Raw genomic sequence first — 288,358 nt, forward strand, 5'->3', positions numbered from 1 at the left:
CAGGTACAGACAAACCTGGATGCCAGTTTCTATGCCACCTCTTTACCAAATGCCTTTCTCCAGGGTGTGTAACCCAGGAGAAGCTCAGGAACTGATCCACTGGCACCACTGAGTTTCCCTATAAGCCCACATTGGTTTTGCACCCAAGAGATACATTTGATCCACTTTTTAAAATGCCATCTGGCTGCTGTCAGATGTAGCTTTGTGGCCACCAGAACCTCATCCAAGGTGTCTTGGTCTCCTTAGAATGCACTCAGCCTGTCTCCATCAGGCAAGATATGGACCCAGCTTCTCAACATATTTGTTTTCAGTGCATCAGTGGCAGTTCTTTCTCAGCAGTTTGCTATGACACACTGTGATAAGGAATGCTGCAGGTAACATACAGTGTAGCATTTTTCACAAGACACCACGTTTCACTAAATCTGACTACACAATGGCTCTCAGGGAAGTGGCTTAGTATGCTTGAAGCATGTCCACTCAGGTCATGAGCTCCTCTTGCCCTAGCCAATCTCTAACTTCACAGAGCAGTGCAATTCTCCCATTTAAGAATTCCAGTCCAATCTGAAAACATCAGCAAAGAAAAAAATAACACAGAATGGAGCTTTCAAGCTTTATGAAGGTTTAAAGTAATGTTTTCTTCATTGCATGGTTTTTCCTCACTTTTCTTGTCTAACACAGTCAGCACATGAGAATCCAGGCTCTCAAAAGTTTTGCCTGATGCACAGCTGCGAGGACAAAGGATGAGTGTGGTAAAAAACACAGGGACAAAAGATCTTTGCAACAAGTCTTCCCAAATGGGGAAAGAGGACTCCAAGATTTGGAACCCTAGAGATAGGAATTAATTTTGAGATAGCAAAGAGAGTTCTCACATTTCTCTGACAGGAGTTTGTCAAAATGACCTGGAGTAAATACACTAGGAGATGAAAACAGGTACACTTAAACTTTTGTCAACTTAACAAAATAAGCTGAAATGGAATAAACAGAAAAGAGGTTTGCAAGTGCTTATTATTCATGGCCTTGGGGTAAGTAAGAGACCTGCTTTGTTTGTTTATTTTAGTTACTACAGCATTATCTGTTTTCTCTAGGTAATCAATGATAATTTTCCATTTTATAAAATTCATGATCCACAAAACATGTTTAGCAAAGCTGTATTCCATTTTTCTGGTTGCAAAGTTATGCTGGGTGGGGTCCCAAGAATTACACATTCCAAATTCACATTCCAAGGGATGATCAGCTGGGCTTCTGCAGATACATCCTACATGATTTTGGTATTTATAGTGAAACTGGAGTTCCAGTGAATTCCCTGGCTGTAGCCATTTCTTCCTGCAACTAAAGCTTTTATATGCCTTATTTTATCTACATATAAAAATGGCTATCAGTGAAAACTTCGGAAGGTGTTCCCCTCCTTAGCCTTCTTCCATCCAGACCAACTGCAAACCCTACTCTTTAAACCAGACCTTCTAGACATTTTTGTTGCTTTCATCTGGATTCTCTGTGATTAATCCATGTCTTTCCTGAAGGACAGAACTGCATGCAGGGTTCCAGTGGAGGCTTCTAATAGCTGTGAGAATGGAAAGTAATGCCACTACCTGCCCGAGACATGGGCCGTAGACTCAGCCCTAGTGAAGCACCACGTATTCATGAAAACAGGAAAACTATTCACACCTGCAAACCATTCACAGCCACCTTGCAACACGACTGCTGGAAAACCAAAAACCGTGCAGCATTCTATGTGCATTAGCAACTTCCAAAGAGCAGATGTGTCTAGTACCTCCTAGGATCAGCGGGCTAACTAATAATTACACTATTTCATGGCTTGGAAAGTTCAGCAGTCTCAAAGTGTTCAATGCTGTATATGGCCAACAGGCTCTGCAGTTTTCCAAAAGTGCAGCATGAAATATGTCAAAGAGCACTAGGAGGTCAATTAGCAAGTGTCTGATAGGATCTTATGTGCGGTAAGAAAGCAACACTACAGGCAGGTGTAAAATCATAGCTCTGCACAAGGAGACAGCAGTACCTATATTGTAATGGACTGGTAGTGGAGCTGCTGAAGGCGGCTGGGAATGTATCCTGGGAATGGAGCCCCTATGGATACAGTGTATGAACATAACCCAGTGTGTCAGTAACTTTGGGTTGGGTGTATGCTCCATGCCTGGACAAAACAACTCAAAACAACCATGTGAACAGTAGTGCCCATGGGTTTGCTGATCAGTTAGGCTGCAGTGTGTTTTACCAACATACAAAGCAGCCTCTCTAAACTACAGCACTGAGCTGCGCAAATGTGTGGGACTGTAGGAATGTGTCCTTGCTTCTGACCTGGGCTTTTTAGCCACCAACAACCAAGGAGAGGGTGAGGCATATTTCAGAAGGGGTAGAAAAGCTTGGAAACCATCTTGAGTCTCTTGAACATCAGCCAGGGTCTTTCCTCTAATACTACCAGTGAAGAGTCACAAACTCTGCCCCATCAGTACAGAGGTACAAATAAACTTCTGGTAAAGAGCAGATCCTCAAGCCTTAAAGGATGCAAACACAGCCCAGGTATATCTCATGAAACTTTAAAATAGTTCAAGCAAAATGCTCTATTGCCATGAAAATGGCTTGTAGCCATCAGCCTGCGCAATTTGGAAGGTGAGATATGGTTTTAAACACATAGGAAATCTCTCTTCAGCAGCTCAGGGGAGTGCTTGTCATTCTACTGTTTTACATCATTCAAATTTTAAGACTCAGAACCAATCCTACACAGAGGGAAACTTTGCATTGAAGTTTATCTTACAGTAGTTCATCACCACATGGCTTCCTTCACTTGCATTATTCACCTTCTCTGCCACAGCAACTGAAGAAGTTGAAAAATATGGAAAACTATCTTCATTGTTAATACTACCTCTCTCTCAAGTACACTTAAGAATCTCAGCCTCGCACACTTAAATATGGAGAGGATCATGTTAAATAGCAATTTGCATCAGAGGAGCAGTTTTTGCCCACTCTAATCATAATGGCCCTGCTATACCCAGTGGACACCCAGGCTGAGAGACACACATCGGACTTCCAAGAGGACTCCTTGCTGCTTAGTCGAGACCTTCTCCAGACCACTACCAGAATTAGACTGAGAGTGCAAATATAAGTCCTACATGCTGAAACAGCTTGTTTGCTCGGAGTATTTGTATGCATTGTCTCTCCCCCATGCTACTGTTACATGTGCATGCGACCTTTCAGTCTTGTTTCCCTTTCTGTCCAGTCTCCTGTACTCCTGCAAACAGCATAATAGCAGAATTTCTTAGCTTGGCTTGTGTACTACCAGAAATACTACAGAGCCGTGCACAGCAGAAAAAAAATCCCGTTGCTGGCATTCGTGTAAAGCTTTAATAGTATTTAACAACCTAGAGGGACTGCGACAAGCAAATTTAAATTGAGACAGCAGACTATGAAATATAATCATGTCTACACCTCCTACAAATATTTCTAAGAACAAAAATAAAATGGGTTCTAAAGTAGGCTGAAAATACTGTGTTCAGAGGACTTTAAGCACCCATCTGCATTGCATGCTTATAGGACACTGCTTTCTCCTGTCTCCAGGGAGCAGAAGTCCTTTGAAGTTTCTCAGAAGCATACACAAAAATAAGCTATCAAAAAAGAGAGAAAGGAATGCTTTGAATTTAGCAGCTGGTCAGGGGGTGGGGTGAAGAGGGGAGCAGAGAATTCAGAAAAGTGGTATCACTGCTACAGAACACAAACAGAGCAGTACACAAAGTGCATACCTTTCTGTGAACACTCCACCCCACAAATGCAGTATTCCAAATGAGGCACCATTCAGAGCTTATCAAGTTAAGGAAAGGGGAAAAATCAACAATAATGCACATCTCTGACAACAAATTCAGAAATAAAAACCACTTGTTAAAGAAGCACTACCTTGTAATGGCTCTGAGTAACAGCTATGAGATAAAAAGCTCTCCAAAATTAGGGAATGATCATAAGAACAAAACTGAACATTGTTTTATTGATAAATAACTTTTAAAATAATTTAACTCAAATATTCTAGCATTACAATGGTAAAGAACGTGAAATTTTTCAGAAAGTCAACTGTAGTCAACAGAATCCAAACTTGTTAAACAAACACAGATTTTTCAATTTTATCCCCATTATGTCTTCAAGGCCATGTAGTAGTAATATTTCTCTTTAAAGCCTGTTACTTATTTTATTGCTAAGCTGCTACCTTACGGAAGTGGTGATTAATCACCCTTTGAAAATTCCACAAGACTCTGAGACACAAAATCATGAATCCATCTATCAATATGTGGAAGAGATGTGTCCACAAGAAAAGTCACTATTTTTCGATCCCAAGAGTTAGTGCTGTCATTAACTGCCTGTATCTGTGCCACAAAAGGTTTCTTCTCTACAAGATTCCGAAACACTATTGATGCCTCTTCGGACCACGGCTGGTTTTTCACTCCTAGGACAAATGTAAAGTAAAACAGAAGGTCATTTACAGTCTAGAACAATCTAAGTTTATAAAGAAGTGGTGTGAGTTTGAATACCTGAGAAAACAGATTTTAAAGTGCTAATGAACACAACTTAAATCTAGATAAGAAACACAAGCTCACTCATCTCCCACACAAACAAGCTTAATTATTACACAGACTATGACATTTATTTTTTCTTGAAGTCTAAAGATAACAGTATGTTTGCAGAAGTGAAAGGCAAATGCACTGACTCACTCAGCAATTCAAACAATATTGGCTTCTTGCATGACCAGGGCTTATCAGGAACCATGACAAGAAGGAAACTAAAGATCCTTTCAAAAGAAACTTTCTTTATATTCAGCCTGAGGGTGCTGACATTACTTGTCCCGTTGGCCTTGCTTTAGATTTTCTTCATCTCAAAGCAGCATCAGTTACTAAAACACCTGCAAAACCTTCAAGTCCCAAATCAGACATACCAGAGGGCAGAAGCAAAGAGAAATTATGCCTAAATGCCTCATACCTGCTCTTACTTTTTGCAAAGCAGCATCCCATAAAGTCAAGTCTGCTGGAACCTAAATGACTTTTTGAATATGGCTACAATCCACCTAGAAATAAATGGCTCCTGCAGCCTTGGGATTTAATTCCCCAGACTACTGCTGATGTACAGTATCTAAACACAGGAGTTCGAATATCAAGCAGGAATACCCAAAAGCCACTTTACAGATAACAGAAGCAGAACAGCAAAATGACAATACTTTGCTTTTACTATTAGCAGCAGCTTGTCACTGATAGGACAACACAGGAACACAGCTGCCTGCAGATTACAAAAGGAATTAAAAGCCAATAGTTAATCAACACTTAAGAAAGGGTAATTAATGCTAGGAAAGACTATTGTGGAAGCAAATGGGATTTTACAAGGAAACAGATCAGAGACTAAGAGGCATGAGACATAAACACAGAGAAAAAGAAGTGGAAGAATAGCAGGACAATAATTACTGATCTTCCAGGCTCAGCTGGTCTGCTTTGACAGTATGAAGCATCTCAGAGAAAATTTAACTAGCTACTTGGGGGACTCAGTGAAGCAGGAAAAGTGGGTGACTTACAGGCTTGCTGAACTGGATCCTCCAGAAGACATACACAGCTAGAAATCAGCCCCATTTACAGCACTGCACCCCGAGGATCCCAGCCTGTCGGCAGCACATCCATCACCTATTACTAGTTTAAGGCAACCCCCAAGGTCACACTGAGGTTATTCAGGAAAGCAAATCCACAGAAGGCACAGAGCACTAACTCCGTCACCTGTCACTACCAACAAGCATATTCTGACTGAAATCTAGAGCAGTGCTGACTAAACAGCATCAGAAGGCAGCAGCTGACTAAGACGAGATACATACATCTGAACACAACACACAGAAATGAAGGAAAATTTTGAAAGGAGAGAAAAGACAGCAAGGAGAGATCAAATTTTATTTCTAAAATTCTCTCAGATGTATGCACACACTTGATGCACCATATTCTCAAGGAAATTATCTTATGCAAGCTTATTGAAAGCCATCCCCTTGTGGAGATTTTTGTTTGTTTGAGAAAACCAATATATTTCAGGCAGCTCTGGATTCCAAATATGTACTGAAGAATTGTAAATTATAATAGGGACAAGATATACATATATATATATATAAATTATCTAGATATTCAGCATCTAGATTCCTAACTTTATGTAAACTATGATAATCATAACATTAGGTTCTTATCAACAGATACATCATATTTTTCACACTTGGTAATTGGTTATGTTAAAGGATCAAAAAAAGTTCAGCTTTTATTTTCCTGTGTCTTTTGCATAATAGATATCACACCCGTTAAATAATACATTTTATGACAATGAAAAGCAGCTGTTGGGAAAATGTAAGCAGTCTTCATTCTCAAAGAATGGTAACTTAAAGTGCTGCATTTAATTAAATAAACAAAAAGAATTAAACAGAATCATCACTGCCTATGCCAAGACTAAAAGCAGGACATAAACAGATAAAAAAACCCCAATTATATAACTTCTGACTTCGTCCAGTCCATTTCTGTTAATCTCATATGCCACTGATGTATGACTTTACCTAAAACAACTTCAAATGCTTGATACCTACCTGCAAGCTGAGCTGTGATAGCTTGGAAAGGTAGTTTTCTGAATGTATCAAGGAGTGGCTGTACTTTCTGTATGCTGACAAACTCATGTTTGCCATAGTCCAGCTCATACACTGACAAAAATCCATTTCTAAGAATTCCTTTTATTATGACTCTGTACCACCTAAAAAGGGGGTGAACAAGAATAGACCATTTGAATTCATATTCACACATGCCAAAGCACCAGAAAAATAATGCACAACCAAAAGGTCTTAATCAACATGTCTCAGGCTTCCCAAACCTGGATTTAGCTGACTAAAAGTCAACTATCCCAGCTACAATCTGAAAGCATGAAGAGACTGCAACCTCATTTACTCCCTTAATCTCTCAGATATCATTGGACATCTGCTACATTGTTAACAATGCGGACTAAGCAAAGCCAGGTTTGCCTAGCTTAGCAGAGTTAAGCTTGCTTTCAGATTTTAAGTAATTTAAGCATCTACTTACTCATCTCCAATTTTAGCTGCATACAGCTTGTTTTTTTCAATGTTCACAGGTTTCTCTTCTGCGCTGCTGTAGTACAAGATCATTTCTTCCATTAGGGCGTACAGATTGTTTAGCTCATTCCAAGGCTGGACGATGAAATGGCCGGGATGGCAGGCCACCGAGACGTAGATATCCATGAGGTCACCAGGCTTTGGCAAGGGTAGAGGAGGAGGCATATCAATCGTGGACACTGCACTGCCAGTTTCTCTGCCTGAATCAGGGAAACTCTTCTCCAGCTTCCCACTGGATAACTGCAGATCTGAAACAGCATCACCTATAGCTTTTGTGCAGCTAGTCCCACTGGGTGCCACACTCAAGAAAACATCTTTCTGATGCTTCCACAAGTCTGCATTTTTAATCTGTGTATTGATGCTACGATCCATGTCTGGGAAATTCTCTGGAGCAAATAAGTAAATGTGTGCAATTCCTTTTGAAGCATCCTGTTTAATCACCTTAGAATGCAAAACAACCAGTTAGTAACTATTAAAGGCACATCTGATTTTGTACAGAAGACTAAAGCAGCAACAGTTCATTGCATTTATGCACAGAAACATTTTCAGTGTTCTCCCAAAGATATTAAGTAAGTTGTGGATAATAAGCTGTTCACAGCAGATAAAAAACACCTGCAGCTATTCCACTAATTTAAAGCAAACAAAAAACTTGAATTGAGTTTTGTTCCATCTAACAGGTTCGATCTCAAGACTGTGTGCCCAATTCTAGTTTTCAGTAGCCAGTGCCCACATAGATCTAAATAAATTATTAAATAACACCCAAACCTTTAAACTATCTTCCTGTCATTAAGGGAAATGAGGCCTGCTAAATTAGATGAAAAAAAAAGATGAAAAAAGGTTCCAGGTTTCTCTCATGCATAATATTGAAGCACTGACATAAAAACATTTCCTATTTATCATCAGATATGCTAACATTATTAATAGTAAAACACTTAAATTTTAATTTGACAAACATTCCTTTAGTGATTCTCCTGTTGATGTTCCTAGCCAGGAATAAAAACTTTCTGCAATTAAAGTATGCATCCGCTATCTATTATTTAATGCAGCAAAAATTAGCACCAAACTCAAATTCTCTTGGAAGAGAATGTCTAGAAAAGCCAGGTGCAACAGGTGTAAGTCTCAGAGTAGAGGTTTAGACTAAAGCAAGAAAAAAGGTTACGGAAATCTACAAAGCACTTTTTCAAAGTGTCTGACAGTAGATGAAATCAAAAGGTTAAGAGGAAATTATGGTTGTATAATCTGTAGTTAGTAATATATTTCCTTTAGGAGGATATTTGCAGTTAGTTAAACTGGCTAGGATACATTTCAAATGGAAATAATTTTATCTCAAAGATAAGAGAAATGCAAAGTATATAATCCATATCCTAAAACAAAGTCAATTAGGAAAAGCGAACAAAAATAAAACTGCTTTCAAAGACTAGAAGGAGAAAAAGCTTTGCTCTCAAGAGGCATAAAAGTAATTCAAGATTAACTCAGAAGATGCATATTTTTATATGCTGAAACATGACAACTGTGTTTCTTATCAGTGGCAAAAGAACTAGCTGCATATTTGGACTTGGACAGCAAAATGTGAAAAACTGCTGTGAAAGTTGCTAAATTCACAGCAGAGGGGAAAAGAGAAGATTCTAATAGGCTTAAGCAAGTAAGTTTTATGACAAATTTCCTAAGAAAAGAACTTTGTATAGAATTTATTTCCTTTAGATGGTTACAAGCTTCTGCACTTCTGTAACAAAAAGCAATTTGCTGAGTTTTTAAGCTTTTAAGGTTATTCTTCCAGTGCTCTTTTCACATGCCTATATGATTTCAGGTCTAATTGGCATTTTGACTACTTACCTTCATGCTAAATTCAAGACAATTCATTACAGCATCTCTCAGCCACAGTACAGCATCTGGAGTCCACATGCCAGTGTTAGGAGGCAGATCTGCCAGACAGCATTTTAGAGCCTAAGAACATAATTAAGTACACAAGGTATAATTTAGTAATACGAAAGCTGGTCCTTAAATTCCAATACAGAAAATAATGCTGACAGAGTCAATCATGAATGACAAACAGAAAGAGACAGAGCAAAATGCAAATCCAGTACCATGATGCATACACAACATCCACCAACTCACAGGACTATATTGTGATTTATTTCAGGCAATGATGCACAATAAAATACACTGCAATGTTGAATGCTGTGCAACAAAACAGAATTTCAGTATATAAACCTTGAAGTAGCAGCACTACAAACACTGCCAAGAGACTGAATACAGGTTAACTTTAACATGTCTTTATACCTGAGGAGGTATTGCAAGTACTTCTCTCAGGAACTGTGGTGGGATTTCTTTGAGTTCTGATACTTTTACAGTTGCAACTGTTCCGCTATCCATAAACTGCACATCAAGTGCCCGTCTAGTGTGAATTATTTTTATCTGAAAGAAGAAAGCAAGGGTAAATTTTGAGGTTAAAAACCCAACAGTGACACACGCATTACGAAATATTTCATGGAAACTAAAAATTCAGATTGAGTTGAACAAAAAGAAGAGACATTTCTATGTGGGCAAACTCTAGCTACTTTTTGAATACTTCTTACCTCTACGCGTGCCCATTTTCCCTTGGAAGGACACAAGCAGATTTTACCACAAAAAGGTAGCAATACATTGAACTCAGATGTCTGCTGCAAATACAAAAACAGAAGTCAGAAAGCACGGAGCTATTACTATCTGGCACTGAACCAATCATTTCAAAAGCAACACATAGCATAAACGTTACTGAGAAGCAAAAGCACTTTTTCAAGTAAAAAGTATCTTTCCAGCTTCAGAAGCACTTCTTATCATGTTGCTTTAAGCTTCCCAATTGGTAAATCTTTTAATCCCAAACTCAGTATTTTACAGGGAAATTGAGAGAACACAAAGTGCCAGGGGTAAAAAGCCACATTTGGAAACAGACTAGGAAGTCACCAACAGTTACTTGACTTAAAAATCAGGGGCAATTAAGAGCTATGACCGACAAGTGAAAAACCTCCTAGCTTATATTCTGTAACATCCAATTTCTGAGATATATAACAAACCAAATTTACTGCTGACTCAAATGAAAGGCTCCTAAGGGTGACAGTCACTATGATAATTCTAAATAACATAACAAGACAATGGTTATACTATAAAAAGTATGGGGAAAATCCATTTGAAGAACAATCAACATCTTACTAGGTTTAAATTCTTGGGCAAAATGAGTTAAAACCCTCCAGATAAGCCGCAAAGCCTGATATTAAAAGTATCTGGAGAACAATCGCTTTCTTTGATAGCAGCAAGAAAATAACAAGTACTCTCTCCAAAGAATACCAACTCTTGAAACACCTATATGGCTGCCTTCCTTAGTGTCTTCGTGTTGCTAAGTATTTTAGGGTTTATACATTTTATTTCAGTGTTTAACTTGCTGGAAACGGAATCCTGATAAATGAAAGGTATTCAGTATAATGCGTCCAGATGGTGGTACAACAGGTCTAAAGCTCAACTTCTACACCTATAACACTTTGACAGAGTAGTTTCACAAGCAGCAGTTCTAACAGGACCTCCAAGGATCAGCATTGCATGATTTGATTTTATCAGGTTCAGCTGAATTACAAAATTGATTCTCTTAATTCTTACAAATCAGATTCTCTTTAGATTTCTTCTCTTTGGCCTAAATTCTCTTGGGTCTAACAATGATTGTTGCATGGCTGGTGGAATGTCAGACCTCTCTGCCACATGCGTATATTAAAGAAACTTAAGACTTTTCGAAATGTCTCCTACACATCTCTTTGATGTCGGTACTAGCCATTACATTCAAAAGCTAAGGATGCAAGGATAAGATATGCAGAATCAGATAGATCTGAATCTCCAAAGAAGCCATGTTACGAAGAACAGATCTTGATTATGCTGCTTTTACTGCCACCTTGTACAGACCTAGCTGTTGATGCACCTCAACTTCATAATGTAAAATTTCCAGGAAAAAAAAATGGCAGTATCTCCACAGGCTTTATACCAATATCATGCAGTTTCCATGGAAGCTTCCCATTAAGAGCCATACTGTTACTATTCTAACTATTCAAGGAAAGTTGCAAGTAGTTACTGAAGCCTTAGAGAGTGCCAGTGAAAAAGAAGGCATCAAAAGAAAAACTCCCAAACTAGAAAGAGAATTTTTAGCTTTTTTGAATAGTCTATAGCTACCACAGAAACTTGAACTTATGTGCAAGGAAAATTATTGGTACTCTCTGGAGAAATGCTGCATGACTTCACCACTTCTCTCACCATGGTACTTACCTTGTAAAGAAAGTAGTCTTCTAGTTTCTGCAATATTTCAGAAAGTCTAGACAAGCCTTTGGATGGCACTTGACAATACAGGCTCCCATCAGAGTAAACACTGGTTACTCTGACATTAGTATATAGTGCATCTACCTGCAACAGTAAGAGTTTGACAAGAAAGGGAAAAATAAAGAATGCACAAAATTTAGCAAATTTCCGACTACTGTTTTTTGTCCAGCAACAGTCAATGATTTTTAATGATTAAGGAGGAAACAGGACAATGGTACCTGTAGGCGCAGCTCAAGGGACTTGTCATACAATGCCTTCAGACAAGTAGCATTGATATTGATATCATCTTCTCCAGAAGTGTCATAGAGAACAAGAAGAGGAGTGTCACTCTTTTCCAGTATTTCCACAGCAAATATCTTGAAGCATGTCTGTGATTCCACAGCCTTTACTAGGACAGGATCGTCACAGAAGGCTTCCAGTCCTGTAAGACAATCCGTACTTTTTTGTGTTGTACAGAAGTTGTACTGCACCCCTGCTACTTGCAATCTACTTAATTTCTACCTTTTTATCAAAGAAAGCCATGTTTGGCGGCAGGACAGAATAGGAAAGAAAAATACCCTCTTCAGAAAAAGTTGAAAGAAATGTGTAGAAAAAAATGGAATGCATCCAAGTATTAAAAAACCAACCAACCAACCAAAAGCCAAGTTCATTCATAGCAATTTCACATACTTAAAATGTACTACTTTTTAAAAGTTAAAAAGGTCTATAAGTTTTAGAAAGGTAAATAAATTCCAGCAGAGTCCAGGAAGTCTGCAAGTGTGCAAGTACTGAAAGGGGAAGGATCACTTCAAAATAATTAAATTTTGAATTAAATAGGCTCACATTTAGAAATATTGCCTAATCTGGCCACAACAGATGTACCTCATTTATGGAAAAAGACGTTGTGCTAATGTACATTACTTCATACAACATGTTTCCTGTACTTTGAATGTTTCCTTTTATTTCTTTAGGCTCACGTACATTAAAGGGACAAAGACATCTATGTTAAGTGCAGAAGCAATTAAGCTCCATTACAGAGGCACAGGATAAAACCATCTTCTAAGAGCAAGGATTCTCTGTAAAAATTTTCTTCATATCCTTTCTTCCTTCCTTTTCCTTCTTTCCATGCATACCCATGTCTGCTTAGACTAGCTGAGCTGAACAAAATCTTCAAACACATACAGAACTATTACAAACAAGGATCAGAACTCCCAGACTCACAGGCTTCAATCCATAAGCTGTGCCAACAGTAAGCACAGCTGCAAGCATGCGTGCAGTCAGCACTGGCTCTCTCTTACCTGCCAGTTTACATTTTGCAGTTTGAAAAGGAAGTGATCTGAACTGTTTCTCTAGTCTGCATACACTGCTGCTTTCAACAAACTCAGTGAAGCCATGATCAACATAGTATACCTGACAATGAAAAAGGGAATTAAAAGCACAAGATCATAAATATAATTGGAAGTTTGTTTTCTTGAGTCTAGGGAGAATGTATTCAGTTACCATATTCTCTGTACAGCCACAGACAAATTACTTTTTGCCAGTTTAGTACCATTAATTTAATGTTTTCAGGGAAAGCCTTCTTCTCAAGATCTCTATGAAACTATTTTCTTGAACTGTTCTACAGAATCTCAATTTTAAACAGGAACAGTGCTGGAAGAATTCAGCATATATCTCAAACTACATGAAGAAAGGTAATAAAGTCGCAATGTTTATTTACAAAGTTTTGAATGTATTGAAAAGTCAAATACCACTTATGTGCCATTTTGAATTTTGCCTATTGTTTTTACAACCTTAAGAGAATAATCTTGATTTAAGGTTGTCTTTACTTTGATATAAATACCACAGTCAATGCAGAAAACTGCTAATTTAATTGCAGAAGGCACAAAGATTCTATTTGGCACAGGAAAAGTTTAAGAGGAGTTAAATAATGTCAATGGGGTTTAACGAAAATGCACACAGCATAACTCCCAAAACATCAGATCTGCCTGAAAGGGGAAAGTATACTCTTACTCTATTTTTTTGCTATTTAGTGCATGTTAGAGATACTTGAGTACAAGACTTCAGACAAGATCTGAATGTTGTTCTTCCTTTTCTCTTCCTGTGTCCCCCTCATACCATTCCTCCTATCAAAGGTACATTTTCAGTACCAAAATGCTATAGGGCCCAGCCCCTTCTAAAACCAAAACCAAAACTCCAAAACTCAAAATATTCATGAGAAAAAGTGAAAGACCATTTAATTTTGTCAATCATATAACTTCTACAAGGTCTTAATTTCTCTAAGGAAAGAAAGAATACTAGTGCAGTATATTTAAGAATTGGCAGTGTATCTAAAAAACAAGCTTGTCTCAATTCTTTCTCCAAGTGCCAGAAGAGGTAGTTGCTTGCCTTTACTCTGTTGTCTTCTAGAGAAATTATCCGTGCGCGCAACCAGGCTTCTTCTTCAGCACGGACTGCAACAAGTTGTCCAACACTCAGAGACTGAGCTGGTGACACCGTACTGTTCTGACTGTAGTATGCTTTCATTTCATCTTCCATTTGTTCCTGGGCAGAAGAATAATCTTTGCCCACATACCTACAATATTTTACAAAAAAACCACAAGAGTTGGATGCAACTTCAAAAAAGTTGAATAGAAACATAAGAACATTTACATACATATATGAATACATGATATACATGATATATATTTTCTAAGATATTCATGTCCAAACTCTTCTCTTTTTTTAAAAAAAGTTACTCTGTCACTAACAAACGCCATCTTAATCTGGTTCTCACTCAGGTTGATCCAAACCAAGGCATCTAAAATGTCTTTAAAAATTAGCTGTTAAACCAAGTACTGTTTATTCTCATACTCCAGATTTATTCTGATATTTGGCTGCTGACCTAATGGTTCATATTAGTGCTGTTTGTGTTACACAGGTCTTCTTAAATCAAGTATATAAACTTTTTGGAAAATCCAAATGAGAAGTTCTAAATGCTTCAGAAACAAATCAGGTTAGAGCGGACAAAAGGAAAATTTACCCACAAATTTTATTAGTAGCTACTGTTTCAACTACAGTTCATAGAGAACGTGATAATTCTACCACATAGTTTAGATCATATGCCCAGAGATAGTGCAGATATGTGTAATATAACATGATATCATAACTCTGTTATAAAGATTATGTTAAATCTGACCACATTCTAGGGAACTGTGATTTTCCTAGAAATAGCATTTTTTATTTGTTTCTGTGCAAGCATTCATCTACTCTGTAATTGAGATAAAGTGGTGTGAGAGTCACATATGTGTTACTTAAAAGTTTCTTGAACATTTGTTTCATATTATAGACATAATATGATAGATATTAGACAGTTGGAGTAACTCAACTGCAGAAGGAAAGCAGAAGAATCTTTAGGAATTTCCTGTCTCACTCACTATTTTATTCATTATTTCTTGTGAGAATTCAACTGCAGTACCTAGTGTATCATCTCTGCCTTCAAACACTCTGTTGTGAGCGTCTAGCAAATATCTAGGAGTGTTTCTATCACCTCACTTTTATTCTGACTACATTAGAATTCTTTAAGAACTGATCCATGTCTCAAAACAGAAACAGCACCAAAACCAACACCTTTCAGCTTTGCCTTTATCTGTATTGCAGGTGAAAGGTTTCAGACAAAAGCCTTAGCCAAAGAGATATTACTCCATCCCAAAGAGATATTACTTCCATGAAATAGGAATCTTGATGTTATTGGTCCTGCAAAAATCAACATCAACCAACAGCTGCTACACAGTTCTTGTGTGGGTCAGCAGAAACAGACTGGTAAGACATGCAAGAAAAGAAGAGCCCATGCACTGTTTCCTCCCTATACATCTACATTAACATTTTCTTGTCATGGTAAAAAACCCTAATCCCTTCAGGATCAGGATCCATATCAGGATAAACGACCTTGCCCATGAAGCACATGGATAATCCTGAGCAGTAATTGTTGTAACTGGGACCAAGAAACCACTAATTCTCATCATGTACCTACAGAGAGCTGACAAACTGAGATATTTCAGTATTGTCCAAGAAACATGGCTCAAAATCTGGGAACTGCTGCTTTATAGAGAAATTTTTACATAACCACCCTCAGCTTAACAGTGTCATATCATGTTTTAATCCATGGTACTCAAAGCATTCATCCCAATACTTACTGGAAACATCCTTAAAATAACAGACTAGAAAGCTAAGAACCATTACTCCACACATACAGTAAGTTTTAAATTATGCCAGAACCAGAAGGTGTAGAGCAAAGCTTAGTAGAATTAAGTCACATAAGCATAGCAGGCTAGAAGTAACAGACGTAATGTAACAATCCACTTCTTATACTGTCCCCTTAGACTAGGCTGATAAGGAACTACATCAAGAAACACTAGTAGTTTTTTGCTGGATGAAAGCTCCTCTTTCCATAAGTGGAATCTGAGTGCACTCAAGTCATGCCTAGTTAGTGTAAGTTATAGAAGCAAAAAGTATTTTAATAAGCACAATACTAGTATCTGAATACTACTATTTGTGTTGTAGAGGGATTATTTTATGAAGTCTTCCAATGGCAAGTTAAATCTGCCTTGATTCTCAGACAAGCTAAAGTTAATGATAAAAGTGATTGGTTCAGGACAGAAAAAGTTTCAGAAAATTTCCATTTAAACACACAAACAAAAGATTCTTAATTTTCATTAGCAAAATAAGTATATAATAAAGTCCTGATACCTCCTGTTCATCTATTCTTTTCTGGCAGACCTACACAACATGAACATGTGAATTTATAAATAAAACAAAAAAGGTAGATTCCAAAATATAAACTTGCCTAATTAGGACCTCATTAGTGTTTTTCAATTCTAACACCATGATGGACACAGATCCTTCCGATGGAATGACTAGAGCAGGAACAGTTATGTTTTCTAGATACTGGTCCTTGGATTCTTCATACTGCTGTTCAGCTGTGGCCTTCATACCATCATGCCTCTTGACTTTCTCAGTGACATTCAGATTTTCATCAATGCAGCTTTGGGGTTTAGCATAGAGGATCGCCCTTCTGGGGACTTCAGATACGTAGTCCACAACACATACATCTGACAGCAGCTCAAGGTTATTTAGAATGTCTTCCGGAAATTTTACTTGGTAAGTGTCTTGGTACATTTTGGGAAGTGCATGAGCCCAAAGACCACTGGAATACTTCAGCAAGATGCCAACAACTTTTGCCTTGAAGTCGCTACTGAGTGATGTAGTCTCCATATTTGGCTTTAACAAAGGGTCTGCTTTTGACGAAGTAACATTCTGAGATGCCTTTTCTTGCTCAGTATCAATTTTTGGTACTGGTAGTATTTTCTTAGCAGGATAAAGAAATCCATCCATCAGATCACCTCTGTGTATTTTCTCCACCTTGGAAAGCAAAAAACAGAGTTAATAATCAGTTGCATCTCTAATACGAGGTAATTTTGCCAATTTCACTTTTATAACATGCATTTTATACAGACTTTGAAGAGAACATCCAGAGGGAGCTAAACAGTTACTACAGGTTAGCATTTCCAGTAATACCTCTTCCTGTGTTTTGAAGGGCTCTAAACACATATGAGTACATCAGTAACAGGCAAATATCTAATCTATGCATTACAACTGGGACTTGCTTCCAAGGAAGTACAGTCTCTCCTCCTAGGAGGACCAGAAGATGGTGACACCACGCACAAATTTACATCTTTTGCACATTAACCTCCTCAGTCTTCCCCACAGGCAAGCAGATAATAAACAAAAGTTTCAGTTTACTGAGGGAAAGGAGATTTGATTCTATACGTCAGAAACCAGAGGACACTTGCCAGGCAGTGCTGTCAGGCAGGCTATCTGCTGTCATGCTCAGGAAATTATTTTTCTTTACAAAAGTTCTGAAATCAAGGAATAAATTTCTATTTTGTAATAAGTTTCACAATAGAACTGATTAGACCGTTTTAAATCATGCCCCTAGTCTCCCTCAATACCAGATATTTTGCCAGTCCCTACATATCCACCCTTTGCTAAGTTCAGGAATAAGTATATCACATGGTCTGAAGTTACAACATTGAAAGCACCGTTTGAGAACAGTAACCACAAACTCACAATAAAATTCTGCTTCCTAAAGCTCTGCAGTTTCAACCTGAATTGATCTAACCATAGCTTAGTAGGAATCTATGTAAAATTGAGAAAACAAAAGGTCTTAGTATTTTCACATTGTTCCCAAAACAAGAAAAACAAAGAAAGTTACAAAGGTTTATGTACGTCCACTTTGAAGTTCTTTCGTCAGAGAAAGCAATTCTGATCAAAGTCATTTTCAAAAGCAGACCAATGAAAAAACATGAAGCAGCTGAATTACTTGCTACTACTCAGGGATAGCATTCACCTCCACCCTACTAATGCCCATACCCATCAGAACTTTATAAACCTTGCCCAAGTAATTCTTTGCAGTTCTGCCCTAGCAACATACAATCAAAACAAAATGAACATGACTTCAGGTATTGTCTTAAAGAAAAAGAATAACACGTATCACTCATTGTCAAGATAATATTAGCAAGAAACAAATACTGAGTTACAATACATTGAAAAAAAAATCAAATGGCTTTTTCTGTGTCTAGAACCATATATTTTGTCCTAAGTATACCTCATCACACTTAGCCCAAATTGCCACATGATAATCTGAGTTAAGAGTCAGGAAATTAACTATGTAAGTGCATTTCCATACACTTGCTCTGCATTAAATTGTCTAGGCTGGTGCCAAGACAATCTGTGAAAAGTTTCTTGGGAATAGAACCTTGGTCAACTTCCATGAACACTAGCATGACACAAAGGAAAGAGTTTTCATAGATATAAAAAAATACTAGCCATGTTAGAGAACCCTCACACAATAATTTAGGCATTCCTGGTAGCATGCCTAAATTATTCTCTATCACTGAAAAATCAAAATAGAAATGCTTTCTGCAAGAATAAGATATAAGAAAGCAAAGTTCTTGGGCATCTCTGCTAGTCTGCTTTATATAAGAGACAATAAACATGTCTGACAGTGAAATCTAGATGAACCAAATATGCCTTCAATGATTCCTGACAGAGAACACTTATACTTGTACCATCTGATATGAAGAATCTTACTGTGCCCTTTGTACCACAGAAGAAGAGAGACATTTCATTAAAAATAGAACCAAACAAAAAACTTGCCAAAGCCTTGCAGAAGCTTACATACATGGTCAGGATACAGGAAAAAAGTGTATCAAGTCATAGAGACAAAAAAATTAGAGCATGCCATCTTGGCAGATAATGACATCCATGGAAACTTTTAGCTCCAGAAAATATTTAACATTATCAAGACAACAATTTGTTTGAGAAGGCTGTGTTGGAATGTATGGTAACTCACCCTGGAAGAAGCTGGATGCAGAGGTCTATCTTTATGTACCTCTTCTCTTGGCTAGTGCTCTTTAAATAGATCTGCAACAGAGCTGAATAAATTTTTGCTGATAGGACTATAAACCCTTATACATTAAAGACCAGCAAAAGACTGAGGAGAGAAGATCGTTAGAGATCTTTAAGCCTCTTAACTCCAGTAATAGCTCTGGGGTTTTCTAGGCACTGAAGTAGTTTTGAAGAGGCTGTATATGCTGACTCTGCAAAGCATCTAGAAACATCAAAATGCTATTTCAGTAAATTGTTTCAGATTACTTCAGTGTAAATAAGCACAGGTTGGCATCACCAGAATCACAGAATTATAGAATATCCGGAGTCAGAAAGAATCCACAAGAATCACTGAGTCCAAATCCTGGCCCTGCACAGGACATCTCCAGGAACCACATCACCTTCAAGGTCACAGAAACTTTTAATAACAAGGGAACAGCTTCACTTGTGAGCAGCACTTCAAAACAGCCACCCTTTCTTAAGCACAAATGTCTCAAACAGGTTTCCTGTTGAGCTCTTAGACTTGCCTTCAAGGTACTTCCCATTAGTATGGCTGACAGCTCAGCTCTGCAAGCACATTATTATTCTGGGAGGTACTGAAAAAGACAACACAGCCACTCATCACAGCCAGCACAGGTTCATGAGGGTAAAGTCCTGCTTGTCAAACTTAATTTCATTTTATGACAAGATAACCCACCTAGCTAATCCAGTGCGTATAATCTTTTTGGGTTTCAGTAAAGCTTTCCATACTGGCTCTCACAGTGTCCTTCTGGACAAAACATCCAGCACACACCTGGATAAACACATCATGAGATGGGTGAGCAACCGGCTCACAGATCAGGCACAAGGGGTTACTGTGATTGGGTGACATCAGACTGGTGACCTGTCACTGGTGAGGTTCCACAAGGCTCCAGCCTCAACCCTGTGCTCTTCTACATCTTCATAAATGACCTGGATGCTTCGTAACCCTTGGAAGGAGCACTAAGCAAGATCACAGAAGATACAAAACTGGGAGGAGCTGTTGACTCCACACAGGCAGGGAGGCCTTGCAGACTGACCTTGATCAGTTAGAGGGCTGGGCAACCACCAAGTATGAGGTTTAACAAGGGGAAGTGCTGGATTCTGCACCTGGGATGGGGCAACCCTGGATGTGTGTATAGACTGGGGAACAAGAGACTGGAGAGAAGCTCCATGGAATGGGATCTGGGGGTCCTGGTGAATGGCAAGTTGAACATGAGCCAGCAGTGCCTGGCAGCCAGAGGGGTCACCTGTGTCCTGGGCTGCTGCCAGGCAGGAGAGGGGATTGTCCTGCTCTGCACTGGGGCCATCTCACCTCAAATGCTGGGGGCAGTTTTGGGTGATACAATGGAAAAAAGACATTGAGCTGTTAGAGAGCATCCATAGGAGGACAATGAAGGTAGAAAAGGGCCTTAGGTGAAGGCTGTGTGAGGCGTGGCTGAGGTCTTTGGTCTGTTCAGCCTGGAGGAGAATGAGTTGCACCTTGTGAGGTGAAGAGAAGTGGCAGGCACTGATCTGTTCTCTCTGGTGACTGTGACAGGACCCAAGGGAATGGCCTGAAGTTGTATCAGGGGAGGTTTAGGTTGAGCATCCGGAAAATTCTTCTTCACCCAGAGGGTGGTTTGAGCACTGGAACAGGCTCCCCAGGAAAGTGCTCACAGCACCAACCCTGACAAAGCTCAAAAAGCACTTGGATAACACTTTCAGGCACATGGTGTGATTCTTGGGGATGTCCTGCACAGGACATTGAATACATTGACTTGTATTCAATGATCCTTGTGGGTCCCTTATAACTGAGAATATTCTGTGATTCTGTGACCTTGCCTCTTGTCACCTCTCCATTACAGAGCACAAAGCAGAGGCAACTGCTGGCAGAATGAATTATCAGGGCAACAGAATGAAGCCGTTCTACACAGGAGAATAATATTTTTGTCCTGGGCTTGAATAACTGAGGCAGCTCTGAAAAACTGAAATCTGGAGACTCAAATAATAAAACTTCAAATAAAAAAATACTCCTAAGATAAATACTGACACTGTAACTGAGTGGAATGCAAAAGAGCAAGTCTCCTTGTTTTGACATACACAGATAGTGAGGAAAAAGGCAGACATGCTCCTGGATGTGTTGGTAGGACAAAAATTTTGCACATATATGTTTGACAACATTCAAAGAAACAACTGCACTAACATATATAAACTAAACAAAGTATCCACTTTCCAATGCCAGCCTTGCTTAATTGTGTGTACAGTGATAATCATATACTGGTAACCTCCTGGAGCATCAACAACTTCCAAGAAGGAACTAGAAAAAACACATTCTTGAAATGAGAGTTTCTATTGACAGTAAATGTACTTCAGTTTCAAGGTCACATTCAAACTAGCATATGCAGTTCCCTTCTGCCATTCTTCTAGAAGGTAGGAAAAGAAAACCTGTAAAGGAAGTTAGCATTTAATGTCAACGACAGAGTCTCATCTTATGTGGCAAGACGTCTGGCTCTTGGTTCTTGGTATCCAACAGGTTCTCTCTCAAATCAGAACTATCACTCCGATTCATTCAGAATTTGTCAGAAGTGTGGTGCAGGAATTTCTTCAGATCTGATTAAAATATGCTACATGGAAGCCAACTACCACAGCATACATACCACAGATGGTACACAGAAACATTTTAGCGACAGGCACCTTAGACACATGCTTCAGTGTGAAGGCAGCTCTCATCTGACCTTCCTCAAGAGTACATGAAGTTCAACTTATAGCAAGCTGGAGCTCAAAGCAGTGAGGAAGGTATTTCTGGCCTTGATCCACACCTTTCATCCACACTCTGGCTGACAGCACCTCTTCTCTGTCACTGGTAGCCACCAAAACTTCAAGTCCCACTGGTTTTGCCCATCCCTCTACAGTACAGGTCTGCCCAGGCAATGGTGAGATGCTGCTTCAACATTAACATTCAACTCCTCCTTGTACTTCCAAGTAGCTACTTCTGAAAGCAACTGAGCTTAAGCTACCAAACTGCTGAGTATGTGTCCAGAGCAACCAAATCTTGGGAAAAATCCAGACTTGGCCAGTGCTCTTGAAAGACTGAAGATCCCCACTGCACTCGGAGGTATCACACAGTAAGGAGCTTTTTCCTTACAAGGATGTGGAAGCTTCTTAAATCATTCAGTTACAGCTAATCTTTGGAATCCAATCCAGCTTTTACAGCTTCTAGTCTGATATGCAATTATTTATTTTGCATGGGAAGTTATGATAACTATCTTCTTACCCTAAACAACAAAAGAACACATCAAAACACTTGTTTTTAGCCAAGCCTCATGTCAACTGGGAAGCTGAAACAGGACTGGAATATGTTGGCCAGAAAAGCTGTAGCATGTCCATTGTTAAAAACATGACTGGATACAGACCTGGACAGATTGCAGGTGACCCTGCATGAGCATGAGGGTTGCATTAGGTAATCAAAAGAGGTCCCTTCCAACCTCTGTGATTCTGTCTCTGGCAGTCATTTCTTCTGCACCTAAATAAAACGTCAGAATACAAGTAATACTGTGTATATTTTTGTATTTTCTTTTGTTGTTAAACTAAAGTATCCGTATTGTCAAGGTATCCTCTGTTCAGGTTCAGCTTGTGCTCAAGGCTGGGATGCTCTACAAAGTTCAAGAGTGCTTTAAATTGCCCCATTCCACCCATCCTGTTTTCCCTCCCTTTCATTACCCTGCACATCACAGTGAAGATACTTGTTCTCTATGTTCTTGTGCTTACAAAACTCTGGCTTCTGAAAATACACAATTACAAAGGAAACTGTGATGCAGTAAGACAACTGAGTCAATCTAACAACCCTATACTGTTGAGGTTGCCCTTATTCCTCACATCTTTATGCCAGCACTGAGGATTAGCAGACAACTTCGCCAGCGGTCCTTTTTGGCTGTAATAGCCTGTACCTCATAATGCATTGAAGTTCTACAAGGTCAGAAAAGTACAAGACTTAACACACAGGAGATGCACAGGTTGCAGGAATAAGGAAAGATGCTGTCAAATGGAGTCTGACTTCATCTGGTGGCTCATCACGCTGTCTAACCACTCACCACCAGGAGTGAGTTTCAGGTATATCAATTTACAGCCTGCTCTAGCACTGTGTTTGGACAGCAAGGTTATTCTGGACCTTCTGTCATCAACTGGCTCATTGCCACATGTGCTACGACACCATCTTCTCAGTGAGGCTGACACCAACTGTAATCAGCTCTGTGCTGAAGTACGTACAGCACATCTAATTACATTTTAAGTAGAACATGTCTTGTGTTCTCTGAACTCTGTTCTAAATGGCTAGTGGCTCTTTGTCTAAACACCGATTTTTTCAATGAGCATGGCAAAAGAAAGTTAACATAATCCAAGAGCTCATCTACTGGAAAGAGTTTTTAGGGTTTGTGTAAAACTGTGAACTTTCATTCATACATAGTACCAGATGTGATAGCCTGCTCCACTGCCTCCTTTGTGTGCAAAGTACATTAGAGTTGGATTTTTTATTCTTTCAAGTCTGTTTCTCTGATCAGAAGGATGACTTGTTTCACACAGCTTAACTGTGGTATAGAAATTCCTTCTCTGACAGTAAAGACCAGACAAAAACAAAATTTCTCAAGGAATACAACTCTCTACTGTGGCAATCCTTCTCTTTTCTGAGCATACCTATTTAATTCACTCTGAATGTTACAGTAAAAATTCAGCTGCCCGATGCATTAGTATGTAGTACCTATTTTGTTAAGACATGGTGTACTGCCCAGGACCAGATTCAGAAAACAACAGTCTCAGTCCTATTTCTGTCAACTTGTTTACCAGATAATCCTGGCATCCTCCCAAGCCTTTTAGTTTCACTTTCTGCAAAAAGTCCCGACATGTATAAATATAAAATATGAATAATAATCTGAGAACTAAAAACAGCTAAAAAATGATAAAACAGATAAAATATCCAGCAGTCAATTAGGCAACATCTTGTTGTTTTCTCAGGCAGGTCTCATTTTTATCTAAAAAATTCTCTACCTTGCTGTAGTGATAAACTTCAACTTGTAGTGACAAACTTCAACTTGTAGTGACTATTACAAAAAAAGCTCAAACCAAAAAACAAATAACAAACCAAACACCCCCAAACCAGTGAACAAATATATGCTAATTTCCCCCTTAATTTCTCCAATTTTTTTCCAGTTATGTATTTTCAAGACTGACAGACTGTGGGACCTGTCCAATACCTTACCAGAAATCCAAGAGATTAAGTGAAGAAAACAAAGCTTTCCTTTACGATGTAAAACCTCCTCCTCATAGTAAACAGCCAGGCAAATGTTCTCCAGTCTGAGAAGCCTTTTTATACAGCATCAGCCAATATAGTGTTTAAGGTCACTAAAGAATATGCTTACGTGTTACATATTGTTCAGCTTTATGTTTATTAAAAAGCAGTAAGAAACCTGACTGAGGAATGATGGATTACACAGATAAAACTGTCCTCTGACAACAACAGATTAATAGTTAATCTGGTATGTAGCCAGAGCTGGTAGGGTATTTTATGGAAAGGAAAATCTTTTCTCTAGAACTGCTGAAAACAAATGTATCTCTTCCAGCACGAGTGAAATTTCAAAAATCAGAATGGTAGTGTTATTTTTCTACCAGTTCCTTCAGAAAACAGACAAAGACTAAGGCAGTCATCACCATAAGATAACTCTAGAATCAATTCAATATGCATACTTCATTCTGTCAATTAAAAGGTGTCTGCTTGTTATTCATTCTACAAAATACCGGCACTAGGACTGGTGTTTTCACCAAAACTTCAGGTTTTACAAAGACGGAATGACTTCTGAGGCACAAGGTATGATAGGGTCTGACAGGATCCATCTGTTCTGGTGGATAAAATGCATTTTTGGCTGTAAGTGACTCGCTGTGCCACTTAAGACACAAGTATATGGAACAGGATAGGATTCACCTGAGAGTATAATGGGACCTGGAAGAAGCACTTGCCAGGCTGCTTTCCATCTTTTATCACCAGTCCTGGATAACAAGGAGGTCTGATGACTGGCAGTTGGCAGTTAGAAGGAAGATCTGGAGAACTACAGGCCTGTCAGCCTGACCTTGGTATTGGCAAAGGCTATGGAATAGATCACCTTGAGTGTGATCACATAGCACGCACCAGACAAAGGGATCGGGCTTAGTCAGCTTGGATTTGGGGAAAGGCAGGTCCTGCCTGACCAACCTGATCTGCTTTTATGACCAGGTGACCTCCCCAGAGGATGAGGGAAAGGCTGTGGATATTGTCTACCTAGACTTGAGCAAAGCCTTTGACACTCTCTCTCACAGTGTTTTTCTGGAAAAGCTGGCAGCCCGTGGCTTGGACAGGGGCACTCCTTGCTGGGTTAGACACTGGCTGCATGACCGTGCCCAAGAGTGAAGGATAATGGTTCTGCATCCAGATGGGGACTGGTCACAAGTGGTGTTCCTCAGGAATTAGTATTTGGCCCAATCCTGTTTAAAATCTTTCTTGAGGATCTGTATGAGATCGACTGTACTCAGCATAATTCACTGATCACAGCAGGCTGTGTGGGAGTGTTGATCCGCTGGAGGGCAGAGGGCTCTGCAGAGGGATCTGGACAGGCTGGATTGATGGGTCAAGGCCAAAGGTGTGAGGTTCAATAAGGCCAAGTGTCAGGTCTTGCCCTTGGGTCACAACTGCAGTGCTACAGGCTGAGGCAGAGCACCTGGAAAGCTGCCCAGCAGAAAAGGGAGATGCTGGTCAACAGCATCTGAACATGCAACAGGACTGTGTCCAGGTGGCCAAGAAGGCCAGTGGCATGCTGGCCTGTATCAGCAATAGTGTGGCAGAACCAGGGCACTGACTGTCCGTCTATAATTCAGCACTGGTGAGACCACACCTCAAGTTGTGTTTGGTTTTGGGCCTCTCATGGCAAGAAAATAATTTAGGTGCTGGACCAAGTCCAGAGAAGGGCAAAGGACCTGGTGAAGGGTTAGAGCTGGAGAGAGTAATTCCTATGAGGAGTGGCTGAAAGAACTAGGGTTGTTTAGCCTGAGGAAAAGGAGGCTCAGGGATTACTTTACCACCCTCTGCAACTCCTTTCAAGGAGGCTGTAGCCAGGTGGGGGTCTGTCTCTTCTCCCAGGCAACCAGTGACAGGACAAGAGGTCACAGACTAAAGCTGCACTGGGGGGGTTCAGGCTAGAGATTAAGAGGAATTTCTTCACTGAAAAGGGGGTTAGGCATTGCACAATCTGCCAAAGGAGGTGGTCAAGTCACCATCCCCAGAGGTATTCAATAAATGACTGGACTGCCAACCAGTGCCATAGTTGACAATGTGGTGCTTGGTTGAAAGTTGGACTTGATCTTGGAGCACATCTGAAATACTTGTACGCCAACACACAGAGTATGAGATACCAACAGGATAAATGTAAAGCACTGGCTAGTTCCCAGAGCTATGATTCCTTTGGTGTCAGCAAGACTTGGTGGAGCAAGTGCCACACCTAACGTGCTGGGATGGAGGGCTGCAGGCTCTTCAGGAGAGACAGGCAGGGCAGGCAATGTGGAGGAGTTGCACTGTATGAAAAGGGGAAGTATGACTGCATAGCCCTTACTGTTTGCAATGACATGGGTGAGAGACCCTGGTTTCAAAGGAGTGTTGTAATGTCTGCTACCAAGAAGCACTCAAGAGAACACTCTGGGTTGGTATTTTGTTCTTACTGGAGACTGCAACTTCCCAGACATCTACCATGAACACTGTACTGTTGTGACAAGCAAATCTGGGAAATGTGTGACGTTTGCAGGAAATAACTCTTGGTCACCCTCAGAGTGAGTCAGCTAGGAAATAAGGCCTCCTAGGCAGAGGACTGTGTCAAGGGAGGTTTGGACTTTATGCATTTCTTTACCAGGAGGGTGGTCGAACACTTGAACAGGCTTCTTGGTTGATGCCTCAAGCCTGACAGTGTTCAAAAGACATTTGGATAATGCCCCCTAATAATGTTTTAACTTTTGGTCATTCCTGACATGGTCAGGCAATTGGACTAATGATCACTGACAGATTCCTTCTAATTGAAATACTCCTTTTCTATTTATTTTGCAAATACTTATCACTTGCATTTTCCTGTAATGAGTCAATGGTACAGGAATAATAATATATAATAGCTTTGCATGAAGCTATTATAAATGCCAAGATCCCTTCTTCCCAAGCTTCAAAGTCTACACAGAAAAAACCCCAATTTTTTAATGTAGTGAGAGTCCTTTCCGTCCATGGCTGCAATTAGGATTACAATGAAATTTTATGGGCCAGAAACATGGTATGAGAAGGTTACATACCTCTTCAGAGCCCTGGTCTTTATAACTCTGAACAACCCTGTATTATTAGCCAGCTGAACTTGTATTTGCATCCTTTATAAACTCACTTGTTACAGTTCTGACCAGCTTGTATCCAAGTGTTACCCCTGAGTATCCCACCATAATTTCCTGCCTTTCTGAAGGCAGGAAACTATCCAAGGCTCGCTCCATTTCCAACTTTAAACCAACCGAATATCCACACAAGGACATTCCCTAATGTCCTAGGACTGCCTAATTCTGTAAAAGCTTTTGGAAAAGAACCATGAAAATTCAAGCAAAAGTTTTGAGAGAAGATCTATGAGTTTTAGGCTTCTCTTGCACTGCCATATCTGAATCATCATCACATCACACCTGAATCACTCACACAGTTCAAGTAAGTGAGGAGAGCTGAGCATGTACAAGGAAAAAGTTCCTTAAACATACATACAACTCAGTAAGGAGGTTTGTATTTAGACTGCAAAGGGAACCATTTTGACATGTTGCCAGTACCAAATATAAATTTATTATTACATTTTGGGTTGTATACCCAACACAAAAAAAAAAGAAAAAATTTTTAATTTACATGCCTGCATGCCTCTCACACCTCTGCTGCAATGTTCCTTCTCCCTCACGGGTTCACCTGCCTGCATCCCAGGGATTCAAGGCTGAGCCCAAATGCACTAAAACTACGTAACTTTGACTCGGAATTCTAAAAAAAAAGGCTAAGTTGTGAGAAAGATTTGTGACAAAAACATGTAGAAAGATAAGAAATGAGACAGGAGTTGGAAGTCTAAAATAGGGATCATTAGCTGCTCAAAGACACATGGCAAAGTAATTAGTCAAATAGAAAGGTAAAAAATTCTGACTAAATAAGGTGAAGGTAAGAGGGTCACTGCCAGTCATCACATTTTCCAGAGCACTAGTGCTGGAGGTGAAAGCAAACAATTCAGCAACATTATGGATCTGCCCAGAGCTGCTGAAGCAGATTTTTCGCCCTGCTGCGATCTGTCTAGACAACAAAGGTAAGATTGTAAGCATATTGTCAGCCGCATTGCTCATGAAGTCTGGGCTACAATATGTGACTGCTAGCCACTACTTGGTAACTTTGTACTTCTGCATTTAGCTGTGCAAAATATGTTGCTACAAGTAAGATGCTCAAGGAAACTGACCAGGCAACACACAAATAGACACAGTATCAGCCTCAATACCTCCTGCCTGGATTGCAAAGGCTGAAAAGAAGATCACCAACCTGCAACTTACAGTGACATTTGGAGAGTTGAACTCACTAAATAGGAAACATGTCCATTACCCATGGTTGTAAAAACATAGAAATTACAATTTCCTAGACAAAATTCCTTCTTTTCAAACAGAAGTTTTAGAGATGCAAAGTTTTTTAGAAGTGATACTCTCCAAACCACAATCCTCAAATTAAAAGCTTGGAGACACTGAAAGTATATTAGGTTTGTTGTCTGCTGGTTTGCAACTATGCTACACTGATCAGAATGAGTACATTAAGAATATACTCTTCTTTAAGAAGATAATAAAAGAAATACCAGGGATGTTTTTGAGCCTGGCAGTCACTCCCAGTGTAAGAAACCGACAAGAAATCAGATACCAGGTATCTTTACTTTCACTGGAGAGTACAGTCTGTCTTCTGCATTTCAAAAGGTTCCATAAAACACACCTTCAGACACTATGTTTGAACCAGGAACTGACTATATTTAAGAGATGTATAGTAGGTTTCAAATTCAAACTTCTCCATGCCTGAGCCATAATTAAAATTTTGTAAGTCAGTAAATTGAAACGGGCTTTAGAAGCTCATTAACAGTTCTCTACAATAAGACTGATTGTGCCAAAATAACTTGATAGTTCTGACTGCTGTTGTGCTGTGCCCATTGTATTACAATGCTTCCATGGATTTAATCAGTGCTTATTTATGCTTAAATGACTTTATTTGCATGCTAGAAAGAAAGAGATAGACCCAACAGATAACAAGCAAATAGACAATGAATACAGAACAAAGATCCTGGGTGAGCAAGACTGTCTGGAACATTAGCTACAAAAAAGACTAAAATTTGCTGCATGAATTAAGCAATTCAAGACATAACAGCTTGCTCTATAGATAACACAGGAACCAATCACCAACCATCAAAACAAATTGCTGCTGACTGCATATATTTCTAGTCTCCGTAGTAAGCTGTTACAAATACATTTTATATATCTGTGAGAATACCATACATGCAGGCAAATGGTGTTATTCCTGAAGAGCAGTTATTCAACTCAGTTAATTTCTTTTTTTGTTTGTTTGTTTGTTTGACATTTAATGCTTTTATATGAGAAAAAACTTAGTAGGACATACAAAAAATGCACTTCAGGAAGACAAATATTCTTATTACTTCAATACTCTTCTGTGCCACAGTTTGACAGATACCAAAGAAGTTGAAAGCCTTGATATCACTGGCCTATTAAAGTAAAGCTAAATCAAAGCCTTGATGCAAAGTAGCATAACACCAGAAATGACCCATGAATGCAGAAGAAGAGACAGAAGTACAGCAGTTGAAGACCCTCCACCCACTGGTGATGGCAAGTCATGTGTCAGATCTCTAAGTGGATACTCAGCCAGATAGCAGTTCCTAATAAGAGAGGCAACGACACCCTTGGTAATCAAGGGGTAACAAGCATCAGAAGGAGGGGAGAAAGGGGCCTAGCTTTAATCTCTCCCCCCAGTATTACCATTCTTCAATTTCATCTATTATTGTATCATAAACCTAACTAACACAGCAAAATTCCTTAGCTTAAAATGTGAGAAAGACCTCTGGAAAAGTCTATAGAAAGATAAACACAGTTAGAGTGTTCACAAAGGATGTTGGTAGCTTATAGCTTTAAGAGGAGGTAAAGTATAAAAAGCAATTGGGGAAATAACCAAACCAAGAGCAACAAACATGGCATGGAGATCACCTGTCATCAGCTATTTGAGTAGTCAGTACTGGGGTCAGTTAAAGGCAGCAAGTCAGCAACCTCAAGCACTTGCTCCAGAAAATCACAGAGGATGACCTTCCTTCTTCAAAACACTAGTCCAGTCAACAGTGATTTTCTGGGCTTTCAAAAGGCTTTGCTGCAATTTGGGAATGGAGTGGTGGGGGTGTGGAGGTTTTTTGTCACTGCTATAGAGCATGAAGGGAAATGCAGGTACACAACATAACATTTGGCAAATGAACACTTGGAAATTTATAGGGTACTGGCATCTTCCATAAAAATGGCTCAATACCTACTGTGCACACATGAGGCCAGTTCTCAAGCTGATAGAGCACTTCAGTGCTAAGGTCCTCCCAGTACATTTCTGAATAGATCTGAGGCATCTTGGACACCCTGACACCACTGCTGTACTTGTTCAGCAGCTCCTTAATGCGACTTTGAAGTTCATGGACATCAGGAGCAGTAGAGCCAGGGGCAACAGTATGTATCTCTGCAGTAGATGTATTCAAGCTATCTGTTGAAAAAAAAATACAGCTTTGAAGTAAACACAGTCCTACAAACAGAATGACAGATGATTACCTTTGTCCTTAAAAACTAAACATGGGAGCTGCCAGCATAGCACCAACTCTAAAATGTGGCTTTCCTGCCACTAGCATGGCTAGTTCAGTCACTTCCTATGGCAAAGAATTATGGAAATCTCAGACGTTTAACTACCTAAAGATGAATTTTCAATCACTGTAGTTACTTTCAAAAGATGCTGCTACAGGTTCCTTCTGAAGGGACTCTGGAAGAGGATACAGAACCCTCAGCCTCACCGCAGCTGAGACACTGTACTAAGGCAGTATTCCAAGAGGGGCACAAGATAATATTTTTCTGAGTACAAACACACCAAAGTTATTGCACGACAACCAAGAATGTTCTTCTATATTCAGAGAGGTGTACAAATCAGACCAATGATTTGCCTTTCATTCCAAGATATGTCCCGAGGAAAAGTCTCCACCCAGCAGGCAGGTTTTCTGTGCTACTCTATCCAAGAAAGCCCTCCAAGTGGAGCAAGAAAAGTGACAACTGTTCAGTTGCTCTGGGCAGTTTCATACATTGTGTGTAGGAATTAGGCAGCCATTGCCCCAGGGGAAGGTTCACATCACTAGCTTACCTGCTGCCTCATCTCTACTCCTCTTCTCCCTTTGGTGGGGTGTATTTGCTACCAGACCTGAAGCTTCAGAAATCAGGCTGACAAGTCGCAAAGAAAGCAACCATCATTTTGCAAGCCCATCAGCTGCACAACTGTTGAGCCACGCAGGGAGAAGAGTATTTGCTGGACAGATACATTAATATTGCTGCTTAGTCCTGAAAGCCAGGATTTTATCCGTATACTAGATTCCTACCCCATCGGTGAAGTTTAAGCTTACTCCTCCTGTTTCTAAACTCCTCACACTGGCTTTGTGATTGGCTTTGACACTTACTGCCCAATGTTTTTCCTATAAGACTGAGAGGCAGACAAGCAAACACACATTTCCTCAGCACAATGAAATAAGAGTGAAAAGGTTCACTCACAGAATATGATTCCTCATCCAAACCTACCTTCATTGAAAACAACTACTAAGATGTTTTTTTTAACATGACACCCACTCTGAGTAGTCAACAAAAGTTCTTAATGGGCATACCACTTGACTCTGTGGAAGAGCTTCTGGAGAGGTGAACTTGCAACTCCTTCTGAAACCGTGGTGGGACAGTCAGTCTCTTCTCAGACCTAAAATTGGAAAGAAAATTGTTTAGAATCAGTCTTCTGTCTCTAAATAACATTCCATTTGCTGCTAGGACTTACACATAAAACAAAATGCATTCCACACATTCCACACACTCCTAGAAGGCCTCCTGCACAAGATAAAAAGTCACAATGTCCTTGTTAGGAAGACAACCTGATCAGAAGTAACAGGATAGATCAACAGATGGTTTCTAGTTTTTATTAATTTTTCTCATTATTGTGGGAAACAAGGCACAGTAAAAAAAAAAAAAAAAGACATTAGCAAAGGGAAAGCATGTAGGAACACATAGACATTCAAGGTCTTTTTGTGGATGCTGCTGGTTACTCTGTTTAACAGATTCTTCTCTGAAGATCTCTCACACTGAAAGCACACAAATGTCATGCTTGCAGGTGTTCTTCTGGGGTCCCCCAGAGAGCAGTAGCTTTTACTTGGAAATACAGACACCAAAATGGGCTCCTGACATTGAAGAGGGCACAGCACTGTGCAGCTCACAAAGACCTGGAAAAAATTCAGCTGTGGAATAATTACATACACTGCAAGAAAAATGGAACAAGAGTTGGAGAAGGGAATTCAAAGACTAGGCACCATCTCCACCACAGCACAGTAGATTGCTCTAAACCAGGCATCTACTGACCAGAGTAGACTCTGCACATGCACTGGGCAAGCTTTGCAGAAGATCTCTGCCTAGGGGGAACAACAGTGGAGCAAGCCATAAACCTCACCAGTTGCAGAAAACACCAAGGGCGATTTTCACAGTTTCACCTGGACTCTGAGACGGTAGGACAGCAGTTCAAATATGATGCTAAGGCTAGTTGCAACAGGAAGGTAAGACCAAGCAGCCCTATGTGTCATCACACTGACTTAATCAGAGAATATCCATGAATCAAAAAGAGACCTCCCACATACACATCTCTTCTAAGCATCATCTTAAAAGATTTAACATTAATTTGTTTCCCTTGCTTTTATGCTGTCCCTGTTAGATGAAACCATCTCCATCAGCTATGGGATATCACTTGTACCAAAGACCATACTTCTGTTCTGAGTCATGTCCCGTAGCACTAGCTGTCATGAAAGGCACTGCCCAGCTCAGCAATTTACAAAACAGGAGTCATGCCCAGAAGTGCTAGGCAGCAGAAGATCAACTACAAGCACATTTATGAAACTCAGAAAGTACAAAAGCAAAGCCACCCACACAAAGTCAGAACTTACACCTGGCACTTGCTGGGTATCTGAAAGTCTCTTACAACACTTCACTTGCATTACAGAAAAACCGCTCTCTTTTCTAGGCACAGCTCAGATGCCCACACAAAGCAGCAGCAGTCTCTTCTTAGAAGGTGGCTATGGCTGCGCATGCAGATGCTACAAGAAATCCAGAATCCCACTTCTTTATACTTGTATCTACCAGTATGGACAACTCTAAGCTGAACAGATAGATACTCAAGCTAAAACAGTCCTCTTAATGGAAGTAGACTCAAAAGAGACTAACAGCTTTGCCAAGCAGAAGGCAAAACAATCCTATGAAATAGTCCCATGGGTAGTGGAGACTGTCCTGCTACCCCTGCCTGCCAATAGGAATCCATAGCCGTGTTCTAGTCCTCCGTGCCATATACACTTGTATCACTTTAACCCCACATCAGGTGACACAAATGATGTGACTGCAGGGGAGGCCAGCCAGAACTGCAGTGAAGTTTATGTGAGGAAGAGGGCAGATGTCCCCTGCGTCAGTTACGTCATGTGAACACCCTGGAAAGGAACCTGGAACAAAAGACTGATGATTCCCTTCTGCTGCATGTAAAAGCTAATTGGATTTGGGATCCTCTTAGTATTGGAGAGGCTTCATGTCGGGTCTTCCTGTGCTTTCTGTTGTGGTTCAACAGTTTCCCACAATGTGGTGCTGACATCGTCTTTGAGCCCAGTCATCACCAGTTTTCAGCCCTGCAATCAGACAAGTACTGTGTGATGTGCTGCTTGCTTCCACAGATCACAATGGTCACACGTCTTCAACAATGACAATGACATGGAATATGGCCAGACAGTGCCAGGGCCAACACACTTCCCTTCAGTTTGCAGGTACAGACAACTCAGCTACTTGCAAGGTCTCATGTTCCTCAAGTGCTAGAAGCCTGCTCTCAGCAAGAGGCCTCCTAGCCACACCAGCAGCCTGGCCCTTCAAAAATGCCTGACCACAGCCCTGCCAAGTCCCCATGCGTAGCTCCAGCTGAGAAGCTAGTCACGACTCACTGCCACATATCACTGCCTCACAATGAAGGGGAGAAATGCCCTTCCCTGCCAATTGCCTTACCTTGGTAAGGCCCATGCCACCCCAATCTGCTCTTTGGCCCTTCGACAGTGCTATATAAGTAGCAAGGCCAGGCGGTGGCCAGCAGTGAATAGTTCCTTGCTGCTTCAATCAAGGGAGTCACCAAGCACCTGAACCTGTTCTCATCCATGCTGCTGCCTTCCAGCTTCAAGGATTTCTGTAGTTAGCCTTATCAGCAAGGTCTCTCCCTGCCTCTGAGGGTCCACAGCAATATAGTCAGGATAACCTGAGAGATTGCTACTATAAAGACAAGACTCAGACCCTGCAAAAGCATCTGCAAGAAAGCCTCAGACAACCATCCTTAGCATTTCTCTGTTGTCATGTGAGTGTGACAGAACTGGGAAGACAACTAACCTGTTCCCCTTCCACCTAATGCTACATAGGGGCAAGCCTCTGAAGTTGTGATCATGAAAATCACTGAAAAAAATCACAGAGCACTACAGAGGCAGTCACAAGGAAACCACCATTTGCAGCTTCACTGAGGAGTTTCACTGTATCATGCTGGGTGAAGCACCAATACCTGTCACCATCCAAACAAAGCCTGTCACTGACAGGACATTGTGTCAAGGCAAGGAACACGCATATGCCATAGCAGGACAGATGTTCAACAGAAAAAGAGAAAGCAGAGATCCCTATGTGCAACCATGAGAACATGGATGTCCTTTCCTATGATGTGGGTACATGGAGGGCAGGGTAGGTAACAGAAAGTCAAAAACTGCACACAGGTAACAGCTCACTCCAAACTGGGAAGTGGGGCAGAGACAGTCTGCCACCTTCAGGACTTGTCTCAGTCAACCTGCGCTGTGAAGGCTCAGCCGCTCTCACAGGCAAGTGCTGACACCCTTGCAGGAAACAGTGCCCTCAAGTCTGCACCAGATAATTACGAGGCTGCTGTCAGCCCAGGATTTTTGGGAATGCTGTTCATAACTCCACTCATTGCACACTGTTTTTTGAAGTCAGGACTTCTTGCCGCAAATAAGCTTTCCCTCCTGCAATTCCCAAAGTACGAGCCAACTACAACATTTCAGGAGGCACAAAATGTCCCCAGCAGCAAGAACACTTGGATCTTGCCAGTCCTTCTTCAAACTGGCCAAGTTGAAACAAATTAACAAATTAATCCAGTCACATACAACTTTGTATTCACACAGAATATGAATCTCTCCTCCCCGAACTCTCCCTTCACTATGTACCCAAGCTAACAGGATAGCATTTAGACTCTTTGCAAAAGCACGAGATGTCTCCTCAAAAATACATGGGTCAAAGTAGACTTTTCTTTTATCTGCTCCTACGGTGCAGGGGAGAAACAGACAACAGAAAGAAAAGCAGAACACTTACCTAAAAGGAGCTTAGGAGAGACTGCTAGAGATGAACAAAGATAACACAAGATGTAGCAGACCACATTAGGAATAGCCAGAAGAGGGGTGACATCTACCTAATTTTATTTTACACACTACAGATCTTTAAATGCCATAAAATGCTTCCTGTATTTTCCTTACAGTAACTAACTTGGAGAAAACTCTAAGTGCTCTTTTTGCTTTGCTTGAGGTAAAGGGCCTCTGCCTTTTAGGCAAGTGTCACTTAAAAAAATGCAGCTCATCTGCACGCACAGAAAAGAGAAGGCCCAAGCATAGCTGCTCCTACTTTCTGAGTCACAGCAGGATGGCTTGGTCCTTCTCTCCTTTGCACAACAGACCCCTGATGGCACATCAAACTCACCGAGGTGAGTGGGGCAGGACATGCCTGCTTTCTGTGGGTCTTCCAGAAAGAGCAGACACTGCAGCAGGATTAGGCTGTTGTGCTGCTCTGGGCCACTTCACGGCTACACCACCCTGGAAGTGGCACACCACTGCCATTTCCATTCAATGCCAGGCTGACTTCCAACCCAGTCCGGGTTGGAGTCCTCCCCCTGCAGAGGATTACTGCCACAATCACAGCTCCAGCAGACTTAGCACAGCCACAATGAGCAACAGCAAACACTTTCTCACCACTGTCAGCTGACGGCCCAGAACAACACAGAAAGAAATGATGGGGCAGCAGCTGACTAAGCCACTCGGATTAGAGAGGCTCAAACGGGGCTGAAAAGCAGCATGTACCGCTAACCCAGCAGAACTGCAGCTCCAGCCCTCATCTCAGCTCATCCAAACACGGTCAGGTGGCTCCTGGCTCCGAGCACACTGAGAGGGGGCACAAACACTGACACTGCAACACAGAAGTCAGACAGAAGACGGAAAGAGCAGCCACCTGCAGACAACCATCACCCTCAACACACACATCACCTGTCCCTGCACACAAATCTGTTCCTCCTGCTTTCTGCCACAATGGCCACAACAGCTCCCTCCTGGGCCCAGGCAACAGCCCCACACTCCCTTGCTGTGATACCTTTCTCCCCAGAAAACATGGGAACAGGCCAAGAGCACAGGTTAGCTATGGCAGCATCCAAAAAGGCAAAACATCATCTGTCTCCTTCCTGGGATATCATCCACATCCAGACTTCACTAGCTGCAAGGGTAGGGGCCTGGATTCCCACTGGATCCCAAAAGGTACTGCTTGCCTGGAAGCATCCAAGGGTCCATCACACTTAAGTTCGCCTCACTTGTGCATACACACTGACCTGTTTACCACAGTGACATGCCTCTGCATGGGGATTTCTTTAGGTGGTCCACTCCCAGCAGCTGAAGGTAACGCAGATCGAGCACTCTCCACAACAGGTTTCACACCTCCACATGCCACTTCTCTGCCTCGGGGCAGGCGAGGAACAGGCCTCTTACTGCCTTCTTCTGGTATGTTCAAAGACCGGGGCTGCCGCAAAGTTCCTTTCGGCTTTCCTAAAGAGTTTGCAGTTGCAGCCATGAGTAGCATTCTCCTCCACCCAGACTATCTCCACCTCCCCGGGCACCTCCTGTACTGCCATCCAAAGGGTTTCTACTCTGGCTTGTGGGTACCTGAACTCCACCACACAGCAGAGGTGACCAAGTTACACCCAGAGAGGAACACACCACTTTAGCATTCAGGCCACACTGGGATAAACAAGTTCTTGGTCACTTTGTTGTTTTAAATGCTGGTTGTGCAGCATCAGTTCTGGAGGTTTCAAACATTTCCAAGATGATTGATGTGCAAGACAGTGAATCAACCTGCCTTTATAATTCATGTCATTTAACTGGGATATGAGCCACTAGTTCAGCTTCCCAACTGGCATCCTTGTAGAAAAGCAAGAAGCAGAAAACACTTCATTATAGACAACAGGGAAATACACACAAACTTATGAGACCCACTGTTGCTCCAAGCTGCCAGCCCGCAAGCAAATGGGTCTTGCCTGGGCTTAATCCAGGGCCAAATTCCACAGACAGTCACACAACAGCACAGTAGTGAGGAAAACCTGACCCACACTTCAGGAAAACACTGCTATAGCAGCTTATGCAAAAGGTAAGAGGTAAAAAGAGCTGAAAATGGGCATCAGAACTTTTGTGGCACTATGGCACTGGCATCAGAAACAGGAGCCGCTGAAACAGCCACAGATGAGGCTGCAGGGACTCCTCACTGTGAGGGAATGGTTCAATCCTCCCATTCCACAACAGGTCGAGATCAGCCTTAAAGAATAAGCAGGCTCAATGCCATGTTTCTCGACTGCATCTCAACTGTGTTTCTCACAGAAGCAGGAGCACATGAAAGTGAAGCCAAGTGTCCTACAAGGACTTTGTTTTTTAAGATCATTCACATCTCACACATACACCTGAAAAGGGCTTTCTCTCTGATGATGGCTTTCAGATACAAGCACCCTTGTCAAGAACACTCATCCTCCTGAGAACTCTACACTTGGACCATGTAACTCGTGGCTGTACGTGACACACCCTCACAATGAAGACTTTTGCTGCAGCAGCTGCACAGTTCTTTCATAAAGGCAGGTCCTCTAGAGCTGCCTAAGGCTTACCTGATAAACTGACTGGAGATGTGTTCTTCAGCCTCATCTGACAATTCACCTGCCGGACTGTTTTCTTCTTGGAACTCCTCTGTCGGGCCACCAGTTGAGCAACTCTCACAGTTTCACTGCAACTAACAGCATGGCAAATGACCTTGTTGAAACAGGAAGGGGACAGGGGAAAAAGCAGTCAGTGACACCCATGCTTATCCACAGCCCTTAGAATCACTTATATCCCTTTCCAAGCCTGTAACTGCTGGATCATGGAGGCCAGCAGGCAGTTCAGGAAACGCTTCAGTGGCAGATACGGATCTTGGAGATCTCATTTTCCTTTAGTGAAATCCTAGAAGAAACTTCAGTGAACCTCAGAAATCATGAAACCAGACAGCCAGAGCCTCTCCATCACCTTTCCACATTAGATTGGGCCCCTCTGAGAAACAGCCTGGTTTCTAACTCCCATCCCATAGGCCTACATGCTATAATTTTGGGAAGTCATGGGTTTGCAGCCTGTCCTTGTTCCTCCTGCCAGGGCTCACTAGAGGTTCTGGCATCATGCTGACCCTGTGGAGCAGGGTTGCCTTTGCTCCACTTACCAAAGAAACTGCACAACTTCCTGGCTGCAGCAATCGCCTCACAGGCACTGGGCTGGCCCCCAACAACAGCCCAGCCTTGGACAAGCGCACAGCTATCTCCCTGCCCAACTTCATGGCCTCTTGCCTCAACATCCACTCACCTCAGGCCATCCTGTGGATGGAGACAGGAACTTAGCCTTGGCAAGACACCAAACCATGTGCCTAGCATGCATTTTGCCTCACAAAGAAGATGAAAGCCCAAACTTTTGGGCCATTCAACTGCTGAAAAGGCAGCTGGATGAGTACTCCTCCAGGACTCCATAAGGACACAGGCAGTTACCCCAAAAGCACTAAGTTAAAAATGGATATCTGTGGTCTCAGCCATGTTCTGTGGTGGTGGTGGAGGGCCCCTTTCTCAGCAGTGCCATGGGGCCAGCACTGCTGTCTTGCTAGTCATGGCCCCCAGCGAACACCAGAGATGACCATTTTGCACAGGGCAAGAGAAACTCAGGGACTTCACCAGCACCTCTGAAATTTAGTTAACAGCAGCTCCAAAAATGATCTTTTCTCACAACCAAGACAGGGCAACCAAAACAGAAAAACAACAAAAGCAAGAGACTGGTAAGCAGCAACAATTTGTTCCAGGGATCTTCTCAAATCTCCAGGGTGACCCACACAGCCCAGGAAGATATGGGCAACGGATGATGCCACTAGAAACCAGGCAACTCCTCCAGCAGCTGCTGGAGAGCTCCAGCTCTCCAGCTCATCCTTCCCCCTCCTCTTCCTCCTCCTCTGCTGCCCACCCATCATCTTTGCTGGGCTGGCTCAACACAGAGCCACTGCAGGGAGGGCCTCTGCTTCTGAGGGACAGCTCTCCTACCCCAGGAGTTCCTGCTTAAAAATCAGATAGTGTCTCTGCTGCACAGTCAGCACTGATAGAAACAGCAATCCAGCAGTCTCACCACTGTAGTGATTAAATGCCAGTAATCACAGAAAAACTGAGACTGGAAAACATTGCTCCAGTCCACATCATACAGCATCTTTGTTCAAAGTAGCATCAACTGGACCTAGTTAGGCAGATGGTGGAATACTCCCAAGAACAAAGAACTCTCAACCCACTCTGGACAACTTCTTCCATTGTTTAGCCAGCCTCACTGTAAAAAAGTGGGTGGTTTAACATTTATGTGGGACTACTTTTATTCACGCTCCTTCCATTGTCTCTTGTCTGTTCACTGAATACCAATGAGAACTGCACATGGAGTTGTGCTCTAGGGTTTTTTACTCCCTTTAACCGACATATGGATAAGATTTCCCTGAGCTTTCACTTTTTCATCACAAACAATCCCCATGCTCTGAGCCCTGCATCATCTTCACAATCATTCCATGAACTTGCTTCAGTGTGACCACATCTGTCTTGCTCTGGGAAGCTTAGAATAGGATGTTGTTTCACTGCCACTGAGTAGAGGGGAATAATCACCCCCCACAGAATGCTGGCAACTCTTCCTAATGAATCCCAGTATGCTGTTGGTCTCCCTTGCTGCAATGGCACCCTGCTCACCGAACTTTGCACCCACCAGAACTCCAGGGCATTTCTCTGCCAAGCTACTTTTCAGTTGGTGAACCCCAAAACTATATAGGAACATAGGGTTTCTCTTCCCCAGGTGCAGGACTTGGCATTTCCCTATATTGAACTTCACAGTGCTCCTGATGCTCCATTTCTCCAGCTTCTTGAGATCCCTCTGAACAAAAAGCGCATTTGCCTCCTCTATCAGTCTCTCCTGTCACCTACAGACTTGCTGAGGATGATCTCTGTCCCATCATCTACGTCATTCATGAACACATTAGACAGCAGTTCCTGAGCATCTACTCTCAGGGCACATCACTTTTAAGTGGTCTCCCAATGGGTTTTGTGCTACTGTTATGGAGCAGCGTACTACAAGCCATACCAAAATTCAGTTAAACTACATCCAGTGGTCTCCATTCAACCAATCATCCCAATTTGGAAGAGTATTTATTTGGTCATATATGATTTTTACTTCGTAAATCCATACTGACTTGCCTTCTTGTCTTTCAAGAGTCTGGAACAACTTTCCCACAGTTCAATGTCAGGCTGATCTTCCCACCTTCCCCAGAGAAGGGTGGTGCTTTCTTTCACTCCTCAAGAATCTCCCACAAACTACCATGACCTTTCTAAGGTAACTGACACCTGCGGGTGCACTGCAGTAAACTCATGGACTTGTGCACGTTCAGCTTTTCCAAATGTTCCCTATCTTAATCCCCCCCCCAAGAACAATAAGATTTCCTTGCCCTGCACTTTCCTCTGCCTATTTCCATAGTATCTCTATACCCCTTCCAGCTCACCCAATTCTGCTTCTACCTCCTGTCGGTATGCTTGTAATGGTAGACTGAAGTCAGGAACTCCTTCTCCAACCTTGCTTAAGAAAGAGAGTTTGTCATACAGCAGCCTGTACCTGAGTCATAACCCATTTTTATGAAAGGTGAACCTGAAATCCTTCACTCTTTCACGATGTCTGTGCAACAATCTGAGCTCAACAGTTTGAGCATGGACTTGATAAGATTTGAGTGAAGTGAAACACAGCAAAAGGCTGAAGGTCTTCATTTGCTGTACCTTCTTTCTTCCAGTTTTTCTTTTGTCCCTGTATCCCTGTCCGTTTCCTCCCATTCCCTGTATACTTAACCAGCTATTTTAGGAACTTTCTTTGGAAGCACTTTCTCAGAACTGGCAGTGCTCTGGGAGTTGCTCTCAAGGGGAAATGCAGTCTTTCTTAGGTCCACGAATGTTTGTTTGGGCAGCATCTGTATAATCCTCCCAGGCTGCTACTCCCTGCTCCCACCTCATGGATGCTTCCATCTATGGCTCAGTTTTGTCAGTGCTCCTGCCCCCTTTGCTTTTTTCCCCCAACTGTTGGAGCATACCATTCTGGAAACTGGAGGAGGCAATCCTGAAAGCTCATTACCTCTCCTAGATAATTTTCTTCAGGACTGTATTCCATGACTCTTCCAAGCAGATTCCTGAACAGGCCAAAGTCTGCTCTCTCAAAGTGCTGCATTGTTGATCCTACTTTTTGCTTTGTTTCCCTTCTTTCAGGCTCACAGACACCATCTAGCCACAGACAGGGCTCTTCCCATCCCTCACACCTGCAATCATCACTCCTTGTTTTCAAGGACTGTGTCCAGCAGAGCACCTCTCCTCACTGATCCATTGCATGTGACAAGATGTTGAGAGCAGCAGACCCCAGAAACATCCTGAATTGCTCATCTTGGATGTCTTGTCCCTATAGCAGCTATGGCAGTGGCCAAAGTCCCCTATGAAGATCAAAGCCTGCAAATGTGGGGCTTCTTGCCGTTGTCAAAAGAAAGCATCATCTGCTTTGTCTACAACTTCTTCTGGCCTAAGATATTTGTAATAGCTAAGACATTGTAACAGATAGAGAGCACGTTGCCCTTAACTGTTCTGTCCACTACTTATAAGCTCTTGCTGTCTCATCATCTGTCCCAAGACAGAGCTCCCAGCATCCTCACTGCTCTCAAACTTGGAACGTCTCACAGGAACTCCTCCTATTCACCACTGCAGCCTATAACTCCTCAGCAGATAGTGTCAACCCACAGCAGCATGCTGGTTGTGTAGCCGTGGAAAGGGGTTTTAACCCTTTAAGTGCGGTGGAAATAAGATGCACAGCTACATGGTTGTTTTTCATGACAGGAAGAAAGAGACAAGTTTATTCAGAGACACACTTGGTTTTATAGCATGACTCGCAACTCCAAGAGTAGAGAAAAGGTGATTGGTTCAGAGAGGAGACACCCCATTCCCAGGGCCTGGTCACTTACCACAACAGGTGCTCTATCTTTGTTAATAATTCCTTTTTATTTTGACCAAATTATCACCCTGGGAGAAATTCTCCCTAGCCTTGAGCTGGACCAGCTTATCGGCTGGGAACAGAGCTGAAAAGCTCCAGCCTGGAATATTTTTCAGGCTGTAATTTTCTTACTTTCTCAATATGTGTCCCACACTGGTTGTGTGACCTGTTGCAACAACTCCCCATGACTTCAAACGAGATCACAGCCCTGAAAAGCACAAAGATCTCCAGTTTCTGCTGGTTGTAGCCCAAGCTGTGGACAGTTGTGTACTGGCACTTCAGAGAGGAGTTGTGCCCAATTCCAGAAAAGTGTATGAGAGCATTCCTCAGACTCCTAGCTAACAGGAGTGGATGTATGGGATGGATCACTTGACCTTTGTTCTTGAAGTCTCAATATAAAAGGTTTTTTGTCACTATACAGTTTATCATAGTTTTATAAATGCACATTTTCACATCTTTGGTATACTTCAGGTTTTTCCTGCCACTACCGTTCTAAGTAATTTTTAGCATTTCCTTCCCTTGTTCCATAGTGATAAAGTTTAACAAAATGATTTGAATTAAAATGAATTCAGATGTAAAAAGGGATGGGGTAGATGAGCAGAGCAAAGCAGTCTTCAAATTTCTCCTTCAGAAGGGGCTTATTTATTCAAGCAGAAGTCATAGTTTTCTTAGAGGAATGTGCAACAACACAGTTTTAATAAATTAATGTGAAGCAGAGAAAAATAGAATTCCTTGAAATGATGCAACCCCCTGTTGCAGGTGCACAGTATTTCAATGAGTCCCCTTGCAGTGCTTTCTGTATACTGAACTTATTTCTCATCTTCTGTGGAAACTGGAGGCCATACCTACTGCACAAAGAAAAAGTCACCAGCTTTAATCTTTCCCACATTCAAGACAGCTAAATTAGTGTTCAGTAGTAAGAGGAACAAAGGACAATTTATATCATTGCCTTCCCAAGATAATCAGTCTGTTCAGCCTCAGTTACCAAGCTAATATTCACCTCCCACGAATACTTAAGGCTGTAACATGTGGCACTTCAAGATCAATTTGTATTATTTACTGCCTACTTTATACTATTCCTTGATGAATTCATTTCTTGTGGTACGTCTTGGAGAGATGACTTAGCAGTAAGGAAAGTCCTTTTAAGGCGACCTAGACTGAAATCAGGACCATTAACTTCTACCAGACCCCTGGATGTGCATGTCTTTGCTGTCCTGTCCCAGTGTCCACAGAGGATTAAAGGAAGAAGCAAGGGTCTTGACAGACATTTTGGAGGTCAGTGTACTCCAGAGCCATGAAGGAGAGACTGGCTAACTGCATGCTCTTGCAGTAGCCTTATGTGGACTCTGAGCTATGATATCAGCCTATAATGGAACTGAAGTATTCTGGAGAGAGGTGAACAAAGAGAACAAGCTTCTAATGACACGTAAGGCCCTGTAACAAGAAAGCACATGGGAGCAGTTCCAGGTAGCCTAGTAGCCCACATTAGTGCATAATCATGCTTGCCACCCCCTGCTTAATGTGTGCCATGGGGACATTATGGATACTGGCAACAGGAGGATCATCAAACAGCAACATGGGCTCAGCCCTTGCACCTCTCCTGCCTCTCAAGTGTTCAACAAGGTGTTTTCTCTCAGCTGTTTCAGTCATGCAAAGCAGAGTTGGCACTTCTGAACCAAGTGAATCCTCCTCAACTACCTCAAGATCCTGTTTAGTCACTCTCTCCTTTTTCACCTCCTAAAGCCACATTTCACTCTCTTGTAACAGCTGTCACAAAGAAGTCACTGCCCCCAGTGCTATACAAGAGCTCACAAGGCTCTCAGCACACATCATATTAGTGGATAAACAAGGCTCTCAAGGGAATGGGAGGATACCAGATTACACCCTGCAAGGCCCTAGTTAGAAACAGATGGCTGTCTGCCAGAACCACCACGAGGAAGCATTTAATTGCAGGATCGCAAATGTTCCCAGACCTGAGGTACCTGCAATCCTGTTACTGATGTAGCTGCAGCTGAGGCAGGCTTTGGAGAAAAAGAATCCCAAACTTCCGCATCTGCTGTAAAAGGACAAATCCTGATGTAAATGTGCAGAACAGGAACCGATTGGTTAAAAACAGCCACACTTTCAGGCATCAGGACAAAACCCAGGATACTTCTCACCATATTCTCACCACTCAGCTAAAGAGGGAGAACTAGTTCTGAGTTCCCAGATGCCATCTCGATCCAGCTGAGCAAACAAGGAAGCTCAGCCTTATGTCTTGCCTCTTCAGACCTGCTATGACAGCCATACATTGTGCCAAACATCCACTAGCTTTTTGCTCTACCTCAGGCTACAAAGACTTCAGGAATCAAGTCATAGCTCCAACAAGGGAGAGGCTTCAAGCTTGCCATGCAGATCATCTGCAAGTCAAACAGCTAAAATAGCTATCTGCTATAGAGAATGCATTCTGGACTTCAATCCAGGAAGTCCAGACTATTGGGCAAGGATGTTTCTTGTCCTAGCAAGCTGCTTCCAAGGTGGCAGCCACCAGGAGACACAGGCTAGTGCAGCAAGAGCAAGGAATAAGGGACAACTCTTCTACCACACCAATCCTCCGCTAAGATCTGCTTCTTCTTGATCTGTGTGATGACCCTTTTTTATCCCCTGCAACTTGCCAAGCTGAGGCACTTGCAACTGTTGCAGCAAGGAACCTCACTAACCACCTCAGCACATATTTGTAGTCCTGTTGCACTGCAACCCATAACAAATAACAATCCCAAGTCCAAAGCAAGCGCTGTCAAGCTTATAAGCAATAGCACCTAAGAGTTTCACTATAGGAAAAAAATTATACTAAGCCCCACTGAGAAGAGATGATTAACACACACAAGTTAATCTTCTTTAAGGTCCCAGGACAAGCCACTAGTATGTCCTCCAAAGTCAGAAATGCTGAGAAAGGGGCCAGATCTCCACAGTCACACAAGTGATCGTTCCACACAGAATTCACATTTCCAGGAAAAAGTCCTGCATTTTTACACCTTTTGCATACAGAACCTTGGGTCTGGAATGCAGAGACAGGAAAATAAGGAACACTTAAGTATCTTATGTCACAGCTTCCACCTCTCCCAGAATTAGTGCACTATATGCATGCTACAGAAATCCACAGCACAAAAGGAGCTAAAGCTATGAACCAGGAACATTCTGCAAACACAAAAGCCACTTTGGAACTATAAATGATTCTTACCTCTCCCATTTTGTTCTCTTCCATTCTGACCACTCCTGGGACACTCTCCAAGTAGCTTTCCAGTGTGTCATATCCTAGATGCTTGAAGGGAATTAACTCATTGGTCAGGGATCTGTATTCACTCTGAAGTTCTGACAAACGTATGCCATTTTTAAAAGCATGAAGAACAGCTCGCAGGCCTTTTGCAACAAGTTCTGGCTCCTGCATCTTCACCTATACCCCTGCCTCCAAAAGAAAAAAAGAAGAGAAAAAAACCAAACATTTTTACATACACTGGCTTTTACTATTCAAGATCCCTCCCCCAACAAGCCAGAATGCAGCAACTCAGTGGCCCATCTCTGGAGACTTTGATGCTTCTGGGTAGACTTGTAGGGCCACAGTTGTGCAAGCCAAGCATAATGTGGTATGGAACACATGGGGCATGACGTTGTCAAAAAGTGCTGACAAAGGAGCACAGCAGCCATCATGCACAAGTTGGATCTGCCAGACCACCACCAGAGGTCACATGGCCAGACGAGGGGCGGGAGCTGCTATGCAACTGACCCACCACAGACAAGTACTGGATACTGCAGCTGGGACAGGACAATTCTGGATGTGTGTGTAACTGCAGAAGAGAGGCACTCTGGAAAGTGGCCTGGAGGTCCTGCTTTGTGGAAAGTTGAACATAAGTCATCAGTGCCCTGGCAGCCCGGAGGGCCACCTGTGTCCTGGGGTGCATCAGGCCCAACACTGGCAGCACGGCAAGGGAGGGAATTGTCCTGCTCTGCACTGGGGCAGCCTCACCTCGAGTGCTGGGGACCAGTCTGGGTGATACAGTATAAGAAAGACATTCAGCTGTTAAGAGAGTGCCTAAAGGGTGGCAACAAAGATACTGAAGGGCTGTGAGGGTAATCCATATGAGGAGTGGCTGAGGTCACTTGGTCTGTTCAGCCTAGAGAAGACTGAGGACAGACCTCACTGCAGTCTACAACTTCCTTGTTGGAAGGGAACAGGAAGGGCAGACACTGACATCTACGCTCTTGTGACCAGGCCATTCTGTCGGGTCCTGTCACTGAAGTGGTGTCAGAGAAGGTTTAATCTGGATATCAGGAGAAGGTTCTTCACCCAGAGGGTGACTGAGCACTACTAGAACAGGCTCTCCATGGAAGTGGTCAGAGTATCAGGTCTGACAGAGTTCAAGAAGAACTTCGAGAATGGTCTAAGGCACATAGTGTGATTCGCTGACTCTCCTGCACAAGACCAGGAGTTGGACTTCGGTCCTACGGGTCCATTCCAATTCAGGATATTCTTTGATTGGATGACACCTGCAGGGCTAGAGCTTCCACTGAAAGTGAGACAGGGTACAACCACCACCCCCTGCCACAGCATCCCACACTCTGGTAGAGAGACCAGAGCTGCTCCGCATGCCCCTGGGCCAGCACCTGCACCCATGCACACGACTCAGCTCCACCGTGGAAACAGCATGCATCTGGGGCATGCAACATCTTACCCACAAGGGCACAACGCCATGACTCCATAGACTCTTCAGAGAGAAAACACAACGTGAGTCCCCAGGCAAGTGGTCCTCTGACACAGGGATTTTGTTTTGGCCTTCTGTTTTCTCAACCTGTGTTGCTCATGTTTGGTGGGGCCTTGGGATGCCCAGAGCCTGCCCCAGGGATATGCACTGCATGACCATCCCACTGGGCTCTGCCCAGGCATGGAGCCTTCTCAGCCTGGAGTGAGGGACACATCTCTTCCGGGGACATGACATGGTGCTTGCTGAGGCCCACCTGGCGGCCACCTCACACAGCTCCACAGCCCTCGGGCACATCCCAGTGCTCTGTGACACCTCTTGGCTGCTCCCCAAACAGCTCAGTGCTTTTTCTGCAGCCATGCAAAGCAGAAGGCCTGAACCTGCCTTTTACCTTTATGCAATGCATTTCATTCACATAAACAAATTCATTCCATCAGCTCTGAAGAAAGACTGCTTTATCTACCTCAGGCTTATGATTTTACTATTACAAATGTCTCATTTATATACCTCTAGAAATTTGTATCATTAGCATGTCTAAGTATAAATCTACTGATTCACTCCTTCATACACACATCTCTAACTATCTACATACCCTATGCCTGGGCTGCATATAAATATTTTGGTAGCTGAGTACTTCCTGCTACAAGGAAGCAGGGGCTGCAACACTGAACAAAAGGGCATCTCCCTCCCACAAAATGCTGGCAGAAAACTTCCAGCTAGGCCTCCGGTCCGGGAAATCTGGCCAGCACAGGAGGCACTTTCAAAGCAGGAGCCAGCGCTACCTAAAGCCCTCCTAGCCCCCCAGTTCACTAGCCTGCACACACTCGGGACTTCTCCAGGAACGCCCAGCTACGCCCATGGAATGCTGGGGCGCGCCAGGCACAAGAGCTGCAGGGCAGGCTCTGTGCTCCCAGCTGGGTGTCCTCCTCCCAGGCGCTGGCTCACCGCAGTGACACTCCTGCCACGGGAACCTCCCTGCCACGGCCACGGACTAAAGCCACACGGAGCTCTCGCACAACCCAGCAACAGCCCTGCTCTCAAAGCGAGTGCTGCATGCAGGCTCCAGTCCAGCACAGCACACCGCTGTACCTCACGCACCTTGTCTTCTACCCCAGCCACTCATGTGCGACAGGAGCAGAGCCAGTGCTTCTGGAGAAAGCCACCTCACCCTCCTCAAGATGCTCCAGCTCTAGGCACAGCATCAGAATGCCCCTCCTCCGGCACACCAGGGCGAGTAACTGCTGCCTATGTACCCACACGAGGCTCTCTCAAATCCGCAGTGCTGCCACGAAGGACCCCGGGAAAGGCTGCTCTGCACCGCTCTCCCCAGAAGAGACACTCTCCTGTTACTGCTTCCCTTCCTGGGAAAGTCACCCTGGGCAACAACACACTAAGTCCAGAAGGAAGAGAAACCCCAACCACCAGCACATTTCACATGCCACCTCATTCACTTCAGTCTCTCCTTTCTTGCACCCAACTTCACGATGGTCCAGCTCCGGGGCCAGGCAAGGAGGCACGGCATCAAGTCCTTCTCTGCACCGCTCCTACAACAGTTCCACTTGATGCACACACAGCACTTTACTAACACAGCTCTCTACACTTTTATTCCCACACAGGTACACCCACATCCCTGCACCCATACAGACGGCACAGATAATACATGTCTTCACACACACAAGGTTCCTTAACCCTACAATTTCTGCCCTTGCTGCTCCAGTGGGTTTCACTGACTGACCTTGCAACAATCCCTCAGCAACAGCTGCCCTCAGAGCTGCCCTCTGTGCAAAACAGGCACTGCCCAGGAGGAGAAGCACATGCTGGACCTGCACATCTCCACACAGCAATGGGCAAATCTACACTGGGCACTTGCATCCTTCTCTCATCCTTTCAGAGACTTTGCAGCTGGTGCACTGAGCTTCAAAGAGTCAGAAGTCGTGACTGCCACCTGCCAGAAGAAAAAGACATACGAGGTTCACATCTCCTTTGGACCCACTCAGTTTTAAATGATGTCATGCGCCACAGGAAGGTCTGTGTGGTGTAAAGTCCTGATCATATAAAAAAAATCCCAAACACTCAAGCATTGAGAACGACAGCAAAAAATGCAGTTCACTCTACAACTTCAAGCCACATTCATTCAAGAGATATGGAAAAGCTGATGAGAAACTTTTTGTCTACTGTGTCTTTTAAATAATAGACTTAATTTCTTATTTGGTTAACACGGCTCTTGAAAGTTCTCTTGCCTAAGCCTCCTGAGTTTATCTTTCTGCTCAGGTAAAATTAACAGTTTATGCAGTACATCCAAGGAGTGATGAAGAAAATTTAAAATAACCTGGAATGGCATTTTCAAAAGTTGATCCAAAAGAAAAAACTTCACTAAAAAAAGAAATGGAGGATCATAGGGGTATGACATCATGTCAATATCAGACATGTTAGCTGTATACCAATACAACTGTCCAATTTTATCAGAAATAGTGATGCCTTGGCTTTTAGCTTTTATATTTTTCAGACTCTTCGCTGCTTGATATGTAACTCTGAAACATGTTAGGTGTTAGTAAGTTCTCTTCACAGAGTAGTAAGACAAAACAATCCCTCCCTAGCTAGAGAATCAAGGACACCCGTTACCCAAAAATATAAACAACGGCAAAGGCAAAAGGGCAAGCCAAGGGGTTGAGACTTCATAACCTGTAGCTGTGGTTGGACAACTGATCCCAATATGTGGATGAACCAAAACTTATAGAAGTGTAAAACTCGTGACCAGAATGCATCTTGGACTCAATCTGGGTGCAGCTCTGGCCAAGCTCTTGCACTGCCCAAGGTGTATCCTTTCAATAAATACCTATTTTATTCCTTTTGCCCTGTCTAGTCTCTGTTCCAGGTCAGCCTTTCCAGGCATCATGAGCAAAAAGCATATTGTAAAGTCTATTCCCCTAAACTATATTGTAAGGAGTAGTCACGAGGATATGTTAAACGAGGTGAACAGATACTAGGGCACAAAGGTTAAACTGAATCCAGTCTCAACCCACACTTTACAATCTTCCCATTCCTACAGTCAGCAATTACACAGAAGACTTGCAAGGCAGAAATTGTGACAAAACCGATATAGAAACAGAAAGCTACACAGCCAGCTCAGAGTAGCTTCCAAAGCTTTTTAAAAATCGTTTTTGAGTTAAGCTTCTTTAACATTAGGTCATTCAGCAGTTAAGACATTTTCCCGGCGGTTCAGTGCCTCCAGATAGCAGGACACTTCACGGGAAACAGAGCCCGAGCCACCTCATCATCACTAAGTCAGCGCACATCGCTCAAACCACCTCTGCCAGCATCTGAATCGAAACTTTCTTCAGAATGCGCAGAACAGCCATCGGCGCTGCTGATCATTAGCCAGGCTAAGGAAAAGTGGAAATCCAGACGGATCTCCGGCAGGGAGGGATGCACTCCCTCGTAGCCTCGCTCTTCGCAGGCTACAAACACTCCCCTGGAGAACACAGATCTCCGAAGGTAGAAAGCATCCACTAACCCGCTGAAGATGGGACGCTGTCACCGCGCAGACACTGAGGAGGAGCAGCCTCCCGCCGGCTGCCGCTCCCCTCAGACGCGACGACTTACGCCCGACGGGGTCTGGTCCTTCCTTTCCACTCCCTCCACCCGGGGTTTTCAGACACCAAAATCCTCTTCCCGTATTGCTGCCGCTGCCGCAGCCGCCGCGGGGCCGGCCTGGAGCCGGGCGGAGCCACAGCCTCCTTGCGCTGGGCTGGGGACTGAGGGCGCCCCTCCCGGCACCAACCGCCCAGCCGGCCCGGACCCCCCGTCAGCCTTTGCGCGGCCCGGCCCGGCCCGACCGCCGCCTCCGCCCTGCCCGCCCCCGCCCCGGGCGCCTGCGCGGCACCCGTGTCCTGCCGCTGTCTCCGTGTCCTGCCGCTGCCTGGAAGGGCCACGTGTGCCCTCGGCCGCGGGAGCTGGGCGGGACCCACGCCGGGCACTGGCCGCCTTCTGGCCGCGCCCGTGCCGCCTCAGGGCGCCCTGCCTTCTTCCCACGGAGCGTCTCAGTCCTGTCACGAGGCAGCAGCCAAAGTCGCCTTCCAGAGGGAGCGGCTGAGGAATAACAGCTCTGTGCTTCTCTTCTGCAGAGAATCATAGAATGTTAGGGGGTTAATGATCATCTACTTCCAAGCCTCCCTACCATACGCAGGGACACTTCCCACTAGAACCAGTTGCTCAAGGCCTTATCCAGCCTGGCCTCGAACACTGCCAGGGTTGGGGCATCCACAGCCTCCCTGGGCAGTCTGTCCCAGTGTCTCACCACCTTCACAACAAAAAATTTCCTCTTAATACCTAACTTAAATTTCCCCTCTTAAAGTTTGTCCCCGATTATCCTTGTCCTGCCACTACAGTTCCTGACTGTGCCTTTTTGACTTCCTTATACAACCCTTCAGATATTGGTTGCAATGGGGTTCCCACACAACTTTGTCTTCTCCAGATTGAGGAGCCCCCAACTTTCTCAGTTTGTCTTCACAGGGAAGGTGCTCTAGTCCTTTCAGCAACTTTGTGGCCCTCCTCTGAACTTCTTCCAATAGTTCCTTGTCCTGAGGTTGGGGACACCAGAATTGTATGCAGCACTCCTGGAGATCTTTAATTCACTTAAAAGCCTCAACTTCAGAGTACCAAACTCCACTGAATTTAGTTCCACAGCTGGAGCTCTTGTCACTTTGTATGAAAACAACTCCACAGGTTTGTGTTCTATCAAGCAGGTGCTGGTGGGTGCCTGCCTGCACTGCCTTGGGCCTGCAGCCCAGGAGGAGCCTCAGGAGAGCTGTGCTTGCCCAGCCCATATCCAGATTGCTGCCAATCTCCAGTTGGTGTGCATCTGCATAGGCACCTCGGGCACTGCTGCGTACTTGAAAGCTGTAGACCCACAGATTCAGCTTTAGTTGTGTTCTCCAGCATTCCAAGCACATGGCTGATTTTTTCCCCACCTAAGTGGTGACTAGTGATGGAGAGCCGCTCAGCATCCTGTATCAAGGAACCCTACCACCCTGCATGTTGCCTGCAACAGCATTCCTCTCTCTGTAGATGGTCACTTCTGAGAGCCAGAGTGAAAGCAGCGTCAGGCCAAGCTGAGTTGTCACTGAATAGTGGAGGTCTGCCAAAACCAACCCAGAGGCTGGCCCCACAGAGGAGCACATACCACAGCAGAGGTGGAGCTGCTGAACCTCACCAGGGTGTGCCTGCAAGGGGCTCCCAGTGGTAAGTACCACCTTCTGCTGCAACTGCTACGGCCTTCAGAGACTGCTTGCCACCAGAGTCCAGTATCCTCTGACAAAGCATTTTTAGAAAATCCACACATGGAGGATCCAATGTTTAATACAAAGTTACTCATTTGAGGCTATTTTATTTACACGGGCTTTCCATTTATTAGGGCAATAAAGCAGTTACAATAAAAATGCAGTAGACTCTAGAATTTTCAATATGTTGCAGAGTCACAATACAGTTGTGAATCTCATACTAAGTGAGTTATGAATCTCAGTAAGTTGTGAATCTCTAGAATGTACATATTGTTACAACACTCTCTTTGCTAGGAGGGTATACGTGAATTGCAGCCAGCTTAGGGCTGAAGCACTTTCTTTAAAGGCTCATAATAGTTTTTTGACATTTTTATACTTAATTGCACTGAATCTCGCAGTGACAGCCAAAATAAGTAAAACAAGGTTGTAGGCCAAGAGAAGTTGCTACAGAGCAAGCTTCACAGCCCACACACAACTCGAGGCCTTGGAAATAGTACCTATGCCACTGCCCAGAACACTGTCCTGGGCCTTGAAAAGCAGGTCTTACTCTTTTTTTTACTCTTCTTTCTCTGGGTCTAATGTGGCCATAATTTTGTACAGAGAATTGTTGGACACACTTGTTCTATGTCAAATGAGATATTTGTGGCACTAGCGCAATGATGTAGTCAGAGAAATAGGGGCCAGGTGTGAAGGCCTTAAGATGCAAGAAGCTTAAAGAAGTACAGGCATGAAGTGTGAAAAAATGGTGTCACAGAAACTGGGAAAAACAGAAACTCTTCATGTTTTCAGTGAAACAACATGTTTTCACATGTTTTCTGTTTCAACAGAAACATGTTTTCAGTGTTAAAGAATCAAGGCATTACTTTATGCTGCCCAGGATATTTTTCTGACCAGGATGTGCAACAGAAATTATTTCATCCACACATGCCTGGATTGTATAATGAAAATCATTCAATCACACATGGTTTTTACCAGACTTTTCACATATTTATACATTAAAGACATTCATTGATCTTAAATTACACAATTTTTAGTATTCGATTTCCTGTTGGTTATTGATCAACTTCGATGCTAATTACATCTTCATTCTACGGTTCTCTTAACAATCTTTTCCCAGTGCAGGTGTCTCCAATTGCAATAGAAGTAGTAACGTTAATTGATGTTCGTGAATGGTCGATAATGGTTCGTTAATGGTTTATATCTTGTGTATCTTCTGGCTACTCGGAATGTATAGATGTTAAGATCATAGAGCAGCGCCTGGTGAACAGTATCTTTTGAAGAGAAACTTCAGTTTCCTTCTCGCTGGGAGAAGGCAAACAAATCCCTGACCAAAGTTACATTAAAAAAATTTAAAGTTGCATAATTTTCAGCAATTGCACAAATGTTTAAGGCAGAGTTTGATAGGCAAAGTCTGCTGTTGGCCCTCTGCCAGTCTGAGCAGGTGAATGGACATGTTCACCCAGGGCAAAGTCTCCTGCAGACTTGTATTTCTGGGACTGAACGAAATTCCAGACCAAACGAGTTTCACAACAAAGACCTCATGTAGCTTGGTAATCTGATACATCACCAGTAACAGGTCTGATTGGAATTTTGAGCTGTGAGAAAGACACATGACACAGCTGTGAGAGCAACTTCTCACAGTACCCCAAGTACACCATGGATGTAGTTTGTTGGACTGCACAGGACTAAAACCTGCACCTGCTGGGCAGATATCCAAAACTGCTTTGACTGACAGTGCAGTGCTAGTCCCCTCATTTCCTAAGATGCTGCAAGAACCATGAGAACCCCTGACAACTGCAGGATAGGGTGATGGGCAGGCAGACACAGGAGAAGAGGACCTGGAGTGCTTTTTAACATCAAAGTTTTAAATCCGAGATGAGATTTCTGCATTTCTCTAGCACAGGATATATTCACAATGAGTTGACCCAATAGGTAGAGAACTCGTATGTCTTTTTCTTCTGGCAGGTGGCAGTCACGACTTCTGACTCTTTGAAGCTCAGTGCACCAGCTGCAAAGTCTCTGAAAGGATGAGAGAAGGATGCAAGTGCCCAGTGTAGATTTGCCCATTGCTGTGTGGAGATGTGCAGGTCCAGCATGTGCTTCTCCTCCTGGGCAGTGCCTGTTTTGCACAGAGGGCAGCTCTGAGGGCAGCTGTTGCTGAGGGATTGTTGCAAGGTCAGTCAGTGAAACCCACTGGAGCAGCAAGGGCAGAAATTGTAGGGTTAAGGAACCTTGTGTGTGTGAAGACATGTATTATCTGTGCCGTCTGTATGGGTGCAGGGATGTGGGTGTACCTGTGTGGGAATAAAAGTGTAGAGAGCTGTGTTAGTAAAGTGCTGTGTGTGCATCAAGTGGAACTGTTGTAGGAGCGGTGCAGAGAAGGACTTGATGCCGTGCCTCCTTGCCTGGCCCCGGAGCTGGACCATCGTGAAGTTGGGTGCAAGAAAGGAGAGACTGAAGTGAATGAGGTGGCATGTGAAATGTGCTGGTGGTTGGGGTTTCTCTTCCTTCTGGACTTAGTGTGTTGTTGCCCAGGGTGACTTTCCCAGGAAGGGAAGCAGTAACAGGAGAGTGTCTCTTCTGGGGAGAGCGGTGCAGAGCAGCCTTTCCCGGGGTCCTTCGTGGCAGCACTGCGGATTTGAGAGAGCCTCGTGTGGGTACATAGGCAGCAGTTACTCGCCCTGGTGTGCCGGAGGAGGGGCATTCTGATGCTGTGCCTAGAGCTGGAGCATCTTGAGGAGGGTGAGGTGGCTTTCTCCAGAAGCACTGGCTCTGCTCCTGTCACACATGAGTGGCTGGGGTAGAAGACAAGGTGCGTGAGGTACAGCGGTGTGCTGTGCTGGACTGGAGCCTGCATGCAGCACTCGCTTTGAGAGCAGGGCTGTTGCTGGGTTGTGCGAGAGCTCCGTGTGGCTTTAGTCCGTGGCCGTGGCAGGGAGGTTCCCGTGGCAGGAGTGTCACTGCGGTGAGCCAGCGCCTGGGAGGAGGACGCCCAGCTGGGAGCACAGAGCCTGCCCTGCAGCTCTTGTGCCTGGCGCGCCCCAGCATTCCATAGGCGTAGCTGGGCGTTCCTGGAGAAGTCCCGAGTGTGTGCAGGCTAGTTAACTGCGGGGCTAGGAGGGCTTTAGGTAGCGCTGGCTCCTGCTTTGAAAGTGCCTCCTGTGCTGGCCAGATTTCCCGGACCGGAGGCCTAGCTGGAAGTTTTCTGCCAGCATTTTGTGGGAGGGAGATGCCCTTTTGTTCAGTGTTGCAGCCCCTGCTTCCTTGTAGCAGGAAGTACTCAGCTACCAAAATATTTATATGCAGCCCAGGCATAGGGTATGTAGATAGTTAGAGATGTGTGTATGAAGGAGTGAATCAGTAGATTTATACTTAGACATGCTAATGATACAAATTTCTAGAGGTATATAAATGAGACATTTGTAATAGTAAAATCATAAGCCTGAGGTAGATAAAGCAGTCTTTCTTCAGAGCTGATGGAATGAATTTGTTTATGTGAATGAAATGCATTGCATAAAGGTAAAAGGCAGGTTCAGGCCTTCTGCTTTGCATGGCTGCAGAAAAAGCACTGAGCTGTTTGGGGAGCAGCCAAGAGGTGTCACAGAGCACTGGGATGTGCCCGAGGGCTGTGGAGCTGTGTGAGGTGGCCGCCAGGTGGGCCTCAGCAAGCACCATGTCATGTCCCCGGAAGAGATGTGTCCCTCACTCCAGGCTGAGAAGGCTCCATGCCTGGGCAGAGCCCAGTGGGATGGTCATGCAGTGCATATCCCTGGGGCAGGCTCTGGGCATCCCAAGGCCCCACCAAACATGAGCAACACAGGTTGAGAAAACAGAAGGCCAAAACAAAATCCCTGTGTCAGAGGACCACTTGCCTGGGCATAATGAGGTAAAGACTTGAAGAGCCTCCTCCAAAGTCTGCACATCATTCTTTATACTTAGGTCACCTTTGTGAATAAAACATGGGAGATTAAGCATGCAATGAAGTCTGTTGAGGAACAGTTACTGCATAAGGACCAGAACTCCTGAGGAAAAAAAAAGTGTATCATTATGAGCATTGGGGTGTTACAGAGCTTTTCTGATCAGATCATGATTATTTTGGGGTTCAGAGGAGCAGAATGGTGGTGTTGGAGGTTGAATTATGCCCTTTTCTTTCAGTGGAATTTTCTCCCATTGTTATGCTAAGTAATTGTGGCTACACCTTGAAACGACAGATAATGTTCTCTCGTGGGGGGGGGGGGGGGGGTGGGTGGAGGGGGGGGAACCGGAAAAGGAAAGGTGGGACGGGGGATCTGGAGCGGGGCTCTCTCGCTTGGCTCGTTGGAGTGGGAAGACAGCCTGGGCTCCGCTCTGGCATCTCCCCCTGCCATCCCAGCACTGAGATCCACGCTCCCTGCCTTTGGACATCGCTCTCTGCTCTCCCAGCTCACCCTACTATCTCCGGACACTCTGCTGAGCACCATGACCGACACCGTGAGGGGGGAGTAACTTTCCCCATCCCCTCTCACCCCTGGGCCGCGGCCGCCATCACCCAGCCCTCTTCAACTGCGCGGGACCTGCCCTGCCCCCACAGCACCGGGAACAGCACAGGGAGACGGCCTGCGGCCAGAAGGGACTGGAGCGGAGCTAGACTGTTTCTGTTGCCAATTTTTATACCGGTTGTTGTTTTTGTTCTCTACCTTGTTGGATATCAGTAAAGAACTGTTACCCGTATCCCCAAACCTCCTGCCTGAAGGCTTCTGAATTGGACCTAAAATAATTAACAGGGAGGGGGTTGCATTCCGCATCTCAGGAAAGGGGCTCTTGCCTTTCCTTAGACCATACCTGTCTTTCAAACCGAGACAGGTGGTGATAAAACAGCTGATGAGGCCTTTAGTTTTGAATAAGAGGGATGATTCTTTGCATTTTTCTGGGAATCTTGTGGTGCGTGTGGCTGTGTCAGGTTGGATAGATGCAGAACTGCTGAGCAAGGCAAAAGGGCTACATGGCAGACTGCTGTAGTTTACACAGGCTGAGGTCCCAGCAAGCCACATCCTTTTGTCTGAGATTGAACTTCATGTTCATATGCCTATCCTCTCCCTGCCCATCCTCTGAAGTGATTTCAGGCAAATGGTAGTCTCAGATTTCTCAAGGTCTATTCCAATACATCCATGGAAACACATACTAAAGGACTCTGCCCTAGACACACATAATGAACAGGGCTTGTGAGTGTAGTTATGCATTGGCATTGGCTTGTAACAGCTGGGTCTACTTCTGAATGTCTTGTGCACCCCTTTAGAACATGGAGGAAGAAGAAGGGATTCTTTGCCTCCATGCAGTCATATTGCATATATGTTGTGCGCCTGTTTCAGTTCAAGCGCAGACAAAACTGCCTGTTCAAGCTCTGACACTGCTGGATTGCTGTTTCTATCAGTGCTGACTGTGCAGCAGAGACACTATCTGATTTTTAAGCAGGAACTCCTGGGGTAGGAGAGCTGTCCCTCAGAAGCAGAGGCCCTCCCTGCAGTGGCTCTGTGTTGAGCCAGCCCAGCAAAGATGATGGGTGGGCAGCAGAGGAGGAGGAAGAGGAGGGGGAAGGATGAGCTGGAGAGCTGGAGCTCTCCAGCAACTGCTGGAGGAGTTGCCTGGTTTCTAGTGGCATCATCCGTTGCCCATATCTTCCTGGGCTGTGTGGGTCACCCTGGAGATTTGAGAAGATCCCTGGAACAAATTGTTGCTGCTTACCAGTCTCTTGCTTTTGTTGTTTTTCTGTTTTGGTTGCCCTGTCTTGGTTGTGAGAAAAGATCATTTTTGGAGCTGCTGTTAACTAAATTTCAGAGGTGCTGGTGAAGTCCCTGAGTTTCTCTTGCCCTGCTCCTGTGCAAAATGGTCATCTCTGGTGTTCGCTGGGGGCCATGACTAGCAAGACAGCAGTGCTGGCCCCATGAAGGGACGTTTTTCAGACTGTACCACCACCTTAAATGCAGAACTCAGGTTTGCAGAGTATCAAGTGTGCAGTCTTGCAGAGTGAAGCCTGTGTCTTTCACTTGTGGGTGACTGGAGATGTAACCTGTTGTGGCATCTTCCAGGTGCATGGCTATTCTGAGACTACATGGAGATGGGTCTCTTTATGTCCTGCAATGTAGTGGTGGAGATAGTAGTTTGTGAATCCCTGGGTGCAAGCCACAGTGCTGTAGCACAGAGACCCACAACTGGTCACTGGGTCTGTACCCCAGGACAGAGACAGATAACCTTTTGGATGCTGCTATAGCTACAGCTGATGTGTGTGTTGAGGGTGATGGTTGTCTGCAGGTGGCTGCTCTTTCCGTCTTCTGTCTGACTTCTGTGTTGCAGTGTCAGTGTTTGTGCCCCCTCTCAGTGTGCTCGGAGCCAGGAGCCACCTGACCGTGTTTGGATGAGCTGAGATGAGGGCTGGAGCTGCAGTTCTGCTGGGTTAGCGGTACATGCTGCTTTTCAGCCCCGTTTGAGCCTCTCTAATCCGAGTGGCTTAGTCAGCTGCTGCCCCATCATTTCTTTCTGTGTTGTTCTGGGCCGTCAGCTGACAGTGGTGAGAAAGTGTTTGCTGTTGCTCATTGTGGCTGTGCTAAGTCTGCTGGAGCTGTGATTGTGGCAGTAATTCTCTGCAGGGGGAGGACTCCAACCCGGACTGGGTTGGAAGTCAGCCTGGCATTGAATGGAAATGGCAGTGGTGTGCCATTTCCACGGTGGTGTAGCCGTGAAGTGGCCCAGAGCAGCACAACAGCCTAATCCTGCTGCAGTGTCTCCTCTTTCTGGAAGACCCACAGAAAGCAGGCATGTCCTGCCCCACTCACCTGCATGAATCTCATGTGCCTTGGGTCTGGGTGCCCGAGAGGGGGAGAGAAAGATGCTCTGGGAGCACTCATGAGGGCAGCAGCTGCCCTGGATTTTGTGCCTGAGAGCACACTGTTTTGTTGACAGCTGATAACCTTCCTGCTGCTTCTCCCCAAAGGGCCCTTTGCTATAGCTGTGCTTTCGTGGGTATGCTTTTTGGATAGTTCCCCAGATGGTGCTGACGGAGTGGGCAGGTGCCCTAGGACGAGGAGGCAGTCTTGGGGCTGCAGTGTGGATCTGCTGGGGCTTTGCTCTGGGCCAGGGCTCTTCCCAAGGGCAGGAGACACTCGTATGTGGACTATGGCTGTAGCAGCAGCTGTTTGGAATTGCTCAGGCAGAAACTTGGAGCAGTTTGGGGGTGGGTGGTGATGGCAGCAGATCCAGAGGTTGTGATGCTGGGGTGGGTGTGAGGAGATAGATGTCAGGAACAGGGAGGAAGCCAGAGGAACTGGCAGCACCTGTGTGAGGAGTGGAAACTTGGAGGTAGGGGCTGGGGAAGAAAGATGTGCTGAGTGCAGCAGGTGAGGGAATGAGGCCAGTGCCCCAGCAGGAGCAGAGAGACTCAGGATGGGCCTCTCTGTGTTCACCACAGCTCTGAATGTCATGAGAGTGGACTGAGCAAGCTGGGTGCAGCTGCAGTGGAGAGACCTGTCACCAGCCCTGCGCTCTGTTAAAGATACTATTGCATAAAGGACAGAAGGACTAAGCCATTGCATTGTTCCTCCATGTCTTGGTTTAATCCCATCTGGCCACCAAACACCACACACAGCCAGTAACTCACTGCCCCACAAGGGGGACTAGGGAGACAACTGGAAGGGTAAAACCTAGAAGACTCGTGTTTTGAGATAAAGAGAGCATAATATGGAAAGCAAAAGAAAATTTAAAAAGCGCATAAGCATAAGAACCCCAAAGAATTAATTCACCATTTCCCATGGGCAGGGAGATCTTCAGCCATCTCCAAGGGCCCCCTCATGCCTCACAGTGACTTGATGATACAAATGCTGCCACTCCAAACGTCTCTTCCTTCCTACTTCTTGTGCCCAGCTTTAAATACTGGATGCCACATGGTCTGGAATATCCCTTTGGCCAGTTCTACCTCAACTTCCTCCCCAGCTTGGCAGTACAAAAAGCAGAAAAGCCCTGCTCAAGAATAACTAAAGTGTCTCTATTTTATCAACCCTGTGTGCAGCACAAACCCAAAACACAATCCTAGTCTAGCTCCTGTGAAGAAAATTCACTCTATCCCAGTAGAAACCAGCACGCCCCAGATCAACTCAAGCCATGCACCACAGAGGCTGGCTGCTGGGCCATGCTACCCTGTGTCCTTTTGCAGGCAAATTTCAGAGACCCAAACTCCTCCTGCCAACTTTCCCCCCACAGGGCCCCTTGTGCTCTTCTGTGTTGGGCCACCCCCAGGGCACAGCTGGCCAATGCTTCCCCAGCCCTTCTAGAGGGGAATGGCACCTGCAGAGCAGCACCCCACACCTTGCTGCTGCTCCTTCCATCAATGCTGCCTGCTGCTCCATGCACTGGACCACCTCACTGCTCAGTGAGACCCAGCAAGTCCTGCTGGTGACACACTACTCAGCAGCTTTGGGAAATCAGTCTTAGAAATCTGTGCCCTCAGTACCCCACCATACTGCCATTTGTTTTCTTCCCCAAACTGATTGTAGTTTCAGAGGAGAATTACTTAAAGAAAGATGGCATGAGCTTTTAAAATCCATGAACCAAATAGTTAAAGCATAAACATCTTTGCAAAACTACAGCACACTTTTTCTTAAAGTAATTTTTAAACCACAGCAGCAGCATATCCGGCGTCTGGGCGGTACCTGAAAGCCTTTCCAAAGTCAGGGGAGGTTTTGCTATCCTCAGTCAGAAAGCAAGGGGGCAGCAACCTCCAGTTTAAGAGTGAGTTAAGTACCCGGGAAAATCATGACGCGGTCTGTGCCCAGCAGTAAATGTCTGTCTGTATTAAAAAGGAATTGCCAAAACAAAATTCCCTGTTTTAGTAGCATGGTACTTTATTGACACTGCTTCATTTTTGTGCCAACACTCATAAAACTTGGCAGACATCTGGAAGGATGTTTATAATTAACAGAAACTCAAGCAACTCCCTCTAACAGGCAGATACAACTGAGATCTTGGACAGGTAAAGTTTATGACCAGAACTGCTGACACACTGTAGTTACAAACTTTAAAAGCCTTAAAAAAATCCTCAAAAGGTTCACTTGTAACCCAAAGAAGCCTGGAAAAGGTGTTAAATGTTTCTACAGGAGAGCAAATACGACAAGTCATTGTAGATAGCAGTAATACAGGAGTGAGGAGTCCTGTTATGTGAGTGGCTGATGAGGAGCTAGAAAGAGGAGGTGCCAGCAGGCACCAAAGACTGGGAAGATGAACTGGCAGAGTGCAGAAGAAAAATGTGCCACCCAGTCAACTGAAGCAGTCTCTTTTCCTGTAACAGTTCTGATGGAGTATCTTCAATTCTGGCATGTCCTAGATGAGTACCATTTCCACACTGTTGTTGCAGACATGCTGAGACTCTGTCAGATGGTGACCTCAGCCTCCATAAGTTTTTTCTGTACTGGAGGTGTTGGGGTTTGCTTGTGGCTTATGAGATTCAGAGTCAGTCATAGAAGACGTGCTCTCAGTTCTGCTTCTTATTTTACTGGGGAGGCTGCTGGATCAGAAGACACCAAGCCATTCCTGTGTGACAGAAAAATGGGAGCAGGACCTTCGATGCAAGGCTGTTTAGTGAACATATGACTGGATAAATTTGTTTCAGCTTAACCAGTTTGAAGAAGGACTGGCAAGATCCACATGTCCTTGCTGCTGAGAATGTTTTGTGCCTTATGAGCTGCCTGTGCTTTGGCAATTGCAGGAGGGAAAGCTTTGAGCCAGGAGGTACTGACCTCAAAACAGCGTGCAAATGAGTGGAGTTGTGAGCAGCATCCCCAGAAATCCTGGACTGACAGCACCCTCATAGTTATGGCACAGACTCGAGGGCACTGTTCCAGCAGAGGTGCCACTGCTTGCCTGTGAGTGGCTAAATGTGGTACACGATCACTGATTAACAGCACAGGTTGGCTGAGAGAAGCCCTGAAGGTGACAGAGCTTGTCCCTGCTTCGCTTTGGTGTGGAGCGAGGTGTTGTCTGTGTGCAGTTTCACTGTGTGGTTTTTTGATGCCTACCCTGCCCCTGCCCCTGATTACAAGGGCCCTGCATTAAGTCAGCAGGCTTCTGGTCAGAGTACTTGTCTGGGCAGATTCCGTGCCTCATCCGTGCATGCTGTTCTACCTCTCTAACCTGTCTATATAACCATTTTGTTGTTCTTTGTTTTTCCCTCCCTCCCTCCCTCCCTCCCTCTCTTTCTGTGATTCCCTAGTAGACTTTTAGTTTAGATTTCTTGGTTTCTAGAACCTGAAAGCCAGATCCTGGATAGACCAAGAGAGTATGGTGCCAGCTACAAGAGAAGTCTGTGGAAATTGTGAGAGACAGAGATTCATTCAGGAGTGAATGTTGAGCCTCATTAGTTGATGAGGAGGTACAGGTTTGACCCATTTGCATTACTCATGTCAAGGCTGCTTGTCTGTATGTGGGCACTTGCATAGGCACTGCTCTGTGTCCATGGCTTTGCTTTCAAGATGCTGACACCACCACCGCTGTGTGATCCAGCATCTGGTTATTGGACCTGGCAGGAGGGATCGCAGGTGTTACACTTGTTCACAACAAGAAAGCATCTGTTTTAGGGCCCAAACCTGCCATCTGATAATCAATTTGTGTCCAAAATTATTCCATTACCCTTAAATTTAACTTCCTTATGACTTAATTATTTACCTAAAAGGTTGATTATTGTTTAGCTGTGCTTCAAAGAATATTATCTAACTGGTGGCTAAATCCACACTGAAGTTAAGCTGGGATTTATCAGGGCCTAACCCATGTTTCCCATTCTCAGACACCAGTTCCCCTTGATGAGAAAGTGGTATAGCCAGATTGCAAGGCACAGCCCTGTATGGGCAGGGAGGGATTGGCAGTTGTCTACTCTTGCTGTTCTGCCAGCCCAGAGGAGGACAGGGGTAAAAATTTATTTCTGGTTTGGATATTTTGTAGTTTGTTTTTTTTTTCTTTTCTCTCTTTGAAGGTCAGTGTTTTTTTTGCTTCCCCTCTTTTCCCGTAACTGTAGCCTCAGAGCTTTTCCATGTATGGTTTTTAAATGTAATTGTAGTTGCTTCAGAGCTTGTTGATTTGCAGTCCAGCAAGGAACAGTAAGGTTTGTCCAGAGGTGTTGGGGTACAACCAAGGCCTCCTCAATTCTGCAGTTAGCTGTTGAACAGAGTAGGGAGAACCAATTGCTCATTGCCAGAGGCAAGGTTACTGCAGCAGGGACATCCCAAGTGGAGGTGTCCAGCTGATGGGCACTCCCCTCCCAGCCATGAAAGGCAGAGCTTAACCTCCAAGAAGGAGTGAGCTGTCCATTCATAGTGGGTCAGTTTCCCCCCTGGGCCTGGCTCACTGGACAGGCCTTCCACTTGTCACAGCTGAGTCTCTCCAAGGCAAGGTCCATGAGTTGTGCAGGCCAGGTCCACCACTGCTCAACTGAGCCAAGCACAAGACTATGTGTGGGCCTGTTACCCACAGCCTGAAAACATCAGGTCATGTGTTCTGAGAGAAGTGCAAATAGGGCAAGGAATTGTAAAAAAATACCTTGGAAAATCTGGATCATCATTAAAGTAACCCAAAACACAAGAAATGCTTAACACCCTGTGGTGCTGTCACAGAAAGGCTTTACCAATTACAGTGTTATCCACAGAAATAAGGGTTCTAGAGGCGCTTGAATGTTGCAGGGATCAAACTTGGATGTCGTCTCACAAATGAAAACATATGAAATCACACTATTAGAACAGAGCCACCCTTTCACAGGACATGACCCAATCTCAAACAGCAAGGCTACCGAATTCCTATAAAAGCAGTGCCCAGCTGAGATAAAATATGTTTGTTTCTGCAGAAGTGTATTCCACTATTTTTAAAGCATAACTACTTCACAAGCATCCAGGGTAGAAGAGATGTTGTATTTTTCACAGCACATTCTAGTTACAGATCTCTGAAACTTGTAAATAATACTTAGAATACAATATTTCATATTGGTGCAAAATGTACAAACACAAAACATGTATTGCAAAATATACACAGAATTTTCTAAAAACAGAACCCAAGGATGAATAGATGTTTAAATATAAGAGAAAAGTCCATCTTTTATAAATTATTTTTTAAAAATCTATTAGTACACTAGGTATGTTGTTTATAGACAAGTTACCACAATACAGTGACATGTCTCATTTCCAAGGCAGACACTGAGAAACAAGTTACATAATTAAAAGCTGGTTTTTAAGACCAATCCGCAAGTAGATGTGTGATAACACATTACTGGTTTGAGGCACAGAGTGTGGAAACCATTTTCAGCCACTTTAATGCTTATACTTAGGCCTTTTTTTTCTGAGAATTAGGCAGATGCACAAAGAATAAGCACTAGACAATAACTTGTCAGCTTACATTAGTTTATTGGGTCAGGATTATTTTATTACTGATGTATTAGAACATTCACAAGAAATGCTATGAGACACCTTAAGAGTATCTTGATAATAAAACAGCATTCATACAACTGTGTTAATTGGATGATTTAAATAACCCAGAAGTGAAAAAGTTATTTAAGCAATAGCTAAGTTATAGTTTGAGAAGAATTAAGATGTCATTCGTAAGTAGGAGAGACACTGAAATCTATAGTAAATTACAAACTCTAATGCTTTGCATTCAAAACAGAGATGTTGTCTTCCAATATTCAGAACTTGTAGCTTCAAGATACTGATTGCTGCTAGCTACACCATTGCTAACTAAACTATCACAAGGATAATTTGCTTCGGGCATGTTTGGAATGCTAGAGTTATACAGCTATTGCTATGCTACAAATCCCCAAATTTTGCTTTAAAATAGCAGTGAAGGCTTTATAAGCACCCAAAATTACACATTAAATACTCAGTAATACTTTAAGCACCTCTTGCTACCCAGTTTGGCATTATAAGCAGCACTAAGAAATGGATGCCATGGTGAGACAAGATGATAGTAGTTTGACTCGGGCAATCTTGATTTGTGCCTGCCTGCCTTCAGAAAGCAAAAGAGCTTGTGTGGCCCACTCTGTCATGGTGAGAGAGGACTGTAAGTGCCCGACAGTCACCAGACTTATAACCTTTCTGCAGTCAAGCACAAGGGCAGGCTCTCTGCTCTTCAACCTGCAGTGATCTGTATGGGGGAGAAGCTCTGCCTTGTATGGCTGATGTTTATATTGGGAATTGCTGTCAGAGGTGTAATAGGGCATATGCACAACATAAATGAAGCCATATCTTCTGAAATCAGGTTGTCCCCTAAATAACACACTTGACCAGTGCAGAGTGACATGCTAAATGGCTATGCTGCCAGGAGAGCTCAGAGGGATAACTACACCAGTAACACTGCCCTATTAAAAAATACTTTGCTTTGGGATTGATCTTTAATATCTACAAATGTTTATTTCAAGACTTCAACTTTTTCAGCACTGATCTGCTATAAAACGTTCTCATAAGTTATCTTCACAAAAAATAGTCACTCTTCCAGAAAACAAGTTCAACACAACACACTTTCATCAGTACAAATTCTGTCCTGTGAGTCCATGGCAGAGAAGCCATAACCCACAGTGAAATCTCTCAAATGCAACATAACCAGGACTCTAAAACCAGAAGGGAACTATTCCATTAATTACCATGGTAAGCAGAAACAATGCTTCCAAAACACACAGAGTGCACTGTTTCAGTGGACATGTATGGGTTTACAATCAATAGTCACTGTCTTGTAAACATTGAAACTGCCGCTCTAACTGCAGGTTAAGGTTAGTAATTTGCATTCATTTCACTACACTCCACATATACAATGCCTACACTGCTAAAGATAAAACAACAACAAAACAAAACCATTAAATAGCAAAAGGAATGAAGGCTTTGGGCTGGATGTCTCCTGCAACTAAGCGTCAAATCAGTAAGTGTTGACATTATAAATAAAACTTGAACATTATTTTATGCATTATAGAAGCAGTCTAGTAAAATCTAAAACTTAGAATAGCAGCAAATTTGCTCAAAAACGTACACGAACTTTCAGTCAGTCAGCTATAAAATACATTCTGCAATGTGAGAAGCCATCTCTATCCCCAAACAGGCTTTCAAGGAGAACACAGTGTTAGACATGGATGGGGATCAAGAACACTGCAGCCAGAGAAACTCTTAAACAATTGTATTCTACAAACTTGTTCTCTTTGTTATCTGAAAGTGCATCTTTGTAGAATCATCCCCATATTTACAAAAAAAGTACAAACATTGCAATTTTGCCACACCCTAAGCCTATCTAACCTGTATTTTCTGTTAAGTGCAAAAAGTATAATGAATTTATATATATTCTGATGCGTATAAGTTTGAAGGCTGAAAATGAGGCAACGTTGTCACCGGTGAATCCAACGCAATTCAGTAGTTGTCAAATCTTTGCTGCACAGCTGTTAAGGTGGCTAAAGTAGAAATTGAAGTAGAAATTAAAGAATAGTCTAAGCCAAACTGACAGAGCAGCATTCAGAGCAGTAACTCCATTCCCCCACTCTCTGCACACATTCACCAGCACATGCTCATACCATCATTACCAGTTTGGGTACAGAGCTAGGCCCAAAGGGCAGGAGGGCAGCCTGGCAGAAAGAGGAAGATGTACAGTCACTCTGAAGGTGGTAAGGAAGACTTATGGGGTGCAGACTGAAAAGAGTATCTACTGCCAGTGCACAATTCCAAAGAGCCACCAATACTCATGCTGGAATATGGACTGGAGACTATGCAAGACAGAGCATACCTACAGCCAGTACATTATTAAATACATATGCAACCAAATCTGTTGTGTCTTCAAAGTAAGCTCTTTTCAAGTGTCACAACAGTTCCTCTTACCTTCTCTCTGAAAAAAGAGGTTTCACTTGACAATGATGTTTATATGCCAACAGACTGCTACAGAATCACATGCACGCATAAATGCTGAGCAATTCGAAACAGCTGATACTCAGATCAAGCATATTTGCTCTAAAGAAATGAAATCAGTACAATATTTCTAAGAGGGTAACTGTGAAGATTAACAACAATTGTCTGTAACAGTTCATTTAGTTTTGTTCCTTAGTAAAGTCTTGCAGTGACAGCTTCTTCCTAGTTTTTAAATGCTACAATAGCCATTGCCATTGGTTTTAGACACACAAATACTTGACTAAAATCTAGAAACAGCAAGCAGACCTGAAACTGCATACATGCAGAGACCGTACTCTAAACACAGTTATGCTTTCACTATATTGCCATCACGTCTTGTTGGAAAGTGCAAGTCCTGCCTCATGTCCAAAACCGGCGAGAGAAACATCCAGAAGTGAGTGCTATCAGAATGCTGTGACAGGGCAAAAGCTGTTTAATTAGGCACTGTGGAAGGAAATACAATAAGGCTTATTCTTAAGGGGTGTGTGCACACGTATGTACACATAAACAAAAGGCTTTTGGCAAAATAACCGGTTCACCTAAATATCAATGCAGTGAAAACATCAGCAATTTAAACTGTACAAATCAAGGGTAAAAGCCATGGGGGGAAAAAGCAGCAAATTTTCTGAAGAAGCACCCGTATCTCAGGGATGAGCTTTTGAATTTTGGTTCTACTAATTCAAAGCAGAGGTAACGTGTTTATCCATCAAAAGAGATTTTAACCAGCTGACCACCTGCACTAATCTGCCACTTTGGGGTATTTGAAAGGAACCAGGGTTTTCAGGACCTTTCTCTCCCCAGTGCTGGCAATGCCTAAGTAGGACACTAGTAAAAGGTCAGGAGAGTGTACCTCAGCAGGAGAGATGCTAGTTGTGCTATTAGTGCCTGCCATGATTTATAGGCAAGGCAAAAAGGCAGTGGAGAGAGGATGAAGGAGCGTGCTCAGGATAGCAAAAAGCCTGCAGCTTCTCCCTGTTCACAGTTACAGCTCCTGGTCCTGTGTCCCTGGTGTTACTTAACACTTGTCTTGACAGAACTGAGCCTCTTCCCCAACACTTTTGTTGCTGCATTATTTGAAGGACTTGGCCATGTGACCACTAGGTTCTCATACAATACTACTCGGTCAGTATGGAGAATCATCTATCTGCCCACTGTCACATAAATTATACTGCATTGTTATGTTCAGTGGAAAGGCTAAATCTAAATGTTTCATGTTAACTGCAAAGAGTTATCCCCTCCCTTCATGCCGGCCATGCATACCAAGGAAGAAAATACTAGGTCTTCTCAGACACCATATGCAATGAATATGTGAGAAAAAAGATATGCACACACATACATGTATTCTTGATATAATGGCCTTCACAGAACCTGAAACTAGGACATCTTAATAGAGGGGTTAATGAGCGAGTTTTTCCTTTTAAAAGCTTTGCAGGGGGTTTCCTATCTCAGCTGAAGTCTGTTTTGTCATCAAAACACATTAAGCATCATCTTTTGATGCACAGTGTGTTTTGATACAAAGTGTGTTTTTCTTAAGCTATGTTTTCATTTCAGTGTGGCACTCATCTGCTCAAATATATAGCATTTGGTTTCTGGAAAAAAAAGAAAAGGGAAAGAAAAACAAAACTCAAAGCCTTCTTGTCCTCTACCAGGACCTCCTCTGGAAGAGATTACACTTATACTTCAGTGTCACCTTGCTACCATGATACTATCCCAAAACAGGCTTGTACAGAGTTCCAGGGATGGGAAATCTCCAGGAAGAATATGCCACAGTAAGAGACCCTCTGATTAAAATATTATGACCTGTGAGTTTCATGTTGTTTTAGGCAGCAGATACAGAGCAAAAGGAGAGACAGCCAGGTCCTTAACAAGCAAAGAACTTGAAACACTGTCAGCTATGTACTGCAGGATTATATATGCCTGGAAAAATAGTAAAACAGGGTTATTTATTTGGGCTGCAGAAGACAGATAGTACCAGCAATATTAAAATTTATGCATGTTTTCTGTAACAAAAAGCCCACCTTCCCTTACTGAGTCAGCAACTGGAAAGTAGACCATGCATTCTTTCTCCTGTCCCAAAGATCCAAAGCAGTTTCTCTGTCTTTCTGGACAATTATGAAACAGCAGCCTATTCCAGATTTCCTCTCTAGTTTGTGAGCTTCATTCAGAGAGTACACACCCTGAAATGCAACACTTGATCCTCCCTACTTGTAATGCTGGTACCAGGATTCCAGAAGAGGTCGAGCTGATCCCTCATGCCCAGGTTCTAAAGAAGACAATCCTGTGTTTAATGCTCAGGAGGACAAGGCTTTTAGCTCTGTACTACCCAAACTATTTCCTTCATAGCATGAATCCAGTTTTCATGTTGAATAAAAGTTAAGCTGTAGTCCACACTGTGGGATGTGAAGAACATCCCCAAATTTAAATTAAGAATTTAAACAATTAAGAGGTTTCACTGAAAACAGAAGTCATTCCTCCCACTTCATCTCTACCAGAAAACTGAGAAGGAATCACTATATTGAAAGGAGAAGCTTCCAGCATCTGCCATTTTTCTATAGCTGTTTTGTCTCTATATCTTTATCTGCATCATTCTGTTACTATAGATGACATTCTCACCCTTGTTGCACCATGACTGGAAAGTAGAAAGCACATGTAATGATCAGCTGTTGCTGAAGCTGGCATAGTGCTCAGAGTACAGACTCGTCAAGAAGACCCAGCAAGAACTGCCTCAGCACGTAACTGGCTCCATCACTAAACAGCTTTTCTGCATTTCAAAGTTACACTTAAGTCCCCTGAAGCAGCTAGAGATGTTTTTCTAGACACACTGGCAAGAGGAATGCTCCTAAGGTTGACACTCAAGTGATGAACTCATGCTACCCACAGCTGAAATAATTATTACTGTGCAACAGAGGACAAATAAGCCCATCACATGGCTAAGTGGGCTCTAGCCAACATGGCTTAAGCAGCTCCAAGTAGCAGATGCATACCAGTGGCAAAACCTTGCAGACCCACCCTCTGCCCACAAGTGGCTCACAGAGCCCTTTGTGTATGATGTTGACCAAAAGTAAAAGGTTCAGTTCCTGGGTAGTCATGGTGAGATGAGACAGCAGAGATGTGAGTGAAGAACAACATGACTACAGCTATGGATAGCAGATACAGATAGCAAATGGCAGGACCAGCACAGCTGCTCCAGTGCCCAGTCTCTAGCATGAAACTGTACAAGTGCTGGATCCCCATACTTTCAGCAGATGGGTAAACACAAAGAGGTGGTCTTGGTCTCACAGGAACTGACAGAGAAACAGCCTCTGAAGAGCATACACTCATCCAAATGAGAAAAGACAGTCACTGTCTCCCTGAGCCCACACCTAATAACACCCACAAAGTCTTGAGAAGCCTGACGAGGTAAGTGAATTTTCATAATGCCTCTTGCATTCCCAGTTGTTTGAAACCTAGAGCATGTTACATGCATACTACAGGCTTCAATAGCTGCTAAGGCTCCTTAGCAAAGCTATGCTGTACAACAGTTCAGCTCTACCATATGACTATGTTAATTTACTTAATTGAAGACTAAGAGGTACTTTTAAGCTACTTTTAAGCTGATTCTTGAGCTTGCTGTTATAAAACAGTGCAAATTCATGAAAATTATTTTTTACACAATTCATGAAAATTATTTTTTACACAAGTCAAGACAAAAATGTCTGGTGTCAAAGATAATGGTTTCAGTGAGAAAAGAATTGGTATAACATACTCCTGCCTTGGGTATTCTTGTTGCTTTTTTATTTTGAGAATTGTAGCTGATTAAATTCAAATGCCTTTTAAAACAGGCTTTAGCTGAATAATGAGAAACTAAGCTACAGTTGAAAAATTGCTCTACAGGCTGTTTCCCCTTCATTCATGCTGTCCAAATACTGTTGAAGTAAATGCTCTGAAATATTTTGACTCAACTATTCTAGCACTTTCTGTCTTCCAGTGCACTGGGATCCTTTTACAGAAATAATCTCTCCTGTGTTTTGTGTTTTTCTCTTTACCGTTGTACTGTTTCAGCTGTGCTATTTGGACTGATCTAAGGAGTTGTCAGAAGCTCATGTTTTTGCCTTTTGTTTGGTTAGGATGCTATTGTGAGCATTAATTTAAAGAACACATTTTCAGTTATAGAACAATTTAAAAAATTATCTATGGAATGATCTTCCTTAAGAATGAACTGGGAGGAGGTAAGGATTCTTTGTGAAGGCAAATGCAGAAATCTCAGCATCTTGGAATCTCTGTGTGGCTTACAGAAAAGCAAACTCAAGTAAACATTTCAGATGAGAGAGGTGGTACATAATAGTTATTTGTGGAAATGACGTACTTTCTTTGAAAGACAAAGAAGAACCCAGTACTATCAAAATGTAATGAAAGGCACGCTCATAGGCCTCATAGGCAACACTCTTCACAATTTGTCTGCACTTGGTTTTACTGGATCAGGGTGGTATTTATCATAGGCGTGAACACAGGTCTCCCCTTAGCGTCCTCCTTCAGAGGCTGACATATTATCCACTTTCATCTCTTTCAGGTTTCCAGTTTTTTTCTGCTTCTGCTTGGATTTTTTCAACATATGGACCTAGAATTGAAATGTTTAAAAGAAGATGAACATTAAAATATCTGCAGCAATCAATAAGCTGATCTAAGGCAATTAACTAGTAACCATGTAAAAAGGTGAACTGCAACAGAAAAGCATTTAAATACACAACTATCTGGTGCCCCTATCCTTGTAAAACTATAGGATTTACTGCCTTTTTTACATAAACATATACGTGTTATGCATATGTATATGTGTGCATATATATTCCTGTACACACACACATATATATATATCCATATATAGAGATAACTAGTCAGTAACCTGGTAGAAGAAGAAGAAATGTTTCTCATTGAAGGGCAAGTTAGGTTTGCTCTCTCTCTTTCCATTACCTTCCCACTTCTTCTCATGAGAAGAACAAAGTTTTAACATATTCCGAAACTTTGAGATATGACCCTCTCTTTCACTCACTTCTCCTCAGCAAGGGCAATTTTTCTGGTAGCCCTCCCAGTACAGCTACATATCCTCTAAGCTTGCCTATAGCAGCAAATGTCTGAGTTGAAAAGGCATCCTTCAGGTAGCAGGCAAATGTGCAGACTGGTGTGCTTCACAATCATCTTCTGCAAAATGTTTCTTTTGCAATTTCAAAGTCAACAGCAAAGTTAAATTCTTAGGGAGCTGATGCTGTCTTTTATGTACACATTGAGATAATCTAGAAAAAAGAGAATGATTGCTCAAGTTTCTTTTCACAGACCCTGTTCCTCTCTTATTAATTTTACTCCTTTGCTACTACTGTCTGACAGACCTTCCCTTCTCCAGCAGACTGATTCCTACCTTGCACACTGCACTACCACCATGGCTTTCATAACTGCCCTGCTTCAAGAAAAGCAACTGCCTGCAGATCTCAGTACAGAGGAAAAACTGAGTCAGTAGGCTCAGGGACTATTTTTTTAAACATGAGCCTCATCTGAGCCACTGGAGAGAGCCCTCAAACCATCCTCTTTAGAAATTGCTATGTCAGTTACCACACAGTGCTAAGCAGCGCCTATAGGGTTAAGTATCAGAACACAGACAAGCAAGATAATACGGTAACATACAGTGCAGGAACAAAGTCAGATTGCTAAGAGAAACCTACACCCAGTACCTTTGGTCCTGCAGCAGAAATTATAATCTGGCCAGGAGCCTGAATCCAGGGCTCTCCATCAACTTGAACTGGAATTGGCTTTAGGAGTGTTACACGGAAATATGAGCCTTGGGCTATGCGGATTCCTGATCGAAAACCACCTTGGACTTGACCCTGTTAGGGAATAAAAGCCAGGATATCAATCACCCCAACTAACAAGAAGTACAAATACGAGCTGCAATTAAACTGGGTGGATATTGTTTTATTCTCACCTGACATTTTAAGTTTCAGCTTAAAAAACTGTTTAAGCAAAACTAGGATGCCTTTACTGCCCCATCACTAATTATTTCAGCTAGTCCAGGAAGGAGAACTTGGATACCCCTGCAGGCTGCGGGAGGCAAAACAACTCCCAAAGCAAAGGTGTTTGTACACAAAGATTGGCCAAGGAACATACACTCAAAAAGGTCTTGTTTGCTTTGGCTTGCCCCTCCGTAACACAGTAAATACTTCTAAAAACACCTAATTATACACACAGGCTTCAGCACATGTGAAATTCCAAAGTCTAAAAGCAGTTTATTAATTAGAGTTTTTCCAAAGTCAACTCCATATAGCTACAGAAATACATACACACACTGAACTTCTTATTCACATACTCAATTTCAACTTAACAGCTGAGTTAACTTTTAGAGTTAACTGCAGAAGTGAAGCAAAGTTACCTTCTCTGCTACACATACTCTTGGGGAATGTGTGCAGAAACCAAATATTGAAGTAAAAACCTTACTATCACAAACCCAAAGCACAGGTTTATTAACATTTATACTCCAAAGTATAAATGCTGCTTCTAGTTTCACAAAAGATTTAGATCTCTACCAAAACAACACTTTAGTATGTTTTAGGAGATCTAAATTAGAAAATAAAGTTGACCAACACCAAAGATTGAGCTCCACAAAATTTAAGCACCCACTTTTCCATTTTGGTAGTTTCATGGATTAGTTATTTCTACTTACCTGTCCACATATACTTTTTCAGCAGCCAATTTCTTTAAATAGTGGTAAGATATGAAGACAAAAATGACCTACCATCCCAAAGGACTGTGTTGCTAATAGCAGACCATTGTAAAAATATGTAATACATGAAATAATGAAAAAAGAATTGTGTAAGTTGAGTCATAACATTCTTTGCAGAACAGCATACCACCTGCTTGATGTAGCATTCAAATCAAGAGCAGCAAGTATCAATTTCTCAGTGACAGGTGTTGGAAAGCCTGTGGCAGGTAATTATAAAGCAACCTGGCTTGATGGAATCTCCACTGTGATGAGATAGGACAAGACTTTTCACAAGTACACTTGGTGAAAGGTGCATGTTTTTGTAATATTAGAATAAAATCTTGTTTTCATCCCATGAACTGTTCCATTTGGACACCATGACATCTGTTATGAGAAAGCTAGTGCATTCCATAATACATATATTTTTATCTAACATATACATCTATTGCATTATATATATATGCACACATGTATGTTTCTCTACTTGGTTCCAAGTCTAGTTAAGTCATGAAGCATTTCCTCATGGATTTTTAACAAGTTCTCAATTCCTATTACTTCTTCTTACCCAACCTTAACAAAGAGGTGTAATTTTTAGGACCATGCACTTGCAGTGCACTGTTTGTTATGGAAACAAGCCCGTCCCATAAAATGTATTTGTTCTGTGCATTTGTTGGGATGCCAACTCACCATGTGAACAACGCCAGTCACACCAACCACTTCCAGCAGGCCATCATCGATGCGTGGTTTCTCAAAGCGGTTGTCACTCTCAGACCCCCAGAGGTCGGCTCCAGAGCCCCAGCTGTGTGGAGAGCACACCAGTGACCACCTGTGGGCCTGTGGTCTGGCCCCAGGCACACTCCCTGGTGCTCTGCTAGGGGTGGCTGGTTTCTCAGGCTTCAAAAGCCACACACTCAGCTCCCCCACCAGCTGGAGGGAGAAGTTTTCCTGCATTGTAAAGGCAGGAACTGTTTTTCTAAAACCTGGAAGAATTGTTATCAGATCTTTTAATAGTAAAGGGAGCAAAAAAAATAGTTTCCATTGGAAAGAAAAGGTGTAAATAGGAATGTGGTAACTCTGTAGAGTTTTAGTTTGCTGGTTTGTTTGTTAGTTTACAGCTAAACTAACTAATTATCAAGACTAAAGAACTTGACATAGCTCTTACTGGTCTTGACAACATTCACGGAAGTTACTGAAGAGAAACTAAAGCTAAAACAATTATTAAGATTTCATTCTTGTACCTGGCCAAAAGTACTTATAGTTAGGCAGATATTCATGCACTTCCGTCCTCTGAAATGCTTTTGACAATTTAAACCATGCTGCTTTTTGTGCAGTACTGACCCTTCCCACTCAAATAACTTTCTTATTGTTTTATGCATAAACTACTCATCACTTACTGGGATCTTTTCTTCTCCACAGCTCTCACATGCAATGTATATTTGTGTACATGTGTGTATATGTAAAAATAAGTATTTGAATAAAACGTTTTCAGACTAAAATGCAAAGAGATACAGGTTGTTTAAGACAAGATGGTACTTGAAAAAATAATAGAATGGCAGGACCAATTACCTGCTGGTTTTGTTAACAGGTTTTACCTGTTACCTAACGATTTGACATTTGATGCTCAAGTACCAAGCAGCAGTTCTACGCACACAGTCCAGCATGCATCCACAAGGGATCATTCCTCTTCTTTTTACCTGGGTATATTAATAAAAATGAGTCCTTCTATACTTGGTAATTCCACCTCATGCTGGTCCACTTGCAGCTTGATGTCCTTGTGAAGGTTTCTAGTGTGACTTATCTTCTGCAGCCCAACTTTCACATAAACTCCCTTGTTGTGAAACCTAGGAGCAGACAAACATCTTGTAACTAAAGGGTAAGGCCAGACATAGCATTCTTCCCTGTATGTATACCACTACTGTCCTCTAGTAGGTATGTTTAAAGAGTTTTTCAATTAAAACTCCATTTCAAATTCTTCTAGCTTTACTGCAAAAACAAAGCCTAAACCATTAAGTGCTACTTTACATACCTTTACTTAAGGGATGTTTCTGTTGCATGTGCAGATTGTGAAATTTTATTACAGAAAAATCATCCCTTCTTGAAGCATTGCCTGAATACAATGCCTCTTTGAAATGTAAACTTCTGGGCTGGATATTACATTTTTGATTGAGACTTAGAGGTCGTCATGACCCATTTTAAATTGTTTTCTCATGCAATGATACAATACTTACGGCAAAACAACATTTGAAAATCTTTGCTTTACACATTCCTAATTAATTCGAAATATACTTAGCTGCAGAAACTTAAAGCAGGCCTAGTAATCTCAATTTGTGACAGAGCTCTAACATCTCTAATTTTAGAATAAAAAAGATGAGGAAGATTTTTATGGCATTCCTAGAAATGGCAAAATATTTTAAGAATAACATCAACAAAAGATAGTTAAACACACAGACTATTTTCTTCTATAATGGAAACCTTTGGATACATGGCCTTCAGAGCAACCTTAAAATAAAAGGCATAAATTTCCATTATTTGACCCTACTAGTACATGGGTGTCATTGGAATTCAACTCTGCAAAATCTCTCTAGCATTATGTCTAAATACCATAGACATTGAGGTGGGGAAGACAGCCAGTGCAAGACTTTAGACAGAGACTTTTCACTCAAATTATTACATTGGGAATGATTAGTCCTATGTCCTAACAGTTTAAAATAGCACCAGATTAAAGGTACCTCATGTAACACCACTTAACATACACTTCTGCTCCATGTAAGATGTATCTATGCTAAAACAGGTTTTGTCTAATTTGGATACAACTGTAAAATACTGGAAAATCAGTAGGAAACACAACATTTGCAATATGCCCAAGAAGTATTAATTTTTGTTGAAGAAGGAAGCCTTCAGAAGCTGAAAGAATACTTCACAGTGCCCTAACTGCAGAACAGCTGTATATCTCTGTAAAGTAAGTCTAAACTTATATTGACCCCCGGCACCAGCACAGGCTGGGGGTGACCTGCTGGAAAGCAGCTCTGTGGAGAAGGAGCTGGGGGTCCTGGTGGACAACAAGCCGTCCATGAGCCAGCAGTGTGCCCTGGGGACCAAGAAGGCCAATGGGACCCTGGGGTGCATTAGGAAGAGCATTGCCTACAAGTCAAGAATAGTGACCTTGCCCCTGTGCTCAGCCCTGGTGAGGCACATCTGGAGTGCTGTGTCCAGGTCTGGGCTCCTCAGGACAAGAGAGACAGGGAGCTCCTGGAGCAGATCCAATGGAGGGCAACAAAGATGATGAGGGGACTGGAGCATCTCTTTAACCAGGAAAGGCTGAGGGAGCTGGGCCTGTTCAGCCTCAAGAAGAGACGGAACTTTATCAATGTCTATCAGTATCTGAAGGGACAGTGTCAAGAAGACAGAGCCAGGCAGTAAGAAAGGACAAGAGGTAATGGGCAAAAAAACCCTGATACACAGAAGCTCAACCTGAACATTCAAAAGAATTTCTTCATTGTGTGGGTAACCCAGCACTGGAGCAGATTGTCCAGAGAGGGTGTGTAGTCTCCCTGACTGGAGATATTCAAGAACCATCTGGAATACAACCCTGTGCCAAAAGCTCTGGGGTGACACTGCTTGAGCAGGGTGGTTGAACCAGATGACCCACTATAATCTCTTCCTATCTACCCACCCTGTGATTCTGTGGAAGCAGATGCCCTATCGTTAAATTTTACACTGTGAAAAAAACTCATATAGTTTGGCGCTTACCAATGCAAAGACCATCACTATCACAAATATACATTATTTTCATCTGCCCTGCAATGCAAGATGAGCATTGAATTCCTGCAGAGATGTTATCACTGCACTTAGAGCTGCTAGCTAAATGTAAGCAGTCCAGAGTACGTAAAGAGACTCTAGTGAGTAAGGCCAGAGAACATACAGCTTTTGGGATATTTATCAGTTTAAGGTCTGGCTTCAGAAGAGCAGTCAAGCCCATATTTCTTCCAAGGACTACTTGTAATTTCTGTTGCCACGACCCAAAGCTTCCTGTTCTGTACTCAAGAGTAGCCAGTTCTCCTGCCAGCAGCTGCTGCACCTTGCTTTAAGTAGATACGATTTTTAGATAATTTAATAGAAATAATAATAATAGTATTACTGACAAGAGCATGCACTCGCTTATCATGAGGAAGCATAAATTCAACTATTTTAGCAATCATTTTCACAGACAGTCAAACGTAAATATGAATTGTCAGCACTGTTAGCATGCACAAGCTTTTGGTTTCTGCAAGAATGTACCTCAGTATCAATTCATTATTTCATGTTTTCTTTCTAGAACTATATAGCCCTTCAGATTTGGGAAAAAAAATAAAATTCTCTTCTTTCCCACAAGTACTTCAAGTCACCCTGCGAGAATGATACCAAGACATTGTCCACTGCACTACAGAAGCTGCAAACTGGGAAATGATTGCGATTAAGATGACAGGGATGAAAAGCACACAGGGCAATAGCAATCAAAGTATATCCCTCAAATGCAGTGGCAATAAGAAGAGGATGCATCTTTTGAAATGCTGCAGCTTTGCAAACATGGAATAGTATATCTTGAAGAAAGGATGATCATAAGCTGTACATTGTATTAACTGCACAAGTCTAGAAAAGTTTCACCTACTAGAATGGACACTGCCATACAGAAACTTATTGCCTGATTTTACTACCTATAATGCTTTCAGTCAAGTGTACTGAAAATACAAGCCAGTACCTAACAGTAACTTATGTACCAGGAACCACCTCTATTTACATCAACAACTATATTAGTCAGTTCTTAAGAAAAGGACCATGAGCAATGCCTGTAATGATAGACTAATGAACACTACAAGATAGGTTGGACTCCACATCATTGCACACATAACTGGTCAGAGAATATTTTTAATAGCAACACTTTGAACACTGCATAGCTGTAACTGGCTGTAACTCTGGCAACCAAGAGACAATTTAGAGGGTGTTTAATCATAAACATAGGGGAAAGCAAACAAAAACAGTTTCTATAAGGAACTGATTAATTAACAGATGTGATTTCTTTTGCTCAATTTCAGTAATTATGAGAAGTCGTCCCATTATTGGTTGATAAGCATGCCAAAGAAGAGGAAAGTCTCTGTCAACACGTTTTTAATAACATTCTCACTTGAGATACAGAGTTTTTTATCCTTAATACCAGCATGCAGGTGCTGCAACAGCACTAGGCAAAACTGGAAAAGGTTCTGAACACTTCTGAACAATGCTTATTGCTCATCTAGCAGTACTGCCCTCACTCTTGCTAAAGGCTTTGAGTACGAGATATTTCCACCAGCTCAAAATTTCACTGAACTCAACAATGCAGTTATTGGAAAACTAAGATTACTGAATAACAGTGACATGACTTCCAAAAACTGCTTTGGTGCTCTCTTTTGGTAGAGGAAAAAACCCCAAACCAAACCCAAACCAACAAAACACAGGAATTTTGTGTCTGTGACTTCCTGGCTAGCTTAATTCCTCCTTGTCCCAGCTCTGCCACAATAGTGGATACCTGTAGCATTTGATATTATAAGATGTAGTGTAAATTGCAGGTAATATAATACCACAGAATTGACCTTCACACCTGGTTTCCCCAAGATTACCTGCTATTAAATTTCCCTGGTTCTTCTTCTCTAGCATGATGAAAGTCCAAGCTCAACTCGGCATCAATGCCCAGACCACAGTAATTGTTCATCTGTACAATCTGGCCAAAAGGGAAAAGAAAGGTATAATTTCCTGCTTACATTTGTAAATGAAAAATGAAGAAATTCCAAAATTTTTCAACCAAAGCAAGCTTTGCAGATGATTCTTCCAAATCACTTGCATCTTGACAGATTCTGGAAAACATTTTCCAGAAACACTGCACTAAAAATAAAGCTGCATGAATAACTGTTGACATGCATAGTCATTATTTCCAATGTATTGGAAAATTCAAAATTTAATCTTAATTAAAAGTAACAAGCATAATAAGGCAAAAATAAAAAGAAATGCAGAAATGAAACAAACTCAACCTCTCAAAGTAATTCTATGCAATAACTTCACAAACTGCTGAACACTAATGCCACTATGATTTTTGGCATCTGCCATGGATTTATATTACATCATTGGGAAGACACTTACTTTGGAAGGTGACCAGTTTACACCAGATGAATGAAGAACTTGACTTCACCTACTCAGCTGCATTTTAACTAGCTCCCTATATGCCAACCTCAAGTTTCTACAGATTTCAACCTTTTCTTCTATTAAATCTTCCTTTGCATGCCAGTTCATTCCACAGCTGTTTCATCCTAGGCCTTACTCTCCCATCCTTCACCTTTAAAACGCAGATTAGGCACTATGGGAAAAAAAGCCCCTGACTCCACCAAGTGAAAAATAGCCGGAGCATGAGCATCTTAAATCCTCCAACTGACTCATAATGCCTAGGATTTTCCAGAGTGACCAGACTAAAATCTTGGACAATTGCTACCATTGCTACAATTTCCTACTTTTTTTTTGCAAGCCCCTTGTCCAAGTTCTTCCTTTAATCTGAAAAGAGAGAACCAGGATTCACACACAGTTCCAAAATCACCACCTAAATCAACATTTTTATTTTCCTAAACAGAAACAAGCTCATATGAACCAAGTGACAGTGACTTTCACTCAAAAAAAATGCAAATAACAGGTGGCACATATACAGACACACAATAGCAGTAAGATGACAGAACGATTTAGTTCCTGTATATGCTAGCAACTCCTAGTAATTTCTTAAACTGAGAGAGGAAAGATGAGAGTACCTTTTGGGGAAGGGAGTGTTTTTTGGTTGACACTCCAGTTTTATAAGTGTTTTGGAAAGTGTTTTGGCATTCCTTCCAAAGCCTTTTCTTATTTGAGAAATAATTTTCTTTCCAGCTGAAGCAAATAGGAATGTCATTGCCATGTGAGTCTTTTCATTAATCCTCTATCAGATGCTTTTTGCTAAACAGCTACAAAACGTGCTCTGCAGTCAACTAGCCCTGCCAAAACCAAAACACTAGGTCCAGACGTGTGCTGTATTCACTAAGAAACAGCTCAGTAAGGCCCAAGCACAAAGACAAGTGAGCAATAAAAATTAAACTATGTTAATACACACCCTCTTTGTGATTTTCACTAGTACAACAGTTCCTAAGAATCACACCCAAATGGTGCTCAGCTCACCTTGGGAGGCTCAGGTTCTGCAATGCCATTTTCTGCACCTTCAGCTGGCTCTTCTGCATCCAAAAGGATAGTCCAGCGATCCATAAGTACATCATCCGCCTCATCCACGGAAACCAAAATGGAGTATGGGTCCTCCCCACTGTAGCCAGCTCCCCAGCGCAAGACCCTCCCCAGGTCATTACCTGGGCAACAGTGAAGAACACCAAAACATGACTGTGTTTCATAATCAGTGCATCAGACCTGTTTTACAAATCACACTGCAGTAAGGTGCTCCAATCAAGCCACAGAATTAGTTTGGAAGAAAGAGTTGACTAGCAGAAAAAAAAAAAAAAAATCTAACGTGTTGTGTCTGCACATGTGGTTACCATTACATAGAGACACACTGGAGCACTTCCACAAAAAGTGGTATAAAAACCTGTTATGGCGTTGAGACACCAGGGAGCAATTGATTTTGCTGTCTTACAGCAATTGCTGATGCACCGGTGGCTGTCAGAGGAGGATATTTTGCCCTCCCAACTCCTGCCCACTCACCCACCCACATACCAACACTCCTGCTGCTTGTTTTTCCTGATCCTGCTTTTCTGAAAGCATGACTGACATTTCCTTGAAAAGCTGATACTGTGGTTTACTTTCCAGCGCCAGCCAGAACTGAATCTCATGGCATCTTGGCTGTCAGACAGATGAAGATAAAACCTTCCAGAGGGCTTCTGCGCTCAGCAGAAGAATGGTTCTTGCTGTGATTCTCACCTGTTCCTAAAGGTAAGATGGCAACTGAGGGCTCTGAGCACACCAGCTTGTGCCTGATCTCCTCGAGTGCACCAAGGACCCAGCCAACGGTGCCATCTCCTCCGCACACCAGCACTCGGAAGGAGGGGACTTTGGAGAACGTGTGAAACCTCCATTGTGAAGAGAAGCATAGGGGAAAAGTTACAATGGAATATAGGAAGTGCAAAGTCCCAATATACTATTTAAAATAACACAGTATTGGATTTCTGCCCATGCCCCTTTACCGTCAGTTTCTGGATCAAATTCAACAAAGTGAACAGAAAAACATGAAGTTACAGATAAAGATGATTTTAAAAAGAGTGAAATCCACATTCCTCTAACATTCTTCACAGATAGAACTAAATGGTTAATCACTTTCTTTTTCAAGGGCACAGAGACATAACTAATCATAATTTCAATGTGAACATCTGTAACTCTCTAAATCTTAGAGGAGATGTTGATTATTGGTGGTGTTTTTGTACTTAGTCATAGGAATCACAGTACATTTTCTTCTTCACTGTATTGTTTTCCTAGTGATGCTTACCTTTTGTGGCTTTTTATCCTACATACCAACATATCATGCAAAAGAATTGTTATTTCCCATTGCACAAGAACCAATGAACAAGGGGGAGCATTTTGCCATGAAGCTACAGGAAGATTCCAAAGCCAAAACAAAATGGTTACTGAAGCTGCAGCTTGAAGTGCATTAAAAAAACCCCCAGAATTACACAGTTCTGACAGAAAAATTATTTGGTGTAGCTTGTTTATCTTGTCTCCTACATAAGCTGCATTTTTCCCACACAGCTTTTGTTCGGAAGATCTTGTCATGACAAGTTTTTTATTAAAGTAGTAGTGAAGGAACGAGGAATGGGCTACAACCATCGCTTTCAGTTTTATGAAGCTGTAACAAAGTGGGGTTCATTAAATCAAGTCATCAGTTCCTGTCTTCCTACAAGCACATTATGTTCTGTTCCTTGTAGAAATGTTGCAGCTGTGATCAGGCAGACGCTGTTAATTCTGCAACTATGGCCAAGTTTCAAGATTCAAAATAGAAAATTTTATTATACTTTCCTGGTAGTTCCCATGAAACATCAGAAGAAATAAAAGCAAAAATCCACACTCATCAGGAAATGTGACATTTCTCTTTCCATGTCCATTCAAACATAAAATCCATTTATTTTCAATAATTATTAAATATGTACTACTGTAAAGTGCATGTGAATTTCCCAGGGCCAGAGTCTGCCAGATTTGACAGAAATATATACATTAGGAATTACTCTATTCTCTTTTCTTTAGAGAACCCTAAAGTTTAAATACATTCTCACAGTAAGAACAGTCAGAAAGAAATGATCCACTACCCTGTTCTTCAGGCACAGAACAGAAGAAATTTAGATCTTCAAAATAAGTTAATCTAGTACACCCTTTTAAAAAGTAACAAAACAATGTAAATTTAAAAAAAAAAATTAAAACATGATGACTTACCCAGGCAGTGGGCCCCCATTGGTAAGTTCAAAGACTTGATGTGGGTTTAACAGCTTTCTAAAACTGTACAGCAGATCCCGGCCTTTTAGACCACCACTTTTTGGATTCACAAATACAAGAAGTGGGCAGCAATTCTGTGGTATCTTTGAAGCCTGAAAAAAACCAAGAAAAAGGATTAGTCAACACCATGAAAAGGCAGGAAAATTTCTACTGCATCTCAGAAATACTACCTGATGCTTCCTTGATGCGTACTTAAAAAAAAACAGATTATATAAATAAAAAGATTCAATGTCCAGCCAATGGACAGGTTAGTTGCTGATCTTGTTTCCCCAGGTATTGAAGGCTCCTTAACCCACTCCAAGTACACATTTGAGCCTAACAACAAAGAAACAAAGGCATTGCAAGTAGCCTTTTCTACAAATTTTCAGTTAACAGTCCAGGCCAAAGAACAGTGTGAGGGATCAGTTTTGTACGATTAAAACACTTTCCTTGAAAAGCAAGAACTTCACCCCAACCCAAATCTTCCTTTAGTTTTGTGGTTATCTTAGAATGCATGTCAATTTACAAGGACAAAACATGTAAAAATGAAGATGCTGGAGGCAGACAGTGGCGTATCTTTCCCTATGAAATTAGAAGTTGAAAGCTTCTTTTAAAAATACAGAACCCAAGCTTTTTCATCATGAGGATTTACTCAGGAGTGTCAGTATCTTATGACCTACAGAAGCTGCTGCTGAAAGGACCTCTCAAAGCCTCCAGAAACTGCAAAGGAGGCCACTGGACATGGCAGAGGTGAGATTTCCTGGGGCACTCCACAGACTGCATAGGAGCAATATCCGCAGCCTCACTGGAGGTCAAAACTTCCAGCCAACACATGCACCTTGGGACTAATTTTCACTCAGCCTGTCTGCTCATAAATAGTTCTGTAAAATGATTTGCAAGTATTTTTAGAAAGATTAGAAAACACCAGCACACCTTTCATCCATCCTGCTACAAGGCTGGGCTGCAGGTACATGCCAGAAAAGTCCACTGGATGTATCAACAACTGCACTTCTAAATAGAAGCATTTGCCATAGTCCCTAAGTTGTGGTAATTCTTATTTACAAATTGGACAGCATTCAGGGAACAGCTATTTGTCACGCAGCTGACCGGATGGATTCAGGGAACAGAACAACAGTGCTAAATATAAGTCAATTTAGACAAGAATGATTCAGGGGTCGGTGAGGCAGCAGCATGACCACAGTGTGCAAGCATGTGGAGAGATACCAACAGCTACAGATGGGAGGAGGCAGCACCCAGAGAGCCTTTCAGCTGCTGCCTGCGAGTGACCACCAGAGACCATGATCTGAGGGGAGCAACAGAGAAACTGGGTCAAATTAAGGAGTTACATTTGTGGGGATGCAAAATGAAGTCTGACATTGAGATACCCTAGACCTTTGAGCTGATTTAGGCACTTCACAAACAAATGACTATTTAGGTCTTCGTAGTACTTGAGAGATTTCCTCTAATTTTCTGTTCTTAGAAGAGCTGGGTGCTAATCTTCTGCAAGTCACACCCTGCCAGATGTGTCAAGATGCTGACAAACACATAAAAATCCTTCTCCTCTAATACTGCCTGCATGAGAAATGCTTTCTGCCATCCAGTGTGACTTGTCTCTTGATAAAGAGAAAACACATTGAGAAGAGGAACACTAATCAGGTATAAAGACTGGTGAAGCTGGCACACACTGCCCCTTCTTTACTCATCTTTCAGATCCTAGGAGACATTTCAGTTTGAAAAGATATCTGTTTTCTTGAAAAATAAGCCAAACAAGGGCTGTTTTGAGGGACAAACAGCCAAAAGAACCTCAATTTATTTTAGTTTTATTTATTTATTTAGTTTTATTTTACTGGAAAGGTTCCACTGCACACAAAACAAGTAGTTTGATGATAAAGAGGCTGAAGTTGTGCACACAGCTCTCTCCAAGGGAACCACCTTCATGCTAAACTGACAGCTGAAGTCAAAACACCTTTGGCCTTATATTCAGGCCTTATTGGAAAGGGGGAAGCAATTACTCAAAGCATGCCCAACACATAACAAGGGTAATATATTTGTTTCTGTTAAGCACATGGAAAGGATATTCATGGGCAGCAAAGGAAGTCCACGAAGATAATGCAAGCCACTGTCACCAAAAGGATTCCTTGAGTATTAAGTCAACAACTCAAGGATCCATACATCCCAAAGATACAAGTGGATTTTGTCCCCTTGAGCCATTCCAAGCATTAACAGAAAAGTAAGCAGAGCTCTGATGTTTTCAGAAGTGAAAGCCATCTTTTACTCCATCAGTTCCTGCATCATCATCTGTTGTATCCCACTTAGAATAGCTCTTTGATTATCATTAAGGTTGGAAGACAACTTTAGGATCAAGTCCAACCATCCACCCAGCACTGCCACTGTAATGCCTAAACCACTCAACCACATCACCAGCACCAGATGCCTCTAAAACACCTGCAGGAATAGTAACCTCCCCGGGCAACCTTTTCCAATGCCTGACCACTCTGACAGTGATAATTTTTTTCCTAATATTTAATCTGAATCTCCCATGTCTCAAATTAAGGCCATTTCCTCTTGCACAGCAAGAAAGACTGACGTCCACCTCACTACAGCAATGGAGTCACCCCGAGCCTCCCATTCTGGAGACTAAACAACCCCAACTCCCTCAGCCTGTTCCCATAAAACATGTTTTCTGGTCCTTTCATGATCCTTGTTCCCTTCTCTGGACATGCTCCAGCACCTCAATGTCCTTCTTGTAGTGAGGGGCCCAGAACTGGAAACAGCATTCACGGTGTGGCCTCACCAGTGCCCAGTACAGGGGGACAATCCCTGCCCTGGTCCTGCAGGCCACACTATTACTGATACAGGCCAGGATGCCATTGGCCTTCTTGTCCTCCTGGGCACACTCCTGGCTCATGTTCAGCCAGATGTTGACCAGCATCTCCAGATCATTTTGTGCTGGGATGCTTTCCAGCCACTCTGCCCAGCCTGTATGGAGTGCTGTATGGAGTTAAATCCCACGAGTAACATAAGGCAGAGCAGATCTGAAAGGAAACATCATGTCCCATGGGGTAACAGAGCACACTGTTCCCTTCCAGCACTCCTTGTCCAGCTTTTACTCTGCCCTACCCTCTCTCCCGTTCACTTCACATTTCTTCCTCTTCAGAGCTTTTTAAATATCTAAATTTAATTTCCAGCCATTTCAATTTTCTGAACAATACCAGCAATCTGAAACTTCAGGCTTGCTGTAATGCCTGGAAACTTGTGGAGTTTAAAAAAGGAGGGCTAACAAGATAATAAAAAGAAAAAAAGATGAAGTTCTGCAGCTTGAAGTAAACAAAAACTCTTTCAGAAAACAGTAAGAGCAAAGAAACCAGCCCAACACTGAAGTTGAACAAGTACCTTACTTGAATGTAACAAGAACATTTGATTATCTTCTTTTCTTCAGGAAATCAGTTTCTAAAAATACCGGTTTGGGACATTTAGAAGTAACATGCTCAACACATGTTTTATATTACTTGCTTTTACAGGCACGTTCTAATGCACTGGGTTTAAAACCAAGTAACTGAAATAATTCAAAAACGACTTAAGGGAATCACAACTATTTCTGAAACATGGTACACTCTAAGGCATTCAAAAACACAGCTGTGTTTTGTAAAGTTGTCTGAGATCTTACCCAAGTAACATAAATTCTTGCAAATACATATTTACAGTTTCTACTGTAAATTGCCAACTATATTTCTTGTCAAGTGTCAATACTGTACCTAAAAACCCCAAACCAGTTAAATATGTACCATGAATGCCACTGCAATTCACAAGCAGCTACAGCGAATGCCTGGAGCTAATAAACAATCTGTATGTAGTGTAAACTGAACAGTCCTACTACTCAAACCCACCTTTGTTAAGGTTAATTTACATCTTCCAATGTAAATTCCTAACTATATGCATTTAGATGCAGCTATTCAGCATAAAAAGCAGTCTTCAAGAAAGTGCTTGTCCTTACAGTAAATTTGCTTCCCATCACAACTCTTCATTAGGCTTAAAGGAGTAAGAAACACGGCTAAATGTCCAAATAAAGGCCAGCTTCTAAGAAAACAATTATTTTTTGGTAAGAATTAAAAACTCTTGACAGTTTGTATAGAGAGCAGGGCTGCTGCTGTGCTTTCTCAAGAACACACTCTGAGTTACAATTACAGACAGCCACAAGGGTAGCACCCTCATGCTGCACAATTTTAAAAAGTTCCTTAATAAAGCCCCATTGGGGACAGACGAGTGAGTTTATTACTGGGCAGAAGAGAGTATGTGACTCACAGCCTGAGGACTCCCTTCCCTCTTTAGCCCTGGCTTCAGTGCTGTGCTTGAGGAGTGAAATCTCAGAAGGGTTTTGTGTTGGCTGGCATTCAGGAAGGAATTTATTGCTTCTTTCTTAGAGACAGCTGAAGGAGGCTGTGTGATTTAGATGCTCTGACAGTCACTGTGAATTGCTTAATTTGTCAGGAGTAGCACAATGCAGCTTTAAACTGGGGCAAGATGTTTATTATCCATGCTAATCCCCTTTCCATTGACTGTACTGTGTAATCACATCTCACAACAAAATAAAACAAGGCAGTCTGTGCCACCTGCCTACCAGTGTGACAACCACACTGACACAGCACATCTTCCCGGGTGGTGGGCCATCTCCAGAAACTGCAGATATCTCTGACAAGTAGAATTCAACATTTGCAAACGTCTGCCAGCAGAATCTTCCATGTGCAAGGACTCAGAATGCCCCAAGCAAAAAGTTTTCTCCACCCTGGCCAGAAAAGACTCCTCATCTGATGAGAAATTATGTGCACAGTGTCACAACACTACTGAAGCAGCAGCGGGGTCAACCTCCAAGCCTGTTCTTTATTTTTTGGCTAACTGCAGAACTGGAAGAATCACAGAATCATAAAAATTAGAAAAATACCTGTAGCATCATTGATTTCAACTTTTGACTGAATACCACATTGTTGACTAGACCACAGCACTAAGTGCCATGTGCAGTCACTTCCTGAACACCTCCAGAGATTGGTGACCCCACTGCTTCCCAGGGAAGTCCACTCCAATGCTTGAAAACCCTTCCAGCAAAGGGTGAAAAAGGTGACAACCCTTTCAGAAGGGTGAAAAGTAATCGTTCATGTTTCAGCTAAAATGCTCATTTAACGACAATGCTTTTAAGGTGTAAATATTCGTGTGAGGGTTTAGTAGAATGAATGAAATGCAAAGTTTCATCTATTTGGGAACCTTCTACATATTTTCCTGCTACTCTTAATGAATATACACACAGTATATCAGAAGGCATTCCACTAGTAAAAGGCATTAGTGATAAAGCCACAAAAATCTGTGCTTGTATTGGCCTCATACAACTGTCTGCTGATTTCCTTGCTTGCCAGTACTGCAAAATAAGTTATGTTAAATTAGTTCTGAATTGAAAGATTTAGTCCTGCCATGTCTTTCACCTTGAATGGATACCAAAGAGTGAAACCAAACTGCCCCTGCAGTTCCTTACAAACAGCAGCTAAACAGCTTTATAAAATACCGCACCTTTTTTTTTCAGATTCCAGTCAAGAGAGTATTTTCATTTATTTGGGTATTGTGAAATGAAAAAGTGTTTGATTTAATTCCTAAAGGCCTCAAACAGCAGAACAGATCAACACATCTGACAACACTAACTGCTTGACTTCTAATAAGCAGCTTACACAAACTGATTCTGCACTCAGACTTCTCAGTAATGGTAACAGGAGACTGAATTGCTTTGGGTAGACCTGAGCATGCCAGACTATAAGCTCCTTAGAAGGTATATCAGGCACAAAGAAAGCAAATTTCACCTCAGAAAAATAAGACTAGCAACCTGCTAACCACCAATACTTCTGTGCTTTCACCAGTTTTTAAGAAGGGCTATTTTGGTTTGTTGTTTTTTTGTTGGTTGGGTTTTTCTTTCATTTAATTGGAAATTTGGAAAAATCATTAGTCGTTCATTCCCAATTTTTTTGTATTTCACTCACAAAAGAAATGTCAAACATGGTGTAAATTTAGTATTGTGTCAGTTCCTATGTATTTCCTGGTACTGTATTTGAATCATCACACATATAAAAAAAGATTAATATTATCGTAGGCTAAAAAGTCCAACTGCTACCCAAAGTAAAGACAATAATCATCCATTAGTCTACCCTGGGTAATTAGTGAATGGCATAAGCTGGGTGGACAATCATACAAAAACACCAAAACACTTGAAGTATAATTTAAATTAACTCTTGGCTCCTCTCAGTAAGCCGATCAAATATAAACAGCACATGCTGAAATGGAAACACAATGTTTGTGCCAGTGTACAGCACCTCTCTCCTGCTTATGTATTAGAAAAAAATCCCTGAACTGGAGTTTCTAAAAAATATCTTGCATCAGATAAGAGGTAGCAATATCCACATTTTCCTGGCATCAGGAAGTTCTCTTCAAACATATCCAGTATCAGAAAAACAGACACATGTAATCAACAAAGTTCAACTTCACACTGCAGACACCAAATATAGGCTCACAATGCATTTGTCTAAAAAACACCAAAAACAATCCAAAAGTTCATGCTGCTTTCTGCTTCTCATAACGGGTACTTTGAAACCTAGTTTGGACAAGAGGGCCTTGATTTCTAAGGACTTTACAAAACGTAACTCCTATGCACCCATAAGAACAAGGCTCTCAGTTTTTTAGGAGGGGTGTAACTTTAGATTTTGCCATTTGCATGTGAGCTCTACCTCTATTATCTACTCATATAAAAACTATAATTTTGCCTTCAGAAACCCTTGACAAGTGTAGGACTCATTTTTAAACAGTGAAAGCAGCTACATGAGTAAGCAACTGTGGCAGTTGAACTTGATACCCTCCTATATAAAGTTGTTTCATAATGCCCACTAATAATGGAATATTTTTGACCTTCTGTGACATTCCAAGAAGTCAAAGCAAGACTCTCACTTCATTTGCCATAATGCAGTTCCAGAAGGATAGTAACTGCAAGATACACAACACCTCAGCAGAAAGTAACTACGGCAACACTCTTTTTTGGACAGAACCTACATAATCCTGGTTAAAAATATCACTTCACTCAGTTAATAATTTTCTTCTTCGAACATTGACTCTACTTTATTAACATGAAACCTATTATTAAACAAACTGATTCACATGAAAGTGATTAGTAACAACAAGAATAAATCAGAATCAAGCCTCAATTATTGAAGGACTCTTGCACTAAGTCTTTCAGAAGGCTATGCTCTTCTGAAATCCTCAAGGAGTAAACAAGGTCAAACTGCCTCTGCTACAGAATGGGGGAAATTAAGATAATGTCACCGTGAAAACAAGCAGAAATATTTTATCTCACAGTTAGTGGGGAAACAGCTCCCATAACAAAGTTTTGTAAGCATTTTAAGACATACCAGCTGAAACCGAAACCACACTTAACGTTTTTATCATTGAAAGAAACAAAGAGAAAAGAATTGTTTTCCCCCCTTTATAATCGTAGTTAGGCAAGCTGTAGATTGACAATTGAATAGTAACAGGACAAATTACTTAACTCCCTGAATATATCTGATACATGAAGTATACACTCTGATGTATTTTTTTGTCACACTACTTAGAGTATGGCCTCCTTGAATAAAACATATTTTCATTTAGTTCTAGCAGAAAGAGTTTTAAGGCAGTTATTTTTTTTCTTTTAAAGACATTTTTAAAATTGAAACTTGTCTCTTACCATAACTGTAGGAAGCACCACAGCATTCAGAGGTTTGTCATTTACAACAGTATCTTTAACTAGCATATATATTCTTTCAGCTTCAGAAAAACATGAAATTTGGAGTACAACAGCACCTGTAAAGAGGCATCAGAACTACTTTTTATATTTTCTATTATTATTATTACATTTCATATTACAGCAAAAGTTTACTCAGTTTACTGAGGACATTATTCAGCAAACTTATTTTGCAGTTGTTTGTTATCAATTGAATTGTTACTCTGTTTTTAAACCTTCGTTCCTACCCTCAAAGACACGTCAGATTTTTGTTAAAGCAAAGCAACTTGACGGCAAGAACTGCAGCACAGAACTAATGCATATTTAAAGATTTCCTTTGAGCTTCAGGGTTAGGGCCTATTTGCATACTCTTTATCATGACTACCATTCTGTTCTCATCATCTACAAGTGACAGAGGTATCAGGTTTCATTTTGTAACCAATTATTAAAAATCCATTAGTTCTGTTTATTAACAATATCTCACTATGAATTACTGCAAGCAAATATTTGGGTGATAATCAAGTTTAGAACTGTATGTTGGCTTAGGTTCTGAATGGAGATGTTGGGGAAAAAAAAAAGAGAAAAGACAAAATAAACACCAACAAGTTAGTGTAAAGTAAGATATCTGGTGAGGAGGAAAACAGGGCAGGTTAAGACAAAAATGCAGAATGGACAGTTTATGAGATGTAGGCTGGTAACATAATCTGGCTGCGACGAAAAAGGAGAGTTAGGAAGTCATGAGAACCACAAAAATACAAGCACAAGAAGAAAGTGGCAATAAAAATCACATACAAGCAAAAACACCTAAAAAACATATGCATGTAAATTTAGTTTAATGATGCTGTGACATAGGATGAGTACCACAAAATCAAATATGGAAAGGAGAAGGTACATCTGAAAGCTTTACAGCTTTTCCTATGAAAAGATGAAAATCAATCAATATCAATTAGTCATGTGAAGACGGCAAATAGCACAAAGGAGACACACACATCAGCCTTTAAAACCATGCTATAGAAAGAACTATTTAGCAGACGTGGAAGTTAAGCCTGCCAAAGGACATGAAATATCTGAACTATCGATACTTAAACATACAGAAGAGAAAATTCTACACTTCACATTTTTACCAAACGCAGATCTCTACGTGACCACTGCACTAAAGCTGCCCAGAGCCACTGCTACTCCAGCTATCAGAAGCCTCATGGCTTCTCTGATTTCACTGAAACAAAATTCATACAGCAAAAGCAAAGAAACAGCTCAAAGGATGAATATATTTATTTTCTTCCACTTTCAGCCATTGAACTCTAGCTCTTAGCATTGCTAGGAAACAGTGACTATGAAACAGTCCCACTGAGTCCAAAAGCGTACCAAATTTTGAAGTATTCTCCAAGTCAAAGAGAGTATACTTGAAAGATTTTTAACAGTTCTGTGGTGTTAGATTATTCAGTTGAAGTGCAACTTCAAAACTCATTTTTATGATGAAATATTACCGCGTTCTGGTACACAAGGCATGAAGCCAACCTTTTAACTTTTTTTCATAAGGTAACACTAATCCACTGCTCTTCATAAATACAATGTGTTACATTTTACCTGAAGGGCTTTTTCTTACGCCGTAAGACTAACCTACTCTGAGCTTTCAGCCTGTAGTATTAGGCTGCAGTTTTGAACATAGACATTGTTTGCAAGACTAAAAATTTTAATGCTTACCTTGCGCTTGATAAACATGACTCACCGATACTACATTTGCTGCAAAGGGTAAAAACATAAACACATAAAACCTTGGGTACATTTAGAGTAAATATTTAAAGTATTTGAAAAAGTTACATAAATATAATATAAATAAATATTAAAAGTTATACAAATACAGGGAGAACCTCCAGCTAACACTTTCCCTGTCATGTGTACTTTGCAAGTAAGAAAAGCTAAATTGATTTTCATAAAAGGTGACTAAGAATTCCTTCTGGCATTTCAAGTTTAATTCCTCTTGAAGTGACATAAAAGATTGGGAAAAATGTTTTGTTTCCTGCAACAAAAAGCAGGATACATTCCTGACACTGTTTATACAAAGTATTGGTTGAAGGAGTATTATGAAAATTCAATCACACTTCTTTGAAAAAGAAAAATAAATTCTTTTCCCTGAGTGTTTGTCCATATGTGTGTATACACACTGCTCATACTTCCCCATGATGGGGCACAGAGCTCATGACTAACATGGAGAACAGTCCAGGCAAAAAGTGTCAGAGGTTAAAAAAGGCAAGGGATATTCTGTGGTTTAAGGTATGTATGATTCTTCTAAAAAGTGATGCTTTTTCACACAAACATACAAAAAAAGAAAAAAAAAAGATGTAGTCACATAACTAGAATAATGTAATAATTATTCTGTAAATAATGAGCTGTCACATCTCTCCTGCAACTGTGAGCATGTTAAAATGATTTTAGAAGCCCACATGAGAGCAAAAGGCAGAATGATTTTTTTAAAATCAGGTAAGAAAAAGTTAAAGTTATAAGAAAAATGAGCAATTGATGCTACAACATTTTGTTCTGTACAAATTAATGTGTCTGAAAATGTACCTGTTTACTTACTTTTGATAGCTAATTCTTCCTTGAGAATATTTGTGTATTCTTCAGGGGAAAGTTGAGGTGGAAGGCCACCAACAAATAAATTTACTTGTACAATGGATTTACTGTTTTCCACAATGTAAAATCTTGTTTGATTCATCTGACGTATTGAAGTCTACCAAAATAAAGGAAAATAAATGACATGACATTTGGCAAAAAGATACTGTGAAGCAAAATCCAATAGTTCTGCACTTAGTAATCACATCCTCTATGCCTAGAGAATATCAGAAACAAACTTCAGTTCAAGCACTTAGCTTCTCTGCCCTTGAGCCTTCTTAGAAGGTAACCAATAATGCACTTTTTCTGTAAGAAACAGGACTTCATACTTGCTAAAAAAAAAGTTTCTTTTTCAGATCTACCTTTCTTATGTCCTTGAGTCTGTTAAGAACCAGTTCCTGATTGTCCAAGACCATGCGCTGAACTGGAGAGAGCAAGAACATTGATCATGTTAGAGAGCATGTAAATTATTATCAGGCTCAATTACACAAAAAACAATCAGAATAAAAATTAGGGGTAAAGTATAGCTCTGTGTACAACTAATTTTCTCATAAAGGACCATGTAGACCTGGACTACTTCTTACCCAACAACAAAAACACATAGGTGCTTGGAACAGTCTGGCCTTTTCCAAAGTTCTTACACACCATCCTCCTTTAAAAAAAGGCAGAAATAGCCTGAACTCAATCAAAGACAAGCAGTACTTTGGTAATAATCTAACAGTTTGACACTGTTTAAAGAAGACTTCAAAACTACATTTCCTAACAAGTACAAAAATAACCAACTTCTGTGTTTTATCAAAATATTAAAACAATTTTAACAACTTCCAGTGAATGTAAGGTTGCAAATGATGCTTTAAAACAGAGCACCAGAAACCAATCAAGGTTATGACATTCATAAAGCTACAATAACCTTATAAAACAACTTCCCAATAATGCTTGCAAATGAAGCAAAGCATCGAGATAGTATTTGAACGACAAAGGTATTTATTCAGCTGTGGTCAGAGCATTAGACTACTTAAATGTCTTCATTTATTTCTCCATGCAACCTTACAATTACTGAAGCACAAAAGGATGTCAACTTGGAGAACACCAGCCTAGCTCCCGCAGGATCAGAAAACACTTGAGCAATGCTAGGACTACATATTTGTGTTCTTCCTAACACACAAACATATTACTTGGACTGTCTTAGACACAGACTTACTCTTTTTCAGGGGCTGTGTCAGGAGGAAAGAAGATAGTGGAAGACATTTGAACTTTAGAATTAATCTTTAATAAATATTAAAGTTATTAATAAAAAACGGCAATTAAGAGAATTATGTCAGTTAAACATAGCTCCACAAAACAGGGCAAAAAAGTAAATAACCCACCAGAAACCACAAATGAGTTTTTATGTAATAATGCAGGGGAACCTTATTCCCACAGGACTGAAAAGAATCAGCATCAGTTTGGATTAAATATTTCAACATTTTCATGAAGTTTCACTTGTGGTTTTTATTGTAGAAAATGAACTGTGACTGTTAAAATGGGGAAAAAAACCCACAGAGATCAGATGTGTGTTTGGCCAATGCTCCTTCACCTTCCTTTACCTTGCTTACTGCCCATAAGGACTTCCACCAATTTGAAATTCTGGAAGCACTCCGTCTGCCAAAAGATACAACATGTAAATGCAGCTTCTGAGCAACAAAATTCTGCCAGATGTTTACTTTATTGTGTGTTATATCCTGTATATAGTGTATAACAGAGCACGGAAAATTAAACGTCTTTTAAAAATTAAGTATTTTTAAATCAACCATGATGTTATTCTAACCTACTCTTTCCAAGACAGGAATAATCTTCATTTTATATACTCATAGCATCACGCTCCCATGCTCCTAAAAACACTGGCATTCTCACAGCCACATTGTGAAGGGACTCCTGTATACAGCACAGTTAATCTCATTCCTGCTTCAGCAATGAGCAGCTCATCTGGGGTATTTCCTGAGTGTCCTTCCAGAGAAAGCATGCAGGACTGTTCTTGGAGAAGATGGCACAGGAACTAGCTTGGCAAAAGCAGGCTGACCATTCCCCATCTCCTGGGACACGCCAGGCACTGATGTAACAAAACCCATTTCACATGAGCCACAATCTCTTCTCCAAGCTACTGCCAGGGACCACTCAAGCTCCTTTCAGCTGCACCAGAAGAGCTGGCACAGCCAAGACCTGAACCATTTATGACAATGACTGAAACCCTGCAAACATATGGCACTCAGGAATGAGGAAGGGTCTTAAATTTTGACCTTGAGACTCAAAAGACAAATGATCTTGCTTTATGTGTCATGAATGGGGGTGTTAAGAGCCATAACTGCCTCCATAACTGCCTACATGTGCTTTGCCTGATATTTGATGAGAGCGACTTGGAGCACAGGCAAAACCTGGATATTAAAAAGAGATTTCCTGTATGTACATGTTTATACAGAGAAACAAATACAGCATTAGAAAATTATCACTACTAGAGAAATTGCAATTGAGCCAAAGAATGAAGTCTCTTTCAATATATAGCTAGCTGCCCAAATAAAGAGATGTGAAGATCTTTCACTAATGGAGTTTCCAACTCTACTGTTTGACAGTTGTTTTTTTCAGATGAGATAAAACTTCAGACATGGCTGTTCCTATTTTTGTTAAAAGGTCCACAGCACTTGAGGAAATTGACTGACAACAAATCCTGGAAGTATCCTGTAGCCAAAACAAGCTGCATGGTTTACACAGCTGGATACACCTAGACAGATGTACGATTATCACTTACTGCAGAGAGTTAGTCACATGCATGTTCCTATGTACCCTGTAAATAACCACATCACCCCCTCCGAGCACATGGCTGTGCCCTGGAGCAGTGGAACTGTGCTGATTTGCTGGTGTGCTCACAAGCCCCAGGTGTTGACTAAAATGTGCACACCACAGCTTTGTATCTCCACATTGGTGAGGCTGGGCCTGCCAATGGCTTGGCATGCTAGCAAAGTCTACTAACATGTTTCCTGAAATTCATGCTGTTTTGGCACCAACCCTAAGAAGGACAGGCAGATAGAAAAGAAATTATTGTCCAAGGAACGCATGTGCATCTACAAGATTACAAGACGTATCTAAAATTTTCCAGTGATGTGGGAAGCAGTGCAGACAGCAAAGAACATGGGTGTTGTTTCAACCTTGAGTCCTTCCTTGCAGCCCTTGGGTGCTACAGAGATGCTATATGCCACCATAGGAAGAAAATTTCTGCAGTGCTTTTCAATATTTTTATAAATTGCTTGGATGAAGAAATCAAATGTACTGTGAGTTTCCTGATAATACTAAGCTCAGAGGAAATGTGGACACCCTCAAAGGGAGGGGACCCTTACTGGGAGATGTGGATGTGCTAGGGGGCTGGGCAATCACCAACCAAATAAAATTTTTAACAAGAGCTACTGCCAGATTCTCAACCTGGGACGGGGTAATTCTGGGTGACACAGTTTAAGATGGATATCAACCCACCCGAATGTGTCCAGAGCAGAGTGACCAAGAGGATGAAAAGTCTTGAAGTCAAGACTTTCAAAGACCTCTCTGAGGTCACTTGGTTTGCTCACCCTGGAGAAGAGGAGGGTGAGGGGTGACATCATGGTCAACAGCTTCCTTAAGGTGGGCAGAGAAGGGAGAAGTGCCAATTTCCTCTCTCTGGTGACCAGTGATAGGACCCAAGGAAAAGAGAGTGAAGCTGCATTAAGGGGAATTCAAATTAGATGTTAGGAAAAGGTTCTTCACTGAAAGAGTGGCTGGTACTTGGAACAGGATCCCTAGGAAAGTGTTCATGGCAGCAAGTTTGTGAGAGTTCAAGTGTCTGGACAATGCTGTTAGTCACACACTTCACTTTTAGGTAATCCTGCAAGGAGCAGGAAGTTGGACTCAGTGATATTTATGGGTCCTTTCCAACCTGGGATATTCTGTGATTTTACAATTTCCTTCAAAGCAGCATAAAGAATTAAGAGACAAGCATGATCACCCTAACAGTGATTGTCAATTTCCCAATAAGGTAAAATTATCTGAGTAGCAACATACGTAAGTGTGTTTTAAATATTTCAAGACAATAACAACCAGTAAAAAAATGCTGCACCCCAAGAATCATGGTGTTCATGCACATAAATACGCTTGGCCCAGAAACACTCATGGTACCATCCAGTACAGAGCAACCATGCCTACCTACCCTGAAGATTGTGTTAAGCTTTGAGCAGCATGCCGGTCATGAAAGATCATCTGCCAAATGCTAACAACATTTACAATAACTGTGAATTCAGAGACTGCAATTTTCCTGAAGCAAAAAATACATACTTCCAGGGTCACTCACTTAGGATCTTTCACTTACCTGCCTTCCAAGTAACGGGAGCACTTCTTTGATCACAGTCTGCACAATGCTATCCTTTTTTACTCGTAGAGAAACATATGCCATTCCCACCCTAAGAAGAAAAATACTTATTTTAGGATGTATCCTATGTGTACTTTTTTAAACTAAGTATAGAATTTTCTCAAATATTTTCATTAGTTGAAGAAAGTTGTTCACTGAGACTCGTGACAGATGTATCAGCACTGCACACAAGAAAACACTTTCATCTCAAGGAACTACTAGTCACAACTGCAGCACTACAGATTAGCTACTTCCCAACCACAAAAATAACCTGCAAGTCTTTTATAAAACTTGTCAATGCAGTTGTAACAGCAAAATGAACACATCGTTAAATTTTATCCCACAGGCCTTCAGAAATTAGTATGTCCAGACCACTTTGTTTCCACTACTCAACAATTTTGAATTCATACTGTCTCAGTGGGAAATTGTATAGGTTTTTTTTTTTTTTTAATTTTAATTCTTTTTCCTCCTCATCTCTCATGGGAAGTTGTAGTAGTTCTTCCTACTAGAACTGTAGTTCTTCCTACTTCAAATTTCTTTGAAAAAAATCTATCAATTTTTCAAGTGATGTGTATGTCATCATTTGTTTACAGATGTAGTTAATGTAAAGTTGCATCTTTCTAACCAGGCACATGATAATAGAACTGCACAAGTTGCACTGCATGCTCCATGCATGTAAAGAAATCCGAGAGTTTCCAGGCATGGAAATTAATGTTATGCATACTACCCATTCAGAAAAATGAACAGAAGAATCCTGAAATACAGAAACTACACTCTTTGTTAGAGCTCTGCAGCTTCAAAAACTAAAGCAAACAGGGCTAGACTACAGATGACAAATATAGCCAAGAAGGATAACCTTGTGATCAAGAAGGAAAAAACTCACTTTAGCCAGGCAGGATAAATTCTGATCACTTCCTCGTCCTTTGGTTTGGCTCTGATGATCCAAGCTTCAGGAACAGATTCTCGGAATACTGAGCCCAAGTTGCTGTCCTCTGCAGCATCATTCCTGTTGATAACATCATCAGAGAGCAGCACCTGCTGTGTAAAGGTCTGAAGCTCATACTCCTGCTGGTCATCATTTATGTAGTACGCCCTCAAAGCAGCCTCCTAAACACAGCAAGATAAATTAACATTTACTTGAAAAGACACCACTAATACAAATGCAGCCATAGACATTCTAAATATCTGATTTATGAAATGAACCTTTAATGCATGTTCTAACCTCAGAGCAGTGAATACATAACAACGGAAAAAAAAACCAAAACAAGAGTGAAGTTTTGAAAACAAATTTCAGTGAACATGAAAGAGAACTTGAGATATCAATGCATTTGAAGACAATCCACAGTATTTTTGGCAAGCAATAGACATTGTAAGATCAAATGTAAAAATCCAGGTCAAATAAATCTACACACATAAATGCGAAATTTACTCCACAAAGAAAATAGTAAATTACACCTGATTGCATCCAACTCTACTACTCAGTCTTCTTGCACTAAGGGATGCTAAAATTTAGTGAGCTTCTCAGCCACGAAGCTGCCCTAAACCCACACACCTGTGAACAGGAAAGAGCTGTCCTTGCAAGATGAAAACAGGAATTTTACATCCACAGTGGGCCCATGCCTGTAGCACCTCTGCGAACACAGATGCTGCAGTCAATACAGCTCATATATTAGAAATTGTATTCCTCTACTCTGGTATTAAAAGCACCAACCTAGTAAAATGTGATTGAAAGGCAAGTGGCACTCCTAAATAAAAGTGTTTTCAATCCTGTACATAGTTTTTCTTAAATATCTTTGACAGGTAAACTACTACTACTAAAACTACAAACCTTTTGCAAAACTCCTGATGATTTTGAGCACAGTATTAAGATAAAAATCCTAATGATCTTTAGCTTTATATTGTCAAAATTCTGCTGTAATATATTCTTCGGACTTTGCCAAGTCTGTTATGACTCTGAGACCCCATCATACACAATTCTATTGCAAACCACCCTATTTCCCCTTTGGGATTTATCTCTCACAGCATGGGGTCTCTGCCTAGCCCAGTAAATAAAGATCTGTACAGCACATTTGATTTAGTACTAAGTAATTTTTCCATCCCAGATGGAGCACTGGAAAAGCTAGGGAGTGGTCAGTATGTGATTAATGATTGACTGTTTTCACAGCCAAGGGGTGGAGATAACTATAACAAGCTTTAGTGTTCAAGGCTGATTAACTGAAGCACAATATTGGTGGGTGTCCAGGATAAATACCATACCACTACCACAGAAAAGGAGCAAGATCTAAGGAACTGGTTATCCTGTATTGCTTGTGTCGGTAAAATCAGGCTTCAGAGTAACACCAGAAAGCAGAATATCTGCTTAACATGTGATACTGTGGTTGCCATTATGCTACAGATATGGAAGCCACCATTTTCTCAGATGCTCTAAAATAAAAGCACTATATGAAGTCAAATTACATTGTAATATTATAGCCTATTCACAGATTGTTGTTGTTTAGTTACATTTATAATACTTAGCTTTTTATTATTGTAATATAAAATTATATGTATCACATCGGAAAATTGACCCTCATTGGGTATCTTACCACAACTTCTTCATTTTTTGCAATTCTTGGAACTGAAATTAGCCGAAATTGATTGCGTTTCACTGCATCATTCCCATCAAATATCTTCAGTGTTTGTTTACCTGAATAGAAACAATTGTATTTCATTAACACACACACACCTTGAATCAGAAAGTATCTGAATAGGAAGTAAAAGGAAAGTACCTGAATACTAAAAACCTGCTTTAAACCCACTGAAATGTTTCTTCTTGGGAATATTCCTTGTCATAGAACAAGCTTTGAGGCTGAGTATTTTAAATATTGTTTTGTTACTGTTCATTAAAACAAGGGTACATTCAGAGAGGAAAGAGGGAGAAGTAATCACAGTTTTATCCTGGCTTTTGATGTAACTGATATAACCAGACTGTGTATGTTATCGCTTCTTCATCCTCAGAATTCATTATTGACAAGTTGAATAATTTGAAGACCAAGACAAAGTGTCACCCCCTTCAGAACAGCTCCCAAAGCACTGCCAATTCTGAGAATGTGCTTCCAAAGGAAGTCCCTAAGATGGCTGGTTAAGTACACAGGTAATCGGAGGAAAATACAGGGACAATGGAAAAACTGGAAGAAAGAAGGTACAGCAAATGAAGACCTTCAGCCTTTTGCTGTGTTTCACTTCACTAAAGCCTTATCAAGTCCGTGCTCAACCTGTTGAGCTCAGATTGTTGCACAGACATCGTGAAAGGGTGAAGAGTGAAGGATTTCAGGTTCACCTTTCACGAAAATGGATTATGACTCAGCTACAGGCTGCTGTATGACAAAGTCTTTCTCTTAAACACTGTTTTAAAGAGTAATAGCAAAGTGCAACCAAATTGTCATAAACCAGGCAGGTTTTGAGATGTTTTAGGAACAAGTTAATATTACCAATGCATTACATCTCTCCTTACTGCCTCTGGAAAGGAAACCAAGTTAATCAATCCAGACCAAGAAGAAGATTCCATGAAGAAGACCTTGTATCCTCTCCTGATCACATCTTTATGAAGACATCTGATGATCTGCTCAGTTTTGCAGGTTCTTGCAGGTACTCCTCAGAGAGCTGATGTTTTATAGCAGACATAACTATTTCTCACTAACAGAATATGCCCTTTCTATTGCAGTGTTGGACTGAATGATTAACAAAAGTCACCCATTGTATTAGCACAGTGTTACAGTCTGATCTCACAACAAATCTGTACACCTGCATTCATCATCAAGTAGCACAATCACCAGGAGCTATCAAGTACAATTTTTGAATGTTAGAAATATTAAGTGAAAGCCACATATACCAGCTGTAATGCCCACACAACTGGTTAATCATGCAGTCTGTTAACACATTGTAAAGGAGATGTGTCCCTTACAGCTTGGAAATACTTTGCAGTACAGAATAAATTTGAGAGTCTTTTGCTCTCAAATAATATCAGCATTTAGGTCCAATGAAACACATTAGCAAATTACCATTTACCATAGAAAGATTAAAAAGGAGAAGTGGAACTGGAGGAAGAAAACCACCTCTAACTGATGACTGATAAAAAGCATGCAAGAATCCAGGCAGAAATGTGCATCATTGGGTATCTCAATGCTGCAGTGGCAGACTATGAGGAAAGACTGAAATGTATAACTACTTAGCAAGGACACTTCAGTGCTAGCTTTCTTGAACTACCTGAAACTAAATATGTCTAATCCACCTATTTCTGCTTCAGTGTGTGTTCTCCAATTTCAGTCAAAAGCAGACACCACAGAACTAAAGGATTAACTAGTACTTATGTGTGAAAGCAGTCTTTAAAAAATGAGATTCTAACCCTCAAAGAAAAATCATGATACCCTAATTCTCATGACCTTTACTCCTTATTCTTAGATGTGACAGCTACACTTGGACTTCTTTTTCAGAGTAGACATGTCCACTTCTTAAGGATATTTTTCTTAATCAATTCCACTGGTCATGGCACAAAGTGTGTGCAAGGACATTCTCGCTATGTAACATGAAGACCTCACTGCACAGCAAAGCAGTCCCCAGGACCACCTCCCATCCTACTCCAAAGTCATCCTAGTCTCTCCTGGGACAAAGCTGACTATGTTGACTGGTCCAGTGGAAAGTGTCTTACCCATGTCATGGGGCTGGGACTAGACGATCTCTGAGGTCCCTTCTAACTCAAACCATTCTATGATTTGAAGTGCCTTTGTAGGTTGCTCTTATGAGATACTAGTTGGCCTAAGAGAATCCCTAGCAATTGTAACTGGAGAATTTTTTATGAGCTCTCCATGTCTTAAAAACAGTCAAAGAACAGTTGGATTGACTCTCAAAATAAACTGGTTTACAAGAACAAGTTTAGATCTGTGGACCAGTAGTAATGTCCTAAACTCAAGCATATTTCTTAGATAAAAAAACATAATGCTGCTAATCTGATATGACATTCAAAACCTTACTGAACATGACAAACTGCTCTGAGTAACCTGGCTTGAACAGGAGGCTGTTCTAGATAACCTCTGTACCGCCTCCAACCTCAGCCATGCTGTGACTCTTTGGAGGGAAGCCTGTATGAGAGATGCATGTACAAAGGAAAACAGACAGAAACAGAATAAATAAAATAGTTCGGGTTGGAAGTGGCCCTCAAGGATCATGGAGTACAAGAATTGTGACAGGGACATCTTTCACTACATCAGATTGCTCAGAGCCACACCCAAGCTGGTATGACACGTGACTTTTCAATTCTTTTTCTGATATGGAAAGTAGTATCACCATGGATTTTCATTTTTCCAGTCACAGTGGAAAAATTATGAAAAGATAAAAATTCACATTTTTATCATAGTGATTGTTTCTGTTGTCATTTCTTTTTAGCCACAATATAAGGAAGATAGAAATATCAACTCTTACTTCTAAAGTACCCTTGAAACTCAAAAACCACAGCATTGAGGCCATAGCACACATCAGAAAGTGACCTACTCCTTTAAATTCTGCTGGATCTATGTCAGAAGGATTGGAATTCTTTAAGACAGATTTCTGTCAGAGTGATCTCCATAGTAACCACAGCATAGACAAATGTTAACCAAAAGACACACTGTGTCCTGGGTGACCTACTTTAGAGCTAACACAACTTGAGAAAACAAGTGAACACTGGTTTCTGACAGCACAGCTGATGTTCTGAGTATGAACTTGCATAACACTATCAAAATCTCTGCTGTTTTCTCTAGCAATCCAGAAAGTAGACAACCATCTGAGAATAAAAACATTCATCCAAGTTCTAGTACTTGTTTTCATTTGAAGTGCCTTTGTAGGTTGCTCTAATGAGACACTAGTTGGCCTAAAAGAATCCCTAGCAATTGTAACTGGAGAATTTTTTATGAGCTCTCCATGTATTAAGAACATTCAAAGAACAGTTGGATTGACTCTCAAAAGAAACTGTTTACAAGAACAAGTTCAGATCTACGAACCAGTTAATGCTGTTAATCTGGTATCCATCACACAAAAAAACCTCCTCAACTTTATCAATGAAAAATCCTATTTAACTTTGTCACTGTCCTCCTCACAGGGGACACCTTTACTGCAAGCCAGTGAAAAATGGCTTGCTTGCACATGAGCTTCTGGAAGTACATTAACCAAAGAACAAGCAGCTATGTACTGCAATTAGTCATCCAGAAATCTGAGTCAAGAGCACATCCAACACATGTAAATTTCTTTTTCTTACCATGGGATACTGAACTGAAAATAATCTGTTATTCATGCTTACCCTTTCCAAGGAGAAAGTAACTACAAAAGGTTAACTCCAGGCATAATTTACCTAAGCGTGGAATTTGATTTCAGAGTCTAAGATAGCAAGTTTTCCTGGGAAAAGGATAAAACAGCATTGGATGAGTCCAAAGTTCATGTTCCCTTTGACTTCCAAATCCACACAGGCAGGACATGGCTTCTGAAAAGACTTACATGTGGCTTGTGACTGAGATAGGAAAATGATGTGGTCATGAATCCTTTTGTCACTTAAGAAACTAGAGGCCTATACTGAGTGCAACACTGTGAAAATTACTCTTAAAAGACTAAACTCTAGCAACATAGCTTAACAAGAACCACTCTTCCAAATAACTTGTGTTATTTACATGCTTTATGCTCTCCTTCTCTACTGCTGCTTCATATTACAACAGTGGGGACTATCAAATTTTGGTTTATTTAAGTGTTAGGATTCATAACCCACATGTACTTTTTCTTTTTTTTTGCCCTTGAAAAGAGCCTTTTAGAATCCCAGATTTCTTCCTCCCACCCTTCCTTTCCTCCCTTCTTTCTTCCTCTGGCTCTTTCTCTTCCACAAGAGCCATTTGCAGGTGTGTGCTTTCTCTGAACTTGTTTTCTTCAGCAGCTCAAACTCCCCTAGTTTCAATTTTGTAGCACAAATCTGTGTTAACAGCTGTCCTCCCATTCTGATGGACACTTCTTAACCCTTCTTTTAGTTTTTAAAGCCTTTCCAAGCATCTGCTAAGGAATGTGTGACATGTTTATCTGTAAGCAGTTACAGAAGAACACAATGCCCTTTTTATGAAAGCTTAAAGTTTTCTTAAGTATCTTTAGGGGAAAAATCCCTCTCCATATGCTGTCCTTGCTTCTTCTGGAAAACAGTTTATGCTGCTATTCTTTTTAAAAACAGAACTAATGACACTTTACATGACCTTTGAACATATTCCATCTATTGCTGCTTTCTCCAGTCCAGACACAGCCTGAACAAATGACATATTGAAGTTTGTATCCTGCCCTGAATTTTCATATATTTTTTTCTTCTTTTGGGAAGGCTAAACTAGAGCTGGTTTCGATGACTGACTAATGCTTTCAATGAATCCAGTTGAAATACCTGGATACATTATTTGCTCTTTTTGACAGTCATAAGGGAAATAGGCTTAATTGCTGAAATGTAAAAGTCCTCACACTCAACCACTTAAGTCACTTAAAACACTGGAAAAAGTGAAAGTTGTATAGATAAACTATAGTTAGAGCATTTTCCCATAATAAGGAAGTATGGTGGTGGATCATAACTTAAAGAACATTCAGGAACTAAGAAAGTAAAACAAGAGGATGCTTGAGATCTCTTCCATAACTGATTTAACTACTTATTGAACTGAACTTTTTAAAATTCCAAATAACATTTGAACAATTAGTCTTTTAATTTTGCAATAACTTCAGGATTTAAAGAAAAAAAAGTATTTATTGATTTGAAATATCTTTTTACAAGAATTCTGCAGCTACTTTAGGTAGCATATACCATGTTGTTCTACTTACTAATACAGATATAGGGGTGGGAAGCTCCTAAACTGCAGTTTTACCTCACCTTCTAAAAAGCAAGAATTTGATTGTTACCAACCCCAGAAAACTCCACACACTCAAAAATTTAACTGCATAAAAATCAGCCAGCCCAGTTCAGTCCTGTTTACTGCAATATGCCCAAGCCAAAAAAGAGTTCACCTCATCAAAATTTGGATCCAGTGAACTTAAAGCAAAAGGCTCTGAAAAGACATTGCTGTCTGCCCTTTAAATTTGTTGCTTATCTGTGAATTGTTAACACCATATTTTCTTTCTTCTATTACCAATTTGAGAGAAATTGCCTATTTGACAAGGTAACAAACAGATTGCCACTTATGTCAACCTACCAATGGAAAATACCAAGGAGATATTTGTAATGCCCTGGATAAATGTGTTGGACCGTAACTTTGGACCTGAAATTAAAAACTAATCTTGGAAAAACAACCATTTAATATTTTGTCATATGGCAATACAAGTTAAGATTATATGAATCAAGATTATTATATGAATAAATAAATGGATGACTATTCATCCCTTACTAAAATTTTGCTTACTTGAATCAGTTGAAATTTGGATATCTTTTGTTGATCCTTGTGATGAGCCATCAACATCATCATCTTCATCTGTAAAAGCAGACACATTTTAATAAAGGATTTTTGTTAATTTGAACGGAGGGAAGAAGGTGTTTGTCATTTAAGAACAGTTTCCATCAAACAAGATAACACAAAAGGAAAAGCACACTATCTTTTTCTACCTATTTTATGATAATAATTCATACATTTAAATAGCAATAAAAAAAATCTGCATTGTCATGTAGCTACAGTGAAGACATACATGCGATCCTTATACTATTAGCTCTAATATTGCAACTACTGCATTTCATTCTTTTCTGAAGTCATGATGCTTGACTATCATCGAAGTATGAATGGTTTCCATTAAGTTTTAAGTTAGCAAATCAATCCAGCCTTCTGTGCAGAAATGGTGTTATAGAAGTAATTTCCACAACTGAAAAACAAAGGTATTGACACCCAAAGAGAAAGAAATTGCTGCTGTCCTCTAAAGCTAGGAGCTAACATGTCAGAAAATAATGCGCCCTTGTAAAACCATACACAAAATATTAAAAAAATATTAAAATAAATGCTGTGAACATTTGGTATTTGCTTCTGTGAAGAACATCCTCACAGCATTCTCATTCCTGACACTCAGGGCCATACAAGACCAGTGCAAACCCAAACATGATCAATTTTCCTTCTCTGAGGGTAGCAGTAGAGTGCAACACAAGTGCTCATCAAATAACGGTATTCACACTTGCACCCACTGAAAATTCCAGTCTGTCTTGAATGAGATGCAGGCAAAGCTCCCAAAAGATATAAGCCAGGCAACAACTTTGTAAAAACTGTGTAAACAATTAAAGGCAGATCTTCAGAGCAGAAGAGGTACTGGTGAAGTCAAATTCCTAAAGCAGGAGAACCTTCCAAGAAGCAGAATCAGAGCATGTCAAGAAGGGTACTAGGTAGTAGTCTTAAACTTCACACCAGGAAACTCAATGAACATTTGGGTAATGCTTTCAGATTTTCTAAAAGAAAGACCAACAATAACACTTTCGAGTTGTGACTTTTAAAACATAAAGAGTGTTGAGATATTTTCCCTGTTATAGCTGACAGACAAACAGATCAAGTTTCAAACTGGAGAGAAATTTAGACAGTATGGTCTTGAAACACCCTGAAATAAGAAGCAGCTGAATGCCTTCTTGAATTTCACTCCAGACAAGTAAGTTAAAAAAAAAACAAAAAAAACCCCCAGTAAATATAACAATACGAAAGGAATGTTCCTGATTGCTCCCAACCCCCTTCTTTCTCAGTTTTGATGGGAAAAAGCTGACTTTTATTATACTTTCTCCTTCAGTCTGAATAGTAGGGAAATCTACATCAACAGCATCTTGAAACTATTCCATGAAGTTCAATGACTTGTTTGAAATTTATTATGACAGGAGTCATTTGCAGAAAGGGGCTCCACACTGCTCTACCACTGCATGTCCTGGTAGCTCAAGAGTTTAAAAGAAGGTTTTTTCAGCACAGACATGTTTGCTGAATTTTGGTGATGAAGTTTAGCATTTACACCATGGCAAAAGCCACTTTGGACAAATGGTCCCCAGTAGGTGATAGCTGTTCTCATTCACTGCATGGGACAAGTCATTTGGCACTTCCCAACCACCAGCTTGGGAAGAGCTATGCCTGCAGCAGTCAACTCACCCAGGCAACTGCCAACACTTTGGTACCTCAGACTGGTCATTTCACAATCTTATGAGTGATGTTAGCTGTGGCAAAGGAGCACCCTCTGTGCATGCCACGTCAGGAGAAATTCTTAATGAGCCTGCCATCACACAGAAGTGCTAATTATCCTCCAACATATGAGTTCCTTGCTCCCCTAAAACATCCCTAACATGCACAATCTTTAACCAGATCTGCCATCAAGAGTCTATGCCTTTCCCTGGTAAAGCAGCAGCAATTCCAGAGGCAGCTGTTCTGAGCTGCTTCATTCTAAGAGAAGCATCAAATATATCCTAAGAGAGTATCAGGGAGCTGCTGGATTCATGACATATCTGGTAACTTTCAGCACATGCCAGGAGCTAGTGGGGTTTTGTAGGAAAATGAAGGTCTGTTCTGTGAACATGGGTAACAAGAACTAGAAGGCTAGAGCTCTGAGTTTCCTCGACCCACGACAATGTAAGAATTAGTTCAAGACAATTCTTGGCTCTGCCTTTGAAGAAGAATTTGGGGAAAGAAAAAGAGCATATAGCAATAGTATCTGGTGCTTTTGGCAGTGACCTGCAGACACCTGATCTTCAGCAGATGACTCAGAATAGCAAACATCCAGCAACAGGTCTCGAAGCAAGGCTCAACAGGATGTGCATTGTTAAAAGGAGTCACATGTGGAGGCGTCAGACTAGTACCTGAACATTCAGCATGTAGGTGCTAAACCAAGGCGTTAAAAAGCACTGTCAGCTATGGAAACACAGAACAAAACATTTTATGCACCAGCAGAGTGCAAGGCAGGTGCTGCATCACAAATATTACTCACCATGCCTTCTGCTGAGCCACAATTGTGGCTCACTGACCATGAAAAAAAGGGAATACGTCAATTGCTAAGGCAGCTGTCAAGTTCACAGGAATGCAACAGATCTGCAGCAGGAGGAAAGGGGAGCATGCCCATGGCTTGGCCCCTGCTCCCCTGGGTATCAGCGGCCCCTCCATCCTGGAAGGCTGCTGCCCGTTGGATGATGGGGAGCTGAGCCCAAGGAGCAGAAATTCTCATAGACCACAGAAAAGAGAACCTCTGTTAGAAATGAGATTTTTTTTCAGGGTGTTGCTATACTATACCTCTGTGACACACAGGCTAAGGACTGTAAAAATGCATTCTGACTTTCCAAACAAGGTGAGTTTTATTCAGTTTTATTCTCCCCCACTCTTCATATCACAGTAAAACACTGGAAATGGTCCAAACTAAGTTTGTGAATATTTCTCCATCCATATGTATCTGCATCTGACCACAAGCTAATGACTTCATTCTGTCAATTCAAAGCATCAGACAAACTTTTCCCTTAAAGAAATGCAAAAAACCGCATTCTTACTTTAAAAAGTCTTGACTATGTGTAACATGAGTTAACACACTTAGCATGTAGCATAAGTCCTGAAATAGAAAACCTTTTCTTTCATCTCTTAAAATATTGTAGGAAGAGACTAGAAAGTACAGTTAAAACCTTGGATTCTTTCACTTAAGGTGCTTCATGTTCAGTTTTTATTACAAAGTGATTCAAAAATAAAAAAAATAGAAAGTTAAGTCTGACATATTAAAAGAACACACCACTGTTGAAGAGAGAACTTAGTTAACATCAGAAAAGTCAAACCAAAGACTCTATTTTAAAGGTTTGTGATTAATTTGTCTTAGTTATAATAACACAACTTTATCTTCTCTTAAGCCTTTGGGACACTTGTGAAATACCTAACAATAGAGCCGAACCAAAGTTCACAGTGAGTCTTACAGCAAAATCAAGCTCATCCAAAACTCTCTTTATTTTGGTTACTTCTTATCTTGGAAGCATTAGGAACTCCATGGTTTTCAAGTGGGTGCTGTACTACATCTTTGACCACTAGCAAGCAAATTCACTAAAAAGAAAAAACACTCACTGAAAAAAAAATCTACAAAATCAACTAATGCTTCCTCTCTGCCTTTGACAGGTCACTGGAGTGTGTCTGGGTTATGTAGACCTTGGGTCATGCAGTTCATGCAGTAGCAGGACTTTTGCTACAGCTGCTGCACACAGAACAATGGGGTCTTGCTCATGATCAGCGCTCCTCACCAAAACTAAATCTGAGTTTAGAGCAGAAAGTTCAAGAGCAATCTGCCAGGTTGAGAAAAGAGCAGTTGTGAATATTTCACTTTTTTTTCCTACTTTTTTTTCCCTTTCCTATACCATTCAAGCACCAAAAGAAAGGTTTTACAGGTGCATGACAATAAAAACACGAATTAAAAAATACTTTGCTTAAATACATCTTGTTCCTAAAAAGCTGTTAAACAAACATTCACTCTAGATGGCAGTAGAACATTACCCTGCCTAGATATATGGTATTGCTTCAGTACAGGAATCTTGAAAAGGACAGATGCTTAATCCAAGAGACAAATAAAATAATCTCTACGCATGATATAAGAAGTGTTTCCAGCAATGATAACACTAACACCACAAATTTTCTGATTATCACTTTTTTTTTCAAGAATATTTCACAAATTGCCCGGCACCAGTAAACAGAAGTTTTGCACAGCGTCCATTAAAAAAAGACCCTAACCTGTCCCAGAAATAGCAAGAAGTCATAGTATTGCCAAAAAAACCAGTAAAACTTAGCAATAATGTACCTAATTGAATTATGACACTAGGTTAAATACATTCATCAATTAGTTACATTCAACTTTGAAATTTTTACCTGATTCTGTTTGCAAATTTTCCGATATTCGAAAACAATGCAATTTGCTGAAGTTGCGAGAAAACAATTGAACACAATTTGGAGGAAGAATCATATTCCTTAATCTTCCAAAGGTACATTCTGGCGTGACAATTACATAGCAAGCAGCATGAGCCTATAAACAACAGCATCAGTTAAGAACTTGTGATACACAGAGAAAATAAATTTATGTATAACAAACTATGACTGAAATTGTATAACTCAGTTTAGGGATTATATAGGCCTTCTGTAAATCACCTTCATTAAACGAATGGCCCATTTTTCACCCTAGATGTTCATTTGTTTAATTCAGGTTTTGTATTACCAATAATACAAAATGGGGTGTCTTAATAAGCCAAGAAACTTTCAAGTATCACAAACCTGTTCTATTAAAAATGAAAGAGTTTTTTACAGCTACATGGAGTAGTTTAAAGTTTTGGTCTCAAGCTCTGATCTTCTACTCTATGTGGATATTTACTAGGGGAAATGGAAAAGGTGCACAGATTATACTGAATAGCTTGAAAAGGAGTAGTAGTATCCTCTTGCATAGCTGTACCCACTTGCAATTTCTGAGGTAAGACCGTTTTTTGTTTTATCCCAAGGGATGACTGGATAGTTTCTGCCTTTACACTGTTGCAAATCTTTGCCATTATTGAATACATATACCTTTGTATGTATGGCCACATAGCATGTTTCATTTCTTAGACTGCTCTCAACGACAGTCCCTCCCACCTCAGAAATGATATCTCAGATTAAAATAATAACCCCACAACACTAAAAACAAACCACAACTAAAATCATTGAAATACCACTTGAAGTACTGAATAACTCCTAGAGTTTTATTTTAAATCATTACCGCATGATTTACATTTAAATCACGGAGTACCCATCTAGCCTTAAGCAACATATTAATGATTTCTTACCTATACTTTTCAGTTCCCATCTCATCTGGTGCTACTTTCACTTCCATCATATTTTAATATAAGGTGGCATTAAGTGGATGGATTAATTGTTATCTGCACCACACACTGTTTATCAGTGTGTGAAAAGCTGTGGTTTCCAGAAGAATTATTGAAGGGTACGATCAACTTGTACAGGAAATAAACATGTGTCATGTGAATGGAAAAACACAGGAACTGGTATTTACAGCTTAAAAAAACCCCAACCACACAGGTTAAGACCTATTCTATACTGAAATCAGAGTAAATATATAAGAATGGTAAGCCCTTAACCTTGCAGAATTCATGATTTGAAAGAAATTCTGATTTAACGAAGAAGTGACTGCAGGCTTCTAACCACTGTTCTATGATGATTAGGCCACGTTAAATTCCACTGGATTTACACGAAGCTTCACTGTGACTTTGAGAGTTGATAATTAAAATGACTATGAGGATTAAAAAAAATAAGATTTCCCATCTAACACATAAATATATATATTTAAATAGGCAAGTGTATAGATAGGTCTATTTACAAAGTGTATACAAAATATATATTTATACAGCATGCAAATAAATTATGTTTATATCAAGTGTTCAAATAAACACATGCCCATATATATGTGGTTCCTAAAAATACATGCAGCAGCAGCACAACATACCAGGATGCCACACCATTCACATCTCATGCCAGAAAGCACTTCAGAAGACCCACAGGTTTTTTTGCAAAATTCACAACGAGCACTTGAAGAAAGGTTTCCCTCTCTCCAGTGGTGGTGGTAAGTATCCTGAGGGAACACATCACGACTTAGCATGACATGAATCAGATACAGACGCATCTTCAATACAGCTTTAAAATCAGTAATTCAAATATCTCTGAGGAAATAGCAACAGACACTACGGCATTACGTTTTTCTCAAGATATATTTGACTCTTTAACAATCTTACATTTCACTAAGAGAAGTTTTATCAAATTATAAAAATATTATCATAGTGTTTTGCTTCACAGTCCACTAAAAATAATTATTTTTAAAAATCATCCTACAATATCAGTATTCTGTATCTACTGTACTGTGAGGAGATAAGAAAATAGGCAATCTTGCATTACTCAGACTGCAGGAAGCATTGAGGATAAGAGAAGCAATGCAGCCAAAAGCTCCCATACAGGAAAATGGGGAGGGGAGCAGAGGAGAGGAAAAGGAAAAGGAAAAATATCAAAAAGTTCCACGCCAGCTTTTCCAAAGCAAACTTTTCAATAAGATGCTTGATTTTTTTTTTGAGGTTGTACACATTCCACAGACTTTTCAGCAAGAGTTCAAAAGCACTGTGAATATAGCAGCATTTAAGTTCATCTCACTCATTGTAGTATATTCTGAAGTTACATATATCCTTGGCCTGTCAATAAGCAACAAAAGTGCTTTGATAACTAGGAGCATGTGAAACTAAAGAACAAGACTGCTCTTTCTCCAGTCCACAAAATGCACGACCACCTTCCCCTGCAGAGGCATCTGCACTTACATGGTCCAGGTGCCCGTCCTGGTGACACTGCCGGCAGTCACTGCAAGCAAACAGGATACAGTCTGTGTGCACATGTAGCTCACAAACTGAAAGCACAAAAACAAAAAAACTTCTTTAGGCTGGAACCCCAGGGTTTTTCTGCATCTCCTTCCTCCGTCCCTTCAATACTACTCCATTACCCTTTTCACACCATACTTTCCTTCATGCTGCTCTTTATATTCAGCAAAGGTAGACAATAAAGAAGTTTACCAGCATTGTTTTGTGTGTTCCTCCACTTCCTCTGTGTAAAAAAGATGAAACAAATAAAAAGGAAAGGCTGAGCTAATTTTGCTCATAAGCAGCACTTGTCATATTTCCTCCACTTACAGCAAGTTAAATGTGTACAACAGCTCAGCTTTGTCATGCAGTTTCACAGGAACTGCTGCCTACTCCAACATACCAGTGCCTGAAGGCTACTCTGATTCAATCACCATATATAAAGTAGATCATTATTTCATTGTCAAAAAAAAAGGAAATCATTTTTTTTCAGAGCACTCTCCTAAGTAAGGTTAACATTGCCTTCCAAAATATTATAGGTACTGTAGGTGGAAGAAGTTTTAATGAATCCTGTAAAAGTTTAGGCAAATTTGGTTTTAAAATACCTTCATTATTTAAAAGCTGATTTGAAATACCAGATGTGAAAGAAAAGTATCTGCAGTTATGCTACAAAGGATGAGGTACAAAGAAAATCCCCAAAATAATTACTAATATATCTCAATACCTAGCTTCATCATTTCAAGAGTTAGGAAGGTTCTCTGTGGGCCTCAGAGACAGAGATGGACGAAAAAGATCCTCCTGTAGCTGCTTTGTATATACTTGTATTGCTCTGGGAAGGCATCTGACTTTTCATCAGGTAAATGAAAGCAAGAAGCAAGCATCGCATTGTTCAAATACTTTTTTAGTTCTGGTCAAACAGGTTATTTCTCCAAGCATATCACAAAAATATGAGAATTGTAACCTGAAGATTGGAAGGTAGTAACTGCACATTATCTGAAAGTGTCTTGAAAGCAACATTATTAATTTACATGGAGAGTCATACCCAATTTGAAATCTCTTTGGACTTTTCCAGAGCAGAATTAACACTGTGTTATTCTAACTCTACAGAAAATATAATCTACCACCACGCCGAAGCAAAGACTAAGTCAACCACAAACACAGCTCCCCATGCTCAGTGTCTTCACTGCACTCGAGAACTTCTCTCTGAGGGGTGGCACAGTCCCTCCTCCACTCACATTTCTCCCTGTTCATAGATGTAACAGGAATATTTTGCAGTTTTGACAGTTCAACTAACCAGGCAAACTAGATGCTTTGAGTCATTCTCTTGCTAATATTAAAAGTGTCCATAGACAAAGTTACAGCTTCAAGGAATTCACAAAAGCATTGGGGGTTTTATTATTAATTCTGCCAACAAAGACATGCACTGCCCTTGCTATACTTTGTAGGAACACAAAGCAAGTTTTACCCTTGGTTTAATTCATATCTGCTGCTTTTAGCACCAACCCTAGCACAGAATTATTAATAACTATGTTCACATAAATGGCGGGAGTGTCATAGGAGTTAATCCCTTAAACTGACTATCCTGGTGTAGGAAAGAGGATGTTTTTGAATGTAAAGATCCAATTAGAGGTCCTATAAAAAGAAATTTCATCTTTTTCAGCCATTCCATAATCTGCATAATTCTTTAACTCATAACAGGATGACGATCTTCTGTTCAAGCTATTTATGAAAGTTATTTATGATTGCCAAAAAAAACCCAACTTGATTCCTTTCAGATACATAAACTTGAGAGAATAGCTTTTGAAATGTTAGCTGCCTCCTTCTCCACTAAATCTGCTGCTCCTGGTCAATGCTTAATAAGAAACTTTTGTAAAGAATTCAGCATAAAAAAAGTGTTTGGATTACTCAGGTTTGGGGTTTTTTGTTTGGTTGGGTTTTTTTGTTTGTTTTTTTTTTTACTTTCCATCCCTTTTTCTTGGAAATAAAAGGAAGATCACCATCATGAGTCCAGGTTCATTTGACACCAGTGAAATCTGGTAGCAAAAATAGCTATCCAAAGCTTTATCCAAATCAGTGTCAGCAGAATTTGGAGTCAATCTATTGAAATTTTTACCTATGAAATGTATGTATTTAATTCACCATGTATTAATACACAATTACAATATACAATATAATGCATGCTCATTTCTGAGAACAGGTTCCCTACTGTGCACCCACAATGTTTATGAGGGTGAAACCTTTCATTTCAAGAAAGTTTATTCGATTTTAAGAATAAAACGTGCAAAACAGTGATTAAAATTATTTTACAAGCGTATTTAATGCTGTCTATCATTTGTTTAGAAAAGGTAACTCCATCTTAACCCTCTTTTATCTTAATTATGGTAAAGAGTCCAGGAAAAGTTCTTAATTTTAGTATCAGACATGAACACCATAAACAAGACTAGATTTGCAGCATTAAGCAAAGTCATTAGAAATAAACAGAAAAAAAATGGGAAGAAAGTTCAATTTCTCCATCTGGATTTAAAAGTTCTACAGCTTAAAACTCTATACTTCTAAAACAATTTCTGCAAGTATTTTTGAAGAATAAAGGAAGAATCTTCTGCATTTTATGAACTTCAGCTGCCATACATTTAAAAAAATTTGCTGAGAAACAAATTGTAGACTTACTGGTATTCAGAAAAAGGGCTATTGAAAATGTCACACCACACAAAATAGTAAAATTGTCAAATCCATGTGAGGAAAACAACTCCGAACATTCAACAAACCATAAAAAAATTCTGTGCATCTGTAATACCTAACTAGAACACGTGATTTCATGTGTTTCATGTTTACAAACACTTAAATAGAAACATCTGAAAAAAATATTCCTTTGCACATGTGAGCTGGTTTTGGCTGGGGTAGAGGGAATTTTCTTCACAGGGGTTAGAACAGGGTTGAATTTGGGTTTCTGCTGCACACAGGATTGATAATATAGAGATGCTTTAGTTATCCTTGAGCAAGGCTTACACAGAGCCAAGGTCTTTCCTGCTTTTTGTACTGCCAAGCTGGGGAGGAAGTTGAAGGTACATGGGAGGTTGAACTGGACAAAGAGATATTCCAGACCATGTGACATCCTGCTCAGTATTTCAAGCTGGGCACGAGAAGGAGGAAGGAGGGGCCGTTTGGAGTCATGGCATTTGTCTTCCCAAGTCACTGTGAGGCTGGAGGGGGCCCTGACGTCCTGGAGATGCAAAACACCTGCTGCCCATGGGAAATAGTGAATGAGCTCTTTTTCTTTCTTTGCTTATGTGTGTATGGCTTTTGCTTTCCATATTACACTGTCTATCTCAACACATGAGTTTTCCAGCTTTTACCCTTCCAGTTCTCTCCTTGATCCCACTGGTGGGGCAGAGGCTGTGTGTGGCGCTTGGCTGCTGGCTGGGTTTAAACCACAACAACTGGATATAATGCAAATGCAGTAGAATAAAGAGAGTAAGAATATGAAAGCAAAATTTAGACAGTTTTAACCAAATTGGATTACTAAACAAAAGCTATTTGCAATAGTTAGGAGGGCATAAACAGTGATAACTATTTTCTTTTCAAATTTCTATGTTTATCTCACGGCATACAGATTCTGAGTCTCATTAAGAGAGATCACTAGAAAATCCCCTGTGGTACCTATAGCTCACTGAACATCCTACCAAATCATCCAAGTCACGTGGTAACTGTACTAAGTGACATATTACCACTGGTCAGAAGAACAGTTTGGCTCCATTATGCCAACTTGACAGACAAAAGCAGAAACAGAAATACTTTGCCACTTTAAGTCTAAATGCCCTGATCAAAGAGGACTGCTTCCCCTACAGATACACATAGAAAAATAATATTAAATAAGACATTATCTTTAGCAAAACAACAATTTAGGAAGCAACTCAATTCCCTGAAGAATTAGTTCTTCATTCATTAGCCTTTTTTTTTAAACAGTTCAGAGCTAATATTCCTATAAAATGGTAAATTCTATTTAACCTCACAATTCAACTGAACAACTAACAGACATTTAAGACAAGGGAGAATTGAAGAGCTACCTCAAAATCAGTCATGTACCAATGCCAACATGTATTTCAAATAAAAAATCTGGTATTTGGGTGATTTCTTTAATTACTGTTTTTTCAGAGAATCCATGTCAGAATACTCAGAGCAGTACTATTTTGACAAATAACATTTTCAAATATCTTTCCATTGTAGGTACCTCATCCTCATTACAAGTAACAGATATCTGAGACTAGTAACACAGGAAATTCTACATTCTTTTCTAGAAATACGAATACCTGATGATTCTCTGTATCTAAAGTTTCCAGTGGAAACAGAAATAAATTACCACAACAGGACAAGTCTTTCTTTTGCCATAATAGCTCCTCATTCTTTGTCCATCTCAGGCAGGGATTCATTGCACACCACCACAGACTTGCTCAAAGTAAATTGGAGGAAAGATGAAAAGAGTGTACAGGTTTGACAAAGTTTGTGGTTTATCGAAGCTGGTTGATTTATTATTCCTTAGTTTGAAGTACACTTTCCCAAGACCAATGAATAGATAATAAATGGATAATAAATAAATAATAAATATCTCAAGCACTCGAGGTATGCAGTGTAAGGAAACTGTAGGTTACTGGGTGACACACAGATGGCCATACAAGTAGGGTTTAAGTTACCTTCACATCGAAAGGCAGGTGACTCTAGGGACTTCCTGCACACAGTGCAAAATTTTTTTTTGTAATGTCCTGGAGGCCCAAAACAGTGCGCAACTGGAACCTGCCAGCGAAGAATGCATAACACATCATCAATTTCAACTTCCAAAGTGTCAGTTAAAGTTCATATAAGCTGCTCTGTATTGCAACGACAGAGCAGTACACACAACGTAAACTTAAATAAGCACTAGAATAAACAGACAGATGAATCATCCTGTAAAAAATAATCATACTTAGATATATATATTTAAATACTTTTATGCAATTGTTTTTTAAATTCTTGGGAATTAATATGTATTGTATATATTTTTAAGTGCTGATTAACTTCTTGGTGATTCACAACATGAATCCAAAGGCTTCCTTTGGGACCTACCTGTAATCACAGTTGTTCTTCTAAGCATTCTTAATTGAATCAAGGACAATTAAAGAGTAATTACCGCACAGGAGAACAAAATACCCTAAAGACACACACAAGACAACTTTTAACATCTCAGCGCTGCCACAGTTCATTGCTCCCCATAGGCCTTTCACTTCCCCTCCGAATACAGCCTGGCCACTAGCTGATCAGGACAAAGGGATTGGTTGGTCTTCCCCTGCCTTATACAAAGCTTCAAAGCCTGAATGGTGCAGAGATCCAGCTCCTGAAGTACATTCAGACAGAGGTTCCATTTGACTGTAGGCTGAAAAATTATACACTACGATTTTCTCTTGTGAGAGCCGTCTGTACCAACAGTTCTGGCAAATGTGATTCTTTTTATCCACTTACCTTAATTTTTTTCCTTGCTTAGTGATTAATAATGAAGATGGGAAGTGATAATATCAAAGGAACAACAGATGAAAAGAAGCAAAGTAAAAAATAAGAAACATACTTAAGCTTCATGTCTATTCTAGAGACTACTCTTCCCACAAGATGCACAGCTTTGCTAAAGTGACATTCACATCAAAAGGAAGGAATGTAACTGCATGTTTAAAGTCCTAGAATCCAAATGAGTTCCACAAAAGTTTGCTGTGATTTAGGTATTTAGTATTGTGCATTTCACATGCCCTTCTTGATATGATGAACACACCAAGTTTATCTTGTGATTGCATTTCTGATAAAAGCTGATAAATTATTATTTAGGTTTCAAATGAAATTAATCATTCCCAGTAAAACTTTGGAAATAATGACTTCAGATACATGTAGTCACAGATAGCAGCTTTTCTTCTCAGATATACTGGTAAAAAATCCTTCAAGGTTATTCATCAGGATTTGAATTTTTCTCCTTTTATATTAAAGTTTTCCTGAGAACTATTAACAGCAAATCTGACACATACTGTGAACACAGAATTTGATGACGCAAGGAGTTGCTTCCAGTTATAAATATCCCATTTCCACATGAATTTTCTGCCTCAGAAAGTATGGGGACAGTTACATCAAACAAGACTGTAATTCAAGCACGAACAATGAAAGAAGTGAGATAAAGTTTTGCCAGATACAATACAAGGAGAAAAGAACAATGTTGGAAGTTTAATAAAGAAAAATCAGTAACCCCCAAACTGCAGAGCATGTGGTTCCTCCAGTACCCCTCAGAATCTGGGAGATAAAAGACCACAAAGAGACGCATGAAATATACTTGCATTACCAAACACGAACAGGATAGTGCACAGCAGCTGACCACGGAAACAGAGTCACCAGCTCACTGCCCCAGCAGACCACATTGTCTGGAGGAACTCTTGGTCCCTGACTGACCAGGAAACTGCCCATTCAAATCCCAGGCTCCCTACCAAGCTGAGCTGACAGCCAGACTACAAAAAAGACTCCATATTAGTATTTCCAATATGATATATAACAGCATTGTCTCCAAAAGCTCCAGGTTTTAAACTATCCCAGATTAAGTTTAAGGCTCATAATTCCTGCCCACCCTGCTACTTCTTCAAGAGAAGGAAGAAACAAACCTCTGTTACAGTGACATACAAGTTACCTCATCTCAGTTATAGTGAAGGTAAAGCGTCAGAGCTGTATTCTCACTCTAGCTGCTCCAAAAAAAAAAGTTTGCTGGGAGAAGGCCACTTGCACAAAATTCACCCTGCACAATGAATGAATGAATTAATGTGCAGAAAGTTGGTAAGAAAAGGCTATGTGAGCAGAACCCGACCCAGACACTGCAACGAGTACTGAAAAGCTCTGGTGGGATTTCTTCAGGCAAGCTTTTCTGCACATCCCTGTCTTCAGGTCTCAAGTGTCATCTTTAAGTGTCCTACCCCTGCCACAGCCTCAACCACCATGCAGCCACCCAAGGGAGAAGAATTTCGCCTGAAATCAGACACAGGGAGACCTCCTTTAGCTCCAAGGTGGTGAACAAACTGCTTTGGACACCCAGCATGAGCATTCAATCCTCTCAACATCCCGGGTTTGAAATACAGGCTACTCTTCTTCTGGGCATTTGTCTGGCTATTTTAGCTTAAGCCTAGCTTAGAAACACAGGCTGTTCATTATTGTCACAGAGAGGTTCTGCTGAAAAAAAAAAAAAAGCATGTGAAAAACATGCTTTATTTTGGGAAAAATTGTGAGAAAGGACTTTGACAGAAGGCAGACTTATTCAGGGTCTGACTGTACTTATCTAGAAAACTCAAGGGAAGGAGACCAAGCCTAAATTCTTCAGCTGTTCAGACCATGGTGGCAATTGTCTGAAGTCTCAAGTCACTGTCAAAAAGAAGGGAACAAACTGCTGACTGAAATGTTAAGGGGGATGGAGAAGGGGAAAAAAAGTTTCTTTAATTTCTTTCTTACAAACCAAGTAAAAAAAACCGTTGTTTATGGTGAGTGGTCTTTCTAACACGCTTTGGAAGCTGACAGGTATAAAAGTAAGAGAGCCTGATGGAAAATGGGATGGGAGTAAGATGGAAAAAGAGAACAGGTAAAAAAGCAAGTACAATATAACGAACACATCAATTACATATTGTTTCTCCCAACACATTTTGGCTGAACAAGTTCCAAGCACCTATTCTTTATGAATATATATATATATATAAATATATATATATATATATTAAATATTTAAAACTCGGACTAGAAAAGCCAGTGAGACATCATGAAAGAATACAGAATGGTACATGTTATTGCCTAGTTTATATCCACCTCCATAAGAACAGCAAAGCACAGAAGCCTAAGGTGCCCTAAAGAGAAAAATACTAATAATTTATAAGAGTTTAAAACAGCTTTTCCAATCCATCTACTTAAATTACCTTATGAAAACCACGAAAATCGATTTCAACAGAAAAACACTGAAAATTCCTTCTAGTAATAACATTAAATGACATCTAAGTGCCCTTACAATATTGATCAGAAGCATATAAACAGAAAGTATAATGGTAACACTCCCCACAGCATGACCTCCAGAATGACTCTGCACTCAGAGACAAGATACTGCTAGTTCCTGTTCTATTTCCTGCCATCTGTTAAGGAATGCAAGGTATTAGAGAATGTAATATTTATCTGTAAATGTTACCATCAGCCTGTAATAAAATTTGATCCTATAGAAACCTAAGACTTAGATTCTAACTCCTTCAGTGCAATCTGTGCAGGTGTACAGCAGTTTTGCATTAACCAAAAAGAACAGCAACAAACTGCTTTTAAAACCCACACTTTAGAAGAAAAACAAAGGCTTGAATTGCTTTCTTTTGATAGTGCCTTTTAAAATTGTTCCTCATCCTGAAATGTCACAGGATATCAAGCATGTGACCAACAGTATATAATGAATTCAAGTACTCTTCCACTAAGGTGGAGTCACTTTGTACAGAGTGGCCCAGCTGCTCTCCAGACTCTCTGACTTTGTGTAGAGTCAGGCCAGGCTGTCCTACTGGTCTGCAGTCTTCAGGATGCCTCAGCAGGGGGAAAGATACAGCTCCAGGAAGGCCTGTTTTTCACCCAGCAGCAGGTTCTTTTCTACCAGCTCAGGCAGAAGAAAGCTTCATGTTGAATCATGAGGCAAAGACTTCCAGGCTCAAAGACAATGAGAGAAATACAAATACACCAAATGACACCACTGTGACAGCTACTGCCTTGGGCAGTTTTAAAAAGCAACTACCTACTAAAATCTTCTCCTAGGCCTATGTCTACATATTATTTTGCCCGTGCATCTCCTTCTCCATCATATCAGGATGACTTGCACTTAGCATGACTTTGTAAAAAATATTAGAGAGATTAACAAACCAGGGTGGCAGGACCTAAAGTAGTGTGGGGTAGGAAAGGGTACACAGAAAGAAGGATACTAACACTCTCAAAAACAGCCTCCAAAGGTTGATTAAAAGGAATTTAACTTAAGATCACTAGCTTGCAGTTCAAAAACACTGTTGCATTTTAAGGATAAGCACAAGCAGCTTGGAAGCAGCCATCTTCATCAGGTGCCCACAAGGGCAGTCACATGGGGTCATTCTCAAAGATTGCTCTAAATGTAAGGCCAAAAAAATTTGCTGATAAAAATTAAAATAGTGTTTCTGAAACAAAAACACGTATGGATGTTTAAGTGTAGAATCACTTCCCTATCTACAGTTTCTAATGTTCACTCCAACACCCTAAACCTTTACCCTCATGACTGTTCTGTCCAGGCCTAGACTATACCCTCCCTGAGAGAAGCCAACAACTTTGTGATTCAACTTTTGCCTTTACTGACATCTTTTCAATTACTTCCTTATTACTCAGCAATCATAAATAGCACTTTGATTTGTTTGGAGCCTCTTATTTAGTAGCAAAATATTTCAGCAGCTTGAATATTTCTACAGAGCACTGTGTGCTCTGGAATGTCCTCTATCTTTTGCCTTTTAGCGACAATGCCTATCAGCTACTCTTCACTTGTGTCCAAACTGACACTCTTGCTCTGAGCACTTGATTTATAGGCTGGTGTTTAAAGGCAATGTAAGTATGCATCCCATATAGTAGTTCTGAAATGAAGTAAGAATACAAAGTTAAAGGGTGTCTCAACATATAATAGGACAGGAGAGACGAAATCAAATACTTAATTATCAAAATTTTAACTGGGGCTAATGCAAGGGAATGATGCACAGATCTGTATGCTGTCCTACTATATCTGGGACTATTTTTCTTCATCCTACAGATCTCTGTGACAGGGCATTTGCTCCAAGATCTCAAGGACCCTTTGCAATGGATAATTCATCTCATACTATTTCAAACAAGAACTATATGGTACTTCTACTCAAAAGTAAGACTTGTGTAAAAGCTTTCCACTACAATTAAGAGTTGTTTGGCCTAGTATTTTTTACATTTTACAGTATTTTAGTACTGTAAAGAAAAAAATTATATGCAAAAGTCACTCACTCCTTGCTTTTATTGCTACAGAGGAAATCAATGTCCATATCATTTTATCAAGACAAATATTAAGAATTAAAACAAACATAGTGACATCTCATAATGCTTCTGAAACTGAAGAGTCAGTGATACAGCTGCAGAGTTCATTTGGGAGTTCAGATCAAGTTTCAAAAGAGCATAATAAACTCTTCTGAGTTTATAAACTAGGAAGAGCTAGCCCTTCCTTTCCTTAAACTCTGAGGTTCTACATCAAGGAGAAAAGGGAGAAAACCTTGGTGCAGTGCCAAGACCAGCAGCAAGCAGTTTTAACCCTCATTTGGATTCTAAATTATGCCACGTGACTGTCTCCAAGCAACAGCCTTGCTGAAGCAACACAAGTATGGGTCAAGTGCTGGAGAGCTGGTGAGAGACCTTCTTGACAGAAGGTGGTCAGTGCTACCCAGCAAGGGCCCAGGTAAAATCACAGAGTCACAGAACAGCTTGGGTTGGAAAGGAACTTTAAAGGTCATCTAGTCCAAACTCCCGTGCAGTGAGCAGGGATACCTTCAACTGGGTCAGGTTTCTCAGAGCCCTGTCCAAGTTAGACTTGAAGACCTCCAGGGATGGAGTGTCCACCACCTCTCAGAGCAATATGTGACAGTATTTTACCATCCTTATTGTAAAAATTTCTTCCTTAAATGTAGTCAGAATGCATCCCCTTTTAGTTTAAAATCATTTCCCCTCATCCCATTGCTATGGGCCATCCCAGGAAGATGTTCTACTTTCAGATTGTTGTTCCTGACCCAAATAACCATGCTGCACACAGCTGAACCCAGCAATCAGAGGGAGAAACTCAGGTCAGCAGACAAGGACAAGAGTAGAGACCCCTGCAAGCACCACAGCTTTCCCATTTCTTACCTCAGCCCATGCATGCAGCAGCTTTCCTTACAAAGGGAAGTTTTATTTTTAGCACAAAAAGATTCAGAAGCTGATAACATAGACTAGCATTTTCCATTCTAGACAACCTGGGTTTAAGAACAAAAGCACACAATAAAGTCTCGTGAGCAGACTTTAAACCCTTCTTAAAATGTAAATGTTTTGAAACCATTAGAGCAATGCACCAACACACCAACAAGGAAAAATAAGCATAACAAATGCTGAACATCATTAAATCCTTCTTCATGTGGTCTCATTCTAATTTAGTTTTCCAAGAACAGTTATATAGAAAATACACACACACTTCTAAGAAGCTGGAATACAGTTTCAATACCAACCTAACAAGGGGAAACAAAACTTCACATTTCAACCCCCAAAAAGGTTTTGTTTTGTTATTTTGGTTTGTGTTGGTGTTTAGGTGTGGATTATTTTTTGTCCTCCCTTCCTTTTTTTTTTCAAAAATGTGTACTGCAAAGTAGGTAAATACTTATTGGAAAGTACAAAAGAGAAAGTTTTAATTTGAAAAAGTTGCTGAGAGGTTACCATTGGAACTAATCATATGCCCTGCAAACTTTTCAGAAGACTGATCCACAAAGGCTTGCTTAGAAACATCATGACCTGAATCCACTCTGGAATACTAAATGCAGGTGATAGTGATTTAAAATAGAGAAAAAATTTCATAGATTAGCCTTAAGAATGAATTAATCAAAAACGATCTGAAGCTGGATTCAGTTGTGGCATGCTTGAGACTCTGTGGGCCTTTACTTGATCCTGGGAAGGAAACCCTACTGTCAGGAATAAAAGTTTCCACCAAACATTTGCTGAAAAATTATTCTCTGGTGGGTTGACTTAGTATCAAATGACACACATTCTGATGAGCTTTAACAATTGCCATCTTCTCTAGATGAAATCCAGGCAAGTAAAAAAAAATTTCAGTTCTGTAATACACTGAATATTGACATAACAGAAAGAACTATCAGAAAAAAATCCCACCAGTGTTCCCTCCTACGTCAGACCTTTTAATAAATAAATAATCTGAAAGGAGAGATTAAGAAAATAAACTCTCCACAAATTGTATAAATGGCTGTCATTTGTTTTTTGCTCTATTTTTTACACAAATGCCAAGTCTGGTATTTGCTTTGACAGAGCCCGCATGCAAAACGATGTCTCCCATATGGTAGACTTCACTTGTACAGCTGATCAGGATTAATGCAACTTGGATGACCACATCAAGAGGACATGACTGTCCAGAACGAACAGTACAATCCACAGTTTTCAAAATAAAATCATTACAGCTCAAGACAGAAAACACAGAAGACTCCTTGCGGCTAAATACAGCAACACTGGCTGAACTGCAAACAAAGGACAACACGACCAAATAACTATCCTCCCTGTGCAGTACAATTTGTGTTTATTGTTTACAGATAAATCACAAGATTAAAAATTATGTTTTGGGGCAGATAGATTACAGGGACTGACAAGAGAGAAAAAAATTACACTGACGTTTACAACTGATGCAAATGGAAGCATTAGTAAGTTTAAATAGAGGATTTTTACCATATAAAAGCAAAGGAGCAAATACTATTTCGAGCAATGAATTAAATTTAGAGCAAATCCACAAAAGAAGAAGTCATAAATGTTTGCAACACCCACACTCTGAATTAAATTAGTTTTCCAGTTGGATTTTTGCCATCCCCCTAAAGGCGTTTGCAGATAGTTATATCATCTGATTCACTATTCTTTTTGCTACAACTGAATGCCAGCATATTGAAACAGCAGAAGATGCTAATTCTTAGTAAAAGCATTTCTCACTACCTATCTGTCCCTTTACCATGGGTTCTAAGACTTACAGTAGTATTTCTTAATGTTTCACTGGCAAATTTCTATGTATCAGACACCTTTTTGACACCTCTCAAGATGAAAGGTATGTAAGGAAAGAAGAAAAGCAAAGAGAAAAAGCGAAGCTTTGCCATTGGCAAAGCCTAGCAGCTTTATCACTTAGACAAAGCATATTGAAAAAAAACAAAGGGTAATTTCTCTCTATCTAATCCCTGTAACTCAAATTGCACATTGTTTTCAAACCTCCACATCTAACCCCCTACACATGCTTCCACAACACAGAGGAACTTGTAAAACATTTTACGACACAAAAAAGGGAATCAGCTCCCCTTCACAGGTCTGCAGAATGGATTCCCATAAATGTGCTTTGAGTCAGCAAGGTCTGTAATGAACATGACTGATTTTACAGCCATGTCTCATTCACTTTTGCCTGGGGCTCCATAAGGTATTTGTAGTGTTTTACTACTTCTCTAGTAAATTTCTCATGTCCTTCTTCCCTTTTGTTCCTCTTCTGTCATCCTTTCCAAAGTGGGTAACACACTTTGTTTTCTTTTCAGTTTAGCTTCTTAATACCTTAGTGACATCCTATTATCTTCTGTAAAGTTGATTCATGCTTCACAACTTTTGAATCAATCTCTTACACAAGAAGTCCTGTGGGAGAAGGTCACAGGACATCTTAAAGCAAGTACTTTATTACTTACCGAAATCAATTTTGAACTACTGTGATGAACTGAAGTCCAGCCCTCTTTTTTTGGCTTTCAAATCCTATACTTACAATGCAATGATTTTATTCCCTAGACACAATAAACATGAAGATTCTTAAAATGCAGCAATCAATATAAGACAAACATAGCTCCTTTTTCTAGGCAGACCACCTTAATATGTAATAGCTGTAAAAAGATTGGTGATACACGTAATTCATTTTTATGGCATATGGTGCAATTTACATCACTCATTCTCTCCAATATTGCCAGACTTCCAGGTAATGACACACAGTAAGAACATCTAGTAACATTTAAAGAACGCAAATAACTAGTCTTCAAAAGAGACTATCTACACTTGCTCATAGCAGACTTCTCAAAGGAAGTGTAGCTTTGCCTGTGAGATAAAAGCTTCAGTGATGACTAACAAAATTTTTGCATTACCATATGAAAAAAACACTGCTATATGACACTATGTTCATTAGTGATAAATGTGTGGTATTACCCCAAGAAAGAGACAAGCCAGTGTCTCTTTACTCACCCTTACAAGGCTGGGAGCAATACACGAGCATGGTATCTTGACATTCTTGAGGCACTTTTCGTGAGACATGAAGTTGCAAACTGTGGAAATAAAATAAGAACCATGAGCAACTCTTCACAAGCAAGGGACTTTAAGAAACACAAACAATCAAACAAAACCAAAAATGGAGTCAAATACAATTAGGAATACATCTTTTTAAACACATTTGTTATCCCCTAGGTTTTAGGCCATACACAGTGCACTAACTCCAAGTTGTTTTACTGCTAAGATGCTGCCAATGGAATAGGAAGTTTATCCCAAAACAGTACAAGCCTACCGCAAGCCATGTCCTCCCACACCTCACTCTCTCCATGAGTACCAAAATGAGTTCTTGAATTTCAAGAGAAGTTTTAAACAGTCCAAAACAGCTCTTTGACGTAGCCAAAGCAGAAAGACATGTTTGCAAGTTAATTATTCTACAAGCTAGTGCATGTGACATAAATGTGAGAAAATAAAGTATTGTTACAAACTGAGTATTATGGATGGCCGAGACAAAATTCAAGGTCGCCAATTGTAGGCAGCTTTGAAAGTCAAGAGTAACTAACTATTTTTTTTATTACAGATTTATAATTCCATCCAAGCTCCACAAAGCATGATTTCAAGCCTGACAATGTTTTAAAAGATCATTTCTCATGGAGGGGATATTTTCCACAGCTTCATACCATGAATTTCCGTTACATTAAGCTGTGCAAAGAATACAAGGGATTGTTTATTTCATTCCCACCACCTCTGATTAATTAGGAACTAATAAGCCATGCAGCTTTGGATTTAGAATTTTCTTTCTTTCTTTCAGAATTATTCTCCACCAGTTCAAGCATGAAGCCTTGTGCAGATGATCAGGTCCTGACCTCTTGAGTGGAAGCTCAGATCTCTCCCAGTGCCAGGGCAGAAGATCACTTGCCAGTGGCAGCTGTTGCTGTACACAGGGGGTTTTCCCATTCCTGCTTTTCATAAGCAGTGTACCACTTCCTAAGTTGCACAAGTATTTGGCAACACCCCAAGTGCTTCAAACTTCCCATCTGCAGTCCATTGCTGCCACTGACCTCTATGTGCTAGTGCCACCAAAAGCAGTGAATTTCCTCTCCTCCCCTTTCTCCAGCTCATTGACTTTTGATTGCATAACATTGCTTCTTCCAGGCTAACTAAAACATTAAAATCCATTAAAATCTAAATGGTTTATTGCCAGCCCATACAAAGAAAAAATTCCTTTTGGTACCACAAAAAGGATGACACCTTTCTTCTCAGTACTCATCTTAACATGAGCAGCAGGCATATTGTTTTTACATTAATCTGCAAGTGAGGAAAAAAAGCAGTGCAAGTCTCTACTGTGTTCAAACTTGTTATTCATCATCCATGGTTGAAACTGGAATGATTATTGCACTGAGGAAATAAAGTGGGAAGGAGCAGAACTGAATTTTCTGCAGCGTGCTGTGAAATGTTACGTGCATCTCTAAGGTTTATGGTTGCTTCCAACCAAATAGAGCACATCAGAGAAGGAAACGGTCAAAGCAAGGATGATTCTTGCAGCTGTAAATGCAGTTGCTTAACAGATTTGGAGGTGATCTCTATGGTGGGGAAGAGCACAGAGAAGACCAAAGAAAGCAAAGTCATTGTCCAGGCAGAGCAAAGATGCATCTCCTCCTCCAGAAAACAGGTATGAGTCCATACAGAGAACTGGTGAATCTCATCACTGATGTGTTATCTCAACACAGACATAGTGGTAATATAATGATTCTTTCCTTAGGTTGTCAGCAGTATTTCTACTGATGTTCTTAGTAGGGTCACCTGCTTGTAGTGAGAGCAGGTTTGTAGAAGCTACAGGAGAAAAGGCCACTTGCCCTTTACCACCTACACTCACACCCCAAAGACATCTGCTTCAGCAACTTGTTCAGGTGACCTTGTCACTTGTCTCCTAGTGGTGCCCAAAGTTTATCTGACCTGGATAGGTGAGGGAAATGCCCTCTGAAGACAGAAGCATTGTCACAAAGGTTCTCACGGCTCTGACCCATGAAAAGTAGAGTATGAAGCTTCAAATATAAACAGGAAGATCTCAAGAACTTCATAAAGAGGTGAGAGCTAGCCAAGGAGGAATCAGCAGTGACTAATGAAATTCAGTGAAACGAAACTGTTTTCCCTCATTTTTCTAGCTCAGAAGCAGGCTGTCTAGAAAGGAAAGCAGAGAGCATGTTGGTGCATATTGATCACAAGAATTTTATGATCTGCAAAATGCAGCGGGCAGCTGAAGTCTGCAAGAGGGTGGTCTGCAAGACCACCCTTTCCAAGTGGCTATTAGATTTAATTGCACACAAACTCAATGCACAAGTTAACTGAGCCCTGCACAAACACCTGAGGGAAATTCAGACAACCAGCTGATGGAAGAGTTGCTCCTCCCATGGACCTTTAGAGTTGTTCTCTACTTATTTAGACAACCCAAGTCCAATACCACAATTTTCTTTTTGTACTGACAAATACTGCAGAACATGGTCCTGCATAAAGACAGTAACATATGGTTCAGATAAGGAAACATCTCATGACACAGAAAAAAATACTAAGTTAGCAACTTCAGAGAAGCAATAAAACCAAACAGTGAATGAATGTTTCGGACAAGGAGTAAAACAGGAAGGTGCACAAAAATTTTGTTTGAGTGCATACAGAAGAAGACAACACAGAAAACGATTAGTTTCCTAAAATGTGAACCAGAAAATGGAAGCATTTGCAAATAATCAAATTAAGGAATATCAGGAGACAAACAGCGGGAGATAAGCAGTGTCCAAACATAGCAGGTAACATTGTCTGTGAAAGACTTTCAGACGTTTTTCAGGAGCTACTCACACAACTCCTCCTCTGCCTGTCACATTCCTCAGGGGGTGAAATTACTCCTACAAGTCAACATTTTGTTTTCGTTATGCACATTCCACACAGAAAGAAATAAACCCAAAATGGCAGCAAAATTGAAGCATTAACAATATTGGGGGGCGGGGGGAGGTGGCAGAATCCTACATTCCTATCAATAGTTTCAGAGAGACTTAATTAAGTCTTAAGAGCTGACAGCTTGGAGAGGTTTTGTGGGTTTTAAGGGATGACCTTTCATTAGGAAAAACAAGCCAGAAGACACTGTGTGTGAAGTTTCAGTAGATGAAGTAAAAAATTCTGAGGAAAAAGCACTTAAAGGAAGGAGGACAGGCTGATCCCTTGAAAGAATGACGATTTCTTGATTCATACAAACACTGTGATGAGCTACAAGCAGATATCTATAGGTTGTCTAAGTCAAAAGAAAGCAAATTCAGTTGCACATTTCAGACACTGCACAGAACATTTATTTAAAAGTTTTGGGGGCTTTACCTTGAGGCTTTCTACTATTCAATAAAAAATTACTTCCTTCTTGTGAAAAATTAAGTATTGCCAATGTTCAACAAGAAGCCATTTGGCCATTGGGCATCACAGTCCTGCTCCCATATGGAGCACGAGATCTGGCTTTACAGCAGGCTCTGCCCATAAGTCATCACGTCCTGGGCCACTTTTCCTACCACATTCTGTTTGACTTGGTATTTTAATAAAGGCCACGCATACATATGGCATCTCATGGAAAATACAGCCAGCAACTCTCCAACATACATTTGACAAGAAATAGAAAACATCTCTCTCCAGGCCTCCCCAGCAAGGCAGGACATAAAACTGGGAATCACTGTAACTCATGAGCTGTGTAACACTTCCTAGAAAAATGATGGCTATTTATACCCTCCAATATGTCACACTTTTTCCACATCAGCATTTTTCTCTCTGTCCTAAAGACAGAATTCAAAGCAGATTCCACAAGAGGGAAGAAGAAAACAGTTCCGTGCAGGAACTTTAGCTATGTTTTGGCGTCCCATTCAAATGGTGTGTGTGTGAGAATTGCTCATGAAATACCGGATATAACAAATAACCTTCTCCCCTTTTTGAAAAGATTACTCAGTCCTGAGGAAAAAAATCTAGAAGTTAAAATTTACTTTTGTTTTTCCTCTTTGGGAAAATACTCACCATAATTCAGTTTTGGTGGTTTTCAAACAGAAATTTATTTGTATATTTGTATTTCAGCATGTTGGGTTTTATTTAATTTCTTCTTTTACCTTTAACACTGAAGTCTAACTTTGCATTTGCTAAACATTTTTATAAGTACAACTACAAAATTGGTCTCCGGGGAAGATAAATGAATATCAACACAAGAACAAAATGGATTTGATACTCTCCTGGAACTCAGTTCAACACAAGATTTACTGTGGATCTACTCAGAGAGAGCACTCGTTTTGAGCTTAACAAAAGTACCTGTAAAGTGACTTGCAGTTCCTCCTCCAACCCTCTGTTGTCTGGATTTGTCCGTTTTCCTGCCAGTCACCTGTGCCCCTCTGCCTCAGGTTTTTATGTCTCAGTTAACTCGCTCCAGCACTACAACCAGCAGTACCAATCTGCTTCTTGCAACAATTCCCTCCTGCTGTCCTCACTGCAGAGTGCTTGGGTTTTGCTGCTTGCAGTGTGCTAGTCACACCACAGCCACCAACATGATCATTGCCACAAGTCCTGTGAGGACTCTCAAAAAGAGACAGCTCCTGCACCAATCTATCCTGGAAGACAGAGGGGAGCTCCTGCAGCCAAGCGCTCACTCCAAGCACAGCGCTGTGCATGCTGGCACACAGCAAACTCCAGTACTCACAGGAAACAAGACACGCTTCAGGCAGCTGGCACGGCCTGTCACAGAGCCACCACAAGGGAACATGTCATATTCTGGCATAAAGTGACAGCACCACAGCTCCTCAGTATTGCCTGGACAACTTGGCAAATAATTTCATTTCGTTTGGCATTATTTGTGACTGCTGTATCTTGCTTGCATTCTGCTCACTTTCACCAACTTCAACTCTCAGCAAGTGCCTGCCAAGTTTCTTCTAATCTTTTAACAAAGATTACAGATTACTGAAGGACCTAGTTGACTAGAGGGCTTAATCTTGTTTTTGAAACGAAACATTAAATCAGTCACAAATTGGCTTAGAAACTCAGAATTCTTTTTCCCAGCTATGAGAGCACAATAAATTTTTCATTTCTGGAAAAATTTAAGTGCAATGCATTAAAGAACATACCCAGCTTATTAATGTGAATATAAATACAACTAAATAAAGTGCAGTAATTCTCTGAGCCATCTTGTTAAATGTAAGACTTGGAAGAAGTCCCTGTCTTGGAGAGTTTACCAGAATGGATAGTCAGTATGTAGGAGTATTACATAAATGGAAAATCTCTACAGTCCTCTACAAAAAGCCCTATAAATGTACAAAGATTACTTGAAAGAATTACAAGAGGACTAAAATAAAATAGAGAAAGGAAAATGTCACGTTCAAGATCTAATGCTGCATCAGACACCTACAGACTTGGCAGCAGCTCAGTCGTTGTACAGACAGAGCCAGCATGCTGATTTTATACTGTGGCACGGAGGTAGCTTTTGTGCCACTCCTCCCGTCTTTTCCTAATAATGCTAGCATTCAAGTTGCCTTTTTTTGACAGTTACACAACGGGCACATATTTCCCTGGATGCACATTACAAGTCTAAGGTCCTTTCCTGCCAACCTGTGAAAACTGACTAAAGACTCAGCAGCTTGTAGGATAAATTTTCCACCCCTACACAACCATCACTTTACATTCACCCACCCCAAGCAATAAAATGATAGACTGAAATATACTTCTGTAATCCTCAGCAGCTGGTGTCAGCATGAGCTCTCATCTCACTACCCGCCTTTGCAGAGGATGTTGTGGACTGTTAATGGAAGAGTTGTGTAGCACAATCCCCCACACTGCCACAAATCCATGTGCAGTCTTGACTGAGTTCATTGCTTCCCTCTATCGCTTTTATCTGACACCAAGTCCCAGGCACACAGTCACTGTGTTTTTATTTTAGCATTTCACACATTATGAATGCCAACTTTCAGTTCCAATGGGAATCTCCCATGCACAATATCTTTGTTTATATCTGTCTTCTACTAAGATGCTCAGAAAGGCAAGGCTAAGAAAAGGCTGTAGTTATGGTTACCAACTGACTCTGGCATTAGACTTGGGTGGCCAGGGGAATATTGTTTGTATCTTCCTAAGCACATAAAAATTTTATATGATGAAATAAAATAAAGTTTCTACCAGATTAAGTACTGACCAATTCGGTTTTTTTCAACAACAGGTGTCTAAAAGTGTTATAGATTATCTCTATCTAAACACGTCATCTTAAAAAGGCTATTAAAAAAAAACAACCTGAAGCAAAGGATGGAGAAACATGGACAAAGTCCTCATCAGGCATCTAAAGTATGCCTACTCCGAAGTGTGTCTCTGTATTCATAACTAAACTTCCGCACTCCAAGAATCTCTATCCTCCTTTCTCATATGACAACCTTCAACCTTTTACTGTATTTCACACATCAAATGAAACTCATCTGTAGTCACACCTTTTTTTCATCTGAACAAGTCCCAGCATCTACAAGAAGCAACGTTTTCTGCCAATCAAAGACTGACAGGTCTCTGAAAAGACAGGACCATGCCCCTTAATACTTCCCACCATACATTTTCAGACTTAGCTGTAATGGGACTGCAGCAAGCCACAACTGCCCCAAACTCTGATTGCCACAAAAGGGTACACAAGAAGTCCAGAAGGTGTACACGGGAAGTCCAGCCTCCTACAGGTGGCCAAAGGAGATGTACCTTGTGGTAGCTTTGGTCAGAGCCTGCATTATTAGCAGATGGTTCCAAGAGCCAACTGTGTCATGGCAGCAAACTCCAGAGTGACAAGCACCAAGAGTAGGATTTAGTTTTTGTTTCCTAGGGAACTGCTGGGATTCAGTGGACCCCTTTGGAAGGTGACATCATAGGCATTTTTTACCTCACTACTCGCCTGGTGCAACCAGAGCAGCAACCTCTGCAACAAAATGAAGTTTGGCAGTAGTTTCTTTGGGGCAGAAGGATGTACAGTGCAGTTTCAAGCTTTGTGTTTCATAGCAAATATGGCTATGTTTTAAATGCAACAGGTACTACAGAGAGAATAATGGCTCTACTATTTACTCCAGAGGGGTGATTCATTCCAGCAGAGACTACTGAATTTCTTTTCAATACTTCCAGTAATTTTCATTTTCAGTAGCTCCAGTAAAGAGAACATTACTGTTAAGAGTGCGCTACAACTACATCTGACTACACAGTCTGAAGAGTTAGGGTCAGATTCTCACATGCTGTAAATCAGCACGATTACTTTCAGTTTGCTAAAGCATAACAATTTACCAAAGCCAAAGATTTTTAACTTCAAGTCAATGCACCATATTATAAATTTGATCATGTAGCATACATCTTGTTTTCATCAAAATGAAATAATTAATTAAGGGTAAAACTAAACCCTCAAAACATTTCCAGGCTTTCTGTAAATCTTAGTGCTTTGAACAGAGAGCCATCAGTACTTCTAGCAATATAAACATTTCTCTTAAACAGATGCAACTATAACGAATCTTTCCATATGTCACCAACTTATATAAGGCATTAAACAATCCAGAATAAGAGGAAGTATTTGAATTTGCCTCACATTTGACACTATAGTCTTTCAAGTAATTATTCTCACCCCTCCCCTCACTGGAAAAACAAAACCTCAAACAAAACAAGACAGTGCTCAGCAACTGAAAAAACCAGCTTTTTTTAAAGAGCACTGTCAATCACTGCTAGAATATGAAAAAACAAGATATTCTTTTATTGTCCTTCTTATTCAGGAGGAAGATGTAAATACTTGCTTAGTCCAGCTAATATCCCCAGAGTTGCCCTGAAACAGAGCCCTTTGCCTTCTGGTGGATCACCAAACCAAACTATTTTACTCCAGAACCTGGAAGGGGTTCCAAAATTCCCAATTTGTTTGCTATCATTCACAGAGATGTCATAGCTTCTACCTTGGTTCTGCCAGGACTCATAGTCATGAAATTGCAGCACTGGCTTATAAAAAGAAGCTGTTGACGAGTGCCTGGAAAAGGAAGATGGGTGCAGAAGTGCTGAACATGGAAGAATCAGCTTGCCCAGATTAGTTAATAAAACTCCCCCACCCCGACAAAGGCAATGATGGCCACTGCAGGAGGCACAGATACAGCAGCATGGTCAAAAGACGGAAGGAGGAAGGACAACTGCCTGTAGACAGAGGAAAACAAACAAAAAATCTAGCAGAGCCAGGGAGTAAACCAAAGCTTCAAAGCTGTTATGCAAGACAACAATAACAGTCCCTACTTTCCAAACAATGAATCAGTGGGACTTAAAGGGCATATCAGCACCAAGACAATTCAGCCTAAGTCAATCTAACTCTTTCAAAACAAAGTTTTATTTTGGTCAAAACTAAGTAGGTTATTTCCTCTGCTCTGCCGGCTCTTCCATAGCATGCGTCTGACATAACAGAAGCCAAAATACAGGTTTAATCCGCCTTTCTCCTTCAGGGCTTTTATGACTCCCTTCTGAAGTTGTCCTTGGTGCACAAGCAGACTTATTTTGCTCAGCAGGACTGCCTTTGGGTTCACTGAAGAGATACATTGACAGTTAAAAGACAATAGCTTTCATAAAATGCCCACGAGCTAATTAGTCACAGACTGGGGAAAAAGAATTCTATTTTTTTCTATCACAGTGCTCTTAAATTACATAAAAAACACTTACCAGACTGCTTATCCAGACAGGATCATTCAAGCTGATGGAGGAGTCACTATTTTCATGAGTAACTTAAAAGCAACACTTTCATTTTACTGGAAGTTTGCAGGACTCAACTTTACATTTTTTACACAGCTCTGAGCTACTTTTCCATTGTAGCAGCTTGCCAACATAGACGCATTTAGTTTTTTCATTTACAACTGCCACCACAGGCCAGTCTGAATACTGTGACTATTCACTGAAAAGGATGCTGGATGCAGTACATGGACTTCACCAGCTTATTTCCCAATTCAGCAGAAACATGCCAAGACCTGTATGCAATATTGGTGCTTTCTCTCAGACAAAAACACAGCCTAGTTTAAGTTTAGAAGTCTGTTGTGTAATGCTTGCTAAATGTCACCAGGAAAGCTGTCACTAGAAGCTTTGGTCTTCCCAGAACATTTCTAACAATGGTGAGAGAATGAAAAAAATCACTGAAATCTTTAAGAAGTCAAGCATTAAAAAGACCCTCCTTTCTCACTGTGGTGAGAAACTTCAGGCTCTTTCTTGTCTTAAAGTTCAATGAAACCACAGTAAATACTCTTCCTCAGAAAATCCAAAAGAAATGAAAATCTTGTTAAGGTTTTCCAGATACTTACTGAGTATCCTTATAGATCACTTGTATTTGACAGCACTTTTCTCTCTCATCTCCCAATCTCCCAGAATTCTCTGGTCTTGTCAACTAAGCAGTCATACCTGCTTCGCTTTAAATAGAGCTACCAGTATATACCCTGTCTGATAAAAATGCAGTTTGCCTCCACACAATGTGAAGCTCCTTGCACTTTTTATTTCCACAATTACCTTCATGAAAACACCTTCTCTTTATAGGTACACATACCCCAAAGAAATTTTATTGTAGTCCCTGAGCTCTCTAATTTCAAGGCAGCACGTCTGAATTCCTATTAATTTGTATTTCAGATATGCTGGTAGAAAATAACAAAGTAACAAGACAAGTGAAAATAAGACAAGCTGCTTATTAAGAAAACAGCTAAGTTCAGTGATATACTTGAACTGTCAATCATTTGGTTATAGTTGATTTGCTTGAATTGCAGTAGCCTCACAAAGCACCTGAGCTACCTAAGCACTTCTCACTCTCTCATCCCTAAAGCTGTAAATATTCCAAAGCAAGGTATCTTGCTTCTCCATCCTCCTGGTACTGTAAAATGAGTACTGACAAATGAACTAAAGGAACCTCACCTGCCAAAACAGAACTCTCTCCATCCTACCATCTCCTGACTTGCCCAGAGCAGGTTTCTTAGATCCTGCTAAGCAGGAAAGCCTAAACCACCAACAGCTGAAGACAAAGGCTTTCAGAGCACCTGTGCCGTGTGCTCAGTCCTACCAAGGCTTTGTACTCCAAGGAGAAAAAAACTGCAAAGAGACATTATACCACAGTATCAAAAGCAGCCATCTCCATTTGGTCAAGAGGCTTTTCTAAGTGATAAGCACAGCCATCAGAAAATCCAGACACCCTACCATCTGTGTCTATACACAGAAGAGGGGTCTATCCCTACTCCACTTAAGATGCTGCAGTCCGCTCTCTTTCCAGTCTGTACAATATGGCCAGTAAGGATACTGCCCAGATGAATATAGGCTGAGGTGTGAACAGAAAGAAAGCAGCTCTCCTGAGAAGCACTTGGGGATGTTGGTGAATAAAAAGCTAAGAGAGCATCGCCAGCAGTCCAAGGAGGTTATTCTGCACCTTTCCTCTGCTCTCAAGAGACCCTGCGTGGAACACTGCATCCAGCTCTGAGATACTCAGCACAGGAAAGAATGGATACATTTTAACAAGTCTTAAAGAAGGGCCACAGAAATTATCAGATGGCTGGAGCACCTCTCCTGTGAGAGACTGAGAGATTTGGGATTGTTCAGCCTGGAAAGTGAAAGCTCCAGTAAGACCTTACTGAAACTTTTTAATATTAAATGGGGCATATAAGAAGATAGCAGGGTCAATTGCAATAGGACAAGAAGCAATACTTTTAAACCAGAAGAGGGTAGATTTGAACTGGATGTAAGGAAGAAATTTGGTATGACAGGGGTGGTGAAACACTGACGTAGGTTGTGCAGAGCCTTGGTAGATGCCCTGCCTCTGGGGACATTCAAGGTCAGGCTGAAGAGGGCTTTGAGCAACCTGATCTAGTTGAGAATGTCCCTGCTTATTTCAAGGGATGTGTGGCAATGGAGTGTTGGGCTAGATAATTCTTAAAGGCACTTCCAACCCAAACTATTCTGTGATTCTGTTCTGTGAATTTTTTTGAGAAAGGTGAGTTCTGCACAGACTTTTTTCATCTTGAAAGACAGCTGGATCAGACTTCCCGCCAGAGAAATTAGGGTGAACACAGAATTTCAGAGGCATGAAGTTTTAGTTACTGAACAGGTCCCCAGTATTGTTTTCTTCTTCAGAGAGATGGAAGATGACTAGTCCCAAACTTGCTCTCACATCCAGAAAGCACCAAACCTTCTCTTTTCTTGAAGAACAGGCCAAAGATAGGACAGTGCTGTGGGACGAGGAGCTGGTCTACTGATGGAAAACAAAAAATCTCCAAGAGGGCTGCAACATCACGGGAGAGCTCAGCAACTCATCTCCTGACAAATCCAAAAAAAAGAGATCCTTCAGAGGAAGAGGTCTCTCACTAACAATGTGAAGTTGCACAGGAAGCATGGAGTGACACAGTTTTCACCACCAACTTAACAGCAATAGACCACTGGCTGTGACTCTTCTTCCAGCAGGCTCACAATCATACAGGCTATCAGCAGTCTTTGGGGATGCTGAAGGCAGGAGTCCAAAAAGAAATTGTCTCTGAACCACAGAAATCTGTCTGTCTGAGGGCAAACAATTAAGCACTCAAGCAGCTCTTTTGTACAGCCAAAAGGATGAAGGTTGCCCACACAAGCCAGATGCAAGATCATGTAACACAGTTGTGGCTTTTTCCCAGGATTTCCACACTGCAGCCTTTACACAGATAGAAAGGGTCAAGTCAGTTTGAAAGCTGTCAGAAAAATCTCTGATCACACTCCCTGCACATGTAGTGAAAAGCCATAGATTCTAATAACTTTCAAGGAAGAATAACTAATAACTAATAATATAATATAATAATTATGTTATATTATTATATTCTTATATTCTAATATTATAATATTAGAATATAAGAATAACTAATAACTTTCAATGACACCCAACTCATAGTTTCAGCAAGATGCCATGGTGATAAGAAAATCAAGTACCAGATACTACTAAAAGCCTCTTGAAGACCATTTTGCAACCTGAAATTTCTCCTGGCTCTGTCTTAACCTGGTGCCTTTTGTGTCTTTTGCTGCAGATTGCCCATGCAATCTGCTGAACCTCCGTAGCTGGAGTAGGGATGTGCCAACTTGGCAGCATGTGTAAATGAAATTGGGGCAGAGAAACATGGAACGGTTGAAACCAGAAGAACAAGGAATATCCAGCTAGACCTCAGAAGCATTTACTGCAGGGCAAGCACACCAGTGTCATAAATGTTTACCTCCCTGCAGCTGTTGTCTGCAACAGCTTCTACAATTCACTGTTTTCAGGGTGATGCCTTACAAAGAGAAACCTTGTCAATTGTTTATCAGCACTGTCCAGCTGACTTACAGCTACTGGTCAAAACAAAGAGCTACAGCTTACAGCATTCAGAACAGCACAACAAAAATTACAAGGAAGACTGAACTAGCCCTCAATTTAAAGGAAAATGCACTAAAACAATTTGACATTTACTGCAAGCCTCTTTGCAACAAAACTTCATCACAGGTCATAGAATGGTTAGTGTTGAAAGGAACCTTGAAGATCATGTAGTTTCAACTCACCCTGCCATTCATCATACCAGGTGCTCAGCAGATGATTCAACCTGGCCTTGAACATCTTCAGGAATAAGGCATTCACAGTTTCTCTGGGCCACTTGTTCCAACCTCTGGGCAAAGAAATTCTTCCTGACATCTAATCTAAAGATGCTCTCTTTCAGTTTAAAATCGTTGTCCCTTTTCCCGTCACTATCACTATAAAAAAGTCCCTCTTCCTCCTTTTTTTATAACCTCCTCTTAAGCTACTGAAATCCTTCTCTTCTCCAGGCTGAACAACCCCAGCTCTCAGTCTGTCTTTATTGCAGAGATACTCCATCCCTCAAGTCATCTTCATGACCCTCCTCTGGACACACTTTAACAGGTCCATGTCTTTTTTATGCTGAAGATCCCAAGCTGGATGCAGTGTTTTCAGGTGGAGTCTCACAGCTCCAGAGTAAAGGAACAGAATCACCTACCTTGACCTGCTGGCCACACTTCTTTGGATGCAGTCCAGGATCTGCTTGGCCATTGCAAAGCTGGCAATTGCCAGCTTGAGCCCAGCTTTTCATCCATGACAACTCTCATGCCCTTCACCACAGGGCTGCTGTCAAATGACTTCTTCTCCCAGCCTGTACCCATGTCTGAGATTGCCCCTAGCCAGTTGCAGCACCTTGCCCTTAGACTAGCTGACTTCATGAGGTGATCATGCCTAGGCACCCTGCATGAACACCACAAGGTTCCAGCCCTCACACATGTGGCCTCCTGCTCCACTATCACTCATTACCCAGTACAGCACAAATAAATCCACACACTGCCAATGTCAGTGTCATCCTCCCCAATAACAACAGATGTCTTCTATGAAAAACCAGTCCTGTTAACACTTCTGCTATGTTAGATATACCTGTGCTGAAGTGCCTCCACACATATAAAAGGGAAATAACAGTAGCACATCTCCAACTTCGAAAGAGAAGAATTTGAGTTACACTTAAATAAACAGGGTGGATCTTAGCTGAACTTAATGCACAGTAGGACTTCATAAGCTGTGACGGAATTTTGGCAGAAAAATGTGATATTGACACTGTTGCCTGGACATTCTTACAGTACCCAAAAACTTGGAGACATTCTCAACATGACAGGCTACAGGCCAGCTCTATTACACACCAGTTCTGCACCTATGGGGCATATCACCAGTGACACAATAAACCCCATGTGTATCCCATGCACACAGGGACTCAGTGAGTTACCTTTGTGCTCTTAGCAGCGGGGGAAAGTGAGACTTCCTCCAAAACACACAGATGTCGACTGGACCAAGGAAAGCCAGGCAGCACTTCACATAAACCCAGTCTTTTCCACTCAATGATATAATCAGCAGACAGGAGGCTTGCAATGCCTCTTCTGCCTCTTAAAAACTGAACACAGAACATAAAAATATAATAAAAAATCCTGAAGATACTAGAAGAAAAATCACTGCTAAGCTTAGCTACAGTAACACCCACATACCTCCACAGCACAGTTAAAATTTTTCAAGGAAAGCTGGATACAATAAAAACACAGGTCCCATTATTAATCTATATAACTTCATAATACATTTTCTTCCACTTTTAATTTGGGTAATCTCTGGATTATCTAAGGCATCTCAACACTTCCTAGCAACACAAAACAAGGAAAAAAACAAGATACCCCAGAGCTGCCATGGCAACCTTTACTTGTCACTCCTATAGGGCTTCACTTCCAAGTTGCATCACACTCAGAAGTGCATAAAACTATAGGATTTGAGTGAAAAAAACTCAGACCTGGAAATAATAGAGGGCAAAAATGCAGAAAGCAAAGAAAGAGAATCATCTGCCAACTGGGTAAGTACATTCAGTATTTTCTCCATTGTGGTTACTACAAAACTATTGACATAGTCAGGATACTAAAGGCAAATGATTCACACCGTGATGAATAAGAAAACAAAACACTCACAAGGCACTATTTCCAAAAGGCAAACTGAAAGTGCTGATCTCTGTGATATTTTTTAAAACCCTGATTCTTAATTTTATTCACTTCAAGCATTTTAGAAAGCTTCCTTTTAAGAAAGTGTGAGATTTTAGTTTCACCACTTAGGCTTGAGTCATTGATGAGATGGAAGACTGTATTTATCCTGAATTAAAGCAACAGTCTCTTTCACATGTCTAAGATCATACCAAATTCATAGAAGATGAATGTTTACATCTATCTGGAGATCAAAAGCTGCAGTACAACTTATATATACCATTGGTGGATACACCAGAACTTCCAAGATGAACTCCGAACTCTCTGTTTATGAACTCTGTTCATAAAGACTAAAATTCAAAATCTATCCCTGAAAAGCTATAAATCTTTCCCAAAGAGACACCAAATTATATCAAGGCTCATATATTCATTTCACTTTAGTGTTGTTTGTTGTGGTCTTTTCAGTTGATTAGACAAAGTTCTTGTAGCTCTTGATCTTAATTTACTATGTAGCATAATCAGCTATTAATTTATGCACATGAATTATCAACACATACTGAAAAGTTCTTAGTTTTCCAGGACAGTATATTTGAGAAAAAAGTTGCACTAAGTAAAAGTAAAAGTGAGAAAGCAAAACCAAAGAAATGTAATACAACTCCATTGTCTTAAAGATTTACTTTTAAATAATCTATATGGTTCACCTGAAGAAAAACTGATTGGATGAAAAATACAAGAGCGTCAAGAAATCTCTAGGCATTTGCCAAACAGGAGCTATTCTGGAACAAAGAGAATTTAATAGGAACAAAAAAAAAAGGAGGTCAAAACCAAAATGGACACAGCAATATTTGGCTGTTTTGAGTAGTATTTTTAACATGATAGTATTTTAACCTTCTACTTTAGCCTATTCTTTTAAAAAAGGATTTGGCAATGAAGGCCTAATAGTCCCAGCTGCTGTTAGTTAACTTCTTTACAAAATACAAGCATGTAAGTCTGTACTTGATTTCTGCACAGAAATTGGAATAGGAATATTTTAGGTTCCTTTTTTTTTAAAGGTATATCTCCTCCTTCACACCTCCTCATCTTGGATCACCTGCTTCGGTTTCTCACTGAGCATCTTTGTTTACAGAGTTAAGTCTGCTCAGCATCCAGCCAGAGAGCTGGAGCATCAAACATAATTGCAAACACCATTTTCAACCCCTTCTGGGACTAGGGGACTGCGACTCCTTTTTGGAAGGGCTGCCATTGCTACCAATGACAACTGTGAGCAGTGAGGGCAGACACTCTGCTCACAGCTCACGTGCACACCTGCCAGGCACAACTATTCCAGCGCTGTACTATGCCACTGGGACATCCAACAGCATCCACCCAAAATCTGGGCAACAACTTGCAAAAGTGTCTTTAGAGTTTTAAATTATGTGAATATTTGTGAATATCCAAAAATTTCTAAATCAGCTTTTCTAGTACTCTTTATCCCTACTGTCTTGAGAAGAGGTTGAATGTGAAAAAGCAGTTTCTCCTAGGCTGTTGCTCAGCCCACACATTTGTTTTAATTCTAAGGGTATCTTTTTCTACAGCAGATACATTCCAGAATTGCTAGTCCTAATCGGTTTCCCATGCAAATTTGTATGTGTGATGATTTACACTCACTCTGCCATCCTAACTAGATTCTGAAGAAAATCTGTCATCTCACAAAAAGTCTTTTTTATTCTGAAATAAAGCATCCACAGCCTCAAATACAAGCAGTTTTTTCACTTTATGTTCAGAGCTTTCCCTCCTGCCATCTTCACGCTCAGAGGAATCTTACCAGTTTCCTTGTATTTATAATGATCCCAGGCAAAGATCCCAGCCACATAATGACTTCAGCACTGAGGAAGTATTTTTGCTTGAACCGCTTAAAGAACTAGTCAGTGGATTATTTCTTATGTTCACTGGTTAACAAGGTGTACCAATTATTATTTTCACATTCTACGGAGAAAGTATTGCACAAAAAGGAAAGACTCACTTCCTGAACTATAGCATGACAAACCAAGACACTAAAAAGTGACAAAATCTGCCAAGCAGAAAGAAAAGCAATGAGGAACTGAGATTTTTTTCTATGCATTCTCGCACTTAAACTGGATGTCGTATTTCCTAGCCACCATAACCTAATACTACACTGCAGAACAACACAATGCTCCTGTTTTAACCACTGAAGTTCAAATTATTCAATAATTCAATCATCACTAATAAGAAAATCTGTTTAGTTAAATATTTAGAATGTCTCTAGCAGTATTGTGTATGTAAAACCTTCAGGGATGGATTAAATTGTGGTCAAATACAGCACTGTTTATTCTGTTAGTTGTTCTAGATCTTAAACAATGTTATTTTTACAATAGTAAGTGCCATGACAATTATATCAGGCAATTGGTATTTAAAAAGAAGCCAAGCAGGTGAGTGATACAAGCACATCACATTAATAATCCTGAACATATTTCCAAGTAAATCACTGATACTCAATTTTAAACTGGGAAGAAAGCAACAAAGTCACATAAATATATGTGAATATATATGGATGAATATATACACACCCTACCCCCATTCTTCTTGAGCCAAGCAAATAAAAATATTTAAGTAAGAATAGGAAGTGAAATGAGGGGTTGACTGTACTTTACTGAATAACAAACAGCCACAAATGAGACAACAGTAGGCAACAATAAGGAAGAATACGTAGTAGTACACTTAGAAAAAATGAAGTGTGCTTCCAACATGTTCCTTATGACACTGTGATACATACACAGTAGGTTTCATCCTGTGCTTGGGAGTGTTTCCTAACAGGCTTCTCACAAACTGGAAATTACCATTAAATAAAAAGGCTGGAGAGGGGGAAAAACGCAGAAAGAACAGGAGTTGAAAGAAAAGAAAGAAAGGTGTACATACTATACACGCAATCTGCTATTTCCTCACTGGAGATGAGTCAAATTAAATATATTCAAGTAACTTAGTCACCTGTTTTCTGTAAGTGTTGCAAAAGCAGTTTCACCAAAGGTACTTTCAAGAGCCAGTCAACTGAGAAACAAGCAGCCGAGAAGGAAGTCAGTTTGAGCTAATGAAATTAGAATTAGAAACACCTCTGGGAGAAACTAGTGACATAACAAAAAAGTAAAGGTCGTCCAGGGACAGTGTGCTTCAATGAAAAGTCAGAGCTGCCACCTGAGAAGGGTGCTTCAAAATCGGGAAGAGAACTGGCTTTCTATGGAATACTATGAAGCAAAGCAATATCAAGGACAAGTTATAAACAGCAAGTAATCAAAAAAAGAGAAAACAGACCAGCAAAGACATCATGCCCAGAGGGAACCCACCAAAAGAATGAGGCAAAACTCTTTATCCCCGCATTTATAATTCCCAGTATGGGTGGTGGTGGTGGATGGAATCAACAGAAACATTTGTTACAAACTTACCAAAGGAAAACCTTGTAGGCCATTCCCCGTGGCAGTAAATGTAGGAGGCTCTACCTTGAGCTACAATTACAACCTGTTAATTAATGCCCACTGATATAGCAGGGTCTCTGCTGTAAAGCAATTGTGAATGAGCAGCGATTACTTAATGGGGTTATTTCACATGGAAAACGCAGGATATTAACTAACATTGAAATACAACTAACATCACCACCAGAAAAAATTGCTGAGCGCTAAACTGAAGGGGGCCTGAGTAATCATACAGAGATGTGCACTGCAAATCATGTTAATACAGACTCCTACATCTATAAAGAAGGAATGCATGCCATCTCTAGAGCAAGGGGAAGTGTTACCGAAATGTACTGGTTTCCAAAAAGAAAGCAAACCTGAAGCAGGAACTGCATTAATACCCAGCAAATGCACATAACCGTCACCGAAAATCGGAACACGCAACTGCTTCTCTACCCATTAAGTACTAATGTCACTTCTGACTGAAATGCTGCACAAGTTTTAAACAAAATGGTGTTAAATGGCTCACTTTTATGAAGAAAGCCTTAGCGTTTACTGCCTTTCATTTACCACAAAGAAACTAGTCAGCCGTTTATCTCCTACACAATGGCAAGAAAGCATAAAATCTTTTTAGACCCTTAGCACAGGACTGCAAGAACTATGGTCTGTGGGAAACTTACTAGAAGACTGAAGAATTTTGTACAAGATTAAAAGGAGCCCAGGGTACTACCCTTGAGGATGGCTAAGAAACACCTGAACATATTATGTCTAAGGTATTCTTGATAAATGATAATCTTGAAAGAGAACGTGCAGAGCACCAGCTGCCACTTCACACCATGATGGGTTGATGAGCACCTTCCTTAGTGCTTTTGTCACTGCTCAACGAGCCAGACTGAGGCAGTAACACAGATGATAGATTAAAGTGCTGTGCAAAGCTTGGTATTGGATTACAGGCTTTAGCACTTTCTGCAGTAAGTTATTTACTATCTAATTGAGTTTCTGGACTGAAATCTGGGCTAATGCTATCAACACAAACTATAGCTTCCAGCTACAAAAGCTGTGTGCATTCTCACAAAGCACCTTGTCCTTTTCTCTGCATCCCTGATGGTGACAGCGATAATTTCCTCTGAGGCACTGTCAGAAGGAGGCAGGGAAAAGAAAAGCATGAATTCTTTTCAGTACAAAATGGATTATCCTTCAAATCCAGACCAGTAAATTGCATTTTTCAATGTGTCAGTCTATGCCTCAAACATTTTTCTCAACATGTGTATCAGCTGAACTGAGCCAAGTTTCTGTGTAAGGTTTTCTTTCGTAGAATTTTCTAGGGAGTGTGGTTTTATTTTTTCCTTTTTTGACAGTCTTTGTTTGCTCCATCTAAGTTTTAAATGCAGCAAAGTCACATTCACTCACATATTTTGGCACCAAACATCCTCTTGCTGCACAGCAAGGCCCCACCACCGACAAGAAAACCACTGAAGAATAAAGGCAGCAGTCTTGAAAATGCAAACTGATTGGAGGATAGAAGTGAAATTGTATTGTGGTTTTACCTTCTTGCAGCTTTTATTTTTAGTTCAAAATGCACCAAAAGCAAGCAAAGCTCATCACAAGAAGGAAGAATATGTTTTTCCTATTGAACTGCAAACATTAAGACTGTTGGGGGAATCTCATGTATCACTCACTTCCTTCAAAACAGGTCTGAATGAAACCTGTAGGGTCAAGGACGTTTCACACGTCTGTCTCAACAACAAAACTAGAAAGGATGAGAGTCCAAGGATATTGCCCCTTGTCCCCTTATTCCCTGCTACTACTTCCGTATCTTAACAAACTCCCAGCTTTAACACACCTTCCCTGACTCTATTTTCTTAGAATGGCCTTTGAATTTAATAGACTGCATACAAATTTTTTCCAAAATATGCATCTGAAGACTGCTGCAAATGCTGTCTGAACATCTCCAGGCTCTCCTAAATCAAAATGGAATAACATGGCTTGTTCTTATCTGGGACATGCCTGTATAAATCACAGCAGCTTTCTGGCCGTCTTGCCAAATCTGAGATTTATGGCATAAATATAACTCAGATCCACCGTTTACATTTTATTCTGGAAAAGCTGTGCTGTTGTCAGCCAACATCTAAATCAGATTAAGAGAAACAAAGCTTCATACATCTTGGAATAAGTTTGGAAGTTCTGCTTAGAAACCTAAAAAAAAAATAATTTACATACCCATCCCCCCCGAAAAAAACCCAACTCCTCCCCCACCCCCCCCAAAAAAACCAGAAAACAAGGATGCTGTTTCCCAAAATATTATTTGAATTAGAGCCTTCATATCTGCTCAAATACATATCAAGAAGCCCATGACTGCAGCTTCCCATAAATATTCTAATGAAATATATAGATGTAAAAAACCTAAAAGAGTTGAACAATTGTAAATTTGCAATCAAACTTGCTTATTACTTAAATCCCATTTAATTTTATCCTTGGCCAAAGTAAACCAAACTGACTTTACATTAGAAAGTTCTATAGAACTGGAAGTATTTGTAGTTCCCAAAATACACAAATCCATAATTCTTCCAACTTCCTTTCTTTTCTCGATGTGTTTTATGCAAAATAAAAGCACTCTGAATAGAAATGTATTCATTGGTGGCTAAAACTAATCCCAAACTCCAGTATAAAATATCTGCTAGCTACCTTTTAGCATATGAAATTAGTCCTTCTGTGAACTACCAGTAAGAGCTCTCTTATACAGACTTCTTATACAGACTTCACATATCTAGTATTTTTCATTTTCAAGATGCATACACACACAGGCACAAAACCTCAGTCACTCACACTGCCACTTTGCCAATCCTGAGGAAATTTAAACCCACTCAAACCTGAAATGACCATGCTTAGGAAAGTAAGAGCAATATAAGAGAGCAGTTTTTCATGCTACAACTCAAGCTTCACTTATTCTGTCGCACACTCAAACACACTTATCAGAGGAAGTCACAGCTACAAATAGCAAAGGAGTGAGAAAAAAAGTTCTTTACAAAAGGTTTACAAAAACCAGATTTGTTGGGGTGGGGAGGACATGTGAATAAACCACAGATGCAAGCCTGGCTATTGGTAATATTACTGATATTACAATAAACATGTGTGGAACAGAAGCTTAATATAGTGACATCTTCAGACCCAACTGGACACCTACCCCACATAGGAAGACTACTGCATTCCCTATAAATTTTCACTTTTTAAAATACCTTGCCAATCCAAACAAGAGAGCTGCAATTCTCCCCTGGAGTACCTTCAATCCCATACAAAGTACTGGTGACAGTGGTCTGGCCCTGAATAGGAGTGGGAAACAGAATCTTACTTTGAAACAATCAGACTAGATGCAGGACACGTTGTGCCTGGTATGGAGAGCACCTTCCATGTACTTTTTGGAATTCACAGAGAAAACCTAAGGACCATCTTGGCCTCCACTACCAGAAATGTTTTGACAATTCATTCTATTTTCTTGTAGTTTTGCTACACATCTATGTAAGCCACATGGACACATGCCAGTTTACTGCATAGTTGATAAGTTTACAGAAAAACTCCACAAACTTGATCATTCACACATAGAAGATGTCATTCTCCAAGGGTCTAAAGGTCAATCACAATTAAAACACAAATACAGGCAATTTAGGCGGTACTCAAACTAACAACAGATAAGAGGTGGGCTTTTTTGGTTTGTTTCTTTTTTTTTCCTTTCAATTACTAGCGGAGTCACACCATGAGCATGCTTGGTTCCTTCAAAGATTGGAAGCTTTTTTTTAGTAATAAACATCTTCAGGGAACGTCAAATCAAACAGCATTAGGAGACTGAGCATCTGAACCTACAGATCTGGAAGAGCAACCACTGCAAATCCACTTAGAAGAAATCCTCTCAATGGCTTCATGTTGAAGCCTGTAGGTGGTTTATCAAATGGAGTCCAAAGATAGCTGCAATTACACCTGCAAACCTAGACTCTCTGCCGAGAAGAAAAAGGAGGTAGCAATTATCTATCATGTTTTTCCAGTCTACAGCAAACATTTCCTTCTCTAATAGCTGGGTGGGTTACTTTTTTGTTTTAATAGCCTGGCACTCCTATCACTTTCTAAAGTGCAATGATCAAACTCCTTTAGTCAAGGTAAATGTGACAAGGAGGTAACTACTATACAGAATTTACTTAAAATGTTGTTTAAGAAATCATATTAGCATTTATTAAATAACTTGGAACTTGACAACAGCAGACACATGAGCAAGTGACCCATCAGGTGGTTCTGAGATTTGCTGTTTAGCAGCAAGTTGTTGGAAAGACAAACATGACTCTAAGCATACCTGGTTGAAAACAGACAAAAGGACAACAGACAAACAAAAACAAACAAACAAACCAAAAAAAGCAATTATTATTCTTTAACCAGTGGAGACACTGATGTGTTCCATTACAGGATTTTCCTACACACTCTGAGCAGAGAATGTTAGAACTAATGAAAACAGAGTATTTCCTCTCTCTCGTATTACCCCTCACAGAGGTGACTAGTTTGGGGTGAAGTTTCCAGATGTAGTTTTAAGAGATATTTTAAATATGCAGCTTCGTCCTTAGACAGTGGTGCTAAGATTGCTTATCTAGAATTCTGCTGAAAAAGCCGAACCCCAACTGCAGTGGAAAAAAATCCTAAATGCAACTTGCAACAATACACCACCTTTAAGTATGTTATATGTGAGCAGGAAAAAACAAAAGTGAGACAATCTGGATATTCTGGTCCTTTCACATTTTGCTAGCATTACCAAAACTAATCTGATCTTTAGCTGACAAACTGGCACCTGAATGCCCAGCTTTATGACTCTAAAAATTTGCTGTTTTTTAAGTCAGTGATAGAAGACTGACTTTGTGCATATTCACAATGAAAGAAATCATCGTGGGAGCTTGGGGCTCTTTTGCTAATTAGGAAAAGCAGTGACCTTATGCTACACAGACAGAATAACACTTCTCTCAGAAAACTTTCAAGCAAATATAAACCTATCTTCACAAGACTTGTTTTGCACCACACAGGAACATGATTCTACCTAACTTAATTCTGCACTCTCGTTACCCCTGGCAATGACAAAAGGCCGGAGCTATTCCAAGAACTGCAGGATACTTGTTCTACACCTACAGCCTTGTTTGACACCCACCCAAACAATGAGGCTCTTGTACAACCTGACTCTTTGGACCTGGCCTGGGAGCTGCAACCCAAGCCAGCTGGACTGCATATGCTTATGAAGACTTTATGTTTTGTGCTGTTTTGGTGGTGGTGGTGGTTTGTTTGTTTTCCTTTAAAGAGGGCCATAGAGATCCACTCTTTTTGCTATGACACCACTGGATTTTGCTGCATCAGAACAAGCTACAATTTTTATCCCTTCCAAGAACCTCAGGCCGCATAGGCCAGCAAGGAAAACTTGTAATTCCTTCTCATGTTCCTGACTTGACACAAGGTTTAAAAGGTTCAAACTCCACACAGGTCTCGGATTTTCCATGGGCTCAGGCATTTCAGCAGGTAAGGGTGCCCCTGGGATGGATCCACCGTCAGCTGTCAGGGTGCTTGGTGCTTGCTCACAGTGTGTCTAGCCCAGGATGGGCTGGGGCACTGCTGGATCACAGCACACATCGGCGGTGTCACCAGACAGGAGTGAGCAGCGACACATCTCCAATTTCATGTTATTTCTGTTAGGAATTATTATCACTATAATTTATCACTATAATTTTTAATAGGAGCAGAATTTTTTTCGGCATTACTGTAGTTTTCAGACTTGATTTTTGCAATTTACGACTGTTATTATTAGAATATTGTTATCACTAGAATTTTGATTATTACCATTAGATACTTCTTTTTGTGATGGAATGTACTATTTTTATTACTGCGTTTCAGCACTGTGGTTTTGCATTAGATTTTTAAATTAGATTTCAGTTTGTTGACACTAATTACGAATAGAGTTTTTATCAGCAGTAGGTTTAGGCAATTTTTCCTCCCCCCTCCCGTCGCCCCGGACGCGTCCCTGGCAAGTCCCGCACGCCCGCGGCCGCCGCCGCCCCGGGGAGCCCCTTACCCTCGCACTGGTAGCCGGCCAGCCCCCAGATGAAGTCGGTGCAGTAGTGGCAGAAGGTGGGCTTGGTCAGGGTCACCCTGCGGAACGCGTGGCCCGGCGGGCTGCTGCCCCCCACCGCGTGGCGGCCCCGCCCGCCCAGCACCGGGCTGGAGGCCGGGCTGCCGCCGCTGCCGCCGCTGCCGCCGCGCAGCGAGCGCGCCCCGTCCGCCATTCCCGCCGGGCGCCCTCTCCGCGCGCTCCGCGCCGGCCGCCGCCGCTCGCTCGCCCGCGCTTCCGCCCCGGGGCGGTGGCGGGGGCGGGCGGGGGCGGGCGGGGGCGGTGCCCGGCGAGAATGGCGGACGGGGCGCGCTGCCCCCTGCCGGCCGCGCCTTCAGCGCCGCGCCTGGGCCGTCCCTCAGCGCCTCGGGCCGCGCCGGCCCCGTCGGCCCCGCCGTCTGCCCGGGCAGCCCGCCCCGGGTCTAACCTCGCGTTCTGAGAAGAAACTCCTCCTAGCGCCCATCCTAAACCTCCCCCTGAGCATGTGTTCTCTCTCCTGTCTCTCGCTGCCTGGGAGAAGAGACCGACCCCCACCTGGCTACAGCCTCCTTTCAGGGAACTGTGGAGAGTGCAGTGAGTGATGTCACCCCCGAGCCTCCGTTTCTCCGACTGAACAGCCACAGCTGCCTTGGCCGCTGGGCTTGTGCTCCAGCCCCTTCGCCATCTTCGTTGCCCTTCTCTGGACTCAGAGGTAAGACTTCCAGTTTCTTGCCACGACATTAATCTGGAAGGTTTTGCTATCCCATCATCATACCATTTTAGAGCACACAAAGCTCCACTTCAAGAAGATTTGTGATGATGCGTTGTCAGAAGAAAATTATTTGCCATAAGTTTTGCCTTCTACACTCAACATCTCTGACTTCATGAGAAAAGATAAGGGGTTCTGCCAAGTCTCCCTCCTCCAAGACAAGAGGTTTTTGTCCTTTCTTCACTTAACCTTCTTGTTGCTAGTTTGGAAAAAGTTCACACACATGGATGTTTCTATGCTGCTAGTCTCTGGAATGCCTCTGTTTCTTCGACTTACTATGTTGGATAAAGTATTATGGATAGAGTAGTTTGGGACAACTATCACTTTGGATTTCGTATGTATAGGTGTATGCTGTCTGCATCTCAAGTTGCCTGACTGGGTCCTTGATCTCAGCTTTGTATTGAGAATCTCCACTGCTCAAAACAACATCCAGGTACCTCCATTAAACAATGAGAGACAAGAAAGGATAATTAAAATTTTTGTTCCTGGCTCTGATTTCTCTGTATTTTGCTGAAGTGTGTAATAAACTGGTGTAATAAACCTCTTGTGTAATAAATCCTCATCCTGTAGACCAACAGTGAAGTTCTAAAATTTCTTAACATCTTCTAGTTTCTGCTACTCTTAGCATCTTCTAGTTTCTACTGCTCTTACTTTACTCTCCTTTCTGTGTTGTGAGTATAAAAGTAGTTATGATCAGAAGGATCTGACCTTCTCAAGGAGAAACAGTATAAATAATTGAGACCAAAGAAAGCATAATATGACTTTTTATGGTGGGAGAAAGAGTGAGTAGGTAGATCTGTGAAAGAGGGGACAGTAGTGTAATCTTGACTTCAGTAAGGTATATGACTTGGTCTCCTACAATATTCTTATATCCAAAGTGGAACGTTATGGTTCCACATGAGTGGAGAACTAGATAGGTAAAAAACTGGTTGGATGGTTGAGCTCAGCAGGTAGGGTTACTGAGTCATACTTGAACTCTGCCTGGACGCCCATAATGGGAGGGGTATTACAGGGCCCTCTCCTGGGACCTGGGCACTGAGCATGTTTATCGAGATTGTGAGAAGGTGATGGAGAGCAGTGTTGTCAAGAGATGTCAAGTTCACATATGACACCAAGCTGAGGGAGCAGTCATTACACTGCCATCTATAGGGACCTGAACAGACAGGAGAAATTAATCATATAATAGAATCAAACCATTGATTTGGGTTGGAAGGAACCTTAAAGATCATCTTAACTCTTCTGCCATGTGCAGGGAAACCTTACATTTGACCAATTTGCTTAAAGTCCCATCCAGCCTGACCACGAACACATCCAGGACTGGGGCATCCCCAGCATCTCTGCGTGACTTTTTTCAGTGCCTCATCACCCTCACAGAAAATATTTTTTTCATAATATCCAATCTAAACATACTCTCTTTCAGTTTGAAGCTCCTTCCTCCCTGTTCTGCCTATACGCACCTTTATTTATTCCTAAAGTCCCTAGAGAGGGACTTTCGAGAAGTCTCTCTCCAGCTCTCTTGTAAGCTCCCCTCTGGTACTGGAAGGCTACGACTAGATGCCTTCTCTTCTCCAGGCTGGACAATCCCAATTCTCTCTGCCTTTCCTTATGTGAGAGATGCTCCCTCCCTCTGATCATCTTGGTCTCCCTCCTCTGGACTCACTCCAGCAGTTCCGTGTCCTTCCTGTGCTGGGACCCCAGAGCTGGATGCAGGGTTCCAGCTGGGGTCTCACCAGAGCAGAGCAGAGGGGCAGAATCCCCTCCCTCCCCTGCTGCCCACGCTGCTTTGGATGCAGCCCAGGACACGTTTGGCTTTCTGGGCTGGGAGTGCCCATGGCTGGGTCATGTCCAGCCTCTCACCCACCAGCACCCCTAAGTCTTCTCACAGGGCTGCTCTCCATCTGTTCATCCCCAGCCTGTGCCAATACTGGGGGTTGTCCTCACCCAAGTGCAGCACCTTGCACTTGGCCTTGTTGATCCTCATGACGTTGGCCCGCTTCTGGAGCTTGTACAGCTGCTTCTGGTTGGCATCCTATCCTTCAGGAATGTCAACCTCACAACTCAGTTTGGTGTCATCTGCAAATTTGATGAGGGTGCACTTCATCTATGAAATAACACTGGTCCCAGTACAGGCCCCGAGGGGTTACTGGTCACTGATATCCATTGGAACTCTCACCTGTTGACCACTACCCTCTGGATGCCACCAATTTCTTATCCATGTAACAGTTCACCCATCAAATCCATCTCTCTCCAATTTAGAGAAAAGGATGTGGAGGACAATGTCAAAGTCTTGATAAATGACATCTGCTGCCTTTCCCTTGTCCACTGGTGGAGTCACTCCATCATAAAAGGCCTGCAAGTTGGTCAAGCAGAACTTGCCCTTGGTAAAGCCATGCTATTGCATTCAGTTTTGACCTCCATAGAGGAAGTCATGACAAACTGCTGGAGCAAATTCAGTGGAGAATCACGAGGGTGTTTAGGGGTTGGTGCACTTTCTGTGAGCAGAGAAAGCTGAGGGAGCAGGACTTTGCCTGAAGAAGAGACAGTTTCCAGGAGATCTCATAGCACCCCTGTGGTACTGACACAGAGGTTTTAAAGAGGATGGACCAAGGTTCTTTACAGGAGTGCGTACTGTAAGGACAAGAGACAAAGGGCAGAACTTCAAACTAGGTGTTCAGGCTGGATTTGGGGAGTAAAACCTCTTTACCCTAAAGGCAATCAAGCAGAGCAGCAGGTTGATGAACTTTTCCTGCCTTTCTTTTTAACATCGCCTGTCCTCTTGAAATGTCTTTCCTACAATCTCAGAATTTGACTGTTTCAAAAGCCTGAGGAACTAATCAATTAATCTTTTTATAAAAAGGTGAGAATGCATTCAATTAACAAATAATTACCTACACTACTGAATCACTTACCAGGGAAGGTAGTTACAGGGTTTCTTTGATAGAAGACTGTATAATGGTAATTTTTATAGTTGGGATGTAAATTAAGTGTGAGATTGTGGCTGTTTTTTAACAACTGACTCTCCAGGTATGTATTTATATTAGCTTCCTATCTTATCTTTGAGCAACCTGCATAACCAGTCAAAACAACCTGAACTGTCCAATGGTTGTCTTCAGCCAACTCTGCCAAAATATCTGCTGCCAGCAGACAGGGAGTATGGCAGCAGTTGAAGGTTAGCCATCCTTTCCACTTTACATGTATAGCATGTCTGCTGCCCTAGACAGTAGAAAAAAAGTGAGGTTAAGAATTATTGCTGGAGCTGTCACATTCACAAATGTGATCACTCATTAGAAGTGTTTTTTTCCTCGTGCAGGAGTTGTTGCTTGACAGGCTGGCATGCAGGAGTTGTTGCTTGACAGGCTGGTAACTGAAAGATGAAACAGACAGGATAAAACTACCACTTCTTAGGTATACCTTCATTTTTTTTTTTTTTTTTTAATAAACAAACAAAATTCTTTGAACATCCGTTGTCTTTGTTTTGACAAGATTAGTAAGACAAGATTAGGAAAAAAAGTAAGGCCTCTGAAAAGAAAATTTACTTCTTTTTATATCTTGATAAACATTTTGTGGCACTTTGGATTCTGTAACCTCATTAAACTCAAATTATGCAACTCCAGGGCCGGCAGGACAGGAAAACAGTCATTTTTACAAGTTTCTTGGCTTGGTAGAGGTGTATTTGGTAAATGGAGCAACCTTTGCACCTTGGATCTTCTGAACTTTTTGTAACCTTCTTGTACTTTCTATATCTAGGAAGAAAACATACTGTGAAAGATAGAAAGCCTTGAATACAACTGAGAAATAAAATTTCTGGTGCATTATTCCAAATTTATGTACAAGATTAAATAAGTTTGATGTGTCAATATTGCATCATGGTTTTATCCTTTATGGAATACAGTTAATTATACCAGAGCTCTCTTGACACTCAGTATGATGAAATTCAGTTACTCAATTCTTTCATGAAGCAATTTTTGGTAAGCAAGCTTCAAAAACCTGGACAATAAATAATCACGTCATATCCAGGTGGGATCCAGAGAGGATTTTATAAGACTGTATGAATCTGGAAGTAGTGGGTGAAAAGCAGATGGAGCAGTGCTGGTTTTTAGTGGACTGTCCTGGCCTTCCCATTTCCTGTTTTCTCAGAGAGCTACAAATAATTTCATCCATCCACCCATATGATGGGAGTGGGAGTCATTAGCTTCCCAAATGCCAGATAATCTTGTTAAATTTCTGTTTCTATAAAATGTGTTCTGTACCTGTTGGTGAAGTGTGAACGTGTGAAATCCAATGTTACCTATCCCATAGAGCCATAAGCAAAAGAAGATTCATTAAGTAAGAAGTAATGAAGATTCATTACTTGAATCTTCTGTATTGTTGACTTCTGCTTTTTGAATTGCCTTAATTACCATAAGGAATTGGAAGAGAGGAATGACACAAACCATATGTGGAGGTTGAAAAGGAAAGTTTAAAATAAATTGTGGCTTCTAAGAATTTAAAACACAGGAGCTGCTTTGAATGTGCCCTTCTTTTGGCAACCAGCAGGGAAGAAGAGCTACAGGGAGGTTGGTTTCATTTGGTTTAAAGCAGCACATCCACGTTTCGAAATTGAGGGATAATGCTGTTTTGGCTCATGAAAGGAAGTGGTTCATGAAGTATCACCTTCCTAAATGAGAGAGGTTTCAGATTTACAGTTTTTTCACCTCTCCAAGTTGATGATATCTGCATCAAAAGTAAGTCCTGATGTTCATTTAAATAGGGTACCTTTTCCCCCCCCCAAAAATCTCATAGCTGAAGAGACAACAAAAGTATTAGATTATGTTTGCAAGGAAAAACAAAAGAGAGCTTCAATTTCTTATACCCACTAAAAAAAAAAGGTAAATACTTAGCACATAATTAATGGGGTTTTTTTTGCTTCATAATAGCTGTACAGTTACTTCCTGTAAAAAAGTCTTTAAAACAACTGTTCTAATCACACTAGAAATTAATCAAGTGCTGACTTTTTAGTTAAAAGCACCAACTGCCCCTTAGTAAGAGATGCAAAAGCCCTGCTATGGGAAGCCGACAGAAAGTTCTGGGTCAGTTGCAAGTTATGCAATAAGATATGGTATGTCTTTCAACTTTTTATTTAATTCTTTATCTAGCCGGATTAAGAGACTATACCTTTTCAAATAAAGGTTATAATAAGGAACACATTAGACTGCATCACCTAAACAAATTTACATATTAATGTTTATATATCAAATATATGCACACTTTTCACGTAGGTACAGAGTTTTAGAAGAGAAGGAAATCCTTAAGTTCAAATTCATCCATCTTTTGTGGGAAAAAAAAACCCCTACAGAGATCCCATCAAGTAGTACATCTTTATATGACCAAAATCATTATAGTCATCTGTAGTAACTATTTAATGTAAAGGTAGATACATTTATCACAAGCGGACATAACAGCAGAACTCATATTTTATTTTAGCATTTACACTTCCTACTATTTCAGGAGTTTCTCTAGTTCTGCTAACAAAACTGAGAATTAGTAAATAATAAGCCGTACCAGAGCTGAAAGTAAAGAAGACTGTGTAGCAACATAGCAAAGTCAAGAGGTTGAAATTTTAGGCCCAGCAATCCACCAAATATAATGATATGGCAGGCAAATTATTTGTGCTTTAAATACACTGGTTTTTATAATTAATAACTTATTTCCAACTCTTAAGTTTTAGAACAAATAACTTCCTAACAGAGTACATAAGGGATTTGCTCAGAGTTAATGAATCACTTCTCTGGGAGAAAAACACCAACCAATCAACCAAAAAACTAGCTAGGGTTTTATTTATTTATTTAGTTAGTTAGTTGTTTATTGTAAAGGATTGCTAGTTTCACTTCTTTAGTCATGTTTTGTCTCTGGAGCTTTGGAATGTGAAAGCAATTCTTATGAATAGAGTAGCATAATGCATTCTGAAATGCAAAATATGCAGAAACAGCCACATATAGAATAACAGATTGCTGTTAAGGTTTAGTAAGCGTTGTGCACTCTGAAAATAAAATGTCTAAGTCTTGTTGTTAAAACTACATTGCAATTTCTGATTCTACACTCTAAAAATGTATCAGAAACCCAGTATATAAACCACCATTTTTTAATATATGTGTATATGTATAAATATATAGCATTACTTATGTCTATGCCTGACAGAACTTGTATGCCTGGCTTACAGGATATATCTACTCCTTCACCAGCAATAATGTAAAAAAATACCACATGTGCTTGACCTCAGTGATATGCTCACACATGAGCTTCTCCTTTGGCTGTGTCACTGGTGCCCACATGGATGACAGGAAGTCATGGTTTGAGGGCTTGACACAAACACCCCAGATCAAAGGCCCTGGCAAGCAGCAAACCTTCTGAGACAGAGAGGTCAGCAGAAGTAAAGTCTCCAGCCACCATGACATGCTCTGTCCTTGTGAAGGGCTCAGATGTCTTTCCTGACCAAGCTTGTTTCTGTTTATCTGTTTTCAGAGTATTGCACCTGAGTGCCTTCAGTTCATACCTACATGACCAAAAGGAGTCATTCTCCTATTGGCAGGAGTCACAAGCTCCCAGGATTTCCACCATGGGGGTCTCAACCTTCCCACCTTGTGAGTCCAAACCTATTACAGAGTCAGCATAGCCTTTTATCTGTTCCTCCTCTTAAGCAGCTGTTGCAGATAAATTCTTAAAATAAGACATCACTGTGGAGTTAAAGGGGTTTGTTGATTATTAAATCATTAAAAAATTATAATGAAGTAATTGTTGAATTATAATTAAATGATAATGTAATTAAACAACTGCAGCCCACTGTTGTACTGGAAGAGCTGAATTGCGTCAGGGTGGGGCTACAGATGTATATAGTGTAATGTGGTTGATTTGTAGTTAGCTTGCCTTGGCGCAGGAGTACAGCCACAGCATTTTTAGTTTTGGCTAGTCCTGCTCAGGTTGGTTCTGTTAGGTCCTGATAAGTTGTGGTCTAGGCTCCTTGGTTCGTGAGAAGTCAATGGCCTGGTACAGTGCTCTGGGTGTACACAGAAGGGCTGACTGCCAATGATGCCTAAACCAAAGTGCTGTTCACTCAGCCAGAGTCCTGCACCCATCACTGCTGCAGAGGGCTCCAGCACTGCACAGGCACCTCCTTGGAAAGATCCTGTTGCCTTTGTGCTCATCCTCCCTAGTGCTATGTGGTGTGCTGCCTTCTCCCATAGTTTCTGCACCAAGCACCTCTGTACCTGTGCGCTACACCTCAGCCTCCCCAGTATCACCCTGGGAAGGGGCATCTGGCACTCCATATAACCCTACACCTGCAGGACCCCCTTATTCTCTTGGAGCAGTATCTGGGCTGGTGCTAAGGAGCATGCTATCATGCTGGCTCCAGCACATTCTTCAGCAGTTTTTCTGTGCACCCGTGATGTCCCCTGTCATGGGAATGCTGTGCTAAAGCCAGCTGCCTCTCACCAGCAGATCTGCAGATCTGCTCTCCTCTGATACAGCTGAACAGAAGTAAACATCCCCTGACCAGGAACGCACTGACTTGAAGCTGCTGTGTTCCACAAAAAGGAAAACAGAAGGAGGGGCAGCAGTGTATCTCTATCTGTGAAAAACAAGAGCTGGTCTGTTAAGTGCCAAGTCCCCATTTGCTGCCCCTGGTTATCACTGCATTTCTTTCTTCTGTTCTCTAACAGTTTGTAACTAAAATGGGTTCTGTGGAGTCCAGCCCATGGTTGATTAATTGAAAGATAATTCATGTGAATGCTGCTGGTTTCATAGGTGTTTATTTCATTGAATAATGTGGAATAGGAGAGGACTCTGTAGCTCAAAGCAGGGGCAACCTTAAAGTTAGATCCAAGTTCGTATTAACACAGTTCCCCACATTCTTCTAGCAGAACTGTTAACTTGCTTTATCACCTTGTTACATAGACAAAACTTTAGAATGTGTAACTTAGTTCAAGATTTCAGAAAGAATGTGAGTTTTCCGATCCATGCTGCAAATAAAACAATTAAGAACTTGCTTGTGTGCTCTGTGACATAACTGGACAGGACCAGCAGGCAGTCATTGATATAAATGCTGAAGCTGTGCAGGGCAGTCAATAGCTTGGGCAACAGTGTGACATTTCAGAGGGTCAGCTAGAGAAGGAAGTCTGGCAGTGACCCTTATTATTGCAGAACTGATGTCCTTAAATTCTCCATGAGCCAAAAGATATGAGCATCCAGCTTAAAAATGGGCCTACCATTAAGTTGACAGCAATCCTGCACCTGCGCATTACAAGATGGGAACAGGCACTAGCACCTCCAGCACCAAAACTATGATGGGCCTGGAGGGAAGCTGAAAGCTCATCCCAAATCCAGGGACACACCTGCAGGCTGGCTACAGGACAGAATAGCCATGAATCATGCAGATTCCCACCACAGACGCCGACATCCTGGAAACCTAAGCACTGGAGAGTTGAAATGCATTAGGAATAAAAAAAGGCAAATGAGATTTCACTGATGGAAATGAAGCATTGAGGGCCTGGTAACACTCAAGTTAACATTTCATAGGAGATCCCATTGAATAGCTTTCTCTTGGCACAGTCACAGCTTTTCATTAAGGTCTCTGGTAAATGAGGCAGTCTGTTCACCGAAGAGAGATTAACAATAGAAGTACTATTTGCATATAGAGCAGTAGTAGAGGATTTCCCACTCTCATGGCATCTAGATGTTTTGTTCAGAAATGGGGCAAAAAAGCCCGACAACCTCTGTCTTCTTTGCTATGTTATCCCCTTGTTCCATGTTGGCCCTTTTGGAGTTTCTGTGCAAATTTGCCCTAAACCAGGACAAGTTTAAATAACATTTTGAATATGGGTTGTTTTCAGATGAGCATTCACAGGAATCAAGTCTAGGTTAAAGTCTTCTACACCATTCCAGATATGCAGGGAAATACACTGGTGGTCAGCAAAGGCTTCTGTGTTTACTGCGAGTTGTATCATTACTCCTGAAAGGGACAAGAATAATCCTTCCACTTTTATGGTGCAAGCAATTTTTTCTTCTCATGCTCTGTGCAGCAACTATAAGCTGATCACAGATTATCTACTTTGGAAGAAATTCTCCAAAAGCATTACGCAGTCTGCTGCTGAAGGCATGGTGCTGACAGTGAAGAGTTTACTTGTCTCAGACAATTTATTCTTTAATTTTGGGTACATAGTCCCATCCTCAAGTCCCTTTTCTTCAGTTTCTGTGACACAGTCGAACAAATGCTTTTATTCTGCAAGAAAACAGTATTATTCCTTGACAGTACACTTGTGTGAGTTTCTACTCGTGACTGAGAAGAGGATCTGACCTCCCAAGTCAATGCCTTCTCACGGGTAGGAGTGACAACGAGCCTCCGCTAAACCTCGTTTAACCAGTAGATGGCAGAACTTAAATCTTTGTTTTGCTGCTGAAACCGAAGTTCCATAAACGTTGCTGCAATTTTCTGAAGACTCATTTAAAGAAAGACAATTAAGTAAATCAGTGCTAAGACCAGAAGCAAATTATAACATATTTATTAAAATATGCTGACCACAGAATTTCCTTTAGAGGATGCACAATCATCTAATTGAAGAGGGAGATGCAGTAGGCCCTCAGTTCAATAACTAGAATCTACTATGGTATATCTGAGAAGTCTTCTGGGAGCTTTGAAACTCTGTTTTCAGGCCTGTACTCTTGTTTCACACTAGCAATTTGAACAACTTAAAATAGTCCTGACTAGTGAAATCTCAGCATGAACTCCTTCATGAGCCACCAAACATATTTTCCTGTGTTCAGGACAGGCCATAACCTGCAAGCTACCATCTCATCAGTTCTTCAGTTCAGTCACAGATGGCTTCCTGGAGTCAGGAGCACTTTTACTGTGTGTTGAACTCATTTGAATATATAAATTCATATTGTAGAACGTAGTATGTTAAAGGACGTACTCTTAGGTGCTGCTTATGGGGACACAGCACTCCAGAGCAAACGTCATCAGGCCTTTTCATTATACTACAGAGAGCCAGGAAGCGCAGAACACATGCGGACAATTCTTTTTGATGACAGCTCCAAAGCTCTGGGTCCTCTAGGCTGCCAGCTCAAGTTTATTACCTCCCCATCTGCCCTATCCTAGCCCAGTTTGAGACTGATTGCAGCAATCCTGTGATTGCAGCAATCCTGTGATTGCTGCAACCTCAGTGATCAGCTGAGCCTGCATGGAAGATTGCTACAACACTGAAGGCTACTGCTGAATGTTAAAGCTTTATTGGCTCAAATAAACTGAAAGCTATCTCTTGGGAATTCAAAGTATTTGTTACTTCTTGATAGGGTCAGAAAGAATGAAATATGTTGAGACATACGATAGTGAAGTCAAATAGGAATTGAGCAGATATGATGTGCTCCCTGGACTTCTAGGACATTGGTGAATAACCTCAAAGAACACTCTAGAAGGAATCTGATGTTAGACCAAGCTTCTTGGAAATGCATATCAGTAACACAGAAAGGACAAAGGACTGACACATAGTTCCACATCTGTTGTGAAATAATTTAATGAAAAATCCTAAAAGCACTCTAGGATGCACATGACTGCAATATGAAAGGCATTGTTATTCCTATTTGCATCCATCTTCACTGCAAGAACAGAAGATAATTTTCTTTAATCCTGATTTAGCATAATGCACGATTGTCCAAGAAGACTGTTGGACGTCCTTGCAATCTGATCCTAAACCCAAGAACCCATTTCAGTAAACATCTTCCTTACAAACAATGGATTTCATATGGTTCTCACCTCCTGGCAGTCTTGGGAGAAAGGCAAACCCGCATATTTTTAGTCATGTGCTAAATAAGATGCATTATTGTAAACTCAGCCCCAGTGAGAAGAACACTCAAATGCTGGGAAAACCAGCAATAATATTCCAACAGCATACCATAAACCCTTGAATGAACAGCTTGTCTTCCCATCCCATGATAGCCTCTGTGTCCTTACAAAGAACCAGTAGAGGCTGAAGCAGTTCTGCCTCTCTTTCTGGGATATAAAATCTTCCCTTCTACTATCAATCTCAGGGCCTTCCCTCTTCACAGAAGAGAAAGTACAAACCTTGCAGATATTCACTGGGAAAAGTCAGAGCTGAGGTATGGATTTCCCATTTCTGTTGCTGACCTGCTATTTTCACTAGTCTTTGGTTTTTGTCCAGGAGATTGCAGGTCAATCAGATTTTGCCGCAATTTCTTTGGTATCTAGGTATGGAGGATTTTATTCAATGATTCAAAACTTAGTGATACACACAGGCCTTGGAAGTCTATTCTGTTAGAAACAACAACAACAACAACCAAATCAAAATTTTTAAATTTTCTTTTTAAAGGAAGTGATCCAGAGAAACATTACAGGACTTAAACCCCACAGAAGAACATAATTGAAAGGCTTTTATTACTATTAATAAACATATACAAAAATAAAAACTTCTATCAAATAATGAAACATCTAAAGCTATAAGAGGTTTTGGAAATTCTCTGGCTTTTCAGACTGTCAGAGTCATCTGCTGTTTTGTGATGTCATGTAGAAACAAGGGCTTCCACCTTCAAGAGTCAAAAGCCAAACTACAAACATAACTGTTCTGCCAGTCTTAGTTTTAGGAACCTCTCTGGCCAAAGGTTTGAAAACAATATTATGAATTATTATCCATTCCATATTAACCATTTGGTAAAGCAAGTAATATGTTATAAAAAACAATACAATTGAAAAGAAGAACTTAGTGCAAGTAAATTACTCCATGTGGTATTTGTGCTGAACAGAAAACAGGTCAACCTGGAAGAGATTTTGAGCAATAATTCAAAAGTACATATGTTGTATATTACAGGCTATTTAGAGGTATCAGGTCAGAGAATAGCAGGTTTAACTACAGAGGGTCCTTAAAGTCTTAACTGTTCCAGTGAAATCAGTAGCAGGTATGCCAAAGCCAGGATTTCCATATTTAGTTTAAAAAAAAAAATCCTACTCAATATATCTTGTTTGCTAGATCTTGGGGTCCTTCTCACTGATTTCTTCTGGTCTGACATTTTCAGCTGGACAGTGTATGCAGGCAGGAGGATCTGTCAGCATAGGTCAGTGTGCAGGAATCCAAGCCACAAATATCCTGGTGAGACATTATGGACATTTTCTGTGTTTCATCCTTCTTTACAAGTAGAGCTCAGCACTTCCATTTTCACTCACCTGAGACTTGCTCCTCTGCAGCAAAGCCAGCAAGTAACTCAGTTTGCTCTTAGCCTAACCTTTCGTCAGGTGAAAACAAAATATTACTGATCTTCTTTTAGTCCGGTTGTCAGTGGTTAGCGTGCCTCCTTGCCAGCGCTCTCCACGACCTTACCAAGACTTGCAGAATATTTACATTCCTTACATGCAACTTCTCTTTACTATGTATACAATTATTTTCCTGGAATTAGATACTTTTTAGCTTACTTAATTGTTAAGGAAAGTTTCCTGTCTGACCATCCCGGAATCACTCTAGCAGGCACACTCCGACCACGTGAGCTGAAACGGAGGTCACTTTATAATGGGTGGCTCCAGTGAGCTGAGGGGTGCCCTGTTTGACTTCCTACATACCCCACTTGCACCCAGTCAGACCAAGTTTCCTTATGGCTGCACCCCAGGTTTCCCATGACAGTCTCAGACTCCTCGATTCTTGCGATGGTTTAATCATGGTGCAGTGACAAAATAACAGCTCAGGCTGGTGTCTCCTGAGCAAAGCAAACCCTGAGCTTTTGTACCCTCACAGTCTGAGTGTGTGAAAGTCTGGGGTCTCCCAGCTGAACCATTGGCTCCTGCTGTGTCTCTCAGCCTCTGCTCACCTAGCTGGGCCACAGGGTCTTGCAACCTTTGTTGGATCAATGTCAGTTCCTAGCCTCTTACTTCTGGCTCCTGTTATCCAGAGCTCAGTGTGTAGCTCCCACTGCAGCTGCACCCCAACTACTAGCACTGAATGTATTCCTCAACATTATTCAGGCTCAAACCGTATGCTGTTCTACTAGGAACACGATGGACACTGATAAACTGTCCACGGCACTCAGCTATGGGGGTGATGTAACTTATGTCCTCTAGGATGTCCTCTACTCTGATGTTGTTCCTTAATATTGACGTTATGATATTGATCTTGACCAGCTTGTAAGTAACAGCCTGTTTCTGCCAACAGCCAGGCCAATCAGCTCTCCCCCTACCAAGAGAAACAACAGGAGGTCCCACTCTTATTGCACTGCCACGAGGATGAGGATGCAGTCCTGTGTGTCCCAAGCAACACCTGTTCGCTTCCGAGCCCAGGCTTCACTGACAGCACCTCTGGATTCCTCCGAAGCCTGAGCGAGCGCTCGGGCTGTGAGCACGTGGCGCACTGACGGCCGACACAAGGCACATCACTGCCCAGACCCCGCTGCCCACGTCACAGCGCCCGTCTTCCCGCTGATTCTGCCCGCAGCAGATCTGGCCTTGACCTCGGCACCACCCTCCTACCCACCCCTCCACACTCAGAGCGCTCCCTCCCCTCCTCCTCCATCCAGAGGAAGGGGTTGGCCGAGGAAGGCAGCGGCTCTCTGCAGGCCAGGGTTGCGGGCGGGAAGGGAAAGCCCGCCCGTTCCGCGTCCCCGCTGCCCAGCTGGCCATCCGTTCGTCCGTTCTCCCTCCCCGCCTCCCGCTCGGGCGGCTGGCGGCCTTCCCAACGCTCCGGCCTTGGGCGCGGGGCGGAGCCCGTCCGCCACCGCCCCTTCCCTCTCCCTCTCTCTGCGCCCGGCGGCCCCTGACGGCGAGCGGCGGTCTGTGCTCCTCGTTCCCCGGTGAGTGCGGGCCCCTGCCTCCCCGCTTCTCTCCCGCGCGGCGCCGACCGCTCGGTTGCCTGGGAGCCGCTTCTCGGCGGCGGCGTTCCCGTTCCCGGCGGCCGCGGGGGAAGGTGGCGGGGTGGAGGGGCGCCCCTCGGGGCAGCGCCGGGACGGGTGCGGGCCCGGGCGGAGGGCGGGGACCGGCGGCTAGCAGGGCCCGGCGGCAGGACGGGGGATCCTGCCGTCTGCCGGCCCCACGGTGGGGGCTGGAAAGGGTCGTTGGATGCTGCGGAGGGAAGGCGGCTCTGGCGGAGCAGCCCCTGCGAGGCACCATCTCGTAGCAGGGGCGGCTCCGGGCCCCGGCCGGCGAAATCGGGTCTCTCCAACACCCGGCTTGGGGCTGTCTCACAGCGGGTACAGGGGGCGGCTTTTGCCGAGCGGAGAAAGCGGAATAGGTTTAGCTCGAGGAGAGCGAGCATGGAAGACAACTTGTGCTGCCCTGTTCTCATGTAGATTAAGCTTTAACATTGATTTTCCTCCTGGAACTACTGCAGCCTTGTCTATTGGTATTTCAGTAATATCTAAATAGTAGAGGATAGTGCGAAGTATACATATCAAGGACACAGCAACTCCTCTGTGTCGCAAAAAACCTCAATAGACCTGCAACGTAAGTAGAACAGGGAAGGGATGGAAGAAAATGATTGGGACGTGGTGCCTATGAAGTGCCAGGTATTAATAATTTTGGGCGACAAAATAATCTGTTTCATGTTCGTGATACAGACAGCAGGTGCAGGTGTTCTGTAACAGTCCTGGAGGTCGTAGCACAGATGCAGGTATTTCCCTTCTAATTTAACTTGACTTAGGACTGTGGCTGTGAAGATGTCCAGTTTCAGTAACTGGATCAGGTATATGTTTGGATCGGTCCCTGTTTATGTTCAGTATGTTTCATAACATCACCACACTTCCCATTTATTTTTTAACTGGAGGTTGTACTTTGGTATCTAGTTTCCACCTCTAAAGCTAGTGAAGGTGGGGGGAGGGGGACAGCGGGGAAGATGGAGAGGTCTGGACTTTAGTACTTTTTAGTATCAGCAGGAAACTTGGTTTAAAACAGAGGATTCTCTCTCCAAACAACTGGAATTGGATTAATATCTCTGAGCAGTCAGTGCTGTTGCTATTGTTCAGACTGGCTTTATCAATCCACAAAACCGAAGTAAAGGAAGACCACCCTAGAGAAATATTAACACTGGAATGTTTATTTAGTAATGCTTTGCTTAAAAGCAATTGTGCTTCATCAGAATGTCCTAATAAACTTCTGGGGATTGTTACTGCTTCAAAGAAAGTAAGAGAAGTGTAATGGGCACAGAGTAAGAAGTGCAGCTGAGTCTCATGCCTCCCAGGATCTGTGGTGTGTGTGAGGAATTATTAGGAAAATTACCAATACTTTACTCACCTCAGATTTTGTAAGATAGAGGAGGTTTCTGAGGAAGATTTCCACATAAAAAGAAGTCTGATCACTTAGCAGTGCTTTACAGAGTATGTCATGCAGACTATTGCTGAATTGGAAAGACCATAGGGCTTTCAAACTGCAGATTTTTGTCATATCACATTTGTTATTTAGCACCTTTCTTTCTCTCTGGTTGTCTTTGGCCAGAGGATGATACAATGAAACTTTGATACTATTTGGTGAAGTTTTTATAGTAATGGTGGAAGAGCGGAAACATAAATGCAGAAAATTAGAGAAGAAATAACATTTGAATAGTAAGAAATGGAGCAAATCTCTTTTGCTAGTGGTTTCCAGCATAGACTCTCACTGTAGAATTCTAAGTGAGAGTAAGAGCTGGAAATTTGCTCCCTCCTCGGAGTAACAATCCAGTTAAGCTAACTGGAAAGATGTGAATTGAAGAGCAGTCTCTTTGTGTCTTGAAAAGCAGAGAAGGTAGAGAGAAGTCTTAACTGTGTGAAAAGGAGATAAATTTTTTCAGGGTTTTTGCCTTCACTGCTGCCTAAGGGATTGATTAATACAGAATATTTCCTCTAGGTATTTGGCATTTCCTTGAAAGAACTGGGACATTCCCACAGCTATAGGGTCAGGACTTCAGATACTTGTGAAAGAGGGTGTTAATTTTGGTTGTTTGGGTATTTTTTTGCCTATCCTTTCTGTGTGAAAACTGTTATGAAGAAGTTCACTTAAAAATGTTTAGTGAAATTTAATTTGCCTCTCCAGGGAGCTTGGTCAGTAAACTGTGCTAACAGCTAATTTGAGTTTGTGAAATTATATCAGGCACGCACTTGTTCACCTTACTGAAGCAGTGAGTGTTTGAAAGCTGGATTCATCTACACAAATAGTTGACTAGCAGCTGAGATTGCAGGTAGTAGTTTTTGGTGTGAGAAAATTATCTTTATTTCCAGACCACAAATTCAGGGTTTGTCTTGAAATGGTGTGAAAAGTTAGGACTGCACAGTGTCAGATTATTTCACGACAGAAATAATCCTCTCATCAGTTTTTCATCCTGAAAAGAATCCTTCCACCAACATATCTTCAGTAGCTCTGAGACAGTTTAGATTTCAAGTTGCAGAAAAGCAGTTTTCAAGGTGCAGAGAGAGCAGTTTATAGAGCTGGTATAATGGTAGTGGCATGAGTACAGAACTGATTCACAATGCTCTCATTTTATTTGCCTTTCCCATGCACCTCTGCTGCGTTTCTTCACCCTTCACAGGAGTCTTTTGAATCTAACAGACTAATACTGAGATGTCTTTTAATCCTGCCTTTTGAAATTGAACTAAAATTTCAGACCAAATCTTTGTATACATACTTCTTGCAGCTCTTCCATGTTGGTTTTGTGTTTTTTCTAACACTGAAATATAGTCCCTTGTTAAAACTGGTCCAAGCTGCATATTTGTTAATGAACAGTCTAAGAGTACTAGCATACAGTAAAAAAGCAGCCAGTTTGTACAGAGATAGGAAATAGGTTAAAGTTCAGAGTTGCTCTTTCAGGAGGTGGGAAAAAAATTTCATCACTTCATTTTTCAATGTTTGGTAGTCCCCAGATAAGCTTCCTTTTATTCTCAGGTGTAACGCTGCTCATTTTCCTGTAGCAAAAAAGGAAAATTAGTCTCTACTTTTATCTAGGACACTCAGTGGTGAGTGTGCTGACAAAGCATTCCCTTAACACTTACACCTGCTTAATTATAATCTGGATTTTGTTGAGTCTAGATTGCATTTCAGAGGCTGAGAGCACAGTACCTATGTGTGCTTACCTGGGTTACCAAGGTGAGGTGAGGTCTATACGAGAGAAGTGTTTTGACTGTCCCTCTAAGTTGTAAGTGCACAATACCTGTGTTGAAGTGAGGGAGGAGGTAGCATGTGGCTTTCTGGAGGGACGACTTGAAGGAGTTTAATGTCTAAATTTTGGAACTGGGCATGTATCTAAACTTCCAGCTCACTTGGAGCTGGAGTTACTTAAAGAGCTCAATGTTTGATTTCACAAACTTGATCTCTGACCTAAACTTTCAGTTCCAATATGTGCAATACAGCCTTGCTAACAAAGTGCAATGGTCAGAATACTTGTGACAGCCTATGAAACACACAGATTGTGGGAATATGCAATTAGCAACCTATTCAGTGTATTGGAACTTCAGCACTTTATGGATCTGAATAAGTATTTTAGCATTGCAGTCAGGCAGCAGGAGAAAGGAGGAACATCTGCAATCCAAAGCTCTGTCTGTTCTAGTGTTCCTCTTGAGCATTAAAGTTGAAATGGTTCCCTGAAACTTTGCCTAGAGATTGTTTAAGAAGCCTTCCTTTTTGTATTACTGCATTTTTTCCAGTGTGGAATACTGATGTAGTTTATACTGGCATAATGTTTGCTCAGTCATCAAATTGTTAGTGGACGTCTCTTTAAGAATCTATATGTAATGATGGACTTTTCTGCGTAACGAACACAAAGATTCTTTCTCCGATCTCTCTAACCACTGAATTCTCCCTGCTGTCCCTGAGCAGCAGTGCAACAGTGTGTATTTGTTACATAGTGGCCTTATCTGCCACAGGTAGAGTAAGTGTTGGATGGTAAGAGCTTCTCAAAATCAAAACTAGAAACCTGTGTTTATTGCAACAGTAATTGTACTTATCTGTTCTTTGTACATCCAGAAGTAATGGCGGCTTTTTATATTTTTATAAAACAAGACTCTGCTTGTTCTGCTTCTGGTGTTGAAGTCTAGCCAAAGGCTGGGGGCATGTGTGGGCTTGAGGGTTTTTTTGCTTATGGTTTGGTTGAGTTCTTGCCATTTTTATTGGGTAGGTGGGGTTTTTTGTTGTTGTGATGTCATGTGTCTGGTCATCTCTATCTGTCAATTTATCCAGTGTAGCAAAAATATTTTTCTTAGGTTACTTGGATATTTAAACTAAAAAAAAATATTCCTGTCACACGAATTTATTAGGATTTTCTTTCTAAACTGGCTTGAATTATAGATGGATTTACTAAGCGAAGTTTTATTACTTTAAACATCTGACTGATACTGAAGAGGTTGCCTTTCCATGTAAAAAATGCAGACTTTTGCCAGAATGCTTAACATGGGTATTCTCCCTCCTCGGTTTTTGGGCAAGGTAAGCATGCACAGAACAGGGTGCACTTCCAATAAGATGAAACACATATGCTGGATCTTTATTCATGGCTATGCCATCTATAATTTAGATAAACTGGAATTAGTAATCAACTTTTTTTATGGAGACCCCCTGCTGAGTAAAATGTGAAACCATGAGAAGAGCTACTTAAGTTTTAGAGGCTCAGGGGAATTGAGCAATAGCCCCTAATTAAAGACATGGTGTTCAACTGTATGTAACTGCTAATAATGTCATAAAGTGCATGCTCAATGTTGTGATGAAGAATTTATAACTCAGTAGCCTGTTGCTCTGCTGCAGCTCCACTTAGGTTTTTAAAGTTGCTTGCTTTTGCTATTTGGGGGTGCTTGTTGCAAACTTGGCAGCCAAGTACAGATACATACAGTGGCAGTCATTTGAATGGACAAAACCAAGGGAAATAACTTGTGGGTGTAGGAGTGATAATTGGAACAGAAGGTGGTAAGATCAGATTCAGCATGGATGAAAAATGTTGCATTTTTCAAGCAAGGCCATGGATATTGCCTATGTCCTGCCTTATCACCAGGCAAGGACTTTTACCATGATGGTCCTGCTAGCTTCACCTCTTTTTTCCCGGTTTTCAGTTGGAAGTTTTATCAAAGAAACATAATATTTTGTCATGTTTCTTCAAAAATTTCCTGCAAGTTCCAGCAAGTCCGAGCCTTCCCCTTTTTCTTGATGATATTGTGTCTTTGCTTTGCCTGAGTGTAATCTTTTTTAGTATTTCTAGAATCTGATAGAACGTGCAAATTAAACTGCTTCTTTGCTGGGTATGTGCTTTCCAGCAATGACCAGGAATTTACCCATATTTCAGGAAAAAGAGCATTTACTACTTGAAGTCTCTTTAATATAGGCGTTTCATTTTATTAAAAGATGTCTAAAATTAACCTCCTGCCATTAATAACATAGGCACCCTTTCATAATTGGAAAGACAGCAATTAAGAAACCAAAGATGGAATGGAAAAAGCAATTGTGGAAACATGTTTCTCCAAGAGAGATTAAATATATGTCTGTACTAACATATTGAATAACCATTCAGCATGTTAGTACAGATATATATTTCATGTTCTGTTCCTACTTTATGGCCTGAAGCTTAGACAGAAGTTGTCTCACCCAGAACCTTTTTTCCCTTCTGCAGGTCAAACAATCTGTGTTTTTAGTTTGTCAGGTAGTTCTGTCATAAATGTGGTTATTACTAATTATGAGGGTTTTGTAAACATTTATGTCGTGTACTACAGAAAGAGCATGGTTTATGGTCGGCACGTATGTAGGAAACTACTCAATGTCCTACAGTTTTCTGGGTTTTTTTTGGAGGGTGAGAGATGAGTGGAATGCTCTGATATCCCTAAAAAAAACCAGAAAAATACGTATAGTATGGATCTGTTTATAGTCCATGAGTAAAAGTGCAGCTGTGCTTTTTAAAAATAATCTCTTTTTTTTGTAATGCGAGATTGCTGCTTTTAGTCTGACTAGCTGTGTTCAGTTTCACCTTTAACTTTAAAGAGAGTAGAATAGTATGTTGTTATAAAGTGATGTCTAGAACAGTTTTCAGACTTTTTCTCAAGTGCAGAAAGATCCTAATACATTTTTCACCTTTCAATGAGATAATTTCTACAAGTGCAGAATTACGGGATATATTGTGACAGTTTCTCAATTCCATTAATTTTAGTAAAATTTGTTTGTTGTCATTGTTCCAAGTTACACAACTGCTTTTAAAGGGATCTGAAGTGGAATCAAGGAGTCACTGTCAATCAAGAATATGCTTTAAACTGAACAAAGTCCTTTTCTAATCAATGTTGTTGTGATGTGACTAGTACTGTGTTTATGTTAGATACTCAGGAAGGTACAACAGCCGAAGATTTGAAAGCACACATACAACATATGTTGAAGTCTCTTGTGAATGTTTTGGGTTTTTTTAAAAAGAAAAGATTTTAAGTTACTTACCGGAATCCTTTTTATGGAGATCCACAGGAGACTTGAACATACTTTGAATGTATCTGATGTAGTTAATTAACAAATAAGAAAAGACAAGGAAAGAGGATGGCCAGACACCTTTTTCCTTCTGTCCCCTTGGACTTGTGCATGTTTCTCATGTCATGATCATCAAAGGGTGTGTCCTTCAGGACACCACAGAGGTCCCCACACAGTAAAGCCAGCAGGCATCTTTGCAGTGATCTTTTGGTGCTACTGAACATCTGACATCTCATGGTAAAAACTGAGTTTGCCAGCACACTCAATATAGATGAAGTGAGGAGTGTTGTACTAAGACCTTGTTTATTCAAAAGCTTTTTTAGAGTATCACAGTGTAAAACTTGTGTTTCCAGAGAAATTTGAACTGTTCTGTATCATATATAGGGATACAAACAGCAAGAAACAGCTGTTGTGGACAAGGGTTCATTCTCTCCCCTAAAGGGCAAGATGTTGCATTTGCAAAAAGCAGCTTTTTTTTTTTTTTTTTTTTTTAATATATATTTGGAAAGTTATGGCCTTATCTAAATAAATTTGCCCCTCCTGGTATTCATGGTTACAATCTTTCTGCACTTCTGCTTCTCTGAGGGAGAGAGAAAAAACAGAAATCAGACTTTCTGTGGTGAGCTGATGTGCAGTCTGGGTGAATTGAGCTGTAGTCTAACAAGAGATTGTGTGGTGGCACAGTAGTAAGCTACTGCATTGATGTAACAAGGTAAGTGGAAAACAGTATTGATAGGCAGTTCAGATTCAAAGATGATCAGCATCAGTGTAGGCCAAATTATGGCTGTTCTCAGAATTTTAATAGTAGGCACCAAGGAAGGGCTAAAATAAGGCTGTTGTTTGTCTGGTACACTTCATACAGTCATGCAACCCTTTAATAAGGTTTCCAGTACCCTGAGGTTAGATCTGTTGGTCAGAGCATGGTGCTAAGTAATGCTAAGGTTGTGGATTAGAGCACCATATGGGCCATTCACTTGGACTTGGTGATCCTTGTGTGTCCCTTCCAACTCATGATATTCTGTGAGTCTATGTCAATAATTGTAAATCCTATTCTGCATTTTCAGGTTTGAATAATCCGTTATTTTATGTAATCTCCACATGAACAGTTTTAAGATTGCTGGGCAGAAGATCGAGTGCTTGTTTTGGTATGTCTGAGCAGGTATTGATGTGGTCATATGCTGGCTGTGGTCAGTGTGACCCTGCGTGCTGCACCAGTTCCAGGCAGACAGATATCTGGTCCCCCATGTTTGCATATTTACATTTCAGTGCCTGGAAAACATGAATAAATATTCTGTGCTGCAGTCGCAAATTAACCTGTATCTATCGCAAGAATGACTTTAAAAGTTTTGGTATACTCAGTGTGCAGAGCATTGCCCGTAGACTTTTTTTTGGCAAATCACTAGTTTAGAGTTCTGTGCTATGGCCTCTTGGTTTATAATTTACTGTGTGGAAATAGTAGTTGGTATGATTGAGGTTTCTCTGGCTCTGTGAAATTTGCTACAGCAATGCTGCTAGTTGGTATTTTTTTCTAGAGATCTTACTTCTTTTCAGGTATTTCTGAATAACTTCCAGGTTTGTAACAGTGTTGTTCGTATCAGTGTGATCAGGCAGATGAAAAGAACTTGTGATTAGGCCTTGGTTAGCCCACAGTTTGGCTTATTTGACTCACTGATGAGAGGAGATTTGTACTGCTGTATGTCATACTGTGGGCTAAAAAAACTTCAGGGAAGAGGGTGATGTCTGGCAGAGTAATGTTAACACGTAGATAATGTGTCATAATATCTTGAATTTCTGTTGTGATTTACCAAGATATGGGCTTGGATGGAAAACATTTGAGCTGCAATTTATACTTAGATGATAATATGTGAACTAAGTGCAGTGGACTCGTGGTCATATCAAATCAATGATCTGCTTTATCTGTCAGGGGATTTCCGAATATTTTCTATCTACAGCTACTCTTAGACTTTCCCATGAGAAATTGACATGCATAAAATAAAGTCTTCGTAGTGGAATGCAAAAAAGTAAATCTTAACAGGAGGGTAGCTGGCAAGAAGAGGAAGGAAGAAATTAATTTTGATCATGCTCAGTTATAGGAGCACAGAGTTTGCTTGCAGGAATAGCTAGTAGTTCATACTACTAGCTAGTAGTAGACATCTAAAACTTTAGGAGTTTGTATACAGGGTGAGCATCTGAAAAGCTGGGAAAAGGAGTTTCAGAAAATAACTTGTCAATTGAAATGTGAGAGGTGATACATTTGAGGTTGTGTCTGTGTTTGCAGTCTGTTCATTTGCCAGCCTTCCAGCTTCCCTGGGCATTCAGCTCTGTCTCTAGAAACATCCATTGTTTTCTTTGAAAGAATTCTGGAATGTTTGCTTTCTCTTATGCTGTCTTGCTGCTTTACACACTGGGCATTCTTTTTTTACCATTTCTGCTAATTCTCCTTGGTTGTCTTTTAAATACATTAATTTTGAATTTTGAAAATACTGGAATACTTTAAAAATTCCCCATAAATGCGTTCCACATAGTAGTATTTCCTGAACATCCCATTAAACTAGCAGATGAGATAAATAAATTAATTCTTTGGCCTTGCTTTGTCTGTTTTTAACAAATACTGGACTTTGTGAATCCTTTTCCACCAGTCTCCAAACCTTGCCATGTGTATCTCCTGCTTTGTTGTGAGTTTTCTTTATTGAAAAACTGTGGCAAAAGAAGATAATGTTACTTGAATAAAGACAGTAACAGTACTCTGGGAAAACATTAACAGATCTGGAAATCAGGCCTGTGATTATCTCTCTTCTAAAAAAATTTTAATCTTCACTGGCAATGTTGCCAGACACTGCAAGAGAATTGTTCTCACTGTTAAATTGTTAGCTTGATCCTTGGCATGTGTTGGCCTAAGCCAATGGTTCCAGAAGAGACTTAGGCAGAGTTCAGGTCTTCAGTGTGTCCCAGGAAGTGTTCCATTAAGTAGTTTGCATATGGTTATTCTTTTCTGGACATTAAGGGATATTTCTGTAATGAATTTGGGCCCCTTCTGCTAGTTGACCTTGGTATGGGGAATATCTCAGGGTCCTTTAACTTCTGTATGTGAACCTAAAAGTCCTAGGTCTCAGAGGAATGCTTTATCCAGCAAATCATTAAGCCACAAAAACTAGTAAATCAGTATGCAACAACAACAAAAGAAAATACCTCAAACTAAAAATTATGTCTACAGTAGAGCCTATGTAAATTTTCTTTTTGGTGGTGACCATAACAAATCTTTCTGAAATTAGAAAGGTTCGTTTTGTCTCTGATAGCGTTTCTAATCTTAGTCTATAATACTTTTGGTCTCAAAACAATATTGTTTTCTGGTTTTGTTTAATTGTTTTCAATTTTGTATGCAAATGTCTGTTTAGCTTTAGATCAATGCCATTTCTGTTGGTTTTGGCTGGGATACAGTTAATTTTGTCCCTAATAGCTAGTATAGGGCTGTGTTTCTGATCTGTGCTGGAAAGAGGGCTGATAACACAAGGGTGTTTTAGTTAGGGCTTACACAGAGCCGAGGCCTTTGCTGCTCCTCACCCACCCCACCAGCGAGGAGGCTGGGGGTGTGCAGGGAGCTGGCAGGGGACACAGCTGGGACAGTGACCCCAACTGGGATGTCCCACAGCATATGGCGTCATGCTCAGCATACAGAGCTGTGAGGAGAAGAAAGAGGGAGGTGTTCAGGGTTATGATGTTTGTCTTCCCAAATCACTGTGAGGTGTAATGGGGCCCTGCTGTCCTGGAGATGGTGAGCACCTGCCTGCCCGTGAAAGAGGTAGATTAATTCCTTGTTTTGCTTTGCTGGCAGGTCTAGCTTTTGCTTTCTCTATCAAACCATCTCTATCTCAACCCATGAATTTTTTCAATTTTGCTGCTCTGATTCTCTTCCTTTTCCCACCAGAAAGGAGTGAAGGAGTGGCTGTGGGTGCTTAGTTGCTGCTTGGGGTTAAACCACAACACACTGAAGAAACGGGACTATGTTGTCATGGTGGTTTGTGAATCACAGAGGCACAAATGACTCTCTAGAAAAAAGCAAGCAAAAACATTCATAAAGAAGAGAAGTAATGAAGGCATTGAATTTCCTTTGTGAAATTGTGTCCAGAGGAGGGCAACAAAGATGGCGAAGAATCTGGATCACAGGTGGTTTGAGGAGTGGCTGAGAGAGCTGGAGTTGTTTAGCCCAGAGAAAAGGAGGCTCAGGGGAGACCTGATAAGGTCTACAACTCCCTGAAAGAAGGGTGTAGCTAGGTGGGATCAGTCTCTTCTCCCAGGCAGCTAGAGACAGGATGAATCATGTTCTCAAGCTGCACCAGGGGAGGTTTATATTTGATAGTCCAAAAACTGGAATAAATTTTTCCTAATAGGCTGCCAGGGAAGTGATGGATTTATCATCAAAAGGTGTGTGGAAGTGGCACTTGAGGACATGGTTTAGTGGTTGATACGGTAGTGTTCAGTTAACAGTTGGACTCGATGATCTTAGAGGTTAGTTCCACCTTCTAAGAGTCTATGATTCTAAACCATGTGGTGTATCCATATTTTTCACGGTACTCCTATCTGTCTTCAGACCTTTTATCTCTGAGAATGTGTTACAAGTAGGCTTGTGGAGGATGGGGAATGACTGACAGTTTTTCTATGGTACAGGCCTTTGTGTGGGATAGATACATTGTAGACTGTGGGACATGTACCTTGTACGCAGGACCGATGTCATGAAAATATTTTTGATTTTTCTTTTGTTTTAGGGACACTAACAGTTTTCAACAGCCATGAGCAACCCTTTCATACAGATTGTGGAGCCACTGGACCCAAAACAGCCTCTGAAGAAATTTTTTAATCTGAGCAAATTGGAAGATGTGAGATATGGTATGTTGACAACATAAGAGAAACATTTTGTTAATCCTGATGAACATAACATGAACAGACTTTGCCACATTGGCTGAAACTTGGTCTCTGGTGAGAACTATGAATTCAAAAAGCAAATCTTGAAAAATTTAATTCTTGAAATTTAGAATGACAGAAATATTGGCAAGATAACAGTAGTATTTTCTCAGCATTCTGTACACACAGCAGTCTTGTTTTTCCTGAGTGGGTGAGGAGAGAGCTAGGCAAAGCTAAGAGCACAAGTTTGCTTATACTTCTAAAGGCAGGAAAAACACTGATATGTGTGACTGAACCAATCAGAAAGATTTTTCAGCTTTAAAAACAGTAGTGGCTAGAGAATCCTTTCTGATGAGGCTTTTTCCTTAGTTCCTCTGACATTTCCCAAATCTTTCAGTGGTACTGGTAAAAATCTTAGTGTCTGTGCCATTGACTTGGAAAGTGAGTATCTACAGCTTAGAGTTGTCTATGGTGGATGTTTGGTGTTTCAAAAGGAAACAGGTGATTAAGGAGAGTTCAAGGAACAAGAGGAGGAACATTTTCTCTGAATGTCGGCAACACATACCATTGCAGTGAGTACTGATAAATGAGTAGTCAATTTATGTCAGTCTTGATGGGTGGAAAGCAGAGAAGAATAGACAAATAAGACAATTAAGGAATAGACAAATATAAATATAATGTTACCAGTTGACCCATTCCAGGGTTCCAAGAGTGACCACCTCCAGATTCTTTAAAGAAAAAAGGATGCAATTCTTACTATCCAGCATAAAAAGGGAGTATCTTAGCAGAGAAGGGCAGGAGAAGATTCTAAAAGAACCCAAAACAGCAACAGTAACAATAACTCCCAAAACCCCCAAAACAAAAACCCCAACAACAACCAACCCAAATTGTTCTGAATTATTGTGCCCTGAACAATAGCACTAATGAGGTCTCACTGTGATTAAATGTCTTGGGGGCCAGCCCTGTGTAGAAAGTTGGAACAAACTTCTCAAAAGATTTTAAAATGTAAATATTCTGAGAGGCAATCAAACAACTATTATTAAAGTGGACCAGAGGAGGAAGGACTGAAACATATTTGGCCCATGCCTTGTTAGTAGAGCTGTGAGGACTGCTGCAGTAGTATTTTGTGTCATCTTCTTTAAATATTTCTAATTTGAAGTAAAAGAAGATTAATAGATACACAGTCTGACTTTCATTCAGTTTCTTCTTCCATCTCTTGAGATGAAGAGACTGCATAAACCACTAAAGCTGCGCTTTCCAACATAGCAGGTAGAAAACTTTACTTTGCCTGGTACATTTATATGTCAGTGTTCAGTGACAAGAGTGAGAGTAGACTGAAGAAAAACAAGGTGAGCATAGCATGTTTTCGGGTTAGTTGTGCTAAAGAGGGTGGAAAAGTTCCTCAGCAAAGATGTCTACTGTGTCACAGGATCTGAGATAATAAACCTGCTGAAAGCATCAAGTGCAACAGGTCAGTTAGTACTGACCTCCTGGCAAAGCTGGAGGCTGGAAAAGGGGTTTGGATAAAGCCTTGTGAGAATATGGGAATCTGTCTGCCCCAGGCATGGAACTTTGTGCTTGCTGATATATGCTCTAAGATAAAATCTGAATTTGTTTCTTTCCTCTTACCCATGCAGCTCGCCTGCCGTTTTCCATTCGAGTCCTCCTGGAAGCAGCTATCCGTAACTGTGATGAGTTCCTAGTGAAAAAAGGAGATGTTGAGAATATTCTCAACTGGAAAGTGATGCAACACAAGAATGTTGAAGTGCCATTTAAGCCTGCAAGAGTTATTCTGCAAGACTTCACGTGAGTCTTTGCTCTCCAAAGCAAGGAAAAGAGGCTTTGAGAGTGCAGTGGTGCTCAGCTTGGGGTGGAGGGGTGAGCTGAGGGGAAGAGTAGCAGTGAGATATTTGGAAAAGCCTTTTTCAACTTTCCTGGATATCATGCTCCAGACAGCTCTTGAAGAGGCAAACACTCAGAATAGGAGCATTGAAAGAATGTCTTCTGAGATGGAGAAGTAAATATCTTCACAAAACTTCAAAACAGGGGAAGAAAATGGGATTTATAAACTGCATCCTATTGAGGAAGTTTTTTTTTTTTTTAGAAATCTTTTTTTGAAGGAGTGGTATTGTCTATTCTCTCTCTTGCTTAGTTTTTTGGTTTTGGGGGTTTTTTGGGGATTTTTTTTGTTCGTTTGTTTTTTGTTTTATTTTTGTTTGTTTATTTTTGTTTTGTTTGGGTTTTGTTTGTTTTTGTTATTTAATTTTTGTTTGTTTATTTTTTATTTTGTTTGCTTTTTCGTTTGCTTTTTTGTTTGCTTTTTTGTTCCCCAAGGACTCTTGCTTTCAATTTTTCTACCTATTTTAGTTCTCATTTATAACCCGCATAATTGCCTCCTCTTCTAAATTAGTATTGTTATGAATATATTTTTAAAGACTTCTCTGCTGTTAAAAAAATTAGCATATTATTTTTCCCAGAAATGCAAATTGAGATTCCTACCTAATGGACTCTGAAAAGTGGGCCTTGTTATTGGAGTGATTCCTCAGGTGTTAATAATAATCATATAATAGTCCCTTTTCAATGTGGAAAGTCAATTTTCAGGTAAAACAATAGCATTCTAATACAGCAGTTGACTTTCAAGTCTACTCACTGTTCTTTGTCCTCTGTCTTTATAAAATATCTTGAAATTTAAATCCATGGTAAGCTCAGTTGCAGCTACACTGCCAGTTGGTTTTTTTTCCTCAACAGTGAAGTGTCTTACCTGTCATACCCTGTTTTGCACAGAGGTTGTCGAAATGCTAGAGACGCAGTAAAGCTCAGCTTTTAAAGACATTAGAAAAAAGTGGCAAAACTTCAAACGAAAGAAGTGCTGATTTCCTAGCTGTTTTTCATCCACTAGCTGTTGCTAATGTTTTGAAAAGCTAGAGCAGAGAGGAAGCTGAACTTTCAAGCAAATATTGTTCCTTCTCTTTCTGCTCTTCTTTCTTGCCCCCTACTCCTCCTAGGCTTTAAAAATGTGCCTATAAGTCTGCAGAGCAACTGCCTTCCTGAAAAATGAGCTCTTGGACAGCCTCTGAGGACCTTTTTGAAAAAACAACTTTGGCAACTTTCCAAAAGCTATGCAACAATTACAGTCAGTTTGTCCTGGTTTAGAATTATCTAATTTCCTAGTTAGGTTTATTCTGTAATTATCCTGACTTGTTCTAAGACAGTAGAAGGATATCATGTCTGCTCCATATCAATTGTATAACATTTGTAAGTTGGCAAAATAACTCTGCTGCTGCTTTCCTCCTATCCCCCTCCCTCAAATTTCCATAGGTAGCATAACACAGAATTTCCAATTTTTCTTATAAAAAGCTTATCCCAGGATGTCAAACTGCAGAACAGTATCAATTAATTGTGTCCAGATTAGATAATGTGGATACTTTCTCCTTTTTATTTTTTGTAATTATTCAGGATTTTCAAGGTAAAATTCAGTAGTAACTAGAAGGTCTTTTGCTGTTCTTGTTGCATGATTTCTGATATTTAAAAAAAATTGTAATAACTTCCTTATGGTCAGAGTTGAAAACATAAACCCTTACTGCTTTAGGCTGCTCTTACAGAAATGTAGTTTTTTCAGTGGGTTGCTCATTGATGCTGGATCCTTATGAGCACATCAGAGAACTCTTTTTGTTTTAGCAGCCAGCGAAATCAGATAGGCAAGTATGTTAGAGGATTTTCCAAGCTGGTTGAAGGTATCCTGGTAGAACATACCTCAGTAGAAAACTGAGAATGTGTGTTAAGAGAAGGATCAGAAGCTGTGTTAAAAGAAATATTGAAAAGTGTATGATCTCATAGTTACGCAAAATGTCGAAATGCCAGAAGTTCTGGTTACCGCTCATTATTTGCTTGCATTGAAAAGGGAGGAGTGCAGTTTGCTTTGTTTGTGGCAGTAGCTGTCTGCTTTGTATCTCAGAGTTGTGGGGTTTTTTTTTCCCCCTCTTATCCAAATTGTTTCACCATGTCTATTTTGTTTCTCTTTTAGTGGGGTGCCTGCTGTGGTTGACTTTGCTGCAATGCGTGATGCTGTGAAGAAACTTGGTGGGGACCCTGAAAAAATCAATCCTATCTGTCCTGCTGATCTCGTGATAGATCACTCCATCCAGGTTGATTTTAACAGGCAGTAAGAATAAAAAAAAATCACTTTTTACTTCTTAATGGTAGTACGTAAACTGAATCCAGTTACTGTTTATCAAGGTAGTTCTACTGGTGATACTGTTAGCATTTGTACTACAACATTCCAGACATTAAGAAATTTTAAAGTTAGACTGTTGTGTCAACTGTGGTGAGTTAGGGGAAGAATTTTCTCTATCTGTGGTGCATCTCTCAGCAGCAAAATCCTGTACTAAATGTTGATAGAAACAGATTCATTCCAGGCTTGTGTTTATAGTACTTCTCTTTAATAATGCTGCATTATTATTAATCACTCAGAAATGTCTTTTTTTCCCACATGCACTTTTTTGATCCCATAAGGGTTTTTAGAAAGGACAAATGAGAGTATATCCTTTCTTCCTCACTTCTCTAAGAATAGAGGTGATCTACACTAGGCTTACCTCTGAGGAACTGCTTTCTGCTTCAGTGCCTCCAAGCAGAAGAGCATGAGACACTGCTTACTATGGCCCCTATGAGTCCTGGAAAGAAACATAAGGCAATTCAATTCTCAGCATGCTAAGGATACAAAGATACAAAGACTCACTAGGATTCACTAAACCCACAGTGAAATACAAGGCCTCTGTATAAAGGTCCTTCAATAAATATGGTACATAAATATGGGCCTACTGAACTAATCTTCCAAACAGATCCTGCAATCACAATTTATGATGGTTTCCTTCCATCTTCTTGAAGGTTTTTTAATATGCAGTTACTAATCATTATTTTTTGTCACAGCCTTGTTTTATTTCTATTAGGCTCATTAACATATTTAAGAAAAGAGTGATTTTTCTCTCATATAGAGAACTTAGGCCAGATTTATGCTTCAGTTCTTTCAGACTCTGCAGATCTAATTGAAGTAAAGAATTTGTTAACACTATGCTTTGAAACACGGAGGCTTCAGACAGCACTATCATAGTGGCAGCCTTTTAAAATAAAGTTGCAGGACAGTTGTGTTCCAGTTTCCTTTACTGCTTTGCTGATTGCTTCTGATTTAGGTGTTGGAAAAGTCACATTTTGCTAACATGCAGTGTTGCTTTTCTCAGGCTACAACATTTAGGCCTGCCAACTGCAGATTAGTACTCACATCTGAAGCAGAGTTCAGGCATTATCTCTTAAGATTTCTTTAATCCTTTTCATTGGTTGCTTGTAGTAATATTAAAATGGTGCAATGGGTCAGCATTCACATTAGCTAATAACTCTTCTTTTCTTTCAACCTTTGGGTTTATTTGACTAGATATAAAATTCAGGTGGTACTTTTTGGTTCCGACAGCTGTTTACTTTCACTTGCAGGTCAGACAGCTTGCAAAAAAATCAGGACCTGGAATTTGAAAGAAACAAAGAAAGATTTGAATTTTTAAAGGTACTGACAAAAATAATCTTACTTTTAAATTATGGAGAGAAGTTCAGTGATTGAAAGTTATTTTTCATGTTGAAAATTTTATACTCTAATTCCTTTTGTTTCAGTGGGGCTCTCAAGCTTTTAAAAACTTGAGGATTATTCCGCCAGGCTCTGGGATTATCCATCAAGTGAACCTGGAGTACTTGGCAAGAGTGGTGATGGATCAGGATGGCTACTACTATCCAGACAGTGTGGTGGGCACTGACTCACACACCACCATGATAGATGGCTTGGGAGTGCTTGGCTGGGGTATGTACAGCAGTGTATCATCCCTGAGCAGTCTCTTGGCTCAGGAGAGCTGTGTTTTGGGCTCTGGTGAGTTGACCCTGGCTGGCAGATCACCTCTACCGAATCACTTCCTCACTCCTCCTGCTAGCACAATGAGGAAAGACAATTGTTAGTCCAAATACAAGATTAAACTAATGGGTAGCGACAAAGACAGTTTAAGTGAAGAGGGGTGAGTGTAGGCAAAGGAAATTAAGGAAGTGATACAAAGACAGTCACCAGCTCCCATCACCACACTAAAGCTCCGCCAGTCCCTGGGCAGTGGCTGCTTTGGAAAGCTCACTTCCCCAATTGGTGCTGAGCCTGATGTTTTATGGCATGGAATATCTCATTGTTCAGCTCTGGGCAGCTGTCCTGGCTGTGCTTCTCCCAGTGTTTCCCCCACCCTAGCTTACTTGCTGAGGGGCAGAGTGAGAAACAAAATGAATTGATACTGTGTAAGCACTAATTAGCAATAGCTAAAACTCTGGTGTGCTATCAACGCTGGTTTGGTAACAAATTTAAAACATGGCACTCTATGGGCTGCTGTGAAGGAAGGTGATCTCTGTGCCAGCTAGACAGTTATGTAGCCTAACCCCAAATACAAGTAACCTGATAAGGTCTCTTAACAGTTATATAAGACTTTGTAACTAAGCTTCCCTTTCTGATAACTGCCTCAGATGATTTCTGCTACACGTGTTGTTGGCTTTGTCTGGGTTTTTAAATACATTATTTGCTATTATACATTTAAATCACAAGGAAGTAGATAAGGAAAATATTAAATAAAAGAATGGAATTGAAGTATCATTGACCATCCAATTTTTCTTGTGTCACTTGGCTACTTTAAAAGTTTCGGATTATCCAAAAAGTACTGCAAATACAAATCTATTAGGTAGAAGGTGCTGAAAATTAAATCTGAGTGACTTAAATGTGGTTGGAAAGGACATTATGGAAAGCAGAACTGTGATGTTCTAATACCAGTACTCTGCATAATATTTTTTACAGGAATAGATGTAAATAATTTATTTTTCCTTGTAGTGGTGAACTGAAGTACTTGAATTATTGAATAAATCGGTAAATATGGAGTGGAAGTATTTGTAGTCATCCCACAGAGTAGCAAAGATTTCAGCTGAGCCTTTATTTTCCTGTGATATGGTGATAGGAACACTATTGAAACAGCTGTTGTACAAATATGGAACACATTGTGATTTTAAAGAGTATTTGCTAGTTTTTCACAAATGTGCTTGTGAAGTTCTTAGCGCCACATGTGATAGGACTTTCTGGTTTTGATAACCCACCTATACTACTGCAGCAATATTGGTTGGGTGAGACTTTCTGAATCAAAGGTGAAAGAGTTCTTGGCTTAGAATACAAAGATAAACAAGTTCAATGTATCTAAAGCATGACATCTTTGGGATTAGAAACATTTCTTATTCTATATTTGGTTGCTGCGTACGCATGGACTCATTTAGATGAAGTTGTAGCACTAAAAACTGTGAAAAGTGTGTAAAAAGTGTAAAAAGTGTGACTCTTACCTTCAGTTTTTCTCCAGAATATGAAAAGTATGGCTGGACACAGTCAGTAGTGTATGTGCTCAAAGTGCATACTCTTAGATCCAACACTTTTTTCCACAGGCTAGGGATGTTGAACTTGGTTCATGACTGCTACAGTGATAGTCAGTCAGTTATGCCGATTTAATTGACTGTTTAAAAATTATTCAACACCCGGTGAAAGGAGCCACACAATTGGATTTGTCACAGCATTATCTTTTAAATTAACGGAGGTATTAGAAATTATTTTTCAGAACCATTCTTAGACTAACTGTGAAAAAGGATTGGAGTAGTGATTGGCATTCATAAGCAGGTATTACAGGTAGTTTTTTCTAGCTCAGTATTCATTAAGATAAACAAAAGGTAGAAGAGATTTCAAAGGAGAGGATAAATATATGAGGGACTTTCTGCAGGCAAAAAGTTATAAAACTGCTTAATGGTTTGGCTGCTTAATGCCAAATTGCTAGATAATAAACATCATGGCTTTGTTAGATTTCATATGACTATGACATTTTGATACGTTACCTTAATAAATTAGCAATATTAAGTAGTAGTTGGAACTCTAATAGTGAAGGTGTGCTTATGAGAAGATTCACACCTACACATTCCGAAACCCTGTTGAAACATAGTGGACATAAGATATTTCTATCTTAAAAAGTACCTTTTCTGTTAGCATTCTTCAGTAGCATTTCTTTCTTTCAAAATAACTTCTGAGTTTTTGTTTGGTGACCAGGAATCGTGGTCTGCATTTGTTTCACTCACAGCACATCATGTGCAGTGCGATGTCAGTGGTTCTTGGTTTGTTGTGTTACATGTTTTAGATATTAAATAAAGCTTTACATGTGTTATTATAAAGCCAAGCGTCCTTAGAGTAAGTTACTTATATTCACCTAATATCACATTTAATGGCTTAGGAACAAGGATGAAAATATGAAACAAAACGAAATTTAAAAGCCCAACCTTGCAGAAACAGCAGCTAGATGAGGAGTACCTCTTAGCAGAAGACTCAGGCTGTCTGTCTTCTCTTCCCATTCACACCTTAAGTAGAGTACTCATCAGGCAATTGACTCCAGTGTTTATCTCTGACGTGTTAGTATCTTTCTGAATTTGTATCCTCCTGTTGTGTACAGGTGTGGGTGGCATTGAAGCAGAAGCAGTGATGCTGGGACAGCCAATCAGCATGGTGCTTCCTGAGGTGGTTGGCTATAAGCTGGTAGGAAACCCTCAGCAACTGGTAACATCTACTGACATTGTGCTCACTATTACCAAGGTAAATTACCAAGATTTTATATTTTTGCATTACTGCTGAGAGCTAAACACATTCTATAGGACAGAGCCACTGTACAGAATGTTTAAGAATGCTGAGTGTGTTTTCAGGTAGTAATTTTGAACTTTTAAAAAGCTTTATCACTGTCTGTGGATTGGAATCAGCTCATTAAGGACAATTTTCTAGGCAGATCTGTTTCATAGAAGCCACATGAAATATATATTGGGATAATTTGGAATTCAGTAATGTTTTGGAGCAACAGTGCTTTTTCCTCTGACTCAAAAAAATCCTGATGACTTGTTTTTGAAGTCACTAATTAAAATAAGGCAATATAAAAGCTGGAAACTGGACAGTAAGCATTGCAGTCTGATTTCTTTCATGTGCAGGTGTTTGACTCGTCATATATTCATAATATGTTTACTCACTCTGTGCATTGTCACTGAATTAAAAATATTACTGGGTCAAGATTACTGTTGTTGGAAGTCAGAAATTGGGTAGAGAAGTTCATCTGCAGAGAAACCTTCAAATGGGGAAAACCAACATTTTTTTCATTATTTTATTCAGATGTTGTGTGTGTTCAGTTTGATTCATGTATTTGTGCGGTTGGTTCTCCCTGTTTTTCCATCTTCCTAGGTTTGCTGTATGAATATTCCCCACACAGTTCTCCTCTCAGAACATCATGTTGAGAAAAATACAATTGCGAGATAGTCTAGTTTAAATGAAAGGAAGAGAAAGTCTTAGAAGAAATATGATCCTATGTTGTACCTTATTATTGAAACTTCACTCTCTATGTCCTCATTCTTCATGATTTAGTTAAGCAAAAGCTTCTTGGTTTCAAATGGCTGTAGAAATCTTCACTAGAATTTTCTGAGTCCAAAGCTGGATTTCATAACAGACATCCTCATGTCATTTGACACATAACAGTGACACAGGCATTGTATTTTTATAACAGCATCTTCGCCAAGTTGGAGTCGTGGGTAAATTTGTGGAGTTTTTTGGTCCTGGTGTTGCCCAGCTGTCTATTGCTGACCGAGCCACCATTGCCAATATGTGTCCAGAGTATGGAGCAACAGCTGCCTATTTCCCAGTGGATGATATTAGCATTGGGTACCTGATACAAACAGGTGAGTAGAAGAGACCACAAGTCACGGGGTAATTGAAAGTACTCCAAATCTATATGACATTAGCAGTGGGATTAAGTCAGGTGAAACCTTCTGAGCTTCAGTTCATTTTTTTAATTGATACTTCTTTATTGAGGCTGGTTTTTACACTTAGTTTGCATGTTTAGGAAGAGCTTAGTGTTAGACTTCTGGCAGCCTGCCAAAAATCTGAACTTAGTTTGTCCAGATGACAGAAACAGGAACCTAAGATTTTGTTCTGCCAAAGCCACTAAATCTGCTCAACTGGTTCGTTTTCACTGGGTCTCTAGCATTTCTCTTGAAAGGGTCTTGTAGTGCTATTGACAGTGTGCCTGTTATGCATTTTTTCTTGTTCCGTCAGATGGTGGTTCCTCTGTTTCATTTGCATTTTGCTGTGTCTGGCTTTCATTTTAGGCCGTGACAAAGAGAAGGTTATGTGCACAAAAAGGTATCTTGAGGCTGTCGGAATGCTAAGAGATTTCAATAACTCCTCTCAGGATCCAGACTTCACACAGGTTAGAAACTACTCTGTCTTCCGGCTCCTTGCTTTATGCCCTGTCCTATTTTGTTGTGACGATTGTTTTTCACAGAAATTAAGGAATAGTCAAAGGATTCCTTGTCCTTTGGTTTGGTCTGCACACCTGTCTTATTTTAAGGCCCACTGGAATGAGTCAGCTGGCTCTTCAGGTGTGAAAACTTGGCTGTAGGTATAGATTGGCTCTCAACTGACCTCTGGCTGGTGCAGATTCTGCAGTTTGTTCCATGGAGCTTTGAGAAGTCCTTTCAGACTAAAGGATACTCTGACGTGTAGCTATGGAGATAAAGTAGCTGTTGTGTGTAAGCCTTATTTGCAGTTTTACTCTTTTTCAGTTTGGCCAGTTATTTCACGGTGTGAATCAGGACCCTTAGAAATCCTGTGTGGTAACCACAGAGCACACAAGTAATTTGCTGTGCAAGAAAATTATGATCTTACTCTGTGTCCGGGAAACTCAAGAATATTCCTGGTTTTCTATACTGCAAAATTTTTTCTTGTAACTTGTGTTTGCGTCTGCATGATTATTCAAAAATCTCAGTAGATTTGGAAGGATATGGCACATTATGAAAAGAAAGTTGGAAAATGGGTGAGGAATAGATGAACAGTCTGCTTTTGGTTTGTATCAGTACCAATATTGCTTCACATCATTTTTTAACCTGCTTCTAGCATGTGAAAAGACAAAAAATCATTTATAATGCTTAGATGCTTTATTTACATTGGGTTTTTCTGTAACTGTAGTACTTTTGATAGCCATACTTGTGATCTGGCAGCATCTAAAATTAGAAATGTTCCTTTTCTTCTGATCTTCCCATTCTCATGTGTCTTCAATAATTTCTGCAAATAAAGATGTGCAGACTTAGCATTGATTCAAGAGCAGAGGAAAGCATACCTGTGGCTTACCTGGCTTCAGCCTATCAGGCAGTGCCCAATCACTCTCTGTTTATCTTACCTGAAAAGGTTGTTGAGTTGGATCTCCATACTGTTGTGCCCTGCTGCAGTGGACCAAAAAGACCTCAGGACAAAGTTGCTGTGTCAGATATGAAGAAGGACTTTGAGACTTGTCTAGGAGCCAAGGTGAGAACTGGGAACATTTGGGCAAGCACACTAATGCATGCTTCTAAAAGCTCTCTGGTGTTCAAGAACTATGCTCTGGAGTTGTGTGTTGTTTGTTTGCCTAGTGAAAAATAAATTAGGGTATTTGATTGCAGTTTCAAAGGTGACAGAAGCAATAGGTAGTTTAAAATGTGCTTCTCTTGCATGAAAGTGTCATGTTGGAGTGGTATTTCTTTCTGATCTTAGGCCTAACATGGCTTTGACCTAGACTAGAGATTTCTGAACTCTGCCACAATGGGGGGTTGTTAATTGAGGGGACAAAATACCTATTGCACTGAGTTTTGAGGTAACTACCCAGCTCTTCAGCTCTCCAAGCATTCCAAGCAGGTTATGCCCTGAATCCCAATACTTAAGTATTACACAACACTAAGTATTGCATCTGTTCAGCAGAGCAGAACTGCATGTGTCTCTGTGACTTTTTGATGTTGGTGGTAAAGACAGAAAACAATGACTACATTCTACATCATCCCAGTCAAAAGTGGTCATTGAAAGAAGAGCTAGATTTATATTTGAATGAATATTCCTAGATACGTAAGTTTTCTACATCAGTTTGAATTGTTACCTCATACAGTAACCATCCTTATTAAAGACATTACAGAACTCTAGTGTTGTAAATCAAGAAACAAAGTAATTCATGGTTTGTTACATTTTTCAAACTCCATTAGATGATCTTATGCTTTCAGATCTCTGAATGTAATTTTTCATGGCATGAACTGTGTCTTCTTGCTCTTTGTTTTTTTTCCAACTGTCGGACCTTTGCCTCTCAAACCAGCTCCTGATATATATTCAAGCTTTTTGATAATCCTGTCTTAAAAATCTTACATTTTATGCTGAAATCTTAGGACTAGCTTGTGTACTGAGAGTACGTGTGATCAGGAATCTGTAACATACATAAGTAAAAAGCATCTGAGAAATCCGAAGAAGGATGTATTAATGTAGGAAGAAAATACAAATCTGTTTTGCTGCAAAGGCTGCCTGTTTTACCAGTAAACAGAGAAGAGGAGAAACTCCAGAAAAAATAATTTTGTCCCCCATTTTGGTTGACCAGACATTCAAGCCTTCACCATCAGACCTAAAAGCACAAGCATGGACGTGACTAAGAGATGCTTCTCATTGATGAAAAAACAGCCCATACTAATGTTCAGTCAAAATGTTTATGTTAACCACTCCTTTTTATTCTTATTTTCTTCTCCTACAGCAAGGATTCAAGGGATTCCAAATTGCCCCAGACCGACACAACAGCATAGTCAAATTTAATTTTGAGGGCTGTGACTTTGAGCTTGCTCACGGTTCAGTAGTGATTGCTGCCATTACAAGCTGTACAAACACCAGTAATCCCTCAGTCATGCTGGGTGCAGGTAAGCTGATTTGCCTAATGTGCAGTAGTTTCTTCTATGGCTCTGGAAGTGTGGCCTAAAGACAACAACACTGATGTAATTCAACGTGTACGGTGCTGGTTTTGTCATTTGGAGTGCTAAACTGAGCTTAGTTTCTAAGGGTAGCAGAAGGACTTGTGTAAGTGGTAGCTAGAAATGTAGGTTAACAAAAATGTATTCTTCCTGCTCTGTCTTTTCTACAAAGTAAGCTGGAACTTAATTATCCAACACTTTTGACACTTTTCCAAATGCACAGAAGCTGAAATATAGAGCTAAGAGGAGGCTGTTGACAGTTAAAACCAGAAGAGGGACAGTGAAGAATGAATGGTTTTTTGGGAAGTCTGAAGGTGCTCTGATCTGTCAACAGAATGAAAAACATCTAGCTAGAAGTTGCCCTCTTAAGTTGTAACAAGAGTCTGGGGGCATGGTAGCTGTGAACAGAGGAACCAAATTACATTCTCAGGGATTGCCAGTTTTCAGAGCCTTTTCATTTACTTCTTAACTACCTCCAAGAGGAGGCCAGAGGTAAGCTTGGTATGCACCACTACAGAACAGTTAGTCTGACTTGGTTGTGTAAAATTTCAGGTCAGGAGATGGCTCATTTTTAACATGACTAGTCTGGGCAGAAAATTTGTCATTCTTAGTGTTTGCTTCTGGCAACAAAACAGAAATGAAGAGTGTCAGCTCAAAGGGTTCAGTCTATACTGGACAAGTTTGTCCCAGTTTCCTAGGTGCTTGGCTACATGTTTACATATTTCTTTCTCTCCTCTGCAAACATATACATAGATGGTATCTGTCACTGTAGGATCATCACTGCATAAAGGCTTAGTGGTCTGTTCATGCAATACAAACTTCATTCCTACAAAGATCAGAAGGGATGTGCAATGGACAATACAAAGACCCTTCACCAGAGAGGATTACTTACTGGTTAAAGTAATATAATTTGTCTTTGTTCCTGTGTTATGCAGGGAAGCTTTTGGGTTGCCAGCAGTCTCTGTCAACAGTCACTTTATGTTTGACTTTTTGACGTGGTATTTATCACCTGTTTTTAGACTCTCATCTGTCTTTGCATACTTTACATCTTACAGCAGTTCACCCCCCCCAGGCCAAAGGTCTTTTAAACTCTAGAAATAGGTTCAAAGCCCATGATAAACTAAGATGTGGGGCAAAAGAGAAGCAGAGGAGAGACCTGCTCGTTTTCTTACCACTTGAGAGGAGCAGAATTGAACAAGGTGTCCCAATCCACTTGCCCTTAACAGGGCAGACAAAGCAGCATACTTCTTTCCTCAGGTCCATTCTGCATTATCACAGAAATAGAGCTGTATTTGTTTCTTGCAAGGATCAAGAAGTAGATTTTCTCCAGGCAGACACTGTTTGCCTTGTCTATTCCCTTAGTTCTAGGTGAGTGTATCCCTCAGTTGTGCCTGTTGAGTATAGTGTCCTCTAGTGTTTGGCTCCTGGGCTAATGCATTTTTAACCTTTTGTGAGGCAGTAAGGATACTGATCTTTCAACCATCTTGGCTTAATAGTTCTATGGGTTTAAAGTGTAGAATGCTCTGCAGATATAAATAAAGTTGGTACTTTGAGTGCATTACTATGTAATGCACAGCACCCTGAAGAACATAGTCCTAAGGATTTTGGTGTTACATGCTCAGATGTAGTGGCTACTCTCACCTTTGCCGCTTTTCTGTATAGCAGCATTTATGTTTTGACCTTGATAAGGAAGGAAAAACTAATTCTGTCAGTTTCTGATAACTGTTGTTTAACAACAGTGTTGATAACCTCTGAGGTACCCACAAGAAACACAACAATTTGGCTTTCAGGATGAAGTTTCAAATGAAAGTAAATAAACATAGTGTTTCCAAATAAGTAACCAAGCTAAAAAAATCCAGGCTATGAACAGTTGTTTCAAACTACTGATATATGTCCTGTGCACTAAGCAGAGGCTGTGTGTCTGTGGGGAGAGTGGGTGTGGAACTTCGACAGACTAATGTGCCTTTACAAAGGTGTTGGATTAAGATTGATCAGAGGAGCTGAAGTTCTGGCATTTCCTTGCCAGCTTTGAGAGTTTGACTATGCTGTCTTTTCAGAACTGGTATGAGCAGCAAGACAGAAGCCAATGCTTTCAAATAAGCTGTCAAACTCTCAGTTCCTAGGATGTCTGTTTGTTCATGGGCTCATTTGCAGAAGTAGCCAAGAGCTCCAGTTTCTGCAGATTCCTGTAGTAGCTAAGGAACTGCAGCAATTTCAGGAATAGGACTGCTTCTTTAAGTTCATGTGTGTAGGCCATTTCACACAACACTTAAAAGTGTCATGGTCTGGGTCATGTCTAACAGAGTTGCCTGACAGCTGGCAAAGACATAACAGTTTGATGACATCTTCCTGTTGGAGATCATGTTGGATCAAAGCACAGCTTATGTCTATTTTCTTATCTAAATGAATGTCATGTGTGAGGAGGAAAATGGAGCATAGGAATGTGAAGTTCTGCATAGCTTGTCTATCTCCTGCTTCTTTTATGTTTATCCTGGAAAAGAACTGGAGAGGACTTGTTTCCTGAACATTAATCTCTGTATGGACAATTCATTTCAAAGGAAGAAATTCAGGGTAAATGTGTGTCTAGTAACATATTCCACTGAAATATCTCTATGCATATTACAAATCCAGGAGTGGTAAAACAGCACTTGTGCAACAAGCTGTGGATTGTAAGATGGCTTGTTCATTGCAAGGGCCAGAGTTGGCTCTCATGGCCTTCTGCTCCCAAGGCCAGCAAATCCTGTGCTTGCAGTTCTTTCTTCTCTGGGTTACTAGACCATGGTAAGCAAGAAATTAACAGTCCTTCCTTGCATTTTTTGTGAGACAGTTGTCTTACAAAGAGTGTTCTGAATTTTGAATGTCTACTTGCTGCCCCAGTGAGTGCATCTTACTGAATGCAACTTTCTAGTTGTGGAACAGAAATTTCAGACTGGATCTACAGTTCAACAGAGCACTTGTCCTCCAGTTGGTTATCACAAAATTAGTGCAGTTGGCTCAAAATTGTACCATTTCATTGCTGGTGCGTTTTCTATTTCTAGTTATTTAACAGTGCATTTCTCTTAACATGCTTATCCACCAAACTGTCTCACTTCCAGGAAAATCTGCAACTATCCTCTGTATTTTTCAGGATTGCTTGCTAAGAAAGCTGTTGAAGCTGGTTTGACAGTGAAGCCATACATTAAAACCAGCCTGTCCCCAGGAAGCGGAGTTGTCACTTACTATCTGAGGGAGAGCGGAGTTATGCGTTACCTTTCTCAGCTAGGGTAGGAGTGCTTTTATTACTGTTGTCCTATGGCTGCTTTACTAAAAGCGTTGTCAACAAATGATGCAATAGAATAACAGCTTAAAAGATATTGCAGGTACCTTATGGTGTGATCCTGCATGAGTGAACACATTGTTGTTGTGCTGGCTGGCTTTGTACCAATGCTGAAGGCCTGCTGTAACTTCTTGAAGACTTACGTTCTTAAGCAGGAGAATGGGTTATTTTCAAGACTAATTGTTTTGAAACAGTGTAAATCACACTATATTGTTGTTCCTCTTGCTCTCCATGCACACCTTTCCCATTCTGTGTGCATGGATATTCACAGCAATTGTAAAAACAGGGCATTTTAAAAATGCTGTTTTCAGCAGGATTTCATTTGTTAAAGCAGTACTTCTCCTGAAAGTAACAATTGCCAACTGCTGAGTGGTTAAATGTCTTGCTCCAAGGTAGCTTTTTGTTCACCATTTTTTTTTGTGCTTTGTATAGGTTTGATGTGGTGGGTTATGGCTGTATGACATGTATTGGCAATAGTGGACCCCTACCAGATTCTGTTGTTGAGGCCATTACACAGGTATGCAGTTTTTCCTGTGCAGCTCATTTATGTAAGCTGTTCTCTGCTGTGTGCTGTTCTGAGCTGTATTATACTATGTGTTGACTCTTCTCAGCTCTGTACGAAGTAAATTCAGTCTATATTCTCTTTCCTGTGGTAAATGTTTTGGGGTCGTTCAGAAGGAGACAGTTCTGTGACTGGTCATTGTTGTTGCAGTGCGGTGAGGCTCTACAGACTTGCTGTGTGTGTGGATTCTGCAAGCACCTGACTTATCTTTGTTTTAAACTCCATCTTACAGGGAGACCTTGTGGCAGTGGGTGTGCTGTCTGGCAATAGGAATTTTGAAGGGCGTGTCCATCCCAACACCCGTGCTAACTACCTGGCCTCCCCGCCGCTGGTGATAGCCTATGCAATTGCAGGGACTGTCCGGATCGACTTTGAGAAAGAGCCTTTAGGTAAGAAAGTGTTGTTGGGATGCTCCTTTTCACAGCTTATGAGGTAAACTGTTTGGAATTAAGCACTTCAGAAACATTTGTCCTAGAGAAGTGCTTTAAAGTACCTCTGGGAGACAAATTATGCAATTGTTAAGAGTCAGAGCAACAAGGAGTCAGTATGATGGAGAAATAATAATGGTTAGGCTTGGTTTCCCCCTAATTCCACTGGGTCATATTTTTGGTTATATATGAGTGATAGTCTTTCAAGAGCCAACCTGAGTTAGTAGATTTTCTTTGTGCAGACGACCTTCAAAAATCCTTTCCAGTATAAATTATTCTGGAAAGTCATTGGAAGTCACAGGAGAAGGGTTATGTAAAGATATTACCAACTTTGTGACACACTCTTCTGTCAGACTCTTGTAAGTGAAAAACAATGTGTCTTGTGAGTATTACAAAGAACCCTTAGCCAGAGATCACAGTGGTAAACTTTTCTTTCTTCTTAATGAAAAATTTATGCAACAGAATTGACAATAGCATTTTATGCAGGAATAAATGCTTCGGGGAAGAAGATTTTCCTGAAAGATATCTGGCCAACAAGAAATGAGATTCAGGCTGTTGAGCGTCAATTTGTTATTCCTGGGATGTTCAAGGAGGTCTACGAAAAAATAGAGGTGAATTAATCCTCTTGGCAGTAGTTTGCTTGATGTACTATACTATTCTGAAGATATTAAATAAGGTGATCATGATAATGAAATCAACCTTTTTCATCTCTACGTTTTGCTTTTGTTCTGACAGTTGTTTTTGTTTTTTTAAAATTTTCTGGATAATTAATTCATTATTTCAGACAAACATATTTTGAAAATTGTTCTTTACAATATTTTTAATGTAATATGTAGATGGTGTGTTTTCAACAGCCATCCCCTGTGGATACTAGAAGGCAGAATATTCCAGCTTCACAGATGTTTGATTTTTTTTCAGATGACATAAAATTCATTTACATTAACTTATAGGATTGATATCAGAAAAAAGAGATGTACTTGGTAATGTCTTCCTGGAAATCTTTCTCAAGTGTCAAAACAAAATGTTCTTGTGGTTTTTATGTTAGGGAAATTGCTTAAAATAACTTACAAATACAATAGAGAAATATAAAGTGTTACCTATTACAGGTTATTCTCAGAATGAATGTCTCTTCTTTTGTAAAGAAGTGAGGATTTTCCTAAATCTTTTAATAGCTAGAATCATTAAAAAATCACCCCCAAACGTAATGTAGATTAAGTGCATTTTCCAAAGTGCTCTAAGAAATACATGAGGCTTTTGCTAAAGTCAAATTTGTAATTCTGTCTGGATTCTGAAGTAATTTATGTTGCTTCTGAAAACTTAGAAATCAATGAAAGGATTTTGTGCGTTTTTCAGACAGTAAACAAAGCTTGGAATGCCCTAGATGCTCCTTCAGATAAACTTTATACTTGGAATCCCAAGTCTACTTATATCAAGTCTCCTCCTTTCTTTGATGGTCTGGTACGTATGTGCTTTCCCTTTGACTCAAGCCAAAGTGTGCAGTGATCTTGACTCATATTGAGGATGAAGCAAAGCCTCTTTAAGGATCCTGAGAAAATTCATAAAAGCCTATTTAGGTCTTGGTTCTTACATGTTAGAATTGCGCTATTGTGTTCATTTTAATACAGAGGCATGAGCGAAACTCAAAATTGTAAGGATTCCCTTTCACTTCAGGGCTCTTGAAAAGTCTCCTCCTTTTAAGTTGAAATATTTCTAAATAGTCACAAAGCAAGTGAAGAAAAAGAAAAGGAAATTAGATGCACCGTTCTGCCTCTCGCCTGTTGCACCAAATAATTTGGGGTTTGGATTGCTAATTCAGTGCCATTTAAAAGTAAAGAGATTTTAATGCATGCACATGTCTAGGAATCCTTGATTTTCACACATGTATCACAGAAAAACTTGGCTAGGCTTTTTGTCTCCTCTTTTCTTCATGCATGAACCTGCTGGCAGGCAGCCAGGGCATCGTATTTGTTCAAAAACATAAACATTTCTTATAGTGTTGGGTTTTTCCTTTCTCCTAACGTGTAAAAAGGGAGACTTTATTTCACAATTTGCACTTCTTTGAGGAAGATAAAGGAATTATTTTTCATACATTAATTGTTTTGTTTGTATTTATGATGGCTTAGACTTTGGCTCTTCAGACCCCGAAAACAATAGAAGATGCTTATGTCCTGTTGAGTTTTGGAGATTCTGTGACAACTGACCATATATCTCCAGCTGGGAACATAGCAAGAAATAGTCCTGCAGCCCGTTATTTGACCAGCAGAGGGTAAGCCCTGCTTCTTGTTCTTGTCATACATTGGGGAGAGAAAACAAACCACAACTATTATACAGTGTTACAAGCACACATACCTTCTGTCTGTTCACATACATTTGTATACCTTTACAGCTGCCTGGACAACATATAAATTAAGAAAGAAAAGCATTTCTCTTTCTGCTGCTTCAGCAGCCCTCACTGAGTGTAAGAAGTAGAATAGTACATCTGTTATCACTATAGAGCTAAAGACCTTTTTATGGAAATGGGGGAAGAAGATGACTTGCTGCAAAAACTACCCTATACATTTATTTATAAATAAGGGAATCAAGATTTGTCTCCCTATCAAAGCAAAATGGCCGTTTTTGTTAGTGCCAAAAATGGGTTTTATACTAATTTCTTCTAGCATGTGCAGGGCTCTTAGGCACTACAGAACATACAGAAGTTTAGGTTTCAGTGCAGCTGCAATAACTGGCAAATCTATTGTGATTGGAGTCCAACCTCCTGTAAAATGTTCATCTTTTTCTATGGCCAGTCTGTCAGTTTAGTAGTTGGGGTTCAACTTAAGGCAAGACTAGGATTTACCAAGTTGGCCCATTCAGACTTCACAGGTAATATGGTTTTATTCTCTAATTTAGCACTTCTTACAACTTCAGTGGTGTTTTGAGCAACAGCACAGACATAAAAAAAGTCTTAACTCACTACATGTAATAATTTTGGAAACAGAGTGGATTAAAACAGTGTCATATACTGATTGGACTCTCTGATCCTCTGCTATCAGTTACTTGGAAATCTGAATAGTCCTACACGCATTACAAAACAGATGTTGTATGTCATAGCTGCAGTTTGGATGTAGCCCCGTGCAAACAGTCTAATTTTCTGTCACATTCCAGTGCATTTTTTGTTTGCTGGTTAGGCTGGAGTGTCCCCTCATTCTCATATTTCTGTTTGCAAGTGAAATTTTTCTTCTGTAGTTCTAATTTGAAGCAGAGATTCTTGCTGCCTTTTAGATATTTAGCACAGTGCTCTGCCTTTTTTCTAGATGTTATAGTAGCATAAATAATGAGGAACTTCAGGCACTAGCTGTTAAGAAAAAAATTGTGTTGCATCTACTGACTTAATGTGAATTATATCCTTGCATCACTGTTGGAGACTATTTCTAGGGCAAGAGTTGAGAATATTATGGAAGTTGACCAAACTTTAGCTATTTGTAAATTACTTTTGTTTTCCTTCAAAACATCTCAAAGGAGAAGTATTGGCTAACTGGATGCTACTGCCAGGGTGGGAACTACATATATACCTGCCTCAGAAACATCACTTTATTACTTTATTTATTCAGAGCAGAGTGCTTTTAGTCTAAAACCAACAGAATTTCCTTTCTTCTTTTCCCTTAATAGCTTGACTCCTCGAGAGTTCAATTCTTATGGCTCCCGCAGAGGGAATGATGCTGTCATGGCCAGAGGGACATTTGCAAACATTCGCTTGGTCAACAAGTTTATTGATAAACAAGGACCTCAGACGATCCATTTCCCTTCTGGGGAAGTTGTAAGTACACACACAGCTCTAAACTGTGGCTCACTGACAACAGAGTGGATTAATGGTGGCTTTCCTTCTTATCAGGTTAGATAATTTACTTCAGTACTGAAAAAGTACTGAAGCTAATTGAGGGGGCAGGAGCTGACTCAGGGAAGCAGTTACATGCTTTCAGGCATAGCAGTGGAGAGTGTAACCACTGTAAAAGCACCAGGGGAAGGTGCAGGGCTTTTTTTTGGAGTGAGATCAGACTAGAAGTGCTGTATGGTCAATATCCTTAAAGTGCTGCTTGGTGGAAGTTGCGGACTTCAGTTGTTTATGTGGGAGCACTCTTTTTCCCTCCTTTCCCTGGAACTGTGCTTCCACTCGCTAAAAGCTTTACAAAGCCGTTGGCATTTTTATTCCAGCTGGACGTGTTTGATGCTGCAGAAAGATACAAGCAGGCTGGTCATCCTCTGATTGTGCTGGCTGGGAAGGAATATGGTGCAGGAAGTTCCAGAGACTGGGCTGCTAAAGGACCATTCCTCTTGGTGAGTGGCTACAGTAAACTAGGAGAACAGTATTAACAGTGCATTAATTTGTCAGTAAAACTAGCTTATGACCAAATCCTTAGTAGCTCATTCTCACTCTTGGTAGCAAGAGCTCTTTTAAAATCTCAGCTGCCTCCAAGAGCCACAGTAGAGTTGCAAAAGCTATTTAATATTAACAGATGTGTCCCAGCTGGAAGGCTTGTCTGATTTTCATCTAGAAATCCACAGGGCCACTCTAGAAAGGTCAATTTCTTTACTTCCATTTTCCATTACCCAATAAACTATAGGTCTGCTTTCAGCAGCATCCTTAAGCTCACTTAGCAAGGAAACTAGAAAGTGTAAGAGAAGAGTATCAGTGAAAATTAAATTTAGCATGGCTTCACCATGGAAACCAAATAGAGATCCACATACAGTGAAATACTTGTTTCTTTCTTTGTGTCTCCAATCTTACACTGTTTACAGCAAGAACTCTGATTCAAGCTTTCTTGCATTATTAGAAAAAGTTTTGAGAGTTGGTGTTTAAGTTCATCTAGGTTTTTGGAGTTTTTTTCTGGCAATGATTTTTTGTGTTAAATGTATTAACATGTAAAATTTTCAAAACTGATTAAACTGCACACTGGTGCTTATAGGAGGGCAACACTGGAATTAGGAAGAGTTATGGAAATAACTAGTGGTGCTCTGAATAAGACTTTTTAAAGTAGAGGCAGGATTCCTGAGAAAACACATTACTTTTTTGAGTCAGGCTTCTTTTAAAGAGATGTGAAGGTGATGTACACTCAAGTCATCCTGGACAACTGTCAGACAGACTTGCTGGCTCTACCAGTAGCTGGTAAATAAAATGGAGGGGACTACACATAAACCAATTTTCTTCTTGTGAATACAGAAAGACTGTTCTGAGCTATGAAATAACTCAACCTGTTTTGTCTTTTTTCCCAGGGTGTCAAGGCTGTGCTTGCTGAAAGCTATGAGAGAATTCATCGAAGCAACCTAGTAGGAATGGGAGTGATTCCTCTGCAGTATTTACCTGGAGAGGATGCAGGAACTTTAGGACTCACTGGACGGGAGCGTTACACGATTATCATTCCTGAAAAACTAAAACCACAGATGAACGTCCAGATTAAGGTGAGAGATACCTAAGAGCTGAATTTTCTGAATCACTGTAATTTTACTCAAAATGAATTATCTCTTCAAAACATATGCCGTGTCATATGGCAGTGAGATTAATTTAAAATGGAGAGAAGAATTGAGACGGTGAAGGAAATTAAAACAGTTATTCTAATAGGGATTAAACTGAAGGAGGCAGAATTAGGTTAGATACAAGGAGTTTGAGATGAGGCACTGGAACTAGTGCCCAGAGATGCTGTGGATTCCTTCTCCCTGGAAGGGTTCAAGGTCAGGTTGGATAAGGCTTGAGCAACCTTCTCTAGTAGAATGTTCCCTGCCCATGGCAGTGGGGGTTTGAACTAGCTGATCCTTAATGTCCCTTCCAGCCCAAACTGTTCTATGATTTACTATGACAGGATATAAAAGCAGCATTCTCAAACTGTTTTAATTAACACAAAGCCATCCTGTATTTTGGAGCAGTCACTCAAAGTCCACTGTAAATTTCTCAGTTATAAATGAAGCAGCAAGTGCAATGAAACTTCATACTGTTTGTTATGTTCATTTTAAACCACTTTCTTCTCAAGCAGCTTCCTGCAGTCTAGTGTGGAAACACTAGTTCTAGAAGCACTGGTGCCTGTTCACTTTAGCTTTCTATCCAAGTTTTTAAGATAGCAAAACTATCCTAATAGACCTTATTTTACTATGATGTTAAAGTAACATGTGCAAGGTTCTGCTGCTTGAATAACTTTCTTTGTCCTAACAGCTGGACACTGGGAAAACCTTTCATGCCATCATGAGATTTGACACTGATGTGGAGCTCACTTACTTCCACAACGGCGGCATTCTGAACTACATGATCCGGAAAATGGCATCCTAATAAAAAAAAAATTAAGCAAAAAGGTCCAGGTACAAGCCTGCTTCCTCTGAGCACACTGAAACTATAGTAATCATGCATTTCAAAGTGTGAACCATAATTTTTTTTCCCGTGGATTGTATTAGAAGGCTTGTTTACAGTGCTGAATTTTTCTGTGTACCAGGAAACTGGACACACCTATATAAAGCAAACAGCATTTATTAATTGTTCTGTATGGCAGTTGGCTTGACTTACCTTAGAATACAGTGCAGAAGTCTGACATTAAAATACTGCTGGCATCTGTAGAACCATTGAAGATCACATGCTGATTTCATGTATTTGGTCCACTTAGTTTGACTCTGAAGTTAAGTTCTATGCTCATATCAGTGATCTAGAAATTAACTGACAATATAAAAAAATTTTTATTCCTTCCTGATTACCTGCCACTGACTTGCTTTCTTATTCAGTTAAAAAAATCTGAATCTAATACTGAAATTATTTAGCTGTTTATTAATTTTTAAAAATGTGAACTCTGTTTAAAATCTAAGCCTTTGTGGAAAGGTGGACTTTTTGGGGATATTTCTAATAGATAAAATTAAATTTATTTTTAAAAAGTTTGTTGGTTCTGTCATTTTATTCTTCATGTTAGGATGCAGAGCAAAATTTCTACTTACACTCTTCTCATTGTCCCTGTAAGAATATAGACTTGTAGAATCATAAAAGTCTTGACTTCTCATGTTTTAATTCTAGTTTCTTTGAAAAGTTTATATGAAATAGAATGAGTACAAATACTATGAGATACTGGCAGTCTTCTGTAACCTAACAAAACAATGTCATGATACAATTCCCTGTTTTGTGCCCTCAAGAAGACAATCTCCACGCTTTCAAGATCCTCATCAGCAATTTCTATGCCAGTCAGCAATCAGTAATTAAATTCATGAACTCAGGCTCAGGGATATCACTGCTGTTTGTGACAAATATCTGAATGGCAGGCACAAAATAATATGCAGCCAGGCTCTTTTCAGTGGTGCTTAATGATAGAGCAAGCACTAGGCACAAACAGTGTGAAACACAGGATGTTCCCTGTGAGCAACAGGAAACACTTTTTCACTCTGAGGGACCAAGCGCTGATGGGAGGAGATTGCCAAGAGGGATTGTGGTGTCTCCATCCTTGGAGATGTTCAGATGCTGTCTAGTCATTTGGACATTGTCCTGGGCAATCCCTTAGGTCACAAGATGACATTTAGGAGTCCCTCTCAACCATAGCTGTTCTGTGATTCTGTGAACAGAGAGTTGTTAATATGGTAGTAATCTTAATAAGAAATATGCAGTTTCATCTCCAATTTTTTTTAAAAATCAGATATTCTCAAAGGCCAAATAGGGTGCTGGGATTCTTCCTCACCCTCCCATCTCCACTGTGTACTGAAGGAAAAGCTTCTTGTATCATGCTGAATTCTTATTTATGTGTTACCCCATCAATGTTTCGTATTCGTTTAGTTGCTGAATTGCAAAGTTGTTTCAGTCTGAAATCCTTGTGTTCAAAGAATAGGAAACATACCAAAACTTTTCACATTCAACTTCCCAGTAGTTACTATTATAAACTGGAATTTTGGACTGATTATTTTTTATGCCAAGAATCCCAAAGCAGATGATCCTTTCACAGAGCAATTTGATACTTAAGAACTGTGCAGTGCTAAACCAGCCTTTTTCAAAAGCATTTTGTTCCTAGTATTTTCGGAGGGGAGGCATTATCTAAACATAAATCATCTTTATTCATTGTTCTGTGTTTCCTTTTAGGTAAAAACTAAGTACAGAGGAAGTTACTGTAGGACTGAGATTCAGCCTTCCTCTACAGTGCATACAGCTTTCACAGTAAAAGCCATGGACTAGGGTGGAACATGAAACAGTGCTTACAAAGTTCTTTTGCTTTTAATGCCACACAACACTTTACAGGAACATCACAAGCCTCGCTGAGTAGGATTTAGGCAGTTTAAATTAATTTTTGAACTCATAAATTCAGGTTCATTTTTTTTAACTCTTAAATTAGGATTTGGGAGGCAGGGGGGGAATTGTGGTTTGTTTTTCAGGTTTTTTTTAATTAGTTCTGGTGTTTTGTAACATAATTCTTGCACATACATACCTTACCACACTGTCAAATACACAAAGCGAACTTAAAATGCATTGGTTTTAGTTCCCGAAATACTAAGTACTAGGCTCATTGAAGATGTGTAGAATCGGCAGGTGCTTTAAAGTGTACAAGTACAATGTTTCATAATCCTGTAGAGAGTTTCTGTTTCTCCCAGAAAAGTCTGGGATCTAGGTAAAGAGGACAAATTTGAACACACTAATGCCTAGACTTTATAAGAATGCTAGATCAGCTCTGACAGGAAGCTTACAATATATGCAGTGTCTTGAGAGGTTTTAGGTGTCAATCCAGGTAAGTGCTAATCCCCATCAAAACTGAACGTCCCTCATGATCCAGGGCACTGTCTTGTCCCTTTTAGGGCTTGTTCAGTTCAGCAACACAGGAGGGTGCCCATTTTGCAACTTGATCAAGATGCAATGATATAAAAAAGTGCTACCATTTTAATCACAAGTATGAATCCCCAAGAGGGCTCTGCCCTACTTCATTTCTTAATGTTGCAGAAGCATTTCCTGTTAAAGATAGATTTAAGAAATTTACTATCTTCCTTACAGAAAAGTTACTGGACATTCTTCTTTCAATTTTATGTATCTAAGTCTAGATAGAAGGTTAAAAGTAACTTTTAAAAAAGTTTCTAAAGTAGCTAGAGTAGTGCCTGAAGTGCTAGTAAGCCATACTGTTTGCAATGATGTGCAATCCAACAAGACGTTAGCAGTATCAAAATGATTCGCACCCTCAGTTCTTGAAGGTGTAGCCTGCCACCTGAAGTTGGATGTTTAGTTAGTCATTCAACTTGATCTTTTTTTTTTCAAACCAGGTTACTCATAGCCATAATGCTGTGGATCTAGACACCTAGATCCAAATTTGTCACTAGAAGGACATATATTTGTCCTTTTAGTGAAACTTCTGGTTAAGTATTTCATTATATAGCAATTATTGGTTTTATTTGCTTTACCAGCCTTTTATAATCTAGCCAGATGCGAATGAGGGGCCTAGCATAAAGAACAAAAGTTTTTATAGAAAACTGATCATCTGCTATTTCAGTATAGTGCACTAGAACAATATATCCATTAAAATGTTGAGTTCAGCTGAATGTTTCCTCATCAAAATTCTTCAAAGACAAATTAATACTTTTCCATTTCTGAAAATCCATTTGTGTCCCAGTTTCAATGTCCTCTAGTACAAAGCTTTTGATTTTGATCACTGGTAGATTATCAAATGTCTTGTACTTCACTGTGATCCCCCAGTCATGCTGGCACTCAGCATTTCGGCAATGCATCTTGCTTTTTTTCTGAAAATCGTCAAACTGAACTGGTTTCCTGTGGGGTTTTGTTATATAACGTTCCTTGAACTTGTCACCCAGGACAGTGTGATGAGATTCCTGAAAAAGCACATGCCAGAAACACTTAGTATTAGAAACAATATTCCTGATTTTTCTTATCATTCCCCTTCCCTTCTCAAATACATGTTCTCCCTATTAAGGCACTTGCTGTCATCCAGGAGGCTCACCTTCCAGCCTCTTTGACTCGTTGCTCTTTTTTTTTTTTCCCTATTCATGGAATACCAGGTACTAGAAGGACCCAGGCCTGGGCTTATCAAAATCAAAAAAATTTACTTTGTAAATTTACTGGTGACTGTGCACAGTCACCAGCTTACACACATTTGAACTTAGTGTAAGCTTTTTAAAACCTGTGTTTGCAGTATTTGAGCCATGTCCGTGAAACTAAGAGAGTAATTCAGACAATGGACAAATTTGAGAGACTCTTGTTTCCCACGAGGGGTCATGTAATTACTTTAAAGTGGTAGAAAAAATAACCCTTGTGGATACTCGTAAGAGTCAGGGAAAACAGCAGTCTGAATTTTCCCAAACTACTCAAAGAAAAACAGAAGTAAAAGAATTAATAACATAGTTTAGCACCTGGTGCTGTTGACAATATAAGTACATGAGGAACATGATGTTTTGGTAAAAGCATGTTTACAAAAGGTGTTGCCTTCTTTGAACCAATTAACTTGTTCTATCCTTCAGTTCAGCGAACCATTCTATAAAATGTGTCTACTTCTGCAATAAATCGCTTCTTCTGCTTTCTAAAAGAAGTCTATGTTGCTGTATCTTTTCGCCACTCCCTAGCCTTACAGTGACAAACCCTAACAAGGTGAAGGAGTTGTTTATAACATATATAATAAAAGATTAAAGAAATTAACAGCCTTATTTGAAAGCGTATGTACAATCTGAGCTTGAATCTGAAAATGGTAGATCCTCCTGGAAATGCAGTTTGTAGGGGTTATTTTAAAAACTGAGGGGTTATTTGCAGAATACTAAGCAAAACCACTTACTGAGGAGTTTTCTGAACTCTTGGATCTATTTGCACAGGCATAGGTGATAAACCAGGAGCACAAAATAGAGTAAAAGTCAGAGGTGCTTTAGACAGCCCTTATTTTTTGTCAAAGAAATGCAACCAAGTTTTCATAAAGCTGAACTATTCTCAGCTCCTTGCAGAGGAGTAGTGAGCACCATCTACATTCCAAAAACAGCTGATAAAAACAAAGAAAAATTTGGCAAGGGCCTGAAGGCAGACACGGTAATGCTCAGTTGTGGCCTGAAGCCACATTGCTTATCACATTGCAACTGCGCTTTTCAGAGCAGCACAAATAGAAGCAGGTTCAAAAAAAACAAAAAGGAGAACTAAAAAGATTCAAAGTGCTCAGAAAAGCCTTTCTTCCATGATCACCACTTTCTGCATGTAAAGAGTATTGCCTTCTTTTGTCGACAGAGAAAATATTCATGTTCAGATATACATAGATATACAAGATATACATAGAAGCAATGGGAACTACACTTACAGAATGGAAAACAAAATAATATTGAAGAATTCTAGGGCTCTTCTTACAAAACCATGGTTTACTTTGCTTTTCAAAACTCAAACTGACCCATAAGACAAGGAGTTTGTAAGCTGATCCCAGTACTTAGTGTAGATAATTTTCAGTCAACAGAAACTGTGGGAGAAATATCTCAACAGCAGAGAGTCTTCCACCTAATGCTAATCAGTAAAGTAAATAGCCATCAGTAACTAATAGGTTATCTAGTTGAAGATCAGGGGATTTTCAACAAAATTCGTCAGAAGGGCTTCAGGAAAACTGAAGTGATTCCTACCATATCCCATATTTGCACACCTTGGACAATGTAAACTCATATATCACATCATATCATACTACAGAAGTAAGTCACAGCTGTTCCTGTGGTTTACTAATTTACTCAGAATTTCTATTCTCCTCCAGTTTGCACAAAATAGTCCACTTCCACACATAAACAATGCAGTTAGTTCAATAACGCTGACTTTCCTGGTGGTCATGCATGTAGCTCCTATACAGAAACATACCTTTATAATTCTGATGTCATCTGTACTGCACACATACACTTTGCATTTTCCACACAAAAGATTTTTTTTCCCTTCCACTACTTCAGGTTTTGTTTCATTCTTCTTGGAATCTCGTAGTACCTTTTCCCTCCTTTGCAGGCGACATATCTTTAATAAATTTTAAAAAATCAAGATCATTATGAAATGAAGTTCCAATGTCAGCCTAAATATGAATTTGGGCATGTAACATCTAGGAACCTATTACTTAAAGCACACAAAACAAAAAACACCTTGTTCTGGCAACTCATACCAAGAAAGAACGAAGTACATTTGTCAATTTAGAATGCAGGGCTAGAATGACACTATGTGATGGAGAGCATTTATGCTGTTTGTTCCTTCCTCCCCTCTAGTCCCCAACAGCTCCTCTGGTCTTAACGATGGTATGTCGGTGTGAACACTGAAGTTGTGCGAGACTGCTGGTCTGGGAATCTCACAGTTTGAAAAGAAAGCTACAGAGACCACAGAAAATGCAGGCAGAGAAAGAAACAACAAGGCACAGCCTGAAGCTGAGAACCAAATGCAGAAATGGAATCCTCCAACCAGCAGGAGCAACCGCACCAAGCCTTAGAGGTGGGAGAAGAAATGTCACAAAGGCCAGGGTGCCTTGGGCACCCTTTGTTGCACATCTCAATCTCTGAAAGCTTGTCTGGAAACACAGGATGATCTGTGAGTCCAAGGGGATATGGGAGAACTGCTTTTTTACTAGTAGTGCCTGCCACTGGCTTATTCCTAGAGCCCTGGGGAACACGACTGATACCAGCCACCACTGTACTCAGCTCCAGTCACTCCCACTCTCTGGGCCCAGCCATCCAGCCATTTCTTTACCCATCAAAGAGTGCACTCATCCAAGCCATGAACAGCCAGTTTCTCCAGAAGAATGCTGTGGGAAATGGTGTCAAGGTCCTTACTGAGATTTAGACAGACACGAGCCACAGCCTTCCCCACATCCACTAAAGTGGCTCACAGTTTCACAGAAGAAAATCAAGCTGCTCAGGCAGGACCTGCCTTTCATATGCCCATCTCAGGTGGGCCTGATGTCTGATTGTCCTGTATGTGATGGGTAAAGCACCCAAGATGATCTGCTCCATAATATTCCCTAGCACCAAGGTCAGGCCGTCAGGGCTGTAGTTCCCCAGATCCTCCTGGTTCTTCTTGTAGATGGGTGGTCACACTGACCAACCTCCAGTCACCTGGGATCTCCTTGATTACCCAAGACTGCTGATAAATGCTAGAAACTGGATTGATGAGCTCTTCCACCAGCTCTCTCACTATCCCTGGGTGGATCTCATCTGCCCCCATAAACCTGTGTGCGTTGCAGTGGTGAAGCAGGTCAATAACCAGTTCCTTTTAGATTATAGGGCCTTCATCCTGCTCTTTGTCTCTGTCTTCCAGCTCAGGGGCCTGGATAGACCAATTTTACAGAGGCAGACAAGGCATTAAGCACCTCAGTCTCTTCTCTTCATCTTTGTCACTATGTGTTTCCCCCATATCCAATAAAAAAATCGAGATTTCTCCTTAGTCCTTGGTGGTGACCCATTTACACATCTAGGTGGGCATTGGCCCTCCTGATTTTCAGCTGCAAAACATGACAATATCTTTGTACGTTGTCTTAAACTCTCACATCAAGTACGAGTCCTTCTCTTCATAAGCAACAGGTCATAAATTCTACCTCATGCTCTTAAGATTTTTGCAGTTACTGTACAGTTGACATTCGCAAACTGGCAGTACACACTACCCCTTCTCAGCTGACCTAGCCTTTGTCAGAAATCAAGTACAATGAACAGTTCCCTCGGGTTATGATTGGCCCTACATAGAGCCTTAGTAGGTGAAGGCTGATACAGATTATGCCTTTAAAAATTGCATATGAAAACTGCACAAATCACAAACCGTTCTTGCAAATGTTGTTTCATCCCAGTTCTGTAAATTCTCAATAGCTGCATTCATCATTTCTTCCTTGTAACGATTTAGTTTTTCATTCTCAACCACTTCTGTTTTGCTTGTCACAAGGATGCACTTGCTGTCTCTTGCCCTTCCACGACCTATACAGCAACACATTTATACTCTTTAGTTACTCTTAACAACGTGTGCAAAAGTGATGGGTCTGCCGTAAGACTATTAAGGGCATTCTGAATGGCTACTTTTGTTTGCAATGATCAGATTCAGATAATGCTGCTTCTGAAGAGCTGTTTTCAATAATAAACCTGAACAAGATGTCCCTTCCAGGGATCCCTATAGATATACCCTAGCCAATACTGTATTGCTTCTGTGGCCTCCCTGTGTTGAGTTCAGGCATGCTTTAAAATACAATTTTGTGTAGCATCTTGCTGTCTTCTTGTTGTGTAAAAAAAAAGATGAAGGAGAAAAGTTTATCTCAGCCTTTCTTATTAGTTTTCAGCTCTGCAAATTGGTGTCTAAAACCCCCCCAAAACCCTATATATCACAAAACCCTAAGGAACTGGAAATTTAGTGCTGACAAAAACACAGACAACAGCAGGCACCTTCTCTTCTATCTGACTATGCCTACAGCCTGTTTGTTTATTAAAGCTGTGACACAGGCAAACCCAGAACGACAGGGATCTCATACCAGTTTACCAGTATTTCAGTTCACATTTTCTTTTGAGCTTCTACTCCACAAAAATCATTATTTTATACAGTTTGAAACTGACATAACCTCTGTTCTTTGCACCTGTAATGGCTTTTTAATAAGAAACACTATGTTTTCATCCATAAAAGTAAATTCTAGGTCAATTATTTCATTACAGAACACAGATAAGAAGGTCACAACACACTAATCCTGAAAGTAAAGTACAGTGTAAGTACAACAGAAATCACATTAAATTATGATGTTAACTGCTTGGGAAATAGGATGAAATATTGCAGATGCACCCTTAAAAGAGTAGGCAATTTTATGTCGTTTAGTAATGTGAAGCAGAAGTCAGTACTTAGTATGGCTTTTCATTCCCCTCTACTGGCCATACTGTAAAATCACCAAATTTAAGGCCAAAGTCATGACAGACTTCTCTGGACAAGCAGGGAAGATAGAATCAGGGTGTCTTTCTTTTGGTCTTAAATATTAGAGATCTGCATGTACCTGGGAGTAGCTGGGTTGGTAATAAACCACCAGGCTGGGGAAGGCCTTCAGAAGCCAAGGCAATACAAGAAATTCCATTGCAGCAGTCCTTTGTAAATTGTCACAGAATGATTTGTAACATTTCTGACAACAGTTCTTCTAGCCATAGTTCTGCTTATATGTATAACTGTCTACTTGAGGTATCAGTCCTCAACAGTTCAATAACCTTGTGCAGCATGGCTAATTTGCCTCGCAAAAGAACAGTCAGACAACATCAAGGACTTGGCTCTGTGAACAAATTTATCATGTCCCATCATTCACTTGACTTTGCTCTAAGGCACAGAGGAACAACAGCAAGGCATGCACATATTACTACAGTATTTCCAATGTGCCATTTAGTAGCATTTCATGTCCATTTCTAGGCTAAAACAGGTTTATAAAGTAATAGCTCTATAATTCCATACCTCTGACTTGGATCATTTTGGTGACATTACCAAAGTATTCATAGAGCACGACAAGGTTGCACGCAGTAATATCAATGCCTTCATCAGCAACAGATGTAGCAATTAGCAGTCTGATGTCTTTGTCGTTTCTGAATGCATCCAGTACACCCTTCTGCATTGGCAGGGTCATACCTACAGTACAAGAAACTGTGTCAGGAAAAAAACACTGAAGAGCTCCTTGAGCAAGATACCCACATTAGCTTTTACTTAAGTGATTAGAAATTAGTACATCCTTCCGATCTGGAAAATTACTTCAAGCTTGATATGCAGCTCGATGTATACTGTACCCCCTGACCAGGGAGTCTTGTTGATGTGTCATAGGAATTATCAACCTAGGAAATACCATTTTAGGCACAACACCCAGATGATCTTTGTTGGAGACACCCATGCAGCTTAGTTAGTCAAAACGCAAGCTAACTCTTCACTTAAGCCATAGGCAATTCATTTCAGCTGTAGCTTCCATTCTATCTTAAAATGTTTTTCTGCCATCAAACACAAAATAAGAGTGAGATCTATAAAAGTAACAGAGATAATAAAGAATTAATCACAAGAAACTATGATAGTGAAGTTTCTAAACTGCTTTTCAACCAGCAGAAGAATCCTGCAGAAAAGTATCATTGACAATGCTACTGCTGCTTTAACCAAAGGTTCTGGACAGAAAAGGCAACCGTCTCCTTAGGATCCATTCAAGGTCTTCCAGATATGGAAGAATCCAAGTGTAAACCTGCAAGACCTTCCTCCGTTTCAGGGCACAGAAGATGAACACAGGAAAAGCAGAACAGTTTTAGCAGCATAGCCACCACTGGTTTAGCGTATCTCAGTGTAAATCTGCTTACCTGTTTTATGGTCTCTTCTTCCCTTACCCATCAACACATCTGGCTTTATGTGGCTAAGTAAAGGGTTTGCTTCTATCCACTTCTTCAAAGCCTGGAGAGAAAATCAGGTAGTTAGATTCCCTGCGCAAATGAAATGCTAGTTTGAAATAGGTAAATCTTTCCTATGCTTGCCTAGTCAATGAATACTTCCAAAAGAAGACCCAAAAGTGGAAAACAAGGTGTAACTTGTGTGTCAGGAGTGAATATTTTTTAATAGGTGAAAAAGCAAGAGCCACACCATGATGCCAGATTAAACCGCACCAGACTGATTTCCCCTTTTCCTACTCCTGCAAGTTAAAGGCTGGCTAGAGAGCAAGCAGCCTTTCACTGCTAAAAAGTTCACATTTTTCTCTTACAAACTAGCAGGTCACTGAATGCTACACCTCTGGTATCAAAGAAAAGTAGTTACTATTTACAAACTGGACTTCTACTACACAGTGACAGTAGCACATTCAAACTGCTCTTACAGAAGAACAAAATTCAGCCAAGCTACTGTAGGCTTTTAAATTTAAAATGGAAAGCTGCCAGAAGATGCTTGGTGTTGTTAGTTTGAACTTTAGCCTGCTTTTAATTTTTTCTGGTTTGCAATTCATCCATCACGTCTGGATGAAAAGGGTAAAACAGGAGGTTGGGTCATTCAGCTGATAAATCTGCTTGCAATAGACAGATAGCTGATATTTGTAGTAAATGTTTTAATTTACTCATGCTAACGATTAGCAGCACATTAACTTCAAACACAAACCTTTTCTGGGATCAAGGTAGTGTAAGGGGAAAAAAAGCATAATCCAACCTAGATCCTTGATCATAGGCAAGTATGAAACAGACCAGTGATAAGAAGAGTCCAGAGAACATCTGCTGCACAAAATTTTTCCTTTTTCTTGATCAAAAACAGGTCCTAGGGCACAGACCCTCTTTAGGTCTATAGGAATCCTCTCCGAAATGTATAAATACTTCCTGATGTGCAGTCAGTAATGGAGGAGAGTTGCTGACTTGTAACACCACTACCATAAGCCAAAACTGTTAGAACATATCTTGTTGTAACTGACTTCAGGCCTCAAATAAAAATCTGATTATTTAATGATCAACTACAACACGTAGTTAGATGTCATGAAGGACACCATAGCTGTACTATGTAGTTTTCAGAAAAAGAAAAAACCTCACTCATTCTGCCTCAGAGCATCAGGGCTCAAGAAGACACAGTAAAATAAATTAGGAAGGTCAAATACATGCACATTTTTCTATTTCAAATCAAAACGGGAAGGGTAATACATGAGGCATTTTATTTTTCCACTTCCCATTTTATAAGTTTTAAAAACAAATGTCATACAGCTACTAAGGCTCTTGTCTTGGCAAAGAGAATAGTGCGAGTCTCTGGGTTGTAGCGGTATGCTTCGTCCAGGATACAAGCAAGCTCTTCCAACTTTGGATTCTCATTTGACTCATCTTTTGAAAGGGCAGTCAGTTCTAGCTCTTTCTCTGAAAGAAAGAAAAAAAAGAAGGTTTCTTGAAAAATTTATGCTTTGTTAATGCAGAAAGCAGAATTTCCACACAAACCTACTTTCAAATAGCACACACATTCTCTTTAGCTTTTTTTTTTTGTTTTCTATAACGTTCTTTCAGATGCAAGCAGGGAAATCTGTTGGTTAAATTCAACATAATCCCCGGAAAAAAAACCCCAAATTAGGAATATCTCACATTTTGTAGCAAACTGACATGAGAACTTCTGTGATATACTGTGTATCAAAAGACAGCAACAAAACAAACTCAGCTCTTGCACCATTTCTCCCTAGAAAACAACTGACACTCAAGAGCAGATGGCCCAGTGATTTAAAATTGCAGTCAACATTGCAACACAACAGACCACAGACTGGAATATAGCCCACTGCTAGCTAAATCAGAAGTCAGAGAACAGTGACAACCTCTAACATTCAGTGAGAAGGGTACAAGGGCCACCTGCTTCTCCCCAGAAGATGGGGACTGGCCAGGCTAGGCAGTGCACTGAGCAGTGTATGTTGCTTATCTAATACTACCAGCATCCACGATTGCAGATCATCCCCTTACTTTGTGGGGCACAGCCATAAGAGAATTGCTGCCTTATCTCCAAGCCAGGCATGTAAGAACTTACTAGAGCATCCAGCTACAATGATTACTATTTTATCAACTTCTGCACTAGAAGCTTACAGTCCCAGAAATTTCATCCCCCACCCACATGCCCTAACACTACCCTTGCACCTATGCAGTCACCACATCTTCTGGAAAGCGCAGTTTCTGGAAAAACAACTGCACTTAACTCTGAAGAAATCACCTGGACCATCCTACCATAAGCTCTCTTCTCCCCTTCAACTGTCACAGGTGCTGTGGGAAATACCTTGAAATTTCTCCGTCAGTTGCTTCTCCAACTCTGTATATGGTCCATTTTTTACATTTGTGAAAAATTCATTTAGGTAGGCTAAAGCATCTTCGATGCGGGCATCTTCACTGATAATCAGAGCATCGTTGAATTTCTGCTTGGAAAGAGGCACACACCTTTAGGCCTCATTTTCCACAGGATGGGATGAACACACATTTTATTTAGCTAGATTATGTGTTGCATACTTGAGGTGTTCTTGCATTTCCATGATAACGCAAGCACTGCAAAGCCTTCCTTGCACTAATCTGTCACTGGTGAGTATCATAGAGACAACTCTTACAAGCCTTATGCTTTAGCCTATGCCAGCTTGTTGCAGCCTTCAACATCCTCACTTAGGGGAGAGGTAAGTACAAATCTCTTCACTATTTTGACCAGTGACAGGACTCATGGAAACTGCCTGAAGCTGAGTCAGGGGAGGTTTAGTTTGGATATCAGGAAAAGATTTTTCACCCAGAGTATGGTTGGGCACTGGAACAGGCTCCCCAGGGAAGAGGTCACAGCACTAGCCTGACAGAGCTCAAGAAGTGCTTGGACAATGCTCTTGAGCTCATGGTGAGGATGTCCTCTGCAGGGACAGGAGCTGGACTCAGTGATCCTTGGGGGTCCCCTCCAACTCTACGTATGTTCTACAATTCTAAGTAGAACAATTGGTTCAAAATCTGCTTCCAGGTGAACATACCCATATCAGAAGGAACAGAATGACTCTACCTCTGTATGGAAGGAAAAGAGGACATACACTTACCCGCAAGTGTTCAGTACAAATGAAAAGGTCTCTACAAATACTGCTCTCCTTCTCCTTATCTTCCAGTTGCAATAGTCTACACTTCTTCTGAGTAGAAACTATCCATTGTTCATATCTCTGTGTTCCAAGGTAATTCTTGTTGATTTGGGAGATGGTATCTATTAAGGGACAGAACAAAAATTTGTTCATCTTGAATAACAAATAAAAAGAATTAGCTAGAAAATGACACATTTCCCACTAATATTATTCCCTCTAAAACGCCTATGCAAAAGAACAGTATTATGATACAATCACAGAACCACTGAGGGTGGAAAGCACCTGTGGATGTCCTTAGTTCAACTCTCTGCTCAAAGCAGATTACCTAGAACAGGTCACTCAGTTAAAACGAGCTTTGAGTACTTCCAAGGACAGAGAGTCTGCAACTTTTTTGGGCAACCCGTTCCAGTGTTTGAACACCTTACAGCAAAAAAGTCCTTCCTGTTGTTTAAATATTTCTGTTTGTGCCCACTGCCTCTTGTCTAGCCTCTTGGAACCACCTATGGAGAGTCTGTCTTCCTTCTTCATTCGCTGTGTTTCAATGTATACCCAGATGTTAGCCTAAAATTGACCCAGTACAATTCAACTGAGGATCTGTACACATATACACATCTTCAGGGACTTTAGTAATAAAATTAGAGCTCCCTTACCCTGTAAGAAGCCTACAATATTCAAAAATCTGCATGTACATTGCTCCTTGAATTACCACTTACTCAACAGTTTATATTCATTCATGAAATAGTCCAGAAGCATAATGCCCAAGAGGCTGTCCTTGAGGCAGAACTAGGCAGAACCTGCTTGCTGCATACATACTCTGCCTGAGCCCTTCACAGGCTTCAGTAACCACAGGGTCCACAGAAGGGAAGCCACTGATATTCATGCAAGAGGAATTGTGATGCAAAATAAGCTTCAGAAGTGTTTGATTAAGGTAATGCACGTTTTGAAAATCTCTTTATTCTTTGATCAGGCTTCTTGGGTTTTGGGTTGTTTTGTTGGGCGTTTTCTTTGGCTGTGTGGGGGTTTTAATTCTCCCTTCCTGTTCCAGAATGTAGTTCAGTCTCAAATATCTGGGAAGTGGAGGGCAGGGGGGAAATCTAGAACTGAGGTAAACAGATTTAAGGCACTGCAGTCAATGTGCATAAACCAATCTAAGAACAGACATCCTTTAATCCAGTGCTGGAGAGACCAAGGCTGATCCTGAACATATCCATTCATGGGTGTCTGCTTTGTACCCCCTTCTGCTCTCCAATTTTTTAGAAAAGCCACTTATTGGACAGCACTCAGGAACTCTGCAAAAGCAGAAATGACCAATTTATTTCTGAAGAGTTATAGAATCATTCTCATGATCACAGGACTCATTTTCTTTTCACAATCATGTATCTCCTCTCTGCAAACCTTCCCACCAGAGTAGCTCCTGAATCTGGAACCCCACTGACAATTGTTTATTTTCTTGGGCAGCCTTACCCTCTCTTCAGTCATTTTCCTACCCGGAAATATTACCTCAAAGGCTTCTCAAAGGAAAATAATGGAGACCTGATAAAAAGTGGAAATAGGAGTACCCAGAAGCATAAAGAGGACAGAATGCTGACCAGAAAAAGTGGCCAGGGCAACCCCAGAAGTAACAACAAGTGCCGCTCAGAGAGACCAGAGAAAGCACAAGTGTCAGGCAATGTTTTTGTCAGAGCAAATTAACTTTTCCTGTAAGGAAAAAATTAAAACGTTCAGAGTAATACCACTGTGATGTTTCTTATTTTCCTAACAGAGACAGATTGGGTGTGAAGGATTTGGAGAAATGTTGAAGTAAGAACATACAGGTATCTCTCAATGAAATCCAGCCCAATGCATTTTGAATGCAAGCCCTTTGTTTCAGATTCTTTAAATTCAGAAGGATTTGAAAATGTTGAAAGCACACCATTTCCAGTTGCATGTAAGAGGCTGAAATTTAAGCAAAAATGTTTATGATTGTCAAACTAATCAGGTATAACAGGAAAATAGTTAAATCTCTTATCTATAATCTCTCATTTAGGAATATTGGTTAAACACAAACAAAAATGAAGGAGAAAGAAAGTGAAAAAGTGGCTGTTCTAGCAGCTATGAGGATTCATACTGATTTAATCAAATACTGAACTGCAATACAAGCACATTACAGCGTCTTACCCACTGAGTAAATCTTCCTCATCAACATCTCTGTCTCAGACATCAGACCTGAGATAATGTCTGCAAAGTGATTCTGAGGTCGCATTTTAACCCATCTGATATCTAGAGAAGAGAAATGTAAGTCAGTTTGCTGAGTAAGTAAAACATTTCCTCAGGAAGAACAGAACAAATTACTGTCTAGAAGAATGCTACACATCGTGCTCCATGAAATCACAATCAAGTTTATTGTCAATGAGCATTGTAGGTGCACAGAAAAAGCAGTCCCCAGTCCTCACTGGCAGAACTGAAAAAAAAACCTAGAGATGGTGCATCAACAGCAAAGAGAAAATATGCTGAAGTGTGCATTGCCTTACTGCAAGACAACAAGAGATTGCAAGCCTAAACTTCTCTCAAGCTAGCAGGAAGCAAAGCTCCAGCTTTATTTTAAGCTTTTGTTTTAATCTAAAAAGCAGGGGAATTGGGTAGCTGCCATAATCATGGTACTTTGCAACTCACAGGAAAATAAAAAGGAAATGTGCTTACGTGTTTCTGGCTTGTTTCCAAATCTTTGCAGATCTTGTTTGTTCTCTCTGACAGTGGATATGGCCTGTATGTCCAGGTAGGAGCAGAGGGTACAGATGTGCTCCACAGTTTCATCAGTGCTCTTGGCATTACCAACTCCAAGAGAAGCAGTTAAACCTACAATCTAAGCACACACATGAATAACAGTGGCTGCTCCTTTGTCACAAATGGAATAAAACCAGGAGATGTTGCCAATCACTAAATTGCCACCATCTTCAAACACATGGAAACAAAACAGGCAGATGAAGTAAAAAAGAAGCAGGCACGAAATCTTAAGAACCAAAACCTGTATGTACTCATGCCCTCTCCAGGGCACTCAGACTTTCAGTATTTAAACTTAAAATAAACTATCCAGCCACTTAAGTTCATAACAAGCTGTACTTGTCAGTGCTTATCATACAAAGGAAGAGCAAACGCACACCCAGGCCCGTCCTTTGCATTCATTCAGAGATGTCTTCTCAGCTGGATGAAAACCTCATGCCAGCAGAGGCAGGGGCCCCATTTTATTGGGCAGAAAACAGCAACAGAGAGGTAACAAGGAGATTACTAAATTACATGCTTTCTCAGCTCTTCTGTTTGCTCTCAAGTACTCCAGTCTTTGCCATGCTTGATTAGTCTTTTTTGGCAGCTGCAGGGAAGATGTAACATCTGAAAAAAGCCTGGAACTGTCCAAGAATGTAAAAATGATGCTACCATTTCCATCTGTTGTTAAATAGGAGCTTGAACTGGATCAGCACAAAAGGCAAGTCTTTGATGACTGCATTGCAAAACATTTCCTCCTCTAATGTTTCCACCACTGACAGTCTGGGTCTTACCTGAGGCAGCTGTTTTGCAGAGGAGTCAAATTTTTCATCCAGGTATCTGGTCATCAACACATTGTAAGGGTGGTTGCCTGTAGTGTTGTGGCACTCATCAAATATCATCAGAGTGAAGATGGAGAGGGAGCTAAGGACCCCTTTCCCCATGCTATTCACAAGAATCTGGGGAGTTAGCACGATGATGTCACTGTCCCGTATAACATTTTCTATAGAGATATTTGCTACTGTTTCACCACAAATTCCTTGAACGGAGTATCTGGAAAGAAGATACAAAAAACGGGGTATGAAAAAGGATATCTTACAGAACAAGAAAAGCTAGGAAAATGGGCTTTTCAGTGAGTTTGAAAGGCAGTTACTAAGTTTCAAATGTCAAAGAATTGGAGCTGGCAGTTTGACCACAGAAGCTGAGGGGGAAAAAAAATGCTGAGGGTAAATAACTGGATATTCAACTGCCATTAATAAAAACATATCATATTTGAGGAGTAATTAACTTGTACATTTAAGCTGCATTTGTCAGTGCACATGTAACATCCCTTTGGTGTGCATGTCTGGCATCATGGGACTGTTTCTGCCCAGCAGCCTCCTTTTCCCATAGCTATAAGGATACATACATGAAAGTTCAATAACCAGTTCCCTCAAAATCCAAAGACAAAGGTTGTTAATGCCCTTATAAGCAATTTGCAGTCCCATCTGAGAGATGGACTATCATTTTCTGACTAGAGGTTGCAAAAACAAGGAAGCCTGTGTCCTTCCATTTGGAAAAGAGAGACTCTGAGAATGGCAAGAGGAATCCTACTGCTAGTGCCAGAAACTGCCTCAGCTTTGGAAGCAGGTGTGAAAGGAGTCTCAAGAGAGAACACACCTCACCCATTAAGTACAGAAATACTTTCTCCATTTCCACAGATGAGCAACAGCAAGTGCTTAAACTCTCCAAAACCAGACTTCAGATTCTCCAAACAAAGTCTGCCATGGACATGCCATTATTGCAGCTACACATCATCCTGATGTTACTGTCAAATACTCTTGTTCACCAGTAAACCCATTACATCTTGCCTTAGCCACAGCTGACACATAGGGCAGTTTATTAACTGGAAGCCACCAGGTAGAATTACACTTACCCACTTCTTTCGAAATGCTGCCTGAATACATTTTTCTGTTGCTCATACACTGGCACTTTGGTTGCAAGGAAGACAACTTTTGCCTTTCGTCCTGAGGGAACGTTTTGCAAATGATGTTCACAAATCAGAAGTGCCACAAAAGTTTTTCCAGATCCTTCAAACAAAAGCCATGAAAGATAAAGGACTAGTATGAAAAGGTGCATCTAAGCAGTAGGTTATCTCATCTGAATGCCTTGTAAGAAAGAGGAGCTGATAATGGGGTCATTTCTCTTCCAAACTAGAACACATTTGGAACGGATTTCAACAAAAGTATGTTGCTTACTCAGGTGGGGAGTCATCCCTTTTTCTCTCACAATTTCAGTCTGTAGGGACCATTAATCAGTCACTGGGCATTAAAATCCATTTGCAGAGATATCTGAATTCCTTGAAATCGCTGAGTCTGTTTTTCACTCTTAGCATGTGCTCTGACATCCAATCAGACTATGTATAGACACCAGTCCTTTTCAGCTTCCATTCTTCCCCATGCAACCTTGCTCCTCCCCGACTTGTTTCCCTTTGGTCCTCAGGCTCGCTGTGCAGGCTCCCCAGAGCTCTTCTCTATCCCTGCCTCTGTTATCCCACTTGCCTCTCCCGGGCTCAGGGGAAAATTAGGCTGTCTGGATATTGTAGGCATTGCAGTGGAGAAGAGAGGGGAGCCTCAGGCTTACTCATCCTATTTTTCCTTCAACTTGCAAGGCACATTTCTTAAATATCTGCAAAGACTAGTGACTAGCTTTAACTGAAAAATCCACAGAGGAGTGAGAAAGCAGAAGTCAGAACATGGGAATGAATGCTGAATGTGCTGAATACAAGCACTGATGCGCCAACAGACACATCTGTTTTGCCAGCCTATGCGCTGCCCATGGTCATTAACTGCAGGGTAGATCTGGATCTCCTGCAAGGAAGACAGCTTTGGAATAAATGGCTGAAGATTCAACCTTTATCATTCCTTATCCTTCACAGCCATATGCACCAAGAAAATTTTTCTAAGAAATGTCTGTCTCCTTACCTGTGGGGGCACAAATCAATGTGTTTTTCCCATCAATAGCAGGCTGTGCAAGCTCAATCTGGTAGCTCCGAGCCTTCTTTGGTTTATAAACAGATGAAGACTCATAGGTGCTTTCTAAGATAAAAAAAAAGTTTTTGTGACAAGTATTGCAATAAAAATGCTAAAAATATGTTGTGCCCCATATGGTTGCAGCCTAAAACGATAAAGGTAGAAGAGTCATTGCAGTCTACACAGAATATTCTCTCACAGACAAGCCTCTTAACAGGCCAGATGCATCAAACAAGAATTTTGTGTGAGTTTGATGGCGCATTTCTGTTACCCCTCAACAGTGATTCATAAAATGAACTCATTTCAAGGTCTTGGCTGACAGTGCTCACTTCAGCTGGTCTTTTTTCAACTCAGAATGAAAACACAAGGGATTATTTTCCCCCTAATATATGCATAGGATTTATTTTAGCTTTCTGCTCTACAGACCTTTGAAGTTATTACTGTCTTAAACTGTGGTTTTGTCAGAGTGTTTGGACTTATGGAACAGAAACTAGAAACTACTGGTGGAACAAAATTTGCCAGGACAGTCACTGCACAGACCCTTTGCAGTCACATTCAGTTCTGTCAACTGGTTAATATCAGGTCATGTGGGAATTAATTATATCAGAGAAGAGGTGCATAAACAACAGGCTGGTTGGGGACCTTTTTTGACAATGTGCCGACAGAACAACTTTTCACTAGAAATGTGATAAATGAGGGGCAACCCCTAACATTTGCAACGCCCACCATGAGATCCTTTAAACATTAAAACAGAAGACAGCTAAATCAAGTCAGAGATTTGTACAAATTCCTCAGCACTTTCCATTATGGCACACTACATCTGTGTCCTTTGGGAATCTCAAGGAAATGGAAAATACAAACCACAAACTTTTAAGATCTTAAGACTTACCTGAAACTGGAGAGAGATTTTCACCAAGATTATCACATTCTGCTTCTTCAGAAAATGTCATCATGGTTTCAAAGTAATTCTCTGAGGCATCTGTCATTTCACTATCCACATCTTTGCCATTATCTGTATAAATGGAAAAAAGGCATGCTATTGATCCTTATAATTTTAAAATGCATTTGTTGTGCTGACAAGTTGAAGGAGTTGGTTGCTGGAAGAAAAAGACTACATAAAATGATGATGCACATAGGCTTCTTTTCAAGGAAGATGGATAGCACTGAGAACCCTGGGTTTAGAAGAACCACATGCTCATTGCATTTGTAACAACTTCCAAAAACCAAAAGAGACAATAGATTGAGAGGAAAGTTCATCCTCTGCTTTTAGTGACAAGAAGTCATTGTGTAACATGGACATTAACCACAAGCATGAAAAATTCTTAGGAATTCAAAGAAGTTTCATAAATTCAAGATTCTCCTCTCCCTTTCTCCCCACCTTCTGAAAAGACCTAGAAATTGTAAGAATATCTCTATTCTTTATATTACATAATGATCAAAAGAGAATTTTTCTTTGATATTATAATCAATACTTTCTCAAAAAACCATCCCTGGGCCCTGCATGAAGAGTCTCTTTGCAAACAGATGATAACAAAGCACCGCTTTTGGACTGGGAGAAGGAGCACATCTGTACATCAATCTAGCTCCAGAAAGCACACGATATCCGAAATTAATTTTTGGTACCGACTCTTCTTAACTGCCAGCGTAAAATATTTCCAATATGGACAATATTTCTTCAGCAGGCTGATTTTCGCTTTGATGAGTTGGATATTAGAGGAAGTGGCCCCAAAAGACAGTGATAACTTTAACTTAAAAAAAATATAACTGTCAACAAATAATATGCATAGTCATCATCTACATACAATAATATCTATATACAAATAGGTATTACTCTTATGTATTATTTAACCTATATTTAGTAAATTTATTAATTATGTATACAACTTTATGCATATACAATAATTAATTCTCCAGATAAGAAATTATAACCTTTGCAGTAATAAAAAAAATTTCAAAATAAGAACTATAATTTAAGAAGTCACTTAAATATAGCTTATCTCTATTGCTATCTAAAAAAACCAATTCAAACAAGCACTTAGGGAGACAGCAAATGTAGATATGAAAATATACAGTTTATCTAAAATCACTTTTTTAGTATTCTTCTCTAAATTCTCCTATGTTGCAGGTTACTTAGACAAATATTTTTCAACGAGGGAAGGGTAAATTCAATGATAAAAGCAAAATCTTATGAGAGACAATTCTGCACTTTTACAAAATATGAACATAGTACTTTGGTAACGGCTGCTTATCAATTTCTCATAGAGAAAGGTATATGATCTGCTCTGGGGATCACAGAAGTGTAGACTATCTAGACTATCACATTATTTATCATATTTTATCAGAAAATATTGCATCTATCACAACTCAAAAAACAACAACAAAAAAGGCAAAAGTTGAATTAAGAAGGGAAGGAAGAAGATAATTATTTGGCTATTTTTATGCCTCAAGAGCCTGTGCTGCCTGATTCTCCTTGCCAAAAAAAGGTACCATGCCTAACCATCTGGGAGGAAAAACAGTCAAAAAACTATTTTTTGCCAGTTTGTAGGATAGTACTTGTATTTCATTTTGTATAAAAGACATTTTATTTTAAATGTCTTTCAAAAATTTTAAAAGTTTTTTCTTTTTAGACTGCAAAGTCTAAAAGTCTGATGGTATCCTTCTAAATTCGTCTGATTCTCCTGAAAAGAATTACTGTCTGGTACAAGAATGCGAAAAGAGTACCATAAAAACAATTCACATTTTACCTTCTCTTATATTCCACAGTTCACTTGCATTGTAATATCCTGCATTATCCAGCGCCAGCTGAAGACTTTTGGGCCAGTTTTCCTTGTCAGAGCGACAGAGGCATTCAATGAGTTTGGTTATCCCAGCTGCTTTGCTTCTGTATTCACTGATCTGTGCACACCACAAACAGAAACTGCTGTAGGTTCTGAGCAACCAAGCCCACTGCTCTCTGCTTAGCAGGTGAATTTGTTATGTTTCATGTCCAGTTGAAAACTGCATTTCCTGCTCAATGAATAAAAGCTTTACAGTAGGATTCAGCCATTTACCCACTAGAGCTTAAATTCTGCCAGTGTAGTTACTATACAGCTGGACTGTAAAAACAGGTATGCTATTTGTTTGAATGTTTGTAAATGGTGTTCAACATCACAGAGCTAGTCTGTCAAAGTCCTTGTAATAAACTCTATCTTCCATAAACCTCTGAGGCTTTCCAGTTCAATATACAAAACGAAAAAAATTACAAAATTATGGCAGACCTGTGGCCAGCCATCCTCCTCACCCAGCCACCTGTCACACAGGCACTGATTCATCCCACATGCAGGGCATCCAGCACTTCTCTGTAGCAAAATTCGGCAAATATCAGGATTTTACCATACCTGCAGTATCTCATCACAATCCCTGTCTATCAGGCATGTGTTTATGTATGGCATAATTGCTACAGGATCAATTTCTAGCATTGTTGCTTCTATCCGCTTCAACAGCTGCCTGTGCAGCTCAAGTTTTTCCAGCTTGCTGAAGTCCCAGTTTTCAATTGCTTCTGCCAATCCAGTGTAACCTTTCAGAAAAAGAGACAAATAATTACTGTGAATTCAATCTCTACCTAGAATAGGTAGGAACAAGCTGAAAAAAATTTTTCTCAGCCACACTGGAGAAATTAAAATTATATTGTTCTGTAAATGATATAAATCTAGGTGAGCCACATAGAGTTTTTATCTAATAAATGACCATTTTCATTTTTAGCACTTGTATGTCTAATACAAAAACCCCTATGCTAAAAGAGCAGCAGCACCCGCAAAAACAAAAAAGATCCACACTATGTCACAGGTCACATCCCCCAAGCTACTATATCCACTCCTGTCTTTCAATCATACAATCCCTAGAATTCCTGCATTTCATGGTACTCTTCCACAGCATTCCCAGAGCAAAGGACACTATTCAGCATTACAAGATGGTTTGGTGGCCTTTTCTTTTATTTACCAGCATTTTATCTTCTACTCTTGTGCTTGGCTCCATCCACCTTCAAAAATCCCTACTGTATTGGATTCAAGTCTGTCCCTGACTGAAAGCAGTAACCTAGACAGTCATCAAATAGCTGAAAATACTGTCCTGGAACAGACAGTGGCAGGGAAGCATATTTTAAGGACTTGTGAGATTAGGGTGTAGGCTTCTGCACTGGAAAAAAGCAGGTAAGGGTCCCAGGGGAACTTGTGGGCAAACAAAAGGAATTTGCCTAACTTCTTATTTCCTTTTAGAAGACCAGGAGAGTGGTATGGATACTTACCACAATAATGTCTTTAGTCTAAGTATTACTTATCCCTGCATCTGCCAAAAAGAGGAGTAATCCTAAATTCAAGTCTCCAACCCAATTAACAAGTACTTGGGATAGCACTTTGAATCACAAGGCTAACTATCTCAAATTTTTGCTGAAGATACACCAAACTGAACACTACTAGCAGGTTCAAAGTAGATAGTTCTGCAATTCAGAGATCAGGATTATCACAGACTAGTAAAATGTTGCTCTGGGCCTAGTACTTGCTTTAAGGGATGAGTGGGCTACATCCAAGTGATAAGAAACTTTGTAATATTTGTTCACTGAGATAATTATTCATAATTAATGGTGAGAAAATTAAAACAAAAGTAGCCTATGGCATGAGACTGTGGGGTTGAACATATCTAATAAATCACCAACAAGAATCTATGATACAATATACATGCATAGAGGAAAGATGTCAGATGCTGCTAATTTTATACCTTCACAATCTCTTCTGTTACATTTCATATAGGATTAGGAACTTACACATGAAGTAGTTATAGCTACCGTGGAACAATCGTTCTCATAAACTACTAATGGTTACTTACTTATTGAAACAGACGACTTTCAATGCCACTGAGTAATTTTAAAAAATTTTTTAAAAGTCATCCAAGACTCTATCGTTGAGTGAAGTTACCCCACGCTACCAGACAATCCCCAGGCACCTCCTGAAACCGATCTGGGTTTCGGTTTCAGAGGATTTAGCCTCCTTTCATTGTATTTGGTGAGAACAATGGCTCTCTTGTTTAAAGGCTCTGAGACGGACAAGTCTCGGGTCAATGAGGCTTTCTCCATCCTCAGAATTGTTCCAGCTGCTTCACTTCCCAACAAGCTTATTCCCAGGCTCTGTCAGCTTGCCTTTCCCTACGGCATCTGGCCCGGTGTGGCGGAGCGGCAGCCGAACCCACGGCCGGGGAGCAGCGGACAAATCCCCCCGGGAGCGGCACCCACCTGCTGCAACCAGGGCATCCAGGAAGCCCCGGAGCCAGCCCTCCGCCTCCAGCAGCAGCACAGCATCCAGGAACAGCGCGGCGGCCGCCGTCACCCCCTTCTCCTCCTCCTTTCGAACCCTCTCCTTCACCTCTAGCGAGAAGCCAGCACAGGCAGTGAGGGCATCGGGCAGGGACAGGGCAGGGACAGGGCAGGGACAGGGACAGGAGGTAGGGGACAGGGGCAGGGGGCACGGGAGGGGGGCAGGGGAGGGGGACAAGGGAGGGACAGGGGGCAGGGGCGGGGGAGTGGGACAGGGGCAGGGGGCAGGGTGCAGCCCGCTCCCGGCTCTCACCGTCGGACAGCCAGTCCGTCATGTTGCTGAGGACGTAGACAGGGTTCAGGCTCCTCTCGATGTAGCGCCGGTAGCAGCGCAAGTTCTGCTTCTCCTCCGCCGTCATGGCGAGGCCGGCTGCGCACCGCCGCCGGCGCTCCAGATCCCGATCCTGGTCCCGATCCCGGTCCCGAGCCCGCCCCAGCCGTGGTACGGGCAGAGCTGGAAGGGACTGAGTGGGACCCGCCCCCAAGCAGGGAGAGACGGGAAAAAGAAACTTCAGTCCAGCTGAAGAATGGAAACTGAAAGCGATGTGGAAAGGAAACGCTGTTTTCCCCTGGCGTCTGTCCTCAGCAAAAGAAAAAGGGGATTGCCCCCACCCCAGCTAATCATACGTGCATGCATACGGTTGGAAAGGCTGGAACCAGCCCGTTTTTGTCGCTGTCAGGATGAGAAAAGCACAATGAAGAAATAGGAGTAAACACACCGGCCTACCTTCTCTTCCTTCTTGTCCCCAGAAAAACCTGAACGAGCTCTTATGGGCTGTATCTGGGGGGGGAGGGGGGGGGGGAGGGGGGGGGGGGGGTTTAAAGGGATAGAAGCACTTCTAAAAGCTTTTAGAAAATAGATCAGGCAGGTGAACATCAAAAGAGAAGGCTTACCAAAGGGGCAGTCCTGTTGCAGAAAGCACCCACAGTCGGAAGTGCTGCTGAAGATGGCAACTCCGCACGCAGACCTCCCTCGCACCATGTGCTGAGTGGATGTGCCATACTCAAACAGACACAAGATTCCTGCTTTCTAAAGCCTGCCAACACAAGACCATTGAGTCGTGGGCTTGTATTGGACAGACGGGGCAGAAGGAGGGGCATTGAGGAAGGTACTGACATTTCATTTTCCACTCTTTTCTGGTCCGCTTTTACTCTCAAGTATTTAATATCCTTTCTTTCCTTTCGCTTAAGGCTTCTCTCTGTTGGAAGAGTGACGGGGCATTGGAATAGGCTGCCCAGGGAAGTGGTTGAGTCACCATTCCTGGTGACCCACCCCTGAATGCGTTTGAGAAAAGGCTGTGTGGCACTTAGTGCCATGGCGTAGTTGACAAGGTGGGCAGAGGTTGGACTCAATCATCTCAAAGGTCCTTTCTAACCTAATTGTTCTGTGATTCTGTGGTTTCACAGTAAATAAGGAAAGTACTGTTCTTCTTAAAAGGCTGTAAAGTTCATTAGGGAGCTTTGTAAAAGCCTTTGGTGTGGTTTTGTGATAAATGTGATTCGTGCTAATTAAATTCTAACTATATTAGCAAAATTGTATTTAGATCAATAGAAGACTATTGTTACCGAGTGAAAGGGGGGGAGATGGGTGAGACAGGATAAAAGACATCTTCCAGATGTTGGGAGTCGAAGAAGGAGGTTAGAAGAAAGTCAGATAAAAATAGTAGAAGGACGGAGGTCTGATAAGCAGCATCTAGAAATACAGCTTCAACCTTGAAGCTGTCAAAAATGGGATGATTCCAAGCATGGGACTTAATTAGAGTCATGTTATGGAAAACATCTGCTCAGTCACACAGGGCGCCTGCGCTACCTGCAGGTCACACCTCGGTCACCGATGAAGATGATGAGCCTTCACCGGAAATAAGACCCTCAAAAGGATAAGAGACCCCCTAACCCATTAGTAGAGCATGCGCCGTGCAGTATAGTTACGTAAATTTTAGGAATAGAAACTAGGAGGAGCTTTCTAGAAACTTCTGTAGCCTACAGTATATAAGTGGGATTGTTAGCCTGGATGCTTTGGTACGTGAGGAATGGGAGCCACTGCCCGTATCCCCGGTCGGAGGGGGGCCCCTCCCCGGTCGGTTTTGCTTATGCTTTATACGAACCTCAATTATACTAAATTACTTACTGCCAAATTTTGTATATTCTTGAATATATGCACTTTGATTGTTTCATCTCCAATACTTTGTCATCTCCAATACTTTGATTGTATTCATTTTGTTACTATTAAAAACTCACTGTTAAATTTAATCTTGTTGCTTGATAAATTGGAAAAAATAGAACATCATTCATAACAGTTTGTTGTGTAAACCTGATGCCACATAGCATGAGCCCGAGCAGCATGTGGATTGCTGCAATAGAGGAGAGAAGGGGCAGCAGGACTTCCATGGCATTTTCATTCTGTAGGTCAAGAGGATATTAATATATCCCAATATTAAAAAAACCCCAGGCATTTCAGAGACCTTCTTTCCATCATTAATGCGAGAAAGCTGCTTGTGAATTGATGCCTCTGTTTAAGAACTACATTGCCTCCACTTGCAGGAGTGGGGCTGCTGAGGGTAAGGGGATCTGGCAGGAGGTAAGGCCCTGGGGGAAACCAGAGTGCTTGTTTCCCAGGAAGGCTCTTTGCGTGCATCCTACCTCACTTCCCAGGGATCCTCCATTCCTCACAATGTCCTCGATTGCAACGTGCACACGCTCCTGCTTCAGCTTCCTGTGCCTAATGCTGAAAAAATTAAAATACAGAAGAACAAGGGTTGCTTTGGCGTTGAGACCCAAAGTAGCTCTTTGATGTCCTGAAAGTGTAATATTATATGTACGGTGAGCTGTTAAGGCACAGTAACTATGAACATCAATAGAAAATTACTTAGATTTGCTGAATCTCTTGGGTTTTGTGTGGAAGAGGAACTGACTGTATGCTGGCCTGAGAAATGTGTTCATAAATTATGCTGTATCTCCCTCTGTTGACCAAGACTTGAATCACACTTAACTGAAAGTCAAGAGAATGATGGCTTTCTGAGTGTAGTTTTAGTTCTACAGGAGGGATCTAAGCTGATCTTTAAAACTGCCCATTTCTGTAAGTTCCTCAATAATAATCCACCATGCAGAGAATAAAGAAATAGAAAAAAAATTAAATACAATTATTAAAATGTAATTACTGTCGTGTGAGACCAGATGGTAGGTTCTGTTGTGGAGGGAGAAATGCATAAAATTAGAAAAACAACAGACAAGGAGGGCTGCAATTCCTAATCCTTCCGTTACTGCAGAATTCATTGGTATGCCTCAAAACAGCATAAGGTGCTGGACTGGTTGCTTCACTGCAGTATCTACTGCCTCTCTTGCAAAATCCTCACAGGTCCCCAGCTCTAAACCAAGGGTTTGAAACACCTTTTGAGCAAACACTGCCATTCTCATTCCGTGGTGACTCCTCCATCTGATCCCATTGGACCTTCCTGTGGGTTAACCTGTAAGAGCAGCAAGTGTCTTTTCAAATGATGTTTTGCATGACATTTTATGTTTCTTAGGAAAAAAACCACGATCTCTGTTTAAAATTCTTTTCTCCACCTTAAAATGTTCATTCTCTTTTCTAAAGATTTTTATATTCCATTCATGAAGTCATGGAAAGATACCCTGCAGAGATATTATAAGATGGTAAAGCTATGCTTGAGTTTACTTTTATACTTTGCAAGGCAAAAGACAAGAAAGAGAAGAAAAAAATTGTTTAAATTACCTTTGCCTGTTCTGTGTCAGGAGCTCAGCATAGCACATAAGTTTTTTAACAGAGAAATTATCCTTGTGACATTCTTATCTTTGGCTTAAGGAAAATCTTCAAGATGCTGTCTTCTTCAAATCTTCAAGATATTACTGCATTTGAAGTGGGCTTGAATCTCCTGTAATGCTTTCAGCCTTCCCTTGTGAAATGAACATCAGTTTTTATTCTAGTGTATTTTGTCTCAAGCACTTTAGATCCCGATACAACGAGACAGAAACTGCACCGGAACTCAAGAGCTGAACATGCAAAGAAACAGAAAAGAGCAGAGGGGGCTGACAATGGTTGTTGATGTTTCGTGTCTTATGAAGCAGATCCGGTGAGTGCTGCTCACTGATAAACCTTGCCTATCTGGGAGCTAAATTGTTTTTCACAAGACTTCTAAAGTGTCTTTGTCAACCAACATGTATGATATTACAGTCCTGGTTTTCAACAGGCATTTGGTACTGCACAGTGCTCTTCTTCAAAGTATTGGAGGAGCTATTGGCCCAAAGAAATTTTTGAAGTCCTGGAAACTAGTAAGCGTCTTTGAGGAGAAGATCTGCTGAAGAAAAAGAAATATCACTTCTATCAGGTTCCACCTAGAAGAAGCATGTTGACAGGAGCTACATGTGACATTCTCATGTTATAAGATTATCTTTTTTAATGAGAATTTGAATTAGTGTGAAAACAGTTTCAGTCTAAGGACATAAGCCCATTAAGAATGTTATAAATCTTCTCTTGCCGTGCAGACTGACAGACATGTGAAGAGGAGCAGCCTGAACCCTTGTTTGATAGGTGCTCAATTTGTTTAGTAAATCTTGATACACAGGGTGTCATATTTTTACCTGTCAGTCTGGTGTCCCTTTGGCACAGTCTTGCTGGCCACACAGGTGCCTTGAGGCTAAGTTTCTTGCACATCAGGTGTTTCTACGATATTGAAGCCCACCTGCACCCATGCAAATACTTGGTTCCTCCACGGCAGAGGTAGAGCATGTGCTCAGCTGATACACTCAGATTTCAGGTGTGCTGCAGTGCCCCATCCACTGGAGTGATGTACATCATGGTTTTGTTTGCACCAAACTGTTGCTCACATGATAATCCAGCTGGATTCAGGGGTAAAAGCTGCTGCTGTGGCAGTCAGTGGGAGCTCTACCACCCTTCTCAAGCACAGCAACACTCACATGGTAAGACTGTCCATGTCAGTAAGTTTGTCTGTGTGTATCATCATAACCGTGTCTGATAGACTCTCCTTTGGCTTCATCCTCAGGTGAATGAATGAATGAATGAATGAATGAATGAATGAATGAATGAATGCAAAACGCTTAAACTGAGCATGCATAATGGATGTTTACTCAGGCACCAAAGATTCCAGAAAAATGTCCCAGTTTGAACCCCATGATGTAGCTCTTTCCTTAGAGCCTCTCCTAAGTCTTTTAATTCCTTAGCCACTGGCCTAAGCACAGGATGACTCACATGGGTCTCACAAGTTCTTTAACCCGTGTTTATCCTCTCAGGCTGTTTCCACTAATGCAACATCACTGACCTCAGCGGATGTATCCCTGACCTGTAATCAAGTAGCAAGTAGAGAAGCAATCCCAAAATCCCTTAGCAATGATGAGCTCTATGGTGTTCCGTCCTGAGAGCATACCCTGGTATCATCCAGCAAAATCTCTCACATAAGCATGAAGGCACTGTTCTCATTGAATTAACAATACACAGCAACTTCTGAATTCTCCATGGTCCTACTGCCCAGTCGCTCAAAGGTGCCTTACGGAAGTGCCACAGCATGAAGGCTAACAACTCACTGAAGCAAGTGTTGCTCTGTTAAAACAAGGCATTTTGATTTTGTTGACATCGATCTGTAATTGCTAACACACTTCTGCTTGCGACTGTATTTCAGAAACAGCTAATTATGTTCTGGACAGTGGACAGAAATCCATAAAATGCCATGAATTATGAGCTCAGAAACTAGGAAACTAGTGGTACATACTGGTCTCGGTGGCTTGTATGTAGCTGGTTTTAATGTATCTACTAGGCAAGGTCCTCCCCAAAGAAAAAACTCAAGAAGTTGGTTGTGGGTGTGGGACACTTGGAAGACTTGTGAGGAAAGAGAAGGCAACAACTCCCATGTTCCCTACTCCTGTGGTGCAGGCACTTCTGGCCCGTATCTCTCCAGGGGTGTGGGCCAGGAGCTCACCTGCAGTGTTTGGCAAAGGCACTCGCTGAGGACATGATCTCCCACAGAGGCCAGACCTCCCTCCGATGGGAAAATGAATTAAGCAACACAATACATTTTTTGTCTGAGGTGTGATGTTATTCATACGGACACTGCTGAGTGTATATCCCATAGCAGCAAAGCAGCAGTCTTTTTCAAGTGTAATACTTGATAATCACAAAAAAAACCCCCAAAACAAAAACAAACAAAAAAACCGCACAAGCAAACAAAAACCCACTAAAAAAAAAAAAAGCCGCAACCAAAAACCCCAAAAAACAAACAAACAAACAAAAAACAAAACAAAAATACACAAACAACAACAACAACAAAAAACCGCAAAACAAAAAAACCCCAAAACCTCGGAGCTCATCATTGCACAGAGCTCTTGATCAGTCTCACAATAACATAACTTTATATGGGAAAGTACCCCTGCACTCTGTGATACTGTAATTAGAAGAATTATTAATGTGCTGAGTGGACATCATTAATGTTTTAATGGAAAATGAAATTAAGGAGTCAGTTGGTTACCCTTCTAACAAAGTGATTCTTGAAGAAAATATTGAAATACAGTAAGTCTGACCCTTTTGACTAAGTTTATGTCTCTAAATACTCTTCTGAAAAAAATCACAGAACACAGAACAATAAGCTCATCATTTTAGGCATTGCTACACCAGGTAATAAAGTACTGTGAAGATAAATGGTTTCTGTCAGAGTGAATGTTGAGTCAAGTAGCAGTTTATGCATGTTGGTACCACACCAAACCATTAAAGCACCCTTGCAAAAAGTGGTGAATAGTTCGGAGTGGAGCTTTATCATAAAAGCTCAATTTCCATGCAATGTCAAGAAAATAGGGGTTTTGAAGTATGTTTTCCAAAATAAGACAAGCGATCAAGGACCAAAAAGCCATATTTGCAAATTAATATAGACCCAGATGGATCATATGGTGAGGTCTCTAGACCGACTTCTGACACATTGGTCTTAAAATCTCAATCATATATTTTTTAAATTTCTAGGGTTCTCAACTCCCTTGACAGTTTACTGTTAGTGTATTGAGCATTCTTCCTTTTTATTGCTGTGGTTAATCTAAAATCATTAAAGTTATTCTATATGAAAAATTATTTCCCAGAATGACAGAATGGCTGTGGTTGGTGGCACCTCTGGAAATTACTTAGTTCAGTTCTCTGCTCAAAACAGCTTCAACCAGGTTGTCCAAGCCTGTTTCCACTCAGTTTTTTTAATATTTCCTAGAATGAAGACTCTTGTGCTGAATTACCTTGATAGTGCAAAAAATAGTAATTGCATTTAAGTAGAATTTCCTTTATTTTACTTAATATGCATTGTGTCTTATCTTTTCATCAGGCACTGATGGGTAGTGTCTGGCTCTCTATCTACATACCTAACCAGCTATACCTATAAATGTATTTGTTTTATTTTATTTGTTTCTCATGAAGTCACACGGAACAGAAAAAGGCAAGTTATGACACTTTTTTCTATGAAACATCACCTTGTCCCAGCTGGCTTTTTTTCCATTTGAGCATTCAATGTAACAATTGCAGAGTGCTTGATATTTCTATTTTATTCTCTTCCTTGTTCATCTAACTTTTGGAAATCCAGACAGCAGGGTCTTTCAGGCCTTTAAACAAGTCACTGCTTTTTGCATGGTTGCGCTTAGACACACAGACACACAGACATGCACATACACAGACACATAGACACACACCTTGTGGTAGCTCTTTGGTGAATTTTCAAAATATAAATCTGTCCTCTGTTGTTAAGACACACATGGATAAGACAAATCTGTGACAAATGGGGACTTAAGAGAGAGAAAATTCCTGTGAATCTTACTTACATGTGCTTCACTCAACAAAATAAGGAGACCATCTCTGACTTTCTGCAGAAATATACAGCTAGGAACATTTCAGTCATTATTTTGATTTGTCCATGGTTCACAAGTGTGTCTTTGTCTTTTGGGCCAGCACAGAAGCACCAAGAGCATGCCAAGAGCTCAGAAGACAAGAAGCAAACTTTGTTTCAACTACCAAGGCTTAGAATTGCGTTTTTGAAGGTTGTCAAGGGCATATATAGGGAAATTTTCAGCACAACAGAGAAGATAAATTTCACAGATATGCCATCCTTTCTTGTATCTCGCCATGGTATTCCCTTTCAAAGAAGAAATAGTTCACTCATTGTGAGCTATTTTAGCCCAGGTCTGACACTGATCAGTGTTCTTAACTAAAAATAATCCTGAATTGGGTTACCTCTACTTTTCAAAGTATTTTAGTAACTCAGGCTGTAGTCCCAGCCTTAGAGTTTACCTATTCAATTGGAAAAAAAGGCAACAAGGAAACAGATAGTTGGATATAAATGAAGCCTGCTCTTCTTCCCTAAGGCAGCTGCCACTCTTTACCAATATATCGGTGACCAGCATAGTCACCTCCTCTAAGACATTGCACCTTATACTCCCAAGTATATTGTGAATAAATCACATTGCTTTCGCAACCTTAATCTGACTCCATCTTCTAAAACTAAAATAAATTACCCAGATTCACATTTTCAGTCTTCCCAAAAACCTAACCCTCTCACCATGTCCTTAACCAGAGAGTTAACGTGGTATTTGCTAATATCAGCGCTGAATGCTGCCAGGCGAAGCAGCTGGACAGCTTGTTAGCATCCTTTCCTTGCAGCAGTTACTCTACCTCCTCTTGAGGTCCAGAACAATCATCTCATTCAAGTGACCCCCATGAATGCAGTTGTACCCCAGAGCACCAAGTGCAAGGCTGTATGAACAACAGGAGAGTTGAAATCAGATGTCATCAGCCCTGGCCTCAGCAGGGCTCACCATTGGACCACAAGCAGGAGGGGAATTAACCACGCTGGTTAACTCCTGGCACAGGCATGCAAAGGGCTTGTGTGGCCCAGGTATGTGGGAAGGGGGAGGGAGTGGCAGTGCCAGCCACACCCAGGGGCAGAAACTGAACCAAACCACACCACCCAACCATGGCTGCTGTTTTTCCTGGGCATTGGAAGCACAATTCTGGCTTTGCCTCCAAGGGTGTCCCCCAGCCCCACCACTGCACCATCAGGGCACTCTGCAATTCACAGCACAATTACAGAGAAGCCTGAGAAGACGTATCATCTGCTCTGTGTTGCTCATAACAAGACACTGCTCAGGACCTATCCGTGCTTTAGTCTCTGTCACTCTCTTCCCATCAGTTCCTTCAGGGATGTGCAAGCAGCAGAGAGTTCCCAGATGAATAAACCAGAGTAGCTACAAGATCCAGCTTAACTGAGGTGATCCAGCCTTGGGACAAGAGCTTTCAGGGTGCTGCAGGAGGCATTCATTATGTCCATTATTCCTCATTTAACCACACTGCAACCTGCTTGTCTTCCTGCAATTTCCACACTCGGTGTTGAAGTCCAAAAATACCCCCAAAACACCCAAAGCACTATAAAACAAAGGTGAAAAGCCCTTCCTGTCTAAGTTTGCAGACTGGATTTTTCTCTCCCAAATGAAGGTCTGTAGGGTTCTCTGAGAGAACAAAGAGTCAAGTCTTTAGTGCTTTAGACTCAGCACAGTGTGTAGAAAATATTTTATTAGAGAGATATTTGTGGATGTACAGGTCTCACTCTGGCAGAGACACATGCACACAAACACTACATAGGAATTCAAGTTAATTTGGATTAGGAGAGGTGCCTCTTACACAGAGAGCATTCACTTGACTGGGACCAGAACCATTAACATCTGTCCTATCTTCTGGAATTATCATTAACGGTCCTCCGGTTCTGTGTGGGTGTTTGGTTAAAACAGGAAAGGAAAAGCATGCATGCACTTAAAATAGTTATTACCAGAGACTAACTGAGAAGATAATTTTACATGTCATTAACTAAGCACGTAAATAGCATGTGAGGATTGAAACACAGAGACGCATGCAATAATCACATCATATCGCATCATATCACTCCACTGTTTTCACCGTTTCTGAGATTTCCAAGCCGAGGCAAGGCTATGTGATTGTTTTGGGAAGTGTAGGAACACCATCTAGCGTTGTCATTTGAAAAAAGCAAGTTGTGTCCCAGCCCCCACGGTAGGACAGGACAAAAGATGACTGGAAAAATTGCAGGAATTGTAGCTACGTCCTTCATCAGGATAAAGCACGAAGTGAACGAGCTGTGTGACAACAAATGAAGCATATCAGAGCCCATCTTTCTAAGAAATGAGGAGAAATGTTGTAACAATTTTAGTGCTCACATTTCACCAAATCAGGCAGCTTTGCTCTCTTTAGCTTTGCATTACTATCCCGTCTGGCCACACTGAAGGGTTTGTTTTGAGGATAAGAGTTTTCTCACCACTTCTGTTACATGAAAGAAGTGAGTTTGTTTTCATAATTCCTGAAATTGGAGGGTTAGAATGACATCTGAATGCATATTTCACAGCTAAATCTGGCATGAGCAGTGTATTTCCTATGTTCATTTTTGGACAGAGCAAACACTATTAGAGCTAGAGAGAGGGGTTTTTCCCAGCTTCAGTCCCCGTTACAGCAAATAAGTCTGGCAATATCACTGCTGTCCACTGCAGCAGCAGTGGCCTGAGAGGGTGCCCCCGGGGAGGCAGCTCTGCAGCCCCATTCCTTCATCAGCGCAGAGCATTGAGAGTCTAGGGCACTCTGCTAGGAAGAGAAGTGAGACAGAGCAGAGACCCTCCTGCTCCTGAGGCACTGCTGGGTGAGACAGCTTATTCCAGCATCTCTCCATAACCTGGGAACATGCTACCGTGCAGTTAGGTTTCTTAGGCATCTTTCTCCCGAGCAGTTCATGTCCTCAGATTCCCCAGATATATACAATTAACTCCTTTCCACTCATTCTTTAGCACAGAACTGTAATCTTTTGGGGTTTTTGTGTAGAACTCAGCAGAATCAAGCTTAGGAGGAAAACAGTCATCAAGCCTATTATTAACTCCATTAAAATCTCACTTACTAAGGTTTCCTTGGCCCATTATTCTCAAAATATAAAAAAATAGTTATTTAATATTTGCCATTTGTATTCCTAAATATGAGCATTGCTTTTCTGTAATTTAATATTTCAAGCAGACTGCAGTGAATTTCAGGTCTTATTATGACAGATATCCATATAGATTAAAAGTTGTTAGCTTTCTTTCATTTTCGAATTCCTCATATTTTAAAAAGCTAGGTGTGATTACAGCCATGTATGTGTTAGTTCAGGACAAATAAGGGAGGTTTTGCACATATTAAGATGGACAGCAACCATCCCTATACTGCTAAAAAACTGAATAATAATGACTATGATCAGTAGTCTATGCACATAGGTTTCTTATCCATTCACTTGATGCCAAAATTTGATGAGATTCATTGAAAAAAATCCCAAGTTTGAAATTAGCAGGGAGTAAAAGCACTATATTGCTAGACAGAGATGTGGTCAATCCTACTTACATCAGACTTCTTTCATCATGAGCTCACATTTGTTCTAAACACATGAGCAGTAAGTTTTATACCTAAAATGAATTCCTATCTCCAATGGACTGTAACAGCACCATTACATGTATTAATTTCAATATTTAAATATTTATTTACACTCACTGTAACTGTCTCAAATACCTGTCTCAAATACAAGGTTCAACAGGTAAATGGAAATTCAGAGCTGTCAAGGACTGATTAATGGTATGCAGGGTATGTTCTGGCAAAGTTTATGTCTGCTTCTTTTTTTACCTAGCACATGCAGGTCTTTAGGCATTTTGAACATAGTCGCTATTGGAAAACAATCATCCACTACCTGTTAAAATATCTTCTCTGAGTTCCACAGTCTTTTCTAGTACATTTAAGGGAAGTATATGTTGCATTAAACATGGCACTTAAGCAGCTTGGTGAGCTGTAGGAGGCAGGGCCACCACACTGGATGCTGGGTGGGAGACCTGTGAGTCCTAAAACCCAGAGTAAACCTGGGCTGTTCTCCTGCTGGATTTAACAAGCAACACAGGCAGAAATGCACACTATAGCCCAATGCCCTGTTTGTTTGGACAATCTATGTTAATGGAACATTTTGTCATTAAACAGGCTGATCACACAGACAGATCTCAGAGACTGTACACAGGCCTGTCTCTAATTCATTTTGCTTTAAGAAATCTTCCTAGCATTGTTGTGTCTCTCCTACTTACTTTGCTAATAAAATTAAAATGTACAATTATAAAACTACAGATTTGCTTTCTTCTGCTCCCTGGTATTCCCTGTAGCATGAAAAAAGACCTCCAAAACTTTAAGGTTAATTTGAATGTTGTTTTAATGAAACAGTTTGTAAAATATGCTTGTGTTGCACCCACTTGTAGTGTTTCAAGAATCCTATTTATGGCCACTCACTTCCTGAGGCATTTAAGTGAGATGAAGAATCTGGAGACATGAGACAGCACATTAAACACTTTGATCCTTGTTTTTCTGCAGCAGACAGGGGAATCCCCATGAATAATAAGGAAGGAAATCTAGGGGTTTCCCTGAAGATCAGCTAACCTCCTAAGCATCTTTTGAAGTACTGTGCAGCAGAAACACTAATAATCGAGCTAGGAATAGTACAAATAAGTGTGATTTGGTGGATATGCTTAAGCTACATTTTTGCAGAAAATTGATAGTAACTAACACATGGCTCTTCATGTAAGATGGTTTCTCTTTCCTTGCTTTGCACCACTTCCAAGGAACAAAGCACCACAGATAGTACTGAAGTGTCTTTCAGGTTTGCATGCGACAAGCAAGTGGCTGGAGCAGAGCTGGACTAAACAGTTAAATAAATTATTACTTCACTGGAAAAAGAAGTAGCACAGGAAGAAAAGCTATTCCCAAATCATGGACTAATTCATCAAAACTTGTCTAAGAAAACAGCAGAGGAAGATTTTCAAAACTTCAGAACAGTGCTTTTTGGCATGCATTCTATTTAGAACTGTTCTGCTTTCAAAATTTTTAGTTTTGAAAATGTATTTGGGTTTGGGGTTTTTTTTGTAATTTGAAAATCGGATTTTATTTAAGAAGGACGGTGTTAAGGTTAAGAAGGTTAAGAAGGTTAAGAAATTTAGAAATAAGGAATTGGTGATAGTAGAAATACGCAAAATATTTGGGTTTAGAAAGAACCCAAATAAATCTGGGTTAGTTCTTGGCTTGCTTTCAGAAAATAATTGTTTCAGTCAAACTTTCTTTAATTTCTATTCCTTGTTCAGTCAGCAGTTCTTCCCATTCAGTCAGCATAACAAAAGAGAATTAATCACCCCGCCTTAGCCCGGAGTAACTTTTCTGATTATGACTGAAATTTTTTTGTCACACCCAAACGCAGGGATCCGGTGATAACTGATTTTGCTGTGTTTCCCTGACTTCAAGTGCCATGAGTGTGCCACAAGTTCTGAATGTACTTCAAGTTTCCACTGAAATGCCACATAGCCTCCCCCACAGGCGTGTACATCTGCATTTCAAGTAAACACCGTCCTTTCCCTTGCTGAGCAGGTTAAATGTTGCTGCATAAGGAGAAGGAATTTTGTTGCCTCACGTTTTTGCCAGGCAGACAGTATCTTGTTAGATCAGTAAAAACTGGTATCAATATGTTACAGACAAGCTAGCATTGAAAGCAAGAACAGATGAGAAAGTAGAGTGTAGTATCAAACAAAACACTGTTTGCTATATGGCTATTTGAGGACTTGTGTGAGTAAATACTGCCAACAGCAAAACCAATGTGATGGGTGAAAAAGAGTTCAACTGGTTTTACCCAGCTTCAACAACGCTAGCAGAGATCAAAGACAGAGAACACAACATTTCAGTCATGAACAGAGGAATATTAAACAATACCTTATTTTTCTAGCGCCTCTGCCACTTAAATGAAAATGCTGCCTCAGAGCAGTTCTAGTGGAAAATAAAGAGTACCTGGCTGGCCCAAAACAACATGCACATATGTAACAGCACATGTTCCAGTGTGGCTTGAGTGCAGCTTCTAAATGAGGATCTCCCAGTAAAATAGATAGGCCCCATTTTTGGGCTTAGGTGGAGTGTGAAATGCGAGGAAAAGAGCCTGCTTCTCATTGAAGTTGGTCTTGGACAGCTCAGAGCTGCAAACTCTGGTTAAGTGACTTCTAGTTCCCACTTCAGCTACCAAAATAATTCTCAACATATCACCAACTTCCAACTGCAGTCTTCCTTCTTTGCCTGAGGGAGCTGGTCACTGAAAATGAGAATCAATAGCAAAATCAGAGGCCAAAGAGATTCAAGAATAGAGAAAGTTTAATATTTATTGAACTTTTAAGTAAGGCTTTCTTGTTAACACTGCAAAACTTAGTGCTTCAGGGCACAACAGAAAGGTTTAAGTTTTACAGTTTTTAGATTAACACAGGAGAAAACAGTCAGTGGTTATTAATCGAACACACTGCAGGTAGCTTTCCCATATTTCATTATCTCATTTGTTGTACTACTCTCCTAAAATGTCTTTAATGCACTGGTTCTTTTATGCTATTTTCCCTTAAGTGTCTGTGTGTCTGAAGTTACCTTGGTTGAAATCATCTGTATTTTACAAGTCTCTAGGTATTGTGGTCACTAACACCTAAATTAGTGACAAGATTTTAAGCCTACTAAAATGTACTCTGTTGTCTGATGCACCAATTAAAACAGCATTAATAGAAATTCTACGTTACTGTGAATCCTAGAATTTCATACATATGTTATGGGGACATATGCCCAATATTTTTAAACTGAGTGACTGGTCTCACCAGAATCATTCTTATACACTTCAAATCCTTGTAGATACCTTTCATGCTTGTTATTCACAAGAACTGTCTTCCACAAAAATCCACTGTGATTTACCAAACAATCCACAATAAGGCACTTCCATAGTTATCGGACTGTATAATATTTTCTCTGTGACCCATTTGCTCTCTCACACAGTCTGATCCTGTTTTACAAGGAATTTGCTCTGTGATGTCAAAGCATGTACATCCGTATGTGCAGAAATAAGCTTGCCCTGGTGCTGTTGTTGGGCTTCCTCAACGTGGAGGAATTCAGGGCTTGGAGTGTTGTGATCTTACACTATACACTGGGAATTTACAAACTAACCGCAACAGACTCTGATTCATCTTTCTATTGCTGAATTTCACATTCCTCTCACAGACACCTGAAAAGAACATTCTTAATCATAAAGCAAACTGATTTCCACTCAGACACCCAGGGTGAAATTGGAAACTTAACTCTTTACTTTCCTTCACATTAATTGTGTTGACTTGGTTTTGCTCCTCATACTTTGACTGCACTTTGCAGAACATCCTTGATTCCTTTCTCCACTTTAACAGAGCACACATGGTGCTGCCTCTGCTCATCTTTCTGGACATTGCATGTCTCATGCCATTCTTAACTGCAAGTTTTGCCCTTGCTCTGTCCAATGCACAAATGAACAAGTTGGAGACAGCCTTTTTCTCCTTCTCCCGTTGGACACTGAGGAAGACTGGTGCTTTGGGAAAGCTGATGGAAAGACTGGAGAAGCAGTTCATTTGGAGGAAAGGAGGGATATGTTCTGCTGTGGAAACTAGTCAGACACCTAGGAAGAAGTGTGGGGAAAAAACAGGAAAAAGGATTTTATGAACTCTTGAATTTTGTACGTCTAGTGAAAAGAAAGAAGATTTGAAGGTTGTGAGGAGGACAGGTGATCCAAATCCAAGCCAGAGATATTCATGGCCTCGGCAGTAACAGGACTTTCTCGATTTAACAAAATTGCAAGGGCCTGGGGTGGGGGGGGGGGGCCTTAAGAGAGAATCTTATAGGACCATTACCAAAGATAGATTGAGGATCACTCTAAAAATGAAGCTGGATGGCTGTAAGAAGGATTTCAGCAAAGGTTGAAAAAATTTTTCATAGTTGTTTTGCTTTGGTTATTGACAGGAAGACCAGACACTCTGCTTGTAGCAGGCAACCACATATATAAATACATATGCCCTGTAAGAACTCTGCCCTGGCTGGGCTTCTTTCAAGATTAGTAGGATTTTCATGTTCCTACCTGCAGGAATTTTTAATTTTTAAAAACATCAGAAATTTTTATTTAAGCAAAACTTATCATCTGTAAGGCATGTTAGAAAACCACTTTATTGGTAGGAGGAATCTCACTATGAAGGAAATCCTCCAAAAGAAATGGGACATAGTATGTTGTACATAAAAGTGAATATATTATAACTGCCATAAAAAGTAGAGTATTGTCCTTCTAAACTCCTTCTAAACACAAAGCATCTCCACATGGAGCTCTTCATCAGCTGGCAATTTGTACAGGCTTTCAACTGCTACCAATAAAAACCCTAAATGGTGGATTGCACCACTTTAGCAACAGAAGACCCGTGTAATCATGCCATTCACTACAAACACCTTTTCTGTTACCTTGCTTGTAAGGAAGGAGAGAGCTTGGGGTCAAATCTCATTTGCCTAGTTTCAGCAATATACTTGATAGCTGTAACTTTTGTTCTAACGTTTTCTGCTTTGAGAAGACCTACGGAAGGTAAGTATATCCTCCATGAATATTATTTCTGAGTGGAATAAGGAGTCGTGAAAATGTCAGTCAGGCAGAGGTGTGGAGAAAAGGACCCCACCAATATATGTCAGCTGTTCAGGGCAGTCCAGATGCTGAGCAGTTCTCATTAATCTTTGAGACTGTCAACACCAAAACTAGTTTAGATAAAACACCATGACTTACTGCAATATTTATTGGACCTGAATCAAACGTATTGCACACTCATATCAGCACACAAGCAGATTTTCTAATTCTTCTGAGGCATTCTGTTATTTCATTTCCTACAATGAAACAAATTCCATGTAGTGATGAAAGCTTCTCTCCTGACTTCCATCAATGCTGGAAAGAGAATGATGGAGAGGAAAATACTTTATGCAAAATAGGAAGAAACTCTGCAATTTGGAATTAATTGCATAGCAATAAAATATGACAAGATCAGACACTGTTGTTTATATATATATCCAAGGCCTTTATTTTCTAGACCTGTCATTTAGCTTGAAATTTCAAATTACTCTAAAAACTGCAATAGCCTGCAAAACACTTCATGCCAAATTCCTTCCCAGTGTATGTGATGCAGGTGATTAACGTTGACACAAGATTTCCAAATAGTCTATGAGATTGAAAAAGTGAGTCTTACATGTTTGGAAGAACAATGAACAGCTAAGCCACGGCAAATGTTGATGTACATTTTGAGTACATCAGTCTCTGTGTGGGAAATCAGGTGTTGAGTTACATTTCCTAATGTTACTGAAGAAGACTAATAGAGCACGTGAACTGATTATCTGTGCATGTCTTGGGAGTTTTACGGAGAGTCCCTATCAAATTTAAGAATGAATCAATATCCTGTAAATAACTGTTCTGTCATCTGTAATGGAATCCCAGTTACACAATGTCCTGGGTTAAACAGAGTTCATTTGCATTCTCCTGGGTAATGCTTCATATTAATTTTTGCCTTTTTCCAGATCACCCATCTTTTAAGTTTTGCTTCCCTAAATTGCTGGGTTCTGAGTTAAACACTGCCCAAATGGAAATTAAAGGGTAGTCTGTCGTTTTTACCTCATCTGAGAAGAATTTCACCTACTATACCTGAATTTGTTATTGCTATTATTTTACTTGCGGCAACGCTTTTCTTCATGTAATTCTATTTAACCAAAGACTTTGGATGTCACCCAGATGTTCGCATAAATTATATTTTACTTTACTTGAAACTGACCTTGTTGATGTCCTGTAGCCATAAAAAGACTTGGTAGTCCTTTATAACCTTGAATCTAATCCTATTTTCTAGAAATTATGTGCATTCTTATTGTTCTTGATAAAGTGGCTGTCAAGATAAAGGTTGTGTGGAGAATAAGTTTGTTCCAAGGCACAGAACACAAGGAAAAGCAGTTACTACTGCAAACTACAACACCCTTTACCTCACTGGGTAAACTATTGATCTTATTCACATAGTAAGAGGCTCCTACTTAAATAATATAGGCATAGTGGCCATTTAAATGCTATGGGCTTGATTGCTTTTGTCTAAACACCTTATTGCTGCACTCCATAGCACTGCAACACTGCTGTGGTAATCAGGTCCTTCACAGAGTTATTGTTGATGCTAATGAGCCTGTGTGCTGGGGTAGGAGATTGAGAGGTGGCATGCACACATTCTCCAGTGAAAGAGCAACTCGACTGCTATTCATCAATGATCCTTTTAAATACAGAAAAATAATGCTAAGGACATCAGTTCAAGTTCAGCCTACACACTCTGTAAATCATTCTTCAAATATTATACGTGCCTTCCGTATTTCCAGACACTTCCTAGAATTTGGATTTTCTCCAAATTATTATTATTATTAGGCCTCTTGTGGAATTAAGGATGTTTGGAAAGGTTATGAGACCTTTATTTTTCTAAGTAAACTCATAAACCACAGTTCTCCTAAATGTTGTTCAGCTGCACAAGCTTGCTGAACTAGTCAGCAATGATTAGTTCCATGGGGTTATTTTGTGCCTTTTTTCCCTTCTTCCAGGAAGAGAAGAGTTTTCTCAAAGGTACTCCTGTTGCTTCAATGGGCCTCTCAGGCAAATACATCCCAAACATGTCAGTGAGATCATTCTCTTAATGCTCTTTTGTTAAATAGTTTTGTAAAAGGTTGGCGATCCCACATACTGGCAACTTCACTCTGGGCATAACAGGAGATTGAGAAAGATCTAATTTTTCAATTCTTCATTCCATTTGAACATTTTGTTAATGTTTTCTGTCACAGCAATACAAGACAGTGACAGGGTCCTGATTTTAGCAGAATATAAAGACAAACAGTATTGCTGAGAGCCCTCTTGAGAAAGCATAACAAGAAATCCACATCTATTTGGGGAAACATATTTGGTTTAATCTGTTGTGTGCCACTGGGGCGCTAACAGAAGTCATAACAATGGACACCTTTCCCATCTGATATTGTAAGATAAGATGCACCTTAATCGCTACTGAAGAGTATCACACAGTGGCACACATCTGCACATCAGTTCGGGAGTTAGACCACCATTCAGGATGATTCCCTTGTTTCAAGGAGTGTAATTTTCTAAATCTTAATTTCTTCAGCTCATGAGCAGAGCTCCCTTCTATCAATCAGTAGCACTTCTGGAAAGTTACACATGTCACTGAAGCCAAACTAGATAGGACTGAGTACACTCACATGACCTCCACATGTGACAGTAAGCCAAGAGGAGAAATGAGGAAAAAAAAGTCATTAGTAGACATTTCCTATGAAACAACTAACTTCCTTATCATTTTATTTCCAAACTGCTGCTTTTTCATAGTGTCTGATAATCACAGAGAACCCCTCTCCTCTCAGGATACACAAACCACAGGATTCCGATGACTCACACCGAAACAGCTTTCAAGCACACGGAGGACGGAAGGGCACGCTGTTTCTGCATTAAAGCTTCCTGCCAAAGCCCCAGACTAAGCATACATGAATATATTTGGACAAAGTTTTAGTAACAATGGTAAGTTCACCTCACTGTAACTGCTCCAGTGAGACAATCTTGCCCATTTAATGAACTGTCTGATTGCATCCTGTTTGACACTTCCTTTTTGACAATCACAGCTAAAGTGAAAACACTTGTGAAACTGTTGTTTGCACAGAAAGGTGCAATATCGACTTTTTGGTGCAAGGATATAATGCCTCTCTTCACTGATGGTCAGCAGAAAAGGTGATTGGGCTGAAATCTTGAGAGTTCTTTGGACAGGACCTGTAATGCATTATATCTTTATTTTACTTTTATCTCAATAAGCTCTTTACTGATCAAGTTCTCATCTAACATCAATAGTATACTGAAAATTGAAGTGAAGTTCTCTCTTCTTGGAACTGCAAAAATAAACCCTTCGGCTGAGGCAGCTGAGGCAGCACCTCTCCTCCAAAGGAGAAATATTGAGCTCAATGCACTGTAGAATATAGGAGTCCTTATGGGAAAACTTCAAAGGAAAGGGGTCTGAAAGAGGAGACCAAATACACAGGTTGAAAGTGCAGTCTGGTGCTGATGTTGTCAGTAAATCTATTTGGCCTTTCTGCAGAGCTTCTCTGGACACATGCCAAGGCATTCACCTGCTGTTTAACACCTAGCTAACGCTTCAGGGGAATAATGAAGCCTGTTCAGCCACATGCTTCTCAAAGCAAAGGCTGAATACCTCTAAATATCCTGTTCAGCTGAACTTAGGTAGTTTCTCAGACCACGGCTTGAACTTTGATAGAAAAGTAAATAGAGCAGGTCAGTGTGAATGGTTTGCAAAGTAATACATTTCAGATTGTGACAAACACCAGGAGACAGTGAAAGATCTGCATTCTCAAATTCATAAACTAGTTGATGAGAGTGAATGCCTGCCTTGAAGGAAGGGTGTGACTGAGCCGTGAAAAACTTTGAGATGCTGAGCTGATCTCAGAAGTGCAAAGCAAGACCAATGGACTTAGAGAGCACCTCAAGTTTTGTTACCTGAATTTCATCATCTGCAGTTGAAAGTGCAGAGTTTTCAGTAAATTGAAGTTAATTTATGTATTACTATAGTCTCCGGATCCTAGGTACCACCTACTCACCAACTGCAGCTCCAAACTGAGGACAGAGGTGAATGTTAGAGCAACTAGACTGCACCCCTCATATTGATAGAATTATATAGCAGCAATAGAGCATTTAGGATTCCAGGCAATGGGGATTGGTGAGTTGGGCAGAAGGATATTTGTTGGGAACGTCCATGTGACTGACAGGAGAACTATGGGGATAGAAAACAAGCCTTGCAAGGGTACAATGAGGACAGGCAGCAGGAGGTCTTACACTTTAGGAGGATTATAGCCATCTTTATCCACCCAATTCACAGCCCCATTATTCTTGATGTGTGAAAAGAAGATAACAGTTTCTCTAGGGCGATGAGTGCATCCCACAGTTTATGCTTTTGCTGCTCCCACAGGGAACTACTGTGCTCATTCTCCTCCCTCTATCAGCTGCATTTGCAACAATTGAGACTGCAACTGATACAGATTGTTATTATTAATCTCCCATCAATGTACATATACATGTGCATATGGAATACCGTTCATGAAAGATTTAAAGGAGTTTTCCACCTGCAATTCTCGCCTTTGCATCTTTCCATCCCATTCAAAGTTATGACGGATCACTCTCCTTTATCTATTTAGGCATATTTAGGTACAATTACTATAGAAGACCTATAGAGGGTCTTGAAGAAAATTACTTTATAAATGCATAGTATTATTACTAGAACACTGTGTGTTTTTTATCCTGTTTGTGTTAAGGTCCCATCCAAACTATTCTCTTTATGAAAGTTTTCCTAAGAAACCAAAATCATAACCTGTTTTTCATGTAGAAGATGAAAAGCAATGTTTGCAGAGACAGCTGCAAATTGTCTCTTTTTCTCTTTTCTATGTCCCATTAGGTAAAAACCTGCATCATTCTAGATGTTTGAAGGTAGTGTACCTTCAAACCAGAGCAAAATACCAAAGCAAATACCAAAGCAAAAGTGGGTATTTGCATGGATTAGGTCCTAGAAATAAAGGAAAACCATACTAGGTGTATGCTGGTAAGCATTTCAATTTTTTAAAGGTCTGGATTTAAATAAGAATTTTGAAGCACAGTCCTACATGACATTTTTTTAAGTTAATATGGTTTGGATTATACTGTTCTAGGATGGTTGCTAAGCATTTTTGGAAAGCACACTTCAAGCAATGGTGACAAAAATATCAAACAGGATGTATGTACCAAGTAAATTTTCCTTGGGTCTACCCCATGCAGGTATTCAATGTTCTTGTTAACCACTTGGATGATGGAAGAATGAATTTGTTTATTACACCATCAGTGTTGTAGACGTGCTAGAAAGCAAGGTTAGAGTAGTTTTTGAACATCAAAGAAAAGATCTTGAAACACTGGGTTCAGTTTTCAGGGTGAAAAATGCAAAATTCTGGGAAAATAATTGGGGATCAAATAATGCAAATACAGGGTAGGAAGTGATGGGCAATTGTAGCTCTGCAGAAGGGCATTGGGAGGGAGGTGGTTTTGAAACCAAAAAGGTCTCACTGGGACACGGAATCAGGTGGTTAACTTGAGACCCAAGGAGAAATTGCTTATGTTCTGCTGATATATCTTCAAATAATTTTTGTGCTCAGTTTTAGGCATCCTGTCTTAAGAAGGGTGAAATATACTTAGAATTACATACATTACAATGGAGATCTGTCAGAGAAGAAAGAGAATGAGGATGATCAGAGGGATACAAAATAAAGGTGATAAAGAAAAACTGAGAGATATAGTTTGAGAGAGGGTAAAGGGGAAGCTAGGGAAACAGTAGGAGTGACAAGTCCCTGCACTAAGGGACGTGAAGATCAGGCAGGTCTGAATGTCTCAGGTCACCCAAAGAGTCTCAAAAGTCTCTCCAACAAAACATCATTGTGAACATGGCCAGCAAATAATCCTCACCTGTAACTGTCACAGGAAAGAAGATGACCATGATTTGAGTCTGAACCTTTTAGACCTTCCAAAATCTCACATGGGCACCACACAGTAGAGAAGCAGTATCAAAGTTGTTAATACTTCTGGAAGGATTGAGAAGATTAAATATACAAAGAAAAGGTGCAAGGTTATCTTAATTTGGTCAGTCTTGAAGGTTGTGTGTCTAGACCCAAAATTAGGGCCTTGAAAAAACACCAAAAATCAATTGCACTGAGAAGAGTTCCGTTTTAATTGAAATAAAATTAGAACAGTTCACTTTCTTAATTGGGAAAACTCTCAGCAACTAATTCACGCAGTCTGGAAACTGAAAGGTTGATATGAATTTCTTCCCCAGCCCACTGTGTCTCTGCAGGCAGATCTTTATATCCATGGCTGGTGGTAGCCAACTCATTGACTTTTTGAGCAGCATCAGAGTTTTCCGAGTAGTCTTTAGGAAATTTGTCCTTCTCCAGTCTTCTGGTGCTTGGATGTCTGATCTCTCCCTAGGCAATAGCAGCCAAAACTCCTTTTCTTTCAAGAGGGTTGAAACCAACCTCTTCACTTTTTAATGGAACACAATGTATCACTGTAAGAAACCAAGCAACACAAACACCATCTATCACACCTTCTTGATGGAAAGAATGTCAAATTAAGATGATGGTGAACAAGGACCAAGAATTTCTGGAGTGTAAGGCCAAAAAGGATAATTCCTGACATCTGGATAGCCTTTTAAATAACATAGATCAACAAATTTATCTGAAGTATTTTTATCTGACAAAAGTGTTTCTCTTTTAAATACCTAAACTCCAAATTAAAACGTTTTGCTGAAAAACTCGTCCCATTTTCTGAAAGATTGTTTCAATGGTTAGTTAGACTTGCTGCTGAAAATCTGTGATTTGTTTCTAATCTTCCCTTCTTGTTCTCTGGTTCCTGTAATATTTTCATCTGACAGGCCTAAGAGACATAGTCAAAGGCTTGCTTACTCTGTGAGTGTTGACCCTCTGGGACCAGATCATCTCCTAACTTCCTCTTTGGTAAGCCAACTATTTTGAGTTTCCTAGTGTGGGACCTGTTTTTGAAATCATTACTCATCCCTGTGGCTCTGCCATGAAACCTTTGTACTTTAGCAAGATCTTAAACAATACTGCAGAAATAGTTGCATTGGTGGCACATATTAAATAAGGGGGAAAAAAGAGTTTCATTTCAACTTAATACTTCCCAATACATTTCTTAGGCTATTTTAGTACCAGCATTACAGGGGAAGCTTTCTTACACACCAACCACAAATACCTTGTCACTGGTTCTAACTGAGCTAACACATGCTATTGCATTTACCTAAATATTTAGATCTGATTGCAAAATCCACAATGCAATCTCTTCACAGCTCAGCAACTCTCTAATATTTGTCATATGAAGAATTTAGATTCTAGTCCATTTTTTTCCCCTTAAGTAGCTGGTAAAGTATCAAATGTATTCAATTTAAGCTTAATGGAATGGAAATGTGAAAAGCATTTCAATACTTGCTTCAAAATGTATAAAACTATGATAACTTTCAATTGCATATTTATGTTTCTGAATTTTCTTGTTTTGTTTCTGGGAAGTGTTTGTGTTTGCCAGTCTCTGCATGTATGCAGCTGTATACAAAGAGATACCCCACAAATATTTTGATTGACCCTTTTGACAGAAATAATCAGTTGTTTTGGGATTTTTTTGGTCAAAATCACACTTCAAAACAAGGCCCGTATTGGTAGGATTTTGCAAGTGTTGTGTTTTGGTAGTGTCAAAACTTGCTAGTGACATTATAACAAAGGAAACTGGTTTCTCAGTTCAAGCAATTTTCAATGTTTATTTAGGAAAAGTTTAGAAACCTTAAAATAACTTAAAGCAGAAGAAACAATATTTTGATATCAAAAAGGTCTCAAGATTTATTAAAAAGCCAGTCAACCAAAGGAGTTTTCAAAATGTTTATTCCTGCAGGGTATTTAAAAGTTCTTAAAAATTTTATTCTTCTTTGAAACATTCTGTAATTGTCAGATTTCCTCGGACACAAAAAATACTGTGCCCAGCCAACTCTTATGTTTGAACCTCAGACAGTTTTCAAAGTGCTGTGGGCAGGTCACAAGGACAACAAACCCCCAGATACTGCAAAACAGGAAGGAATTGTAAAACATGGCAGCAAAACAATGACTCATGCGGATGCCAAGCTTTTGGGATGGTGTGATTCACACGCCTTATCGTGCCTGCTTGCAGAACAACACCGTCTCACCCGGGCAGAGCAGCTCGGCCAGCTGAGCACTTCCAGTTGCAAACAGGACACATCCGCTGGCAGCAATTGCAAGTAACTCTCAGGGAAGAAAAGCTCCATTTAATGTGCAGTGCTTGGCCCTGTGGGACCTGCATGTCCACTCCCACCCTGCCTCCCTGGGGAGCCTTCCTGGCACCTTGCAGAGACACTACCCCATAGATCAGTTCTGCTCTCTCAACACCGGGTGCTGTGAAGACCCCACCGGATCCTTTTCCTCTTTCCTTCCTGTATAGCCCTTAACTAGCTCATATCAACCAAAATAAACTTGACAGATATTGTTTTCATCCCCCAAACGGTCAACCTTTCCCTTTCACATCTGCAGCCAGAATTCTGCATGGGTGAACAGGAAAGCCAAGAGGCACAGTCTAGATGGGAAAATCCAAACTCCTCCCATCATTGTGTGTACTTTCTGTTATCTCCAGAATAGCTAAAGGGACTTTTTTTAAATTTTCACCCTTCTTATTTCAAGAAAGAATTTTCAAATTTCTTATTTCCCTTTTCCACCCCACAGAGACACCACAATCATCACTAAGTCCTCCCACATAATCTCCCTTTCAGGAAAACAGGAGATCTGGGCTCCTTCCTGTTTTCTCCCTGAGTTTTTCAGGACAGACACCAGGACTCCACAGAAAAGACAATCACTGCCAAGGAGCAGTGAGGCAAGGGGGGTTTGGTAAGACAATTGCTGGAGCAGAGCACATCTTCATAGCGTTTGCAGAGCTCAGTGCCTGGTGTAGAATACATGCTGTTATCAGCAAGGGGCAGGGAAAACAGCGGTATTTTACAGACCGTGTTATCAAGTTCAGTGCCGATGAGGAAGTGTGTGGGTGTTGAGGGATAGCAAAAGTTCCTCTTTTCACAGTTGGCCAATCCCACCAGCCTCATGAGACATAGCTGCCCCATTGATATTTACCACAGAGGACTTACTTGGTGCAATACTGCTCAGTGCTAGCACTTGACCTTGAAAATTCTTCTCACCAGATCCCAAATGCTTTGTCTGGAAGTTTTAAGTCCACAACACACCTAGGTAGCCACATCTTATTTTTGTTTGTTTGTTTGTTTGTGTTTGTTTTTGTTTTTGTACTTGTTCTTGCTCTTGTTCTTATTTGGTTTTGGTTTTGTTGTTGTTGTTGTTGTTGTTGTGAGTAGCAATATGATTTCTTGTGTTTTCCACTATCATCAGACTGTACTTCCTTCTCTTTATTTCAGTGTTCGTGTGTCCACAGAAATCTGTCACTAATGTGTTACATTAGTATTGTCACCTGCTGAAAGTAATTTCAAAAAATTAGCCAACTGGCAGCTCCATGAACTATTGCACTAGACACAAACAGCAGGCCTAGAGACCCACACATGCAAATAATTACTAAAAATTAACAATGTTTGCTAAGTAACAAAAGAACAGTCTTTTACTTAATTATCTTACAAGCATCTCCAGAGACTCCATCTTTTTTTTCCTGTAAATGCTTAGTATTTGAATGTGGACAAGGAATGAAACTTCCCCAAATTTAAAGTTCTGGGTTTTTTAGGAAAACAAAATTACTAATTCAGATGAATTTTGGAGTAACAGATTAGCTCAAGATTCAGACAACACTTGCACAACTGACTTTCCAAATCTTCTGGTAGAACAAGAAAATAATGTAATAAAAGGTATTGAAATAAAATTAAGCAAATATCCATAATAACAATGCGTTTACATCACTTTAAATTTGGCTGATCATCTGGCTGCATGCATATGTCTGAAGAGCTTCCTAATCAGTTATAAGTGTTCTCAAAATAATTGTTGTCATTCAGCTTCCTTTTCCATGAATAGATGGGCCCATGGGCAATATTAAGTGATCACTTCCAAGGAAAGAGCCCATGCATTTCAGAACACAGGTAGTTTCAGAAGCATTACAGATTAATTTGAGGTCTACTCCTTACGTCTCGCTGTAAGACTCAGCGAATGACCTTAATAATTCAGGCACAAAGGAAACCAAGGACAATGCCAAAAAACATCCTGTTAATTCACATAGTTTATACTTAGAGATGGGTTTAGCTTCTTGTGGGCTTTTTTTAAAATATTTTACAAATACGCCTCAGAGGAATAGACATAGAAATATGTTGGATGTTTTGACAACAAAATAAAAGTGAAAGTCAGCAAAATTTATTAAAAAGCATTATCCCTGAGATTGCCAGATGAAAACAAACATCTGTCTTTCTTGGCAATTTGTTCTGAGACATATTCTCTTTATATAAAGTCTATGCAATTGTTAAGGATTTGTAACCACTGTGTGCCCTCTAGAAAATCCAGGTATAAGAAGCCCTTGGTGGTTCCATTAATAGGTGCTTTGATTGGCACAAAATCAGTACAGCATCAGGATCTCTGCCAATCTGTATCAGATTCAATTCTGGACTGCACCGTATTTTACACTATCTCTTGTGATCTTGCGATCAGACAAGGTGAATATCTTTAGGAAGTATTTTTAAACTTGAACGTGGCTGCATCATGGTAGCCTCTGACTCACACTGTGCCTTGTCTTTGCAAAACCAAGATTTACTAGTAGTTGAGGATGAATGGGCTCACCGAGAAAGGATTTCATTTTTTGTAATAAAAAAACGTAAAGAATCCCACAGTCTGGTAATTGGTTCATCATACTCTGCACCAGGCTTTCCAGATCCACTAGCCTTCTGATTAGACGTAATTTCTCCCTCAGTATTTGCACCCATTTAGAGCTGCCTCACCTTCTTCTAACCAAGTCCCTGATCCATCTCCATCACTGTTATGGAAATATAGTGTCTTGTCCCAGCATGAAGAGAGGCAGGGGATGGAGAGGTGGTGGGAGTTGCGCATCCAAGTGTAGTTCCCAATGCCTGTGTCCCTGTTGCTGGTACGGTGATGGGTGTGTTGCCTTGTGGCCAAGAGTCACAGACACTTCCCTTCCACTTAGCATCCACTTCACACTGCACCCAAGATTTTTAAAATTCAGCTTTTCTGAATGTGTAAGGTTATCCTGCCTGAAATCAACTCCCAGAAATCAGTCTTCTGTCTAAGAGCCTGTTGTAAATGCCAGTCATTATAATTAGCAACCACAATAACCACTTCCCCGACTAACCATCCACAGAAAAGCATATTTATCAAACACCTGCCTGTTTCTAGCTGCTGAAATATATGCAATGTTCTTACAATCACTGTTGATTCTCAGAAAGGTTGTTCAATGGTACTACTACAGAAAGGGTGTGTCATCTCAAACATCTGTGTTTGTTGAAAAAAAGGCATATGTTGGGCTGAATTCAGCTCTCTGCTGCCAACTGGCTTTTCTTGGGTAAAACTCAGAGTTAAATATAGATCTGGACAGACACAAAGACAGTCAAGAATATAACAGCAATACACAGAATTTCTGTGATTGGGACACTTGTGTGAACAGACAGCAAGTACAGCAGGGAGGAAAGTCAAGAGAGCACTGGCTAGCTAGCTATCACACTGAATAGAGAGTATAACATGCCCTATTCAAATTTAATTCATTCAGACAAATGCATTGTTGCACTCAGTGTATCTCATGGGTGTAGTTTTTATTGCTTTAGGAAACAATATTGTACATGCTTTCTTCCTCTTCCTTTGTTTTGGATTTATAACCTATTTTAGATTTAAAGAGGGTCCTGGGATTTTTCTTCCTGTTACTCACTATAATTAAACACTGTTTGTGTACTTCTGAGTAGAAAACTTTCCAAATTATCTTTTCTTTTCATTATCAATCAGTAGTTCTTTGGGCTTTTTTCTTTCATGATTCAGTCCTTTCTTTTCAGACACCTTTTTGCTCTTTCCTAACTTGAATGATAGGCTAAACTTTCACACCAAAAAATTTGGCACTTGCTTTTGATAGTTTGTTTTGTTTAATTTTCCCTCTGCAAATGCCTTCTCCTTGGCCCATAAAGTCAGTTCTGTCAGCCTGTAGATTCTACCCATAATAACCTCTGGCCTCTGACTTACTCCTTGCTCCAGACAGAAATTTTGTTTCCTTTTTCATCTTCTGAAATGTCTAACATTCTCAACTGTTGTAGTATCATTACCCCCTTCCATATTATATATGATAGCTCTGGCTTATTCTGCTCTGAATACATAAGCAATTGCTTCCTTTTTATCTCTTTTCATTTACTCCATTAACCTACATGCCCTCTCAGTTGTTGGGGCCTGAAGCCTTAATCTGAGTACTGTGAATAAAGAGTAAATACTCTTAAAATATCTCAGATTACTTAACTCTTGAACTCAAGCCTGTGTGCATTTTGCTTAGGTGTCATTACACCCTATTAATTTTGAAAAAGGCTCATGTGACTTGTAGATAACCTCAGCAGTAAAAATTTTTTGCTTAGGTCATTCAGTCATCAAATATTTAAATTTCCAGATTTGTATGATCTTTTTTGGTCTCATGTGTTAAAGAAGAATGTAAGACTGGGGGACCATGCTCCATGGATTCTTCTTGCTTATGCTGATATTCCTGTTCCAACAGGAAAACATTGTTTAGTTACTAGGAAAGGGAAAATATTTTAGCAGAAGAGCATAGATTTTTTGTCTGTTTGTGCCCATTTATAGAACTCTAATAGAGCACATGGGAGGGGCTTCCTTGAGATTTCAGACAACAGGACCCCAGTGAAAAGTGTGATGTCAGAACAGAATCTTTGGTCCTTCCTAAAAGATTGTGCACCCAGAGACAGAATCAAGAAAACCTTACCTGGCAATAAATAGCTTTCTGTAGTCAGAAGTAGACAAAAGTCTGTGTATGATAAAGAAAAATGTATAGCAAAATTGTCTAAAAATAAATGTTTAATAAGCAAAATAACAGGATACTACTAAAAATCCCCAAACTATTGTCATTTCCCTTTTTATTGCCTGTTTGTAGGATCATTCCTTTACAATTTTTGAGGGTTTAGGAGATATTTTGAATATATTGAATTTCCTCTCTCTTCCTGACTCTTTTTTTCCACTGAAACCTCCGGACACTTGTCTCTCAATAATGATACAAACGGATGTAGCCACCCACACCCTTGTGGTCAGTCTTTCAGAGTCATTCTTGTCTTTCATGAATGCCTACATGTAATGACCCCTTTCCAATCCCATTTTCTAATTGACTGCAATGCCTGATTAGAGAAGCAGTGCTAATATCAGCCAAGGAGAAATTATGAACATGCAAGCAGGAGAAAAACTGCAGTTGATACTAAAAATAAGAAGTTGCAATGTTGATAGCGGAAGTGCTAATAGAAGGGAAAAAAAGTTTCGCCTACAGATTTTCTGAAAGCAAATGTTAATCTTGTTTGGCCTTAGATATCTCAGCTTCACATTGCTCAGAAGTTTGTTTGTGCTGTATCAACTACCAGTGGAAGATTTCATTAGTTCATCTGGTGAATGAAATCCCATCTATTAATTAATGATTAAAAATGTATTCAATCCCACCAACACACATGGGAGCAGCAAGCTAAGCTTTTAGTGCCTTTGAAAGAGAGGCACATTCACTTGAAATTAATAAATTCATAGAGCTTGATAAATGAATCATGGTCACTAACTGATTAATTTTTTACTTACTTCATTAATTGAAGACCATAAAGAGCTAGAAGTGTCTGGGGGAAATGCACAGAGGCTGTCTTCCCAAACCAAATAGTCTCTGATCAAGGCTGAGCATGGGCAGGCTGCGGTAGCACATGCTGCCCACACTGTGAGGGGTGAGACCTCAAAAAGCAGAGGTCAGAGTGCCATGTACTGTTTGCTGCCTCACTGAGCCACCAGTCACTCTTCACCTCAACATGATCTTGACCTGTACTTGTGCCACCACAACAGCAGAGTGCACATTCTCCCTTCCAGAGGTTTTGAATTTGGGAACTGAAAATTCCCAAATCTCTGCTAAAGAGAGGTCTCAGTTGCAGAGATTAAAACTGAAAGCCTTGTGCATATTGACAAAACAAGAATACTGAGTCAGGAAATTTCTTACTGTACAGTGCTCACCTCGAATACTTAAAGATGCAGAGTTCCCCAGACCACATCATGGATCCTCCTTTTGAACAGTCTCTGCTTCAGCCCCTTGAGCCTCTGCCAGGTGAAACACAGTAGAAGGAAGACGCAAATGTCCTGCACTTCCCAGTTCACCAAGGTCTGAACAAACTGGGTACTTTGTGACACGTCCATACCTTTTATGATTCAGAACGTGTACAAAGACAGCTATGGTGGAAATTCCCTTATTTCTTGACAGGAATCACTGTGATCATACTACAGGCATTGCAAATCTAGAGGATGAAATGTAAGGTAAGGATGTTAAGATAATGTGGAAGATCATTGGAAATCATTGCCCTCCTACTCAAAGACAGTATGATAGCTAGCTGGCAGAGGGAAGGTCAGGGCTGTGGGGGAGGGTTGGTGTCTCTGCAGAAGCAGCAGCAGTAGGTATCTCTGCAGCATCCTCCAAAGGCTGTTCTAGAGAAACAGACTTCGCTGGAGTAAGGGTAGTGTTCTCAATGTTGAGAAAGCTGAGGAACAGCTAAGGTGTGGTTCGTGGGAAGTCATAAAAGCAAGTGGGAGAGTATTTGAACTGGCACTTGCTTACAAAGATACAGGTGGAACAGAACTGTCAGGAATTCAGGTTGCGCATGGTTGAGGCATAAGAGTGACCATACTGTTTGTGTTAGAAAACCATGTAGTAGTCATGGTTGGCATTATCTTACCATTGCTCTGGGTGTTACTACATATTGTCTGGATACTATGAGAGGAGATGATAGTACTGTTAATATATTCTTGTTGGATCAGAAGTAGCTGATCAAACACTTGCAAAAACCAAAGTGAACACAAGAAGTATTTATTCAAAAAAACTGCAGTTTCACATGTGCACCATTCCTAACATCGGCAAGTTTCTATTTGAAACACTCAGGGGAGGAATTTCCTTTTTCTGTGTGAGAGTACCAAAGCCAAAATGAAGGTCTGCAGATGCATTATGAATTCAGATTTAGGTGGCTCGCACCTATATTTTATGTATAATCTATTCCAGCAGACTGTCTATAGATGGCTGGGACATTTCAAAGTATTGTAAATAGTGTAATTATAATGTTAATTATTCTTTGCATGTAAGTAATCAATAAAGTCTTAATTTGACACAGTCAGTCTTCTGTGTCTTCTGTGCATTTTATTACATGCTGTATAGAGAACTAGTGCTGAAACCAGGAAAGAGAACTGAAGTTGAATAGATGCATAGCATTCTATTTATAAATTCTTATCCACATGCCATGTGGCAAAGTTAATGCCATGTTTGGGTTACATTTTCTGAAGTATTCTACTTCTCCATCTCCTTTCTCAGTGTTAATGTGCCAATAGAATCCTGTGTGAATAGCTGTGTCCGTAACTTCCATTATTTTAATTTATAGGAAGAAAGAGGATAGCCAGCTTAAAGACTGTGGTTGTACAGGTCCACAGAACATCAGTGCTTACAGGTCATCAATTTCATATCATTTCTCAGACCTGAAACGCTTGAGGTGGTAAGACTTAACATACTTAAAAAAGCTAAGATGAGGTGTTCTGTTATGCAAGAATGAGAACTAGTTTTGTTTTTAACTTTTCTAATTTGTTCCTCATACCTTTAAGAATTATCTTTTCACTTTGGCACTCTGAAGTCCAATAATCTGGTTCTACTAAAAAAACTTGAAATTCCAGGTTATTCACACATGTTGCAGCTTAGCTTCTTGATAATTTCAAATCACTTGAACAATTTATTCCTCCAAGTACTCCAGATAACTCCAACTTTCTGAAAAAGAACTCTTACTTCTGAAAGGGTTTATTGATTTACTTTTTTTTTCCAAGTTATAAGGTACATCTATTAAAGATGGGGTGCTCAGTTTGCAACGTGTTATCTTCTGCTTCCCCACTGGCAGACAGGGGTTTAACCACAGTTTCTCATCCTGTGATTCCCCACTCTGGTTTGGAAACAATTGCTGCAAACATGCTCCAACACTCCTTTCAAGAGATCAAATTGTCAACCTAAGCAGATGTGGGAATATCACACCTCCTTCAGGAGCAGCCTCCCTTTCCTATGCCCTCTGCACAAAACCCAAGCCCTTCCCTAGTGCAGCAAAGTGCACTCCACAGCCCCGTTGTGCTTCAAGAGGTGATAGCTGGGATTTCTCCCAGTTAGAGAGCACTGCCACTGCTCTTGGAGAAACCACAGTGGTGCACCTTTGCTTCCATGGCCCTTCCTAAGTGGCTAGAAACTCCAATGTCGTTTGGAAAGTGTTGGCTTTTCCAAGAATGAATTGTCTTGGTTCTCCTGACCAGCTTTTAGTTTATGTAAAACAGGGCAACTCTCCAGAAGAAAAGGATTGAGGTCTTGGAAGAAACTCAGGATCTGCAAGATGTTCTGCGTCCCTTTTTCAGTTGCTCACTCCTGCTCTGTATTTTTGTCTTTTTGTGCACTTAATAAAATAAATAAATACCCCCTTTTTAAACTAGAAATCTCAAGAGGGAAATAGTTCCTGCTTCTGAATCAAGCTTTCAACATGGAATACAAAGTCCCAAACCTAGTTAGGACAAAAGGTCCTAAAAGTAAAAAAATATTTAAAAGCAAAAAGTTTTGAAAATCCAAATCTCATAATGAATTTTGGTTTAATTTTGACCATCAACTTACTCTCAATAGTAATCAATATCTAAATGATTCATCATAGACTTAATTCTAAATGATCTTTGAAGTAAAACACTTTCAGAAATAAAAGTCAGGTTTTTTTAAATTGTCAGTTGAAAAGAAAAGTATATAGTATTGACAGGAAATATTTTCATATAAGTAATTTTTTCATTTGGAAAGCTTTAACTGGAATATAGCTTTTTACAAAGGATTATTCTCCTCTGTAAGCACCAACCAGATCAATTTGCCAATAAAAATAGACTTGAGAATAGGCACAATGTAGACTTTCGCACTTCCTAAGCAGTTTGAGACACCTTCTGACACAAATCTTTACTGTTGATGAAGAACTGGGACTTTTTCTTTTTAGTGACTCAAAATAACATCCTCTGCTGTGGTCGAATAGGGAGAACAGTATCAACCATTTTGTTCTCAATATTGGTGTCGCTTACTCGAGAGTATTATAAAAATCCCTTAGTGAGAGAGGGGTGCGGAGAGAGGGAGATAACTGTGGCTAACATGTGGATAACATGATAACTCTGGAAGTTCTCAGGATGAAAGTCTGACAAATTTCCATGGGGTTTTGTTGCAGGAAAACACATCTGAGCAGCACACTGTTGGTGGAATATAGACCTGTATTCCAGGACATGTGTGTCCTTAGTATTGTTTTATATAAAACCAGGGATATACCCTTTAAAACTGTTATCTGCTTGTTTCTTGCTTAGAGTTATAAGCAAGAAACTGTCACTGAGGACAGCTCACACAATTCACAATAAATCAGATGGAGAAAGATTAGGTAAACATTTCTATTTTTTACAGTAACCACTGAACTTTGTGACAGATTAAATAATAAAAGGTACTCACCTTTGTTCTTTAACTCATCAAATTAGAGACTACTTTTAAATCTACAACCAGTGTTTCCTGGAGAAACTTCTTTTGCCCCTGCCTGCCGAGCACTGGCTGTTGGACCTGGGGGCTGTGCTTCCAGCAGCACTGGTGCCTTGCACAAATGCACACTCTGGATAGGTAGTGGGGAGCTGTCTGGGCCGACTTTCTCAAACCCACTGCTGAGGACAAGCCAGAGCATTTGGGGATAAATCTGCCAGAGCAAGGCAGGGCACAAGGGAGTTTCAGTGAGAGAAGGGAAATTCCCAGTGTCAGGTCATCTGGCAACTGAGTGTCCTTAGCCATGGCTGGCCCCGTCCCAGGGCATTGCTGACCAGGGTGTTTGCTCACACCACAAGCAGGCTGCTGGCAGCAAGCTGCTCACAGTGTGCACAGGCAGGGTAGAGACAGCTGCTGCTACACAGCACACAGGGCATCAGAGGACTAACAGAGTCAGCTGGCCGCCTAACATAGGATAACATATTATGTTATATGCTTCTTAGAGAAGCCAGAGAGCTTCTCTACTTTTGTCATGTGCTACAAAGCTGTAGAGGGCAAGGATACTGGGGAACTTTGCTGTTTATTTTAAAGGTGTGTACTAGGTTTCCTGCAGCTGAGAGACTTGCAGCTTAGCTTCTGTGGCCCTTAGTTCTTTGCCTTCTGTATTCGAATAAGTAGGAGAGAAGAGGAAATCTAGGAATCACTTTTCCTTTCAGCTCTTTGATTTGTAAAACTTCAATTCCTGGTCTTCAAGGAGAGAATTGGTCAGGTCAAGCAGAGGCACACTGCCATCCACCCACACATAATTCTTTTGGTAGTTCTGGGTTTGTTTGTTTGGGGTTTTTTGCATGCACAGCAGTTACTGTGCAGAGGAAAGAAAAGAGCAAAGCAAACAGGCTGAGTAAAAGTTTATAAGGAAGTGTCAAAAGACTTTTAAAGGTTCAAATCTCAAAAAAATCTATTCCCTTATCTTTGAGATTAAACAATTCATGTAAGTTACAGCAGCTCTTCTTTTACCATTAAAATGAAACAGTACAATCAACACTCCATAATACACATTGAGAGTCCTCCGCTTGGTAACTGTAGAAGCACTGAAACTCCTGATAAACAAGTATCTGTTTTCAATGAGTCTCGAGTTCAGGCTCACTAGGAAGCAAAATTTCCCCTAAAACAGGATGAAATAAGGAAATCATCAGTTACCTTAGCAACCCTTTTAAAAAAAGCATGTTCTCCTATCCAAAGGGCAGCTAATCTAATTATAAATTATTGTAAAAGTTACATGAACGACAGTAGCAAGAGGAAGGCATGATTCATTATTTTAGTCTATGGGAAACAGTATTGCCATTGTGCTCCTGCACAGGCTGTTCTACTGCTGTGCTCTGCAGACCATCTGCCAAGGGCTCCTATTTAACTCCCAGGACTGACCAAAATGAAAAATCTGGCCTAGACTCACTGGAAACCTTTTACCACCCTTTACGTCTCCTGGCTCGCAAATTTCTCACACCAGGGAGACTGGAGCCCAAAGCAGGCATTTTCGTGTAGCTACCATTTAATAGCACTTAACAGTTAGGTGGTCCTAACTAGCACTTTGTGACAGGTTGGGTGTGTTAGACCAAGGAAAATGTCCTGCCCACCAGCACTTTTTTGAAAACACCACAGGCTCCTCCTGAGCAATTTTACCCTCAATATATCCTAAAGGCAGTGTGTGCACTTTGGAGGTTTTGTCTCCTGGAGCAGAAGAGATCTCACCACAAACTCCAGCTTTCATCTTTGCTACTTGTTTTACCAGAAAGATGAAGGCTTCACAAATGCCAGTGTCTGAGTGGCAAAGAGTAGATATGGTGAAACTGGGGTTAATGTCAAGGGGTGAGAATGCCAGGTTTCATGGAAAAATTCTCCAGCACAAGAAGTGATCTGTTCCTTTTGGCAGGAACACAGTTTAAAAAAGGTGAATCAGAACTTCAGTCTCATTGTTTTTAAGCGTGATCCTTATTTAAGAGGAAGAAACACAGGAACTTACAAGTTGCATCTTTCTTAAACTACTTCCTGTACTCATAAATTAATGCAAAAAATCCTTCCCTTGCCAGGTGGTTTAAACCAGCTAAAAATCACTGTGAAATGAGCTGGACACCTTCACCCAGTTCTACAGCCTGATATTCCTAAAAAGTCTTGGACACAAACTGTGACCCTAATAGAGAGTTGGTGGGCCTGAATGATGGCTTAGGTTTTATTTATAATACCATGATGCTCTGTTTTTCTGGGATGGCATGGGTTCTGTGACTCACCCTTAATTTCCAAGGTGCAGGGAGAGAGCTTGACATTTCCTAGATTAAACAGCAGCTGTGCCCACCCCTTAGCCTTGGGAACTCCATAGGGACCTCCATGCTGCTGAGCAGGGGGAACATCCCAGCCACATCCCAGTAATATGCAGAATGTGATCACCAACCTCCACACACCCTGCTGCTCTCTAGAAGGAAATCCCAGAGGCTAGAAGAGACAATGCCTTTCCCCTGCTTAAATCCCTCCACCTATGTGCTGGCTGTGGGTTTCCAGTTTTGAGTGTCACTTGAAATCTGCCCTTGTATTGTCGTTGGCACATGCACCACAGATTGCCAGACTTGTTTCAGGAGATTCTGTTTGGGCTCACAGTGGGAAAGAATTTTCTGGGAAATCCCTGGAATCCCACCAGGTCTTCTGTATTGCATAAGTATAGCCATGTGCAGTGTTTGGTTAGAAGCTATGGGAACATCCGTTGAGATGGAGAAGCTGAGAGGATGCCTTTCCATTTCTTTCACCTGGAATTGAAAAGTTTTCACCTGAGCAAAATGAGGACTTTTGTGATAAGGTAGAATTCTGTGCTGATGTAGTAGAATTTCGCATTGGTTTTCACAAGGGTGCATGGACATCTTCTCTTAAAATGCACTTCAGAGGAATGAAACTAAGCAAGGCATTAAGGTAGAATGTTCATCTGTCTCCAGAAAAAGGCAGAAAGGTGTGTTGGTAAGAGCTTAAAGCCTGGGTTGTGAAGGATCCGTTAAATTTTCCGTTTCAGTGGCTTGGGGACTACTTCTTTCATTCACCTCCCACTCCGGCAAGGCAATTCTGACACCTCCTCCCAACTTTGGGTTTCTGTAGCACCCAAAAGAGCCACGAAGACCACACTTCTCTACAAGCAGGGTCCCAAATGTCACTGAAAAAGAGAGTGAAAACTACTTGTGCAACACAGGCAAGGACCCCCCTGCCATTATTCCTGGTCTCATTAAAGCACTAAAGGAAACTTTAGACTTTTCTGGCACCATGTGAATACAGAGCTGCAAATAGTTTCTGTGTGCAGAGTATCAGCCTTGCTTTGCAAAGATATTTAATATGCAACATAAAAAATGGGAAACGGAGGTAGGGGGGAGTTGCAAGGTCAGACAGGAAACGTGCAGCCCAACTGGAAATAAAAACATAGGTCTCCTGACTACTATGACCAGCAAGCCCTTTCCTTTCTGGAGAGACAAAGGCTACTCTGAAAAATGCCTTTCATTTCTCTGACAGCAGAAGAGCATATTATATGCAGAAACTAAAATTATTTACCATTGTTATCATCATCATCATCATCATCATCATCATCATCATCATCATCATCACTATTGTGTTCTTTTAAGAAAACTGTTCAGAAAGTGCTCAAAAATGGAAAATTTTAGTTCTAGGTGATTTTCTCTCTGCCTTAATCTTCTGTGCAGGTAAGTTGCTGGAGGTACTTTTCAATATTACTCAGTTGTACTTGAAACAGCCAGATCTCTACTCCTTTCAATTTATTTTAATCCTGTGCTGTGATCTCTCAGTGTCAGCAGTAATTTAACTGATGGCCAGCAGGAGGAGAAGCAGACCAATGTGTGATCCTCCACACAGGAAATACAGATAAAATGTTTTATGTGGAAAGATGGTGTTAATAGGAGTTCAAGGTGGAATCATTCCTGCCAGCAGTTTTGCGTCAGAGTCCTGACTTTGGGGGACTGCTGGTATGTACACCAGCTCTTCAAAGCATGACCTGGTCTTCTCTCTGTGGCTGTCCTGTTAGGCTGCACACACACCCTCCACTTGACCTGTCTGGGTTTGCAAAGTATATGTCAAGGAGAAAATATATAAGAGTCACCACACCTCGAGCAAGTTTTATCTTGCTCTTCTTTAAACCCACTTGCAGGTGCTGCCATGCCCCAGGCAGTATGCCATAATTCCTGATCCCCCTCTGCCCAAGTAGGGTGAGAAAAAAGGACCTAGGGGAGGGAAGCTGCAGGAAACTGTGCATGTTTTCAAGGGCACAAAAGTCCCTTAGGAGCTGAAAGACATGAGCCTTTCACTGGGATTGGCACCCTTGGTTTCGCGTAGGTCGCTGTGATTCAACCATCAATGCCAGTGGTTGTACAATGGGCTGCTGTATAGGAGCATATACCACAAATTCCTTTAAAAGAGTGCAGTCAGGCCACAGGCATGGAGGTTGTTTGTTTGTCTTGTCAGGCCTGCAGCATCTAGGGCCAGGTAAAACTCTGCAGAGGCACAGAGAGCCCTCACCTCTTCCAGCATCTCCAAGCATGGTTGGGATAGGAAAACCTGACAAGTTGTGGGGTGACAGTGAGAGACCCCATCCGGAGGGAGCTGGCAGTGAGTCAACAGCACCACAGCTCTCATCCAAGATCTTTCCAAAACCTCAAATGTGCACAATGCACTTCATTCTTTAACAGAAATAGGACCTTTCTTATCAGTGACAACAATGTCCTCTCAGCATGGTCTTAAGAATAGGTGTTTCTTATAGGGTTACCACTTTCCTTCAATGTACAGTTAGAGGGGCTTTTTCAATTGTTTCTTACTAGGCAAGAAAAAAATTAATAGGACAAGGAGATATATCACAGTAAAATCAGTCTGGAGAGTCCAGTACATGCCATAGAAGTGCACCCTGAAACTGCTATATAAAAACAAAGTAAGAACAGGCACTGGGATGAAAAGTCAGATATTCACTTGTGAACCTAGCAGACAAAACATTTATTTTGAATGGTAATAAAGAAGATGGGATACTAAGATGTGAAAGTAAATCTGTGTGACTCCCTGACATGCTCTTCAAAGAAGAGTATTTGTTGAAGAAGTGCATTTATACTAACATAATATTGAGAGTAATGTAACTTCCCCACTATGTAGTAATACAAAGCATTATGCCAATAAATTACTTTTAAAGACAAGAATAATGAAGCAATGTCATGTGAAAGGAAATGAGAAAAAGCATACGCCCTGATCCACATCTAAAGGCTTTTCTGCAAGACAGAGTGACTTGCATGTTTACCAGTATGCTTCTCACTTCTGAGGTTCTAGTTTTGTGCACAGCAGTGCTGCTGAGCCACTGCTGAGTATCTCAGAGACATATCACAAAGTGCCAGTCCTTAAACGACAGTCCCTTTGATGTAAGCCCCCTGAAAGTCTCAACTCTTTTGATGTATCACACATATTCATAGCAGAAAATAGGGCCTGCAGACATTATGACTGGAAAACAAGGAAGAAATGATAAACTAGTCTAACTTCTAATATGCACCAATGGTCACTGCCATCACACAGGAAGACATAATTTCAGGTTTGTCTTTAGGAGACAGTCAACAATCCTTTCCTTTTGCCATAAGAAGGGATAAAGCACAACTGATCCCTGCTTCATTGCCAGTAATATCTGGGTTGGCAGAGCCACAGAAGAGGTCCCCTCTCTGTGGACTGTTGCAATGACAGCTTTTGGCTTACTTTTCCTTCATGCCACTCTCAGCATCATAATCACTTTAAGTTTTTTCTTTCCTCTTGCAAGGAAAGCAGTGATAATGCCAGTCCTTCTTAGCTGTGGGCATTTTCCCTTCTCTGCCTATCCAGTCCTATCTGCTCCCCCTTGAGTCTAAGCAAAGCAGAATGAAGCTTCATGAAGCTTCACCAGCCTCAGTTATATTACTACCACAGGGACCTCACCTTAGATGTCTAAAAGAGAGCGGTACAGTCTTCTTATGAAGGTGAATTTCAGACAGTCTCTAAACATTAATAAGGATATTGTTCATTGTTCCTTCTTCTGTAGCTGGGGAATATTCAGTATGTGTTTTGAAATACTTAACAAAAAAAGGTTGATAGAGCTCAGCACAAATTACTGTTTTCTTCTAATGAAGCCTGTTTGGCATTTTTCATTTGTCTAGGCAGTTGTATCTGCTTTTCTTAACAAGTATAATTTATGTGAAAAGCAAAACTCCATCATATAAGCATATAAGCAGATTAAATGTGTGCCTTCACCTGTCTACCTGGCTGAGTTCTCAAAGAGTACCTTGATTCTCTGAGTGTCTGTGAGACACAGATCCTAGGACAGCACTGGTTAGCTGAAGAGAAAACCACCCTACTAGCAAAAGGCATTATTCCAACGCAAAGGTAATTTCTGTACCTGTAAATGTAATCAAATTAATTTGGCTTCGTATATATTTAAAACAGTTCTGCCAAAACATTTGTATACTTATCAACAAATGTGTTCTTATCAGCTAAGTCTTGCTCAAAATAATTAATTTTCCTCTAAATTTGTTTTCCAAAGAAGTTGAGTTGTTTTAGCTGAAGTAATTCACCATTAAAAAGTAATCACAAGATAATTGAAATTGGAAGACTTTAAAGACAGGCTGCTCCAACTCCCACTTCAAATCAGCTCCAGTTAGATCAGATTGTGTTGGGACTTTTTTCATTTAAGGTTTTAATATCTCCATGGACTACCCTGAACTTTGTTCCAAAGTTGTTAACATCATCACGTTACAGAAGTGTTTCCTCATACCTCATGGGGTTTTCCCACATTCCAGCATATGCCTGTTACTTCTGAACCTGCTGCTGTGCATCCCTGAGCAGAACTTGTACCTTCCCACCAGGCAGTAACCACAGCCCAGTCTCCTCTTTCCCTCCTCTTCACAAGGCTGAAGGAGCGGATTGAACTCCATCTATTCCTGCACATGCCTTATGTTCCAGCCATCATAGGGGACATTCCACTGGACTCCTTCCTGCATGTCAGCATCTGTTCTGTCCTGTGAGTCCAGGATAGCACACCAGGATTGCATTCACCACTGCTGAGGATCTGTGAAGAATCCCTTCCCCATGCTGGTGAAATGTTTTGCTGAATGGGTGCACTTCTGCCTCCTGGCCAAATTGCATCCCACCAGGATCCTGTGGAATTTTCTGCAGAGCAGTTGCCAGCTGGCTGGCATGAGCCTGTCCTAGTGCAGGGCTTTGTCCATTCCAGAGGACCACATTTACATTGGTGTTTGTTCAACAAACTTGTCCTATTTGAACAGCAGCCCTACCTTTCAGCACATTTTGGCATAACCCCATATTTGATGTCATCTGCAAATACACCAAGAGTGCTGCAGGCCAACCCATCATTATCATCATCATCATCATCATCATCATCATCATCAATGGTTATATTGATAATTAATTATAATTATCATTAATCAAAGCAATAAACGTTACTGGTTCCACTGCTAGTCTTTGAAAAATACTACTTCTAACTGGGCCTCATGCTGCCATCACCACCTTTTGACCCCAGCAGTCCAACCAGTTTTCCATGCATTTTATGGTGTACATACCTTATATCTCACTGGTTTGGCTACAAGGAAACTCTGGAAGATCATGTCAAAGGCCTTGCTTAAACACAGAGCTTTCTTCCCTCTTACATCACTGTAGAAAGCAATCAAGTTGGTTGAGCACCATTTGTCCCTGCTCTGACTGGACTTTTCCAAATCATCTTCTTATCCTGTCCATAGATGGAAGTGGCTTCCAGGACAAATTTTTCTACCACCTTTCAAGGAAGTGACCTGTGGCTGACCAGTGTGTGGATCCCTGCATCCAGCCTTGCCCATCTTGAAAAACCACATAACATTTGTCTTTCTGTCATCATCATCATCAGAAATCTAAGAAATCTAAGAGGGCAGAGATTAAGTTGGTTAGAGGTGAAAATGGTGGAGAACACACTTATAACAACACTGATCAGCTCCTTCTGTCCTTGGGTGCATCCCAGATGGTGGCATGGACCCGTATGCTTTTAACTGCTTCATGCTTCACTCACATGGGTTGGGCTGATGTACTCGGGGGGCTGCCTGACCTGACAAACATTTCGGGTGAAAAGTGAGCCTAATCCTCCTGGGGGGAATAACCCAGGATGGATGATTCATTCTGAAATTGTTACTGTTTAGTAGAGTAACTGATTAACAAGCTCCTCTAATGGGAACTTAATCACTGGGCAGGATTAAGCACCCATGTACAGCTGAGACACTTTTTTTCTTTTTGGAGATTTTTCAAACTTGAGATTTGCAAGAATTTAATTAGCGTAAGGCCTCTTAAGTCAATATGTTTGTAGCAATGTGATCTGTGTACGCACTATTGGATTTATCACTCCATCTAGCAAATTCCTGTGAAAGAAGTTATGAGCTTGGCTTGTGACTTTTTTTTCACAAAGTCTGTAAAACAGCATCTTGCTTAGCCTAGAAATGATAATTGCATTATCATTTCAGAGCCTTGAAGTTTGAAAGAATAGCAGTGGCAAAATCTTAATGTATTGGTGCATGTTGTTCCCATATACTTGTGCTGGGAGCAAATGAGTCCTACCAGCACACATGCCTACATGCAAAGTACAACAGATCTATAAAAAGGCGTATGAGTCACACCTAATAATTGTCTGTCTTTTAAATCAGCTAAAGGCCGTCTCAAGTTGAACACTAAAAATTCATGTGGTTTTCTGCTTTCTATAATGTTATCAAGATGAGCTTTTAAATGCTTTAATTTTAGCTTATGGTGTGCTATGGAGAGGATTGCAGTCTTGCTATCGCAGGCAACAAAACAGAAAAAAGGATTTTTCTTTTTGCAAATGCTTCATAGATTCCTGAAATATTTCCCCTTCTTATCACAGTGTTCTATATGGCATCTGTAAAGTATGAAAAGAATGATTATAAAGGCATTGTTTGTCAATTAGGCAGCCAATGGATCTTATTGAACTTCTTTAAAACATATCCTAAATTCTAAATGTAGAAGAGTAACAAATAAATAAGGTTTATAAGGTTAGCAAAACTGATCAAATACCAGTAATTTTAAACTAAAGGGGAATAATTTAAATGGATCAATGTAAAAAAAATGATAATACATCTTTCATTTGGAAAAGAGGAAAGTATTTAGTCATAAAGCTAGCTTGCTGTAAGGTGCAGCTGAGTTCTATTGAGATATGGATACATTTCTGTTCTCATATTACAGAAGACCAATGTCATCTGGTTTGTTTGTCTTCAGACTAGCCATCAAAACAAGGATATAATATGGTCTCTACCCTGATCTCACATCTCTTAAATGTGGGAAATAAATGTTGAAGCTTACAAGGGTATCTGAAACAAAGTACAAAACTGAATCATATAGTTGTAATTCCTGAAACACTACTTTAAATGGTCTTTCCCAGTACAAGGCAGAAGGGACACTCGCCAGGAAGAAGGCTAATTTTAAAATGAATGTAAACACTGAACGTCTATGACAAAGAAAGACTTAATCTGTGTTTTAAAACACCTTCCTGTACATAAACCTGTCTGAATGAAACCATTTTCTCACAGATCAGAGACAAATCACTGGTAAACTCAGTGCAGAGTCAATATCCAAAAGCTCATGAACTATTGACTCACTCTACCCTACCTATCTCCTTGGTTGTTATGAAATAGTTTTATTGTTCTCTCTGAAACTCATTTAAATCATCAAGATTAAATCTGAATTATTGCCCTATACACTTAGGTGTAAAACTTAGATCATCCCTGTGGGCTCCTCCCGAATCAAGTTATTCTAAGATCTCTAGACAGCACAGTTGTTTTCACTCAGGCATCCTGTAGATCAAACCTACATACAGCTGTCTTTATCTCATGTGAGAGCACGCAAAATCCAGTTCTGCAGAACAGGGATGGGAATTCAATAGCCACCATCACTATGTCACTCTTGGAATCAATCATGAAATCAATCAATCATCTCCCTTTGATGAGAGTGGGTTAAAATGGCACCACTGGGAAAATTTCCAAAATTTTCAGGACATGATTTACTTTGCCTTCTTGTATTCAGCTGTTTACTGTCTTCTGAGGTGCACATTTATTGCAAAACAAACTTTTAGATAGCTTGATTAATAGCTGCAATCCTGGAGTTGAACATGTTTCTGCATATAGATGAAAGAATCTATCTTGACTCACCCACCTCTTGGTTCAGTTTTATATGAATTAACCTCAAAATATTTTGCTTATGGTGGGGCAAATTTAGTCTGTAAAGTAATTGCCAAAGCAGAGAGTTCTGGGATCCATAGTAGATCCTTTTCTAAACTCTTAGTTTAGATATGAAGAACTTCAGGCTCTGAAGATGTTCAGGAATGTTAAGGAATGTTAAGGAATTATTGCCTATCTCATTTTTATGCACTTAATGTGGAATTTACACTTAATGTACACTTTATGCACTTAATGTGGAATTATTTAACCCTATCATGTCCTCTATGCTAACAAAGTGCAATGAAGCATTTACATGGTTTTAATAATGGAACTTTAGCAAGAATGTATAAGAATTCCAAAGACCTGAGGCATCAGTGATTTTTTAAAGAAGGCATACAAAAAATTGTGGGCTATATCTTAAAATATGATGAAAACAAAATTTTGTTTCAAATTTTCAAAGTTAGTCTTAAACCAGAAGACATTTTCATGACCCAAAACTGGGGGAATGGGGAGAAGATGGAAGGAAGAGATGAGCTGAGATTCTTCAAAACAAAGCTGCTAAATACTGAAGGAGAGGGAAGGATTTATTTATTATAAGGTGTTATTTTGTGCTACATTCATTCTTTTGGGATGTTAGTCCTAAGAAAATTTCGATCTTGATTAGATTCTAAAGCAGTGGGATGAACGCAGCAGTGCTGCCATGACACTATCTTAAGAATATCAATGCTACTTGCAACACTTTTTTTGGAGTTAATGCTGAGGTGGGGAAAAATTATTTATTCTTTTAAAACTTTAACTGGTGACTCTTCAGCCTTTATTATACTGCATTAAGGAAATAAAAGAGAATAAACTCATTTAAAATTAAGTATGTAAAGTGTACTGCCAGAAATGGTTAATTAATCTTGACAAAATTCTCTCATAGTTTTGCTACAGTGCTCAGGTTTTAATGAGATTTTACTTCTCTATTCTATTTCACTTCACAGTTTTCTTGGGGTACAGGATAATGATGTTATTATGTACTAATCTGAATGCTTTAAAAAGAATTTTCTCAAGAATTTTCGTGACAGGCTTAGCTATTGAAAACTTCTGAAACCTTCAGATGTTCCTCTTCTGCTTCCACACATAAGGCACTAGAATATCAGGTGTTGCAAGAATAACTTTAACACATTGAAATCCAGTACATTCTGTCTTTCTGAAGGTAGTCATCATGTTGCAGGACAGAGTCTAAAAGTAAGGACAAACAAGCTTTTGCCTGTGCAATAGTCCCTGGGTTGTCAACATGGAGCATGCAGAGAAGCATTGCCTTCTCTCTCATATGTCACTAGGTACTGGTGTTGCTGTCAGAGTTCCAGTGCCCTCCCTCCTCATGTCTACACATACACCCATTCTGACCACATCTAGTTCAGTTATCTGCTGCCTCCCCCTTTTGTTGATTTTCCTTAATCCTTAGCATCTTACTCTATCTCTGCAGTTCCTCCTTGACTGTGGAAAAGGCTTGTTCTTCTATCTGTCCCCATGAAGATAATCTGATTTAATAGTTTATTCCTGGAGAAAGGTGGTGAGAAAACCATAGCCATTTAAGTGACAATATCTTTGTCAAACACCCTAACTTCACTATTGAATGTTAAACCACAAGGCATTTGAGACAGCAGAAGTACACCCACTCATCTTCAGAGGACCAGCAGGAGAATTTGGACTTCATTACTCACAGATACATAGTAATCTCCCATCTGATATTAGGGAGAGTGTGTAATTGAGGAACAAGCGCAGTCCCCAGCTACACAGTGCTGCCTCATGCTCTTACCAACTTCAGGTGTTGAGGTTACGCTTCTGAGAGCTAGATTGTTACTGCTCCTCGTTGAGTCAGCTCTCAAACAGCTCAGCTTTGGAGAAGGTAATCATTTGACACACTGAGTCTCAAAGCCTCTGTTTATTAGGAAGAAAGACATCACCACATGAGAAGTAACATATGGACATAGCTCTGTCCTGAAAGGCTTCAGGAGAGCCACAGCCTTGGCCCTTCCTGCTTCCAGCCTCATATGAGACACCCATGGACCCTGTGGCTCTGATCAAGGGAGGCTGTGGGACAGACATTTCTTTGCTGCATGTAGATGAGGAGGTGGCTCTGAACAGCTGAGCTGTGCTGCTCTTCCTGACGTTGGTGGTATACTCTCTGCTATTTCATACATTACAGTACAGCAAATAATTAAATATATACTACCATTCATTACTATAATCTACCAGACTGTTCATGACAGTAAATTGCCAGTGTCTGTAGGCTGGGTAGAAGTTACCTGTTTACAGCAAGGGCTATCATTTGATCAGCCAGGTTGTTCTTTGACTTCTGGCCTAATGGCCAATTTTTAAATTTTCTATTAAAAATCATTTACTAAGCTATTTTCTTAGTTGTGAGGAAGCTTCAAACTGCATACCAACTTGGTGCATACTTCCAAGACCTCACTCAAGATCCCTTTACAGCCCTGGCCAGAAGAAAATAATGATTGTAGGCAGATGTTAGATGTGTTCCAAAACTAAATAATAGGGAAAAAGGGGGTCTTGTAGTATATATCAAAATTATGTGGAAAACAGGCCTATGCCTGTTGAAGTCTAGTACCTATAAGATATTTTTCTTAAATAAGTTTAGGAGTCAAGACTTTATATCTTAAAATGGATTGTTCTAGTGTCGTACAAATTAGTCTGTCTTACATCTTTACTGCAGACAGTGAGGAAGCCATCTGCCTGGTTAAGACACAACAAGGTGGGTTCCCCAACACTGTTTCCAGGAGGTGTGCAATCCATGTGGAGGTAAGAGACTGAAATTTCTCATTAGGTCAAGGGACATACCCAAGAACATGTGAAGACTGAATAAATTTGGAGCAACTTGTCTTGGTTTGAAAGACAGGTGTTAAGAAAGGCAGGAACCTCTCTTGAAATGGAAAATTTAAACCTCCTCCCTCCAAATTATTATAATTTTGAAATTAAGGAGCTCTCAGGCAAAGATATGGGAATAGGAATAACAGTAGTTTACCAGGAAAAATTAAAATAAAAATACAGTAATTAAAAAAAAAACCAAAACCAAAAAATACAAACAAACAAACAAAAAAACCCCAAAACAACACCAAAACCCTGACAGAGTCAGAATACAACCTGACACCCTGTCAGTCAGGGTGTTGGTAGCAGTCCCATTAAATGGTGGCTGCAGTCCTCCTGGATGACAGATGTGGTTCTATTGAAGCAGTGTTTCTGTAGAAGGGTGCAGTTTTCCTCCTGAAGGTCCAGTGATGATGTGGAAAGGTTTGGTTTCCCTCTGGAATCCAGTGGAAAAAGGCTGCCCTGATGTACCAAATCTCAGTTTTTATCTAGGTAGGAAATGCTTGTCTCCTCCTGCTGGCTGGAGCATCTCCCAATGGGATGATGTAATTTTATCAGTCATGCAGTGGGACCCAGTGGCCCGTTAACAGAAGATATCTCCCTGGAGGAAGGATGAGTTGTGGAAGAGATAAAGAGCACTGCCCCACCTGGTTTTAACAGATGGTGATAGAATATATACTTTTGGTTACATCCTGCTTTGCAAGCCAAGATACAACTAGAAGACTTCTAAAAAAGGAAAATACGACAGTTTGCAAGAGTCATATCCTATTAATATCTTTGGGTTTTTTTCATTTTTGAAACATACAGACTTGTAATCCTATTACATATGTTGCAAATAAAATTCTGAGCCATAATGTGCTAAATGTGTGATTTAGAAACAAACCACTTCACTTTCCTGGTATTCTTCTCTATTTAAATTTTGTGAGGTTGGAAGAACACAGCGTCTGTTTTCTTTACCACTTTTTGAGAAGTTACCCTCCAGACTGTATGCATGTGCAAAGAAATACTGGTACATAATTTTTTCTGATTTTACTGTATCATTAAATCCATCAATGCAAGTTTAAGCATTAGGGAATTATTGGACAATGTAATTCAGCAAGCTAGAATCAGTTAACATTTCTTTACGTTAACAATTTTCTCTTCACATTATTTAAATGTAGAAAAAGACATGTAGGCATTTTTCTTCCTATTTCAGAAAAACTCTGCCTCTGGGAAAACATAATTTGAGACTGCAACATTGTGCAGGGAGAAGGAGTCTGTTAAGGTCAATGCAGCCTGTTCAAGTGGTCTGCTTTGGTGCTGTTGTTCATCACTGTGAATAAAATGGAAAATAACCCCAGGCATGCCATTAACAGTGTGTGCGCAGGCAGGGCAGTGCTGAAGTAGGGTAGTGGCAGGATTGATGCTGAAACTGTGCCAGTTTTGTCAGTAGTGAATGATTTTAAAAAATATATGGTATGCTCACTATAATAATCTTTTTAGGCCTTGTACTAATGACCAAAACATTGCTCTGGTCCTAAGGCTAAGTAGAACAGATTTTATCACAAGGCTGTTTCATTGTATGATAAAAATTTTGCCTTTCAAATATGAAACAACCTCCAATTAGTTCTGCAGTGTGTGTGCTACTTAAAAGGTTAAGACCGATTCGCTACAGAGGTTGAAGGGTATAAATGAGACCAAAGTGTGCGAAGAGCTTGAAAACCAAGGTAATATTCATACTGCCTCACTTTTTTGCCTGGAAATAAGTTTACTTTGAACTTCTCACCTACATATGTGTATGCAGTTGCTTCACTTCCATAGACACAGAATGTGTCATCTCTTTGTGTGGCCAGTTTCTGACTTCCACTTTTAAATAAATGTCTAAATGTATGGCTGACAACATCCTTGGAGAGGGGGCCCAACTACAAAATCACTAGAGATCATTGATACTATATGTGTAGGATTTGTAATTGGACAGTCAGAAATTACACATAAAATTATTTTAATTATACTTCAAATGAAGAATGGACTGGTTTAAGGCAAACAAAATGTTGGGTAGAATGTGTATGTAGTTGTACTTTATCCTTGTTCTAATAGGAGTTATGGTAAATGCACTTGCGTGCTGGTTTTGGCTGGGTAGAGCTAACTTTCTAACTAGAGTTAACTTTCTAGCCACTAAGAGTGGCTTGAATGGGCCTATGTTTTGTATCTGGGCTGAATACAGGGTTGATAATAAAAAGATGGTTTTGTTATTACTGGGCAGGGCTTACACAGAACTGAGGCCTTTTCTACCTTTTTGTACTGCCAAGCTGGTGAGGAAGTTGAGGGTGCATGAGCACCTGGGAGGAGATATGGCTGGGGCAGGTGAGCCAAAGTGGCCAAAGAGATAATCCTGACCATCTGCCCTGCTGCTCAGTATTTCAAGCTGGGCACGAGAAGGAGGAAGGAGGGGCCGTTTGGAGTCATGGCATTCGTCTTCCCAAGTCACTGTGAGGCTGGAGGGGGCCCTGACGTCCTGGAGATGCAAAACACCTGCCTGCCCACGGGAAACGGTGAATGAGCTCTTTGGGGTTTTTTGCTTGTGTGCCTGGCTTCTGCATTCCCTATGCAACTGAATTGATCTCAGTCCATGAGTTTTCCAGCTTTTATCCTTACAGCTCTCTCCCTGATCCTGCTAGTAGGGTAGGTAGCAAGTGGCTGTGTCTGGTGCTTGGTTGCTCGCTGGAGTGAAACCATGACAACTTGGAACTCCTTGTCTTCTGGTCCCACCTTCCACTTTTCAACCCTTTCACCATTTGTTACCTAGTTAACAATAGATGGGGACTTTTCAGGCAACTGGAGAAAGTCAGGTCATGGAAACCACCTGCTGAAAATCATATACCACCTCTTCCTTAAGGCAAGGGGCAAGAACAATGCATCCCAATGAGCCAGAAATCAGGCAAAGGAGGCAAAAACCACCAGGGATTAATAAAGAACTCCTGTCATTCCTCAAGTGTAAACAGGAAATACACAGGCAATAGAAGCAGAGTCAGATCCCTTGGAATGAACACAGAGAGGTTGTCAGAGTAAGAAAAAATAAGATGATAAAGGCCAAGGCCTTATATCTGACCAAGGATGTCAAGGAGAAAAGCAGGCCTTCTTCAAATACATCAGTAACAAAAGGAAAATTAGGGATAGTGTTGGTTTGCTACTATATGGAAGATGGACCCTGGTAACGGAGGATACAGAGAAGGAAGAGTTACTGAACACCTACTCTACATTGGTGTTCACTATGACCAGGCATCAGGAATCTCTGATCTAAAAGACCAGGGTAAAAGAACGTTGAAAGGAAGATTTGGTCAAGGAGGATTGGATAAGAGAACACGTAGGCAAACTTGACATCCACAGGTCCATGGGCCCTAATGGAATGGACCTCAAGTCCTGGGAAAGATAGCACCCCATTCATCTCTATCCACATGGATGACAAGATGATGATCAGGAATAATCAGCATGGATTCAATAAAGAGAAATCATTCTTTACCAATCTGATTGTCTTCTGCAATGAGACAACTACCTGAATGGATGAGGGGAGAGCAGTGGATATTGTCTGCCTTGACTTTATCAAGGCTTTTGACATTGTGTCTCACAGCATCCTTACACATCTTACAACAAGAACTGGCTGAATGAGGGTCACAATCAGTGACACAGAGAGGTCTGCCACTGGTATTGTCCTCCAAGGTTCCATACTGGGCCCAGTGTTGTTTGCCCTATCCATCAATGACTTTGCAGGGCAGACATCTCCTCAGCAAGTTCACTGATGGCCCAAAGCTGGGAGGAGTGGCCAGTAGCCCAGAGGGCTGTGCAGCCCTTCAGAAGGACCTTGACAGGCTGGAGAGCTGGGCAGAGAAAAACTGTCAGAAATTCAACAAAGGCACATAGAGGGAGGGACATCTGGGGAAGAACAATCCCAGGCACCAGCACAGGCTGGGGGTGACCTGCTGGAAAGCAGCTGTGTGGAGAAGGAGCTGGGGGTCCTGGTGGACAACAAGCTGTCTCTGAACCAGCAGTGTGTCCTGGGGGCCATTGGGATACTGGGATGCATTGGGAAGAGCATCACTAGCAGGTCAAGGGAGGTGATCCTACCCCTCTGCTCAGCCCTAAAAAGACTGCATTTGGAGTTCTGTGTCCCATTTTGGGCTGCCTAGTTCAAGATAGACAAGGACGTACTGGAGTAAGTCCGTTGGAGAGCCACAAAGATGATTAAGGCACTGGAGCATCTCTTACGAGGAAAGGCTGGGCAAGCTGAGTCTGTTGAGACTCAAGAAGAGACAACTGCAAGAAGACCTTATCAATGTCTATCAGTATCTGAAGGGACAGTGTCAAGAAGACAGAGCCAGGCAATAAGAAAGGACAAGAGGTAATGGGCAAAAAAACCTGATACACAGAAGTTCAACCTGAATATTAGAAGTAATTTCTTCACTGTGTGGGTAACCCAATACTGGAACAGATTACCCAGAGAGAGTGTGTAGTCTCCGTCACTGGAGATATTCAAGAACCATCTGGAATACAACCCTGTGCCAAGTGCTCTGGGGTGACCCTGCTTGAGCAGGGTGGTTGGACCAGATGACTCACTGTGGGCACTTCCAATTTTGCTCTTTCTGTGATTCTCTGATTCTACAAAGATAAGCCACTCCTTCAGGTCTAAATTGGATTCCTGCTTCTGCACAAAAAGCCCTGGAGCATTTGGGGGAGGGGAAATTAAATTTCAAAATTTTGACACAGGAAAAAGAAGTCTTTCCTCAAGATGCCTAACCAGAATGTGCCTGCCTTGTAACTTAACATTTGCCAGTATTGAAGTTATCTAGGCTTCCTTGACCTGACAGACTTAAAAGAAATTACGTCTAGACGGACAACAAGTAGCATTGTGACTGAAGAAAACAAAGAAAAAAACTCATTTGCAGCACCTTGCATTAAATACATTTTCATCAGAATAAGTTCATGCAATGAATTTGTACCACTTGATGTTTTCAGTTCAGAGGAGTCCTAACATACAGCTTTTCATACAGCTTTACCCTCAGACAGCACTAATGACATGAGTCTGACACCCCCTGAGTCACTCTGGTGTTCATTCACACCAACAAGGCACATCTTTAATACAGATTCTTTGTTGATTTCAGCCCACAGGATGGCCATGCCAGACATCTGCACAGCTCTGGAAGAAACCAGACTTACAGCTTCATGCACAAAGCCCAACTGAGCATTCTCTGAAGCTATTCCCTTGAGAGATCTCCACTGGTCAAGAAGTGCTACTGCTGCTTCCCGTTCCCAGCAGCCAGTTTGTCTATCTCTTGGATCAGAATGAATTCTCTTTCCAGAAGAGCCCGGTCAGTGCTACCACTTACATAGAGTTTGTTAAGTCTGTTTTCACTGGGAGAAAGATTCTAAGAGCAGGCCCATCAAGAACACAATATCACAGTGAGCAGGAAGAAGACCCCACCATTCCATGATGTGCTTAATGTCCTGGTCAGAAACCAGAATCCTCCTCCCTGTCATCCATGTTTAATCAGTTCCTCTTTGTGGGATGGGAATCCTCTCAGAGTACTACCTCCTGAAAACTGCCTCATATAATAGACCAGAACCAAGTTAAATTCAAGACACTTCCCACAAATTTCAAGTTCATAGAATTTAGTAGATGATGGGTTTTGTTAAAGACCACTACCTTAGAGGTAGTAACTTAGAGGACTGTTATTGAATTTGGTGGAACGGGTACATATAACAACTGAAAGTCTCCTTCTGATTGCATGCAATAGGAATTTTCCACCAGGTACTGAGCCACTGTGTAAGGAAAGGAAGTACTATAGACAGCTAGAACAGCTGTGTGTCTGGTTAATCCTTTTCCATGCCTCTTTCAGGAATGAGCAGGAAGTAAATACGTGCTGTGTTCAGACTCCTTATTTATTAGAGATTAAAGAGAAAATAATCTAATTTTCCATTAATACCAAACATACTTAAAAATTATGCTTTTGAACACTTCAGGGCCAGGAGAGCAGGGCACACATTTATCCTATAAGGGATAGTCATTTAGGAATAGACTTCATAATTTTAGAAAAAGACAACATGGTGCCTCACTCATCGCATCCTATTATTGCGGAATGTTTTCCCTTCCAGCGATTCTGAAAGGTGGTAAGCTGACTCATACCGTCTGGGCAGACAGGGGCACAATACTATCAAGCAGTGGGTGGAGAGTGGAAGATCAAAAGCTATGTATTTTAATGGATGTTTCCCAGTATTGGCATTGTACCTGATTCCAGGAGAAACATCTAGTAACAAATTTAACTAATAGCTTGTCTGGACCAAATGCAATTTTCAAACATTGTCCTCTAATGCCAAGGGATAGAATTGCAAACCCGGATTCCACTCAAATACATATCTCCTTCCTAGTGGCTGAACAAACAATCCTTTCTATTTATACACCCACTAACACATTTGGAAGGGGTTGCTGCAGGCAAGTGAAAGACCTGGCCTATGATACACAAAATCCACAGCTGAATTTTGTAACCTCTCCTATTCCAGAATGGAAAAACCCCAGATTTTAGCTCCATTAGAGGTCTTGCACTTTGTGCTGAAAGCAAGTGTTTAGTTCAGCTAGCTTATCACTGAAAAGCTAGTCATAAAACTGTACTCAGCACAACTACAATGGAATTTACCAGAAATCCCAAGTATGATACAAGGGTATAAGCAAACACAAAATAAATGTTTGTCTTTTCTATCATATTCATCCAAGTTTTTTTGTTTGTTGTTTTTTTTTTTTCTTTCTTTCAGCAGTTTGCAGAGTTCTTATCTATTTTGTCTGGACCAGCTTCATTACTAAGAACATCTTCTAAGATGAATAGTAATAAACATCTTTGGCTATAAAACTAAAGAGAAAATATTTTTAGAAATCTAAAAGCACCTTTTCTACATTTGCCTGAAATTAAAAAGAAAAAAAAAAAGCTAAAGAAAAACAATAGAATAAGTTTTCAAGGAGCAAATATACATGTACACCATTGTACACCAATCACATATGCCTTAGGTGTCCTCTAACCACTGGCTCACCTCTGTTCTAAGTGCACTTACAACATCTTAGATATGATATGGCAGCTAACACAAAAGAAACCTCTGCAAGGTGTAAGTAACTCCATCAACAAATATGAGAGCTCCATCCACATGATAACTACTCATGAACAAACACAGAAGTTAATGTGATGGCAGCTATCTGTTTCATTTATTGCTAGTACAACACGATCTGAATCCACCGACTCTAAGGACAAGGAAGGTGGGAGTATTTTTTCTTCACGTATGCCTCTGCCTCCTATCTGGTAAACACAGTTGCATTAAGTTGCCTTAAGATGCTATAAACAATATGCAACTTTGTAAAAATTATGGGAATCATCTGCCATGGCCACACACATAACCACAAAGCCAAATACACTCTAGCCTTTTAGCTGTTGTTTCCCTTTTCTGTAATTGCAGCTCCTACAGACAAACAGGACTAAAGTTGTTCAGCATTTAAAGCAGTTAAAGTCAGCAGTGGAAAATATTCTCTAGTCCACATACAGAAAACACCAAGTCTCTGGGATATTTAAACCACTTTAGATATTCAGTACTTCAACAGGAGTTAAAGTATTGAATCCCAAGATTTGTAAAATCCCAAGATTTGTAAAAGAAACAAACCACCATCTTTCAGAATACAAGTCTTGACTTTTAAGAAAATGGTAGAATGGGAGCTTGGGTGGGGGGTGGGGGATGTGGAGAGAGAGTAAAAAAGAAAACTTGAAATGTTCTTACTTAGCTTCAAGTAGACCCAGTTAGGAGTACAAGAGCTAGGTGCTGTTTTCTGCTCATATATCTCCTTCCCCAAGCCTTTGAGATCTATCACTTAACTAATCAGAATAGCCCTTATGAAGCAGTAATGTGCAAAAGTGCCTCATAAAGACTGCAATTTACAATCAAGCATGCTCTTGCTGGGGAATGAAGGAAAGATTTCAAGGGGAGATCAGCTTGGTTTGTTAAGTGTTTTGACAAGTTTCCTCATCTGTTTTTCATCACAGCTTTGCCACTGAACTGTAAAAAAAAGATTACCATACATCCACTCCCTTTTTGCTCTGTGACATGGGGAGTCTAATTACAGAAAGGAGAACCAGTTTTTCGGAAAGCTGAATCACTTCACCTGTGTGAGTGAGGTAAGGCTAAGGTGCAAGGCAATCTCAGGCTGCATACAAAATGGCAAAAAAATAAACCTCGCAAGTCACTATGTGTGTCTTCTAGGTGAATGGACATTAAAAGGCAGTGGGGAAAGGTGATTTAAAGTGAGTGACAGGCAGCAGTGGTTAGGCTTAGGTAGGGGTATTTACTGTAAAGCTCCCCTTGTTTTAGAAAAAATATGGAAGAGAGTACATCGAGAAAAAGCTAGACATCTGTTAAAGACACAGTTAGTGAAAAAGTTAAAGGCTCACCAAGCGAGATAATGCCTGGGTGTGGTTATTTTTGAATCATAGTAATAGTGTTTCTTCCATTACTTTGCACTCTCCTATTGTTTTTTGCAACACAATAAGCCTATATAATCTGAAATTTTCATAATTACTTTCTGACCTCTCTTACTCAAGAAGTCTTTCTAACAGCTGGCATAAATTCTCCCTCTTGCTTGTTTCTCCTAAACTTCAGTTAAAAAAACTAAACCAAAAAAAAAAAAAAAAAAAAAAAAAAACCAAAACAAACAAAAAAAAAAACCGACAGAAAACCAAGACAACAACGACAAAAAACCCGCTTGAAAACCTTCAAGAATGCATTTGTTCTACTGAACTTAAAATCTCCCTTCCTTATGGATTGTCTTTTTGAATTCTGCAGCACCTTGCATTGTCACATTCTAATACATGGCTAATAATCCTAAATATGATAATTAAAATGTAACTAGTGCATGATAACTTACATGGAAGTTTTTCAGTGCATTTAATAACATACAATTATAACAATGTACAAAGCATAATAATAATAATAATAATAATGTTGTGCCACCAATTTCTTTTATATATGTGCATAATTAAAAAAATTTGCAGAAACGGGATGGTAACATTTGGACTTTTAAAAGTACATTAAAAAGCCATTCAATTTTGTGTACTGAACAAACAGGAAGTGAATGATTTCTTTTTAAAATATAGCTATTTTTAATTCCAAATTATTTTCATGAAATCATAGAATAGTCAGAGTTGGAAGAGACCTCTGAAATTAATTTATGTCACTGCTTGAAGTAGGTCCAGTTAGATCAGGCTGCTCAGAGATTTGTCAAGTCAAATTTCAATTTCTCCAGGGTCAGTGACTTCACACAATCCCTTGGCTCTTTCACTGCCTGATCTCTCACGTGATTTTTCCTAATATCTAATGGGATTTCCCATGTTCCAGTTCATGTTCAGTGCATGTCATCCTGTTGGTGTTCACCACTGGGAAGTGTTTGGGTCCATTTCTTCTGTTCCCTCACACCACGCATTTGTAGATGGGAAAAAGTTCTCTCAATCTCCTCCTTTTTACCAGGCTGAGCCATCCCGTTTAGCCTGACATGCCCTTGAATGCCCTATGCTCCAAACTTGACCCTCAAGTGAGTGATCCTTCTCTGGACTTATCCAGAAAGAAATTCTTCACAGTGAGGGTGATGAGGCACTGGACCAGGTTGCCCAGATAAGCTGTGGAAGCTCCATGTCTGGAAGTGTTCAAGACCTGGCTGGCTGGAGTTCTGAGGTACCTGGTCTAGAGGGAGGTTGTCAGGTAGTTGGAACTAGATAATCTTTAAGTCCCTTCCAACCCAAACCATTCAGGTTTGTCTGCACAACAGCCCTTGTACATTGACTGCCTCACCCACTCTGGTATTATTGCCATATTTCCAAGACTGCCATTCATCTCATGATCCGCATAGCCAAGACACACATTGATCAATGCTGTGACACTTCCTACTTGCCTGTGTCCCAGATTTTTGTTTAGTTGTTGCAGGCCTGGGAATGAATAGTCTATCTGCTGCTGACACAGAGCACAAGGTTTCAGCCACTCCCATCCCAAGGCTCTCCAAAATACTCTAAGTCCCCCATGTCCTCACTTCTACTTTTACTCTGTGGCTTGGCCTCTGCAGGATATTTTAAAAAGTCTTATTGAGATCCTGTTCCTCCTTCCTAACATTACACCATCTGCTCATCTACTCTGACACTCTTGAAATGGCTTCTTCCAACATGGAATCCATGGCTAAGATTCAGAAGAGACATATCTTCCTCATCACCTTTACCACATGAACCTGAGCCAGTGGACTCAAGAAAATATTTGTATAATTTGGCAGTTTGACCTTGTCCAGGTATGAGCATTTTAATATATCCATGCGGCCTCAGAAGTCCATGTGTGACACACAGTCCTGGGAGTGCCTTCTAGAGACAATTCTCCCTGAATCCACAGCAAGTGCCATGTGTCGTCGTAGGCATTTCAAATAAAGATCAATGTTCACATCACAAATACTTCTAAAGCACTTCTGCCTCGACATTCATATGAAGGAAACGCTATTATGCTCTCTGCAAGATACTTGAGGTTTTTGCTGAGTGCAATTACTCTCAAGAGATGCTTCAATACTATTAAGCTTCTCACCTTAGACAAAAAGCCATAAATGGTGTGTGAAATAACCCATTATAGGTGTAAATCAAATTACTTTTTTAATATCTTTCTGAAATGCAAACATCTCCTTGCTGCAGGGGTGGCTGTAACTTATTGTTTGGCTATTAATAATCAGGATGTGTTTGCCTGACTCTGAAGAACTTAAATAAAAGGGCTGTTCCTACACGCTCTGGCAGAATTGCTTCCCGTGGCTCTGCAGATGAGCCCCAGCCATTCAGACAGCTGAGTGTAAGGGGTACTCCTAAAACATTGTACCTGCATTCAGAAATTATCCCTGTCCAGTCTGTAGCTTAGGGGCAGGGGAAAAGGTTCAAACAATTACAAAGAGATTATTCAATGCAACAAAATCAAAGCTCACAGTTCAAGGCACAGCTCCTTCCTGTGCTCATTGTCTCAGCTGACACAGAGAAAGTAACTGTAATTCAGTTTAGTGAACCAAGTAATGTTTTATCAGCTAATAATCCAGATAGGCATTTTAATTCCAATGCTTATCTTTATGATGAGTATACTGACTGACTGCAATAAATTTTAAATATTTAGATGAAGGAAACACCATGTTCTTCAGAACCTGAAAAGCTGAAGGTCTGGCTATATCTCTCCAGAATTCAAACAAGGTGTTTTTAAAGAATAATCCCTGTCCCTTCAGTTTCATTCAGAGTGAAGCAGACAAGGAAAATTTGTACATCTGCTGTCACTGAGTACCAGTTTCCAGAACCGTTGTTCACTGAGAGTTTGCAGGACTGGGCCCAGTCTCTGCCCATCCATCTCTGACCTGGAGACTTCCCCATGCCTCAAGAGAAGGCCATAAACAGTGGTTGATGATCTGCATTATCTCCTCCCAAAGTACACAGAAAAACAGAGACCTATAGTCCTGAAAGCAGATATGCCAGAAGACTTAACATTTCTTCTTCTGCCCCATAACAAGTAACCAAGGCACATATCTAATCTGAACATTCCCTACTCATGTCATCAGCCATCAGATGATCTTCTTTGCACAGCCATTTTCACTCTGGTTCTCTGTGCCCGCAAAGAAGTAAAGTTCTCCTCCCTCAACAAAGAACAGCTGACTGAGATGGCAAGTACGGTCAGGTCTGTGATAAATGAGACAAGGATGATGCAGGCCTGGGCTGGGAGGAGAGCCTGGGGAAGGACGACCTGAAACCACCATGGATTTATACAGACAACAACATGCCAGGCTTTGTAGAACCTGTTCACATGCAGACTATTGACAGGACACTGAGTGAAGGTGTTCAAAGGGCAGTTCAGGATATAGTTGCTTTCACAGCCGTTGGGTCAGGGATTATCACCTTCTCTATTTGGAAGAGTTGTATTGCAGTCTTTTTTTCCTCCCCTTTTGTGATAATATTAAGAGTTAGGGTGATAAATTGTCTGGTTTCTGTGGGCTATGTTACAAAGGTCAACAGTTAAAATTGATAGGCTTGAGGAGGTGATTTGAAAATGCATGTGAACAATCTGCTAGATTTTCTTTTTCACTCCCCACCCACAGTCACCTGCTTTTACAAACAGGCTGCCAGTGGTAACAGACTACTTCACATTTCAAAAGGGTATGTCATTAAAAACAATTAAAAAACCCTTCCTTGTATATTTAAGTGCATGTTCCATTATTTAGTTTATTCCCTGCCAGAATGATGTAATGGTTCATCTCCTATGTCAAGAGCCAACAATCTACTACAGCACTGAATTTCTCTGAACACGGGGAGAATTTGGGACAATTTAAGTTAATCTCCTACAGATATATAGTTAAAAACACATTTTAAAGATTTTTTACTCTTATCCTTGATACAAAAGGGATATTGTCACTTCCCCAAACTTGCAGGGACAATAAAAAATAGAACCTCTCTGAAGGAGACAGTAGGAGAAGAGGTAAAAATCTCTTCTAAAAACTTCAAGTGTAGTAAGTCAGCTTCAGGTTGCCCTGGGTAGAATTCTTAGTGAGATAGTCTTCTGCTTAAAAAAATTACCTGTACATACATTTCTGAGCAACCATTTCTATGTTCATTTTCCCAGTGCTAGGCCCCATGTAAAAAGTTTGTCCAGTGACAAAGAAACTGAGATTTCAATATTATGCAAAAAACATCCCCCATTTTCATTAAATTTAGTAATTTCCAAGCCCTGATATCATGGTATGAGAGGATGGAAGAGATAAAAGGCTACCTCACCTATCTTAAAAAATCTCTTCAGAGCTAAATAAATAGCTATCTTTTATGTGCTCAATCAAGCACTTTTGTGTTATATGACCAGGAAACAGAAGACAAAATTTTGTCTTTATGAAAGTTTGAAGAATATTAAGAAAACAAGTTAAAGACAACAAGAAAATAGCATTAAAAAGAAATCAGTATTTCAAGAGAAGCCCCAATATAACGGAAGCAAATTTCTGCCTTACTGTAAAGAATTCCTTTGTTCTCCCAAGAAGCTGAACTGTGACTGTGCCTCTAATTTTTGGGAGTCTGAACTATGCTGCAGATTTACTTGATGTTGTCTTCTGCTATCTTCCTCTATATATCCTACCTCATGGGAAAAGGCGAGGGGCAGGTGGGGGCTGTCAGCTGCTTTTCAGGTACTTGCTGATGAGTTAGATGGAGCTCTCTTTTCACCTTTCATTCAATATTGGTGAAAAACTAATTGGAAATTCTGTGGAGGGAAAGGAGCTTGCTCTTATTCCATGCTTGCAAAAACCCAGGCTTGTGAACATGGGAGATTTTGGCTCTGTAACTTCAGACATGCTATTCAAGGCTGGATAATTTATACCTAACCTTTAGTCAGATGCTGAGTTACCTAATGCACCAGTGTCTGGTCCTTAGAGTGAAATCCAAAAGGCCAGCAACAGCAAAATGTCCCTGCATGTTGAAGCAGAGGAGTGAATATTCAAGGAAGGAGGTACAATAAAACCAGATGCTGTGCAGGCAACCACTTTCAGCTTGGCAAACACGGTAGAGAAAAATGTGACTGCAACCTCACTCCTTTCTCAAAAGCAGCCTTTGGGTTCCCAGCAGCAACTAGGCATCCTTGAAGACACAGAGCCTGGGGTTTTTTCCTCTGCAGGTGAGCACTGGTCTTCAAAAAGAACTGACCCAAGCAGAAGTGGTCGGGGCAGAGAGCCTTCAGGCAAGGTGCTCTAGGGCTGATCCAGCCATGGGTGGCAAAGGTTTGTGGTAAAGCTAAGGATTTACCTGAAGTATTATTCAGCCCTCCTCTCTCTTTCAACAGGACGCTGACACAGCTGCCTGTAGAAATTAACTGAAATACCCCAAAGCTATGCATTAAACAGCACCAATTGACAGGAGATTTTTGTCTCTGGTCTCCTGCCTTGACCACTGAAACCCATTGGTTTTGTGGTAGAAATTAAGTTAAAGTTTAACTGGATTCCAACAGTTCATATTAACATTGCAGCAGTATTGCCCTGAGCTTCCTGCACTAGCAGGAAGTTCTTCCCATGCTCAACAGAGACTTAGTATTTAGCAAGAGAGGTAATGTAGTTCCAAAAACAGAGGTGAACATTCATATTTAGGAGTAACAGGATTTCCCCAGACACCATTTCCAGGCCACAGAAGTAAGCATGTGATTTATGTGTAGGCAGAATGGTTAGACTGGATGGCAACTACTTATGATACTACACTAGAAAATTACAGGATATAAACATTTTTTCTCTGTTTTTTTTTTTTTTTTTTTTTTTCAAGTAGGCTTCATTTTTTCCCTCCACCAACTCCTAGAAACACGAACTTACCCTTTTTAGCCATGCTCAAATTTTTTAGACTTGATAAAGCTATAAAATTCTGAAATAGGTGTTTGTTCCGTCTTCATTTTTCTAAACACTTGCCTACTTAAAACACCCACATATTGTATTTATTACTATCTACTTTTTGGTATTAGCCACATTTAATAGGATGGAGTAGGATTTTTCCAGTAATAGCGAACTTTGCATGTTTTTCCCAGTATTTCTGCCAAATGTGCATAGAAGTCTGTCTGATAGATGTCCAATGAATGCTGGTGGTCTATAACTGCGATTTCTCTAACAAATATGGAAAGAAATCTACTCTGGGATACCTTTGATGTGGTAGCAAATAAAGTATGTATTCCCTAGGATGAAATAATAGGCATTCTTCAAACCATGAACACAAACTTTCTGAAGAGAAAACAAAAATATCTGCTATTCTGTGCATTGGGACCACATGAGTACCCCAAAATCTGATAATACCTTCCAAATCTTGTCTGCAATGGTACTTCTATTTTTGTCTCTGTGATGCAATGAATTTGTTGTATGCGGGAGGATTCCTATGGCTAATGCAGTTGGCACTGTATGCATCCACAACTTCCTGATGCTGCAGGCAACACAGGCTGGAAGTACACCTGCCTTTGCAGGTGAGTTTTCAGGTGTTTCACACTGCAGTGGTAGGAAGGAGTGGGCTATGTCTCTGTTCCACGCGTCTTGCCCACTCAAGAGATGACCTCCCCGGCTATTCCCTGACAACATAATGTTCACCA

General features: G+C 40.6%; 4 protein-coding genes and 1 long non-coding RNA gene across 20 annotated transcripts; 2 read left to right on the plus strand and 3 right to left on the minus strand.

The window, feature by feature from the left end:
* Positions 1–3,954: 3,954 nt before the first annotated feature.
* TDRD7 (tudor domain containing 7) lies at positions 3,955–51,152 on the minus strand. Of its 13 annotated transcripts, none has more exons than XM_088157061.1 (18): positions 50,893–51,152; positions 47,352–49,323; positions 45,863–46,087; positions 38,205–38,346; positions 36,888–37,101; positions 31,855–31,940; positions 30,484–30,701; positions 16,266–16,840; positions 13,829–14,015; positions 12,742–12,853; positions 11,683–11,885; positions 11,414–11,548; positions 9,706–9,786; positions 9,410–9,544; positions 8,963–9,073; positions 7,080–7,570; positions 6,596–6,756; positions 3,955–4,447 (listed from the first exon to the last, which is right to left on the minus strand). In XM_088157061.1, the coding sequence occupies exons 3-18, from the start codon at positions 46,067–46,069 to the stop codon at positions 4,227–4,229; spliced, it is 3,279 nt and encodes a 1,092-aa protein (XP_088013187.1). In that variant the 5' UTR covers positions 46,070–46,087; positions 47,352–49,323; positions 50,893–51,152; the 3' UTR covers positions 3,955–4,226. The 13 variants fall into 13 exon arrangements, with proteins under 13 accessions (XP_088013187.1, XP_088013185.1, XP_088013182.1 ...); XM_088157059.1 differs by having other exon boundaries at positions 9,706–9,789; positions 45,863–46,083; positions 49,114–49,323; positions 50,982–51,150; XM_088157056.1 differs by having other exon boundaries at positions 9,706–9,789; positions 50,982–51,150.
* A 13,404-nt stretch (positions 51,153–64,556) lies between these two features.
* On the minus strand, positions 64,557–152,234 carry DGKQ (diacylglycerol kinase theta). Of its 2 annotated transcripts, XR_015799692.1 has the most exons (24): positions 152,009–152,234; positions 127,964–128,043; positions 118,627–118,726; positions 113,903–113,988; positions 113,047–113,172; positions 111,432–111,585; positions 107,007–107,075; positions 101,175–101,275; positions 99,473–99,696; positions 98,551–98,641; positions 95,771–95,825; positions 94,547–94,608; positions 94,152–94,302; positions 93,276–93,314; positions 91,536–91,651; positions 83,750–83,901; positions 82,250–82,398; positions 81,503–81,684; positions 79,933–80,033; positions 75,994–76,140; positions 74,987–75,098; positions 73,275–73,427; positions 71,921–72,172; positions 64,557–67,088 (listed from the first exon to the last, which is right to left on the minus strand). XR_015799692.1 is itself a non-coding variant. In XM_014888120.2 (23 exons), exons 1-23 carry the CDS (start codon positions 152,217–152,219, stop codon positions 72,074–72,076), a joined length of 2,760 nt encoding a protein of 919 aa, XP_014743606.1. In that variant the 5' UTR covers positions 152,220–152,234; the 3' UTR covers positions 64,557–72,073. The 2 variants fall into 2 exon arrangements, 1 of the variants encoding a protein (XP_014743606.1); XM_014888120.2 differs by having other exon boundaries at positions 64,557–72,172.
* A 235-nt stretch (positions 152,235–152,469) lies between these two features.
* ACO1 (aconitase 1) lies at positions 152,470–202,159 on the plus strand. Of its 2 annotated transcripts, none has more exons than XM_088156650.1 (21): positions 152,470–152,735; positions 177,966–178,086; positions 179,739–179,907; positions 182,126–182,263; positions 183,583–183,652; positions 183,757–183,940; positions 186,636–186,775; positions 187,725–187,896; positions 188,326–188,426; positions 189,404–189,520; positions 190,758–190,917; positions 194,096–194,231; positions 194,717–194,801; positions 195,079–195,235; positions 195,761–195,885; positions 196,628–196,732; positions 197,398–197,540; positions 198,923–199,070; positions 199,466–199,588; positions 200,525–200,710; positions 201,456–202,159. In XM_088156650.1, the coding sequence occupies exons 2-21, from the start codon at positions 177,990–177,992 to the stop codon at positions 201,567–201,569; spliced, it is 2,670 nt and encodes an 889-aa protein (XP_088012776.1). In that variant the 5' UTR covers positions 152,470–152,735; positions 177,966–177,989; the 3' UTR covers positions 201,570–202,159. The 2 variants fall into 2 exon arrangements, with proteins under 2 accessions (XP_088012776.1, XP_014743613.1); XM_014888127.2 differs by lacking the exon at positions 152,470–152,735 and adding an exon at positions 166,472–166,610.
* Positions 202,160–203,298: 1,139 nt separating this feature from the next.
* RIGI (RNA sensor RIG-I) lies at positions 203,299–226,576 on the minus strand. Of its 2 annotated transcripts, XM_014888126.2 has the most exons (18): positions 226,088–226,576; positions 225,754–225,885; positions 223,868–224,046; positions 223,235–223,385; positions 221,380–221,502; positions 220,443–220,556; positions 219,395–219,548; positions 218,274–218,532; positions 217,420–217,582; positions 216,898–216,999; positions 214,705–214,862; positions 213,921–214,056; positions 212,880–213,028; positions 211,514–211,604; positions 210,639–210,809; positions 208,992–209,143; positions 207,066–207,212; positions 203,299–205,069 (listed from the first exon to the last, which is right to left on the minus strand). In XM_014888126.2, exons 1-18 carry the CDS (start codon positions 226,191–226,193, stop codon positions 204,773–204,775), a joined length of 2,784 nt encoding a protein of 927 aa, XP_014743612.2. In that variant the 5' UTR covers positions 226,194–226,576; the 3' UTR covers positions 203,299–204,772. The 2 variants fall into 2 exon arrangements, 1 of the variants encoding a protein (XP_014743612.2); XR_015799533.1 differs by lacking the exon at positions 208,992–209,143 and having other exon boundaries at positions 226,088–226,298.
* Positions 226,577–226,667: 91 nt separating this feature from the next.
* LOC148219783 (uncharacterized) lies at positions 226,668–238,307 on the plus strand. Its single transcript, XR_015799534.1, has 4 exons — positions 226,668–226,943; positions 229,793–229,922; positions 230,040–230,769; positions 231,100–238,307. It is a non-coding gene; the product is annotated as an uncharacterized LOC148219783 (long non-coding RNA).
* Positions 238,308–288,358: the final 50,051 nt, after the last annotated feature.

The sequence above is a fragment of the Sturnus vulgaris genome, chromosome Z (genome assembly GCF_052056855.1).
Source record: "Sturnus vulgaris isolate bStuVul1 chromosome Z, bStuVul1.hap1, whole genome shotgun sequence".
In the NCBI taxonomy this organism is placed as follows: domain Eukaryota; kingdom Metazoa; phylum Chordata; class Aves; order Passeriformes; family Sturnidae; genus Sturnus; species Sturnus vulgaris.

Bases quoted from the DNA above. Each gene is read 5' to 3' on its own strand.
- DGKQ (XM_014888120.2), bottom strand. From the start codon at position 152,219: ATGGCGGACGGGGCGCGCTCGCTGCGCGGCGGCAGCGGCGGCAGCGGC. The intron at 93,315-94,151 runs GTAAGTAAACAG...TACCCTTTGCAG, and splicing joins GGAAGAATTAGCTATCAAAA to CAAATGTAGTATCGGTGAGT. The intron at 81,685-82,249 runs GTGAGAATCACA...ACTGTTGCCCAG, and splicing joins CATCTTACCTTTAGGAACAG to GTAATGACCTGGGGAGGGTC.
- RIGI (XM_014888126.2), bottom strand. From the start codon at position 226,193: ATGACGGCGGAGGAGAAGCAGAACTTGCGCTGCTACCGGCGCTACATC. The intron at 217,583-218,273 runs GTAAGACCCAGA...GTGTGTGCTTAG, and splicing joins CTGCAAAACAGCTGCCTCAG to ATTGTAGGTTTAACTGCTTC. The intron at 205,070-207,065 runs GTATGTTTCTGT...GTGCTTTTTCAG, and splicing joins ATGACATCAGAATTATAAAG to GAATCTCATCACACTGTCCT.
- TDRD7 (XM_014888137.2), bottom strand. From the start codon at position 46,069: ATGCAGGAGCCAGAACTTGTTGCAAAAGGCCTGCGAGCTGTTCTTCAT. The intron at 38,347-45,862 runs GTAAGAATCATT...TGTTTCAACAAG, and splicing joins AAGAGAACAAAATGGGAGAG to GTCATTTGCCATGCTGTTAG. The intron at 7,571-8,962 runs GTAAGTAGTCAA...TTGCATTCTAAG, and splicing joins GTCTTGAATTTAGCATGAAG to GTGATTAAACAGGATGCTTC.
- ACO1 (XM_088156650.1), top strand. From the start codon at position 177,990: ATGAGCAACCCTTTCATACAGATTGTGGAGCCACTGGACCCAAAACAG. The intron at 182,264-183,582 runs GTAAGAATAAAA...TTTCACTTGCAG, and splicing joins CAGGTTGATTTTAACAGGCA to GTCAGACAGCTTGCAAAAAA. The intron at 199,589-200,524 runs GTGAGTGGCTAC...CTTTTTTCCCAG, and splicing joins CTAAAGGACCATTCCTCTTG to GGTGTCAAGGCTGTGCTTGC.